We start from the raw sequence: 288,358 nt of genomic DNA on the forward strand, positions 1-288,358 counted from the left end.
GTTCTTTGTCAACTATAGGGTTCGCAAATATTATCTCTTATTCTGAAGCTTATCTTTTCATCCTCCTAAGAGTGTCTTTTGCAGAGCAAAAGATTTTAATATTGATGAAGTTTAATCTATGAATTCTTCCTTTTTTGAATCACACTATTGGTGTTTTGTCTAAGAACCCTTCATCTAGTCCTAAGTCCCAAAGATTGTCTCCTAGGTTTTCTTCCAAGTGTTATCGTTTACGTTTTACATGGAAGTTCATGGTACATATTGAGTTAAATCTTGTACAAGTAGTGTGGTTGAGACCAAGATTCTCTCTCTCTCTCCCCCATCTACGGATGTCGTGTTTCTCCAGCACTATTTGTGAAAAAGTCTATCCTTCATTGCATTGCTTTTGCATCTTTGTCAAAAATCAGCTGGGCATTATCGTGTGAATCAGTTTCTGGGTTCTCTATTCTGTTCCACTCTTCTGTGTGTGTATTCCTCTGCCAACATCTCACTGTCTTGATGACTCTAGCTATGAAGAAAGTTTCAAAATCAAGTAGAGTGATTCTTCCCACATTATACTTTTTTTTCCCCAAAACTGTTTTTGCCGTTCTAGCTCCTTACCTTCCATATAATAAGCTTAGAATAAACTTGTCTAGATCTACAAAAAAATTCTTTCTGGGATTTTTATGCAATTGCATTAAATCTATAAATAAATTTGAGGAAAAGTAACATCTTCTATATTGATGTCTTTTAATTATATTGATGTAATATAATACTGATGTCTTTTAATGCTTAAACATGGTACATCTAATTTATTTAGATCTTCTTTGATTTCTTTTATTAGTACTCTGTAGTTTTCAGCATACAAGTTCTCTACATGGCTTGTTAAATTTATACCTAAATAATTCTATTTTTTTGAGAGACTGTAAATGGTATTGTGTTTTTAATTTTGTTTCCACATGTTCATTGCTAGTATAAACACACAAATATCAATCACATTTCTATGTACAAAAAGTAAATATGTGGAATCCAAAATTAAAAACATAATACCTTGACTTCCCTGATGGTCCATCGGTTAAGACTTTGCCTTCCAGTGCTGGGGGTGAGGGTTTGATCCCTGGTCAGGGAGATAAGATCCCACGTGCCTCACGGCCAAAAAACCAAAAAACTTAAAATGGAAGCAATATTGTAACAAATTCAATAAAGACTTTAAAAATGGTCCACGTCAAAAAAATCTTAAAAAACTAAAAAATAAAAACATAATACCATTGGGAATTCCCTGGTGGTCCAGCAGTTAAGACTTGGTGCTTTCACTGCCATGGGCCCGGGTTCAACCCCTGGTCAGGGAACTAAGATCCCACAAGCCATTCAGTGTGGCAAAAAAAACAAAAACAAAACAAACAAACAAAAACCCCACAATAACCAAAAACAAACAATAAAAAAACCCCACAATACCATTAACAATGAGATGCTACTATCCACCTGTTAGAATGGGTAATGTTCAAAACACTGATAAGACCAAATGTTGACGAAGTTGTGGAGCAGCAGGAACTTTCATTCATTACTGGTGGGAATGCAAAATGGTACAGTCACTTTAGCAAATAGTCTGGCAATCTTTTACAAAGCTAAACAAATTCTTACCATACCATCCAGCTATCACTCTCCTTGATATTTAACTGAATGAGAGGAAAACTCATCTCCACCCAAAAACCTGCACACAAATGTTTATAGCAACTTTATTTGTAATTGCCAATAATTGGAAGGACCCAAATGTCCCTCAATAGGTGACTGGATAAAGAAACTGTGGTATATCCATACAATGTAAATTTTCCAGCAAAAAAAAAAAAAAGGAAATGGGTCATCAAGCCACAAAAAAGACATGGAAGAATCTTAAATTGTTAAATGAAAGAAGCCGGTCTTGAAAGGATATATACTCTAAGATTCCAACTCTATGAGATTCTGGAAAAGGAAAACTACGGTGACAGTAGAAAGATCACTGGTTGCAAGAGGTTCAATCAGCGGGTGGCTCAAGTTTTTTGCTCCTTTGTGCATGTCTGTGAAAGCACCATAAGCATTCATTTTTAAGGTTACAAATGAATTTTAGCAATTAGGCAACCTCACAAATATGGAAACTGAAAATAATGAGGGACCGTAATTTATCTTTGTCTTCTGGCTGCTTTAAGATTTCCTCTTTATCTGGTTTTTAGCAGGTTTATAATGATGTTATCTAGGTGTGCTTTTCTCCCTGCTTGGGGATTACAGAGCTTCTTCAATTATTCACTTAATGTATTTTTTTGTCAACTTGGAAATAGCATTGCCTGCAATCTCTTCAAATATTGCTTCATTTTTACTTTCCTCTTCTTCTGGGACTCCAGTCTCTACATATGTGAGACTCTTACGCTGCATTCCCTATGTCTCTCATGTTCTTTTCTGTATTTCCCATGCTTTTTCTCTCCATGATTCGTTCTGGAGATTTTCTATGGACCTACTTTCCGGATCACTAATCTTGTATTTTGCTGTATCTAACCCGCTGTTAAACTCATCTGTGGAGTTTTTTGTTGTATTTTTAAAAATTATTTTGTTTTTTTAAAAATGGAACAAAATTTACCATCTCAACCATTTTAAGTGTACAGGTCAGTACTGTTAAGTACATTCACTTTGTTGGTCAGTCAATCTCCAGAACTCTTGTCATCTTGCAAAACTGAAGCACTGTACCTATTACCCAACAACTTCCTATTCTACCTCTCCACACCCCCAGCTCCTGGAAACCACCATTCTGCTTTCTGCCTCTCTGAACTTGACTCAGCTAGATTCCTCACATAAGTGAAATCGTGTAGTGTATGTCTTTTGTGACTATTTCACTTAGCTTAATGTCCTTAAAGGTTTATCCATGTTGTAACACATCGGAATTTTCTTTTTAACACTGAATAATACTCTGCTGTATTATAGACCATATTTGCTTATTGGTTCATCCATCAGTGGACACTGGGTTGCTTCCACCTTTTGGCTGTTGTGAATTATGTTGCCATGCAGATTAGATTTTCTTTTTTAATTGGAGTATAGTGGCTTTACAGTGTTGTGTTAGTTTCTGCTGTACAATGAAGTGAATCAGCTATGTGTATACATATACCCCTCCCTCTTGGACCTCCCTCCCCCCATCCCACCCATCTAGGTCATCACAGAGCACCGAGCCGAGCTCCCTGTGCTGTACAGCAGGTTCCCACTAGCTAGCTATTTTACACATGGTAGTGTATTCATGTCAATCCTAATCTCCCAATTCATTGCTATGAACATGGGTATACAAATATCTCTTCGAGACCTTGCTTTCAATTTTGGGGGGTGTATACTCATAAGTGGAATTGCTGCATCGTATGATAATTCAAGTTTTAACTTTGGGGAGGAACTGTCATACTGTTTTCCATAGCATCTGCATCATTTTACATTCCCAGCAACAGCACACAAGGGTTCCGGTTTCTCTACATCCTTGCCCAAACTTGTTATTTTCTGGGGGTTTATTGGGTTTTGGTGGGGTTTTTTTGGCTTTTTAAAAAAATAATAGCCATCCTAAGAGGTGTGAAGTGGTGTCTCGTTGTGGATTGACTTGTGATTCAACTTGTGATTCCCTCATGAAGTGACGTTGACCACATTTTCATATGTTTATTGGCCATTTGTGTATATTCTTTGGAGAAATCTCTATTCAAGATTTTGCCCACTTTTTAATTGAGGTTTTAAAAGATTGTTGTTTTTGAGGAGTTCTTTACGTATTCTGGATATTAACCCCTTACCACAGGGGTCCCCAACCCCCGGGCTGCGACTGCTACTGGAACCAGGCTGCACAGCAGGAGGTGAGCGGCAGGCGAGCAAGTGAAGCTTCATCTGCCGCTCCCCATCACTTGCGTTACCATCTGAACCATTCACCCCAATCGCTCGCATTACCGCCTGAACCGTCGCTCACATTACCACCTGAACTGTCACCCCCCCTCACTCGCATTACTGCCTGAACAATCCCCCCCCACACTTTCCATGGAAAAATTGTCTTCCACGGAACCGTTCCCTGGTGCCAAAAAGGTTGGGGACCGCTGCCTTATCAGATAAATGATTTGCAAATATTTTCTCACATTCTGTAGGTTGTCTTTTCACATCCACGGGGTTTTTAACAGTGGTTTCACATCCATGGGGTCTTTAACAGTGGTTTCTGTTATTGAATTTTTATTTGATTCTATTTCATTCATTCTAGCTCTCTGCAGAAATTTCCAATCTCTTCATCTCTTTTATTAAACATGATAATGAAATGATCCAATGTAACTCCAATATCTGCATCACTTGTAGGTTCTTTCTCTAGTCCATTTGTTTCCTGGTTTGGTTAACTGTTTTGTGATTTCTTAGAATGCCTGATACTTTTGTATGCTGGACGTTGTGTATGAAAAATTGTAGACAAAATTTGAGGTTCACTAATGTTATCTTCCTCCACAAAGAATATATTTTGCTTTCTGTCAGGCAGTTAGAACAGGGACACATCACCTTATCCAGTCTGGGTCTGAATGATTCAAAGTTGAGTTTCAGTCTTTTGGAAAGGCTCGTCTTTTTCTGGTTTGCTCTTAACTCGCGTGCAGCCCTTGCATGGCATCAAGAGGAAGCCTGGGGTGTTTCCCAGGGCTTCTCCTGCTCAGTGGGCAATTAACTGAAATGTTTGCCTCCCCAGACTCATGAGACTGCCCAAAGCTCGCCTAGCTTCCCGGGTTCTCAGCTTCTGGCACGCGTGCTGCTTTCGAATCAGCAAACGTCCGAAGGGAGAAGTGGGACAGAATGCCGAGTTCAGCTCAGTGTGGCTTGTAACTCTGGGATTGTGCGCTCTTACGTCTTGGCTGCCCTGGTAGCCCCGACAGCTACATTTCGTCTCTCCAGTCACTATGAGACTGCTGAAAGTTCAACTCAATTTCCTGGCCTCTTTGCTGCTATTTCCTGCTCTTGGACCCGTACCACGTTCAAACTAGCAAATCCCTCAAGGGTAGAGGCACTGAAGAATATTAGTTCACCTGTATGTAGTTCCTTCTCTATAGCATCAGGGCCCCTTAAGTCCTGTCTGCATTAATAGCTCTCGAATGCTTTCAAACTGATTTGACTTCTACCTTCTATGGCATTTTAGTTGTTCTCAGCGGCCTGGAACATGCTATTCTATCATTGCCTGATACCTTTACCTGCACTTAAAAATAACAATATGATTGTTAAAATGAAAAAAACAAAAACAAAAAAAGAAAAAGAAATCAGTACACAGGCTGAAGGCCAAAGTCAGGAAAAATTTGTAAGCAAGCTGAAAGACAATGCTAAAAACTTTAATAAAAAAGAGAAAAAATGAGAGTCAATCCACCAGGTAGAACATCCAAGTGATAGGAGTTCCTGTGATGTCAGAGCTAGTGAAAGTGGGGGAAAATTGAAAAAATGGTCCCAGCATCAAATAAACTCACCAGACTTCAGATTGAAAGGGACCACTAAAGGAATAGTTGGGGAAAAAAATCCAGTAAATGAAAGAAGACTCACGAGTATTCAGAATACCAAAGGTAAAGGGAAAAATCCTAGATGCTTCCAGAAGGGGAAACTTTCAAGTACCAAGGAATGAGAATCATACTGAATACAAGTCCTCACATCAGTAATAATCAAATGATATGACAAAGGAACAATACCTTCCTAATTCTGAGGGAAATTTATGTTAATAGAGAATTTTATTCACAGGCAAACTATCAATCAAACATGAGACATGGAATGAACATAAACATTTTCAGAAAGACAAAGACCTAAAGTTTTCTTCCCATGTACCCTTTCTGAGGAAGTTACTCAAGGATACGCTTCAAGAAAATAAGGAAGGAAAACAAGCCAGGGAAGGAAATGAAATCCAGAAAGCAGTTAGTATAACCCAGGTAGGGAAAGGGGCAGTGATCAGGAAAGGGAAGTTGCAGAATGAGAACTGGCCAGCTCTCATAGACAGCAACTGGTCCAGGCTAGACCAGGAAGTTGCGATGGTCCTCAGGGATGTCTCTGAGAAAGGTGGATTGCATTCTGCAGGTGGTATCAATGAAAGCCTGGGTGACTTGAAGGATAAGATGAAGACATCTTTCTTTAAAGGTACTTCAGGATTCTAGGAGAAAACTTCTGTTTAGGAAAATCATGGTTAAAACATAAACCATGGTTTGAGTAATTAATAGAGTATAGAAAAAGATCATCAGTTTGATCCAGATACCAGAACTATCTTCCTTTCAGTGGAATAGAGGTCATAACATTTGACTGTAAAGAGGGAAAAGTAGTTCTAGCAACCTCTTGACTAGGCAGAGAATAGTATCAATATTTAGAGTTGGACTAATGTAAACACTATACATCTATTTTCAAATTTCATAATCAACCCACAGACAAAGCACGGAAGACTTAAATACAGTAAAACGTGTTATTCAGTATGAAATAGTAAAAAAAATTATAAAGCAAAATGTGAGAGGTAGAAGACAGAAAATGTGGTACAGGGCAGGGCATGGGGCTAGTGCTCTCATCTTACTCCATAAGGAAGTAACACATCCTGACTAAATTTGGTACAACCAAAAAATCGATGTTTACGTGTTTTCTTCTCCCCCTCTGGATTGCGCTAGTAGTTACTGGGTATACAATTTTGTCAAGACTCATCAAAATGTACATTTTTTAATGGTCACATTTTATTGTATGTAAATTATACCTCAGTAGATATTTTGGAATTAAACATTAAATTAAAAATATAACAAGTAGAAGAATAAAAATACATAATTCTGAAAAGCTGTGGAGGAGAGGAATAAGAAATGAGGGATAAATTAGCCAAAGCCTTGTTTTTCTCAACAGGGAGTTAATAGATATTTAAAGTTGGTAAATCAAGAAAAGAGGCATTTTAACAAACTAGAAAGTCTCTCCCGTTAAAACAGTGTGCCATTTTGTGCACAGGTAGACTAACAGAACAAAACAGAAAATCCATAAATAGTCCCCATTGCGTACACAAACTCAGCATATGATAAAGATGTCATCTCAACCCAGAGGGGATAAGCTGGGTTTCTTAATGTGTTATAAAGTGTCAGGATAACCATATGGAAAAAGATAAAAAGCAGATTTATTCCTCACACTGCACATCAGAAAAAATCCAGACAAATGAGACATAAAACGTTTTTTTAAAAAAGAAACCATACCAATACTAAAAGCAAATGTGAGCCAATGACTCTATAACCAGGATCGGGGAAGTTTTCCTGACTCAAAATCAAAGACCACTAAGCTCATGTCTAAAATACCAAGGAGCCAACTTGAGGAGGCCCCTACTGGCCAAAGCAGAACCGCTGGAACATTGACAATTCTGACTTTTAAAAAAATACATCAATTACAATGTGTTAAGTAGATCCTGATTCAAACCCACTGTTAAAAAAATCCCTGAGACAACGAGGGGAATTTGAATACTGAATGACATTTGCAGAAATTAGGAATTTCTGTTAGTTTTTTAGGTGTGATAACGGTTTAGTCAATTTGGAAGTGGTACTGAAATATTTAAGGACCAAATGATCCAGTGTCTGGGAGCTGCTTCAGAATACTCCATGAGGAGAATGGGGTGGGAAGATAGATGAAAGAAGTGGCCATCCATGGGTAATAGCTGAGGCAGGGTAACGGATACACAGGGGTCCATCTCCTATTCTTTTTGTATGCATTTACATTCTTCCATAATAAGGCTTTAAAAGGTGTTATAAGCTCTGCTGATTATTTATTGATACACTGCATAGTAGATATGAATGGAATCAATCAACAACATTCAGCGCCAGAAGTGATGCATGATTTATTTGGTAAACCAGATCCAATCCTCTAAGCTTCCCCTGGTTAAAATGTTAAGAAATTCAAACAAAATCGTGTCTGGAGGATGGCGCTTCTCTGGAGGTACATGTCAGAACCTTTGGAGCTTACGCGTCGTCTGAAAACAGCAGGCAGGTCTCAGTTCTCCAGCCCCTGGAAACAGTCGCCGCTCAAGCCTGTGGGGTCTGCCCGTCGCCCGGGGGCCTTTGGTCCTGCCCCCTGCGACCCCAAGTTTTTGCACTCATGTCCTGTGACCCTTCTCCTCTTCAGGCGTGCCATCACCTCTCCCCTTCGTGGGACCCTGTTTGGGCTGTCATAACGAAAGACCACAGACTGGGTGGCTTACACAACAAAGATTTATTTTCTCATAGTTCTCGAGGCTTGAAGTCCAAGATCAAGGTGCCGGAAGGGTGGGGTTCTCCTGAGGCCTCCCTCCATGGCGTGCAGACGGCCGCCTTCTTTCTGTGTCCTCACGTGGCCTTTCTCTCTGTGTGGACACTCGCGGTGTCTCTTCCTCTTCTTATAAAGACACCAGTCTTACTGCATCAGGGACCCATCCTTATGACCTCATTTAACCTCCACTGCCTCTAAAAAGGCTTTAACTCCACATAGAATCATGTAGGGGGTTAGGGGTCCAAGATATGAATTTTGAAGGGACACAGTTCAGTCCACAACAGGCCCCCTTTTGCTCCTCCCCAGTGGGCCTGGACTCTTAAACAGAGGTCTCTGTAGTGAACACGTCTTCCGGGTGCCCGGCACCTCCATCTGGCCTGAAGCACAAACCCATCACTGACTCTGCAGGGATGAGAGAGGCGAAGGCCTGGCTGCCTTGGGGTGCGAAGAACCAATAGGAACCCTTCTGGGATTTCTCACGGTTTCAAGAGCAAAACATACACTATATCAATAAATGTACATATGCCAACTATGCCACAGGGGTGAGAGTCTCCGATTCGTTCTCGCTGAGGAAACTTCTAATAAGGGATAAGAGGTGTGGGCAAGCATGGCACAGGGATATTGGCTCGGTGCTTTGTGACAGCCTGGAGGGGTGGGACAGGGAGGGTGGGAGGGAGGGAGATGCAAGAGGGAAGACATATGGGAACATATGTATATGTATAACTGATTCACTTTGTTATAAAGCAGAAACACACCATTGTAAAGCAATTATACCCCAATAAAGATGTTAAAAAAAAAAAAAAAAAAAGAGTTGTGGGCAAGTGACAGGCTCTCTCCCCCCGGGAGTTCTTTATACTTCTATAAGATTGTGGAACTTGGCTCAAATGACTATGCTAAACTTACGCATTTTCCAACGTCCTTACTCTTCCTGTTTTTACTAACAACTTCTCTAGAAGAGTGGTTCTCAAGCATGGTCCCAGACCACCTGCCTATCCATTAGAAATGCAAACTCTCTGGCCCTACCTCAGAGCTCCTGAACCAGAAACTCCGGGATCGGGCTCGGCAAACGGTTTTTAACAAACCCTCTAGGTGATGTGACACATGCTCAGGATTTGCTAGACCACTGAGGTATCCACACTTGGAAGGGCTGTGCAGCCTCACGGCTCCTTCTTCTCTCCTGAGCCCCAGCGCTCTCCTCGGGGTGCCTTGGGCTCGCCACAACTGCGGGGAGGCCAGCATGTCTTTTCAACTCCTTATAATGAACTTGGAGTCTAAGCTACAATTAGATCCTCTTCCTTCACGTTATACAATAATCTCAGCAGGCAACAGAGTGGCTCATATATTGATTGAATGGATCAACTATTTCATGCATAAAACTATAAAGACACTTACCTTGGCGACTTCTCTGGCCCCTTTCTCTCGGACCAGTGAACCTCGCCCGGGAGCGTCCCCAAATAAAGCTTGTTTAGGCTCTCCTCCATTTCTTGGTCCCGTTCCCTACATTTGGTGCCGAAACCCGGGAGGGGTACCAAGCTCCGCGGGTTACCGTGCGGGCCGCTCCTCCCCTCCCCCAGGAGACAACCAGGGAACCTCTACTCATCCACCCGATCCGGCAGAAAACGGGGTAAGTCCCCGTCCCTTGTTCCCTCCGACCCTCAGAGTCCCTGTCCACCGGACTCCCTGTCCTTAATCGCGGCCGCGTCAGGGACTCCTCCGTCCTCTCTCCGGGCCTCGGGCAACTGTGGAGACGTCCCAATCGCCTGACCGCTCTGTGACCCGCCGGGCCTTGGGTGATTGTGGAGACGTCCCAATCGCCTGACCGCCCTCCGACCTGCCGTGAATTGGAGACTGAGACCAGGGACGCCTCTCTCCCTCTCCATTCACTCAGGGACAGACTGGGGGTCATGGGAACCTCACAATCGAAACCAGATTCTAAGACGCCCCTGGGGTGCCTCCTAGCCAATTTTACGGCCCTCGGTTTCTCCCAAGATCTCCGTCGCCGACGGCTTATTTTCTATTCCACTGTGGCCCGGCCACAATATCCTCTAGACAATCAATCCAAATGGCCTCCTGAAGGGACTTTCGATTTTAACATCCTCCGTGATCTAGATAATTACTGCCGCAGGACGGGCAAATGGTCCGAGGTCCCCTATGTTCAGACCTTCTGGTATTTGCGCTCCCGCCCTTCCCTCTGCGTCAATTGTTCCACTTCCCAGATCCTTCTTGCCAAACAGACATCTCCTACACCCAAGCCCCTAATTTCCTTTGACGATGACCCCTCTCCACTAGCCGACCCTCCCGAACCTCTCGCCTCTCCCCCCTCCAGAGCTCCTCTCCAACCTCCACCCTACCCTGAGGCGCTCCCTCCTCCTCCCGAACCGGCTCCGTCCCCTCCAACCGCTCCCCCACCTCCCTCAACGGTTTCTCCTCCCACGCCCCTTGCTTCGCCAATTAGTGCACATACACGCTCTCACGACTCCCAAGATTCAAATCTCCTCTGCCCTCTGAGGGAGGTAGCAGGAGCGGAAGGATTAGTTAGAGTTCATGTTCCCTTTTCCCTCCAAGATCTCACTCAAATAGAAAAGCGATTAGGCTCCTTTTCTGCTGACTCTTCCCGCTACATCAAAGAATTTCGCTACCTCTCTCAAGCTTACGATCTAACCTGGCACGATATCTTTGTGATCCTATCTTCTACTCTGACTCCTGACGAGAAGGAAAGAATTCAAACTGCTGCCCGAAACCATGCAGATCAGGTTCACCTTACCGACAACTCCATGCCTGTCGGAGCGACTGCCGTACCTGGCACCGATCCAGGCTGGACTTATCAGGATGGCCATGATGGCCGTCGTAAACGCGACCTCATGATCCAGTGCCTCCTGGCTGGCATGCAGGCTGCCGCTCATAAGGTAGTCAGTTTTGAAAAACTAAAAGAGATAACCCAAGAACCTAATGAAAATCCAGCTATCTTTCTCAATCGCCTTACAGAGGCCTTAAAAAAAAAACAGAACACTTACCTTCATGCAGATGCTTCATGTTCAGTTTTACGGACGTTACACATGCTCTCAGATGGCTGCACTTGATGATCTGATCCTGGAGGATTATTGTCTAAGACAAGAGTTTGGTCCTACTTCTGGCAGATTCCAGGAGGAGCAGTCTCTTAGGCTACCCCCAATTCACAACAATGGCTTCAACACAAACAGTGGGGTGGAAACTCCTGCATCTGGTTCTCCAGAATCATATCAAAGGATTGGGAGCATACATTAAAACAAGGGTGTTGTACTTCAACACAAGGGAGATTATGACCCGGACTCTTAGGCGATGGCTACCTGCCCTGCATTTTGGCCACAGTACAGAGTGAGTCAAGAGGAATGCAACACTCAGCTCTTGTCAGTCACTGGGTTATACATGGATAAGACATGATACACACGTCACAGAGCTACCATCGTGCTTCTCAGTTTCTGCACAGGTCCCATGCTCGTATGGATCGCACAGTGGCAGGAATCAGCATCTGGATATAAAGGTGGGATGGGTTCTCCCCACAAGTACGAGAACCTCTGACCACTTCACGCTCAGCTCCCAGCCCGTGACTCAGAGGTCCCGGCTGAACTCGCTCCCCGGCACTGGACGGGGCCTTCTGTCTAAACACTGACCACAAGCTGCACAGAACCTGTGACTTCTTGTGGGGCATGTGAAATCGCAGGGCTGCTGCCCTTCCTTCCTCCTGGCCTTGGGGCAATGAAGGGCTCACCGAGGAGGGAAGACAGAGTTACCAAGGGCACCACATCAGTCTCACGGGGAACAGCAAGGGCTTCTTACCCATCAGGCACTGCCAAATCGGCCCCTGATATCTGCCAATTATGTGGTCTGCCTATCCTGGCCTCTCTCATGTTTCTGTTTTAATGAAAACAATCAAAAATTCTAAAATCCAGGTTTCTTGATGAAAATATGAACAAGCTAAAATAGAGCAGAATCTGTACCTCCTTTGCCTCCCCATCCCAGGTAACATTCTGGTAGAACGCTGTCGTAAAAAAATTAAAGTGTTTTTAAAAACTATTTTAAAACACCGATCAAAATAATGTGCACTAAGGTGTAGAAAAACCAGACTCTGGAGATGAACGGACCAGGTCCTCAGCCTCCCTAGGACTACCCCCTAGCAGGTTATTTCACCTTTTAGGAGCTTCAGTATCTTCTTCAGTAGAATGTACCAATAATATTTACTTCAGATGATTCTAGAGTGGATTAATTCCCTAGTGGATGCTTCCTGAGTGGTGATGGAGAACTTAAAAAGTGGCTCAGAACTGAGACGTGCTGTGTGAAATCCACAATTTCAGTCTTAGTGTGAAAAAAAGAATGTAAACTATCCTATTGTTTAAAGTCCTGATTACACGTTGAAATTATATTTTGGAATATATTGAGTTAACTAAAACCATATTAAAATGGGCACAATTAAGTATATGCTGTGTCTTACACTAGAGACTGACAAAGTGATGGTTTGTGTTGCCAGTTGAACTTACTCGTGTTCACATCTTAAAGGCTGCTGCCGCCGCAACTACCCAAGTCATTAAAAAGTATCCCAAGATTGTTGACATCATCTACTTTGGGGGTTCTTTTCTTGCAAGGTTAACTGTTTAAAAATTGCCATTATTCACCTGTCAGAATTATCACCTACTAGAAAATTAAAAAAGAAAAATAAATGATATTGACACTGACATATATTACTCATAAACCTAAGAGCAAAGCAGTATCGGTTCTCACTGTTGATCTTTGGAGAACATTATGCATTTGAACTTAGTATCTACACCAATACCTCTTTTCTCTGCTTTATACACTAGCATCCCATTGTTTAAACAAGGCTGGAAATCTGAGACAGTTCTGGATCTGGGAAAATGCAATCAGTCCTCTTTTGCAACCAAGAGGATTGACTAAAGCCCCCCAGAACCAAATGGTCTCAGGTCCAGGAGGACCTGCTCATTCCCCGTGATGGGAAAGTCCCAGGATTCCTACTTGGTAGCTGCAGGGTTCCCCGGGGAGTCAGCCATGGTACTGGGAAAGAGCAATCAAAGGGAGTGAGGCTTCCAGAGGGGCCCTGGGTGGGGCATGAGGGGAGCTCTGCAGTGCAGTGAGCACCTCGGTGTGTCCTGGAGAAAGTTCCCATCCATGCCCTTGCCCATCCGTTCCTGCTGCAGACAGTTACTCTCCAGATTGTTGCCTAAATACCTACTTGCTCAGAGGTTCATTCCTGTTTACAAGGAATACCAAGGCCATTTTGCACTTGGGCTCAAGAATGTTCTCAAATGGCCCATGGACTGTTTACCAGCCTTGTTTATATCCAGTCCCAACAAACCTCAAAGGTCCTCCCCTACATCTAATGAACCTCAAGGGACCTCCTCTACATCCCAACAAGGTCAGCCTCAAGGGCATGGGCCTGACCAGCCATGGAAGTTGCCCATTTCCTTCTTCTGGTCCCTTCCATACTGAAAGCAGAGTCTGTCTATGGGTTCAACCCACTTTTCCTAGATCTACCACTTGGCACCTCACAGAGCTACCCCTCCTGCCTCTAATTACCTCTCCAAATAAAGTCAACAAGCGGCGCCCCGTCTTCTCTTCTACAGGCCAAGCACACATGTGTAAAAGCCCTTAGTACACGCCTGGGGTCTAGCAGACACACACAGAGTGTTTGCTGTCATCATTGTTCTTAATGACTCCAAACTGGGTTGATTAGTGAACTATCTTCAGAGGTTTATGATGACTTCTCCTAATTATCTTTGGTACCTTTCCTTTAAACCAGTCTTCTCGGGAACTGGTCTGAGGCCCTTCCCAGTCGGTCCCTCACCTGTGCCGAGGCTGCGGTTGGTCTGGATCCCACGATGGGTGCATCCAGCCAGGTGTGGCCTGACCAGAACAGGGACGTCCTCTTCTCCCACTTCACCGCTTTCTCCCATCAGTCCACACACACACTGGCTCTTGGCAGCCACATTGCTGTTTTTGCTAAAAAGTAGAAACCTTTCCGGTTGCACTGTTACTGACGGCTCTGCTTTAACGTCCAGAGAACACTGATCACTGGTTCTGGAGCTGCCCCTGCAGACAGCGCCCCGCACTTCCCCCAGGAGGACCACACCTCCAGACACACCGCACCCAGCGATGCTCAACCCAGAAGACTCACCCAAATGCCACCAAGCCCCCAGAAGTTTACGAGCATCCACACCTACCCGACGAGGTACCCTGGCAGGGCAGGTTCAGGGACAATCAGCAGGCCTTCCAGCAGGCGGCACTGAGGAAATGTCCTCGATGCCAGTAAGAGACGTGAGGCCCCAACAGGACAAGGCCCTTTGGAAATGGGACAGTGGAGCCCACCTGCTCAGGACGAGAAAGGGATCTGGCTCAGCAGGACGGCTCTCACGACCCTTCCTAGGGGCAAGCACGCAGGCCAGAGGGATGACCCGAGGACCCGATCCAGACCCCAGCTCCCCAGGGCTGGAGGCTGGCCCTCCGTGGGCAGGTGGGTGCTGGGTCTTTAGACATGGCAGCTGTACTTCTGGAAGGTTCCCCCCAGTCCCGAACGTGGCCACCCTGCACCACCTGACCTGTGAAGCGCATGGTGTTTAGCATCAACGTCTCGCGGGGAGGGGATCTCTGGGTTTCTAAGCGCTGGCAGTGGAAGCGCGTCTCAGCAGCAGGAATCCATCTCCGGGGCAGCTTGTCAGGTTGCTTCCCCCAAGGGGTGAAAGGTTAGCCCTGCAGCTCTCACTGGGGGCTGGGACCCAGCTGGCTGGCAGTGACATGGTCCATCTGTCCTAGAGCTGAAGGCATCAGGGTCAAAGATGAAGAACCAAGGATGTCGATAGAAACAAAGAATAAAAAGACAGAGAAAGAAAGCAAGCACCTGCTACAACAGGACGAACCTCCAGACACTCTGTGAAACCGAAGGGGCCAGTGACAAAGGACACACACTGCAGGATTCCACTGACACAGAACGTCTACGAGAGGCACGTCCACATAGAGAGAAAGTGGTGAGGGGTTGCATGAAGTTTAGGGGGATGGGAGGGGAGGGGACTGAGGGACAGCGGCAAAGGGGTGTGGGCTGTCTTCTTGGGGTGATAACCGTTTAAACATGGATCATGGTGATGCAGCCGCAGCTCTGAAGGACTAAAGGCCACCAGATAGTCCGTACACTTTATTTCTATTTTTTTAAGATTTCTTTTTTATTGGATGTGGACCAATTTTAAAGTCTTTATTGAATTTGTTACAATATCGCTTCTGTTTTGTTTTGGTTTTTTGGCTGCGAAGCATGTGGGATCTTAGCTCCCAGACCAGGGATCGAAAGCACACCCCCTGCACTGGAAGGCGAAGTCTTAACCACTGGACCGCCAGGGAAATCCCAGTCTGTACACTTTAAATGGTGTGGCATGGATTATCTCAATAAAGCTGTTAATAAAAGAATCAAGGCAGGATTTAATCTCTTTATTGTAGAAAAGTTGTTTAGTACTGTTTTCTAAGGTCTGTGTTACGTCTGACTTCCAAACACACTTAAGGAAAGAGCGGCATCGCTTTGCTCAAGCTGTATCCACGTCAGCCCTTTGCAAGGCTCCTGGGGGGCATGCTGCCAGAATTTCACAACTCAGACCAAAATAAAAACAGTAATTTTGTATCATTTTGTGCTGGACCATCTAATTCAAATTTCCTGTAACCAGGCAAACTAGGAGATGAGACTTAGCATCAAGGAACCGTGCTCTTCTTACAGGAAGCCAAGTTGCAGCCGGGGGACTGGTGAGTCTGTTACGGGACCCGGGTGGCCCACGCCCAGCATGTGCGACTCTCACAGCCCTCCCGGGGCCTGGCTACCCCAGTGCACTTCCTCACCAGCCCCACGCTGCACAGGGGGCTGGTTTCATCCTTAGAGTAACATCAGGGTTTTTATTTCAAGCTACTGAAGCGAACCACCAGGAAATTCTCTGAGGAGCAGAGCAGTAAGAACCAATCAGAGCTCATATGCAGGCTCTGTATTCACACAGAAACAGATTGAACCAGAGAGCACCGTGTTGTCATCAGCGTATCAGAGAGGATAGATGAGGTGAGGTACGAGCACAGGGAAGTTAGGAGAGGCAGAGGCAAAGCTGCAGGAGTTCCAGCAAGATTCTGAAATGCAGACACGACAAGATCATCTTACAGTGAAGGGCGAGGCAGACCGGGTGGGAGACTCTCCTGTCTGAACACACAGTACTTCTCCCATAAGAAAATGTAATAACTATTGTGCCCAACTTAATTCCTTAGCCATTTTCCTTCACAAAACACAGCACCTACTTCTCCTAAAACGAAGCACGGGCATTGTTTAAGTCCTAGATGGCAGATAAAGCAGCAACGTCACCGCACCCTTGAACGTGACACCAGATCAGCGGGCTAGCACCCCTTACAGGGGCTGACTTGACCCTGGTGGCCTCAACCTCCACTGAGGAAGCACAGTTGGAACGGGGGCCATGAATGATGGGGTTACCACACGTTCATTCCTGTCACCCACACCAGCTGCAACAAACAAGGAGGAAGGGAACTAACTTGCTCCTTGCGGGGGGCCTAGGTATTTACGAGTTTATCTTCACCTTAGAGAATGAACGCGTTTCCAGGAGGAAGCAGAGGAGCTAGCTGACTAACGCATGCAACCGAGGAGGGGGCTCGGGCAGGGTGCGGACACCCATGGCGTGACCTGGCATCTATCCAATGAGGCATGTTCCTGCCAGGCTATGGGGGGTTGACGGGGCACACCCGTGGGTGGGGCTGATGACCTTGCACTGAAGGAGCTCCAGTGATTAGGCCTAAGGTCACATTTATGTGCCAATTTGAGACAGCGTCCCTTTCATCGTCCTGTTAGCTACAGAACAGACAGCATGCATGTAAAATGAGCCTTACTCCGTTTTTGGCTTCAGGAACACGGCGATCAAGAGCTCACCCATCAATTTCATTCTAAGATCTCTGAACAAGTGTTTGCTGCTTTCGTAACCTGTGCCGGGTGAGCCCCTGGGCCATCCCTGTTGGGGAGATGGCAGGATCTAGCAGCCGCCCGCTCAGGCCAGGGGTGGCACGGGGGAAGGAGGATCCTTCGAGGAAGGAAACATTCTGAAGGAAGGGAATATATTTGAAACTCATGCCACGTGAAATAGGTGTCATTTTTACTTTATTTAAGGACAAAAGAGGGGAGAAGAGGGACAACAGTAATTTTCATAATACACAGAAGACGAGTTAGCACTGAAAAAAGAAGGCTGTGTGTGTACTTGCCACCAGTCTGCTTTGCAGCTCTGATTAGTAAACAATGCAGCTTGTCACTTGCATTACTGTTTAGCAAATTTATAACTGGCAAAACTGGGGATTATGAATCACCGTAAGTGGACTACAACGAAGACGAAAGCCTAAATAACCCACAAAAGATCACTTAAAGGTAAACCATAAATACGTGATGCACATTAGTGTAACAAAACCATTTTTTTGTAAACATTTTCTTCAACACAACATGGGCGTGAGAAAAAGTAAAAACACTGCGCTCGATACAGAGAGACTCTGCTTTAAACACAGAAGGGTATCACTTATTAAGGCTCTGACTAAACCTAGAGCCATACTGGTATTTTGTTTGGAAGAGTTGTCATAGTTTTCCGCGTTCCACATTTAACGGTATCAGCATAATACTATCTTCTTCTGTTGATTTTGCCATCTTTGCACTTCTGTGAAGTCACTACCCTGTTAAAGGAGAAAGATCATCCCTTTCTCTAGAAGAAAGACATCGCAACAGCTCGCCATCTTTCATGGAGAAACCTAACCGGGCGCCTGCTTGAGGCTGTGGCAACACAGTCTGATCGACAAGGCGGGGAGGCCACGGAGGGAGGGATACCACGGCCGAGGAAAGCACACCGCAGGCACCCACCCAGGGGACCAGTGGCCAGCTGACCTCGGTCAGCTAAGCCCGGCGATGGATTCAATCACGTTCAACTCCAACACCACCAGGTGCTGCCCAACTAGGACAGGCCCACCCTGACCTGAGCTCGGAGCCCATCGCCCCTGAGGGAAATGTAGTTTTTTCAAGTTCTCAGTACTCGGCAATTCCAAGGGAACACCATTTGCATGGCCTGTGTCACAGCCCTTGACTTACAGACACTGAGCTTCAAGTCTGGATGATGCAGACCATGAGGCCTCATCCCTTTTTGTATCTTCCATGTCGGTATCAGAAGTTCAGTATTTTTTTCAAAGACACCTGCCCAACTTTTACCTTTCGCTAAAGTCATGGGAGCGGGCTACAACTGACCCCGCCACGTGGTCCTTTCTCCTCCTGGTGCACGTGTTCACTGAGGCACATTTCGTCTTGGGTCAAAAGCCAAACCGAGGAGGGAAACGCCAGCAGTGAGGTGGCTGGGACTGAGGCCCCGTGGTGACCGAGTCTGGCCTGTCTCAGAAGTCCCTTCCGAGGGTGGGATTAACTCCCCAATCTTCTCTATGTTCAGTATGAATTAGTAGAAAACAACTATCTCTTTCTGCCTTAGACATCAGCACCACACCAAAGTCTCACACACGGACAACCTGTTTCCCCGGCCTTATCCTTCCAGTACGGAGGCGGGTTTTCTCAGTGGGTCCTGTGGTGGCGCGTGTACGCGACCAGCTGTTGTTTCTGCGTTTGCGAGTGTATGTACTTTTCACTAGGGTTTGAAATTCACAGGAGAGCCTCTGGCAAAAATGCTGACCCAGGAGGAAGAGGATGACGAGTCAAAAAGGATGCCAAATGGGATGCGAATGCCGGGCCAAGCCTCAGCAAACAGGTGCAGGTGACTGTTGGAGGAAAACCTCCACTTACACGTCACAAAAGAAAATTCGCCACGGAGGAGGAGTGAGCCTATGAAACACCGAGCTTTTGTTTGGTGGATGCAACACTCCCATCAGAACTCAACAACAGGAAAGGTGGACGGCAGAGCCACGGTGCGGAGCGCTGCTCCTTTACCAAGCAATTAAATCCTCAGAGGAACCGAGTGACCAGAAGCCATGAAACCAATTATTACCCAAGACATTTATTACAAATGTCATGAACATATTCATAAAGTAAAACTGGTTTAAAAAACAGAGAGAGAATGGGAGAGCAAGGGAGAGAACGAGAAAAGCCAGGGCTTTGATATCACACCCAAAACACAGGAAGATGCTATCTTACGAATGAGCAGTATTAACTACATTCTTAAAATAGTTTTAGTGCATTGCATTTTTTAGAAAAAGGGAAATACCCCTGGCCCCAAGGAAAGGTTCCTGCAACACTGTTAACAGTTTGTGGGGCTGTCCCCATATGACCACCTGTCTGCAAACCCCGATTTGAGAACACTGAGGCCCCTCGTGCTCTGGGTGATGGCCGCCCGTCCACCACCACGGGTGAATCTGGTGGAAACAGCGCGATCTGCTCTCTCAACTGAGAAAGCAGACGCGCCCAGCGAGACAAGCCTCGTGGCTGTTTCCCATCTTCAGGGACAATTTCTCTTGTGCCTACTGAGACCTGTGACGAAGTAACAGTCAAACTTCAATTGGATAGTTTTGGTATTAAGATTAAATTAAACATTAATGTTTTCCTCCAAAAACATATAAACTAAACCACCTCTTAATGCATTAAAAACAATGAGGTAGGCGAAAAAATAAACACGTGGCTGAAAAAAATTTTTTTTCCCTCCGCAAGTGCAGACCGTGGTGAAACTGCTGTTGCACTTCTAGGTTTAAACAAAAATTAAACCTTTGACTGAGGCAGTGCTAATACTGTCACACAACAAGGTTCTGGCCAGGATACAAATGCACACCTTTTCCTTTTTTTTTTTTTTTTTTTTCTTTTTTTGAAGAATTATCTGCACATGATTTAGGCAAAACCTGGTACACAGAAAATGACTGAGTTCTTGGCCAAAAAAAAAAAGAATTCCCAAGAAACCAAATGCCAAATGGGTCCCTAACCCACCCACCCCACCTCCCAAGCCCCACCCACAAAAAAGTTATCCTAGTAACTGTGTCTTTCACATTTTATAAATATTAACTTCTTAAACCTGCACCTTCTTCTTTGTCCACATATGGTCACATTACAAAAAAGAAATGTCAATTAAATACATTGTTAATGTTACTATATTAAATCTGCTCTTGGCTTCAGTGACCTGCTCGTCCGAGCACACTTTACACCCGCTGTGCCCACTTCTAACCACCCGCCGGCGTGTCTGTTCTCCACCTGCAGACACCCCGGGACAGAGTCACAGACGAGGAATTCTGGAGCTGGAGGGAAGGCGTTTGCGTTCTGCCTGATGCTTGATTCCAACACCGATAGCACCTGATGGTAGAGTCTCAACAGCACCAGCTGCGTTGCAGCCTTGATTTATTTCGAACAGGACAAGAAGAGAGTGGGGATGAACTGGTAAGAGCGGGCGGGAGAGGAGAGGAGACCCCCGCCCACGCGGCCTGGGCGGCTCCGAGCTCCAGTTGCCAGGAATTCCAGGTTCTCATCTCGATGACTCCGGGGCCGGCATCCCCGCCCGCCACTCCTACCAGCTCAGAAGAGAGGTCCTGCCCAGCGTCATGAAGTACACCTGGCTGCTGCCCCCGGACCGGACCGAGGCAAAGAACACCTGTAGGAGGGGAGGGGAGGAGAGGGGAGGAGAGGAGAGGGGAGGAGAGGGGTCAGCAGGACCCTGGTCCCACAACCCCAGGGGCCCCTCCCAAAGGAAATCTGGGGTGACGTCCATTCGTCTGTGAAGGAGCCAGTTTTCATCTTGACCAGGAAGGCTCCTTAGCCAACGGATGACTCCTCATACGTCGTGCCCTACTGTGAGAACGCAGAGGAACAAAGGCGGCGTTCCCGAAACGGGATCGTCTGTGTTCACCTCCACGGCTAATACCTTCTGAAAGATGAATGGGATTTTGGCAAACTCAGTGCGCAGAGGGGAGGCTCCTCCGCTACCTCGTTTCTCTCTTTTAGAAAATGAAGCTGAGATGTATTAGTTACTTCATATGACTCTATAGTCAAAGTAATATAATTTAGTTTTGTGCCTTTTATTAATAAACCCCGATGGATGTGACATCATGAATGATAAAAATATTTAAATGCCTGAAGTTCAAGGAATATCATGGGTATGGCTCTACTGAACACACTCAGGAAAGTGTGAGCCAAAAAGCTGGCAGAATCTGGCTTAGGTCTGAGGTTGTATGGATTTTCAAGGTAAAAGATCTAGGAGGTATTACGTAGGAAAACAAAGGCCAAGTGCACCGGCAAATGGGCTAGAGGACGGCAGGAGGAAGTGGGCTGGTGGTGATGCAGCTCTTGAGTAGGAGAGCACGTGGCCAGGCAGGAGGCCCAGCTGACAAGGAGAAGTGACAGCTCTCTTCGTCTGAGAGGTCAAGCTGAGGTCTGCTTGCTAGGAGGTTTAATATGTTTTAACGTGAAGCAAAAGGGGGAAATGTTTCTAAGGCTGCAGTGGGTGGCCCCAGGTGGTCAGACATATTTTTATCCAAGTGACAGAAGACAGAGAAATTTGGGCTTAGAAAAGGCCCGAGGGGTCAACACCCTTGGCCAGTGCCTGTTCCACTCCAAGGCTGATTTGGGGAGGGAGGGAGTCAATCCCAGAGAAGACAAGGATGCAGCCAGTTTCAAAAAGCAAAGGTTTTAACTGGGGCTTTGATGCCCCGGGGTCTCACCTGCAGGAAGTACGCCTACTTCTGCATAAAATGATCTCACCTCTTAGGCATTTATGCCACACAAACGATGAACTTATTTCACTACTCAAAAGGTAGACCAACAAGTGGTGTATTTCTGGTACGTATCAGGGGAGAGGAAGTTTTACCCTGTTACTTAAATTTTCACGAGGGTTCCTTCTAAACACAAAAGAATCCCATCCATCTAAACTGGTAGCTTTAACCTCCTCTATCCCTAAACCAAACGTAGCCTAGGCAGGCCACCTGATGGGAATAAGAACCCCGAAAGACAAAAAACAAAAACCCAACATAGGATGATTTCTGCAGCGATAAACATCTCCACCCCCTCAACAAAAACAAAATAAAATATATCATGACCTCCATAAACAGACCTAAAAAGTCACTGCTGAAAAGTTCCTTGATAAATTTATTTCAGAATCCATCAAAATCCCAAGGAAAGGCTTCACCAAACTTCATGGAAAATAAACCATTGCTAAAAGATAGTAGCAAACTAAAAAGAATCTCTAAGGAAGCCGTTACCTTGTCGTTGCGTTCACATAAGAATTTCAGTCTTTGAGCCCTTTTGTGCATAAACACACCGTCCAAGTGGCCGGTCTCCACAGACCGGATCTCTATGGCCTTTTCTCCCCAGCCCATCGTCTGATTGGATCGAATATACGCTTTTTGAGAGGAGAAAACACATATTGTTAAAGGTAAGACAGCCGTGGAAAGAAACTGCTCAGGTCTCTCTCTCTCTCTCTCTCTCTCTCTCTCTCTCTCTCTCTCACACACACACACACACACACACACACTCTCTCTCACACACACACACACACACACCCCACCGCTCTAAACAGCTAGTATTTGGGGGTTTTGTTTGCAAGGAACTCTGCATGTGCACCCTCGTGGTCCATCCCGGGAGGCCGTATTTTGAATCAACAGTTGAGGCAGTTCACGCCAGAGCATCACCCGCCCCCCCACCCCCACCCCATAGCTTAGCTCGTATTTTCATCACACTAGTTACCAGGGAGGCAGCGAGAAGGAAAGCCAAGCGGACAGAACCAGTGACGTAACTGCAATTAAACCAAAACAGTTTGGGGATATAAATTTGGAGCCATGAGGGTTCCAGAGGTCAGCCTTCGCTGCTGAACGCACAGGGACGGTCAGGAGGCCGAGTGTCGACTGCGGCTGGGCCACGGAATGGCAAGAGTGATCACTTACCCTTCTGTCTCCCCTCACTTCCCACACATCAGTCAACAACTACACCTGCCCTACTTCCCCTGGCTGTCTTAAAGATTAAATGAAGGACTGTGAACGACAGAGTTTTAAAAAATAATTACTTGGATTTTGTCCTAACATAAGACTATTACGTGTGTCATGGTCTACAGTCTAACTTTCCACCATCTACTGCCAGCCACTCTGTTAAGTGGCCAGAGGGTCTGAAGAACACGTAAAATCAGTACACAAACTACACGCCTCTTTAGGAAGGGCCTCTTCCCGTCAGGGACGCGCACCTACAGACGTTGGCATCTCTCCCCACTGCAGAACCACATCCTTGGTAATCCTTCCATAGGTGTTCACATAGACCCCTTCGTCTTCATAGCACACCAGAAGCTCCATTCCATCCGTGTTGGGGAGGATGATGATTGCGTGGGGTTTGATGCTGCACTGGATCTAGAGAAGAGGAACAAAGCACAGGCACGCATGTTTGTGGCGACTTCTATCCCTGCAAAAGGGCTCAATAAGAATGTCTTGGGGAATGCGCTGGTTCAGATTCCTGGTGATAAACACAACACTGGATAACACTGTGGAAAACCCATGTGATATATATATATATCTGAAAGTCCACCTTTGATAGGTCCTATAATCTACTAGTTCACGTTTTCGGAGCCCCTGGAACACATTTGGATTGGGGGCTCCACTTAATCAATTATGTTCCTCTAACCAGTCCCGACCCACGGAGCTTCTGACCTGACAGCAGCTGCCCAACCCTCCCGTGTTAGTGAAAGCAGGGCGAGGAGGTCTTCAGGAGCGCTTCAGAGCCAGGAGAGGGGGTCTCCACTTGGCTCAGAGCAGAGCGCTACTGAACAGGGGCGCCATTTAAATACTCACCCCCACAGCACAGGGAAAGCAAGGGATCCCTGCTTGTGTTAGTTCCCTAAGCAGAGTAAAGAAAAAAGTCAAAGTAAAATGAAGCCTGTCAACCAACCATAGAGTGTGGGTTCTTTCTTACGTGTGTTGGTAGATAAATGTCATAGACTGATCCTGAATCCACGTCAACAGCATGGAATCCAGCACAGGATCCATAGATCACTTTCAACCTCTGGCCTTCCTCAACAGTGAGATCCACCAGTAATGGCTTATGCACCAAATCTCCAAACGACTACAAAGAAGCAACGGAGACAGCAGCCGTGAGACGAAGCAGAGCTTATTTCTGATGGTTCAAACTGGAGAAGCTAGACCCAGGCACGCCGTTACTCAATTACTGAACCACCCTGGCAAAAACCGTAAGCAAAACTACTCTGTACAGTAAGTCTTGAAGTTATTTTGCTCTTATCTGTCAGTCAGCACCAGCTGCTCCAACGCAGACAGTGGAGAGAGATCTGCCGCACGATACACGTAAGGAGAATTTTATCAGTGTGATCATCACAGTCTCTGCTGAGCTACTCAAACCTCCACTTTAGTTTTCCAGCTAGAGTGATAAAGTTAACGAGAGGCTACCATGTGCCGTAACAGCCTGGGTGGCCTCAGTTTTTCATTAACGTCAACACGTATAGCTCATAAGGCAGATTTGAATAAGGTATTTATTTATAAAAGCAACTAGTACAGTTCCTGGTACCTGGTACATGAAGGTAATTAAGACCAGATCTCAGAAGAGAACTGTAACTACACAATCAACAGCTTTTAGTCAATAATATGTGGCTTTATTTATTTTTTAAAGCAAATATGATAACCCCATTTATACTGCTTTTCTGGGGAATCAAGGAACAAGCAATCTAAGTATGTCCATCTTCCAAATAATGGAAGCCGACCCTTAATAAAATATGTCAAAACTATTTAAAAACATAAGTAAATAGAATCTTTTTGGATACAAAATTCTTAACTTTTTCCCCTGCCCTAAAACAGCCCCGGGGGACAATGCTTAAGGTTTTTTGTCTAATATCAGAAACGATGTTATTAAGTGATTCATAATATCTAATGTTATAGTAATATCATTTTCAATTAAGAATTTCATAAATTTGTATCTAGTGCAAACTCTAGAAGTATAAAAAAGAAATTAAAAATATCCACAAAAATAACTGCTAATATTTTTCTACAGTATCTTTCTTTGAACAAAAATGGTATACTATACATATTTTACTACTTGTTCTATTTAATGTGTACTAATGCATTCCTTGTGTCATCAAGAGTTTCTGCAACTTCATTTTTAATTAGTCCTCTACTGAATAGATATACCTTAAAGCTGCCTATTGCTGGATACCTGTCAAAAACATAAACATCTACATCTTTATACACGCCCATGACTTTAGGTGGAAAGTCAAGGTCTGCTTTTTAAATGGAGGTGGTGTCAGTCTGTCCTTTCAGTCCACGTGTCTGCCCAACATTCCGCTCCTCTCTCACATTCTGAGGACTTAGAAAGCCGATAGCTCGGCTTGTTCCGTTAGAAATGGCCTCTCGCATGATAAAGTTATACCAATATCAGCACATGCTTTTAAACGATCAGCTGTGACCATTCGGGGTTGTCAGACGTATTCCCTGGCTCTCGGCCACAGCGTGCACGGCTGATGCTACTTTTAAGTGCACTTGATGTCGTTACCTTAAAGGCCATGAATTTGTGATATGGCTTGGGTGCCCACGCATACACTTCCACAGAACTCTTCAAAGCAATGACCAGAAACTTGATTCTTTCGTATTTTACTGCAACAACAAATAAGAGGAGCACAGGTCAGTATCAACGTGGACTCCAAATTCTTTCAGTTGTCCTCTGCAAACTCTCTAAATATGCCTTCTGCTGAGCCACCAAACCAACAAGAGAAAAATGCTGAGAGGTCAAGCCTCGCGGTTCACTTTTCCGATTCTTTAATGTACAATTCAGGCTGTTCCCATCCTCCTCCGTGTTGCATTAGACTCAACTCCATACCCTGGCTGCCATCGATGAGCACTTTCGCTGATGTCCCTAACCTTCTTAGGCGGTAAGTACTTAATAATCAAGGACAACGTCAGCCTTTCCACCCTACCACCTTGAGGGCTCAGTACTAGTTCAAAAGGATAATGATGTGATTTATCAGACAAGAGGGTCCCGAATCCCAGCAAGAGGTCAAATCTTCCACGTGGCCTTTCCTGACTCCTGTGGGGGGGTTACAGATGGAGGAACACAGAAGGCTACGATAAAATACTCATCAACTGAGTTTGAATTCTATCTATTTCTGTGTACAAGATCAAGTATCATTTCAAACCACTTCCTGAGCTATAGAGACAGTAGTAATTGCTAGGAGTTTAGCTAAAGTTGTGTACTAAAAGTAAAGAAAATCTCTCTTTAACTTTATTTATATATATATATATATATATATATATATATATATATATATATATATATATATATATATATAGGCCTCGTTTACGCAGCTGTTTCAGTCCTCTTCACAGCCAGCAACTCCGCTTAGAGCAGATACCCGGAGGGGCCCTGGCCACACCTGACTTACTGGCTGGTGCAGACTCCCGGTGTTTTCATGGGCTCTCTAAACCGCAGCACTCCGCCTTTGAACATGAGACTTGATAACTCTCCTTGTTATTTCATGTATTGTCACTATTCAAGTGAATCACATGACTATTAAGATACAAAGGATTATAAGAGGCACTGAAAGCAGTGCTGATGGGATAGAATTTTCTGTGATGGAAAGGGTTTATGTCCACCCTGCTGATATGACAGCCACTAGTTACATGGTGCTATTGAGCACCTGGAATGTACTCATGTCACTGAAGAAAGAAACTGTAACGTTTATTTCATGATAATTAGTTTACATATAAATTTAAATACCCACCCCCCCACCCCGCCTTCTGAGCCCGGCTCAGGTTAACACATCTGCCTCTCACTCTCCTGTAGGGTCATCTATTCAGAGCCATTTCATTACATTTAGCCTTAGATGATTTCAGTTACTTATCAACAAATAAAAACAGTACACAGGGGCTTCCCTGGTGGCGCAGTGGTTGAGAGTCCGCCTGCCGATGCAGGGGACGCGGGTTCGTGCCCCGGTCCGGGAAGATCCCATGTGCCGCGGAGCGGCTGGGCCCGTGAGCTATGGCCGCTGAGCCTGCGCGTCCGGCCTGTGCTCCGCAACGGGAGAGGCCACGACAGTGAGAGGCCCACGTACCACAAAACAATCAAACAAACAAAAAACAGTACACAAAAACACAACACAGAAAATTCTAATCCCGAAATCTATACCGAGGTGATAGAGCCCTGCAGGATCACTCAGAATCAGTCCACTATCGGGGTGGCAGCCGCACTCATTAGTAACCAATGAGCTGAGGGCCGTGGACAGGTTACATAAACAAGACGACAACGCCAAGGATGTAATATCCCTGGGAGCAGAGGCACTGACTACAGTATGCAGTTTCATAAACACAGAGGAAAAGAAAACACACAAGCAGAAATCAACATTCAATACACCCCTTACGTTACTCAGTCTTAAGTATACAGTCTCTGTATACTTAAGACTTATACCATTTGCTAACCTTCTCAACCTCCCATTTCAAATTCAATTAGAACACATCATATTGCCCATAAAACTGTAACTGGGCTAAGCTCCATTATTTCCCCTTTATTTCCAACACTAGTACCTATATTTTGATTTTCTTCCCCAACACGAAAAAACTTATTTTGGTTTTGTTCTTGTGAGATCTTATTTCATGAGAAGCACGGCAGACATGTTGAGGAGAAAAGAACAAAACGGTTGCCATGAAACACTGACTGTCCAGCACGATTCATTTCTTAGTGATGAGCAGAGTAGCTCTGCACAGCGCATTTAATTCAAACCAACAGGCCACAGCTACTTGGGCAAACTCTCAAACGTTCAATCAGTGACTGCCAAGGACCCAGAGTCCTCCAAGTGAGGACAAGCCTACAGCGCAAAGGAGGAGTCCAAACGTCTCTCCTCTGGCAACGCTCCCTTCTTCTCTGCAAGATGTGAGCCACATCTTACAGAGTGTGGATTGTCCAAGGAAAGGGTGAGAAGAGGCTCACGACGGACGGCAGGGACAGCGGAGTTAAGATTAACTGAAGGCCTGCAGGTCTCAGGATTAGAAGGTGCCTCAGAAACGCCCTGATACAGAAATGAGTTACAAGTCTCAGAGACAAGTTCATTACTGAAAGCTTCAAAAACACATGGATTTTAAATGGAACGTTAATTAAACCTTGGCGAAACAAAACCCTTACGCCCGCCGTGGGACTTACCGACTTTATAGTGGACGCATCCTTCCAAATCTCCCACGGTCGTCCAACCCTGCTTCTTCTCAACTTCCGGATCGTTGTGAAGTATTTTATTTCTTAACCAGGACAAATAGTAGACACGTAACTTATCCTTTTTGCCTAGCAAAACAAATATAAGTACTTTACATGCATATTCAAAAGTAGATATCATCATTAACAACAATAGTAACCAAAAGAAACTGCAATAAACAATAAATATCATCCCCTAGGGAACCTTTTTGTATCGGTTTCACTAGCAACTCAATTCAAGCTATTATGTCATCTGATTCTCAAAACCCTCTAGTGTAACTATTATTTCCCATTTGAGAGCACCAAAGGGTTTCACAGATCACCCAACTTGGGGACTTGAACCCAGCCATAAACTGGAGATGGGCACAACTTACTGAGCTAACAGAAGACTCACACCCAGAACACGTCAAGAACTCCTATAAATCAATTAGAAGAGAGATAACCTAGCAGAAATATTGAGCAAGCGCCTAGGACAAAAGATGTTATCGCATAGATTCATGAAAAGGTACTTGCTCTCAACAGTCTGAAAAGAATACAGACTGCGTAAGCCCACCTATGACATTCTGGAAAAGGCAATATCGAGACAGTAAAAAAAGACCAGCGGTTGCCAGGGGCTTTGAGGGAGGGAGGAGTAGGTGGAGAACCAGAGGGTTTTTAGGGCAGTGGAACTAGTCTGTATGAAGCTGCAACGGTGGGTAAAATTATGCGTGGGTCGAACCCAGAGCACACACACACACACAGAACGCTAACGCAAACCGTGGACTTCAGCTAACCTGTTAGCTAAAGTATTAATATTGGTTCATCCGCTCTAACAAATGTACCACATTAATGCGAGAGAATAGGGGAAACTGGAGAGGGCCAATATGGCGACCGTCTACACTTTCTGTTCAATTTCTGTGTAAACGTAAAACTGCTCTAGGAAAAGAGCCAGACACAAAAGAGTATCTAGCGTGTTCTAAGGTGTTCAAAGTCAGGACAGGGCTTCCCTCTGGGGAGGAGGGGCAGTGCAGGGCAGCCACCGGGGGGCTGGGATGGCTCCCCTCGTGCCCAGGGTCGGGGGCTACGTGCATGGGTTCTAACCGTGACTCTTCACGGAGCTGTACACGGAGCTGTACACCAAGTCTGTGCACTTTCTGTGTCATGTCTTATACTTCAACACAACCTTATTAAGTTTTGAAGGATTTTTGAATGTGGGAAAATACTCAATGTATTAAGTGAAACAAAGATGACATCGTTTTATGTACAGTGTTTTATTCCCACACTATGAGATATATTTACAGAAACGAGGAGGGGGAAATACAATAAAATGTTAACAAGAGGTATCTCTGAGATGGGGGTTACATTTTATTTTATTCTTCCTAAGTTTTTTTCTGTTTTCGAAGTTGCCTACAACTGACATGTATTAATTACTTTTATGATTTTGAAAACCAATGAAAGCTACAAAGAGGAAAGAAAAGAATACAGAAAATTAGGCCAAAAAAATGGTATCAGTTGATTACTGATCCCCATGAATCCTCTTGCTCACTGGATCACAAAATGAAGTTTAAGCCATTTTTTAGCGGATTTATTTTTCCTACGATTCTAAAACTTATCTTCCATCACTTTTTAAAGCTCAAGTTTTAAACGGCTGTTTTCTCATTTAAGTAAGAGACGGACGGTGAAATTTCTCCATTTCAACGAGCATCTTTACTTAAACCAAAAGCCCATTTGAAAACTAAAATAAGTGCCAGAAATTTGTTACGTATAAATAAATGTAACAAGTTTGAGTCAGCAGGTAATTAAATCAAAATCACTGCTGTTATCAGAGGACAGGTCTTACACTCCTACATACTCTTTGACCCCAGCAAAACCACAAATTATTAGGAGATTATGATCTAGGCAACATGGATTCATATGCCTGATGGTTAAGTGAGCTGCAAAGATACTTGTGAAAAATGCTTACATGAGAGGGAAAAAAAGGAATAAATGGAAAGACTAACAACAGAAAATAGGAAACAAACTATAGTACGTCTATGCAAAGAAACATCCTGTAGCCGTGCAGAATGGGTACCATGAAGGAACATTCAGGGACAGGAGAGAGTAGCCCACAAGGTTTGGACAAACAAGAAAGAACGGAATACACTTAAACTTCAGGGCAGTGGCTACCAAGGGCAAGTAGACGCCAAAGGTATGCAGAGCAGTGTATTCTAACAACTGTTAAAAACTACCTTGTCAGTATATGGGTGTCATATTATTCTCTCAGTGTTTGAAATGTCACATAACTATTTTTATGGAGATTTTTACCCCCTAAGTGTGTATTCTGAGTGTGTGTATGCTTAAAAGACTGGAAATTAAAAACTGAAGTTAACAGATGTTATCTTCGGATAATTTTACTATTTATTTCTCCCATTTGCTTTTCTGCAGTAGTTTCTTACTTTCTACAATGAACACATATAATTTATACTAAGAAAAATGCTCTTTCTAAAAAGACACTTACAGTAAGTGTTGACTGACATTAAAAAAAACCCACGGTACTTTTACCATCAATGGCAAAGAACGGTTCCTTGTGCGTGAGAGAGCCCTGTGGAAGGGAGTGGACATAAACCCACACTCTGAACGGGACAGGCCGCAGAGGGCGGCGGCAGGGTGGCGGGCAGTGTGAAGTAGGAAGTACAGGTTCCTGTGCTCCCCGGGACCTCTCAGCAGAGCCCCAGGCAAATGTGTACACGTGGGCCCCCTCTGAATACATTTTCCTACCATGTTACTGCAAAATCACGCTACGGTTTTAGGTCATTTAGCTATTACTTCAGAAAAGGAGCTCACTCGAGTTCTGTGCCAGCGAGTACCACGTTTTTAAACAGTGCTGGGGGCCTGCCTTCCCCGAACACACGCTTACCAGATATTGTCACCAAGACATTCAAGCCTTCCAGGACGTCCATCTGTTGAAATCGTCTTCTGTTGATCAGAGGATACACCTTCCCTTGGCCACTTCTGTCCAGCAGCATCAGGCCACTCTCTGTACCCACCAGCAAGTTCACTCCTATTTCAAGGACACAGAAAGCCCACAATTTTACACTGGGCTTGACAAACTGCCTCGTATGGAGCGGACAGCAAAGCTTATCTGGAAGAGTGGTTTCCTCGAGCCACCCACAAACAAGAGAGCTTAAAGTACCCAAACTGCAACAAGTCACCACAGAAGAGAGAGGATGAAATACTCACTTACATGTAAAAAAGGATCGGGGCGGGGGGGTGGGGTGGGGTGGGGGTGGCGGGGGAGGGACCACGAACCCGCCTCATCCCCCTGATTACCTTCACCACCCTCCAGTTTCCGGTTCTTCCTCAGTTGCCCCAGGACGTCCCAGCCCACCGTCTCCTGGGTACCACAGACTCTCCATCTCATCCGTCACATCAGACACCCGAACAAACCTTCATCTGATGTCACGATCCCCGCCTGCTTCCTTCACCTGTCTTTTCACGGGAAAACTTCTAGAACGAGCCATACACAGCCCCCTTAGTCCTTAACAGTTTGTGACTGCTCCGGCATCTATCACTCAGTTTAAGGTTTTCTTAAAGACCACCCTCCATCATCCTTAAGAAAGGAACAACTGCATTCGGTCCTCACTCCCGAGGTTTCTCACCAGCAGTGCACGTGCACAGGCTGGGGGCGGGGCGTGCCTCCGGGCCACGGGCCCATCCCGGCTCCACCCTCTCCAGCCTCATGCAGTCTCCCCCTGGTCTCCAGGCACCTTCTCTGCTTCCTAAGCGCTGGCGTCTCCCTTGCTGTCTGTCTGTCTGCTGGAGCAGGACCTCAGAACCAGAAACTCCTGGCTCCACCCCCAACTCCCGGCTCGTCCGTCCACTTCCAGTCCTACCGAGACCAGCCTCTCGAGCCCTGACGTTTCTATCAGCAGCAGCGCCAGCTGCTCCATGAAACTAGCCAAGCTGACCCCGCCCGAGAAGACCCCCCTCACGTTCCTGTTCCTCTGCTCTCCCCGCTTCAGGCTCTGGCCGCCTCTCACCGACCGCAGACACGTAGACGCCTGAGGTGAGGCTGCTGCGACCCCCTCCCTCCCTCTACTTTCTCGCGACTGTACCGCAAACAGCCCTAACCTTCCTGCAACACTCCTCGGGCCATACTGTGCCCTCAGAAACGGCTCCCTCTCTGCGAGAGGGTGCAGAAGCACCCATCCAGCATTCTGAACTCTCTGCCCCTCAAGCCGACTTTGTCACTCACTTACTTTCCCAATTACACTGATTTCCTTGGTCTGTAACCTCGGTTGCCTAAACTAACTTGGTAACTGGTAGCACAGAGCACCTTGCACTCCTAGGGGACTGGGCACGTCTATGTTTGCACTGGTCCCTGAACTGGATAATGAACTCGCTGAGTGAAGGAACGCAGTATGTGTGCTTTAACAAAGTAATCGCTCCGTCGGTATTTTCAGGCAGATGGAATGACAGGGGAGAACAGCATGTACTTCTTGAACCACGTCATCCATATTTATTCAGACACACACACACACACTTTTCCAGAAAACTTCAAAAGAACAATTGTGAAGGCAACAGGAAAACACCCTCCCCGCCCCCCCCTCAGCTCCATGCCTATTTGTTATTGAGTGGGGGAACCCTAGCACCAGGAGGACAGCATCTACCCAAGAACACCTTGTGAGGAAACCAGAAACACCTTTTGAGTCCTGGGGGACAGCGGGGAACCTGGCATTTACACATGTACTCACACCACCGCTACTTTAGCAACTAACAGAGAGCCAGGCATGCGTGGATGAGGTTACCAAGACGCTGGAGCGCTGTACACTGCAAGCTAAGCTGCTGTCCAACTTTAGCCGACAGCCAAGGAGTTCACTCTGAAGGTCCCAGTTCATATATTTCAGCATTTTCCTGGTCGACCTTCCGTATTGAGAAGCTAAAAAGAATCTACGTCAACTACCCAAATGTGTAATAACTACACCAAATACGACGAGCATTGTGAAATCTATTATTTGTGGTTTCCAAAAACAAACACCATTCAAACCTCCATCAAGAGTTTACAGCAAGAAAGATTCAAACGAGCTGAAAAAAGTCTTCATATACACAAAAACTGTAGCTATTTTAGCACTTACCATATTTTCCAATTCTCCAAGAACTGTGTCATTTTGTAAAATACTGAGCGCTAGCAGTCAAAAGGATACAGACAGTCTCTGGAAAATAGCAACCCTGGAAATTATGGGCCTATGAAAAAAAACTGTGGCCTGCTGCACCGACTGTTTTTATAAATGTACTTTTTTTAACCTTACAATTGTTAGTTATCATTAAACTTTATAATGCTAATTCTTCAAAGGTAAGTAGGGCTAGGAATTGCAATTGTATCCGCAGAATCTGGTGCAGGGTGATGGAAGAAATGGCTAAGAGCTCTATAACATGTGATTTAAAATCTCCTTTCAATTCTACGATGAATTACACTGTAGTCAAAGCAGCAAAGTAAGTGCACACAATTCTTCATGATCATAAGAATGGAGACTACTATCACATCCAAAAGATGTGTTAAAATAATTCTGGCTGTAAATAAGGAGAAATTGCCTTACTAAAAAATTAAATAAATATGCAGTAATTTACAAAACAAAAGTCAGTTCAGTAAGATGAAGGATGCTCCCTGCAAGCGTTTTCTAGGAAGGTACACAAAAAACTAACCTAACACGGGTCAGCAAAACACAAATGCGTCAATTTCACCATTTCAAGAGCACTGCAGCCTCATCTGGACCTCCTCCTCTTGTCAGGATACAGCTCTCATAGCACATGCTTTAACTTTTCTGGGTCTATGTTTTTGAGAGACTTATTTTTAACTTCACTTAAAAGGTAACTCATGACAGCTATCCCAAGCAGTTTAAGGAAATCCACCAGTGATGTGACCCAGACACGGGGCAACTCAAACACACTCAGATATAGAAGTCACCTCCCTCTCTCTTAACATGATGAAACAGAGAGTTCTACTGCATTTTAAAAGACACAGGCTTGAGAGAGTCACCTATTTTTCTCAGAGGTAGTGAAGAAGTTAATTAGGAAAAAGAAGGATTTTAGTTTAAAAAAAAAAATCAGATAATGGTACACAGAACGGGGCCCAGCACTTCGCAGGACATTAGAGGACTATAAATTGTGACACAGCTACCAAGGGCAAACATCCTAGGCACAAATTACTTCTCCAATTTGGAAAGAACTAACATATTTAACATTACTTCTACGCTGAACATAATGTCATCATTTTGATGATATAAACACCCCCAAGAAGGCCTTTAATATGAGGAAAACCGTGCCTGCAATGGGCAGAGACGGCTCTTCCAAAGCCCTCAGGGGAAGCGGGGGTAGGGGCTCACGGAAGGGGCAAGGGAAGCCAGGACAGACCAAGGCCCAGAGGGTGGAAGAGGAGGACAGTCTATCAAGTTATGGGCCCTTCCGGAACACCAGGAGGGAGGACCATCTCGAGGTTCAGCAGGGGAACCCTGAGGCCCTGGTGGCTGCTTCCATCGCCCTGGGCCAGGCGAGGGGCCGGGAGTGAGAAGAGCTGATGGGGTCACAGGGGAAAGGCAGAGCCGTCATGGACACGCCAGGAGAGCCCGTGAGAGGATGTGCTGTGTCCTCATGCGTTTACACGGCAACATCCAAGGAGCAGGAAACTTTTCTGAATACAGTGAAAGGGCTCCTCCCTGTTTCAAACAGCCCATGGCAGGATTCCGGGAGTGTTAACAGGTGTGGCACTGGAAGGCGCGGTCAACGCAAGAGCAGGCACACCTGCGGGGCTGGGGGAGGTGGCGGACGGGGGTGACAGCCAGGAGGCGGCAGAGCCATGCGCGCCGCAAACTCGGAGAACCCCTCTCACGGTGTCCACACAAGCCTGCGCGGTGAGGCAGCTCACGGCCCCCTCCCGCAGACTCTCGGCCCAGGCAGACTGCTTCTAAGAGCTCCACTCAGATGTCAGGCCCAAGTCACAAAGAGCAAGGGAAAAATGATAAACTGAAACATTTAAAGAAAAGCAAATTCGACAAATTTCTTCATTCTCCCTATACATATGGGCCAAATCAAATGTCTTTCTCATTTTTCCCTTTTCTTCTTTATATGAAGAAACGGAGATGAGTCAGGCTTTGCAACACCCGACGGCTGAAACAAGGGCAGGCCTGTGTGTGTCCCTGCAGGATTCCTGCAGGGACAGGGTACGGAGACGGACGTCAGGAGTCTTCCATCTCACCTGCCAACGACGCCTCCAAAAACACCTGCACTACCTATAAACGACCGGTCCACCCTTGAGACTAAAAGCGAAAGGGTCAGAGCCACAGTGAGATACCTACCCCACAAGGCAGCGCACAGAATCTCGGAGTTAAACCTCTTCTTATATTTGCGAATCTCTGGGGTGTCGCTCTGTGGCCTAGTGTTGGTGGGATTCACATTGACCACTGAGCCCTTCCGGGTAGGATCTTGCCTTATGGCCTCCGATCTCATTCCATCACAGGAAAATCCCACTGAAACACAGGACACTGGAATTATTCTGTGTCTCCACGGGCACTGGGCCTGCTCCCTTCCCCGCTACGCCTCAAGCAGATATTCGTGTCACAAACAACTCTTTGCCTAGGAAGAGCAATCTGTAAGGAATGTACATGGAAAAAGGAAACTGACTCTGCAGCTCATTGCAAATAAGGCAGCGCAAGCGGGCTGGGCATCTGGTCCGAGGTCTGCGCCTGCCAGCCACCAGCATGCGTGCCCAAGCCACCAGAAAGAGCGGAGCAAAGTGCCCGAGCCCGTCGTCAGCTGCTTTCTTGTTGCTGCTTTACTTACCCACAGAAGTCACTGTTGTCCCACTAGATGGAGAAATCTGTAGTAATCTGGGGTCTATAAAAGGTGTAAAGGAGGAGGAAGATTTGTGTTTCTGGAGTGTGCTACTAGCGGACTGAGTCTGCAATGTAAATTCAGTCGTATTAATACAATGACAGTAAAGGAACAAACACAGAACACTTCAATCCACCTCTACAATGCACTGCTTCCCAATACAAAAGCCCTATCCCCCCGCTTCCTCCCCCAAAATGCTCCGGAGGTGCTTCTGCATGTGTACCCCACACCCCCCAGTACAGGCTGTTTAACCGGGAGCCAAAGAGAGCTACCCCTCTTTTCAGAAATATCGCTCCTCTAAGACGGAACACGCAAGCTACCAGCAAAATCTATACTTCACGCTCCTCCGGTTTTTAATAAATAATTATAATGAAAACTCCTAAAGGAAGTTTGAAACGTCTTGATCTCAATTCATCAATTTTTGAATTTACTCTCCTGCCCCCCAAAAGGTCCAATGAATCTATGTTGGAATACTGGCAAATCTTAATTTTATACCGTTTCTTTTAAAGTGAGCCTCTTGCCAGAAAGCTACAGCAGCTTTGGCCACCATCATGTTAGGTGCGTCATCATAAAATCCACATCAAATAGGGGCTCATTAGTGAAAGGTGCAAATACAGAGTAAGGCACATCCTTTTGCTCTTTTAGGAATAGGAGTGTTTTGGTTAATAATGTAACTTAAGACAGAAGAAAAATAAAAAACGGCACAAAGGAAGTGAAACGAATTGTTAAGTGGAAATGTAATGACAATTAAAAACAAAACAAACAGAAAAATAAACTTGCCAGTTTAGTGAGTTAAGGGTTATTGTAAATACTACACATTAGAGCAAAATGGAGCCAAGTGTAAATATAAGAAGGGATGTAAGTGTAGGTGGGATATATAAACGGAGGAAAAAACCCATGTCTGACCACGTGCTTTTGTCCTGTACCGTTGCACCCCCCTGGGCAGCTGAAGTCACAGGTCCTGCAGCCCACCCCCTCCTCAGCTCTCCCCTCCCACCTGACACAGCTGCCTGCTGGCAGGCTTCCCGCCCAGGCCCACAATCTGGGGCCCATCCAGCCGATGGCGGCCAATGGGATGCCGAGCCTGCCTTGGCAGTCAACTTGCCCCTGGCTCCTCACGGGGAGGGAACCAAAATAGGACCAGGTGGGCAGGCCGGCAGTTCAGTGCTTACATTGACACGATTGGCTGAAGCTACGTGCCACTTGCAACCTCCTCCAACTGCTAGACAAAGGCATTGAAACCAAACCTCCCACGAAAACGATCACTTGCTTAACTAAGGACAGGGTGCCCACGGTGGACTGTCCCTGCGCTTGGGGCATAACCCTGTTCCAAACAGCAAGAATCACCCAACCGGCACCCAGACTGAGAGCACACAGCCACGCCTTCGAACAAGCACACAGGATTTCCCATTCAAAATTTGAAATTAAAAGCACGCTCAGTTCTTTGCCCTTCTTGTTTAACATCCTAATTTTCTAGGTTTCCCCCAAAAGCAATTTGGCCTCTTAAACTCTGAGTGATGGTAAATTTCAAGGAGAGAAATCCTTCAACAAGGTTGGCAAAAATAAATAAGAGTAACCAACCAACAACGCCCACCCTCTCCCCCCACCCCCCGAAACAAACAAACAAAAAAGATCCAGCCCTTTTGGAAGGAGGTCCCTGTACAGAGCAACACATTTATCCTGGTAAGGCCAAGTCTGCTTAACCAAATGTTTCTATATTTGATGTACTGGATAAAAAGAATGAAAAAGGCAGATTCCACAAATGACTACCAGAATTTCATGCCAAATACATAATGCATCTGAGAACACAGCAATCGTTTTAGACTTTTTTTTGAAAAATAAACTGAATGAGGAAAGCCATGCAACTACACTTATCTAGAGAAAGGTAAACAGTGAACTGGCAAGTTTGGGGGGAGATCGCTCCAGGGTTAAGGGGTTTGTATGCAGATCTGAAACTTGTTACTGGGGGGGTGGGGGTGGGGGGTGGGGGAGAGAAGGGGAGGTGACAGAAGAAGGCGGGCGGGGAGGGGAGGGGAGGGTGTGGGAAGGGCTCTGCAAACTAGCTCCTAGGCAGTGCTGGTCTAACCCTGGGAGAGCAGCCAGCTGTGGTGCGAGACATACCTCGTTAGGAGTGAGCTTGTCCTGGGGTGTCTGTGGGGACATGGTGGGTGTCGGCTGGCTGGAGGATGGGGAGGAGGAGGTGGAGGAAGTGGAGGAGGAATGGCTTTGCTGTAAGAGATCTGGCAAGAGGTGAACGCGACCGGCAAAGCCATTGCTCTCATGATGGCTGGCGCGCTTTTGGTCAACTGCACTCTGCAGAGAAAACAGGCACACTGGTCTCGCTCGCGCGCCGCTAGCATTGCCGAAGACCCTACTGATACCTGACTGCTGGCGGTGCTGTGTGACTCTCAACTCTGTTACGTCATCAAGGGACGACTGGAGGAAATCAGCCTGAGCTGCTCACGCTTCCTCGCCAAATGCCTAGGCTGAGCCAACAGAACTCACGGCACCGCATCCGGTGACCGCAGAACCCAAACAGCGGGTGTTTCATCTGGTTTACCTGCCACAGGAGCTGCTGTTACCAAAACCACTGGCTTTTCTCTTTCCTTTTTAAATCTGTCTAAAGCTCTAGAAAGTACCCGTCACCTCTTTGAATCCTGGTCTTGTCCGGACCAGGCCCTTCCCGCTTTCCATACGAATGCAATGCCAGAGCATGAAACACACTCAGGGAAAAGTCCAAAGTGCTGCACAGGTGCCCTGCTCCACGTAAATGAGAAGCACATCCCTTTCTTCCATCTGAGCTAAGAAATGAACAGACCCTTGTAAAACTTGGTAATCCAAACGGAGCACACCTGGGTGGCACACCATTAATATTCAACGAGGGAGGAGCCTAACGCCCGGAGCACAGAAGAGAGGCGCCCCCCCTGCTCCGGCTCCCGGGCAGCTCCTTCCTGCCTGCCTAGCCGGCTCCCGCCGCAGACCCCCGGCCTCGGAGCCGAGAGCTCCGCGCAGACCCCCGCTGCCCGGCTGCAGACCCGCTGCAGGCCGTGGCGTGCCCCCTGCGGCTTCTCTGTGCTCAGATGCAGACCGTGGGGCCCGCGGGCTGCTGGAATGAGGGCTGCCGCGTGACATGCAGGCGAGCGGGGCAGGGGGGGTCCCCGCTGGCCGCCTCAGGGCATGCAGCACATGACGCTACCCTCCGGGTCTCTTGTTAGGTGAGAACAGACGATGATGTAGAAACAGCATGAGTGAGTGAATGAGCAAGTGGGTTAATGACTACAGGAGAAGCTAGCCTCCAACGAGGAGAGGCCGCGGGTACCTGGCGGACAATCAGGGTGCCCTCCTTGGACGGGGTCATGGCTGGTTCACTCTCCACGTCGTCGTGGACGATCATCGTTTTCACGGACTCCGTCTCACCGTTGCTCAAGTTCAGAGATGACCTATTGAGACAAAATCCAGACGTGAAGGGCCATGACCCACGAGCCGAGGATACACCGTTGAGATTTTCCACCTTCTCGGAGTCCTAAGATGAGATCGGGCTACAGGCATAAAGTTTCCTCTAGGGAAATGAACTGCCGTTTCCCTTTTTTCACAGCCTCAAATTAAGAGGAAGAAATGAAACACACGGAGTACTGGGAGAGGCCCTGACATGCACACACACCAACGAAGAGAAGGGGGAAAACAGAAAGACCGTCTGCTGCTGACTGCACGACGGGGAAACGTTAACTGTTCACAGGATCAGAGGACAGGTTTTCAACAACTGGTCCCAAGTGGACAGAAGGCCCGGTGGGGACACGCATCCCCCCTGAAGCAGGGCGGGACTGACGCGGCTCGGGCGTCCTCCGGCCCCGAGGTGGGCTCCTCGGGGCCTTCCTGCTCCACGTCGTCGTCCTCCTCATCCGTCGTCCCGGACTCCTCGCTGGACGACGAGTAGTCTGTCACCTTGTGCGGCGGCCGCACGTCTTCCGCCGCTCGGAGCTCTCTGGCCAGGGCCGTCAGGTCCTAGTGCAGGAGACAGAAGAGAGGGTCAGGCGGGAGAGCGACGGGGAAACAGCGCAGGGCCAAGTGCTTCGTTCTCACTATCTATCAAACGGCCGCGCCAACTTTGCCAAACTGCCTTGCAGGCTGTTCATCGGTATCATGGAGGGGAGCTCGCAAAGCTTTCGATAGAAAAGACGAGAGCAAGAAAAGTCAGAAAGATAAAACAAAAGATAGAAAGGATTTTTTTAAAAGTCCAAGGTGGTGGGGCTTCCCTGGTGGCGCAGTGGTAGAGAGTCCGCCTGCCGATGCAGGGGACACGGGTTCGTGCCCCGGTCCGGGAAGATCCCACGTGCCGCGGAGCGGCTGGGCCCATGAGCCATGGCCGCTGAGCCCGCGCGTCCGGAGCCTGTGCTCCACAACGGAAGAGGCCACAACAGTGAGAGGCCCGCGTACCGCAAAAAAAAAAAAAAAGTCCTCACAGCCGTAAAAAAAACAAGAGCCGAAAAAAAAAAAAAAACAAGAGCCGAGAGCATTCTTCTCTGGCTATAAAACTCTGGATCAACAGCTGTGTGCAGACAGACCTTGGTAGTGTGTTATAAAGACGTCCGCCCCTGTGACAAAGTCTTCTTTTGAGGAGATTTTGCAGAAAGCAAGATTTTAGTTAAACAGGGGTGATTTCAAGTACTTATTTGGTGAGGTTTTTAACTCCAACTTTTATTTTTAAAAATTTCCAACTCGCAAAAAAATGAGAGTGAAGTGAGCACAGGGTACGGCTCACATCTGGCTTAACCGAGGGCCAACAACTTGCCACGTGCGTGAACAAAGTTCCTGACGTGTGCTGGGAGAAAGCGCTGCTGTGTGTCTGGCCGTGGGAAGGCAGCTGGGCAGGCTACCCTGCCGCTGCCTCAAGCATGCACGCTGGAGGGGGAAGCGGCCCAGGGTCAGCGCTGCTGTTCACGAGGGCTTCAGTTCCCTTTCCTCTTCGACATGCAGACACTGTGAGACCCGATCGACTATCCAAATATAACTTCTGAGCTTGACTATGATCTCTATTCTACATTTTCCTACAGAAGTTCAACGTACGTATCTTTCCACTTAAAATTTTCACTTAAAAAGTAGTGGTTTTTGGAAGGCAGGCTATGTGGCCACTCTTCCTTTTCCTTCTGGCGTCGCTTCTTCTCACCAGTTAAGAACATGCTTCTTTCCTTGGAGGCTGAGCCTCTGAGACAAGCGAGCAAGGACTGGCCTTGAGTCCTGCTCGCGACTTCCCGAGAACAGCTGCGGCTTTTTGTTCAAGTGACTTTAAAGGGCCGTATTTAATAATAAGAATGAACACATGCAGCAAATTTGGGGTGTTAAAAAACATGCAGCAAACATTCAGGGTTTCTAATTCTAGAAGAGAGCAAGCTGAGGAAGGAAGAGGCATGCAGGTCAAATGCAGGCTAAGGTTAGAATGCTGCCCCGACGCTGAGCTGTTCAGACGGCGCTTACCACTTCGCCCTTCGGTCAGCGGGGTCCCATCGAGCCAGAGAAGACATCGGTGAGGAGGAACCCACAGCACAGGAAGCAGGGAGGAAAGAAGGGGGGAGGGGGGCACAGAAATCAATGCAAGCGGGAGACAAAACCACCCCAGCAGGCTCAAACCCCCAGCGCGCCCACTGACGGGCAGCTACTGCGTCGAGGACTAAGGAGGAGAGGAACAGCCACGCCGCCGCCCCACATACCAAAGGGCAGCATTTAAACCATGGGAGAGTTTAAGAAGGTGGTGGAAAAACATCCCTTCCAAAAGCCAGTATTTTAGATGCCCACTCATCAAGAGCATGTAAAGGTTGATGCCAAGCACAGAGATAGAAGGCTTTTCTTTCTTTTGTATTTTTTAAATGACTAAGTGTGGGGGGGGGGAGGGGCAGCGGCACAAGTGGGCCAAGGTTTACAGCTTTCCTTATAACCCCTCAAACCTGCGAGACCCCACAGGGAGGCCTGCAGGCCGCGCAAGGAGAAGGCTTTAATAGAAAGATCCCACTCGAGTTTGAAATGAGTAAAATGGATTTTGTGCAATTCTTACAGCGGGCTTGAGAGGTCTAAAAACTTCCTTCTTATCTTCAGGCTTTTTTGCTGCATTTTCAAGGCGCTGAGATGGCGAGCCCTCAGATTTGGATGACGCTGTGAAGTTCAGAGACAAGAAAGGCCGAGTCACGTAAACATCTGAGTGTGGGCCACGAAGCCACCCAGCCCCCCTGGCCCCCGTCCTCTCCCCTCATTAGCCTTGCTCACAGCAAGGTCTCCACGCGCTGGTCTGAACCCCGGGGTTTGTGACTCCTTCCCGAGAACCCTCAACTGTCACACTGCAGTAACACGTGTTCACAACTCCTTGTGATGTTACATCAATAACACAGTAGAGGGAATTTCCACTAATCTATTCTTATGAGTAGGTTAAGATAACCAATACTGATGACAATACCGATGGAGTTTAGACTCAGAAGAGTGGGCTCAAATCTCAGCCTGGATATGTCGCTAATCACCTTGGACGAGTTACGTAAACTCACTAATCTGCAGTTACTTGAATCCGTAAAATGGAGACAATATATACCCATCTCCTGGGGTTACTGGAAGGATTAAATGAGACAATGCATGCACAGTACTCAGCATGCGTAAGCTCTCAAAACCTCACTCTTCACTGTTAAAATTATGACGACTATTATTAGTGTCACCAGCAAACCTACACTGAAACACTGTTTTGTATTCATAATATGCAGCTGTGAAAAATCACAGGTCTTTCCCATGATTGAAAAGGATTTCCAAATACAGTCAACCCTTGAACACACGGGCTGGAAGTTCGAAGGTCCACTCACGTGTGGATTGTTTTCAACAGTAAATAATTCCGTACTACAGGATCCACGGGCGTGTAACCACGGATGCAGAGGAACCGGGGGTACAGAGGGTCGACCACAGATGAGGATTTTCAACTGGTGGGGGGTATCCCTAACCCCTGGGTGTTCAAGGGTCAACTGTACTGATTGGAGCCCGATACGGTGAACAGGCACAGGGAAAAGGAAAGGAAGGCATCCTACATCTCACTCTGAAGCGCTCCCCGGAGCCGCTCTGAGACCCAGGGTGGGAGCCGGGCTGGGATCCTGAGTTGCTGGACCCCGAGGAGCTGCCACTGCCAGGCCTGGGCACCAGCTTCTCCACTCTCTCCCATAGCAGCCTGGGCTCGATGCTGCTGTTGGAGAAGACGACGAGAACAGCTAATGCATTATCCCAAGACGCAGGGTCAAATTATAAACACGCGCACCATGTCATTCGAACGCAGGGATAATGAGAAAATCAGCCTACCAACAGCATTTAACGAGAAATTCACCAAAAGTTACAGTGGCATTATTCATTGGTTTTATCTCAGATATCTTAACAAACCCAAAATGCTAAAAGACATTCTACCATTAGCAGACAAATCTTCTCTGGGTGTGAGAGGAAACGCTACTGTTTGGTCTAGAAGTGTCACTAGTTCTGTCTCAGCTACAAACTCAGTTTCTTACTATGAAAAACTCCACTTACATAATTACACACAAAATCAAACTACACACAAAGTGCCAGTACCGACCACCACCCCTCACGGCTCTCAAGAACTGACACTTAGGCAGTACGCTCGTTCTTTCGTGCTCTGGGCTGGAAATGTGACCCCACATGGGCCACGGTGTATCCCTGCCGTCGACACACCACAGCCTGAGTTTTCTAGGTGAGAATTAACACACGGACTCGGGCACAGGAGAACCCCGCAGCCCACCCTGACCACTGGAGGCCCAGAAAGCTCTCTCTCTGCAGCTTCTGGGCTGTCACCCACTCCACTCCCTCACGTTGTATAGCGAGACACCAAGTACAGAGGTTCAGCGATGACCAGAGTACAAAACACTCCAGACGACCTTTCCTTCCTCTAAAACGGTGCTTGCTGGTCGACGGAACGGAGGCGATGACAATATTGCTACCGCTGGGAATACGGTCGCCACCGGCTACGTGAGGTAAGGAGCCCCTGGAATGTGGCTAGCTCAGCTAAGGAAATTAAGTTTTAATTTTATGTAATTTTAATTAACTTCAATTCAAATTTAAGTAGCCTCATGTGGCTAACAGCTCCCATATAAAACAGAACGGCTCCAGAACCTGAAAACTACTTTGTGGTTAATTCACGAGTTTCTTGCCAACTCCGAGTCAACCACTCCCTTTCTTCCGTAGCCTGTGTGCGATTTCCGTACACTCCCAGAGCCCCCAGACATCCTTTGGATAGCAAGCCCTCTAGGGTTACAATTCCCTTAGAATCCCCCCTTCCCTGCTGTTCCTTCCTGTTACTCTCACTGAGACAGGCAGTTTTCACCTTAAAACTGCTGCAATACACAGTCGGATTTAATCTCTCTTTTCACCGCAGATCAATTTGATGTCATTCACATGAATGGACTTCACGGCATTTTCTTTACACACGGATCACCTCTTTGCCCCAGAACGTCCACGTTTATGAGCATTTTTATGCAAGCAGACGGTAGAAGACTGCAGGACACTGTGTAGTAGATCTGCCCCTAAGCTTCGCTCTTCTCTTACCTGGTGGAGTTTCTCTGACCTGCTTGGCTGTTTTGCTGCCCACTGCCCTGCAGTGGGGAATCCCGACGGGACAGGACGGGGGACCGGGACGTCGTTCTCACAGGAACCTTTGGGTACAAAATACAGCAATTAAATTACTGAAAACATGAGGAGGAGAAGAAAAGACTACTCCCTACCACACATGTCTCTAAGGCAGTCCTAGTTACCTTAGCCTTGCTATCACCGACCTACCCCCAACCCCTGATCCTTCTCCGCCCTCCAGTGATACAACAGAAGAGTAGTCCAAGCCGTCGAAGGCACTGGGACAACCTTTCTATGCTCCTAACCACATTTAAATGATGTTGGCACTGAAGCTTGGTGGCAGGGCACGTACAAAGCATCTTACTGAGATAATGTGAGAATCAGGAAAACAAGCTCAAAGAAACCAAACAATGGCCTACAAATGGATCAGCGAGAAACGAAGAATGTAGGAAGCAAGAAAATACTCAGAGGAAGCAAATTCCAAGTGGAGGAAAAATAAAATGTGTCTTTTTGTTTAATTTCAGCGTTAAGTAATTACCAAACCAAAAATTTTAAAAACATGGAATTAAAAAAAACACCCAAACAAAAACAAAAATCCCTCAATTAAAAAAAAATCATTTTTTGGAACATTTATGTTAATTTTTTCCCTTATAATACCTTTTCTGAAAATTTTGATACTAATTAATGGTGCAAAGTAATTGACAGCTTTTGTATGCACTTAACACAACAGCTGCTAAAACAAATTTGGATTCGGTCTGTTCTAGAAGCATACCCTTTATAGATGTACTCTTAAGTTATTTGGGTCCCTTGTGCTTAAGTACAGAGTCAGCGACAGCAATGAAAAGGTAACTGGCCGATGGCCGAACCTAACTGCCTCACTATGGAATTTTCTCCCCACCGTCAAAAGTTCCTCTGCCATTGCCCCTTAATTCTGGTGACGTCACCACACCCTTAATTGAAATAAATAATGTTTTAAAAATAACGAAAAGGAAAAAGAAGCGCACGTCTGTCTTCCTGCTCCTTACCCTTGGAGGGACCTCGTCACTGTCTGATCTAGACCAAGCCTTTTGGGCGGGGTCAGGTACCTCCGACTTAGAGTCAGAACTCTGACTTAGCACCTCACTGCGGGAAGGTGGACATGGGTCCTGAGAGCGAAGATGGTGGTGTGCAAATTTGGGAGGAGAAGGGTCACTGAAGGAATGGGATCGCGAGACAGGGGAAACACTGTTCTTGAGAGATGCCAGGTGGGACCACTGTACCTTACAAGAAAACAAAACACAAAACATTCAATGCGTTCTGCAGAAAACGCTTTTCTGGTCAATACCAAATCCAAAGCGGGAGCCGGGGCAACGCACAGGAGGCAGTCAGGACTAGGTCAGCCAAGCAGTACGACAGTTATGCTCTAAGTGGAGAGGTGGTCTGGGGAGCACAATATGTAGAAAAGAACAAATGTACATTTATAAGGAAAACTCTTAATATCCAGACAAATGTTAGAGAGCAGTAAACGTGAAGATTAAAAAAAAAAAAAAAGCCTCACAGCGCTCCTGTCGGAGGGGCAATGTGCAGCATGCATTTCTGCGTCAAAGCAGCGTGGACAGGCGGAGAGGGAGGAGACCGCAGGACGGACATCGCCACACGTGCAAACCTCTCTACCCACCCTCCCGTTACCTGGCAGGGCAAGACGTCTGACCAAGTAACAACAGAGCCACATGTTTACTGTGCAAAGACCAACCCCACATGTTTGGACAGATTGTAAGAGTGTAACTTAAAAACAGCCAGCTTTCCAAATACACCACCGATTTTCCTTCTTTCTTGTCCCAAGTCTTAAAACACTCCAACCCCACAGAACTCCACATATCTTTGTATTAGTTAGAAAAAAAAAGAACTTTGATTTCTTTGTATCCTATTCAGTGCTAGGATTCCCTAAAAGGACTGCTGAGGGGGGTATTCCTTCTACTTGACAACTGAAGAAATAAGACAGGTCCTTGGCAACTGAGTTCATCTGGTCACTTCCAAGTTGGAAAAGCAATCTCTGAAACAATCTGCATTTTCTTGAAATTATACTTTTTGTTTTAAAATAACTGTTCAATGTGGAAATTTACATAATTCTAGCTATATATCTATTACATCATCACATTTAATAAAAACAGGAAATACCAAATCAGGATTGGCTCAACCTTGCCAAGCGTTAAGATCCAGAATTGGTTCCGAAAGAATGTTTTCGTAAGTACAGCTTTTGGCCAAAAGCAACTTTAGATAGAAAACGGACTCTTTTTCCTGGCCCTACGTTAATTAGTCAGCAGTATAAAAAGCAGTCTACACAATTCATGAACTCCTATTTTCTAAACTGTTAGTGGCCACATAAAGATTTTCTATTTACGGTAAGTATAACGTTCATCAAACCTATTTTCCTTGTCCCCATTCCCCTCCCTTTCCCCCTTCATCCTGTCCTGCTTTCTTCTGCATCCTTCTTCTTTCCATTCCTCACTCTCTGGAGTTGCCCAGTGGCTTGTGCGTCAGCTCTTCTGTGAATCAAGACGCTGCTGGTCTCACGTAAACACCAACCTCCCAACGCCCGCCCCCCTGCTGAGCTTAATCCTGGGTCTCCTTTTTACTGTAAAACTGCTCCATACCAAGGATCTTTATTGTAAAGTGCATTCAAGTCCTCATCCGGGTTTGTGTGAACACCACCGCTACCACTACCGTCCCCCAACACATGCAAACATCAGTGACAGGTAAACTCGGGCTCAAGGACTTGTGCCCAGTACTCCGGATGACACGGCTGCAGGGAGCAAAATGCCTGAAAGTCAATGATTTTCAGCAAGAGTGGGAACCAGCGTCTTAAGGATCTCTGGGATCTCCGACATGCGTCATCTCTGCTGTCTGCTTTCTCCGCCAGACAGCACGGAGGTCCCCGACCTGGGCGAGGCCGAATGCTGAGGCCAACCCAGTGGCCTCTATCCTGACCTACTTCAGGAAAACCCACACCCAACCCACCGGGCCGTAACCCTTTTTGGATGTTGAACCTTTTGAGAATCTGATAAAAGGCCCTCTTCCCAAAAATATATGTACATTTGGACAAATCAAAAAAATTTTACGTGGAATTTCAGGGCCGCCCACTCGTAGAACTGGCTGGGAGCCAAGGACCCCAGGTTAAGAAAAAGTCTCCCTCTGTGTACTTACGACACTAACTTTCTAAAAACTAAACTGAAAAGTCTCTGTATTTGAGTAAGGAGGCACTTGTTTACGAACATCTGAGTCAGGGAAGGCAAAAAGTCAGACAGAAAGAAGAAATCACCGAATCCAGATATTCTTAATAAGTATAACCTCAATCTTTAAAAAGAAATTCCTGTTTTTCCCTATCAACTGAGGCTAAACTCCCTCTGCTAAACTCCTCTCTCTCTAAATGTGGTAACAAACCAAACTGAGCGGTTCAAGCAGGCTGGTGGCTCAGTGAGCCTCTGTGTGCGTCTCCTTGACCCACAGCCAACTGGCCGTTCTACCTGTGGCTCGGCTGGTCTCTGCAGGGCAGGGTGCACAGACTCGGAGTTGCCATTGGAAAAAGATTCTGATCTGGAAGGCACTGGTGGCTCCAATACTCTGCCTGTCTGCTTAGACTGGGCTTCAGGGGAGCTGTGGTTAGTTTTCCTAAATCTATCTTCCACCTGCATCAGAGAATTAGAAGACATAACTCAGGGTTAGTAGAAAAAAGCAGAGATACCGAAGAAAGCCTGAAAGTGGAAGGAGTCTAAAAAGAAGTCTTCTGTTTTCCTCAACTACAAGAAAAGAGAGGAGGCATATAACACTAGACTAGGATCTGATGCAGAATACGGAATATTCACGAAGACAGAAATTTAGAGAGGCAGCCTTTAAAATCTCCCCCGTCAAGAAGTCTAGGATTGCATGTGAAGATACACTAGGAAAAGAATTAATCTGTAGCAACCAACTACACCCACGGATTAAAAGAACGTCACCAGGAATCTAACACACGTTTCATTCCACGAAAAATAAAGGCACTGCAGAACAAGCAGGACACTTGCTCCTAGAATGTGCCGTGTGAGGGCCGGCATGGCAGGAGGACGCCCCCGCCCGGGCCAGCATCCCGCACTCTGCAGCCCGCCCGGCCCACCCTGCCAGGGTCCGAGGAGCGGTCCTGCTTCATCGCATCCTCCCTGGGAAGCTCTGGGAGCCCAGACGCCCCAGTTCAGTAGCAAACCCTGATCACCGAAAAGCCAGCGAATCGGGCCCAGGCAGGCTCCATCCTCGCGGCTGTTTTGGAAAAACAGACGACAGGCCACCCTGCCCATCATTTACAGCACAAAGAAAAATGCTGCCACACAGCCTCCTCTCTTTCCGTCTCTTGGTCAGCGTCCAGGTCCCCCGAGATCTGCAAAGCTCTGAGGCGCTCCGCTCCCCTCTAGACAGACACTAAGCAGAGAAGAGGCCCCGCCCTGTGCCCTGGGAGCGCGCCCGGAACGGCGGGGGCCGTACCTCGCGGGCCCGGTCGGCGGGCTCGTGCTGGGCCTTGGGCTCGGCGCCGTGCAGGCCGGCCTTGCTCCTGTCCGGCGGCGGGGGCGGCCTCCGGGGCTCATGCTGCAGAGACAGGAGATAGGCTTGCTCCTGCTGCAGCTGCCTCTGGAGCCGCTCCGTCTGCCGCTGCTCCTCCAGCTCCCGCCAGCGGCACTCCTTGGGGGGAGAGGGACACTCAGTCCGGGGCCCGGCACCCGCCTCACCCCGGCTCACTTCTCCCCAGCCCGGCGTTCACCGACGCTTGTTTGGTGACAGAGCACAACGGCCGGGCTGTGAAATGGCAGGTTACCTGTGGGAAAACCTGACAGCTTGTCGCTAAGCATACTGTCACTGGACAGAGTAAGAGAGAACCCAAGGAAACGCTGGTCTCGGCGGTTTCAAAGGACACTTGGAGTACTCTAGGTACGGGTCCTACGGCACGCGCCTTGAACCGCCAGCTCTTGGCATTCTAGCCTGTTCACCGAATGCCAGGTGCTGTGCAAAACCTCGACTATCTACCAAACGAGAACAGTTAACTCAGCAACGGGAAATAAAGAGGTAACCAGAAGCCGCCCCTACGTGGGCCCGGCCCTGCCCAGCGCGGGGAGCCCTAGCTACGGGACGGGGCCAGCGCGGGGCGTTACCAGTAGCATGGCCTGCTCCTGGAGCAGCTGCTGCTGAAGGAGTTCCAGGTGCCGCTGCTCCTCTTCCAGCTGCCGCCTGATATACTCCTGTCACACAGAAATCAGCCGGCAATCAACGGAGCCCCAAGGAAAGCACCAGAACCACCTGCTGGGGCGCCCAGAACCATCCGCCCAATCATCTGGGGTAATCCACTGAGCGATCAACGGCTCAGACAAGCCTACTGCCGAGGATTTCCCCAAGAACTTCGAATTAGTCTCTAAGATCTAAAGAGTCTAATAAATGATGACATGCACTCAGCGATGGGGGGGGTGTGTGTGTGTGTGTGTGTGTGTGTGTGTGTGTGTGTGTGAGAGAGAGAGAGAGAGAGAGAGAGTCTATGAGAGAGATAAAGGGAGCGAGAGAGGGAGAGACAGAGAGAGAGAGAAAGGGGAGACAGGCATGAGGTGACATGTTTTCAACGGGAAGAGAACGATAAAGCTCTGTAACAACAAAAACACATCCAAAGGACGTTACATAAAGAGGAAAAACCCAGCCTTGAAGGAGCATGCATATCTGATGGGCTGGAGACCTTGATCTACGACAGCAGATTAGTCTCTAGCAAGCCCGTATCGAGAATATTCTCTCCCAGCTCTCAGGATTTGGGGGGGGGGGGGGGGGGCTCAAGTATGAAATAGGCGTGAAATCACTTCGAAAAGTAGGAACATTTCACAAATAAAAGACATCTATCTCCTTCTTTGTCAACAAGGGAGAAGCTCACTACTCTGGAAGAGGAGCAGATTGAGGGGTCTGGGAGGAGAAATTTTATTTTGAAATTCAGATTATTTATTTACAGTGTCTACTGCCGACTGAGGCGCACACCTTAAGATAAAAGCAGTCCTACATCTGGGCCGAACAGGAGTTTTAGTCAACCACTCGTCCTGGCGGAGAGAATGCTGGGCAGAAATCATGACAGATTTCCTCAGGAACTTTTTTTCTTACAAAGCAAATTTAGCCCAAAAACGCCAATCTGGGGTAAAGTGTATCCACAGGGCCGCTGGCAAAGGCCCCCTAGTTCCAACCCAGGCTCCAGTCCCAGGCCTGGAAGCCCCGCCCCAACCCCGACGACTGAGAGGACTCCGACTCCCAGCTCCCCTCTTCCCGAGCCAGACAGAGCTGAACCACAGCTGCGAGCTCAGGTCACTACATCCCTGGTTTTCTGCCTTCACATCACAGGAACAACCAGACAATGACACGTGTCCACAAACATGCACATTCATGCAGAAACGACAGGTTCCTACAGCACGGCTGACACGGGAGTATTTTGGAATAAAACTGACTTTTGATGCTATTTTTATAGAAGAAGAGGTGAAGAATACTTGCTATACACAAAAGCCAATGACTCCATTAGAACACTGAAGGTTAGGATTACATTCACACCCTCTTCTCCCAATCAAGGTCAGAGAATTATCCCTCCGTGACTTAACTGTTCAAGTTTATGTTTTCTCCTCTTTGTAGTCCCCAAGTATAAATCAGAACATGAAAACTAAACTCAACGCACCACAGTTAACAGGCCAACAACGTCAGTAAAGTAAGAGATTGAGGGAATCACTTAAATTTCAACAGAAAAATAGTATGTAGACCCAACACTGGGAAAACCCAAGGCAAAGGAGAGCAGCTGGATGATCAAATCTGGAAGCTAATACCACTGTTTACAAGCATTAAGTATGAACTTCAGCTATCATTTAAATTGGTCCCCCTTCATATATTTTTTCCTTCTTCAAAGCTCATAACAAAGAGTGATCAATTCAAAGACATGACGGGCAGAGAGGCTATGATGGGATTCACGCGGACAACGCAGACAACAAAAAGCACAATTTCTGCTTGCACAGGTGGTTCAGGAATCAGACTCCTAAAGGCAACTTTATGTGATGTTAATAACATGCTGCAAATATCGCTAAAATCTGATCGCTTTGGGCTAATGTTATCAGCTGTTCTAACGTCACGTATGTACGTACTGAATTATATGCGAATATATCTTAAAATATTCGGTTAGTCGCTGGACACTTCCAACACTTCTCGTAGGAAGTGTCTTACAACTGGTTTTAAATTTCATTAGACACATTCGGAAATCTTTCAGGCCTCATACTAGTGGAGACCACCCTGCTGGTTTCAAGAGCTTTCTAAAGTGTACCGATTTCTGTATCTGTCGGTAAAGACAAGAGATTCAGTTTGTTGAAGTGAATATGCTTCCAACCGTGCTTCTGCATTTTCAGACTAAAGTCCTGAACACGTGTGCACACGCGTGCATGCTTTTTGCCCCGGCTCCCCCAGCTCCGCACGGTGCCAGTCCCCGCGGTCCCGGCTGGAGCGCCCCCTGCGGACCCACCTGCTCCCTGTCGACTCTCCTCTTGTCCTCCTCCGCCCGCCTGCGCTCCTCTTCCTCCTGCCGCCGTCTCTCCAGCTCCTCCAGCCGCCTCTTCTCCTCCTGTTCCCGCCTCCGCTGCTCGCGCTCCTGCTGCCTCCTGGCCTCCCGCTCTCTCCTTTGTTGCTACGGAAGTAAAGCGACCCAGTCAGCGGACTCTGCAGCCACGGCACGGCACGCAGGATGGTCTGCTGACCAGTTACGGGGAGAGGCCAAGAGGGAGAGCTCGTGGACCCCACCTGCACCGGCCACCTACTTGCACACTGCCCCTCCGCTCACACACACCAGCCTCCTTGGAAGTACCCGTCAGAGCCGGGTTTCACGTGCTATCAGTTATTCCCCGTTCTTCGCTGAAGCACAGCAGTGAGGGGACAGGGAATGCTGTATCCTTCAGTATCACTAACAGGGTTACCCCGGGCCCTTCAGTCAGAAGAAAGAGAAGAGAAATGAATACAGGAGAACAGAAATAGCGCAGAGAAAGGAGAGAAATACTTAAAAGAGGAAAAAGGCAGCACACATCAGGGAGAGAAGAAGTGACACCAACGAGAATAAGAGATGCCATTATTATTACCATGAGTGTATAGACTGCCGTGAGCACAAGCTCATGCGGTGCCTCGCACGGTGCTAAGTATCCAACGGTCTTCCTTCCATGTCCTTTACCTACTACGATTCTCATGACAAACCTAGGAAGCACTTCACTCCCACTCCACAGAGGAGGAAACAGATTCAAGCAGAGAGACGTGACTTGTCCAGAGTCACCTGGCGGTAAGCCCCCAGGTCGAGGGCCGCTGTGCCCCCCACCGTTCATCAGACAGCATCCTGCCTCCCATCAGCAGGTGCGGAAGGTGCCGTTGAGTCCCCAGACTCGCTCCGACAGCCTTTCCCAACGCAGACCATCTGTCAACCCCTCGGTACCTGGCAGCGTGACCCTGGGCACACGTCTGGCCCCTTCTCATCCAGCCCCAGACATCTATCTGTCAGTAAAGCACTGCCACCGCGCAGAGTATAAATCAACCAACTCCTCCCACAAATGTGCAGCGTGCTGGCCTGCAAAGTGATGCAGCCACCGTGCAGCCCCCCTGGGATGGAGAGGCGCCCCATCTCAGCCCAGCGGCCGCCGGCTGCAGACGGCTACTCAGCACCTGAAATGTGCCCAGCACATGAGGGAGGAACTGGGTTTTTCGTTTTAATTTACTAAAGTTAATTTACATTTAAATTGTCTCTAGCACAGCTCTAGAACCACAGCCACAAGAGAGGAAGGCAGGTGGAGACTAACAATTCCCCTCCAAGTCAGTCAGACAAAAGGAAAACAGAAGAGAGAAGAAAGGCAACCAGTGTCGACCCCTCAAAACTCCCTTAGCTTTTCAAGCCGATCAGATTCAAGCGAACAGGTCAGAAGAGGCAAAGAATATCATACACTGAACTTTACCATCTTCAGGTAACAACGTGACTTGCTTATGAGCCAAGGTCTCACAAGCAGTGAACTGTCAGAGGACCGTCCCCCTCGGAAAGGTCTGGGCCTTCCCTTTCCCTCCCCACCTCCTGGGGGAGATGATACGTTTGCCAGCAGGCTCTACAGGCCAGCAAGGCAACCGGAGTTGAGGGGAAAAAACAAAAAACACACCCAGAACTTTTATGTTCTTATACTCCTAGCTCATTCTTTAAGATAGCTACTTTTGCACGTTTCATAATGTATGTATCAGTACGATACAAAATTACTAGATATATCTCTATCAGATACATGCTCAATTTTTTTTTTTACTGATGGAATGCAAGATTCAAGACCTTTCTGGGCCGCTGCACTGCACTAAACGACGCCACGTGACCACAGACACCACCGCAACAGCCTCAGAGATGCACCCGCTGCCCTGTCCTTACAGACCACAGACGCTACCAAAATTCTTCAATTTTTAGGAACGATGCTGAAGGAAAGGTGCCACTTAGCCCCCTGGGATCACAAAACAAAAAGCAAAGCCGTGGCTTCACTTGCTTTCTCCTCTCCTGTTATTTACAGAATCTTGAAAAATTCTTTAGTTCAAAAAAAGCAGAGCTGACGCCTTGGCTGTTATCAGCAAGGACTCTTCCAGAAAGAGCCAGACAAGGAGAAAAACTGCAGTGAGAGTCCTGGAAGCTGCCACGCTGCCCTGGAAGCAGGGCTGCACTCTGGCCGCCACACAGCCATTAAGTCCAGATGCGGCCAAGTGTCCACCTCACACCAGCCTCGAGGTTCAAATTTCTGTCTCCAGAGAAGACAACGGGAGATCGCAAAGGAAGAGCGGAGGGAGGGAGTGAAGCAGCGCGGGAGCTGGCTTCCCACACGCTGGCCCCTCACCAGCAACTCCAGCTGCCTCGGCCCACCGAGCGCAGGGCTGACCCTGGTCCAGCCCACGCCCAGGAGCCTTCTCAGCTCACCCCCTGCCTCGCACCCCTGAGCTGTGGTCACCCAGAGTCCCAGGGAGTGACGGGAGTCCCGGGGAGTGACAGGACCCCGTGCACATCCTCTGGCGCCTCAGTGAAAGCACTCGTTCTCACACCAGGCAGGAAGCCCCAACGTGGTGAAATGTGCAGAATCCATTTCGGGGGGTTATTTCCAACTACACTGAGGGCAGGGCTCCCAGGCCGGTGGGAAACCTTGACTTCATCTAACTAAATGCTACTAAGAATTTTTAACTTTCAATTTCAAATGCCCTTACAGGTAGCCTTTTCCATTTTCACTTGTGTTTAAAAATTTTTAATCAAAGTACTAGACTTTAACCATCCTCAAGCCATAAGATATACATCTTTGTTAACGCCCTTTCTTTTATTTATTAACATTTGCTATGTTGCCGCCCCATGATCACTTATATCTAAAATGCCATGGTGCCGTTTTGATTGTTGTTAACTAGTGACTACCTGGAGAATAAAAATCTGAGGCCAATTTTTTAAATTTTAAAAGAATAAAATTTATATTTAAAAGAGTAAATAAATCTATGTTATTTTGTCCAAAATACATACATACATACATGCATAAATAGTAGAAAAATTGCCTTATTCTTGTTTGTTTGCCTGTTTTTTCATGGGCCCATCATAGCATCATTTGTAAAGTCTACACCATAAGACTCCTTTCCATCTGGTCAAACGGGTCAGGTATTCTTTCTTTCTTCTAGAGATGAACCCTCTCACAGCCCTTTCTCTTCTCCTGGGCCAACCTAAACAGGCTGCTCTCCAGGCATCCCATCCTTCTGCCCACCTGCTTCCTAGGAACACTTCTGGACCCTCTCCTGTACAGGATCCCCTGTCAACTTCTCTTATTTGCTGGAACACATCCTCTAGTAGTTTCCTGAGGAAGCGTGAAGACAAGTAGAGGACTTGAGAGACTCTGTAGGTCACCAAAGCTCTGCTCCCATGCTGTGCATATACTTCTGGCCGGGGGCACTAACTTCCCTTCAGAGTTGCAAAAGCACTGGTGTGTCACCTCCTGCTTTCTGCTGTTGCTCTGGAGCATCCGAGCCCATGTGGATCCTTGACACTTAGTAGCAGCCACACCCACACCCCTCTATGTGCTCCCCTCACGGCAGCTTTTACCATCCTCTTTTCATCCTTGAGTTTCTAAGCTTCCAAGATGACGTATGTGCCTCTGAACGGCGTCTTTTCTCATTCGCTGGGCTGGGTACTCGGTAAGCCTTTCAATTCAGAAATTATTTCTTAGTTCTGGAAACTTGTCTTGAATTCCTGCTGCATGTTCTCCCTCTGGTGTTCACTTCCCGGACCATTTGTTAACTGGGAGTCAAACCACCTGGACTGATTCTGTTTTTCTTCTGTTCCAGTCCCCCTAAACTTATCTTCTCTCCCCACTTTCTGGGAGTTTGAATTTATTAAAAATTTTAAAAAACTTTTTTCTGAATAGTCTTGTTTCATGATTTTTATATCTTCTCTCTGTAAGGATATTAAGATTTCTGGGCATGTGTACATGTATGTGTGTGAGATATTTTCTCTGTTCCCTACATTGTCTCTATTTCCTTCACGCTCCTTTTGCTGTGTGTCTTGGAATCTTTCAGTTAAAGATTTTTCTGCATCCTCTTCTTTGGCCCTGTGGAAGTCTCATACTCTTGGTTACCACCATCAACACACAAACAAAGACCACAAGCTCCTTAAAAGTAGGGAGCGTGTCTCGCTCATCCCCACCCCGCTCCCTGTAAATACCCAAGATGCCGTGATTTTCTAACACTTAGCATCTAGAATAGGCCTAAAGAATCCATCCATGTCTCCAGGTCCAACCAAATCCTCAAGCCACCTTTTCAGGATCACCTAGTAAGTTGCACATTGGGCTTGAATAGTCACTGCTAACCTGGATAGAGCCTCACACTTTACACAACACACGCTTTGTGCCTCAGGATGTTCTACCAGGCCCTTTACGGTGGCTCCGGAACTCAAATCAGAGACCTCAAGCCCAAGAATGCCTGTAAGTGCACGGAACAAGTCCTTTCTTTCCAGAGACACAACGAGGACACAAATGCTGCTTCACCCATTTGAGAAATAGTCATGAAGCACATGGGTACACGAAGGTGAATCAGACGCAGCCCCTCTCCTCCAAGTCTTATAGGTAAGGTAAGCCACACACTTATTAAAAATCCACAAGACAACGTGGAACGTGGTAAATTTCCCTGGACTTGCCCACTCAGCAAGTCCTGGTCGGGACACTGATGGCCAAGGCCAAGAACGATGTAGTTACCGAGTCCTCTTCCACATTATGCTGTAATATTTGAAGCTGTAAATTGGACCAAGAGCAGAAATGTAAACTCCAACCATACAAACCACTACAGTCAGAACAGGCCCTTAACTGGGGTGTGTGTGTATGTGTGTGTGTTCGGGGGTAATTAGAGATAGCCCTTAGTAAATACCTTAATAGATTACTGATGTGAAAAGCTGGCCTCTTGCAACAGAACTTCAAAAGAAAATGGTCAAAAATGAAACATATATATCACCAGCCATCAGCTAAGCAACATCAATCCACACTAGATTAACCTCCCGCCTGTGATTTCAAGCAACAAAACCCAGGAGACGCTAACGAACGTGCCTGCTCAGGTTAACCCCATTAGGAGCAGCAAATATAAATCCTTCGAGGCATTTTCAAACTGTCATTCTTATTTTTTTAAACCATTCTTTCTTTAAAAACAAAACCAAACAAACTGAAAAACGGCATGATGCTGTAAAGTCATTTCCAAATCGCTCAAATTATAGCGATTTCCTTATTACTTCAGTTTTTCCAAGCATGCCTGAGTAAATATGTACTTTCCCAACTATGCTTTAATTACATTTAAGTTCTCTCTCTAGATTGGTATTTAAAAGCAATGCTTTCATCTCACAATTCGAACTTTTCTAAATAGGTCATGCTGATAATAGTGGGGTCCATTTACAGACACTCCACCGGACTTACGGGCTTTAACAGAAACTAAACTTTAATGAACCAATCTATTCTTCAGGTTCGACTATTTGCAAGAGCTTTGGAGGTCATGTGGCTGCACGTGTACCAGCAACCCCTGAGTTTGTTAAGTGCAAGTTCTGATGAACTTTAGTAGAGAAACTACTAAACTACTTTGCTTCTCCCCAAAGACAACTCTTCCCCATCTTTAGGCAACAAATAACATTTGCTGAATTAAAATAACGCTTACAAAATTTAAGTAGGAAAAAAACACTAGACTGGGATGCCAAAAGAACATTTAAGAGCTGAGGACTTCTGAGAGGCGAGACAGTGGCCCTCTGGCAAAAGCAAGGTCCCCGTGCACAGCACGGTTGGAGCTGAGGGTGGAAGGCGCACCCTGTGCTCACACACACTCGCCGTCAGACACGAGTGAGGCGCCCAGCAGGGGCCTCTGTGTGGGCAGAGGGGTGAGGACACGCTGGGGGGAAGCGGGTCCCCGGCACTGTCCTTCTCAGATCTCACAGCCAAGAGACAACCACAGGTGCCTGCCACGGCTCGCTCCGTTTTTTCTTAGAACGCTCCAGGCTTTCCTAGTGTTACAATTTAGCTTCAAGACGAATCCCACTTCACGCAAATGTTCTTTTCTCTCTCTCTCTCTTTTTCTTAAAAGGCATCGCTCTTTTTTTATAAAAAGGCATCGCACCTCCGCTTGGCCAGATGGGCTCATTTTACAGGTGAAAGCTCTCCTGCAAGTGCGGAGACCAAAAGACAGCCACGTGCGGCAAAGAAAAAAGGAAGCAAGTGAGGCCTTCCGGGTCAGGGCTCAAACATGGCTCCCCCCACAGAGGTGCTGACTTCCCCTGACTGAGCCTGAAGGTTTGCGTTCAGCATCCGCAGCAGCCCCCGGGGCCTCCATTAAGCCCACCCACGTAAAACGCCCGACATTTGTCCAAGGCCAACACAAACAGGCTCCTCACAAGCAAGGAGGGTAGGCTGGGCAGTCGGGACAGCTCCACGCCATTTGCCCAGGGCAGGAGCAGCATCGCCTTCAGGGCTGCCCCGCCCCGCCCTCCTCGCCCCGCCCTCCTCGCCATCCTGACCGGCGCGCGCACACGACCACCCACACCTCCGCTGTGTTGAGCTGAGCTTGGTGCACGTCTGAAGTGCAAAGCCTGGGGTGTCAGACAAAATTTTTTCTCTTGCTTTACTTTGTTTTTAATTTCTTCCACTTTCACCCACCTCTCTCAAACTGGGGTCACTATGGGATCTGCAGAAACAAGAGAGACGAATGTAAGCATGTGTCCTCTTGGTGGAAGAAAAGCAGAGGGAGGAGGTGCTGGTCGCACACCCACACGCGCGCCCCTCTCTGCGGGAAGCTGAGATCCAGAGCACAGGGACTACGGCATCTCCGGGGCTGAAAACTCGGGCAGATCGTAAAGAGAAGGGATTATTGTTTTAAATACCTGCAGAAAAATTCCGACAGTGGGGAGTCTGGAACATCCTACCAGCAGTTCAAGAACAGAAAGGGAGACTCAAGCAGCAGAAAAGGGGACTCGGCCCTCTAAGTGAAGTCCTTGGCCGGGTTCCAAGTCTGCAGAACCCAGTCATCTTCACAAACGGGTGAGATGGGGAACACACAGGGAATTGCAGTTCTCCCTTTTTTCGTCTTTTGTTTTTAAGAAAAGGATAAGTTCTAACCTCAAATGAAAATCTTTTGTCTCTTATCTCTAATAAAAAGATTATGCAGTTTTTTTAATGTGCTGTTGTTATAATAGTATCATAGGTTTGCTAAAAACAAATCTTCCCTAAGAAATGTTCTTTCTTTTTTTTGAATCGAGTAGCACACCAAACCACAGACAAATGTATCTTGCTTTTACTAATAATCTGACAGTCTCCACGAGGTCAAAACTGAAAAATTATGAATTAGGACATAAGTGACTTCAATATGTAACAGGTTCAAAAACATATCCAAAGTACAGCAGCTAACAAAGTCACCTTAACTTAGATCACTAATGCGGTTTTCTCCAGGACGTCTTGCATAATATTTCTATTAAACTTAGACGAGGAATGAGCAGATGTGATCCATGTGTGGATGTCACAGGAATGGGAGGAGTCGGTAGCAGGTACCAAGGCAAGAGTCAATGAAAAGAAAGAGCACAAAACCATTAGGATAAAATGACAGTATGATGAAATAATCTTCACTTCTGCTCAAAAAAAAAAAAAGAAGAACAGAAAAAAGAAAAGACTGGGAGAAAAAGCTGGCCAGGGTGGGGGAAAAAAAATTAGCTAGAGGCAAAGCTCTACCAAAGTGATCCAAAGATGTGATGATGCATCTACCTATAAAAGGTAATAGAGTAATATTAAAACTTTTCGATAGAGGGAGATCATTATCACACGGGGCAATGAATCTGGGTAACAAACTTCGAGTAAGCTGAGAAAACACTGAGCACCCAGAAGAGGAGGACAAGTGTCAGGGGCAGGAGAGGAGGGGACGAAGCCACCAGTGTGAACTCAGCCGCGTGAGCTCAGCACGCTCCCACTTTCCTGCTGGGACCATCCAAAAGCAACAAGAAAACTCAGAAACATCATTTTCAGCAAAACTGGCAGACAGACTTGAAAATATCTACGAGGACTTCCAAGATCTCCAGTTCACACAGGAGCCAAGGAAGAGAAAGCAAGAGAAACAAAGCAGAGAGATCCCGGCAGCAGCAACTCTCGACAGGCACCAAGCAAGAGCGGAGGCTGAATGTACCACGTGGACTTCTTACAGACGAGGGGCAGACCACTCCCCCTACCTGCAGCGAGGTTCTGAGACAGTAGGGGCTGCGGAGAAGCCCTTAGCCCCCATAAACCGGATCTGATGGCTCTTTCAGAGAAAGGAACATCTCCACTGTTTCCCTACAGCCTCAACTTTGGGACCATTTTTTTGCCAGTCGCTGATAGAAAGTGATCACCTTTCAGTTTTAAGCATCATTTATCTTTTGAGTGAAGATGACCATCTTTATCTACTTTGTTAATAATAACAAAAGGAATCCCTATTCCTCATACCTTTAATGCCAGTAAAGGGCTACAAATCATTTATGGCGCAAATATTCCCAAACCACTTCCTGGGGCCTTAATTACCAGGCTGACAAAAAGGCGCTGGATCACCAAGAACCCACATCAGTGGATTCTGTTCCTGCAAACGCCACCGTTCCAGGACCCTGCTCCATCTGCCCTGATTAAGAGGTTTAAAGAGGTGACTGCACGTTTGAACTTTCACTGAGAAGCTGAAATTACAGGGCTAACTGAAGCCAGTAAACTGCCACGTTCTCACTTAGCTGACAACCCCGATTCTCTAGCCTCTATTTAGCTGACAGAACAAATCGCTTTAAAACCTCTCCTTTCCTTGAGCCATCGCTGGCCTAACCCCATAATCCTCACTCCCTATCATGTCCAGGGCCTGGATGACGGACATCTATCTCACTGTCACTAGGCCTGAAAGCAGTTTCCAGGGCCTGTGTTAGAAAGGGGCTCCAGCTGACCCAGTCCTTGATCCTTCAAGGTATACACCACCAAACTCCCCTGCATCCCTGAGCTGAAGGAAGTACAGCCCAGGGTTAGGAAGGACAGTGGAGGACACTGCATAAAGAGGCCACTGGAAACAGCCACAGCCTCAAAGCTCAAGCACTCTTGTGTACTGAGCACACACGGTCCACGTACAGCCTGAAAAACCTCGGAACCACTCAAGGTTTCTGTTATGTTCAAAGAGCACTGAGTCTTAAAATATGAGAAGAGAGTTTGCAAACAAACTGCAAAAAGTTACATAAATAGCAGTGCTGCCCCTCCCACAGAGCAAGGTTGTGCCCTGTGTTTTCTTCCAAAGCGCTGGCCGAATACTTCCAGTCTCCTTAGTTAGACACACACTGGTTTTCTAAACCAGGGCAGACTGTGAAGTTTCAGAATTCAGACCATAAACACACAAAACGAAGCAAAGATTCTCCCCACAAAATGTACCCTTAAGTAACTTGGGAAAAAGCATGTGTCGTCGTTTAAATTAAACTCCAGTGTGTAGTATCAACACATGGCTTTACTGTTGTTTGGGGTTCTTTTTCTGGCATGAAGGATAAAGGTGAAACAATAAGATGTATGAATTAAACGGAAACAAACTACTATGAATGGGAAATCTGAAGCTGTGATATATATAGTAAAAGGCAACCAGGAAACGAAAAAAGACCCTTTTGAGCCCCAGGTGAAAGGTAGGGAAATAATGTCTTCGTGAATTAAAAATGGAAAAGCTGTGGGTAATCATATTACCAACGTTGATAGTATTAATGAATTAAACGAGCAGGTGGGGGACTTCCCTGGTGGCGCAGTGGTTAAGAATCCGCCTGCCAATGCAAGGGACACAGGTTCGAGCCCTGGTCCAGGAAGATGCCACGTGCTGCGGAGCAACTAAGCCCGTGCGCCACAACTACTGAGCCTGCGCTCTAGAGCCCGTGAGCCACAACTACTGAGCCCACGTGCCTAGAGCCCGTGCTCCGCGACAAGAGAAGCCACCGCAATGAGAAGCCCGCGCACCGCAACAAAGAGCAACCCCCGCTCGCCGCAACTAAAGAAAGCCCTCGCGGCCACGAAGACCCAACACAGCAAAAAACAAACAAAAAACAACAAGCAGGTGGTACAAAATGTGTCCCCCGCCCCAACAAGTAACTAATACCAGCACTGTGGCTAGATTACAGAATAGCATTTGTATCATGCCCAATATAATTCTCTTCTTCAACCCTTACTCTTAAATGTACCTAAAGTTAAGGAATTTGTAGAAAAGTGTTTTTCCTGTGTACGTATGTTTTCAGAAAAATATGTACACCCCAAGTGGGACCCAGAGGCCAAGGGTGGGATGGAAATGAGGTCAAGGCCGAGCTGGCCAACTCAGACTGTAGCGTACACGGCCTCCACGGGGCCGGGGCGACGCCACCTCTGGGCCCTGCATCCCACACAAATAGGATGAGTAACTGGGGGCAGGTCCCTGACGTTTACAAAAGAGGGGAAAACAGGTCTCGGGCCTCCGGGAGCGCAAGGTCCCACCGGTGCGCGAGCACACCTTCCCTTCAGAGGGGACCTCACTGGCCAGGCCGGGGAGAGGCACAACCTGCCTCACGAGGCCACGGAGAATGGTCCTTTGGGCATCTGGCCACGCCTGTGAACAAAGACCGGGACCCCGGCTCTGGCCCGCGCGCCCCCACCTCTTCCAGCCGTCGCCGCTGCTCCTTCTGCTGCTCGATCCGCTTCTGTCTCTCCGCCAGCAGCTGCCTCTTGTATTCCTCCTGCTCCCTGAGCTGCTGCTCCTGCAGGAGCTGCTGCCGCCTCAGGGCCTCGGAGCGCTCCTTGTTCTCCTGCTGCAGCCTCAGGAAGTCCCGGCGCAGCGTGGACTCGCCAGGCACGTTGACGATGGAGCTACAGGAGGAAGCGGGGCTCTAAGGGGCGCGGGCCACTCCACGCCCACGCCCCGCCTCTCCCGAGCTCCTCCCAGCCCAGGACCCAACAAACTAACAAACCCACGGGGGTAACGAGCCTTCGACTCAGTAGCATCACCCCTTCTTTCACCGTCTCATAAATATCTTAAAACTCTGTCCTGGACGTTTGACAGGACATCTCCACGTGGGACTCTCCCATCAACTCAAATTGCGATGAAGAGCTGAAACCACCTCCTGCCACATGTCATTAGACCCTCTGTGACCGCCCTGCTTCCCACCAGAAACAGCAGCATCACGTTCTGGGACTGCCCGGGCGGTAATACCAGAGCAATCTCCAGCACTGGCCGTCCCCTCGCCTTCTCCACGCGGCCCAGCATGCCTTGTCAGCTCTCCCCTCCCACTCTCTCTACTTGCAAGGCCGGCGGCTGAGCCCAGGTGGGTCCCAAGGATGAGCCACCACACAGAAAAATTAGCGTCACTCCTAGGTGGTCCCCCAGCTGAGAGTCACTTCTCCGCTTTCAAAACTCCCAGAACAAATGGCAAATCAATCTTCCTAAACTGCTTCTTTCGTTATATCGCGTCCCTAACCCAACACAATTATATTGCTCCTGCAATCAGTTCAAATTACTCTAAAAATCTTAAGTCTCTGATGGATTCAAATCTTTTATGTAACTATGGAGTTTTTTTCAATAAATTCTCTTCTCTCTTGATATGCTCTCTTCAAACTCCCATTCTCTGCACACAGGTCCCCACAGGTCTCTCGAACCACCGTCCCTACCCTCCTTTTGTCTAGCTAGTCAGCTATGTGTAGCTGCAGCTTGAACACCAGGCAGGCAAGACCATTATCAAAGACTTTAAATCCTCTCTTCCCTGATTGAGTCGCTGTGAGGTTCATGCTACCACATCTTCAAGCTTCTGCTTCACTGTACCTCGGGGAGCCAGAGATGACCAAAACGGCTATAAAGTGGATCAGGACAGAATATCACTCCCAATAGAGGCAATGAAATGCCGACGACCACACCGGTGGGAAGAACAAAACCAACCAACCAACCAACCAACCAACCAACAAGTCTTGGGAAAGACTCCAGTGTTTTCAAAGGGGGCCCTGCTAGCCCATGAGCAGGAAACTGTGTGTGTGCAGGCCTGCTTCATACGCTACAAGACGTCTTCCATCCACACCTGCTGGAGCAAGAAACGCCAGTGGCGAGCTCCCCTTCCCCAGGACCAGACACAACCTGCATGTTTCCAATTGACCGGGGGAAGAGGAAGCAATGCAGTCTCGGTAAAGAACCACGGGGTCAGGGGCTCCAGAGGCCGAGAATGTTTATAGGAGTCTTTGAAAGAACAGAAGAATGCAAGATACTAAGGCACTTTCAGAGTAACTGCCGACTCCTTCCCGCTGCCCGGGCATCTCCCGCAGCCCCGGCACCCTGACGAGCAGGGTCACGAGCGCCCCGCCTCTACCTGGGCTCCCCCTCCTGCTCCGGCGCCTCCTCCTCCTCCTCCTCACTCCCGCTGTACTCGTACTCGGTTTCATCTGTAAAGAAAAGGACAAGATAAACGAGTCAGTTCACGAAGCGTGACACCGCGTGTACAGGTGAGCGTCTCCGAGGGCATCACCGCCAATGAAAACCATATATTCTTTGAGAAAATAGTAAAGTGTGTGGAGAACGTGGGGGTAGGAGGGGCGTGACACCAATTCCCACCGTGAACGGTGCTCGTGCCCTGGGCCGGCCGTACTTCCCACAGAAGAGCAGATTCTCTTGTATTCCAGACAGTCCCCTGTGGGATGCATGGCTATGCGGGGACAGGGCTGTGAGAGGGGCCCCAGAGCCCTTGACACCTAAGAAAAGTGGTCCCGGAGCATCAGCAAATTCACAAAGTCCACTCTGATGCCAAAACTCGAAAGAAAAAGATGAACTGCCCAAACCAAGGCAATAAGGAATGTGTCTGGTTACTTTCAGCACTCGGGGATTGCCCTGAACTTGCTCTTTGTTAGTTTCTTCTTTGGCCTTGAACTTGGAGTGTGAAAAAAAAAAAGTTCAGCAACGGGTTGCCTGTTATCCAGCGTCGTTCTGTAAAGTTCCTGTTAAGAATTCACAGAACAGGAAGGTCAATGGGAGCCAGGGGCCCCAGAGAAGAAGGTCTACGGAAGACGGTGGTGAAGCCTGGCCTGCGCGCTGCTGGGCAGGAGGCACCGTTGAATCCAGGCAGGTGGACACAGAACACGTCAGGATAGGAAACCCAGACACTGGGGACCAAATGGAACCTTATGTAATCAGCAAAGCGAATGTTCATGTTGTGCAGTGAAGACAGAAAAGCAGTCAGGCCAACGGGGCCCAGGCCTCACCACACCACCCCCATAAAGTGCAGGAAACCCTGGGGCTCCCGAGCAGGAGAGGAACGGGACAGCACATGGACGGTGATGTTCCCCGCCGACGCTCGGAGCCCCGCCTGACGCAGACAGAACACAAGGTCCACGATGAAGTTAAAAAGCACAGCCACGAAGACGTGCCCCCGAGGAGCAGGACAGCATTGAGTGCTGACTGGCCACAGTGCCCACTACCCAGTGTCAGCCTGGCAATGCACTGCACAGCGCCGGTCCCCTGTGCCGGAGCCAAGCTGCCCCCTCGGCCCGTCCCCGGGCGCAGAGCAGAGACAGACCACTCGAGCCCCGGCCAGGTGGGCACGAACGCGGGTGGGAAAGGAATAATAACCTACTCTGGTTGGCAAAAACCTAAACAACTGTTTTTTAAGATGAAAATAAAAACAGGTTTAATACCTTTCTCTCCTCTCTTCTTCCTGGTCCGGTCTATATGGTCCTTAAGCTGGATTCTAACCTGCCTTTCATTCGGCTGGTCCCTGATAAAAGGATGTTTCAGAAGCTGCTCTGTGGAGGGCCGCTGCATGTAATTCTTCACCAGGCACCCTTCTATAAAACTAAAAAATTTCTTTGACCTAGAAGAGGAAGTAAAAAAGATCATCAAATTTCTACCACAAAGAGCAAAGCTCCAAACTACCAGTACCTTACAAGCTTGCAAACAGAGCAGGGCTCCAGAATTCACCGTGAACAACGCTGCAAAGGCACAGGGATAAAACAAGGAACAAAGCAGGGACCACGGGGCCCGGAGCGCCACTTCAACACGGTTCAGGAGTCACACCACACACGGGGGGCCTCGGAGGCAGCTGGAGTTACTGCTGCTTTCTGACCGTGTCGTCACGGGGTAGTGGAGGCCAGGGAGTAAAGGGAGGTCTTTGCTAACGTAAAGATGGCAGAGGAGAGACGGCGGGATCCTCTAAGACAAGGACAGACACAGAGTAAGAAAGGGAGCCGAGTAAGTGACTCGGGGCTTGATCCTGTCACTGCGACGTTGCCATCAGTTTCAGGCTGGTTTACGTATCAGTTCTCTACGCTTAACGTTCAGAGGCAGAAATAATAGTGCTGAGGTGGGGGGGCAATGACCCCGCAGTTACGTTTACCCCACCAGCCACTTTATTTTTGCCTGTTTCTCCATTTCTGGCTCGCAGGGACCCCTCCCTAGCCTCGGCTGACACACTCTTACCCACCCTGTCCTTCGAGGCTCAGCTCAGACACCCTCCCGCCGGTAAGCCTTTCCCGGCAACACTGCACCCCGCCCTCCCCAGGTCAGGAGCCTTTCCTTTTGGGGTTGTCTGCATGGAACACACTGCACACTTCACATTTATGTTTCTGTCTCTCCTCCTGGTTTAAAACGGTACAGGTCAGGACTGGTTCCTAACTTCTCCATTTGTCAGCAATGCCCAACTCTGAGCATGTAGACTACAATAGGTATGTAATAAATTTTTGTTGAATGAATGAGTTATTCAGTCTTTAAAAATGTGGTTGAGAAAGAATTAGTTCAGTCCTTTCCAGTTATTTCACTGCTTTTAAGAATCATTTGTATTGTCTTCTGTTTCTACTCAAACTTACTATTTTTGTTCAATTCAACAAATATTTATGTGTCAACGACGTACATTTGTTTATGCTAGGCTCTGTAAGAGATACACATAGGAAATAATGTATGTATACACAATAGCGGATGTATACTCAAACTGCGAGGACGAGAAAAGAACTACTGCCGACAGTGGAGTGGGTCAGACATCAAGAAAAAGGAGGATTTCTGACATTCCAAAGATGGGAGAGAAAAGCCACTGTTCCAGAGGAACAGAAACCACATGAACAAGGTAGAGGAGTACTACAGGGAACAGTGGATTGTTTTCTGACACTAGTATGAAAAGTGGAAAAGGGTAAAAGAGATAGGCCAGGGTCAGCTCAGAGAAGGGCCCTCAAGTTGTGACTTTAGTCTATGGTTAAGGAAGAATGCAGAAGATTCAACACAGCAGGGATGGAATGCTCTTAGCACAGAGATTCCCAAACCCCACTGCCCACAAAGATCATTTTGGGAGTTTATTAAAAATACAAATGCCTGGGTCACTCCTCAAACTTAAGAAACTAGAAACTTTGAGGTTGGAGCCCTAAGTTAAAAAATTCCAAAGGGATTCTCATGTGCCGTGTACAGATTAACATCTGAGAATCGATGATCTGCAATGTATTCTTGAAAGTCGATGACCAGGTTCTGCTGAAAGAGAGTTCACTAATCGTCTTTTAAAGGCCGCTTCTCCAAAAACAGTCGTGGAAATTTACATCTGGTGGACAGGAAGACAGCAACCGTACAGGAAGAAGGACTTCCTGTCTGTAACCCTCTCCCCCTTAGAACACCTGGGTGAAATGAGGCAGTGACATGAACCGCTGAGAATGCATCCAATCAAGCTCAGGTAGAGGAAGTTTGGTGGGAGAGCACAGGCAGAATCTACTGTCATCTACATCCGTCTCTTCATCTCACTGCACTATACACACACAGTGGTTAATGCAAACCTGCAAGTCATGGACAGAGTGGGGGCCGACTGACAAAACTGTGAAATACCCCGAAGGTGAAGCAGCAACTCGCTTTAATAAAACCTGACAGAGAAAAAGAAAGGGGAAAGTGAGCGTCCTTCACTTCAGCAGGCGCCGGACGAAGTGGCACCCAGCCCCGCAGCTTACTCCCTGGTGACATCTACTGGCCACCCATGGACGCCCCCGGTTATCATGTTGTAACACAGGAGACCAACCGGGGCTAAATCGTTGCACCCGTCCCGCCTTAAAGAACCTCGCCAAGAACTGGTTAAGTGGAACAAGACGGCCTCAGTTCCCCAGAGCTGAATGTGGTGAAAGACGGGATAAAGGAGGAAACCCCGCCAGCAGACAAAGGTGGGGAAGCATGGGGAGGGCAGGGAGAAGCAGGAAAGAAACGAGCGGCGGTACATGTGCATGTCCACACCCATGATGGGAGAGAGGCTCCACGACGCCCTGACAGCCGGAAGACCAAGGCCGGGAGAGAAAGAGCCTGAAATGGAGATCTCTGGCCTATTTCAGAATCAGAATCAAGAACCTAAGAAGAGACAACACCACCTGGAAAACTCATGAGAACAGTTTCAGAAAGGAAAAAAAAAACCCACAGTAGGTAAGACAAACAGCAGAGCCCAGGAAACAGGAACGGCAAAGGAGGGAGGGAGGGAGGGAGGGAGGGAGGGCCCGAGTGCATGAGAGCCCGAGTGCAGACGGGAATCGACAGGAAAGGACTCAAAGGAACCCTTGGGAGGAAACAAGTGGGCAGAATGCTCAAGTGAGAACACAAAGCACTGCCCTTTCCCTCCGAGATTTTAAAACTACACCAAACCAGCTTCACCCCACACAGCTGCCCTTAACGCTTTCCTGCACGGAGGTCGTCACCGTCTCCCTCCCTGGCATCAATTCTGTTTAGCAGATGCGCAAGGAGGGAGAAGGAAGGGGGTGGCCCAGGGAGAGGACCCCTCCTCCAACGCAGGCTGCTGGGACGACAGGGGCCCATCTGACTTCAAAGTTCTGCAATACCTACAGTAAACCACTCCATGAATTTTAAGATATTACTTCAACTGAGGAACTACAAGTCAACACAGCTTTGCTTCTTAATGTAAAGATGCTTAGAAACATATTACACTGAGAGGTATGTTTAAGTATTAAAATGGAACCTTTTTCTTTAACGTGTTCTTGTTTCACGGGGTGGCTTGTCACTACTGTATCATTCAAGCACAACTGATCAAGGAAAAGAAACATTAAAAAATAAAGCGATACAACACTTTTTAACTGGTGTTCTGGGGCACTGGCTCTTGTGTTCTTTTGGACTCAGAATGGCCAGAATTTTGCCTTGAAGTCAAACTAGAAAAAGGAACGATTTTTTTTTTTTTAAAAGGAAAAAAACAGCAACAACAAAGCACACACAGCTTACCATTTTTTGGACTTCAGCCGGGGAGGAGGGTTTCTGGGGATGAGAAACAGTGCTCTCATGGGATGCATGTCACAGAGAGCTGGGGAGAGGAGAGGGCGTGTCAGTACGTACTCAGGTTACTCATTCTTGATCTCTAGGGGCACGCGCTCTGCCCGTCGTCTGATCTGCCCATGGTCTGAGCGGCATGCTTTACGTCAGGCAGTCTGCACATCTAGTTATACAGCTGAGGGCGTACCCTGAATACCCCACTTAAACACAGCAAAATACGAGGAGGGAAAGCGCAACGAGAAGAACATACAATTTCAAACAGACATTGGAAAGTTTTCATAAATCAAAGCTAAATATTGATTCAACGTCCTAAAGGAGTTAACAGCTTAAGTTGCTACACCATCTATCAGATGACAATGAGATAACTTTATTTTCCCAGGGTTGTTGTGAGGATTAAATTAGACTCGGTCGTAAAGGCCTTCACACAACACCTGGAACACAGATGCGTTAAGCCCTCCAGGAACGCTCGCTGCTGGTTGTTAGAGCGAGTGTGCCTACGGAAGAGCAAAAACGGGGGCCAGATGGGACTGTTTAATTCTGTGCAATGACTGCCTGTTCTCCGATCACTTGCCCAACAAAGGCATGTTAGGTGCACGTGTACACACGAGTATGTCACATCAGGTATTTCCGAGTGTTTATTCACCTTCACGAGACTCTTACAAGGCAGCTGGGAAATGGGGGCCAAAGAAAAGGAGGGTACTACTGTTCCTGCCATGAAAGAGAACCGAGACAAAGGGCCAGGCAGTCCTTCCCCGTCTCGGTTAAGGGAGCACGTGGTGATCAAGATGGACGGCCGCTTCTGCAGTGCAAACTAATCCTTAGCTGTGGGCAGTCTTTTATCATTCATTCAACAAATATTTATTCAGCAGCGACTATGTATCAGGAAGTTATACATTCTTTGTATACACTTCTTTTTAAAGGGGGACTGGCAGAAAATGCTGTTTTCCCCTTTGCTCTCTGAAACTCTACCCTGTTCCTGATTAAAAATCAATTTCATGAAGTTGTCATTGATTTAATCCAAAGCAGAAGCAAAACTTCACACAGATAATACTGGAAAAAGTTATTCCACAGATAAAAGGCTGTGCCTCTATTTGTGAAGTTAAAATGTAAGAAATACTGAAATTTCCTGTGGTAGGACCAGTTTCACGGAATATTAAGTTCAAACTGTAAAAAGAAAAATTACCGTGTATTATCTGACATCAGAATAATTTCAGGTCACACGTCTGATTACAACTTAAATAAAAGATAACATAGCCCACGGACCTCAGGGAGATCTTCAAAAGGACTAATGCATGCCAAGAATTCCTTTCACATCGAAAACTCCACTGTATTTATGATTCCTTCATCTGAACGCCCCATCAGGAACAGTTTCATCCATGCAGCCACTCTCTTTGAAGCCTTGAGACTAGGTTTAAGTTACACAGAACTGGGCTGAAAAGGAACGCAAGCTACTTACGGGGAGCGCCTTCTGCCATCTCAATGGCTGTGATGCCGCAGGACCACAGGTCACTCTGCAAACAAAGTGGGAAGTTAGGACACTGTCCTTGCTGTGAGGCCCCCAACTCACCACTACTGATCGTTCACACAAATGACGCACTTGCATTCTGTGGGGTACGAACCAAAAGGAAGTTCGCCAGGAAATTAAAAGCACAAACACATCTGGAGGAACACCTTCCAAAAGAATGAATGAAAGATGCAATAAAGATAACACTGATTGTTAATTAGAACCGCTCGTATCTATGATTGAACAAAGTTGGTTCCCCGTTACATCTTCTCCCTACCCGCCCACTGTGGGCTCTGCAGTTCATCATTTCTTCATTTCTTTCCAAGCATTTGATGATTTAGACTCCCAGCCTAGACAGATGTTTACTCTTATGTTTTATGACAGTATCTCGAACTTAACTATGCTGTTAAACGTTTAAAGGCTAGAAAATACTCTTTATGAAAGGTCCTCAGAAGAATTAATAAAATCCACCCTCGCTCACTAAACGGAATCAGGCTGCCACGTCTCTCTACTCTTCCTTTAAACTTAGGGGTGTGAGATAAGTTAAGTGCATGCAGTCTTTCCCTTCCGATTCCCCAAAATATTAACTTTAAAATTTGAATTATACTCCTTTTTTTTTAGGCTACGCCATGCGGCTTGAAGGATCTTAGTTCCCCCACCAGGGATCAAACCCGTACCCCCTGCAGTGGAAGCGTGGCGTCCTAACCACTGGACCACCAGGGAATTCCCTAAAATTTGAATTTAAGCTTTCTCCCCTACTCAAATACAAATTCCATGGGGACAGGTATGTTTGTCCGTTATTCACCTTTGTATCCCCAGAGTTGTGACTACCATGTGGTAGGCATTCAATATACACTGGATGACAGATGAGGTTTTATCAGCTAATTTCTTAAAATCCAAACAAGATTTTCTAAAAGCAGATAACAGATGTTTTTTCATCATTAGCCTTCTTTTGTTTAGACACTATCCTAATAAAGAAATTTACTTAAAGTTGCTCCGTTGAAGGGTTTTCCTGAATAACCTATAACTCTGCTATGGAGACTCAAGCACATGTGTTTTATCACAAGAATAAAGAGGCCCATGAACTGCTCCCTTGTTTTTACGGAGTTTTCTACACCCTCAGGTCCAAAGAGCAATTCACCACCTTAACCAGAAACTAATATGGGCAGCATCCGTGGTGGGACCACCAGGCGTTGACGCTCCCTAGGGTGACGCAGACAAACGACGCCCATCTCCTCTCAGGGGATCCCGGAAGGCTTTTCTCGATACTAATGGAGCCTCTCCAGTCCACAGAAAACAAGGTAACTGACATGACAAAGACTGGAAAGTTAAAATTCAGAAATGGTAAGATACATCTAAAGGGTGGAACACTGCCTCTTCAGCAAGGCGGTGTCATGCAGAAAGCGGGGGCTGGGGGAGAGGGTGTGATAGTCTTCACTGAAAGATACTCAACCACCAACCAACCAAATACGTCTTGTCCTATACTGAATACTGGTCTGGACAAACCAGGTGTAGACGAGCTGGGTCTAATTATGGACTCTGCATTAAGGAATCACTTTTAATTTACTTAGGTATGATAATATTTTGGATGCGTTAGAAAGGTTTTCAGATTTTAGAGATACATAATGACATAACAAAGAGTGAAAACTTCTAAAGTCTATAATCTATTTGAAAATATTTCAGCATATAAAAACATAAAATAAATATTCCTCTCCACCACAGGCTCACATTGAGTTCCAGTAGTTGGGTATTTGTAATAAATACTAAATACACTGGCGTGCTGTAAGATAGGAACTCAATTGTGAGTATCATTAACACGTACATCAACCACTCTGACTCATTTACTTAAAGCGACAGAATTTTTAAGTAGTTTTTACAAACATATTCAACCCGAGTCTGATGATCAAATATGGGTTTTACATCAGGATCAAAAAGTGCATTATTGATACAAGTCCCTAGAGGTCACTCTAATAGTTTACATACATTTGTGACCAAAGCAAAGCGGCAAAGCTCTTTAACAACACTCTGAAATCTCACACAGACGAAGCTATTGCTATATATTGCCAGTATTTTTAAAATAATAAATATCTGATTATAATATATTCTTCAAGTTAAAAAGAACGGCAAACAGGGCAGAAGCACTGAACTTACTCAGGACAAAAAAATTTCTACCGACAACGGAGTGACACACAGCCCCACCCCACCTTGAAAGCAGCATCGTACTTAGTAACAGAACAGGGGTGATGCAGAATGGACTAAAAAAAACCAGCCTCAAGATACTGTCCCAGCAGAGGTGCCCCTGCAGCAGGGGTCCATGTGGTCCTCAGTGAAGCAGCAGGAAGGGGGACTGGAGGCGGAGCCCCACCCGCAGGAAGGCAGGGCCGGCGCCTCACCCTGTAATCATAGGTGGCGTCGGGGTTCTCGTCACAGGCGATGACCTCGGGAGCCATCCAGTACGGGGTGCCTATGAAGGTGTTTCTCCTCCCCACGGTCCTGTCCAGCTGAGCACTCACACCGAAATCCACTGTGGCAGGAAGAGGAAGGAGGGGAAGGAGAACACAATTAACAAACCAGTCGACGGCAAGGTGAAGAATGTGAGCACCAGAGGCCTTCAGAGTAAACCACACAGAAACACTGCACAGACTGCAACCTCCCACCAACAGGGATAAGGGGCACCCTCTCCAGGGCCAAGCCACCAAGACGGCAGACACTCGACCAGCCTGGGAGCTCCCTGGACGCTGGACCCGCCACCTCCCTGAGCATCCCAACAGCGACCGCCAGAGGGACTTCCGGATGAGCCAGGAGCACGGGGAAAGGGAGTCAGGAGCCAGGCTAAGCAGCAAGCCCAGCTCCCAAGCCTTAAATAAGACAGAAGGAGAAACGGGGTAACGTTTCCAGCTAACTGCACTGGGGCAGGGTATTAGATCACGTGGCACGCCCATCACATACCAAGCTTCACCTCTGCGTTCTCGGTCAGCAATACATTCTGGCCCTTGATGTCCCGGTGAATCACGTGATGGATGTGGAGATGCGCCAGTCCCTGAGCAGGAAAGTCAGGTCTGGATTTAGTTCTCTGTCGCTACAAGGGACTAGCCCAGAACACACCCTTTATAATAAAGTGTGCACACAGGCCAGAAGTTTCTGGGAACATAAGATTCAACCTCAGTGCATTTCCAGCAAGACATCACCCATGACACCACACAGAGAGAGGCACCCACGATCCCAATGGGGCAGGGTTACCACCTTCTAGCTGCTCCCCAGCAGGACCATCCGCAGTGTCTCTGCTGTCATTTGCGCTATTTGTGTGCAGGGTGGTTCCTTTCCCACGCTGCACGCCTATCTTGCAATGGCCGACCCTGGGGGCAGATCTGAACTACACGCACCCAGGGGAAAAGCAAAGGGCGGGAGTGGGCTTTAAGGTCTGGCCCTTGAATCCAGCCTGGTTTTCCCACCAAAGAGCGACAAACTGCTAACTACTGATCGACCCGACCTCCACCCCACGTGCAAAACAACTCTGCCATCAAAAGAGCTTTATGTTCAAGTATCTTTCTTTCCCAAGGAAATAAATCCTACTGGGCACACAGCACTTTCTGATGACCTCGCATCTGGAACGAAGCCCAGAGAAGGCCTCTGATGAGAGGTGGCGGGAGAACAAAAATACAGTTTTCATCCAAATATGGTCAGAAAGCCCAAAAGGCATCATTCTCACAACTCATTTACTTGTCCTGACTTTAGCTAGAGAAGCCAAATCGACAGCCTGCCTCCGTAAGCTACAAGCAGCCTATTAACTCCCTAACGTCTCAATTCAAAAAGCGCAGATGAGAAGTAACGACTCCTTTGATTTGTCCTGTTTAACTTCTTTGTGGGGTTTTATTGTCATCGTTACCTTGTAGGCTATGAATTAAATGTAACAGCTGCCCTAGAACATTCATTTTTCTAACATGGGGGTTTCTAAAATCATTTACCAGTCTGCCTGTGAAACAGAAGAGAGCTTATGTCATGGCTCTGTGTGTTTCTCCAGCACTCAGGATGTGCAGTGTTACACCACAAAGCACCAAGTAGGGGGGAAAGCACTAAAAGCATACGGCATCTTCATGGTATCGTTAGGAAGAAACTCCCTCCTTTCAGCCCGGTGTACCTTTGAACAGCGGAAGAAGAGATGAAAAACTGCAGCTTCCCTCTTTCGTAATTCCTACTTTTATTACTTCAGTTCATTTTTTTTTCTCTTAATGTTCACAAGCCCCCCTTCTCACACTTCTCCAGAATTATCTTAGCAGCAGACGTTAAGCAGCCACGTCTTCTCAGACGAACGTGGCCTGCCTGCACTCTGGTTCCTGTCGAGCAATCCCTGTCCTAGGGCTGCGGTTACTGCCTCTGGGAGGGCCCGCTGCTGGCGTGTCTGCCAGCTCGTACAGCGCAGGAGCCCGAGCCGCGAGGATCTGCGCAGCGGACACAGTCTTCCTGAATGAAGGGCCTGGGAGGGAGGGCGTGCTCCACCGCCCCCGCCATGGTGAGCTACCGTCCTTCCACTTCGGCAGAGATGGCAAGTCCAGTACACAGTCAGCGTCTGTCCAAGAGCAAATGAATCAAGGTCCACAACTCGGAAACACGGTCCTGTAAGTCCGTCGCATTCACAGAATGAAGCAGCAGTCAAAGGCCGTCTTCGGTGCCGGTTGGGAGAGGCTGTAACTGCCCACACTCAGGATGATCTATGCTGGTTTCTATGAAAACGCGAGGCTGCCGTGTGGATGGTGACCATGGAAACGGGCCGGAAGGAACACGCGGCTTCGTGTCTCGAGGCTCTCGGTGGGCCCAGGAGAGCTTTTCTACTGCCGTCTGAGACCCGAGTGCCCACAACTCTCAACCTGCTGAGATCTTCACTCCACAGCAACTGACTCTACCGTCCACCAAGGAACGAGGACGTCTGTCACCACAGAAATCAGCCCCCGGCGTGCCTCTGGGACGCCCTGCTTTCCTTCCCCACGAGCGGCCTTCTCACCACTCTGCTCTCTCTTTCCCAACACTGACTCCCGTGACCCGTTACGAACACACATGAGTACATGATACTGACTCTTCCAGAAGCTTCTGTTTGAGGTTAGTCCATTTAGACGTTCGTCGTAGGAAAAATTCCCATCCTAGATGAAGTGACGTGAAGGAAACTCTCGTTTCAGGTGCCCACGGGGGCGGAAAACATCTGCTGCATCTTGAAAAGATGTTCATTGAGCTACTATGTTCAGGTTGATCTGGGGCCTCAAGCAACCTGGGCTTCTTTCCAAAACTGCTGTCTTGAGTTCAATGGTGGAAAAACAGTTGCACACACTTAGTTACCTACCCACGTGTTATATTAACTGATTCCTGACACTAAAACTCATTTACTTCTCATAATAATGGTACTTCCTTCATAGGACTGGGACCGAGATTTTACATATGAAGAAAGTAAGTCTGGAAAGTTGAGTAACTTGGCAGGGGATGTGCAAAAGGTAAGCAACAGAGGCAGGACTCGAACCCAAGTCTACCTCACTTGGGGCCCATGCTCTTAGCCACTGCTCTCTCCTGCCCACCCTGAGGTTTTCGTTATCAAGATAATAAACACACCTGCCCACTCACTGAACTCCCTCACAGCAGTACAGGGCAGGAGGCTTAGCTTCCCATGTTAAGTCTCCTATAATAACCATAAAAGGATCTTGATATTTTTATAATGAAACCTGTATGTGATGATAAGAAGACGGGGTCTCCCATCTCACCCTCTACAACTGGTTTTCCTAGGGGAATTGTCTATTGTCAAGGGCTTTGTAAACTTTCTAAATAAAAAGAAATTCAGACTACCTCTGTATTCTAGACAGCATTTTTTAAAACCTGCAGTCCTCTATGAAACTTAAACGTAAAAAGTGGAGTAAATTTATCTATAAATAAAAAATAAAGTAACATTTTTTTTTTTATTAGTGACAGAAACATAAGAATTAGATTCCAGTTCAACTCCATAGTCTTTATTTTTAAAATGTGGTCGGTAAATGAAATCCAACCAAGTAACTTAAGTGTGTAATTGAGGGGTAAAGTAGAGAGAAAAACTGAGCCGGCTGACCAGAGGCAAGAGGCCCACTGGCAACTCACATGCAGTTTTCCAATACGAGATTTTCGAACACCCTGCCTGTGCTGTCAGGACAGCTCTACTACTGAAAGGGATCGTTTAGAAGCCGCTAAAACGGTAGCCAAGAACTTGCTTTGACATAAACCAGCTTTCCAGTTGGCTGTAAATAACATTAAACATTAGAACTGCTCCTCATAAATACTGTCACAGATTCTAACAGTTAATGCCGAAGTCCACAAGATGATTTTGAAAGTCAGCATTTAGCACCATTAATATTGCTTTATAAGCTTAGACACACGATTCCCATAAACACAAGAGTTAGGGATTATTTCTCCTCCTCTCCACTCTGATTTTCTTCTTCATAACTGCAGGATGAATTCAGAGAAATACCAAAAAAAAAAAAAAAAAAAAAAAAATCTATTGTAGGTCTAGTTTCTTTGGATACTTGCCAGACTCAAAACCATGATGTGGCTTAAACTATCAAAGCCAGCTGGTGATACAGAACCCTTGGCTGTCACGAAAAGAATAACCTGTACAGGTCGCAGCTAATGCGCAGAAGCCCTCGGGGCCGGGCAAGTGGAAATGGAAACACAAGCCCACGCCTGGCTGCCTCAGCTGTGCCCCACTTACCCTCAGGATCTCCCTGGAGATGTAGGCTATCCAGTCTTCCTTGAGCGTGTTGCCCTTGGTGTTCTTCACGAGGTCTGTGATGGACCCGGCCCCGCAGAACTCCATAACAAGCTGGAGAGAGACAAGACACGCTGCGGCCAACACGTCCCCCCAGTGGCCAGAGCATCACAGATGTCAGCACACACCCGGGTAGGCCGGGGGGCAGTCTAACCCCCCTCCTTTCCTAAAGGTCTGGGCGCACGACCATTGTGGAGGCACCGAACTCCTGAGAGCATATCTCATCACACCCCATCTATTCGGCACGGACATCCGGTCCAGGAGATCGGCGTCTGCGTGTTCCACGGCGCAGCCTGTGCAGAGGCCCTGAAGCCCCCCTTCTCTCCTGAGCACAGACGCAAGTGGACCGCTTGCTCCTAATCAACGCCCACTCATCAGAAATCTGATCTAAATACCCCTTAACAGGCTTTCCAACTTGCCAGTGTCTAAACTGCTCTATTTTCCACACATCGTGATTCTCAAACTATTTTATATCAACTGCGTTTAGTACAGTTTAAAAATTTCTCTTTAAAAAGAAAAATACTATTTTTAAGCAGCACATCATTTTTTAAAAGACACTATTTACAATAACTAAATGTTTCCACAATACGAACACAAGTATATTTCCAAAGTACTTAGAAAGTAAATTGAGTTGAACTATTCTAAAAATTTAACTGTGTTTGGATACGGGCAATGGAAATAAAGGTAACTGTTTCCCTTTTACTATCCTAACTTTGCAAACAGTCTCTAATGGCTTTTTTAAAAATTAGAAGAGTATTCATCTATCTTCCTGCCCTATAAGCCCAGTACCTTTGGCATAACGTGATAACCACAGATCTGACACTGTCTCGGTGTCATCATCTTGAATAGAAATGTATTCAATAAGAGATATGGTTGAATATGTATAAATTCTATAAATTTCCCTGGAGTCCACTGTTCTTAATAAATTACTAAACTAAGTTTGTTTTCTTGCAATTTGTCTCTCATTCCAACATAGTAAAGAAAGATTCATTTAGTTGAGATTCCACACTAATTAATTTCCATCAAGTTTTTATCACATTGCTTTCATTTTCAAGCTAATTTCCTTGCAATTTTGTTACTTTTTTTTTTTTAATGTGCCATTTTATTCCCAAAACACAAGTTAACTCTTTTTCCTGCGATGTGAAATCAACACCAAAATAAACATTCCGGACACCTTCCACTGAGAAGGCCAGGGAAGATACCAGATGTTACCCCTTTTTCTTTGCTTTTCTCTCCCCTCCCCCCCGGAAGGTTCTTAATGCCCTTTTAAATACAAAGAGGAAACCCCCCAGAATGCTCAGGAAATGTCCGCCTACCCAGAGTTGGTCATCGTGTCCTGGGGGGCTCTTTTTAATGAAAGCACCGTAATACGTTGCAATATTTCTATGATGAGAATATTTCTTCAGCATATTTATCTCCAGCTTGATTTCCTCCTCTTCATCCTTAAGAAAAAATAAAAATAAAATGTGCAGCTTTTGAATGACATGCAGGATTTTACTTTCTCTACATGCAGGCAATCAGACGTTCCCAGCCCCTCCAGCAAGGGAGAGACACTTTACTCTTGTGCCAGTAATCGGGGACTTGCGGCGACGCATCCTTTGAAATGTGATTACAAGCTCTGCAAGAAGAAATACAAGCACAAAAGGTAAAGATGAAACAGGAAGCAGCAGGGGCAGAGGGCACGCGTGGCCTGGCTCTTCCACGGGCCACGTAACCCCAGGCAATTCACTCCACTTCTCTGGGCCTCAACTGGCTCATCTGTAAAAATGGGAGGAAAAAGAAAACTGGCTGATACTACTTCAAATGACTAGCAAGGGCTGCTTCTTTTCTAGAGAACATTTGTGAGTATAAATCGTCCGACGCACTTAAGGTTCAGCTCTGAGAGCATCACACAGCACCATCACCCTGGGTCGGGGGCAGGGGCCAAGCTCAAGGACCCTGTGGTCCTGGATGGACAGCGCCCCCAAGAGACTCGGGCCAGTCCAGGAGCCCAGAAACATAAACACCACTCAGTGGCGGCAGGTTGTCCCTAGACTGGGCTCATCCCCCCGCCTCTTGCTTTACTAAAATAAGACAAGCAGAGGAAGAAATGAAGAGTCTGTATGAGGAGATTAGAGGGAGAATGAAGGGGACAGGTGGTGACAAAGGTCCGGAAAATAAAAATAAGTTGCTCTTGTGAATGTTGAGGTCTCCGCCTTCTCCCACACCAACCCCTCCCCACCCCGCCCCGGGGAAAACCGCATCATCGGGGGCATCCTGTGCCCTGCTGCACACACGGACACGGGGAGAGGGTAACGCCAAACCACCTGCAAAGAGTCATCCGAAGAAAGGTTTACAGGTAGCACGAGAATGAGAGGAAAGCAGAATTAAAGTGAGAAAAAAGAGAGAATGTGCAGGAATAGGGAAAATCTGCCTTGGCCAGAAAAGGGGTGTTTGAGGGAAGATAAAGAAGATCTTTGAGCAAAGCCTCATAACCAGATCTCTAGAGTTCCCTTTATTTCATGTATTTTCAACAGGAAATGATGAGTGGTTCCCTAAAACCTCCTGACTTTTCTACACTGACACACTCCTTCCACTTTAGCTGATATCCTTCCCTCTCCAGGGAAGACTCAGGGATTCTGAGCTGCGCAGGTACGTGTATATGCACACGTGTGCGCGCACACACGCACGCACACACACACACACACACACAAAACCTACTGTTGCAGCCTAGCATCTCCAAGAACCTTTCATAAGGCCTCACAGACCTAAAGTAAGTTTGGTTTGCAAACACTGCTCTTAGGGCAACATCTTTAATTAGATATTAACAGTGAGACCAAATGAAAAAAGAAAATGTCTTTTTAAAAACAACTTTCGGTTCGTCATTACTGCTTAATAAACCCAATACCCACGAAAACACGTAATCATCCAACACCGGTGATTCTCATGGCGATGGCTTCCAGCTCGGTCCAGATACGTAAGTATGAGACTACTGCAGCATACAGATGACAGGCGTGATTGTCATGGGACTTTGGCAGACGATGACAGAAATATGAAGCAGAGTCACATGGCCAAGCACAGTCTAGACACTAGTCTGTGTAATAATTCTCATTCAAAACCCATATATATGTAAATCACACCAAATGCATATGAATTTCAATGGCCACGGTTAAAGCAGCAATGAACAATAAGAGGCTGAACAACTAGGATAATTAAGTAGCTTGATTCTAAACAAAACCAGGGCTTAGCCTGGCTAGTATTACACAGTCACACCCCTCTATCTGGGGCCTTTACAGTATAGAAACTTTATACTATAAAACATAAAGGGCAACAAGTTTTGTTCATACTGGGCACAAGAAAGCACGCCCCAAGCAGAATTAGGAAGCCCCACCCACCCACAGCTGTATCTTACGTCACGTTCGCGCCCATGCTGTGGGAGGACCACCACCTGCCGGCACAGGGGCCCCGCTCTCTCTGGATCGCAGCTCACGACTCGCCGCCCACAGTCTCTGGCTTCCTGGGCAGCCAGGACACCCCAACGAGGCCTGTCGAGACTGACACATTCCTAACAAAAATGAGCGCGAGTCTGGCCACAGCCTCGCTCCTGCTGGAAATGAGGTGGTGTTACTCCAGGATTAGAAAGTCAACTAAAGGTATGATTTTTTTCCTCTTATCCAAAACCAGTAAACCTGTAAGGATCTGGGGTACAAAGACTAAACAAAAACAAAAGGAACAATGCTGAACTAGAATAGGGAAAAACCAACACACTACTGATTTTCATTTTCTGTGCTAAGAGCGCAGCCACTCACTTCATGCAGTAATGTGTGCCTTCCCGGACGGAAGGCGGGACTTCATTGCTCCCTCCCTAACCCTTCCTAGGGGCCTCCACCCGCCCCCCACGCTGCCTAAGTCACCCCAGGGTCTTTAGTCCCTGTGATGCTCTGCCAGTAGGTTTCACTTCTGGACAGAAAGCAAACGCTACCTACAGTTCTCCCACAAGCAGCTTCCTGAGCAATAATTAAGGGTCTTGACATACTGTGACTGGTTTTGACATATGTTTTCTTTTAGTGACAAAAACCAGTGTCTTCCAGGATCTAACGCGTTCACCGCTCTGTGTAAGAACAACCAAGACCCTCCATCGGCACCTGAGGTTTCTGGAGCCACTGAGTTAAAATCCTCCCACATCTTACACGTTTAAAGATCCCCATAGGCTTAAATGCGGTACTGCTCACCGGTGTGAAAAGCACTTAATATGCACACGGGCAATACTGCTGGAGGACCATCACGGCACAACACATCTCTCTGAACCTAAGACGCTGCTAGACAGACACCCAATCACTTTTCGTAACGAAACTATGATTCACCATCAACCATAAGACGCAGGTTGTAACCTCTTCGAAACTGGGCTGCAAGTTACAAACAATGAAGTATGACATAAGAACAGCTTAAACACAGTTTGGTAACAGCTTTTCTAATATGACTGAAACATCCAAATATTTTCCGAAAATACAGTAATCAGATCGATGTCTCTTGCCAGAATACTTCCGGGGTCTTAATAGTCAAATCCTGGAAGCAGATGAAACTGAACTACAAATACTGAGAGGAAAACATACTGTCCTCTCAAATCATCATTTCAGGATAAGGATTATATATACTTTGAAACATTCCTTCTCTGGCTTCTCTGATTTTCAAATAGATGGCTATTGCACAGTTTATAAAATAAAAAGGCACTCAGCACCACTAACTGTCATTCACTGTCTAATTATGAGTGCCCACCTTGGAGGAGAAGCATCAGAAACGCAGAATCTACCAACAGTTTGGAGCCAACTGCAGCTGGAATCCTAATCACAACTAATGCTTATAATATAGTGTCTTATACAGTGTCTTTAGGGTAATAACGAACCAACTTCTGAGTTCGAATCTCCCTTCAGTCATTAGGTGAAAACAAGTTTGGTGTTCTCATCCCAGTATTTAAATGCATGCTCACTCACCACCACCAAAAACAAACACCTCATTTTGCCAGAAAAGATACAGCGGAAAACAGACTTAGAACAGACTAACTGCATTTTAAAAACGATAAAAACGATGACAAACCCCACATTTGCAAAGAAAGTGGATGCAGCAAAGCTCCATGAGGAAGTGATATATCCAAGTATCCCAGCCGAGTCCAAACGCCTCTGCCCTTCATCCTCCCCTTTAGGAGGCCACAGTCACGTACAGATGGATAAAAAAAAATTAAGGGTCACTTGAGAGAGGAGAGGGCACATTTGGGGAGGAGAGCAGGCCCCCCTCTGGGTCTCCTCCAGGGATGAGGCAGCTGCCAGCCCCCGGTGATCTAAGGCAGCTGATGCCAATTAGCATTCTGGACTCTCCCCAGTGGGAGCAAACTCGGCAGAAAAGGTCTTTGTCTCAGGCTAAGACTAGGGAGGAGTTTTCCTTTGCCTTCCTTGGCTGCTAGAGGACGGGGGGTGGGGGGGGGGGCGGGGAAGGAGTGTACATCTGAATCGTGGTCATCTTCAAAAGCAGCTGTGGGTTTGGGAGTCATAGGAAAAGCCCTGTCCACTCCACAGTCTGAGCACAGAGCAGTGCATAGGACTAGTAGGGTTTCTTAATGACTCCTTAAAATGTTGTTTAAACTCTCTTGTTACCAAAATTCTGTCTCCTTCCACTGCCAGCAGGCAGACCTCCAATGAGCCCGACTGGGAGGACCCAGGAGGTCTGGGGGGTCCTCTCCCCAGCAGCCCCTCCTTACAGAATTAAGCCTACTCATTAAGAGCTGAGCAAAAACAGGAAGGGCCATTCATTATTCACTCTATCTTTACTAGATGGAGAGAATACTAATAAAATGAAATACACGAGCATCTCTGGCAGATTTCACCACCAAAAGGTATATACTTAGAATGAAAATAGCCATTGAATATCCATTTTAGAAAAAAGTTTACAAGCTTGTTTTAGTTAACGACTACCAAACCCTTCTTTACGGGACTGTGAACTGGCAGAGAAATGAGGGCAGATCACCTTTGACTTGGCAAACCCCAGCGACATCTGAGAGTGTTATTCAGTATCACACCAAGCTGAATTAACCAAAATTAATTTTTATGACTCAGACATATGAAAAGTTCTGCAACTTAACTTCACTGATCATTCAACCAGACAGAGGCGAACACGACTCTGCAGGGAAACTTCTAGAGCAAAATGAAGGTCCAGGATCTGGTCGAAGGAAGGAATGGAACGTTCTTTAAAATTAATCCACGTCCATCTCAGAAGACCCATCAGCTCCAGAACAAAAACCCCAACAGAAAAATGACAAAATTAACATAGCTGCACTCGTGACATCTTACTCAACAAGGAATACTGCCTTGAACACATTTCAGACAAAAAGACATGCTCCGTAGTTTTGCTACTGAGCCAATGGACTTCTGAGACCCCAAAGTCTAACCCTAACGGCCCTGAAGCGCTTAACCTGCTCTTTCTGTCGACAGACACCACCACATAGGACTTTACTTGACTCAGCAAAGTGTTCTACGAAATCTGCTATATTTCAGCGAGGCTGTGTCACTCGACTGGGCTCTAAGAGCAGCGTGGTAAAGAAGAGAACTACAGAGCAGCGCCGTCCACCGGGATGGGCATGGCGGGGTGGTAACTTCAGACTGTGACGAGACGGTGCAGGACGGCAAGGACAACCCATTTCCCTCAACATCACTCACGCACGAAAAACCTGGGGAGACTGGTGCTTGCAAGGAGGCCAAGACACGCCTCTGGGACGACCCCTCAACAACAAGCACGGCATGGCGAATGAACACGGTGAGCTAACTCAGATCACAAAGTCAGGTAAGACCCATCGCTATTTTCTCCAGGATCTAAACGAAACTATGAGAACTTTCCAAAGTGTCAAGCCCCAATTTACAGGACACAATTCCCCAGGGTACAAGTTGCTTCGAGAGTCCAACTTGAAATAAGTCACATCAGTACTTGACTTTGGAACCCATCCATTCTCCTCCTCCACTGGGGACCCTTTAGTATTGGCCCCTAGAGTAAGAGCTGGAACCTAGGTCCCGACAGAGATGGAAAGCAGACCTCCCAGGTAAGGCCCAGAGTGACCAAAATCAAATCCTCCACCAGAACACTTGACTGTCACCCCAAAATATGCTCTTTGACATGGGATTATTTTAAGCTAAAGGGACTTGAAAAGCAGCAGGGACAAAAAAGGTGCTCTGACCTCCCCTTTTCTCCCTGAAAGCAAGCGATAAAACTCCCATATGAAAGGCATCCTTCCTATACCAACTGGAAAAAACATTCTTATCACCAGAGCCAGGGGATGGAGGCCAAAAGAATTCTGTACAAGCAAGCCTCTCATCTTCTGTTAGCTGTCCCATATGGTTTAGTTACTGGTCCACAACGGCATCTCTCTGTTCAACCCGGTACACAGACAGAGTCTTCTCTGAGTCTTCATTTTCCTTGTGAAGGCTGCCATGTATATACGAGATAGACAAGTTAGCAAACCTGTTTGTTTTCGTCTTGTTTATCTTTTATTACATGATCAAGAACCTAGAAGGGTAGAAGGAAAGGGTTTTTTTCCTCCCCTACATAACCAAACTTGTGATTATATTATGAGACCAGAAAGAGATCAGTAATCCAAAATGCTCAGAAGATGACAAAATAATATATTCTTAACATCAGCATTTTGCCATTGGCAACACCAGTGTACAAGTATATTTAGATAACTCCACACGTTTCAATGTGTAAGAAAGAAAAAAGAACTGTGTCCAAAGATTACCTCTGGATTACAGAGGTTTTCTTCTTTAACTTGCCCAATTTTCAACAATACTATTTTCCTATGTGGGGGAAAGTTAGAGTAGAGGCGTTAACTCCATAAGCATCCAAATGAGTTCCTTCTGGCCGTTCGCATGTCCAGCTCCCCCGCCCTCCCTGGACCGGGGGCCCTCACGCCCCCCTTGCTGGTCCCGAGTCACCACCAAGCTCCCCGCTCCAGCCGCTCACTCCAGCGCTCAGCTGTACGGGGAGGGTGAGGGGAGTTTGAAGAACGGGAACCTTGCTGGTTAACCTGCCTCCCGCTGGGTCAGCGTCACCCAGAGCTCGGACCTCCACGGTCACGTCTTCCTGTTGGCTCCAATGGTACCAATCCAGGCCCATGACTTCCTGAGATCAGAAATTTCCAAGCTCAAGTTGTTTCCGGAGCAGAGGAGAGGTACCTGGAGCCCGGGATCAGCCATCGCGCCAGCTTCACCTTCCTGACCTGCCCGAGGGCCCTGGACAGTCTTGCCCCTGTGCCCACGCCCTTCCAAGCCAGGGGCGAACTCCACCAAGAGCACTGCGCACACGTTAAAACCTGAAAGCCAGGCCCTAGTAAGCGGTGGCAAGAAGGGGCACAGCTCTGGAGGAGCTATGAATGTGGACAACATCACACGTCTGTGCGTTTCTGACTGGCCCCATCGCGCACTCACACGCACAGAGCCCCTGCTTACACAACTGACACGGCATGTCAGTCGAAGGCTGGCTCTGAAAATAGTCTGCAAGTGAAAAGGACAAAGGCCAAACTTCTGTTCCTGGCTAAAAGGAGGGTCAAGGGCCAGATGTACTCCCACTTGAACAACTACAATAGATAAAACGAATGAACGAGTTTTAGGACCCTGGACACCAGGGATTGAAGGACAGTGAGCTCTGAGAGACGGGAACACGAGGAAAGACCTACAAATGCCGAGCTGCTGCCCTGGGAGATTCCAGGCTGCAGCAAAGCGAGAGGAAACCCCACCGAAGCCCAGAGGATGCTGAGCTGAGGACACAGAGCTGAGGGCAGCTGGAGCGTGCAGGACAGAGGTCAGGGAGGAGAGATGCAGAGACGGGGCAGGAGATCCGAGCAGAGCACCCAACACATCCTCCCGAGGTCAGGGGAGGACCCCCAGAGGACCGGGGAACAGCGCCTGCTGCCACTGCCCAGACTGGAAAATCTCATCATTCACAGGAACTTGGGCACAGCATTCAGGAGGCTCCTGCCTCAGCAGTGCGGTAAAACTAGCTCTAGACTAAATGCTGATCTGACCCCAAGGAGCAGACCTTAAAAGGCTCAGACGGATTCCAAGTAACTAACTGCATCCCAGGCGAAAGCTCAAGAATATTACAAGAATATAAAATGTTCAAATACCCAGTAAGGTACAAATCACATGGCTGGCATCCAATTAAAAATTACCAGTGTGCAAAGAAGTGGGAACAAATGTCCATGGGGGGCGGGGGGTGGAAGGGGGTCAACTGAAATGAACCCAGGTAATGGAATCAGCGGACAAGAACACCACACCACCTACAACCTACAGCCTTGCAGGTAATACCCACTAAGCCTTTTGGGGCATCTGCCGGTGAAGGAATCTGAGACTCAATTTGTTTTATATGCCTCATTAAACTAGAACCCAGGGTGTTCAGAACACAACAACTTGGACTTACAGATGTTTTGATTCCTCTACCAGGGTGGAAGGCTAAAGACCCTCACCTCCCAACAACACAGAGACCATCTGGTCCCACTTTCCCACCACTAAAGGAATATCATCATAATTTTGAAGAATTTAAGTCACACACAGGAAATCAACTGAACAAAATTAATGTGCAAAATATGCTTTTGATAAGATCATTAAAATAACTTTTGTTTGATCTCAATTGCTATAAGCAAGCTATTCAGTTTATGCCTGAATCACAAGTATAGAAATTGCCAAAATCAAGCAAGCAATAGACCACACTCTCTGCCGGCGCAGTGAAGTGTTCTCTGCCACGGTCGGGATGGGTAGTGACTGGTGGTGGACGGTGTCCAGCGGCCAGTATTTACAAAGCTCAGTGATTTTCTAGTTCTGACCTCGAGCATCACAGTGGCCAAGCAAAGATTTGGGGGCATGTTTCATGGTTTTACCTTGACCTTTCCCTCACCCTTCCTGTCTCCCTCACCCCCCACCCTCACAAGCTACCCTAATTCCTGCTTATATGATCTGTGTCATGATATACCACAGCAGGTGAGTGCAAGAGGAAGAAGAAGCAAGGACAGTCTAGAGAACAGTAATCAGATCTTCCTTCGGTCAGCTATCTTGCAAGTATCATGGTGTTAAAGCCAAAATAGGAAGTAAGTACCTCCAACCTGGCTCCTGGCGCTTCCTGGATAACAGAAATCTGCAATCGTGTGCCAATCGTGGCAACAAGGAAATAAGCCTTAGTGTAAAGGTGTGTTCTGTTACTTTCAAATAATTCTCTTCACTGTGGGTAATCTGCGTATCTGGAAAGGGATTCCCTCTTTGCTCTGAAATGGCAGCTTCCACTCAAATACCATGGACTGGCCTGACACAACTTTACAGCCTGGAGAAGTGTCTGGGGGATCTTCATGGAAACCACGTGTGAAGAGCCCTTCCCTCAGCTCTGAGGATGCTTCCACAGAAGTGACTCAAGAAGACAAGGACCGAGTTCCACAAGTCTTTGGGGCAAACAGAAAACAGAAGCGAGATAGTCTAACTCCTGACAGACACCCCCTTTCCAAAAGCTTTTAGGCAACAAAATTCAGGTAAGTGCATCATGGGCAACATTACACGGCATCCGCGCTCATCCAGGGGGACTTGCGCGGATGTGGACCGCCCCAGTGCTTCTCAAAACTCCTTACTTGGGCCTCCTGGTGGCGCAGTGGTTAAGAATCCGCCTGCCAGTGCAGGGGACACGGGTTCGAGCCCTGGTCCGGGAAGACCTCACATGCCGCAGAGCAACTAAGCCCGTGAGCCACAACTACTGAGCCCGCGTGCCACAACTACTGAAGCCCATGCGCCTAGAGCCCGTGCTCCGCAACAAGAGAAGCCACCACAGTGAGAAGCCCGCGCACTACAACGAAGAGCAGACCCTGCTCAACGCAACTAGAGAAAGCCCGCGTGCAGCAACGAAGACCCAAAGCAGCCCAAAAAAAAAAAAAAAAAAAAATATATATATATATATATATTTTTTTTAAAGTTTACTTGGCTGCCCCCCATCCCTTTAAAAACAAAAAACCTCCTTGGTTGTGAGTGATGGTGCCTCACGACCGCGGGTGGAGAAAAGCTACAGGATAGCCTCAGTGGTTGAACCTCGTCTCCTTATTTTCCAATTCCAACTAGGAAAATAATCTAAAACGCCTCTCCCTTCTACTTTCCCCTACTTTTTTTTTTTTTTTTTTTTTTTTGCGGTACGCGGGCCTCTCACTGTTGTGGCCTCTCCCGTTGCGGAGCACAGGCTCCGGACGCGCAGGCTCAGCGGCCATGGCTCGCGGGCCCAGCCGCTCCGCGGCATGTGGGATCTTCCCGGACCGGGGCACGAACCCGTGTCCCCTGCATTGGCAGGCGGACTCTCAACCACTGCACCACCAGGGAAGCCCTATTTTCTCCTACTTTTTAGAAACATACCAAATCACGTGAAGAAAGAAAACGGGAGGAATACAGAACCCTAACCCTGAGCCCCAGACATGCACCTGAGCAGCCGACGGGGGGTCTGACCCTGTAGGATCCACCCCCTCCCCTAGACTAGACGGGGGACTGACCTCGAGTCTTAATAAAACCCAGAGGGAAGCTCTGCTGTGAGCCAGACCAATCCATTCAGGTACAGCCCACGGTACAGTTGGTCCTTCTTGGGAAAAGTCTTGATGGATGCTTTATACTCCGTCAGAAATTTATACAATGTGTCCCCGAGCCTCCCAGCTGGAGACACCCTTCCCCCCAGAACAGCCACCTCCCCCCCAGCTCTGCACCACAGTCACACCAGCTGCACGGCTCAAGCTGCAGAAGGACCTAGAAAGGCAACGAAAACATCCAGTAGCATAAAAACCATGCATCTGGGGACAGACAGATCGTCATCTGTCTCAGCACTCAGCCCCACAAAACCCCGCTTAAAATCTACCTCCTGGGCTTCCCTGGTGGCGCAGTGCTTGGGTGTGCTCGCCCATCAGCACAGAGGGAGAGGTCCCTGTTGCGGCATCATATATAAGCCTGCTGCAATAAGGTTTGCTGGTGCAAAGAGGTCCCTGTTACGGCATCATATATAAGCCTGCTGCAATAAGGTTTGCTGGTGCAAAGGCTCTCTCACTGAGGACCCTAGTCCTGGAAGGCTTCTCCTCCCGCAAGCTGCCAGCTCAGTCTTCTGAACCAGGCTCAGGTCCCAGGGATGGGTCACAACGCTGACGACGGTGCCTGGCACCTCGCTCCCCACCCGGCCCACCCTCCCTGCTCTCACAGCAGCGAGACGCCCGCGTACCGCAAAAAAAAAAAAAAAAATCTACCTCCTCTGTGAGGACGTAAGCTCCAGGAAGGCAGGGCCTCCACCCTGCTCACGTCCATGCCCGACAGGCCCTGTCAGACTAAACGTGTGCACTGTGGACAGCTGGATGCTGCTCAGACAGGTGCTCTTTAAAGTAAGAAATAAAAAGTTAAAAAGAGTGAATCTCTGAGCCTCAGTTTCCCTGCATGCAAGAGGAGGAAACTCTACTCCATTCTTGGCTGCGGAGTCATACTCCAGGGTGGAGGAACAGGAAAGTCAGGTAACATGCAAAGACCCCCATGGCACCGGGCACACGGCAGGTACTCAAACGTGAGGTTCGGAAAACGAACTACAATGACCTTTTGCTCTATGAACTGATGTAATACAACTCCGAACACGAAGCGTGCCTGCGGCAGCCTGTCAAGGGCAACCCCGGTGAACTCAGACCAGCGAACTCGGCGTCACCCGCCCTCGGGCAGCAGGTACGTGGACACTTGCCAGGCTTATCGACTCCCTGCTGTGACGGCTGAAAGGCCAAGCGAGGGTGCCGGCCCCCGACAAGAGCAACAGCCGGATCCTGAAACGGTCGTCCCACTGTAAGCTGACTGCACGGTCTGCTCAGGTCTCCTGCTGGAGAACAGTTAGCGACGTGCGTCTTCAACGACGTGTCACCTGCTCATACAAGGACGCACCGATAAACTACAGGGCCTCCTCCTGGGAAAATGTGGAGAGATGCCAGAACTCCAGATACCAAAAAGATGGGAGGAGAGAGAGAACCAATTATCTTCATTATGTGATTCATTTAGAAAGAAGATGACTCAGTGCTGAGATTGGTATTAATCAACTGTATTCTGAAGCTTTTAAGGAGCGTCACAGCTACGAGGGGGACAAACTCGCCCTGCTACAGCTTCATTCCCAGTGTTTTCATTCTGAGACATGCTGTGATCACAATAAATGGCACTGCTGATGGTGAGTACTATTTGTATTTTATCAGAAAATAATTTTTCTTTTGACTGTGACTTTAAAAGATATACAGAGTTACTGTTTAAAACGTGAATTTTATCGCATACAGGAATAAAAATTGTTTTCCAGAAAACAAATTTTTAATTTTAAGAGTGGAAGACAATAATACAGGATTAAGGCTCTCCGATATAAAGAGGCAAACAAAAAGTTTCCACAAATTTTGAAGATGCAACTTCAATATCGTATCTTAACCTCACTTCTTTTACCTCAGATAGTCCCCTATCCCCTCAACCAGCAGTTATTTAAAGCAAAGGAAAGGTGTAGATTCCTTTGTTTTTACATCACAGGAAAGATAAGCGATCAGCAAACTTTTTGTTATTAATCACTTTATATAGAACTTCAGGGCAGGGTACTACATTCACAGTTCACAAAACTGTAATAAGTCATGCTGGTCTAAAAATAGCTCCGTGAGATCACGTTACCTAATCCATTTTTCCCCCTTTTACACGCGCGCGCGCACACACACACGCACACACACACTGCGGAGAGTAAGCTGCAGGCTGGAACTGCTGGAGAGGGACCGGAAAAGCCGGCCTGGGACATCACAGACGCAACGGTCACCCAGACGCTCCCTAAAGAGCACCCAGCACGCCCCCCACCGACCCCCGGACCACCAAGCACCGCCCTATGTGCTGAGTGTCTGTGAAGCAACACACACAGTGAGAGTCCGCGCGGCCCTGGGGTCAGGCTGGCCACCTCGGAGTGGGTGTGTTAAAACGAACTCTCAGAGAGGCCAAGAGTCGGGCCACAGAGACCCTGTTCTGCCCTCAAGGCGATGGGGCTGGAGAAGGGAAGGGAAGGGAAGGGGAGGGGAGGGGAGGGGAGGAAACCAGGGCCGTCACCACCAACACAACGTACAAAGTCACTACCTCAATAGCGACTCCACCAAAATGCAAACCAGTTAGTTCCGTCTTCAAATACATTTCTCCAGTGGAAACCCGGAAAGGTCACTCACCCACCCAAACTCCCACGCACGAAGAAGGGTGTCATCCTGGTGGAACCAGCCCCTGCCATCCACCTGCAACCAGCAGCACAAACCACCAAATTCACCATCTGCCGGGACTCCAAACACGAAGGCCGCGAGTTTGAGATGTCACATTTCTCGACGGCCTTTTAGCAAGAACCATGTCCCTGTGTAGGCTCCTCCACGGAACACGTGCATTCAGTCAGCTGGCTGAAGGCCTCTTCTGCACAGATGGCAGCCAGGGGCAGGATGCAGAGATGGAGAGACACACCAGGAAAGGGCATCAGGCTACCCCCGGGGGAGGGGAGCCCTGCCAAGGTGCAGGCGGGCAGACCTTCCAGAGAGAGTCGAGGGGCTGGAAGAGCCAGCACAGGAGGGACCCAGACCAGAGGGGTCACAGAACACAGGATGAAGCAAGGACGCTCACAGGACGCAAAAGCACGTCCACAGCACCAGAGCCTGGACTGAGCGAGCAATGAAACTAAACACACCTGTAGGAGAAATCAGAAAACACCCTCTTTTCCTGCCAGGCTCAGGATAAGCGGGCGACCTCGCGTCTGTGCGTGGATGTTTACACGCGTGTGTACTCACCAGCTGTCTGTCTGTGGAATACTGAGCCTTGGGCTAAAACAGGCACACAGAGCGCGGTAGCCTCTGTCTGCAGAATTCATTAGATTGATCGGTTTATCTAACTAAGCACAGATGCAGGAGGGGGTAAGACTGAGTTTAAAATTTAAGGTTCTCTACGCCTTTTAAAAGGAAGAAAGAAATGCCTCTGGAGTTAAGAGTCCAGAGTAAATAAAGGGTTAATTTGAAGCTCGCTGTTCAGAGCTAAGAGCCCCTCAGTGGCTAATTTTAACTGAAGACAAGGACATCCTTAACTATTTGGGGAGGGGGGGAGTCATAAAATCTCAGAGATATAATAAGTAACAAATTCTAGAGACCCATGTGTTTTTAAATAGCATGTTGAACTTTTTCAAATATTATAAAAACCAGTGTCAATTCAGGGAAAAGGCTTCCGCACAAGTGATTAAACTTTAATTACGTAAATATAGTATGTAGTAATTCATAATATATAATATAAATATAATTAAGTTAATATATACACATTAAAGAGATATATAAAGGAAAAAAACCCAGTGGTACCATGGAATCTCCCCTAAACATTCCATCTAAAAATGTACACGAGGGCTTCCCTGGTGGCGCAGTGGTTGAGTCTGCCTGCCGATGCGGGTTCGTGCCCCGGTCCGGGAAGATCCCTCATGCCGCGGAGCAGTTGGGCCCGTGAGCCATGGCTGCTGAGCCTGCGCATCTGGAGCCTGTGCTCTGCAACAGGAGAGGCCACGGCAGTGAGAGGCCCGCGTACCGCAAAAAAAAAAAACAAAAAACTAAAAATGTACACAAGCTGCTACGAAATGTGTCTCAGACACAGCAAACCTTCTGAGATTTGAATCAAAGTAAATTCGCTCTGATTGCTTGTCCACAGTCTTCCCTACTGTTTCAACTACCTGCTCTACCAAAATGACCATTTCTTAAACTTCGAATGAAGAAAGTTAGCATGTCTCCATCAGCGCTGCACTAAATGATTTAGAGGCAAAAACTCAGTAAGACAATGGTACTTTGAATTCACTGAAATCTTCAAGTCTGCACCGAAAACCATTCTTGGGCTCTTGAGTCACTCGTGCCTTCCCCATCAAGTAAGTACCCATTGGCATCACTCCACTGTACACCAAATAACTTTCATGGAGTTGCAGGAGATAAGTACATTGTCAGACCAGCTGTGCCTGGTGTGCCTGCTGCCAAAGCACACTTGGAGACCCCACGGCTGGGCCCGTCCATCAGGCGTGATGTCACAGCCCCACTTAGAGACAGCCTGGCAGCCGCATCTCCCTCCCACACAAAGGAAGCAACAGATGCTGGAGATGATACGGAAACAAGCATTGGGACCGAACCCCCTCAACTATTCAACGGAGGGAAGGTGTAAGTCTAGTGTCAATAGAAATACACAGAATCTACCAAAGAGGTTTCGAACAGTCAGGCTTTTTTAAGTCATATGCTGCTTCCTTTCCCTAACTTCGCTTTTCCTTGTATTCAGATAAGTTAAAAGAATAAAGACAATGGCAAACACCTTGTCATTTAAGGAGCATCTGTCAAGGAAAAGTATATTAAGTAACCAGTATGTACAGTGGCAATGAGTGCCCACTTTTCAAGATCTTAGTAAAAACTACAAAGTGCTTCTCATCACAGGGTGTTATGAAATTACTCAAACTGGCCTATTCTGAAGGAGTTCACAGTCTAAAGGACACACCGCCCAAACACAGGACACGCACAGAAGTAACCACTACGTGAATATAGAGAGTAAACGCGCACATCAACAAGCTTACAGGAAGCAGTTTACTGTGAGGCGGCGACTAAAACAAAGTTATGTGAAGTGTATGTTTGGGACTAGACAAGGCTAAGGAATTCACCTTCTAAATTACTTAGGAGAAATCCTCCTAGGATAGGCACAAACTTATTTTTAAACTAAATGCAGCCACACAGACAAACACACATGTTCAACTGGAAACTGAGTGATCGGCAGCACTAAGAAACAGCTCCAATCCCAGAAAAGACTGGAAACACGCCAGAAAGTCAGCCGCACTCACCCTGGTGGAGGCGGGCGCGCGGGGCGAGGGAAAACATGTTTCCATCTTCCTATTTGCTAGATGCGTATGTTACTTTTAATGTTAGAGAAAAGGCTATTTCACCATTTAAAGAACAATTTTACATGTATATGTACATATCTCTCTATATATGAAACTAGAAAAATACTAATATGAACATGTTAACAGTAAACAAACCAAGGGGACAGAATTATGAAATGCTTTTTCTCATCTTTCTTTTTCTCTGGATTTTCTCCCTAGAATATCTACATTTCATAAATAAAAACAAAAACAGTAATCTAGAAGTCATTTAAACTTTTGGTTCCAACTGCTTTGTAGAGCCAGAATTTATAGACCATAAACTCACCACTGTTAAGTGTACTAAACAGGGGGAAGGAGAGGATGAACAGAACTAAGCAGCAACATTCAAAGGCCCAGAAGACCTTAAACATCTAAGCGCCCATGACCAGAGCAGTTAAGAAAACATTCTCCGCCTGTGATGACCTCAGCCTTACTGAAGCAGCCTCGGCTGTGAACTCTGCTGTATCAGAGCCGGGGCAGGGTCACAGGCACGGGCACTGTGGGGGAAGAGGAAGAGGCAGAGTCCTCGTACTTGCACAGTGCCAGCCAGCACTCTCCACGAGCTCCAGGCCACCACCCCACGAACAGCGCACCCACACCATCCAGCACTCGGGTCCAGTTATCTCCAGCCCGACCAGCAAAGAAAGGAGCAGTGCGCATCTGCTCTCCACCCTCCCCTAGGGGAAAACACTAACACAGAGGCAAATAACTAGGACTGGTGGTTACTGGTAAGGCGTGGGGCTTCTCTTGAAGAAATAGCCACTCACTCTGTTAGACTTCACCGTGAAGAAGCATCTTTGATGTTCCACCTTCTGCCCCTTCTGTCTGTGAACGAAGCGAAGACGGCAGTTACCCTAAACCTCCCCGCCACCACACATCCCATGTGAACCATGGTATCGTCACGAAGCACTTACACAAGCACAGCAAGACATGTCGCTGTACTTCCTCAAACCAGCATAAAGACGTGTCGTGTTAGGTAAAAGAAGGTAGGGGAGATGAGAGGGAAAAAAAAACCGCTGGAACTGGGTGAGCAGTATCACCCTCATCATTCGGAAGAGTCAGGACCACGTGCACAGGGACGTCATTCAGAGTGTCAGGACCACGTGCCTCCTTCAGAGTATCAGGGCCACATTCATCACATCATCAAAACAGTCAGGTCCGCAAGCACAGCATCGTATGTGACAGTCGAGTCCAGTCCGGCCCCTGCTCTCGCAAAGGGCCAAAGAGACACTGCTGCTGGACCTCGTGATTCCAAATGTTAACCTCCTCTCTCTCAAAGGTCTTCTTTTCCTTGCCCCTTTTGAACAAAACCATCTCTGCAGCTCTTTTCCAAATAAACTGCTTTCTTCTTTCTAAACTACTTAAGGAGAAACAATAACTACGGGGTCTTCTTTAGTTCTAGCCTCAGGCAAAAACACATCCAGCCTCTCCAGTAAGTGAACAAAAGTGAGAGGAGACTAGATGTTTCCTTGAAATGAAACCACAACAAGGAGGGTGCCAGCTCTTTCCTGGTATAAACACCTTCTCTCTCTCTCTCACTCACAGAAGAGGTCACCCAGGGGCCCACCACATGGCCACACAGTCCCTCGACCCAACAGTTACGCCTGTTCCTGCTGCCCTAAGGCTACAACAAAATGCCTCACCAAAGGCTTTGCTGTGTGTTGTCTTAAAACACCCTTGTGGTCAGAAAGGAGAGAGAGCAAGCGCTGAGAGGGTCTCCTGTGAAGGTCTGGGAGGGACCGTGGCTGGGGCAGGGGGAGGGGGACTGGACGGGGGGGGGGGGGGGCAAGAACTCGGGCTGGCCCCCATGGAATGGGCTGGAATCCCATTTGTCAGGGTCCATCTCCCCGTCTGCATGTCACCCCAAACCTCTATCCCTGAAGCGGGGAGGGGAGGACCCCTGCCAAGATCACAGGGTCAGCAGAAAAATGACCAGCGGCTCAAAGAGGATGAACAGTCAGCAGCAGTGTGACATGGAGACTCCTCGAGGACGCTGGGTAAGAACTCTCTGCTGGAGACCTGTCACAGCAGGGAAACTCAAAGCCAAGGGAGATGGAGTTCAGAGAGAAGTTCCCACTTTATCCCTGATCATCGAAAGTTAGCGACGCCGACTTTTCTCTTAACTCTTGCAGTTAAGCAGATAAAATTAAACCAGAAAAGAAATATTTAATCATGCCCAAAACACAAGAAGTTAAGAAGCGAAGGTCTGTTTTCCCTATAATGTGCACCTGAGCATCTCTTATCCGTTCAAGGAGAACTTCCTCCACCAGGTCAATTTCCTTGTTTCTGTAGCAATTCAGTTCAGCACCTGCTACATGCACGACTGGCACCAGGCTACTCAGGGAGCTCCACGCCCCCCGGAGGAGACTGTTCTCTTGGAAGCTCGTGTGACGTCGCAGAATACTAAGAGCAGAGAGAATAAACAAACGCTCTCTACGTGCAGCAGTGTGAACGGCTCTCGCAACCGTAAGGTCAAGTCAAAGAAGCGGACACAGCAGTACCTTATGGTTCCGTGCACATCAACCACAAACACAGCAAATATAATGGATCGTGTTAGAAGTCAGGAGGGTGGTTACTCTTGGGGGAGGAGTGGTGACCGGAAGGGCCACCAGGCGCTCCTGGGCTGCCAGCTACACTCCGTTTCTTGCTGATTCATGAGTGGGGTGAGTTCAGTTTTCAGAAATGTCCTGGATTTGTCATTTGTGCACTTTTTTGTATGCATGTCATACTTCACACACACACACACACACACACACACACACACACACAGGCAAGATTCACATGTGTAAGATTTTCTTACAGACTCACAAACTATGCTAACTTCTTATGAATTTCAAACACACAGAAGCAGAAAAAATAGCTTACAAACCCTCTTGTACCTCTAATCCGGAGTCAACAGTTACTGACCCATGGCCCAGCTGTCCCACTGGCCACCACCGGCCATGACGATTTTGAGCCAAACTGGATACCATTTGAAGGCAGCACTGACAGGATTTCCTAACAGACGGGGTGAGCAGTACGTGGCAGGAAGGCAGCGGTCGCAGGACGCCGGGGCTTCTGTGCCCTGAGTGGAAGGCGGGACGCCCCCCGACGGACAAAGGATACGGCTGTGGGTGGAACAGGCTTCAGGGGAAGATGAGGGACTCACAGGAGACCAGACATCCAATGAGATGCTGCACAGAGTCCAGGAGAAGAGTCTGATCCCCAGGCCTGAGGCTGCTACCCCTGCAGAGGCCTGTGTGCAAAGCTGCGGCCTGCGCTGGCAACCGGACCTTGGATTTGGGAGGGTTCCCAACATCCCCTGGATTGAGAAGGGTGGCTCCCTGTTCCTGGGGTGTTTGAACAGACAATACGGTTTATGCTGAACACCTACTTCCCTGCAGGGAGTCTGAAATTTCAGGTACATGCCAGGCAGAGGGTGCTTACGTGACCAGCTCCAGATAAAACTCCAGGCCCTGCGTCTCTGAGGAGCTTCCCTGGTGGAGAGCACTGCACGTGTGTTAGGACAGCTCACTGCTGGAGGAATCATGTACCTGACTCTACCGCGACAGGACTCCTGGAAGTTTGTGCCTGGATTCCTTTGGACCTCATCCCATGCGCCTCTTCCCTCTGCTGACTTTGCTCTGTGTCCTTCCTTGGTTGTAAATCACAGCGGAGGGCGCAGTTATAGACGGAGCCCTGTGAGTCCTTCTAGGGAATCATTAGGCCTGAAGATGGTCTTGAAGACCTCCAATGCACACTTTTTTAATAAGTTTGCTAGGAATGGAAGGAGGGAAGCATCAAGATGCTGAAATCAAATTTTGCATTTAGAGCCCCCAAATTAAAAAAAAAAAGCAGCTGGTGGGGAGGGAGGATGGGATTGTTAAAGTACAGTGTCCGTATTTTTCAAAACAGCAATTCAGGTTGTACAAAAATTGCTGGGTGTTTTCTTTAAATTCAACTATTTGTTTTCCTTAGAAAAATGCCTTCCATTCATGAAGTGACAGGGAAGCTGCATCTGCCTGGAGAGGAGGGCTCATCAACGATTACAAAGAGCTCCTTTTCACGGCAAGTTTTATTTTACCAAGAGATTAAGAACAGCTCCTTCTGGAGCAAAATTAATCTTTCTATTCCACCCTACATCTGAGAAGAGTCTGCATTAAAAAGACGAAGTGTTTAGTAATTGTTTAAATGAATGAATTAGTGCAACTTCATGAACAGCATTTCAAGGCACGAAAACAAAAGCCCGCAAACCATGGCTGACATATGCCCTTTCCAGTCCCAATGAACACAAACTGCATCTGACCAAATCCATGAGTACTTTTTCTTATTTCCAGTAAGAATGGATGGTAATATTTTTCTTTTCCGATTTAATTTTCTTTCTTTTTTGTAAACCACAAAGCAACAGAAAAAATACATACATATTAAAATAAGGGCTGTCTCTATTGTTATAAAAGGGTATAGAGATAGACAGATAGATAGATAGATATAGATAGATAGATATAGATATTTTTTTTTGCCAACACTCAAAACACTTTGGAAATTCTCCTTTAAAATTGCCAGGACATTGTTCAGAAGCAGCAAACAGAAGCTGAGCGCCACCCATGTGATGGGCTCTGTCCAAAGCCTGGAAATGCTATGAGAACCCTAAAACAGTTAGCTCCCCACAGCGTTTATAACCCAGTACAGAATTAACATAAGCATGCAACGATCATGGGGCTCTCCAGGTAGCCATTAAAACAGCCCTAGCAGACAGCTCACAGGGCCAGACAAAAGTGGTCCCGAAGAACCAAACAGTGTGACTACGCCGGGGGACAAAGACGCCACCTGAGGCAGAGAGGATGGACACAGAGGAGGAGGAGAGGTCTGACCTCTGGAGAGGTCAGAGAACAGCTGCTCAGGAGGGCAGGTGTGTGTGTTAAAACGTCTCTTCAGCAAAAGTGATGAGTTATATTGTTTTAGTATCTTTAATGAGAAGGGAACAAAGAAACCCTCATTCACCACGTAAAAATTATATGCTGGACACTTTACATCTATTATATAATTTTAATTCTGACAAAAGCCTGTGAGGTAGGAATTATTATTCCATTTTACAGGTAGGGAAGCTGAAGCTTTATTAAATTGAACCTTAGGCCCTAGTCTACCAAAGGTGTTAACGCTGTCTGACAGTAAAAGCCAGGACGTGACTGTTAAATAAACGCGGCCGGCTTTCGACGAGGCTCATGAACTATAAATTCACTCTGAAAAATATTTACAGGCCTCGAACTTATGTTCACAGGAAAGAGGAGGAAAGTAAATAAATCATCTTTATTAGTTCAGCGACCATTCTAAACACAAAAGCCGGAAACGTACTCACTCACTCTAACCACTGGTGATTTTAAGAGACTCCTCTATTTTCCTTCCTAGAGGAACGTAGTTCAAGTGCGAAGAGCAGGTTTTACTATTATTTATTTATGATTAATGTGCAACACCTACGGTTATTTTTAATACTTTTTATTACAAAAAATGAGAAGGCTATAAAACACGGTCATACCTCCAAGAGTTCTCTGTTGCAACAATACATGACTGTAATTTTCTTGGACGATGAAACCAATACTGTACAACTATGACGTGTTTCTCCAAGTGCCCACCAAAACCAGAACACCCTGTTCAATTCGTCAAAGATTCGAGTACCTACAACTTACTGGGCATTGTGACTAGTTACCCGGTGCCAGTTAGACCCCAAGTACAGGACACAGAGCTGTGCTCCCCAAGTGAAGCAGGAGATGTCACCGTGCAATAAAAGAAGATCGGGGGGTGTTATTCTGCAGCAAGCTATGGAATTCTGGGCAGGTCAATCAATCACCTTCGTAACATCGTGTTGTCATCAGTACATAAAATGAAGGCTTTTCAGTGTGAAAAACATACAACATCTAATCTTAACCTGCCTCTACTTATTTACTTATGAAATAGACAAGAACAGGAGAATTTTCATATTTTGTAAGTTCCCAGTTACATTCTTTTTTTTTTTTTTTTTTTTTTTTTTTTGCGGTACGCGGGCCTCTCACTGTTGTGGCCTCTCCCGTTGTGGAGCACAGGCTCCGGACAAGCAGGCTCAGCGGCCATGGCTCACGGGCCCAGCCGCTCCGCGGCATGCGGGATCCCCCTGGACCGGGGCACGAACCTGCGTCCCCTGCATCGGCAGGCGGACTCTCAACCACCGCGCCACCAGGGAAGCCCTACGTTCTTAAATTAGAAGAAATCAATCCCAAATAGAAACACATTCTATCCTTGACAAAAACAAAAACTCTAATCCTTTACAAAACCTGTCACATCCTCACCAGCAGAGTTATCTTCAAAACACATCCACAGGTACCTATTTGCTGAGCAGTTTGACTTAACCCTAAGTTAACTTCACATTACTTTTAAAGAAAGAAGGATAGTGGAAGGGGAGTAAATTTGGGGGCGGGAAGGACTGGCAGTGTGGGATTAGCAGATGCAAACTAGTATAAACAGGCTGGATAAACAGCAGGGTCCTACTGTGGAGCACAGGGAACTATACTCAATATCCTGTGATAAACCATCATGGAAAAGAATGTGAAAAAGAATGTATATATGTATAACTGAGTCACTTTGCTGTGCAGCAGAAATTAACACAACATTGTAAATCAATACTTCAAGAAAATTTAAACGTAAAATAAAAAAAACAGAAGCGGAGCAGGCTTTACAGTCAGTCTGTTCTTGTGGCCCAAGTCCCACCTTTGTTCTTCCATCTGTTGTAGATGCAGGGGAGAAGGACATCCATGAATTCCAGCCGAGCCTGTACCACACCCAACGCAACGCCTGGCACAGGTCCTTAAAAACTATCAGTTCACTTCATCCACTCTACACTTGATCACTGAAGATGAATTCTAGTATCTAGTGAACTTTTTAAAGAAGGAAGTATTAGAAATAGTACAAAATGCACCCTAGCTCTTTTGTAAAAGGTCCATGCTTATTTGCTCTACACCAGGTGTTCTCAATGGGGTGACATCGCCCTCTAAGGGGATGAAAAGTGATTCTAAGAGGTGTAGGAAAAAAACCTACCACTTTTATGTATAAAGATACACGTACAGTACATGAGCAGATGTGTGCAGACTGTAAATTTTCATTGGGGTGATTAGGAAAAAACAAAATCTTAGAAGTCTTCTTAGGGAGGTGATTGTGAAAATAAGGGTGTGATTGGTGGGGACACAGTGGGACTACTGGTTCTCAAAATTACTGCCATATTTTTTAATTATAATAAATCAAAGCTTAATCAATTTCTAATGAACTTTAAGAACTTTTCTTCAAGGACTTGCGTTATACCAATATTACAATAATAATAAAGAGGTACCACTTGTGACCTTTATCTACAGGAAGGCTGAGGAAGACGATCCAAATTAGGAAGCTGAAATCTAATATCAAGATCGTTCCAATTAAGTTAGAAGTAACTGAAGGTAAGAAAATGCCAGATAAAATTTAGCATCCCACAAACCTGTGCATCATTTCTCTCCCAGCAGCTAAGAGAGAGAAGGTAGTTCGTTAAGGCAGCTAAGAAACAGAAGATAAGGAAAGAGTATCTGGAAGAGGGGGCACACAGCCTGCCGCTGAAGCTGACAGCTGACACTGATGCACTGACCGCGCCCCTGACGATGGGGTCAGCCCCGTGGCCAGCCTGCCAGAGCCACAGGAGGCTAGGGGCAAGGAGCCAGGACCAAGCTGTCAGGCCTGCAGCGTCTAACCGGCCTCTGAGGGCCAGAAGGAAGGGACAATAGGTCACAGTCCACAGAGACCTCTCCCTCCCTTCCCTCTGCTCTCACTCCTGTCCAGACAAGAGCAGCACGTTCAGTACATCGTGCCCCCTGCAGCTGAACAGTGGTAAAGCTGTTAGGCTCACAGGGCCTCGCCCTGTCACCGGGGTGAGCGGGTTTGCTCCTTCCTCCTGCCTGAGCATGGACGCCCCGCAAGCGAGCATCCGTCTCCTCCTCCGTGGACCCAGCTCAGACGGCACTCAAAGCCCATCAGAGCCCATCAGACGTGCCCTACATCGGGCCGCTTCTTCTGCGGCACCTGCCTCCCCAGGCTGACCACGGGCAGAGGCTAGGTTTTACGCAGCTCTCACTCTCCCATCACTAGCAGCGTTACGCCGGGAGTAGGGAGGGCACCCACCAAAACCTGCCGACCAGCGTCCTGCACCCCAGTGGGCATCAGGCCCAGCATCTTCCCATCCTCCAAGGAATATGCCTCAATCACCAATCACCAACACTTCAGCTGTTAGGACTGAAAGACAGGCTGCGCTGGCTGATCTGATGGGCAATATCCACCCATCCCTTAGGGTCCAGACCGTATCAGCTCTATCAACAAGCCTACTGAGAACCTGACATTTAAAATTGTTAATACTTTCAAAGGCTCTGTCAGCTGGGAATCAGAGATCCGAGTTCTAGTCCCTGAAATCCGACTAGCAATGTGCTCCTCGGCACGAAGGCTCAGTGTCTCTAAGCTGGAATCCTTCAACTTGCAGGTGTGAGGGGGCGGCTTCTCTCCTTATGGTCCATTAGAACAAGGGTTTTCAAACTTGAGGGTGCCTCCGAATCCCCTCGTGGGCTTTACTAAAACCCAGAACTTGGGGCCCCAATCCAGCATTTCTGATGCAGGAGTCTGGGATGGAGCCTGAGACACTGCGTTTCTAACAAATTCCCAGGCGCGCCTGCTGGGAGACCACACTTTGAGAATCTACCACTTTGACCCCATCCTACGCCAGGAAGGCCTAGTGAAGGAAGGACCATGGGGCCAGTCCAGCCCGAAGACTGGACTGGGGGCGGTGATGGGCTGCAGCGAAACGTCAGCCCACAGAGCACCATTTCATGTCTGTCTGCCATGAAGCACTACGTATTGTCTGCCTCTGTTCTCTCTGCATCACCCCAAGAGGATGAGCCCTCCTTTGCCCAAAGCAATTGTCAAACACAAATAGGGCGCGGAGCTGCACGGCAGTATTGGGTAGGCGGTGGCCCGTCATCCAGACGGTCAAGCCTAAGCTTTTTGAGGTTATATTTTGAAATATGTGCCTTTTTATAGAGTTTTGACTTGTGAAACATGTAAATGATTCACACATTCAAAAATTAAATCGGGAGAAAAAGGAAACCCTCTATAAATGACTTAAAATAGAAACTGAAGCTGGTAGCTACATAGCAAATTGATAAGCCATACAGAGAAACTAGTATTTCAAGTAACTTCTGAATATAGCACTCTGTAAATCCGGCACAGATAGAGCCTAAGGACAGAAACAGCTTCAGAGAAAGCAAACTTCACTCCATGCCTATTGCTAAGGAGTACCACTGTTATTGTAATTCTGAAGTGATTTTATGTTTATCAAAGGATAAAGCAGGGCTTCCCTGGTGGCGCAGTGGTTGAGAGTCCGCCTGCCGATGCAGGGGACACGGGTTCGTGCCCCGGAGCGACTGGGTCCGTGAGCCACGGCCGCTGAGCCTGCGCGTCCGGAGCGTATGCTCCGCAATGGGAGAGGGCACAACAGTAACAGGCCTGCGTACCGCGCAAAAAAAAAAAAAAAAAAAAGGATAAAGCAAACATATATATTATTTTATTAGGAACCAAGATTTTTCAGGCTAGGAGAAAAGGGGAAGGAATCCAAAATACACAAGATTTTAAAAATTAAGGAAAAATTGATTCTGAAAAATATATTCCCAAGCTCTATCTACTAAAAGGGCCTAGAAGCAGAAAACCTCATCAGCGATGAGCACACTCAGCATCCAGATATTGGTTTCTAAATGCATTTCCCACTGAAAGGAACTAAGGCTCCTCAGAGGAAGGGATCCAGATTCTGGAAGATGAGCCTCAAATATCTACTTGTGCCAAAAAGCAAGGAAATACTCAAAAACTAATGGGGTCATATCAAAGGGCTACAGAAGGCAGTCCTGAAAGAGCTCCCATGGCCAGATCTGGCATGATTTCATTAAATAATACTAACGGCAGCTACAATTGATGGAAACACATTGAATAAATAAAACTGCCCATGTCTACAGCAGTATCTAGAATAAGAAAGAAGACAAGAAAGGGTGGGAGTGGGTAAGAAAGGAAACTCTTCTTTACAGACTGATGCGAGCTAACAAGCCTAGAAGACAGACTCTGAAAACCACCACCTTGTAGTCCTAACTATTCACACAGCGTCACCTGCAGATCACCTCCCAGTGCAGAGCTGAGGGCACCCCTCGACGGTGGGGAACTCTGCAGTCGCCTCCTCCATCAAGAGGTCAAACTGGCTTTACTAACACTGGGACGACCAGGGTGGGCACGCCCCCTGAGGTCATGCAACAGGAAGAGCCCAATGCCACCAATGAGGTGTTCTGGCCAAAAAATTCTTATTCTGTGTCTATTCAAGCCTCGACCTAATTTCCAGTTTACAGGAAATACAGGAGGAGGAACAAGTTAAAGCACAACGTGAGGAAACTATCAGACAAATCCAGAACGTGGGGTATTTTACCAAACAACTGGCTGAGCTCTTCCAAAAGTCGATTTCTCTTTAAAAAAAAAAAAAAAGTAGGAGGGACATGGAGGTGCAGAGGAACTGATCTAGAGCAAAAGTGACTTAAGAGATAAGCTAACCGTCGTGTATATATATACATATATATATGTACCTCATGTTCCCTACCCAGTTATCTGTCGATGGATATATATATAATGGAATATTACTCAGCCATTAAAAAGAATGGACAATGCCATTTGCAGCAATGTGGAAGGACACAGAGACTGAATGAAGTAAGTCAGAGAAAAACAAATATCATATGATATCACGCATAAGTGGAATCTAAAAAAAACAGTAAAACTAAACTTATTTACAAAACAGAAACAGACTCACAGACATAGAAAACAAAATTATGGTTACCAAAGAGGATAATGGGGGTTGGGGTGGAGGACGATAAATTAGGTTTGGGGGGTTGACATAAACACACTACTATATATAAAACAGGTAAACAAGGACCCACTGCAGAGCACAGGGAACTGCACTCAGTATCTTGGAATAACCTATAATGGAAAAGAACCTGAAAAGGAATATATATACGTATGTGTATGTATAACTGAATCACTTTGCTGTTCACTTAAAACTAACACAACACTGTAAATTAACTATGCTTCAATTTTTTAAAAAAGATCTTAAAAAAAGAGAGAGAAGATAACCAAATGTAATGCATAAACCTCCACCAGACTATGACTGGGAAAAAATGGTCAGAAAACCTTTCTCGCCACAACTGAGGATACTGAAATTGACAGCATTAGGTGACAATCTGAAATCGTTCCTCCTCTCAGGTGGTATTATGATTATGACTGTATTTTAAGAGACGTGTGCTCAAGTATTTACAAGTGAAGCATCTTGGTATCACAACAATACGCATGTACCACACACACAAACGAAATGTTCAGTTGTTGAATCTAGCGAAGGGTAGAGAATGTTCGTTTTCTGAACAGTTCTGTAATTATGAACATTCTCATTAAAAAAAAGTTGGGTGGGAATTATTAAAATGAAAACACAAAATTCAATTCTCAGAAACAAATCCTAAAGAGTTTATGGACCTCGAGTTGAGAATTACTGATCTAGATAATTTTTTTTTCTTTTACCTTCCGGAGTGTTAAACAGAAACGTGATACCCCAACTGCAAGAAACAAACTCAGTCCCTTATGCGTGATGGGAATAATACAAGTTTGACATTGAGACACAAAGATTGAAATGAAGGGGCTATCAAGAATTCAAACAACCAACTCAAGTATCCCGCAAAACGCATCACACCACGCACGCACATGCGCATGTCAAACTGGGGAAGTCTGAATGAGCTCTGTGGACTGTATCAGTGCCGACTCTCGTGGCTGCCTCGGTTCTAAGCCGTGCAGGCAGACATATCTGCTATAATCTAACAAACACTGGAGTCCTGGTCAGATCCTTAGCTGGCTTTGTTTTGTGCAGGACTTCAGTTGTGACCCTGTATTATAGTTATACAAGATGTTACCCCTGGGGGAACTGGGTGCAGGGTACAAGGAGCTTCCCTGATGCTTTCCTGCAAATTCTCGTGAATCTACAATTATCTGAAAAACAAAAACAACACATTATAGATCTCATGTCCTGGTCTTGTCCAGTTTGAACACGTCCTTCAACCCTTCCCACCACCAATCAGATAAGTGACACGCTTTCTTTAAAAAGAACCCTTCAAAATCCTAAAGAAAATCGATTCTTAAAATAGTTCAAGCCCAAGAAGAAACGTAAAGACATTTGTCCATCTCGAGCAAATAAATGCCTCCTTTCCAGACCCCTCAGTTTCCCAGACAGCCCCTGGCACCTCACCCCAGGGTGAAACGTGAATTCTCGGTCTGCTTTGTTTTCCAGGGTCACGTAATCCAGAGCGGCAGCCGCGGACTCGGGGCAGCCGGCCTGGAGTGCGTTTATTCAGGGCTGCTGAGAGCTCACAGCGGGGGGCAGAGCAGCCGAGCCACCTCCCTCCCCACACCTGCTCTCCTCTGGCCTTCGGAACCTGAGGAATACCCAGTAGCCTGGTAACGGCCTCTCAATTTCACCTAAGGAATAGGCTCAACCAGCAGGACGAGTCTGTGGCTTCCTAAGGATACGCATCCACACCTTTTTGCTCCCGAGATGAAACTGAGTCGAGTCTGAAACCACGCAGGACCCCGCTCTCAGCCACAGAACCCTCTACAACAGCCCCTCCTGCTGGAGCTGCAACAAGAAACAGCAGCTGCGAATTCCCCCTCCTGCCAGCCTGCTCCCAGGTCCCACCCCGGCCAACGCCCTCAACTTTGCAAGAGCCGAGGCAGGCCCTGGATGCGGAGGGCGGGAGGCCTGCTCTCCAGGGGCCCAGCTGCACAAGCTCTCCACCCGGAATCACGCTTGCTCGGGGCGCTGAGTGTGCACCAGGCTACAGCACCCAGGTCACTCTCTAGAGAGGTCACTGCATGAAAACGGCACACGAGAAACGGTCCTGAGAGGCCAACACAGTAAATGGTTGATTGGGTTTGTATTTTGTTCTGAAGACTCACCGTCTGGTTTTCATTTTACCTGAACACAGGGGTTCTGCGTAATTATTTTTAAAGGAATCTTGAAAATGCACTTGTCCAACACTGCCCGATTTTTTCAGACAAGGAAACACCTCTCGTATGCAGCTCACCAAAAGTGTCTCTTACACACACGGGTACGTGTTTTACAGCCGTGCTCACAGAGAGATGATGGTGAGGAAACGCACCAGGGCACCAACATTGATGACTCTAAGTGGGGGAAGAATGAGGATTTAACGTGCCTTTTTACTTTAAAGCAATGATCATACGTTGCACAGGACATCCACAGAGCTGACAAGCTCACTTCGATGCCCTTGGAGATGTCAGCAGCGTGTCAGCCAGGGCAGCACGGGCTGAAGCCAGGAAACAACCTCAACTCTCAGGGCTGGCAAATGCGTCACAGAATTCCCAAAGATGACGTTAAAAACGGTACCCCGAGTCTGGCAGTAACCGAGTCAGGAGGGTGCGGACAACTGTCAGACGACGCAGGCTCCAGCTGTACCACCGGCCACCTGCACGGAAGCGTGAACAGAGGCCCGGTGGGCAGGGCCCCGATCGGTCCACGCACAGGGCACTTCATCAATAACCGACTGTGGTATTTAAGTCACAGGAAGTCAGAATTGGCGGCTCCTTCACTGCTCTGTAATCTTAAAATTAGCATTTCACTGGAAAGAGTCCAACAGGATCACTAGCACGCAACAGAATCGCCCAGGAGGTTACAAGAATCTTCTGGCCAGCCAAGCAATGGTACTTTTCCATTATTAGAAAATGACAGAGGAAAGAGAGCAGTCACGGCATAAAATGTCACATCTTCAAATATCTGTATAAGGTTCTAGCAGTTAGTTGCCCCGTGGTCCAGAGACAACATTTCTAATCCTTACTAATACAACATGCGTGCTGGCGATGAGCATGTTACTAGAGACCGAGGGGAGAAGAGGGCGGAGGAGCCGTCCCTCGAGATGCTCAACCGCACACCTGAGACCAGTTTAGCCATTTTCACCCTCCACGGACCCCAGGCTTAGGTGATCAGGGCTTAATTTAAAGGCATCCCAAATCCTCACGGTTTCTGGTTAACTCACTCTAGAATCTGTGATATATGATGTAAATCTTATTCATAATTAGGCAAGTTAGAAGCAATCGTGAGCGGATAAAGTTTCAGATGAAAATAATTCAAAGTAAGATGGATTTGGCTCAGTATAACCCATGGCTTTTTTTTTTTAATTAAACGTGGACCCATGAGTATAGGTACACGCACACACGTGGGCTCACACACACTTACCTTTCATTAGAGTTAATTTCTCCTCCTTCCCATCTAAGGCTACACAGTAAATCCTCATGTGACCATTTCAAGGACTATTTTTTGCTACTAAATTTTGCCAACAATCTGCTCAGCATTCTAGCAGATGTTTCTGTTTTCAAACCTCTGGGAACTTGGCTGTATCTGTTTTCCTTCCCCATGTTAAAAATAAAAGAAATGGCCCAAATGTGGCCCTAATACCCCAGAGAAGCTTTTCCCACCCACCAACCTCGACCTCCCTACTCAGGTGACCTCTGTGATCCCTTCTCAAATCTTTTCTTTGCCATTAGAGAAGATGTTTCCAATTATGGTCCATTATATTGTCAAGGATGACATCACTCAGATGTGCTTTTTTTTTTTTAAAGAAAATGCTACTGATTCTTAGTTACTTGGGACCCATCTGCAACAACCCCAGCCAGCTCAGCTGCTGGCCCTTCTGAACCCATGGTGTCACATGAATGCAATTTGCTTAAGATCGATTCTCCAAACACAATTCCTTTTAAATGGTAGGCTGGAGAGACAGGGGGATCCTTGTTTTTTATCTAACGATTGCTTTAAAAACACTTGTGACCCAAGCTTACCTCAGTAACGTCCATAACTTTGATGGCTGCCAGCTGACCTGTTTTAACATGTCGACCCTGAAAAACAGAAAAAAGAAAGAGAATGGGCACGGCTGTTCTGTACAGTCATTAGTACAGAATGGCTGACGTTTCAGCAAGTCACCTCTTCTGTACTTTTTCCCCAAAACTGATGATGAAAGACTCCTATGCTCTCCAATAGAGCAGGATGGCTCTGTTGGTTTGTAGGACTCGTGAACCCCACTTAATAAACCAAACCGTCAGTAGAACAAAGGAGTTCTGATAAAGAACCAATTCCCTCTTTCTTCCCCGGGCTTCATTTACGTATCATTACTTCTCAATCTGAACAACTTAAATAATGTTTTCTTCCATACATCAGGATGACCAGCCTTCCCTTCTCAACATTCCACATGAAGGAAACGACCAAAAAAGTCTGGATATCATTTATTGTCAAAAATGGGTAACAGTCATTTTCCGCTCGTATACCCCCAATACCCATTACTTGATTTTACAAGTTATACTGAGAGTCTTCTTCGAAGCTTTCCCGTGATCCCAATGCAGGGAGGCTGGAGCATAATTACTCGGAATAAAGGGGGTACACAAAGAGATGGCGGGCACAGAGAGAGCGCGGTCTTACAGCTGTGTCATAATTCCCAGCCTAGAACCTAAACGTTATCCATTTATATCACGAGCATTTCAAACAAGCCTGATGCAGCTCTCCTGTCCCCTCCCCCAGACCAGGAGGGAGGGACTTAATCCCTACCCATCTTGCAGCGCTCTGCTGGGCATCTCTCAGGAGAGCAACAAAGAGCTACCCTGGCATCGTGGGCACCCGCTCCTCAAGGGCTTTGTGCAGTACGCTCCTGCTGCCGCAAACGTGGAACAGCAGGCACGTCCCCACAGTCTCCGAGAGCCGGCCTCGCTTGTGGCCTCGTGATGGAAAGAGCTGTGAACTTTAGAACCTGAAACCTGAGGAAAGCTCTCCACTTATTCTGGAAAGCTTGGGCAGGGACTCAAATTACAACTTGGACAAAACAGTTCCATGAAAATGACACTGAATTACAACTCTCTCTCAACTCTCTGTGGTCACAGCGGGATGGGGTCCAGCGCCGGCCCAGGAGCTCACCAAGCAGGGTTGGGCGACAGCCTAGACAGGGGAAAGCAGGACAAATAAATCCCACAGGCCTGGAACCTCGTTCCAGCATCACCCACCTGCAGAGCCCCCGTCCTCGGGCTCAGAAGGGTGGCCCCGTCCCGTCATCCACAGTCAGACATCTGAAGATGCTCTGCCTCCGCAGCAGGCGGTGCGGGGTCCCACGAGCCCCGCCTCCTGCCTGGTCACCGGCCCCAATGCCAGTCCCCAAATGCCCTTCCAGCCACCCAGCCTCCCCAGGCCCACTAGCCCTCGTGCCCACATCACACTCCCCTGCATCCCCAGAGCCCAGGGCACAGCCTGCACCGCGGCTCTGTTCACAGCTGGGTGACTCACAATCCTGAAAGGAATGTCACCCTGTCTGTCGGTCCCCACTCAGCACATGACGTGGCCCGAGGAACAGCCCCACCGTGGAGACGGCGGGGGGGGGGGGGGGGGGGGCAACCCTGTGTCAGGAAATAGCCATCTGCTCACGGCACCTGGGCCCACATGTCCGACTCGAACGGCCACAGTTTACTTACTCCCTGTCCATCTAACAGCCAGCGTCCGTGGATGTGTCCACCTCTGACTCACTCGTTTCAAGTTTCCACCCGTGGGTTCCAGGCTCTGAAAGCTCACCGTCCTGAGCGTGGTACCCACAGCTGTGCTCACACGGACACACGGAGCCGATGACCCTCTGCAGCTGCAGGACAGAGCTCCCGGCCCAGCTCGGGCACCACGGCTGTGCCCACCCGGCATCTCCTCCACTCGGGGACCTTCGTCCCCTGTCAGTGGGGTGACAGCCCTGTCCACATCACAGGGGTGTCGGTAAGAACAACCGAGGGGCAAAGGACAGCACATGGCACAGGCTCAAGTGCAGCCCTGGTGATAAAATAAGGCTGCACCTTGTTTCCCTCCATCGATGACAGGAGGTGGATTTATTAGCACAGACGGGCAACACAGTCCTGAAGCCAAGGTATAGCTTCCGAGAATCCAAGAGCAAAGAGGAGAACTTAAGAGAACAAAGTAACCCTTCAGGCCTTTCCACGTAAGGGACACGAAGACCAGCTCCTTCACCCCTGGTCAGCCCTCACATCTGAAAACAAATGCCCGTCACTCTTCCTGCAGTGGGGTCATGTCCAAATTACCGCAGCAGACTTCTCGCGGATGGAACCAAGCGATGAGAGGGAACGTCCAGAGAGTTGTCCAGCTTCCCCGCTTTTCAAGACGGCAGGTGGTGAGACAGAAGTGTGTCGGTGAGATGGGGAGGAAGGAGGGCCTTCTGAGCATCTGATCCTCAGGAAAACCCACAGGCCGATAGAAAACCTCCCCAGATGTTTCTAAATTAGAGGCATCTTCCTTTCCTCCCTCAACGCCTGAACTCAAAGCCACCGTGCATCCTTCAGCCTGAGCAGTGTGACGATGGTGTGACAGCTGAGGGTCGTGGGTTCAAACATGTTCACGTAGAATGAGACTCCCTCACTGAGGGAGGATGGAATTAGGACCTAACAACAAATCCTTATTTCTGTGTTGAAGGACAGCCCACGCAGAGGCAGTAGCCTTCACTAACACACACCAGGTCTTTCAGAATTAGGTCCATTTGAGTTTAAATTTAAATCAGGAAACTAAGAATTCTGCTTCCCTCCCAAGAATCAAGACAACATGCTGGAAGAAACAAATCTGGGACTAGGCAGCCTTGGGCTCTCATTCCTCTGCTACCTCAACGGCTGTAATTTCCTTGGAAAAGCTGCTTATAACTTCTACAAGCTTCCTGTGGGATCCAGTGTGCTAAGGGACCTAAGGCCCCTTCTAGAATAAGGCAGGCTATAAATAAAGTGCACGGCGTCTCCACCCAGACATCACCCCTGGCACCCAGGGAGCACCCAGGGGACGGCCTTCCTCTCCCCACAACCAGAGAGCCACGCTGAGTCCCTGACCCTGCTCCCTAGTTCCACCTGCAACCATCTCAAACCCAGCCAATGTCGGCCCATTTCTATTTTCAAAAGGCTGGCCACTACAGTGGGGTGCTAAAATAATGTACTTCTCTAATTGTTCTTTTTTTTTTTTAAAGAAGAAAAAAAGAAAACCTCCAAATGTGAAACTAACAGAAGTCATAACCTATGTGCTGAGTTGGGCCATCTTTGTGTCAAGGAACCAAAAGGGCCGACAAAATAGCCTGAGGAGGAAATCTCCAGCCATATGTGTGATCCTGTGCAAAGGGACAAACTTCGCAGCACCTGATTCCTTTCTGGTCTTTAAATGAGGAAAACGCGTGTTTCTCTTTCTAAAAGGAAAACCCAAACTACCCTCAGCAGGCGTCCAAGCTGAGGAAAATGCCCTAATTGTCAACTCTCCTGCATGTTTCTGAGTTGAAACTGCAACCTTGCATTTGCAAATACGTATTACATTTATGACACAAGTTCCAAGAAGGAAAAGAAAGGAAAACACACACCGCCACATGGTTTTAAGACGCGGACACTGTGGCAGCCTGTCTGTCTGTAAGCCACAGAGAGGAGCCAGCGGCAGAAGGAACAGCATTCAAGGGAAGCTTTTAAATCCCGAGAGAAAAAGATGGTGAGGTTCCTATCTTCCTAATTTTCCGCTATCGCCAAGTACTAGGAAGCTACCTCACGCTGCATAATCTTTACCTAGAACCCCAATAACTCCATTAAAATGCATTTGATGAATAAGTATGCTCGCTGGGATGGTGCTCGTGATTGTTTGAAATGACTGAACACAACTTCTATGTTTACTTTTTCACGCAGAAGCAAGAAGTCTAAAATGTAATGTACCCTTTCTGTACTCTTGCATTATTTCAGTGATATTTATGTTACTTCCTTTAGGCACCCAGAGCCCTCCTATGCCTGACCCAGAGAAACAAGAAAGGAACTAGTAAACCTTTTTTATCTTAACTCTTCCAATTAGCAAAACAAAGCATTTAAGCTCTTTATCTCTATGACTGAAATTGTGAACTCCTTAAAAAAAATTTTTTTCCAGAAAACAACTGAGAAGGGAGAAACCTTTTGCAAAAAGTTCAGTGGTACATTCTTATTGCCCCTAAAATTTTAAATACGCCTAATATTGGTCCTGAAAGAAAAACTATTTTTGATGTTTTGTAGTGCATCAAAGTCTAGGTTAGGGAAACTGAAATTCAGACCCAGCACTTCTCCATTATCATGGTGTCTAATTGGTTTGCAAATATTAATTTCATTTTCTTCCGGTCAGGGATCATGACTCATCTTTTCTTACTACAGTTCTTGGAACTTCCTTTGCTCCACAAATATTTATTGAATAACTGTTACGTTGCAAGCACTTTGCTGGACCAAAAAAAAAAAAAAGTATGCTCACTGGGAGGCAAATATTCCGGGGTCTCGTCCACAAGAGGAAACTCAGGCAGGAAAGTCAAAGAATGGGATCTCTTGAGTCTGTGACACTATGAGCGGTAGGGAAACACACCTTAGGGATGACAGGTATTTTCTTGCCTCCACAAGCCTGAACTTGTGTGTGCGCACTCACAGCCTGAACTCCAGCAAGGACACCTGGAGACAGGCCGTGAGGACAGGACACGGGCACCAAGATGTCCCCACTCTTGCGACATTCAGTGAACAAAGAGCTTTGTGTGCGTATCCTTTACTCCTCACACAACCCAGCATGGGCACCGTTATCCCCATTTTACAGATGGAAAAAGTGAGGCTTGGAGAGGATTAAGTTAACCAGCTCAGGACTCACACGCAGACCTGTTCACTACACCAGGCTGTGGACCTTCAGAGAGAAAGGACCGCAAGTGTCCTACTGAACCAACTTCCAGAGCGGGCTGCCAAGGCTAGTGTTCTGCAGCTTAAATACCTTAAGTGATTATAACCAAACATGGCAATGCAGTAGCCAATAATAAAAACTGATTTTCAATCCCTGGCCTTTCTCTCTCACGAGAAACCAGCAAAAGCTAATGAAAGAACATCCCGAAGGGAATTCTCTAGGGAATCTGAAGGTATGTGAGCACAGCATTGGAGATCACAATGCTTTTGCTTCCTGCTGAGTTTAATCTGAAAGAAAACTTTTCAGATTAGCTGCCTGAAGTTGGCTTTCTATTTGCTTAAGAGCAAAGCCCATCAACGCCAACCTCAGTAAGCAGAGGGCGGGCTGCACTTAACCGGTGAAGGGAGAGCTCCCCCACCGCCCCGCCCCTGCCTTCAGGGAGCTGGTGGCCGAAGGTTGCAAAACAGTCCACGAGAAGGAGCGTTACATGGTGACAGAAAAACACTACTCTGTAGCAGGAACACTCAGGAAACAGGACAGGGTGAAGCCAACGGCTCTGGGTGACACGAGGTGCCTTTAAAGGTGTCGTCAGAAAGACACCACTGTGAGGGCCGCAGGGGGTCTGCAAGGACTGCCCGGTAGCCCCAGAGATTGCAGGGGGCAGGAGGTGGACCCCTTGAGATCTGAACTGGAAAGCATCCTCACCAAATCCCAGAAAGGGACACGTGTGCAGGCGTCGCCAGGCCAGGGAAAGGGGGGAACCCAATGATTCAGACCCAAACGTGAGACTTCTGTAAGTGGAGTGCAGGAATCCATGACTTTTTAATCCCATCTCTAGTGATTCTTATGCATTCTGAATTTTGAAAATCGCTTCTCCACGCTTGTATGAGAAAGCCCAAATTCAAGTTCTCATATCGTTTCTGGACTACATAGTATTTGTTACCATGAAGAGATGCACTCATTGTCTTAGCTGGGGTTTCGGTGTGCAAAGGTCAGACTCGTAACAAACATGTTCTAACAAATGTCAATTATGTGTGTCACAAAAACATGTAACTGTGTTCTGAAATGTCCGAAAGCTCAAAGAACAGGCAAGCCCAGTTCATCAAAATGGTTGATTTTACAGATGAGAAAGTAAACCCAGGGAGCAAGAAGGAGACCATTCAGTGGCTCAGCCAAACCTGGTCCGTCGATTCTCTCCCCAGATGTCTCGCTCACATCACTGACAGTTTAACTTAAAAATTCCAGCGGGGAAGGGAGATGACAGAGCACAGAGGATTTTTAGGGCAGTGAAAATGCTCCATACAATACTATAATGATGGATGTACGTCATCATATATTGTCCAAACTCACAGAATGTACAACACCGAGAGTGAACCCTAATGTAAAGCGAATGATTACGACGTGTCAACGCAGGTTCATCAGTTTTAACACCTGTACCATGGGGGGGAGGGGTGCTAATAATGGGGGAGGGTTATGCAAATGTGGGAACAGGGCCGTATAGGAAATCTCTGTACCTTCCTCTCAATTTTGCTGTGAACCTGAAAACTGCTCTTTACAAATTAAGTCTTTAAAAAATGTTTTAATTCCAATTATAATTCCCCCTTATATGTCCTTGTTTTAAAGGGCAAACATGAAACCCACCTGACCACGTGAGGGACAGCACGAGCTCAGCACCAGGAGATGCACTGACCACTTTCTAAGGGTCCACGTCCATCCACCCCAACGGCAAAGACCAGCTTATCTGGTCCTGCACTGTAAATCCCAAGACCACAGACCCCACTCCTGAGTGTTCTTTTCCAGGAAACGTCCGCAAAAAAATCCAAAATGTAACCAGAGGGGGAGGGTGTGTAACCCAGACAGCACCCCACGAGCCATGTAATTAACGCGGGAGAGAGACAGCTTAGAGCACTTCGGGAAGGAACTCCGTCTCCTAACCACCTCCTGACGCCAGAGTAGGAAGAAGGGCGACAGGATACCAGTGACACACTTTCTGATCACACTCCTCCTCCAAAGCCCAGACCCAGCGCGAGGCAGGCACTTTATCCTTGTAACTACTATTTACTATTATAATCAAGATCTGTTCATCTGCCTCTCCCTCCGTTCCGCGTTCAGGGCTGTGGATGAGCAGGGAGAGAGAGAAAGCACAGGAATATGTGAGTGTTATGAGATCCAGACTCGTGATTTAGTCAGAGAACCACGCTTCTATTCCCTGAAGTGTTTAAAACCAAGACCCCCGTGTAGAATTCTGCCTTCCTTAGGTTGGAGCTGCCTCACCCTACACCAACACTCCTTTAAAGAAATTTATGCCTCAGTAGCAGAGAATGTGCAGACTTTTAACTTCAAGAAGAATAAAACAGCCAAAACCAATAGCAGGGTTAAGACCCCCACTACCCCGCGCCCACCCCCAGTGAACGAGTCTTTTTTGTTGCACAGCTGAGTTAGTAGGTAGTGAAAGTGAAATAATTTATGCAATACATCTTTTTTTTTCTTTAAGAGACCAATCTGGATGGAAATCTTTCTAAAGCCTGAAATCTTGAGGACGTTAAAGATGCTTTTCTTAATGGCTCAGGGAAAACATTATGAACATCAATTACCATCCTGTCCTTGCAATTAAGTGACAGCCGCAGGGAATATTACGTCAGGCAGCAACATTCTGACTCCAACAAAGAAAGCGCCCAGTCATCTGGGCTCCGCATGCCTGTTCTGTCATTTTCGGTTGTGTTCTAGAACAGATATGGCGGGGGGGGGGGGGGGGGGGGGTGTAGGCTGACCAGACAGCAAGCTAAGTTCCAGTTAGGTGAGCGAACACTGCAGCAAACACCCCCTCCTGTTGCAGAGTGGAGACAACCTGGATGGGCGCGTGAATGAAAGGGCCTGAGGAAGAGGCACTACCGTGAGCGCTTAGGATGATTCCCTCAAAGTTGTGTGTGTGTGTGTGTGTGTGTGTGTGTGTGAGCACGTGCACGCGCCCGCACGCCTGGGCAGTGGGTGGGCAGCTGCTTTATAAAAACACCTGGTGCAGCTGCATGAAAAGAGACAGTGCCCCTTCCAAGGAGGGAGCAGCCCTGCGGTGCAGCACAGGTGCGAGCCAGTGTCTGGGCTACGGCGTCAAGTGTGAGGAATTACGTTGTAACAGGGAGACCAGCAAATTAAAAAGCACCAATAGTCAAGGGCCCACAAACACAAGGAAGGACGAAAACTTAGCATATCCATTCTCACACTGATAGCAAAAGAAAAGGCATTGGCAAGTCTTCATATCAAAGCATCGAAAACAATGGAGATCTTGGATTCTGCAAGCATCTATTGCTAACATTTATTGCACACTTGCAATTGCCTTTTCCTCTACTCACCAGAAAAACCCAACTGACCTCAGATTGAGCAATTTTAGTTTAAAATAACAAAAGAAGGTTTAACAGCACAAAAACACCTCCAAACCCTCTACCAGAGGTAAACCTGTGTGTGGAGCTCTTCTACCTTAGGCACTAAGAGATAAGGCACCACCTTCCCCAGCTGAGCAGTCAAATCTGCCAACGCTAGACCTGAAACCAACAATGCGACGAGGACAAGATAAATTCGAACACTGTCCTCCTGAAGGTGATGTGATCAGCACTGGATAAAGGAAAGCGGACCAAGGGAGACACACACACACACACACACACACACACACACACACACACACACGACCGCGAAACACACACTACCTACTCACGGGCTCTCACAGCAAGAGCTGCACATAAAATACATTCTTTTCATATTTGCTGACTACCTGAACCTACTAAAAATAATGAGTTCACCTTTTTCTTTTCTATGTTATCAATATTTTTATGATTAAAACTTCTGTTGATACTTTTCAAGGAGAAAAATAAGAAACTATTTTTTTCATTAGTTCCTTTATATCACATATTAAGATGTGTAAATACTGCATAATGGTGCCGAAAGCAGACACTGGAGTCAGGAGCCCAGGAGGGAAGTACCACTCACTCCAGCGCACACCAAGGGTGACCTCGCGCCAGTTCCTCAACCTTTTCTGGACGCCGCCGTCTTCCTCTGTAAAACGGGGGTAAAAACAACTTTCTGCAGTAGGGCCTGTTAACTATAAAAAATGAACACCTGGTAGCAGGCCTGGTCCTGGTGGACAGCACCGTGACTGGAGTGGAGGGACTGCAGTGGGACCACAGAAGGGACCAGCATCACCTGTCACAGCATCTGAGAGACCAGCTGTAAAAGCAGGAGGGTCCTCTCAAGAACCACAGGTCGCTAGATGTTTCCCTCCAATGTGAGCTACCTTCCAGGGGGGAAAAGATAAACCTAGTTACACAGACTCTACCACAAAACACTAAATGTGTTTATTCGTTCAGACTTCAAACAAAATATATAACCAGAATTTTTCTCTTGAGACCCATACAAATTAATAGCACTTGATATATGTGTATATCAAGTATGTATACACATATAAAATTAGATATTGATATATTTTCTTACTCACTTCAAGTCACATACCACGTCCCATTACTTTAATTATTGCAAAAGTAACGATCCATGTTCATCTATAATATGATTCTCAGTCTGAACTCCTCTCTCTTCAGCCTCCCCTGGGCCACAGGCAGGGTGACCACAGTCCCCTATTTCAAACTAGGGAATCCTGTCTTTACTGTTTTATATAGTTTTAATTCTTGAATTGCTCAAATGAGGAGGTAACAATCAGGGAAAGGAGCTGGGCCGCATGTCTGACCAGCTGGGGAAGCACGTGTTACACCGAAACATAACCAACGGGGGCTGAACGGGCCCCAACCAGGGTGAGGCCAGAGCAGACACAGCGCCAGGGTTCCAGGAGGAAGCATACACAAGACGGTGAACTTTTAATGAGAAGTCTGCTCGTCACAGCGGCTGACCATTTACCCAGAACAAAAGACGAGGCACAGAATTCTGGGTGCCACCTTCCTCCTCTTCCCAGGGCTACGCCCCTCCCACTTCAAGAAGCTTTCCTACATTTCTCCCCGTGACTTCACAATACACTCAATGTTTAGAATTATCCCCACAGAGTAACTTCAATATTGAAATATCACTTTAAGCATCATTAAGGCACTCAAACTGAACTCTTCTCACTGGCTGAGAGTAAAAGGTTAAAGGTTTCGGACACAAGTCGGAAGGCAAGAGGTTAAGTGATGCGAGGGGTCCTGTTCCCTTCTGGGCTCCCGACCCACCCACGGCCCTTCCTAGTCATCACCAACCCAACCTGCAATTAAGGTTTTCAAATTGTGCCTTACTTCTTCTCAGCCCTTCAAGAAGCTGACTCTAAAATAACACTGCCCTTGAATCTGGATATATTTCCAGTATTTATATAAAGTCAGACTATATGCAGCTTTGTGTCTCACTGAACAATTTCTAAATACAAGAATAACCTGGTTTCTGAACCTGAACCACTTCCGCTGCTGTGTCTTCGGCACTGGCACAGTTAGAAGGCATAATTCTTCCCTGGCATGTGGTCTCTAAGGGCAGTATTTGTTTTCCTTCTGGTTTTCAAAGTCTGTATACAACTTAATTTGCTTGTGCTAAAAATTCATGATATTTCATACATATTCATAACTCCACTCTTCTTCCTAAAAAGAGATAAAAGGTTTGTTCTACACACAACTCCTAATTTGCCTGCGCTGAATATGCATTAGATACTTCATTCATTATTCCTAATTCCCCTGTTCCTCCTTTAAAAAGAGGTAAAAGAGAAAACCCACCTTTATAAAGTTTCCCTTTGAGGTTCCACTTGACAGGATCCCTCACCAGAAATGATGCACCCACGCCATCAACTCAAGCGCCACTCTTTCCTCCCTGGGATACAGAGCTCTGCCCATGGTTCAGCCCAAGCCCACCTTCCCTTTCATCAACCCGTTGATGAGACCCCCGTGAAAGGGCCTGCTGCTCCAGAGCTGGTTCTCTCTTCAACCTACAGCCACAAGCATCCAAAATTAACCTACAGAACTGAAAGGGAACGCTGAACTGAAACTCTTCAACCCACAAATCCACCCAGTTTTGCTTTAAACCCATGACCTTAAAAGTAAAAAGAAATTCTGATCACCTGAGTCAACTGCTCGCTCAGGCACTAAACAGATTTATGACCTTGAATGAGTCCCTTAACTTCCCAGAAGCATGGCCATCTCACCATGAAATGTCGATGGCTCTGAGCTGCTCCCCAGGCCAACACTATGGTTCACCAGGCACTGGGTTACACAGCAGAGACACACCATGAACCAAGCAGGTAAGGTCTGTGCCCTCATTCTAAGAGGGGACACAAGCCATACAAAAGTGAATCCGCTGATGGCAGCCCTCTTGGACCAAAAAAAAAAGGGCTCTAGGGGGAAACCTAGCCAAGTGAGGAGAGGGCGTACCCGGGGTGGGGGCGGGGGGAGTGCTATTTCATAGCGGGTGGGCAGGGAGGCCTCTCCCTCCGGTACCCTGTCATTTGGTGATGAATGACTTGCCCTGCAGGACCTCGAGAGCCAGAACTAACCTACACAAAGAAAACAACCACACAGGCGCGCAGGCTGGGCCGCCAGCCCTCCCTCGACCAAGGCGGCATCCTCGGTGGCTTGCAGGCGACGTGCAGGTCCTATGCCAGCTGCCACAGTGGTGACACCCTCGGCTCCCTCTTGTCAGTAGCACACACAGCCCCAAGGACGTCCCACGGCAGCGTGCCTGTGAAACGGGCCCGCCCAGCACACAGGAGGGCAGGACCCTCTCCGGACAAGCCAAGCCAGACCAGCACTGCCACTCCCCCCTGCGAAGCTGAGCCTGGGCTATGGAGAGAGGGCGGCGAGGCAGGACCACAGGCTCCGGCCAAAGGAAGCTTCAAGATTTCTCCACGGACCACCTGACTACACCGCTTCTCTTCAGCAAAACTCAGCCTCAAGGTTGAGGTGCGAGGCCTCTACTGGCAGAGCCTGGCTATGATTCTCCAACCAAACACTGAAAGCAAAGTCTCCCTTCTTTCTCTAAGCACAACAGTCAGAGGATCATGTTTCGGATTGAAAAATAAATCCCTAAATTTACGGTGCACATCACTGCATATTAATATTTGGTATGTGGCTGCCTGGGCTGTGGGGTTACAAAATTTAATTACTGAACAGTAACAAAAGCCAATGAACACAGTCACATGAAACACAGCCTGCGTGCTGTCTCATTACGGCTGCACTTCTACCATTTCAGACTATCCTGGCATCTTACGAAGGCAATTCTTTGGGGGTCTACAGCCAGAAACCGCTCCCCAGACGCTAACAGCAGGTTCTCCCTGATAATTCATGACTAAAGTGGACATTACATTTCTTTTAGTGGGTTTGGGGGATGAGATGGGGTTGGATAGGTTGCTTTTTGTGTTTTTTAATTGAACGTCCCAGAAGTTAAGAGGCTGCACATTTCTAAAACCCAGATTTTCAGTTTCTCTTGGAAATCAGATACGCTAAAGCTGGGTCCCGAGGCCCAGGGAGATGATGTGCAGAGCTGGGCTGGGCTGAGGCAGCCCCCTTGGGCCAGCAGCGGCTCTCCAGCCATTCCCACAGCTCCCACCCACCCGGACCCTCGTGCAGGTACGAGCATGCACCGCGGACCCAGTGCCCTCCGTCAGAGGCTACAGCAGCAGACCCCTAGCTGACAACCGGTCACCAGGGGAGAGTTCTGTTGCTGCTGCTGCATGTTTTCTGTTTTGCTTGTAATTGTACATGCTTGGGCCTCATCCACATCTATTGGGTCAAAGTCCCTAAGGAGTAGGGCCTGAGCATCCGTACCTTGTAATCTCCCCTAAATAATTCAGAATCACTGCAACCGTGGCCTCATGACGGCAGGAATAATGTCAGAAAGACGCCAGCAGGCACCACCAAAACCCACGTTCTCAATAAAAAATTAAAAGGCCCCCAAAAGCCCCTCACCCTGGATCACGTGCTATAATAGGTTCAGCCTCACGCCGTAGCTCGTGAATGCGTGGCTGTCACCTCCCGGACCTGGGAAACACACAGGTGACAGCGTGACAGCGGGGGAAGCACCAGCCCCAGATACCACACAAGAACAGTCAGGCAGAAACACCGGCTGCTGACCACCGGGCAGCCTGCTCCCTGTCCCCCTCTGCCAGGGCCACCGCCTGATTCATCAATCCACCAGGACCCTGGGGGAGGAGCATGGCACTGCCCAGGACCGCCTCGGGCCGGCAGACGGTCTGCACACCCTCCCCGACGTGCTTCAAGAAGTTTTGTTTTAAGGGGGAAAAGGAGGCACCCAGATGGTGAATCACTAAGTCAGAGGCCAGGAGCATAAACCCCCCCTGCCCGGCCCTCGCCCAGGGCCTGCACACCGCCAGCCCCAGCCAGTGGCCAAGGAAGCGCCGTGGGCGGTGGACACCTGTGTGCTGGCTCACTTGGTGATGCACAGACACGGCCTTCACAAACCACCACCTCCAACTGGGGGGGGGGGGGGGTGTACATCCTTGAAGTCCCTCAGGCGATGTCCTCTGAGAGCTTCCCAGCACGTCCACCATGGCTGTCCCCACCTCAACAGACCCTCCAGGGATAAACCGTGAGATACAAGCCCTTCTCAGGAAATACAACTGGGGGAGGGGGGGGCAACGTGACCATGAGCTGACCCACCGCAAGCTGCAGGGCTCTGGCCACCTGCCTCTGGGGTGGCCTGTGCAGGAAGCTTGAGGGGGAGCCTGGTGGGGGAGGGAGTTCTGTAAATCCCCAAGTGCCTACACCTCTGAACCCAAGGGAACATCACAAGGGTTCTGCTGACGGCCAGTCCTGTGTCCTGCCCATGGTCACGAGAACCAACTCACAGTGGCGCACACACCAAAAGAAAACAAAACTCAACTTTACTTTATGACAAGGTGTGAAATAAAATTTAAATGCAAAAGGGAAGCAGGAATGGTTCAAAACCCAGGGCACCTCCGGACCTCGGGCCTCTTTCCTGTTTACTCAGGGGGCCGCCCGCTGGCAGGGGGGCCGGCGGGCAGACAGACACATCCGCTGAAGGCTTTTGCTTTGTTAGCAAAAGTCCTCACTTCCTCCCCCCTCCTGCCTCTCACTTTTCTTCCTATTCTAATGACATCGCCAGGCAACAAAGTTACACTTCCGGGTAAAACAGGGAAGCCAGGGCAGGTCTAACTCCTGCCCCGGGCGCTCCCTTCGAGGGGGAAGCGCTGGCCACCGAGGGCCCCTTGGGGCCCCGAGATTGTGCAGCATTTACGCCGTCTGGGGGGTGCCCACTTTATGAAAACCCACGGCAACGAAACTGAATGGTGCCAACCAGATGCAGCGGTACCGTCCCCCTGCGGGCACCTGCACCTCCAAGGATGCCTGTGGAAAGCCCAGCACAGGCCACCATACAGAAACGCACAAGTAATTCCTTACTTTGTATGAAACTGATGAAACACTGCAACACGAATGCCAGAGGCCTTCACTCACTGAGTTTTGCTCTCTGCCCTACTTTTCCCATCTCATGCGATTCCTCCAGACTAGGGGATAACTAAGAAAACACCACAGCAACTTCTCTTTCTCATCCTTTCCTGGACAGAATAGTCTCATCTGGATCTCTAGAAAGGGAGTCACAACAACTCACAAGGAACAAAACTTGTATAGAGACAAATATTTCTACAGTTATGCCTGTTCTCTATGAGTAGGTGCATTCCCTAAAGCAGGACTTAGAAGAATTTTTTTTGCAATAGTCACCAAAGTCCAAGTTTGAAGAAATTTGGGGGATGTGAGCTACAACTTCACATATAGGGTTTGTTTAAAGTGGATCGGGACACCTGACTGTACGCCCTGGGGAGACAATTTGCCCTTTTAGGGGATAAAAACAAACAAGCAAGGAACCTGTGTGAGTGATTTTCAGGCGGCTGAGATGCTGGGTACAGATCTGTGGGGCTCTTCCCCAGTCCTCCCCGGCGGGGGCCACACCCAAGCAGAGGCCAAGGGCAGCAATGTTATTTGGACAATGTCCGCCCAACACACCCTCAGCCAGCGGAATTCTGAACTCTAGCACAGCAACCGCATAGCACAAGGACGGCAGGTCTCACCACGTGAGGGAGACCCGAGAGGCCCAGAGAGTCCTGTGACCCCTCATGGACTGCAGCGTCAGGACCACCAGCAATCAGGTTTCCAAACCATCGATCAATCACAAGGCCTCCAGACACCGTGCGTCACTCTTAGGCCTCTAGTAGATGATGGAGGGGTTTTGCTTCTATTTAAAGGTTGACCGTGCGCTGGGCAATTGGACATCTTCTCACTGCCGTTTCCAAGTCTTCAGGCAATGGCGCCCACCCTGGAGCACCGTACATCAGACCATCGTGTGACCCAGGGTCTGGCCTCATTTACTGGGGCCCCGGCAGAGCAACACTGCTCGTCTGCCGTCTGCACGGCCTCCGTGCAGTTCCGGATACAATGGGAGGAATGAAGTTCAGCCATGGGGGCGGGGAGGGGGGGGCGCCGCCAGGAGCCACGTTCGGTGGGGAAATGCTCCCCTTCTTTCCAGCAGGTACTCAGAGGAGCCTGAGAAGAGGACGCCTCGAAAGGGGACTGGACGAAGGGGCGGGGCCCACAGGCTTCAGGAAGATGGGGGCCTGAGTGTAAGGGATACAGCGAAGGGGCCGGGACTCTCCTGGCCATCCTCTCGTCCCGCTGCAGCCCCTGCTCTAGGAAGAGTTCTCCCCACAAGTGAATCATGACCTCGGGAAGGTGCAGGAAGGTCTGCTCTGGCTCCTTCCCCTGCGCTGCTCCCTCCGCGAAGCACCAGCATCTCCTCCCTGGCGGGGAGAGGGGCTACCTGTGCCACCTCCACCATTTGGCAGGACCTGACAACAGCTGTCTGCTCTGGGTCCTGTGGCTGGCGGCCAGGCAATGCTGGGAAGCCCAGCTTGGGCACCTTAGTCGAATCCATGGAGACTGGGCCAGGAGGACCACGGGAGCGTGAAGACCCACCCTCCACTTAGAAATGAGGCCGGAGAGAAGACGGGCGGTTGCTACTAATCGAATTAAATCTGCATGACAACTGAATTTTACAGTTTAATATTGTTATTCTACAAAAATTGCAACAAAAATATAATGTTTTGTGTAATGTAGACCAAAAACATGTTTTTAAAAGATCCCCTTTGAGGGCTCCAACTACACTGTGGTAACATGTTGTGAACAGGAAATAAACTACCAGCAACTTTCTAAAGAACAGAACTTATTTATTGAAGGGGGAATATGATAAATCAACAGTAACCAAGAGATGCGAATGAAGCTAGCTCATCCTCTTAGGAAATTTTTTTACAAATTTAATTTTGCTTATAACAAATTAATAAAAGCCAGAGAACTATCTCACTGACATCAATTAGCTGTTAGAGGTGTCAGTCACCCCTATTTCCTTCAGATATTCTTTTAAATATACAACCCCCAACAAATGTCTCAAAATCTCAAGACGTTTCTGGATGAGCAACACAATACCACAATCTTATTATATCATTAATATGCAAACATGAGAACTCAATTCATTTCTAATATAATGCAGAAGTACATACCACAAAAACCCTACTCCCATTAACTTATCCTTATTTCTTCTCAAAATTCCATCCACCGTGACGATCCTTCCTCAGATATTCTTTTAAATATACAACCCCCAACAAATGGCTCAAAATCATGACTCAAAATCTCAAGACATTTCTGGATGAGCACCACAATACCACAATCTTATTATATCATTAATATGCAAACATGAGAACTCAATTCATTTCTAATATAATGCAGAAGTACATACCACAAAAACCCTACTCCCATTAACTTATTTCTTCTCAAAATTCCATCCACCATGACGACCCTTCCCTCCATTTAAGAACAAACTCGTCTGTCTGGAAGCAGAGGGCAGGGACCTTACCCTGCTGGCTTTTCACTATCACAACTCTAGCACCGAGCTGATGGTACATATTTGTTACGAGGAGCTGAAACTCACTCTACTTTTTTGTTTAAATGATCACACGAGAACAAACGAGACTAAATTAATCAAGCAGTTTAAAAATTTCCCAGTAAAGCAGCCGCATAGCACAGGGAGATCAGCTCGGTGCTTTGTGTCCACCACCTAGAGGGGTGGGATAGGGAGGGTGGGAGGGAGATGCAGGAGGGAGGAGATATGGGGATTTATGTATATGTATAGCTGATTCACTTTGTTATACAGCAGAAACTACCACACCACTGTAAAGCAATTATACTCCAATAAAGATGTTAAAAAAAAAAAAAATTCCCAGTAAAAAGAAAAGAGCCTGAGAAAAGAATCTGAAAAAGAATGAATATGTGTATATGTATAACTGAATCACTTTGCTGTACACCTGAAACTAACACATTGTAAATCAACTATACTCCAATAAAATTTTTTAAAAGAATATATGTAAAACTGAATCACTTTGCTGTACACCTGAAACACTGTAAACCAACTATACTGCAATTTAAAAAAAAATTTTTTTTTTTTTTAAAAACCAAGTCAAATAACACCACTTAAGATTCAGTGAACTACAGTTATTTCCAAGAAGCCATGTAGCAAACATAGGCACAAGATTCTGGCAAAAGCAAAAAGCAAAGATGTTCTTTTTCATCTAAAATTACAAAACTAGCACATAATAAATAAAATTCCAGCTTCTTCTCCTTTTAGCTTTCTAACCAAACACCACCACAGTTTTTAATTGGAAGGGTCTGGACAGGCTGCCACCAGCTGTGGCACTGGCGCCCTGTGCCTCCCCGAGAAGGGAGCATTTCTCACCACAGAGCAAACAAAAGGCTTCTGTGCCTTCTGCTGAGAAGCAGCAGCAACGCGGACAGGCCGGGAGAGGGCGTCTCGTGTCACACACTCAACCGAGCCGCTCCTAAAATCCTCAGTGTAGACTGCCACGGGCCGCAAACACCTCCTCCACCGGCCCTCACCTCCTCCACCAGGGAAGACACACACAGGGTCTGGGGCGCGGGGGACAGAGGCGTCGCCACATTATCTCTAGACACACGCAGACTAACGCTAAGGGAAGCAGGCAATGTCTAAAATGGGGCCTTTAACCAGAAGCACCAAGGCTAGGCCAAAACCTGGCCACTGCGCGGCCGGTCACAACACAAGCACAAACTTGGCTCCTTTGGAAGCTAGCTTTGTCTTTTCTAATCCAACACTTTATCCTTTGCAAAAGCAGTTTCAACTCTTAAAAGGAAAGCAGCCTGTACTAAACAATGTTCTCTATCTCCTAAGCCCACTGGTCGGTTACAGAGGAAACAGGTCCAAATCTTACCGAAAAGGAGAACGTGTACCCCCTAACTGGATGTGGAAACACAAAGTCACTTCAGTGCCCCCAAATCGTTATGATATTAAAATATTACTGTGATTATGATGCAAGGTAATCACATACTTAGAAAGGCAGCTTAAGTAATTGCAGTAATAAGCCACGTGTAAAGAGGAAACATACAAATAAGTAATAATTAAGAAAAAAAGAAAGAAGATCTGTGTTTCAGTTAGCTGCTCCAAAAATGTCTGAAAGCCAATCTTTTATTGGAACGACAATACCGCTTTCTAGCAAGGCACCAACTCCAAAAGCCAGTTTTATTTGTGGGAAAGTAAGAAAAAGGGAAAGAAAAATAACAGGTCTGAGGACAAGCAACAGAGTATTACAGCTCATTCTAGCCCGGTTATCAGTAAGTCAAGCTGTCACAGCCCTTATTAAAGCACATCTCCTGCCATACACCCCGCATACAGTGAGTGTCCCTTAGAGGGGACATCTCTGTCTAGGAGACCCGCCTGGAGCCACAGCCCAAGAACTCTGGTTTGGATTAAAACAGGCAGAATCATCTCCAAAGGTTGGGACATTTGTTCACACCAAATGCTCAGTATTGGTGTTCTTTCCTGGGGTCTGAGAGTTCAAGGACAAGGCCAAGCTGGAGACAACAGATTTCAGCACAACCAAGGCCAAAGACACGCCAACGCAGGCTGCCACGAGGAGAACCTTCCTGAACTCCAAACTGAAGAGCTTCTGAAAAGCCTTACTTGTGGGAGAAGCTCTTTACAATTTAATTTCTTTTTAATTTCTAATAAAAACCAGGGTAAATTATAGGACCTCTCCAACCAACCTCCAGTGAGGGTTCACGTTTGCTGTTGGTTTACTCTTCCTGAAGGAGAGTCTCAAACACGTCCCTGAGGTTTTCCTCACCAGACGGGGTCCCCTGCCCATGGTCCCACCCAGCCATCCCCTCTGACTGACCATCAACAAAATCTCTCCAGGGGAAAGAAGTCGCCTCAACCTCTGCAACCAGACAGAGCTTGCAAGAATTATTTCCGAGCACAGGAAACACAAAGGGAAATGAGCTTGGAGATCCTGAAGCCGGAAACACGTTAGGAAAAAACACACAACGTTTTAGTTTTAAGAAAACTTTAAAATGAAAAAGAAACACCCAACTCTTAGACGATAAAGCTCTAAATCTGGTCGGGGCTGGAGATCAAAGGCTTAAGATTAATCTCCTTCAAAACTACCCACTCGGGGCTTCCCTGGTGGCGCAGTGGTTGAGAGTCCACCTGCCGATGCAGGGGACGCGGGTTCGTGCCCCGGTCCGGGAAGATCCCACGTGCCGCGGAGGGGCTGGACCCGTGAGCCATGGCCGCTGAGCCTGCGCGCCCGGAGCCTGTGCTCCGCAACGGGAGAGGCCACAGTAGTGAGAGGCCCGCGTACCGCAAAAAAAAAAACAAAAAAAACTACCCACTCGATTCAAATCGCTGCTTGTTTCTACTGCTGAGAAGTCACTTTAGAGAGACCTGGGTGACACCACAAAGACTGAGAGCCCTCACAGCCCACCCTTAAGACGTGGCGATGCTCCCCTCGCACAAAAATCAAATCAAGTTCCCTGATTCACAAACCCCTCATCCTCCCTCCCAGGACCCCTGTGCAGCCACCAGCTTCCCTGCCATCCACCACCCCGCCACTCAGAAAGAGAAGGGACGGTCAAGGCCAATAACCTCAGTTTTCTTTCATTCCAAAGACTTTTATAGCATAGAGGCTCACATTAGTCTAATTTATGGGGGAAAGGAGGAAGTTTTCCCAGCAGCAGTGGAGGATAAGAAGGGTCCATGGCCCCAGGTGAAGAGAGCCATGGGGGGTCAGGGGGGCTGTTCAGAGCATCCCCCTACCACCCACACCTTGCAGTAAGGGGTACAATCTTTTACTGTTAAAGATTAAACAAGTAAGCTGAAAAGAGGCCGAAAGTCAGGGTGGCAAAGAAAGACCTTTAAAAGAATTCATGTTGAGTCTACATTTTAAAACACAACCTGTAGAGTAACTGTCTCCAAAACGGAAATACTGCTTAACTTTTCATTGTGAGATCTTTAAACACACAGAAAAGTGGAAGGAATGATCCTAAATATAATGAATATCCAATTATTGAATACCTACAGTCAACATTTATTAACATTTTCACATAGTCATCTATTTCTCTTCATAGGATAGATTTCCCCACTGAACCATTTCAAAATAGGCCATAAACATCAAGAGACCTCCATCCTAAGCACAGAGGAGAGTATCCTCGTGCCAGCACCACAGACCACTGTCACAGCGAAGAAAAACAACAATCCCCAGATTACCCAACACCCGGCCCGCGTTCAGATGTACCCGACGCCCCTACCCCGCTTCGAGCTTGTTTCCATGTCAACCCCTCCAGCACCTCTGAAGCCACGGCGCTGACTCTTTGAAGAAACAGGGCCAGCTGCCTCATAGAAGGGCTCACGTTTTGGATTTATCTGATGATTCCTTTATATCACTTGTGTTGTTAACCTGTTCCTCTAGCCCCAATTTCACCTTAGATTCTGGTTAACACTTCTGGAACAGTATTTCATGGATAACACCGCATATTTCTACAGCGCTGAAAGGGATTATACACCGTGTCAGCTTGCCCAACTAGCAGTGATCCTAAATTTGATCACTTAAGTGAAATAAACATTTCAATCTGATATTATTTCAATTAAAAGCATTTAGGATTTCTAGGGATGTTTACAAAGAAGGGAGAATGCAGGAGAAAGAAAAGAGGAATAATTAGTAGGGGAAGCAAACGAGCCAAAATACGGAAGAGGTCGGGGTCCTGGTTTGCGTCAACTAAAGTAGCCAAATTCTGAGCAACAAGTATGACCAGGAAGTCAGGGGTCTGTAGTATGCAGGTATAATCAGCTTCACAAAAATCTCAGAGCTTTAGCGCACACACAACTACTAGGCGATTAACAACACCACGAAACTATCCACGTAACTCATTCCCCAGGTACCATTAAAACATGTTTGTATGCAGTATGTACGGCACACCATCTTCCAAGTCATTACCTACTTCCCGAACATGCCTTCCCATATGTATATTCACAAAATGGGCCATGCCAACAACCCCCGGGAGGCAAGCAGGGCAAGGATGTCCTTGTCCTCATCTGACCAATGGGAATCTGAGCCGGAAGGCAGGATCAGACAAGATCACAGCGTCAAAAGGAGGTTAGATTCCAAGTGACCTGACGCTCAGGGTAACGACTTTTCCAATAAAATAAGTCATGATTTCACAGCAAGGTGCAACGTGGATACAGTTCTCCAGAGACACCTTTATGTGTAGTAGTGCAGTACAATGCTATATGGGCGTGGTGTTCATATTTTATTTCTATAAGGTATAGTTTTATGCATGCACAAATATACATATGCAATACAAAGGTCTTTTAATCTCACTGTTCCTCTGAGTAAACAATATTTATAAGTATGTTAAATAAATCCTCTTTCAGGAACATCAATCCCACACAGACTTCCCACCTAAGTAAAGCTGTGGCGATGACAGATGTGACAGCACTGCTGCCATCAGCGCCTATGTGCTCAGGCAGGAGCTCTCAGCGCCCCACCGTGTGTGGCTGGCCTCCGGGTCCACCTCTCTCCACCCACAGTCCCGCGTAGGCGCCCTGTGCCCTGCACTGACCTATTCAAGTCAGGTCCTGTTTTAAATGCACCAGGAGAGTTCTTTTGAATTTCCCAGTTACTCATCTCACTGCGCTGCTGTGGAGTCTCAAATCCACAAACTCTGGGGCTTCTTTGCCAGAACTATGGGTGGATTTAATATCTTCTGAAAACCACTACTCTGCTCACGGTTTCTTTAGCTAGAAGATGCAAAGAAGGACTTCCCTGCTTTGTTTGCCATTCTTGTTAACAACTATGGTCATACTTCAATTGGGAAGAAATGAATTGAAATTTGATTTTCTAAGCCTACCGACTTGGCCACCAAAACCCTAGGAAAATCACAACCACCAAGAGAAAATCCAGAGAAAATGATATAAACACAGCATCCGAAGTCGTCCGACCGTGTCAAGGCTTGTACTAATACCCTGCGGTGCCCAGTGGCTCGGCTGGGAACCCGCTCCGGTCCAGCCCCTGGCAGCCTGAGAGCAGAGCCTTCACCCGCTGGCGGGTGAGAGCAGGAAGGTAAGAACAGGGGTCCCCGAGGGCCTCCTTCTGCAGCCCCTCTAGACGGGCCTCTCCCTGGAGCTCTGCAGGAACCGAGTCCGAGGCCCTACTGCTGCCTGCACTGCAGGCGGCCCCGGCGACACAACCAGGCAGTGACAGAGTGGGGAATCCAGCACGGGGTGCTCGGCCACCACCCTACTCTGGTCAGTGCCCCCAGGAGCTGCCTAGCGGGTGCTGATCAGAAGTCACATTTCCACCACAGGCAGCACGACAGCCCGGCCCCCACCAGCGGCTGCAAACAAACCAGCAGGAAGCAGACCTCGGCTTCCCATCACCCTCTCTTCCCCCAGCTCCACGCACACCCACCCAGGGAGGGCCAGTGCTCAGGGGGTTAGCGTGTCAACTCAGAGGCGTCCAGCCCTCTGCCAGCCCCCAGTGGACCACAGAGCAGCTCTGTCCACCACATGCTTGGGGGGCTCTTCACAGGGATCTGGAATGAGGAAATCCCGTCTACTGCCAGACTTTTGTTAAAGGGCTCCCATTTAGGCGGCCGTGCCCCTCCTAGTCTCCCCCTGTGCCACTCCAGCCATTTTACCTCCACAAGAGCTGACAACTCAGCAGATGGTATCAAAAGTGCTTCTGTACTCAGGCCTGAACGGGAGTATGAAGGCCCAGGCCGGACAGAGGTTCTATTCAGAAGGACCGCCTTTGACAGCTCCCCTGGCCTTCCAAACCCCAGGAACTCGAGTCACTGCCAGGGGGGGCCTTCTCTGCCCAGAGGGGACGGGGCAGGGGACACAACCCCTGTGCCACCTGGGCTGGCCGTGGACCCCCCAACACAGACAGCGAGGCCAGGCCACACGCAGACTTTTATCAAGGGGTGGCAATTCCCAGATTCCACCTTCTCTCCATGTGGACTTCTTCCAGATTTTTAATCCCTCAGAATGTGGGATTCACAGTTCCTGATGCCAAAGGTCATCACCTGAATCATGACACCATTTACTGGACACTAAACTAAAAGTCAACTCACCTTCCACACACCTTCTAGTCCTAAAAACAACCCTATTTGGCAGGGAACCCCCAGCCCTAGTTTTCCAGACGAATGAGCAGACGGAGAGGGTGAGTTAACTCGCCCACTCTGACGGACCCACCAGGAGTCAGCCCAGGTGTGGTCACCTACCTCTACCTCCGCCCAGGTACCGCGACGGGGAAGCGGCGGCTGAAGAGGGGTTCAGTGTCCCTTTCTCCTCCGAGCTCCCACCCTCACTGGAATCTAACTGCCTGACTACAAGGTGAGAAGTCTCGGGAAGAGGGTCTGACTCTCCCACTCACGCCTGTACGCCGGCACCCAGGCGACAGCCACACAGAGATGCTGCAGCCATTCTGCTGGATGTCACCCCTCGGGCGAATCACTGGAAACGATCAGGCGCCACCGCTCCAAGATCTACACAACCATGAAAAATTACGAGAAGAAAGGACTAATGACCACAAACCCCCAAACCTTACTTTACATCGTCTTCAAGTACCACATCTACACCCAGACCAAGTGAAAAGAAACCCGTATTGTCACAATGGTATCTTACCTTCTATAGCAAGTTCATAAAACAAATGCTTCCCTTTAAAACTCTAGTTACTATTGCTTAAACATGACTTTGTTCCCAGAGTTCTTACAATTCCAAAGATTTAAAGGTAATTCTTTGGACTCAATCTAGTCTTTCTTTATCTAAGTGCCAACAAGTTAAAAGACTCAGTTTTGAGCTATTTAAAAAAAAAAAAAACTGTCTTATTCTAACAAACAGTATTTGACGGCTGCCTCTCCACTGCTTTTTTTTTTCTTTTTCATCTAGTTCGTATGCAGATGTCTCAGTGGGTCTGGAGCCAGCTCTTTAAGAAAGTAGAGAGCACTGAAAACCCAGAAATATTTTAAAGGCTTAAGTGAAATAGAGTCTAAAAAAATTTTTTTCAGGAATTAAAGGAAAAGCTCGGTTAATTTTCACTTGTATTATTACAGTTCCCCTTCACAAACCAACCGCCTTCCTCTAGGTTGGAGAATTCCGGACAGCAAACTCGGAGGAAATGCCGAGGAGATGGTGTCACACAAGACTCCTTACGGAGAAGGGAAATAGATAAGACCTCTTTCTAGGAGAAAAATGCCCAAGGAAACCCAAGGAAGCAAACTTTATTCAAATAGAGCAAAGTCTAGCCTGACTTAATGAGCCTCTGCAGGCTATGACAAGGAAAACCAGAACGCTAAAATACCTGAAGTTAAAACGGCAGATCCACGTTCACAGTGTCCAACTCCCAGGAGATCGATCTAACCCCAAGAGAACGTACCTCCTGAGGTGTGAGTGTGATCATCTCTAATGTCTACACTGCCGACCTCTGCCAGGTTTCCCAAGTGTTTTCTCTCCTTCCTTCAGGTCACACGTTTCATCTTAAGAGGATGAGTGTCTACAGCAAAGCTGCGGCGTCAGGCAGGGTGAAGGTGATCACAGGAGAGCGGGTGGGAAACCCCAGTCCTGGGAGAACCTAAGTAAATAATGAAACTCATCGCCCTTGATACCGACCTGATCCGAACCATAAATAAATGCAGAATGGCACAGCCCTGACAGCATCCAGCGCGTCCTCAAAGCCCTCTGCGGCACCTCTTCAGAGAAAGGATGTGAAATAGCTACTGTTACAACAATTCTGACACACAGATATCTCTGATGTATCATCTTCCAAGAATACAGGGTTCCATGACTATATTCCTTACTATAAAAACTATTTTAAAAGTTTTGTTTTTCCATGGAGGCTCTATTAAATGACCTATCACTACTATGTCTGTTTACTGAAAAAAAAAGAATATGGACTGTGTTCGAGTCTTGATTTTCACCGCTAGCAGACTACAGATTACTTTTCTATAGATCCAATCTATTCACTTACTGTTATTATTGACCAGGAAGGCATTCTCGAATTTTATAGAGAGACAGAGAGACAGAAAGAGAGATTATATACACAGGACTTTCTACATCCTGTACAAAGTATTCTGAGGCTATCAACAGAGGACGATCTAAAAAAATAAAGTTAATATATCATTATTTGCAAAAGCACTTGTCAAACTGTAATTATTTCAATGACTTTCTTATAGCTCTGTAATTATATAAAGCAAAGTCCCAAGGCTCTTTATGTGCCAAGCTTTTTACATGAAAGAAGTTTCCCTCCTGTTTTACTCCTGACCCCAAAGGGACACACAGATACTTTTAAAAAGTCCAACAAACCCACTGCACTCTGCATGAAGTACAACGGAAGAACAGCAACAGCGTTAAGGATCTTCCCCCAAAACAACCCACCAAGTAAACATTAACGTGAACATCCTTCAGAGCACAGCAGGATAGTCTGTAAGTGAGGGAGGCCGTGCGATGATCAAACGCACGTGGTAAAAGTGACACGGGTTAGACTCCAGGCCATCACCACCGACCACTTTACCCCTGACTTTCAACACTATTTCAACAGTATTTCTCAACGGCTAGAAGGCAGGTGCTGGTGCTCCCGGCAGCAAGACAAGAAGGGTTTGGACAAGATGGCGTCAGCGTCCAGATTCCGGCTCAGCTTAAGCAGGTCTGTGTTAAGGCTCACACTAAAATTTTACAGCAAGGCTAAGAAGGAGCACTGAGACCCCATGAGTTCATTATGGTCAACGTGTCTTCATGACTTCCTGAAACACAGCTGACCCAGGAAAAGGCAGAGGTGATGCACTTGATTCTGCCTTTAACTTAAACTGCAAGTGAGTGGACATTTCTACTCCAAATTCTTCACTGCAGTGAGCTTACTTTAAACCTCGTCAACACAATGAAACGACCTCTCCTCACCTCATCTCAACCAAAGACAAAACGAAACCAAGCCTCCAGGCAAGCAGAGCCCAGGAAATTACTCTTACGTGCCCAGAAAGCCTGGGCACAAAATCCCAGCTCAGCAAGTCCCACCGTGTAGGTCCAGCACTGAAAGCAAGGCGGCCCTCAGCTGCCCCCCGCCCCGAGCCCTGTGAAGCAGGGAGGAGGCAGCTCCACACCGTGTGGACCCGCTCAGGTCCACCCCGGGCGGTGAACGAAGGAAAGGGGCCAGGAGCCGTCGCCTCACGCCTGTGCCTATGGCTCAAAGCACCCAAGTGTTCGTAAGGGCAAATGTTCCCCTCCAACAAAACACGCTGAATTGTACGTCAATACTGCTTTCCTGCTAAAGAAAAGGGTTCTCAGTAAGAGCGTGCTGCAGTCAAATCCTTCTCAGAGACCAACGACAAGGCTCAGAGATTCGCTACCTGATTTAAGGCACACAATTAAGTTCTAAGTCCTTTCACGGAATTCTCATGATAAATTTAAAGAATCCCCCTCAAAAAATGCCAACTGATCTATAAGAAGGTCTAAATTAGAAATAAACGCTTTGCTTCTTATTTAGAAGAAAGCACTTTAAAACTTCTGAGGAGGAAACGCAGAAGGGTGATGCGGAGAATTCCTAGGCTGAAATTTCTGGTCCCGGAGCAACTGACTTTGCTAATCGACAACCTGGATAAACGGGTCAGAAGAAGGGCCAATAGGAAACCGACTCAGAGCACCTGAAATGTGAGAGTCACACTATGAATAAAGCTGCCCTGCCACACACAGAAACAGGAGGAAGTTACTACAGACAGATGTGCCCTTAGTAACGTCACCAGGCAACGAGAAGGCGGGCAGCAAACCGCCTTGTCCAGCACCCGCAGGAGCCCGAGCGCAGCCCCCATGGGCTCCCTCCTTCAAGGCAGAAGACCACTCTGCAGGACTCCGCACCAAGGCAGGGTGCTCGCCACTAAACAGGCGCCTCTGTTTAATTAGGAAATGTTAACAGGCAGATGGGAACCCGCCGAGGAAGAAAGGATTCATGCAACAACAAAAAGTGGGAAGCAGGGAGAGAAAAACTGAGACCAAAAACTTGTCATCTGTGCAGACACAGGGATGGTACGCCAAGTATCATCTTCTGGAGTTTCTGTTCCTTCAACAGCTGTCCCAGGCGCCTAGATTCTCAGTAAGGGTTTTCTTCCAGAAGCATCTCCCCTGGGGACAGGGATAATGGGAGATGTGCGCCGGGTGCTGATGGGAGTAAACAAGTATGAAAGGAGCAGAAGACGGGCCAGCCTCTCCCTTCCCTGCCTCTGAGGGTTATTCATTCCCAGCACCGGTCATGTGAACTCAGAGTCTGCATGACACACAAAGGGCCTTTACTAGGAAGTCCACAAGGGAAGCTTTAAGAATGTTAGCCTAGAATAGAGAATTTTTCGGTCTGCTTAAAAAAAAAAGACATCAAAACAGCAAATTAAAGTTTAAAAAAGCATCTGACAAACCATGTCACTCCCTTACTCGTTAGTGATTCCCAAATCTAGCCAACAAGGCCCACACCTCACTGGGTTTTCCTGGCGAACGTAATATTCCTAAGGAAGCAGCGGTTCCCATCCACGAATGTTTCACCTGAACAGGTTCTCTGGACAGCTAATGGTCACCTTTAATTCCTTCCGGAGCAAGGCGTCAATAAATAAAGAGAAACACACTTAACCACCGCCACATTTGCTCACTGTCTGGAGGCGGCATCCAAGCCGGGTCTCAGCATCCAGCCGTTACAAACGCTGCCGTGGACCCCCGCCCCACCCCGTTGTCAAACCACCACCCCGCCCTCCATCTCCACGCTTTTCCCTGCCAAACCGTCAGAAACCAAAGTCATCAGGCTCAAGCTTCCCAGAGAGGAGCTGCTGAGGACTGAGGAGATGCTGCTCCCTTTGGGACCAGCCAGCAGGCCCCCATACACTCTAGGGCTTGGTTTTACTCACTCTGCTTAGTGAAAACAACAATGCTTTCCCCAACTCGGGGCCTCCAATTTTATACTGTGACCAGGACAACGTCACAAGCCACACTTGAAAGCGATTTCCCACAGAGCTGGGCAGTGGCCAGTGCCTGAATCTGACAGTCGACCTGCAGATTCTCTCCACCCTTGAGAGCATCTCACATTCACACCAACGGAAGATGCAGATGGCGTCGGATGTTAATCTAACACTGGAAAACAAAAGCGATTCTCTGACTGAATCTCTGCAACTAATAGAAAGAAAACAAAGTGCCAAACACACCTGGCTGGTCAATCATCCCTCCCTTCGTTTCACCGGAAAAATAGGGACCAACGATAAAAGCCCACCCCTGCCCCTGCGCCTCCCAAGGCTGGCCGTCCTCCCTCCTGGGGGCTGTACTTCAGTGGCTCCTGCAAGGCCCACAGAGAAATCCCCAAGCAGCAGGAGCTAAGATGCCCACAAGCCACTACTGCCTCAACCTTCTGTGGTTTAAAGAGTTAAAGCATCTGGGCTTCCCTGGTGGCGCAGTGGTGGAGAGTCCGCCTGCCGATGCAGGGGACGCGGGTTCGTGCCCTGGTCCGGGAGGATCCCACATGCCGCAGAGCGGCTGGGCCCGTGAGCCATGGCCGCTGAGCCTGCGCGTCCGGAGCCTGTGCTCCGCAGCGGGAGAGGCCACAACAGTGAGAGGCCCACATACCGCAAAAAAAAAAAAAAAAGAGTTAAAGCATCTTGGTGTGACTGGCCCTTAACTCTTTAAACCACAAAAGGTTGCAGCAACTGTCTAAAAGGTGCATAACTGATTAAATCCAAAGCAATCACCAAAATCCCTTAATGTGTTGGCAATTTCTATAATGAGTACTGCTTGAAACAAATGAATTGCCTTCTAGACTGGACCTTGGAAATGTTTTCACTGGGTGTCCTACAGTTGCAAGTTTAGATTAAACAAACCTCAGTGGATCCTTGCAGACGAAACTGTCTGGAAGTACAACACATAAAAATGCTAAAAGTGACACACCTACTTGTTAAAATCTACATTCCTGCTTTGTTCACCCCAGGATGCCAATGACTTGATTTCCCAGGATCCGGGACCTCAACAGAAAAGATGGCTATCTACCCTATTTTGCCAAGTCCTCGGGGAACGTGTTTCCACGGTCTCCTGCGAACAGCACAGTGAGAATGTTTCTGTTCAAAATGCCAAAGGCACATTTCAAAACCGTTTATTTCAAACAAAGACTTTCTCTGAAAAACCATGGGGTGCTGGGGGGAGTGTGCGCTGTAGAAACTGTTTTAATCAAAGGCCAATTTGGGAAGGCGTTTAAGCTTAACAAGGAAGTCAAATCATAGCTCTGCCACTGACCGGCCCTACAGAATCTCAGGCAAATCGCAAAAACTTCTCCAAGCCTCAGTTTCATCATCTAAAAAATGGAGATACAGTGTTCGCCTCCTGGTGCTGACTGGAAGCATCAGATCAGATAGCGTGTGTGCAAGGACGCTCCACTTCTGGAGCTAAGTAACTGCTGGCAGGCACAAAACGTGCAGTAAATGCTGGTCACTGGCATCATTTACCCAGCAGCAGGCACAGAGCTGGCAGTGTCTGCTGGTGTACCCTGCAGTGGGGGCCTGGAACCCACTGAAAAGAGGACTGGGATTCACGTGGCTTCACGGTCGGAAGCAGGGCAGCGATAACGACGTAAAACTCCTGGTGCAGCTTAGGGGATGAACTTGAACGCCACCTCTGAACCTTCAAGCTCCGTGACCACAACAGCTAACGTAACCTGGCTGAGCCTCCGGTCTTCTCTTCGGCTACATGGGGATACTTATCACAGCATCTAAGCCAGGGGTCCCCAACCCCCAGTACCGGTCCGAGGCCTGTGAGGGACGGGGCCGCACAGCAGGAGGTGAGTGGTGGTGCGCGAGGGAAGCTTCTTCTGCGGCTCCCCGTCGCTCGCGTTACTGCCTGGAGCTCGCGTTACCGCCTGGACCGTCTCCCCCAACCCTGCCGCCCCCGGCCATGAAAAACCGTCTTCCACAAAACCCGTGCCTGGTGCCAGAAAGGTTGGGGACCACTGATTTAAGCAAATCCCCCCAGGTGACAGCACCAGCACAGCGCCGGGCTGCGCGTACCCTGAACATCCTCTTTCTTTCCTCTTTCCTCCTCCTCCTTCTCCCTGAAACTTCCCGATGCAAAGTGCCTCTGGCATAAGGCGTGAGCTCGTCCACCGTGATAATCAGAACATGGGCTGGGTGTTGTTATATGAAAAGGACCTGAGAAAACGCAGGTTGATTAGGGCGTGGCATTCTCTCCTGAGCCAAGAATGAACCAACACGGACGAAGGAGAAAAAGCCACCTGTCAGATAAGAACATGAATCACTGAGAAACTAACTGTTCAATAAAAGCTGAGCTGGCGCACTGTGAACACAGCCCGAGAACTTTAAACCTGTGTGGCCATGTGGTTCCAGGGCTGTTTTATTATCACTGACAGTCGAGTAATCTTTCGTTCACAGACCAGGCTTTCGATACCTTGGGGTGACCGCATTTATCTTAGGGCGTGTCATAAAACTTTCCATTCCAAGAGAAAATTAATTTTAATCCACTTTACAACCCTGGAAAGGAGGGAGGTTCAGAAGAAAAAGATAACAAAAAACAAACAGGGAACTGCACACTGCAGAGTCTGGGAAGTGCAATTCTCTTTGGGGACAGCCGCGGGCTGGCTTTCCAGACCCCAGGTCCCTTGTCCTGGGAGAGGGCAGGAGCCACCACCCCGGTAAGGACAGCTGACACCTGCCCCGCCGGCCCCCGAGACCACACGGAGGTGGAGGCCGGCGCACGTGGAAAGTGCGTAAGTGAGCGTGCTCCACAGGTCGGACTGCGGGCGCTCAAGGTGTACAAAAGGCAGCTTAAAGGGCACCTGCTGAATCAGTTATACGTGTGCCCCCCCCCCTCCACTCCACTCTACCCGCTCATCGCCCAAACTGCACCCAAGTCCCTCCTACCCCATTCTGGGGAAGCTACATAAGAAAGAAGATTTGAAAAACAAAAGACTCTGGGAGGAAAGAGATGCCTTGTCTACTCCTTTGCCCATCCCTCCCTTGTTGTCCAAGCAGGGACAAGAGAAAGGCAGGTGCTCTGAAGAGTGACCATCACAGAAACACCAGGCCAGGGAGCTGGTCTCCAGGGACAGGAGCCAGGAGGACAGTGCTCTGGTGTCCCAACCACAGGCCACTCAAACCTGACAGAAGGCATCTGTCCCCAGCCCCGCCAAACCACAGGTTACCCCAGAAATACGCTTTGAGCCTGTGCTATCTGCAGACTTAACATCAGTCACACATGGACCTCCAGAGACCCAGACACGGCTGTGCTTTGATGACAATGAGGGCAATGACGAGACCCCCATCCGGACACCACAGACGCTGTTCACAAAGGCCCTCCTCCCAGGAGGGCGCAGGTCAAGTGCTTCATCTTCACTGCATCCGACGCAGAAACGTAAGAGGTGGTCACTTACCAAAACCTCCCAAGACAGGCCCTGGCCTGCAGATGCCTGCTCCAGCCCTGTCTCACTATGGGGCCTGCCCACAGGTCACCAACACAGGCCACACTTCACACCACGGTCTGCAGACCTGTCCCTTTAACCCATGAGGATGCAGAGATTGCGCCATTTTCACTGCAAAGCGAATTTCAATACAAGCACCTCCACTTTTAAGACCTCCAGATCATTCTCTCTGGGTAGAAGTATGCTTGAAGCTGTGAATGTTTTTCCCCAAGCAGTATGTCAAGCCTCAAATTCAAAAACAAAAGCAAACCAAAAGAAACACACCCCCCATCAGCTACAGACTAGCAGGCCTGCCACTCAGGAAAAGAGGGACCTTCCGAAGTGACCTGGATAGAAGTGACAGACTGACCAGGGCTGACCTACCCTGAGAGTCCCCCAACACTTCTGTCGTGACAGCAGCGCACACGGACACTTCAGAAGCAGGCAAACCCCGGGCGGCCAACCAGGATCGCACATGTCCCAAGGGAACGGATGCTCCTCAAATCCAGACTCGGCTTCTGCTCCACATGCAGCTGCCTGTGGTCAGGCCCCTCCCTCACTAAGGAGGGGTCGCCTGTCTTGTAATAATACAAGCCAGTCCCGGGGCAGTTCCAGGACCTCCGAGCAGCCCCGCGCCGACCTCACATCACCACTGACTGTTTAATGCCCACTTCCCACTACCTGCTCCCTTTATCTCCTGAGATCTGAACACCTGGAGACGCAGTGCCTCACTCGGCAGGGACCCAATAAATTCCTGCTGAATGACCAAAGGGACTTAAGGAATCACCTGCTCTGGTCTTTGGTCTGAGCCCCATTCTGCAGATGAGACACTTAGACTCGCGCTAACCCACGCGGTCTCCCGATCCCCGGGCTGGGACTGGGATGCAGCACTGGCCACACGGGGAGCGCCAGTCTCTTGTCCAGGTATTCTGCCTCCCAGTTTATTTATAAAAATAAAAGGGGGGCGCCCTCCTTTTATACCAAGCTGGTATCCGCTTTAATATATTCTACTGAAATCTACTAACTCCTAAAGTCTGCTGTCTCCTCTCCTTTCCTGCTGACTTCACGCTCCGTCACCTGATGAGAATGTGACTTCGTGCTCTTGTGGAAGACGGAATTCCCTGCAGAAAAGCTGTTATTAAAACCCTGCCACACTTGCCAACACACCAGCAGGGCAGTGGAAGTGGCACACAAGCACGACAGGAGAGCACACTTCGCCGGAAGCAGGTCCGGGCGGCCCGTGGGGGCAGCTGCCAGGGGGAGGGCCCTGAGGAAGGGATTTGGAAGGACAGGAGGGCAGGGGCTGCCCGCAGATCCAAGCCCCTTTGCGAGGTCATCCTGCAGACCCCGGACAGGTGCCCTCACTCCTCGTTTCTAAAAGCAGCCCCCAATTCACAGTCCAAGTTCAGCATCGAGAAATGGTAAACATAAAGCGGACCCAGGAAAGCTCTCCCATAAATTCCTCGTCTGACAGTAAACAACTGTGATTTCAATCCCAAAGCACAACAGTGGTGAATGGTTTTCGCTGTGATGCTTGCGTACTTTTACGAGGCAAACACCAGAGCGTGCGTCACTCCCATGCACACACAGGCACACAGGTGCACACACAGGCGTGCTCCCGTGAGCACAAGCTCTTTAAGGTGGGTGTGCAAATGGGAATCTACTCCTCGGGCTGCCCTGCTTTGAATAGCTTCACTTAGCAGACTCTAGACTCTCTTCTTCAGAAGCCAAAAATTAAGATACGTGTGTTATTTACATACAGTACCACCAACTTTCTCTGGAAAACCCCACAGAACACGAAGACGCTCTGCTTTACACCGAAGACTCGGCTTGTGGCTGCTCCTTTGAACTATATGATGTAGAAAACATACCACAAAACACCCAACATATCAGCGTGCTAGAAAGACATCGAAAGTCCCTCCTCTTCTCCAAAGGAACTAACTCCACCCTGAGTTGAAGAGAGCTATGATCCCCTCCGGTTTCCAGGTGCCCCCAAAGCATTTCCCGCTAGAACCACAAGACGAGGGCCCGCTGAGCAAGCAAGTCCCTCCTGAGTGTTTCCAGTCATTTCCAGAGGCTGCTGCAGAGAGTAACCAAGACCACTGCTTGCTCCAAATCGGACATAGCTAGTCATGAAATGACATGCAGGGACTTTTTCTGTTTGATGTTTAATTTGTTCGCTTCCTCAGACAACTTTTCTAGTCCCTTATCGAGGCTCAGAAGGAAAAAAAAAAATCTCCTGGAAGGAAGACGAGGTGGATACGGTTGCTGGAAGACAGCATCCAAGTTCCTGTCCACACTGAGCTGTGTTCATCTGTGGGCCCCTGCGGCGCAGACCGTCCCTAATTAGAAGGTGGGACGGACTGTTCCTTTAAAGAAGTCTTTAATTAGGCCACCCTTGAAATGTCTACTCCTGCTACGGGCACCTAACTCCTGGCTCTCCCTTCTCCAACCCAGCAGAAGCAGACGCCGACGCTGAGCAAGGCCGTGTGCACAAAAACAGCCCCGGGACGGGCCTTCAGACGACTCTCCTGGCCTCATCCTAAACGCTCACAGTGACTGGGTCTTCAGATACCAACGTCAAAATGTGTTCAAGAGAAAGGGGTGGGGACAGAAGGACAAAACGTTTAGTTACAAAGGTAGCTGCTGCTAATTAACCCTTCAAGTAAAACCCGGGTTCTTCAACATTGCCTATGTTTTAGCAACAGTACATCCTATGCCAGAAATCTCAAGCTCCTGTAAAGAATTCAGGAAAGGAAAAACAATGTTAAAGAAGAAAGGATGGATCTAAAAATCGAAACTAGCTAAATTGAGAGACGGGGGAGGTAAGGCAACTGGTCCACATCTGGCCTAAAAACATTTTTTTCCAAAGGTCTGTCCTGTCCTCAGAAGTGAAATGTAGGTTAAAGTTTAACTTTCCTTAAATAAACATTTACAGTTAAAGGCATAGTCTGAAATGTATAATGCAAGACCCCCAAAACAGCATTTTTATAGTAAGCTCTCATCTTGCAATAAGAAAAGCTATCCCACAAAATTAAATTCCAAAGGACAGGATGCAGAAATCAGCTCCTTGCCCGTGATTTAGTTGTGAGAAGCAGTCAGTCCTCGTGAATATAACATCCATTATTGCGGCAGCTCAACGAGAATCAAGCCACAAGGAAAGCCACTTCTTAAACTTAGAAAATACGAAGTTTAATATAAGTTTCTCACGATGAAAGTACTATTCATTCATCATACCAACAGTAAAAATACCAGCATACATTTTATTCCAAAAAAAAAAAATCAAAGGACACATGAAAATAGGATTTCAACTAATTTGGCACGAGTATGAATGTCAGGCAGCAGCAACAGCAGGGCCGGCTTCCTGGAGGCATCACAGGTTAAGAGTCTGAGGAATAGACCCACTTAGAAGGAAAAGGGCAGGCAACAAAAGTGGACAGGGGGTGCGCTTACACCCTAGGGCTCTGTTTCCCAAGCTAACGGCTCCAGAAATCAAGTAGTAAGTAGCTTACAACCGGAAAGGCAGTTCTAACCACCCTCACACATGGGTGCTCAGGTCTGCACACACCCCACGCTCCCATCTGGAATGTGCTTCAGACCAAGGCGCTAAGAAGCCCCTGTGAGTGAGAGTGAGAGTGAGAGTGAGAGAGAGAGAGAGAGAGAGAGAGAGAGAGAGAGAGAGAGAGAAGAGTGTGTGTGTGCGTGTGAGTGTGTGAGTGTGTGTGTCTGGCACTTCAAATACAGACGCATCAGAGAGTTACATACACAAGAGCCTAAAGGTAGCTATGTTAACACAGCAGAAATTCAGGATTCATAGTCAGTTATGGGTTCTATTACTTTTGATTTTACCTGGGGGCGAATGACACCACACTGAGCATCATGTGTGAGAAACAAGAAACCGGCAATCTGCTTAGCAGCACTGTCTGTTTGGGAGGGGAGAGGGGAGCAGTATTATTGGGGAGGGGGGTATATTTCCACTTTTTTCCATCTTTTACTATTCCTCCGACTCAACCTATTTTATAACATGAAATCTTATTACAGGAAAAATCTTGTGACACCGAATCTGAAACCACGTATCTTCACAGGCTGCATATGCTACATTTCATATTCGAAAAAGATGCAGATAAACTGAAGGAACACACCATCAGATACTTTTTTCACAAATCAAGTCCCCACTATTTAAATCTGCTGTACTAGCTACTCATCTGGTGAAATACTAGACTATTTAAATACTAGACTATTTAAAAATACTAGACTATTTTAAAAGTATTTAAAAGTAGTGAAATTAAAATCTTCTACCCCATTATAGGTGACAAAAGAACCTAGAACTCTTCCTACCATAAAAGTTACTAAATAAACTTCTGCTGCTCTCTGGGAAACTGACTACTCAGAATAACTCATTTCCTGCCTTTTTCAAACAACAGAGGTTTCAGAGATTCAGAACCATATGCTAACTGCACTGCAGTTTCAAGACACCCAACTTTGTTCTTAGGAACAAGAGGTCCGCAAAGAGCAGATGGTCAGAAGACACTGCCTGCACCCCTGTGTCCTCGGGTGAGGCCGGAGCCCCGGGGGCCAGGATCAGCTGCGAGGTGCACGGGGCCCCAGGGAAAGGCCGCCGGTCGGCTCAGGCCTCCTTACAACCCCACAGAGAGCTCAGGAGTGTCAGAACCCTGTGCTGGTGGTCAGAGGGGAGGCTCTGCAGGGGAACTGAATTTCACTGAGTAATAGAGATCGAGTTCTCTAAATCTGCCCTGTCCGTTTTCAGGAGCCCCTTCAAGTCCTCCCTGTTCTTGGGTTTTAAACATGTTACAACAAATCCCACTGATAAATATCACACTGTCTTTACCAGCCAGACGCCCACTGTTCTCAGAGCAGCAAAGAAAATAGTGCCAGAAACACCCTTAGAAAATCAGGCAGCCCACGACCCTCATGGGTTTCCTCTTTCAAATGCCACCTGATTCTGAGAGTGGTTTACAGTGTGGGGTGTTTTTACGCCTGGTAAAATCGGCGGTGCAGTCTGGGTGGGAAGGTGGAGCAGAGATGAAGGGAGGGTGGAGCAGCACCCTGTCGGGAGATCCCCGCGACCTGGGGGAGGGGTGCAGACGGCACATCGGGGAGGGTCGCCGTCATTCAGAGCTGGCCTTGACACGCTCGATGCAGAGACGACCCAGTCAGCCTGCCTCTCCTCAGAGTCGCCGCCTGAGACACAGCCGGGTCACAGCTCTGCTAGGAAGAGCTCTGCTTTGTCACTTTCCCCACCTCAGGGACCAAATGCAAGCCCTGTGCATTTTGGAAGCACTGGATGTTGCAGCCCTAAAGCTTAAGGCCGCCTCCCCTTCGCAGCTGCCCCCAAGACACCCTAAGGCGGGGCGAGCAGGGATCCTTCTCACACACGACTCCGATTCTGGGAGTCTGGGTTCACCTTGCTCTAGGCTCACCAGCCCCCTCGAGCAGAACGCTTGACTCCAAGTTAGGACTGAATGGAAACAGATTCCTGGTTTTAAGATCTATTTAAGTCAGTAAACCCTTTTTAAAAAGTCGGGGTGGGTGTTGGACCAGATGAAAGCATCTCATTTCATTTCAGATTAAAACCTGGAGACAAACAGGCTCGTTCTTTCAGGCTTCTAGATTACAGCACACATACACGGGGTGAGGTGAGGCTGGTGCCCCACCCCGCCCGTCTCCGGAGGCAGCGATGACCCACCAGCCTCCTACCGGCCCGCGTCCCGGTGCTCAGAGCATCCCTCAGGCGCCAGTCAGAGCCCCAGCGGGGAGGGGGCTGCTGAACAACAACTCTTTCCTTAAGAAGATCAGGCGGGGGAGGGGGAAAGAGGGCAAAGCGGCTTAGCCTGGCTCATTCCTTTCAGTCAGGCCAAGCTGGTGCTCGAGCAAAGGGGGCTTCCCTCTCCACCACAAACCTCCAGGGGAGGCAGCCGACAGTCAAAGAGACAGACAGAGAGGGGCAGGGGGCGGGGGCAGGAGAGAAGCACTCCACTCCAAAGGCTTAAGGAGACAGCTGCCCCAAAGGGACCACAGCAGGGCCCAGGGCCCCAGGCTCCCCAGCTCTTCCTCCATCTGCCCGGGGAGCCGGCCTGCGATCCTGCATCCCGAAACCCACGCTCCCTCTTCAGGCCAGCGGCCCCAGCCCGGGCTGCGGGACCCCGGAGGGTCCTTCCCTCTCTCCCCGCTGCCACACGGACGGCCCCCAGGCAGCGAGGCCCCTCCCAGGCCTAGCGCCACCACCTCTCCCCCAAGCCCCGGACCAGCACAAACAGCATGCTCTCCCCTGAGGGCCACCACCCTCCCAGCCACCGACACATGTGCCCTGTCTGTCTCAGAAGCCGGTAACCCCCCCCAAGACAGACCCCCGTGGCAGGCGTCACTGCACTGAATCCTCACGGCCTGATCAACTACTATCATGGGCCCCATCTTTCAACTAAGGACACTGAGATTCAACAGCCCATGGCTAGTAAATGCTAGAACAGGGACAGCTGAGCCCAGAGCCTACCCTTAACCACTAGGCCAGTGGTTCTCAAACCTTTTAGTCTCAGGATCTCCTTACACTCAAGAAAATTTCGAAGAGCTTTTCGTTTAGGTGGGTTATATCAATATCTACCACATCAGAAATTAAAAATCAGTAATTAAAGGGGGGAACCAGAGCAAAACTCCCTTGATAAGGAATCCCTGTTAACATGGAGTCTGTGACATGATCAAGGGGAAAGATGTACCGCCCGCCGCACCTCCCCATATAAAACGAAAGAGTCGAAACTGCAAAGTTTACACTAACACAGTGTTAAGAGCCCATGAGCATCACAAAGTTGGATTTGACTCTCACTCTTCCTTTTTCCCTTAAACGCTTTATGGCCTTAGGTGAGAGCAATAACCTCCACAGGCCGCAGTCCCCTCATCTGTACTATGGGAATAACAGCTAATGGAGTACTTTCAGGGCAGAACTCTCACCACAGCCTCTGGCTCATAGACACTCAGATGCTGACTGTAATCACTGCTATGATTATCAGCCATAGGAAAGGAGACACGGGCTAAGGACAGAATTGTCCACTTCCACAAAACAGCAAGGTTTTCTCAACAGACGTGTTTCCTTCCCCTTCCTCTAAAAATAAGGTTCTTTTCAAAGGAAATAAGGGATGGGGCTTTGCTTATGCTGACAGTGCAAAGGGAGAAAAAGTAACCCTTATCCGCAAATATTTATTTTCCCCTTTGATGTCAACACTCCTTCCCGTTCTCGCAGCAAGCCTGGAAAGAGCATTTACTGCAGGCATCGCGGTCAGAGTCCCGCGCTGCTTCAAGTCCCGGGCTGCTGGACGTCGCAAAGGACCTTGACTGTGTGGGGCTCCAATTTCTGTAAGAAATTAGAGGCTCAAGACAATAGGTAGGCTTCTGATTAGGATGGCCAGGGGAAAGTAAATCAAGGTGATGATATAAATCACTTGAAGCCAAAGACATGCGACACACTCTGTTGAAGGCTGAGCACTCAGGCCGCTCGATGTCCCGGGGCCGGGCGTCCACAGAGAGCACAGGGCGGGCCAGAGGCTCAGGCACATGGAGGGGGAAGACCTCTGCTAACAGAGATTTACGGGGCCCTCTTCGTTTACAGGGCAAGAGGCAGCAGCCACTCTGATAGTCCCAAGGCTGGTCCCCCAACACTTCTACAGCTGACTTCTCCAATAAAGCTGGAAGTAATTAGCAACTCTTATTATCAGTCTGAGTGCATTCTGAATTCATTTCTGGAGTTTCGAGATTCACTGGAAATTCTCCTATCTGCCACGTTGCAAAGCAAACAAGTTTTCAGAGTCAGGTTTGTTTCGTTATTTTTTTAACCTTTAGTCAACAGAGCTTATGAAAAGTAAATCTATATAATAAACCCGAATTCAGTAAAGCACAGGGTGTTCAGACTGAGAAAGCAGCTGGCACCCTCCAGGGAACTTAAATGTCAACGACTAAGACCCCGAAGCTCAGTGCACCCACTATTACAGAAGTATCCTCTGCTTTACGTTTCTTAAATTGTACTGAATTATTACAAAAGTAAATAGCAAAAGACCAAAAACCAGGGGGAAAAAAAAAAACCTTCAGAATCAAATGCTATTTCAGGGGAAAAATCATTAGGACTCCTCCAATGAAGAAGATAAATGTGTTCACTTATATCCTATATAAAATGTCTTCATAAATGCATTTCCCTTTGGGTCATCCATGCTGTCAACCAAAGGTGACAGAAGTAGCACCTTCCCAACAGAGCCAGCAGCACCGAGACACACGGGGACACAGCTCTGGGGGCTGGAGCTCATGCACAGCAGGGATCCGGGGCCACACAGAAATCTATGCACTGAGAGGCCCACAGTCCTGATTGAATATTTCTGTTTATTGAATGCCAGCTATGTGCAGGGAAGGAAATCCTGTGCTGACCGCCAGCTGATCTGAGAGTCAACTGCAGAGTCACTGGTGGAACCCGTCACAGGGCCACGAGAGCAGCTTCCCCTCTTGCCTCCCCCCAGACCATGCACCATCTTCGAAGCCACGGAATCTGCCCATGAGGAGTCACGGCGCACCTGGACACAACCATGAGAAAAGCGCAGCAAGGCAGACGTCCTCCCAGACACGACGGCCGGCGGCCACCACACGGACGTGCGTCACACATCTGGACATGCCCTCATCTATGCTGACGAAGATCCCCTCCTGGACTAAACTGCAGCCAGCCTCCTCTGAGCCTCTTCTCGACTAGACGTGAACAAACACTCAGCATCGTTTCTCACGGCTCAAGGCCGCATCCCTAGGAGGACCCTGGCCCCCGCTGAAAGCCGCTGCCTCGGAAAACTCCAGCTGCCAGAAGAACGGACTGTTCAGCCAATGCCTGGAGATCAGGCCCATCTCAGTCTCCACGGCGGGGGGGCTAGGGGAGGGGGGCTGGGAGCCGAGTTCAGAAAGCGCTGGTCAGCAGCCCCAGACGGACTTCACATGGACCTACCCCCACCTGCTGGACACGACAGGGGACCCACTCACCCCTCCCTACACCCTCACTCTCCCTTTAAAACGCCTGGTCACCTCTGTACAAACTGAAGGTCAGTAACGGTTATCACAGATCAAAGTCTGTCCTGACCACTTCAGCGTCTGGTTCCATCCATCCTTCACAGTCCTCACCACCACCTCATAAAACAGGCACTACTGTGATGAGCCCTAATTTACAGCTGAAAGAGCGGTTCTTGGGTTCACTCACTTTCCCTAGGTCACCGCCTGTTTGGTGGCAGCCCAGGCTGATCTTTCCACCACTGGTCCTTTAAACTATTATCAGCCCAAGGACAGGGAGCAGAGCAGAGCGAGAGGGGCCGAGCCAGGAAGGAAGGTCCTCAGACTCTGCAAAAGACATGGGGCATGGGATCTAGGTCCCTGGCACACTCCAACAGCACAGAAGGATGTGGGGGTAAGACAGATTCGAGACGTCTAGAAAAAAAATCACTGAGCTGAAAAAATCTTCTGTAGATCCTTATCCTATTTCTTTCACTCCATGAATCTCAAAGCACTAAATCGCTTCCCAGAGGCAACTACTATCAATTTTGTTCAACAGAAGCTGACTTTAACTGCCCTGTATAAAAAGAAGACATCCTACTGCTTTTTTTCAGTCTGCATATGTTACTTCTATTACAGACCGAAGACACTTCTTTCTCAGTATTCTGTGCCTAGGATGTTTTTATTCCTCACAGGATGCTGGCCTGTGTTTATTACCAGTCCAAGTGAGTTTCTGGTCAGAAGCTGATGTCCTAATTCCTTTGTTTCAGTGGATTAAGAGAGGGTCCAGGTTTACGCAGATATTCCTCGGTGTCTGAAGTATCCCAGTCTTTATCTGGGAATGTATTTTAGTGACTTCAGAGAAGTAGCAGTAAAAAGGAGCGGGGCGGGCAGTGGTCACTGTTGACTTGTAAGGGGATGGATTTTCCCCGGCACGTGGTCCAGAGGTGAGCTCTGAGCCAACCCCAGTCCCGGCCAGCTCCCTCGGCCACCTACAAGCTGTGTGACACTGGCGTGGTGGGTGACCTCTCTGAATTTCGCGTTTCCAGAGCCAGCCACAGAGCAGGGGATCAATTCACGGCATTCCTTTCCATTTCCATTCATTCCTGGCAAACTTTTACAAAAGTGCAGAGAAGGTTCAAGGAGACAGGAATCTAAATGAAGGAGCAAGGGCGGAGAGAGGAGAGAGAAAAGGCCTAACTGGGGCCTGAATGATGACAGTGAGTAACCAGAAAATAACACCTTTTTTCCTTTTCAAACTTTCTTTCATCTGAGTCACCTGTCTGAGACACAGGCTCCCGGCCTTGAGCAATTCCAAAGGAGCGGCAGAGAAGGGAAAAGACTCGCCCGTGGTCTTCAATGTGCGCACTCACCAGCACGCTTCATGGCACACCAAGCAGCCCTGTCGGAGACTACTTCTGAACATTTCCCAGTCCCACACTCAGATCCATCAGAGAGGCACATGAGTAACAGGAAATATAGAAAATATGCGTAATGGCGGCGGGGGACCGCTCACATTAAGTCCTAGCCAACTTAGGTCGTTTGGAGCAATAAGGTGTATCTGTAAATTCTCTGGAACCACGTAACCAACTTAACTTAATCCAGGAATTAAACAGAGGCCTGGTGCTCACCATTCCAGGGAGGGCGGCGGCTCATCACAGTAACGCCCAGCCCTGGTCCCACTTCACGTCTCCCGGGAGCCGAACACCGTTCACGACCAACGGAAACACACACCTCCACCGAAAGAAAAGGCCCCGAGTGCCTTCCAGGTGACACATAAATTTCACAAGATTAAATTTTATTAGTGGCTTTGTCATCTGTGTTTCACGGGTTTGTCACAGTGACTAACTTCTCATAATCAAAACTCCAAATTGCCCAACAGACCCTTTTTCCTGAGCATGGACAGCTCATGATAGCACAGCCAAGCACGCAGAACTGTGATAGTAAAAATGAGCTGTCAGAGAGAAGGAGGGGGGAGGGAAGGGGGAGGGAGAGAGGGACTGATTAACCTTTTTGATGCCAGAGCTCTCCTTCCTTTCATTTTATTGGATATCATTCTAAAGTGCTCTTTCAGCCAACAAACCTTTATTAAGTCCCCACCAGAGACCGAGTACTGCAAGTGTCCAGCACCAACTCTGAGGCCCTCGGCGACCTTACACCTTGGCGGGAGGGATCAACAATGCAGTACAGGGTGAGGAGTGGTACCAAGTTAGGCCAGGCACGAGGGGACACACTGCAAAGGAGTTTCAACCGGAAAGAAGTTACTTAACGTAACCTTTCTGAATAACTGAGGGTCTGCAATGAACAGAATGAGTTAGGCTAATGTGCCACAGCTGAATTCAAAATACATAAGGACCAGTTATGGGACTGGCAAGGGGCAGCGATCCCTCTCTAACACTAATCAATGATTCCACGAACAAATGTGAAAAGGCAACTGAGCCAAGTGCTGTGACAGCAAGAGGCGGCTCTCAGAGCACCAGGTCTGTGAGCGGGACCCAGCTGCGGGCAGCGGGGGCCGCCTGGCAGCGCTCCTAAGTGCCTGGCAGACAGGCGGGAGCGGGACGAAAGGCCAGTGCGGTGGCAGCACAAAGATGAAGAGGGACCACGGCGTCCGGCCGGGGCCTGGACCAGCCTGGGCCAGGAGTCACATTAGAGTCTGGGCTTTATCCTATGAGCGACGGGCAGCCACTGAAAGAGGGCGACACCGTCCAGGTCTTGTCTGGAACAGATGCTTACAGCTGAGCGGCAGGGAACAGGTCAGATGCGGAGAGGCCAGCGCGGACGAAGGCTCCCATGGCCGGCAACTGTGTGAAAACAAGCGGGAAGGAATTCTGACCTCGTCAGCAAGAGCGGCTCTAGGGAGGGAAGAGATATGGGAACCTATGTATATGTATAACCGATTCACTTTGTTATAAAGCAGAAACTAACACACCATTGTGAAGCAATTACACTCCAATAAAGATGTAAAAAAGAAAAACAAAAAGCGGCACCAGGATTTTCAGCTTTGAAAGCAGTTGATACCAACTTGCTTTTGGTGGAATCACACGGCTGCCAACAGTAGACTTCCAGAAGGTGCAACCGGAAGAGCAGCGTTAGTAAGGGGGCGGCTGGAGAAGTGAACTTCCCGCCTGCAGAGAAAGCATCGCTCATCCCGAGAGCATCTGTCGGCAGCCATCTAAAGTGGCGCTTTCTGAGAATTCTGTGTCGCTCTCACGAGGCGAGCTGTCAGCCAGAACTCCCCCACCGCGTTCACGCAACTCCGGAATTTACACCCTTCCATCCACCCCATCTCTGGTCCGTCTCTGGCACCTGTTCCAACAGCGTGCAAACTGGTGTCCCTGCCTTGAGCCGCGCTCCGCTCCACGCCACCCTCCCCACTGCCGATGGAGCGCTCCTTCCAAGTACAAACCTGACTGCCTTCTCCCCTGCTTCAAACCCTTCAGCCTTCAACTTCAGGATGAAGCCCGAGCTCCCCGGCTGAACGCACAGGGCCTCCCGTGGGCCAGCTGGCCCCTGTCTGCCTCTCTGCCACGGCCCTGCCCCAGCTGCCAACAAATGCCTAAGAAGAGTGACTTAGGGTATTCTGGGAAGTGCTTACTCCAAAAACTACAGATTCTTCATTTGCTCTCAGCAGGAAGCTCTAGTACAAAAATAATGCAGGTGGTGCCTAGGCGGTGCCCTGGCTGGGCTATGCAGGAAGCCTCCTGCTGGGCCACTGTCTGCGAGATACTCTTGCCCTCTGAGGACTTTCCCTGGTCTGACACAGAGATGAAGATAAACAGGGCCAGCCTTGGCAAAACAATCAGTCTGGAAGTTTGCCACGGGTGACCCCACTTGTGCCTGCAAGAATGACCCTACAACCTTCCTGCTTTCCAGCCTAACCCCCCCTTGCCACCTTAACAGGGATCTCGTTTATACAGCAACTGAAACTCAGCCACTACATCGTACATTTGCATGGTAAGCCTTTTACTATATATAAAGGGAAAACAGAGGGCTTCAGTGCTGGACAAAGAAATTCTGGTTCTGGCCAGTGACAGGGGAGGTGGCATTTTAGTCTGATGCCTTCTCTCTGTCTCTAGACACCATCCTGGCCACAAACACAAGTCAAAACCTCAGCTGACTGGGCCTGGACCCTTCTGACCCCCATCCCTTTCCCGCAGGTCCACAGATGCTCACGTCTCACCAGCAACACCCTAAGAGTCTCGGATGCCAAGGACCCCCCCAAGCCCATTTCTCAGGAACCTTCTCTCCTCCACAGCCACCCCAGGCTTCATTCGGCTCCGGCCAGACACGGCGTGGTGACCATTCTGTCCCCTGGACAGTGTGACCGGTGCACAGACCCAGAACCGCGCTCCCTAAGCAGCCCTGGAAGGCAGGCCAGGAAGCAGGGGAGAAGGCTGCCCGGGTCCAAGCAGCTGACCCTCTGCAGGTGAGGCCACGGGAGCGTGGGGAAGGCAGGGCAGTCCTGACAGCCACGCCCGGGTCCCCGAGTTCCTCTCACTCTGTGCCTCAGGCAAACTAGTGATGGCTGAGCTGGTGTGTGAGCACAGACACAACAGAATGGAAATGGGAAGGAAAAAATATATATGTGTGTATATTTATAAATGTTGCTTTACTATGTAATAAGGCTAATTATAATGTTTTAAGTAAACTACCTGATAGTTGTACTAAATTACCACTCAGTATAATAGCCATCATATAGATAATTACGTGCTTCAGATTCATCTTGTGAGTTTTCGGGTCTTTTTTTTTTTTTTTTAAAATACAATAGTAAACTCTGTACGTGTCGCAATCAGCTGCGAGAACATAAAAGAAAAATTAAGGGGGTGGGAGTGGGCACAACATTTACCAGGTCACTGTTTTCTTTATATTTTCATAATGTTTGATTTCATACAGATTTTCAAACAAAAGTCATTTCAAAACGTTAAATTTCTCTATTATTAAAGAAACTATAGTATGATTCCCTGTATAACGGATAATGAATCAACTCGCGCATGGGATCTCTTTCCATCAACAGACCCGATAACGGAAGGAAAAAAGATAAAGAACACACTCAGGGCGTTTCACCGGCAGGGTGAAGCTTGACAGGCAGGTGACACGACCCGTTTCTCAGGTAAGAAAAGTTAAGAGTCCAAGGAGAGTATACGTCAGCCAGTCCGAGTTTTGCAAGCTAGCAAGCGGTGGAAGGAGTGTTTAAGCCTCAGTCTGTCTGGCTCCACAACTCCTGTTCTTCCCACGGCCCCACGCACTCACCAAACCTTCTGCCCTCCGGCCTGACCAGGGGAGAGCACAGGCCCACCACCTGCACCTCCCGTCCCCTCCACACCAGGGCATCTACGGCTGCTCCTGCATCAGCCACCACATGTCACACGCACCCCCTCACCTCCCCACCTCCAGCTTTCAGAGACCCAAGTTCTCAGTTCTAGACTCGACACCAACTTGCTGGGTGACCTCGTGAAAGGAGCTGAACTTCTCTGGGCCCCACGAGGTTAGTGGGCCAGAGGGCATGCAAGCCTGCACAAGCCCTGTGCTCAGGGTCTCCTGACCTCCCCTTCGTCCCTGCCCTGGAGAATCCCTGACCGACCGTCCCTGAGTGTCATCTCCTCACCAGTCACACAGGGTCAGGTCCGGGCTTCCGTGCTCCTGCAGACGTGAGGACCCCGCCCAGGGCCACAGGCATCGGGAAAGCCTGCGGACGGCAGGCTGGCTTCTAGATCACCAGGTGGGGTGTTTCGTTCAAATTCGGGATCCCATCCGCTTCAAGCCAGAGCCCCAAAGTTACCCAAAAAGCTCCCCCGGGGAAGCTGGAGCTCTGGCTCAGAGGCCGAGGGACCCGAGGCCCAGCCCAGGACGAGGGCAGCAGCTCCGAGAGACCACGCTGTGGACTGTCCAAGTTCACCAGCACACAGCTGGGGTCAGGACGGCGATCCTGCTGCCAGCTGGTGGGAATCACCCCCCTCCTCCCACCCGGCAGCCCCGAGGGGCGAGGAGGCCAGGGGGGCGGGAGAGACAGCACACCCCCTGGACCCTGTCACTCCCCATTTCGGAGGAGCTAGCCTTCAAACGGTACTAATCGCAAGACGGTAAAAGCACTTTTCCTGAGCTGGTTACCGCCATTTCTCTCCGGCCCGGCCCCCCGCACGTGATTACGCTCCCGACGGGTAAGCAATTCCCAAAGGAATAAAATCGGTAAGTTCTGGAAAGCTTATGACGCCAGGGCGTGTGGGCCACCTCAGCCCAGGACCCCAGGAAGTCACACACCAGCTACTTGTGGGGGCATTCTGAGCCCATTTCATCTCCCACTGACTTTAAAATGAATCATAAATTATATTAAAATCCACACCTACTCCTCAGTGCTGGGCTGACTATACACGTTACCACAGAAACTTGTGGAACCAGCTTCCCTTCCCCAATTCTGAAGAAGAATTCAAAATTAAGGGAAGGAGTCACTATATCGGATAAGTCCACACAAGATTATGGGACTTTTAATAATTTTCCTAGTCATTTCTGGAGGGTGAGAAGAAAGGGAAAATCCACCAACAGGAAGCAAAACTTAGTTCATTTAAAAGGAATCTTGGGGGCTTCCCTGGTGGCGCAGTGGTTGAGAATCTGCCTGCCAACGCAGGGGACACGGGTTCGAGCCCTGGTCTGAGAAGATACCACATGCCGCGGAGCAACTGGGCCCGTGAGCCACAACTACTGAGCCTGCGCGTCTGGGGCCTGTGGTCCGCTACAAGAGAGGCCGCGATAGTGAGAGGCCCGCGCACCGTGATGAAGAGTGGCCCCCGCTTGCCACAACTAGAGAAAGCCCTCGCACAGAAACGAAGACCCAGCACAGCCAAAAATAAATAAATAAATAAAAGGAACCTTGGGAATTCCCTGGCGGTCCAGTGGTTAGGACTCCAAGCTTTCACTGCAGGGGCCCAGGTTCGATCCCTGGTTGGGGAACTAAGATTCCGCATGCCGCTCGGCGGGGGTTGGAGGGGGAGGTACGAACTTCCAGTTATAAAATAAATAAGTCCTAGAAATGCAATGTACAGCATGGTGACTACAGTCGATAGCACTGTATCATACATTTGTAAGTTGCTAAGACAGTTCTCATCAAAAAAGAAATATTTTTAAAATAAATAAATAAATAAAAGGAATCTCGAGTGGATAAAAAAACAGGGTGTGATGTCAGGTTCCTGCTCAAAATCCTCTCCTTTCCTTCAGGTTCCACACATCACTTCATTTGTAAAAGAGATGATTTCCTGCTTTTGGCTTTGTAATTTTTTAAGATGTACTGTCCCATTCAAATCACTGTAAATGTTCTCTCTGACATATTTCCGAGTTGAAGGGATGGACGAGAATTAGACGTTAAGAAGGTGTGATATCCTGAAGAAAAAAGTACCCTCAACCATGCTAAAACCAGTTCACATCATTCTGGATGTTACTGGAACAGCCCCTGCAGAAGACACGTCCAGAGCTCACGGGCGTTCATCCCACGAGAACCCCGGAGTCAGTGATCTGGTGTGTGTGACACGTGACCATGACCCCTGGGACCACAGGGGACGAGCTGGCAGGACCAGCTCCTCCCACCCAACCTGCTTCAGCAGGCTTCTCTGCAGTTAAACCAACTGGCCAGAGGGTAACCTCTGCTCTCTTCTGCTATAACCAACACATGATCTGAACAACTGCCCCGCCCCCACCATCAGAAAGGGGGTGCGTGAGAAGAGTGGGCCCCTCGGTCACGGAGGGCGGGCCTCCCACCCAGCTTCACACACCTCCCCCACCCCAGACTCGACGCTACATCCCCACAAAAGCTCCCACCGCCAGAGGAAAAGCGGAAAAGTAGCTTCAGGCTGTGACTATAACCTGCAAATAAACCATGTAGCAAACTGTCCTATGATGTCACAACAGGAGAACTCTGAAGAAAGCCATGAGCCATTTCCAATGATTAGGAAGGCTGGTTAGAAATGTGAAAAAAATTGTTTCAGATACAAAATACATGAAAAAAACAGAACCCAAAGCAAATAAGCCTTTCCTCTGTCCCCTGGACCCACTCGAGCTCCCAGTCTGCATCTCTCAGGGAAGATGTGACGTCTCGTGCAGGACCCTCCACGAGGGCCCGGGGGGCTGTGGGAGGAGAAACAGGACAGCTGGGCATCTGAGTCATCCCCGCACTAGTTAGGACCACCCTCGAGCCAGGAAACACCTCGAGTTCCACAAGAGAGCGAGGCGAGGCAGAGACGGAGCAGGACTTCACGAGGGCCCTAGAGTGAGCGCTACTCCCGGAGGGCCGAGTGGAGGGATTCTCTTGGTAGGTGTCCTCACGGTGAAGCCCCAGGCCAGAGGGGACAAAACAGAACGAGGACCGAAGTGCAGAGAACGGTGGGCTACACGGCTGGTTTCAATCCAGAAGAAATGTCTACTCAGTTAATAAAAGTGTATTCTTTTTAATCATTCCTTCCTTTTGCTAAAAGAAACCTAGCATCTCTCGGTTCATTTGCTTTCAAACTATCTGGAGTGCAACCTAATAAAAAATAAATTTCAAACCACCACCCAATACACATATAACACACATTTTTCAGCAAAATAAACATTTCTGGAAGTTCTGCAAAACACCCACCCTGAGTACATCTGATACACTCTATTTTCTACTCAGTTAAAAGGAAGATGATAGTTTTGACCAACTATCTGGTTGCACTACCCACTAATGGGCTGCACCCCCAACCAGAGAAACACGGTCCTACTTTGTCACTTCATGAAAAGCAGGCAAAAATTGAGGACAAGAGGTTACGCGCCTAATATTAAACAAAAATTCCACTGTCTGAGTGCATTGTCAAGCGGATTGTTTTCAGAGGCAATCCTAAAGAAAAAAGGACGGGGCAGAAGGGCCACAACACACAAGCACCCAATCACTTTCTGAGCGTAACTCGGCTGCTTCTGCCTTCGTCTGTTGTTTCGTTTTTAGCACCTTCACAGATCCCTGAGGACTGAACATCTGTGCAACACTTACCTGTTTTCTTCATGTCGCAGACTGACTTCTTAACTTTGCCAGATTTCCAAATATAAACCAATTTCTTTCACAGACTACAAGAAATAGAAGACTCCAGAGCAGTGGTCTCCAAACGGGGCTGCACATTAAAATCAACTGGGGGATTTGTCTGTAAAAATATCACCCTGGGCCCCATCCCGGATTAATCAACGGGGCCATGGACCAGCTAAGATTCTGAAGCCTCCTGCTGTGATGGTGATGCTCTATATTTTGATGGGGAGGCTGGGTTAAACTACTGCTTGCACTGTCCTCAAAACTCATTAAGATCTGCGCATTTCGTTAAGAAAAACTGTATATAAACACTGCACTCCACGTAATAGTATGCAAGCTGAAATGTTTCAGAGTAAAGCTACTGATTTCAGCAAGTTTTCTGAAATGCCTTTAAAGAAATAGCTCAGGACTTCCCTTGGTGGCGCAGTGGTTAAGAATCCACCTGCCAATGCAGGGGACATGGGTTTGAGCCCTGGTCGGGGAAGATCCCACGTGCTGCGGAGCAACTAAGCCTGTGCGCCACAACTACTGAGCCCTCATGCCACAACTACTGAAGCCCACGCGCCTACAGCCCGTGCTCCGCAGCAGGGGAGACCACCGCAGTGAGAAGCCCGCGCACCGCAACTAAGAGGAGCCCCCGCTGGCCGCAACTGGAGAAAACCCCCAGGCATCAACGAAGAGCCAACGCGGCCAAAAATAAATTAATTAATTTTTTTAAAAAAAGAAAGAAAGAAATAGCTCATACTGTAGGAGTCCCACTATATGACATTCTGGAAGAGGCAAAACCTGAAAAAAGTGAACAGATCAGTGGCCGTCAGGGCTTTGTGGTGGGGGACGGGGGGAGAACAGGTGCAGCACAGAAGGCTTTTCAGGGCAGTAAAACCACTCTGTATGATCCCCTAACGGTGGATGCGCGTCTTACACATTTTTCTAAGCCCACAGAATGCACACCACCAAGAGTGAACCCTAATGTAAACGCCGGACTCCGGGTGACAGTAACGCATCCATGCCGGTTCATCAATTGTAGCAAAGGTACCATCTGGGAGAGGGTGCTGAGAATGGGGGAGACTCTGGATGTGGCGGGGTGAGGCAGGAGCTATATGGGAAATCTCTGCGCCCTCTTTTAATTCTGCTGTGAACCTGAAACTGCTGTAAGAAAATTAAGTCTTTAAAAAAACAAAAAAGGATAGACTGATGGACGGACAGGTGGATAACTGTGAGAAAGCAAATATAATAAAGCATTAGTTATAAAATCTAGGAGGTAGACAGGTATGGGTATTCACTTTATAGTTATTAACTTTTATGTAGGTTTCCATTTTTTCTTAATAAACTGTTGGGAAGAAAGTTCCCCCAGACGATTATATTCAGACACTTCCTCTAAGTGTAGTCCCCAGACCAGCCCCTTCCACGGCACCCAGTAACCTGTGAGAAACTCAGATCCTCCGTCCCACTCCAGGCTGACTGCACCAGGATCTGTGAGGCGGGACCCAGCCATCTGTGTCCAACAAGCACCCAGGGAAGGGGGGCAGCGGTGGAGACGGTGCCGGCGTGCTGCACAGACCAGCTTCCAACCAAACCCCAGCAATGTCTAGATGGGGAAATGATGGGGGCCGTAATCTTAATGTCACCAACTCTGGGTGTTTCCTCAGTTATTTCATGACAGCAGATTGAACCGATAATCTCCTAGCTCTTTGGTTCCACACGTTTCCTACGTGGAGTCCTAAATGTGCTCCTTTTGTGGTCTCCCCACTGTCATTCTGTTTTACAATCTTCAACACAAGAGCAAACTGCCGGATCAACAAACAAGTGCGTGCTTCTTACTTCTCTTTCATTCTGTATTAATCTGTACTTGCAGAAGAGAACTTACAGGGTCTAAGACGGAGGCCAGTTATTTGGTAAAAAGCTACATCTGACCAAAAATGGGTTTTCTTTCAAATAAAACTGGCTTTATCTTTAAGGAGTTCCGCAATTACAATCAAAAGACAATCTCGCTGACTATACAAGGTTCTTTATACCGCTGGATATTTTGAGATAACAGTGTTTGTTGAAATAATATTTTTTTCCCTAAATTCTCAGAGGACCTTTAAAGTACACTCCAGAGTTTTAGAGAAATAAATCCTTTCCTTTTGGAAAATGGCAGCTACATGAGTAAATGCTAAGTGTTCTACTTGTGTTTCTATAGATCATCTGCAGACTATTAAAACAGATAGCATTAGAAAGTTATGAGAGGGTGGAACTGAATTCCTCCTCTATCTCATGTAGAGCTGGCCAAACAAATCACCAGAACATCCTGCTCTTTCCTATCTGGTTTAAGGAACATGTTCTATAATCCTATCAACGAAGGCCCTTTCATTCCAAAATAAAGTTATTTATGTTCGAAGTAAGACTTGAAGCCTTGATAATGGTGTATGAAAGCATCAGCCAGGCCGGCTGCAGAGTAGAAAACCGAACAGAAAACTATTTACCAACAACCGGTAAAAGCCCACAGTTAACTCCAAGATGCTCGGCTAATACTAGCTGATATTTAACTAAAGCTAATGGATTTTCAGTCAACAATAAAATCAAAACTAAATGCAAGAGAGAATGGCTCATAAATTAGCTAATTACTGGCACTCCTCTGTGGCACAGCACGCATGTCCACCTGCCTACCTAACACAGACCGACTGACCTGTGATGGCCAAGTGATGGTTTTAAACCTGCTCTTGGGCTTCCCTGGTGGCGCAGTGGTTGAGAGTCCGCCTGCCCATGCAGGGGACGCGGGTTCGTGCCCCGGTCCGGGAAGATCCCACGTGCTGCAGAGCGGCTAGGCCCGTGAGCCATGGCCGCTGAGCCTGCGCATCCGGAGCCTGAGCTCCGAAACGGGAGAGGCCACAACAGTGAGAGGCCCGCGTACAGCAAAAAAAAAAAACCAAAAAAAAACAAAAAAAAAACCCTGCTCTTACTCAAAGGCAATTTCCATGGCAATTCCTCCAAAGTCCTTGAATCACCAGAAACAAATGCAAGCCCCAAAGCCCCTTTATAATTCTGAATCCTCACTCAGAGATAATAAAGCTGTTTCAAAACTCTGAAGTTTGCAACTCTAACATATAAATCGATCTGCTTGGCTTCTCTCCACAGTCAAAGTGTAAGAGATGAAAAGGCGTCACCCCAGCCAAGTCCAAGTTCATTCCCGCAGCAGCACCCAAACCCAAGGAAGCTGTGAAGCTGAAACAGCAGGGCAAGGACTCCCCACGTGGGTCCCCGGACATGCAGGGGACTCGTGAAGACACCTGGCTTTTATCCAGGCTTCCACCAACAGAAACGGGAGGTGGCCACCGAGAAATGGGCTCCGAGTCCCACAGGACGCCAAACGCCCCTGCGTGAATGTCACGCAACCGCAGGCGTCCTGGCCCCGCCCCAGGGCATCCACCACACATGCCACCCACCCGCCCTCCTTTCACACCCAGCAGTGTTGCGATGGCACAGGAGCCCCATGTGAGAGGATGTCTCTCCTCCTGCTATCTTGGAGACCGGAAGCCGCACGGGCGATGGGCCGGCCCATCGTGGCAGTGGTTAACAGATCCCAGGTGTGTGCGCAGAGGCCGAGGGAAAGGCCTGGACCCACGGAATCTGACTCAAGTCCGTCTCAGGTGAGGTGAGCCCGGGGCCCACCTTACCACTTACCTTTTGTGACTACGGATAAACACAACAGGCGAGCATAAATGGCTCCAGAAAGTAAAACTCTTTTTTTTTTAGCTTACCTTTTAGCCTGGGAAACTTCAAACTCACCACAGAAGTAGAGAGAGCAGGAGAACAAAGCCCCGTGCCTCCAGCTTTAAAAATCATCAAGACGCACCCAAGCTGGCTTCGTCTTTACTCTGCCCCACCTCCTCCTTGCACTGGGCTATTCTGAAGTCAATCCTAGACATGTATCGTTTCATATGCAAATACTTCACTATTTATAAGAAGCAAACGCTTCTGAAGCTAGTATTTCCCAAACCTGGCTGTGCAGTCACTTACAGAGCTTTATAAAAAATACCCACTTCTGGGCCTCAAGGCATCAGCAGGTCTGGGTGGGGTCCTGGAACCTGTTTTGTAATCGCTCAGGGTCAATCTCCCACAGCTGGGAGAGAACCATTCCTTAAGTTCTAGACCCAAAGCTGATTTCTGTTTCATTCCCTCCAAAGAGAGAATCTTTGGAATGTAGAAAATGTGGCAAAAATACCAAACCAAGAAACCAATTTAGACCTAAAACACTCTCCACAGCCCTCCTGCAAAGTGGAACCAGGTGCCCTAAGTCTCGCCTGCTAGTACTAGAGGTTTCAAAAAGGGCTGCCTTTTGAAAGCACGCCAAATGTTAGAGAAAAATGGGCCCCGAAGCTGGCCCACCCCTTCCTTTCGTAGAAAAGGAACCTGAAGCCCAAAGAGATGACATGACCAGCTCAAGACACTGATCCTATCACAGCAGCACTGAAGGAAATCCGACTTTCAGGCCCTGTCACTCTCTGACCTCAGGGCTTTGCCTGTTACCCGAGTCCTCCAGGACCACCCCGGCGTCCAGAGCCTGCACTGCACACCAGAGGCACAGCACCGACATGGGTCCATTCCCGAGCACCACGGCTGTCACAGAGGTCATGATCGACCGGAACACATCCGGAGGTATCATCTCAAACACAAGGGACGTGTCAGACATACAAAGACCATCGGAAGGACTGAAGATGCCTGGTCTAGTGCTAAAGAGCCCTCGGGATACAGGAGTGAGGCCTCCATCACCTGGCCAGCCATCACTTGCCAGGGCAGAAGCTGCCGAAAGTACTGGCTGACATCTCCAACCGTGAGCGACATAAATGATGGCGGCTGTGAGCTCTGGTCCCCGAGTCTGCAAGGGACAAGGACAAGGACCGGCCAGACGCTGTGCTGGGGGAGGGGCTTCCTGAAGGCAGCAGGAGGAAGCACAGACTAGCCCAGTTCCTTCCATTCCACCACCAAGCTTACCTGACACCACCACGGCAATTTATGGTTTCTTCTCAACCTCTCCCAACAAAGTTGAGAGGACAAAACAAGGCTGGCAACAAAGAATTTAAAAGTAAGTAAGTCGTTAATGCTGTGAACCTTCAAAGAAAGATCATTTTTAAATTTCGTAATGGGAAGCCTGCAGCCTTGACCCGCCGGGAGAGGGGCCCGGCACAGAAGCCACACCAGCTACACGGGGCAGAGGCCGCCTGAGGCGTAACCTCGTGAAACAGAAACGGTGATTCCAGGAGTCCTCAGAGGCTGTGCAGAAAGCAGATCGTATCTGCCTGATCCACATTCTGTGCTTATCCAAAGCCTATTTTCTTACCTCTGCTGTATACAACTAGACACCTTCAGTAATTCTCTCCTATGTTTACTACAAGTATTTACAAGAAAACACTACTAGTGTATTCGTTTATACAAGATGTTTGCATTATATGCAAAAAATGTGGGGAAACATCCTCAAATAAGACGTGTATACTTCCACCACAGTGTCAGTGTTTAGTACTCGCAAGGTCAACTCCACCAAGAATGATTCTGCAGATCGCGAAGGAGGTGGGCAGGAAATAGGTGATTCTGAAACCCTTTGAGTCCTGAGCTTCCATAGCCTCTTCCTCCAAAACCAGTACAGGCATCCCCTGGGAAATGCCCTCTGATAAAGGTATATATAAAGTCGCATCTATGAGAAGTCCGTACAAACCACGAAAATTAACAACGAACTCCCAAAGGAAGAAACTCCAATGTAACACGGAGTTGAAAACTTGAAACCAGTCAGAAAATTAACAGTAATTCATGATCTTGCCATCCAGGGGACTGGGGGCGCGGGGGTGGTGAAAGGGGGGAAAAAGCAGGCTTTGATTTACCCTTTTCTTTCAAACTAGCGAAGCAGCATATTTCCACAATCAACTGAACCTGTGTTCCCCCAAACTGAGTTATGAACAACGATGCTTAGTAAAGGGAGGAAAAGGCACAAAGGACTTCCAAATCCAACAGCCAGCAAAGCGAGCCCGGGGCGGAAACTGACCAATCCCCGCAGCCGGTGTGGACCCAGATCCTCAGCTCAGAACCGGGCGCTCCTCAGGGTAACCTAGGAGCGCTGACAGACCACCCCGCCCAAGGGGCATCCCCAGGACAGTCCAGCTTGAGTCCCTGGGGATTCGGCACAGTTATAAGGTGTGTGGGCTCCCGGTGACTGCACTGCGCAGGCCAGGCCGGGACCCGCTGCTGCACAGCAAGGATCAGAAGCTGCGCAACGTAATCCCAAGGAGCGCGAGGGTGAGAACGTGAGCCCACAGCCTTTGCTTCAGACTCCCCAGCGGCGCCTCGCCCTGCGGAAAACCAGGGTCAGGGCTTCATGGCAAGGAGGTCTCGTTAGGATGTAGAAAACAAACTTACGGTTACCAGGGGATGGGGGAGGCGGGAGGGGGGATAAATTGGGAGATTGGGACTGACATACACACACTACTATACATAAAATGGTTAACTAACAAGAACCTGTTGTAGAGCACAGGGAACCCTACTCAGTACTCTAATGGCCTATATGGGAGAAGAATCTAAAAAGAAAAAAGACTGGGTATTTGTATACGTATAACTGATTCACTTTGCCGGACACCTGAAACGAACACAACATTGTAAATCAACTACGCGCCAATAAAAAGGTTTTTTTAATAAATAAATACATAAAAATACCTTAATTAAAAGTAAAGAAAAGAAGGTGGTCTCGTCAGGACCTCTGTTTAGCAGGTGCAGCTGGAGTTAGGGAATGAACCAGCCAGAGAAGCTGCCGGGAGCTGGAGTTAGACCTACTGTCTTGCTGCCTTTGACTGAGTTTTGAGGGAAGAGGAGAAGAGCAGAGGGGCTCTGCCCGCTGGGCACCTGCCGGGGAAAGTTAGAGGAAAGCATCCCGCAGCTTCACAACAGCCCTACTCCATGTGAATTATCACAAAAAAACAAAAGCAACCTGCCACCACCATCCTTAACACACCGAAGACCATTCCCCTGCACATTGCCTCCCGGCGCCTTCTCACGCAGTCAGCCCCAGCCCCCGCCCCGCCCCGCCCCGCCCCGCCCCGCCCCGCGCACGGCGTCCAGGCAGCCTCCCTCTCCTGCACGGATATGGAGGAAGACAACGCGCCTCTCCCACGCCAGCGCTCAGACGCAGGCTCTGGATTCTCAAGGCTGCTTTAGGGGTTACCTTTCTCTCAGGGCCCCCCATGAAATATTGACAATTTAGGTTTTCCTCTTTTTTGTTTTTTAACCATAGAGCCTACTGACATGTTCTAAGGTGGAAATTAAATTTCAAAAGCGTATCTGTAAGATGGGAGTGTTACTTGTCTACTGTTTAGATGGCTGGGAGAGCTGAATTCCTAGTAGGAAAGCTCCAATGATTAGTGCTAAAGGCAATCCAGCTACAGTACAGAGCTTTCAAAGGACGGAATTTTAAATATGGTTTTTATTAATGTGACGCATAGAAAAATCGAGTATTAAAAATGCTGTTCTCTAAAGACCGGCCTGATGCAACAAACTGCAAAACAGCGTATTAATTCTGCCAAAACCAGAAATTCCGCGATAATTCCACTTGCTTTCCAAATTAAAGCCTAAAGACAGACAAATCTAGTAATTATTCTCACATTAAGCAAACAGTAACAAAAGGTGACTGAAGTAATTAGCTTGGATATCTGAACTTTCAGGAAGCACCATTTGAAAGTCAAAGGAACATGACAGAAAGCACCATGTTTATCACAGTGCCTGCGTGTAACAGTCACGGGGTAAAAGCGTATTTTTTTTAATGAGTAAGAGGAGAGAAAGCGAGAGTGTCAAAAGGTCATTTTAGGCAAAAACGTCAAAGCCCTTTTGGCAATCTCCTCCAAGGCTGGTTCACCTCGTAAGTAAGCCACTGTTCCCTCCAGCTCTCTGGGTCCTCTGGGGGTTTTCTGGGCAAATGAGGGAGGGGGAGCTAGAGGTTCTCTCCAGTTCTTTCCAGAACGACCATCCTATGTTTCTGAGACATCAACATAAAAACCACTGGCCTCACCCACTATCCCCACAAAAGACACACACTTACGGACAACTGTGCCTCACATCTCTCCGCCCACACCCATTTCTTCCCTCGTTTCTTCCTCCACAGCCCTGACTCTACATCTGCAGGCTGTACCCACCCTCCATGCAGTGGCCCCGCTTCCAGAGCTGCCCTCTGCTCGCTCGCAGCCAGGGCTTTGAATGTTCCTATTTCAACAGTGACACTGTCTACTGCCTGCTTCCCAATTTTGCAAGACAACAGGTGATCAAGAACCAAAAGGCGAGTCTCTCCCGAGTTCTCCACTTGATGAGATTCACACCTGCCTCCCCGCCCTCCAACCCCAACTCAAAGCCCACCTGCCTTCCGGCAGGCCTGCGCTGCGGTCCGCAGCCCCCCAGGGCACCGCGCCGGCGGGGTCTACTTCACTGGAAACTTGCACCGGGGCTCAGCCACAGTGCCCAGCCCCCGGCCACTCCGCAAGCGCCTCACCCAGAACTCCGCTCATTCCTTTATCCTCTGAAACACTTCCTGTTGTACCACGAAGTGCACTGCAAACTGAAACGGAATGAGATTCATAATCGGCTTCCTATTCTGACTTTTATCACGTCACCATATCACCAAACGGGGGGGGGGGGAGGGAGAGCGCCCCACTGCACTGCTTTCAGTCCAGACAGAGAGCGAGAAAGCACCTGGGGGGGGCGCGGGGGGCGGGGGGAGTAGGGGCAGGGGAGACCCCAGTCCAGACCAGGCCACAAGGCCCCTCACTGCTCACCTGTCGCCTACAGGGTCAGGCTACGCATCTCCAGAAGCCTTCCCTGCATCCACATCCGGCGGCGGCTCAGAGCAACTAGGATCCCAACGGCATGTTACGGTCCCTTCACAGGATCATCCACCCAAGTAACACCTGACACCGCACAGCTCCAACATAACCCCGGCCTGGCTGAGCCACCCTAACAGCTGTGCTCCAACGCAATGCTAAATCAGCTGCCGGCCACCACCACCTCCGGGAACCTCGCACTAGGTCCTCACTACCCAGTGTGACGCTGCTGTAGCACCACCAGGAAGCGTGTTAGAAACGCAGACTCTCGGGCCCCATCACAGACCCGCGGAACGACCGTCTACATGTTAACAAGCTCCCCAGTTGACTCAAGTGCACAGTGAAGGCTGAGAAGCACCAAATGAGGCACAGAAAACTGGGGGGAAAGGAAACTTTCAGGGCAGGAACGTCTGCCCTCCTCTGCCCCTCGCTCCCACCCCTACTCCCACCCACCCCTCTTCCCAGCATCACCCAGGGCCCCAAGCCCTCCCGCCTGGTCACACCTATGGACCCAACCTGCCAGTACCCTGGGAAACAGTCTGGCAAACGGGTAAGTGCTAGACTTAAGTCAAGACTGAAAGGCCTTAAAGCCCAGTTTCTCCACTGCCCACTAGCTATGTCACTACAGGCAAGTTACTCAACCTCACAAATTACTCGTATGTGACCTAAGGATAAAAATGAGGAAACATATACACAAAAATCTCGTGGAGTCAGTACTCAAGATAGCTATTATTTTTTGAACACACTGTCAAGATGTCCCCTCTTTACTAATTCAAATAAATCATTTTGGTTCCAAAACTCCCACGAATCCGTCCAGCCTGCAATGTCAGCATTTTCTCTCTTGGGAGTCTCCACCTGTCCATTTCCATTAATGTATACGATCACCTTACTGTATCAGAGGCTAATGAGCCCTCACTGAGCTTAGCACATCCTCATTCTTTTCTAAAGCCACCAGAATCAGTCTGCGGAATACCATCAACTCTCAAACACTGCAGAAGGCGCACCCCAGACACTCCCCACGTGTCTGACCCACTGAAGGGAAAAATCAATTCACGCAAAGAAATTAAGCATCATAGTAAGAGAGTCTTAACCTCAGGCACTTAACCCTCAAATCCCACCATTTGTTTTATTCTTCCTAAGAACTGAACTCATCTTCAAACTTCATCTTCTGACACGTGACCACATCAGACACAATCTGGTTCGTTTACCTGCAGATGGATCTCACTTGCCCTGCATAATCAGCATTTTGGGGAAGGAAGTAAACTTCACTTACTCTCCTAAACAGCCAATGAGAAGCCTGCCAACTACAAGGTGGGGATGCATGACTTCCTCCAGGCCCGACTCTCATTTCCTGTTGAGCTAAGAAAAGCAGGTCTAGTGTTGCCACACATGAATCGAGGCATTTGAGCTCCTAAAACCATAGCCAACACAGGACTTATCCCTTTCCTATTATCATCCCATCCAAACACACAGATAAAAAATCCTAACTCCCAGCTGTAAAACAAGACATGTGGTAACACTGCAATTAATGGGTGATGAGACTTTTTTTTTAACATCTTTATTGGGGTATAATTGCTTTACAATGGTGTGTTAGTTTCTGCTTTATAACAAAGTGAATCAGTTATACATATACATATGTTCCCATATCTCTTCCCTCTTGCGTCTCCCTCTCTCCCACTCGATGAGAGACTTTTTTGTAAAATGAAGATATTAAAAAGGTCAGCGTTATCTCTCCATCTCAATGCCGAAAAATGGAATCTTCCACAATATCCAAAACCTTTTGACTCTTCCTTAATGAAGGACAAAGGGAAGAGAGAGAGAACTGACACGACAGAGAAAACAACAGGGCACTTAAGAAGTTTGCCAGCCCTGGACTCACACTCCGCAGCCCCTGGTGAGCTGACCGCAGCTGCCTGGGGGCCTAAGGGGCTGGAGGAGAGACCAGCAGAAGAACCACCGTGCAGAGCCTGGTCAAGCCCCAAGTGCTGACCCTCAGAATCCTGAGCAAATAGAATGATGGTTGCTTTAAGCCACTAAGTTTCAGGGGTGGCCTGTTACCCAGTAAAGGCAACTGAAAGAGGCATTTTTCACCACCTGATATATTTATTTTGTGTCTTCTTAAACTCCATGAAAGCATGGACTGTGTCTTTTTTGCCAATTCTGTATCTCCATGCTCTAGAACAGAGTCTGTAGTGATCTGGGCGGGGCAGGGAGGGGGGTTGGACATGCTACATAACGGAATAGAAGACCACATGTATTTCTTAGTTTTAAAAACTGAAATTCCTAATTTATTAGTTAATAAACCATTAGTACTTACGAGCACAAAGTTATTTCCTTCTAAGAGGAACTGTGGACACACAAAGAGGCACCAGGGAGGCACCCACACGAGGAAAGACCATGTGAGGGCAGAGCCAGACAGCAGAAACCAAACCTACCAACACCATGACCTTGGACTTCTAGACTCTAGAACCATGAGAAAACAAACGTCTGTTGTTTAAGCCACCAAGTCCATGGCCTTTTCATGTGGGACCCCAAGCAAACTGGTACAGGTATGGGGTTCACTTACGTTTCTTCTTATGGTTCTCGTGGCCCCATATTCTTACATTCTCTGAAAAACGAAAAACTTACTGAGGAATTCCTATAGAAGAAACGTTGGATGGCAAGTAATTTTTCAAACTGATTTTTAGCTGGGAGGAGGGGTTCTGGTCCCATCTCTGTGACTGACGAGGCCTCTGATTTGGGGAGGGGTCTGGAGTCTCTTAGAACAAATCTTAGACCCATTCTTTTACCAAAGTTTGAAATAGATCATCTTCAAGCCTCCTTAGAGCCCTAACATTCAACAACTACGTGTGGACATAATTGTCAGAGTGGTCAAATGAACTCCACGAATGATTCTTAAAAGGAGTTTTGAGACTTCCCTGGTGGTGCAGTGGTTAATAATCTGCCTGCCAGTGCAGGGGACACAGGTTCGATCCCTGGTCTGGGACGACCCCACATACCGCGGAGCAACTAAGCCCATGCGCCACAACTACGGAGCCTGCGCTCTAGAGCCCGCGAGCCACAACTACTGAAGCCCGCATGCCTAGAGCCCGTGCTCCGCAACAGGAGAAGCCAACGCAATGAGAAGCCCGCACACCGCAACAAAGAGTAGCCCCCGCTCGCTGCAACTAGAGGAAGCCCGTGCACAGCAATGAAGACCCAATGCAGCCAATAATTAATTAATTAAATTTTTTAAAGTTTTAATTCCCATTCTTATTCAGGGTTGGTTGATATCAGTGATGAACTTCACAGGAAGCATAGTTTTCCCAGTTTGCTGATGAAATCAGAGTTCTTACAATTAGCTACAGAAGGCAGTTGTGGAATATATTTCTTACAGTCTTCTGCGGGGAGAGGGGCTTTCTTGAGGGGGTTCTTTCTTCAAAGAACCTCATTTGAAACAAGATAATTGTGTCCCTTAAGTATAAACACGTTGCAGAGAGATGGCATAATTTTCTCAGAGTTAAAGTTTATTTCTCAACAGTTTCTTCACAAGTAGAGGAAATGCATTTTAGCAAAAGCTTCCTTCCCTGTAATTTACTCTGAGCAAGTTGCTCAGGTGAAACCTGTGTTCTGGGTAGTTCCTCTTTTGCTAATATTTATAAACAAGCAGTTTAAAAAGTTAAATAAAAACTATGTTTTGAGAGTATACAAATAATAAGTGTTAAACTAAATCTGACAAGACCATTATTTAACGTTCACGTAGCACCATCAGATTTCCAAAGTGCCTTGAAGTCACTATGGTTTCTAAGAGCATCACCCTGGGATGGATTTGAGATTCATCTGCATCGTATGAGTGAGGCTGCTAAAGATATTCAACAACCTGCTCTGTCCCAAGGCCAGCTGAGTTTCAGCGTAATTGCAATGAAAAGCTCCTTGGGTATTTGTCGCTTCTGGTGACAGAGGCAGGAACTTTTCCATTTATCGTTGTCAAACTGAAATACTGGGCTCACAGTGCACATTTTTCCTCCTAGATGAAATGCTTTAAGCATACCAAAGACTTTGGTTTAACAGAAATTTTTGATTAATCAACACTTGAGGTTCAAGGCAAACTATTTCTTAGTGGTTCGGAGCCAGGGTCTTTGATCTTCCTTAAGAAACATACTTCTTTATACTTTTCTGATAGTGATGGTATGTTATCTAGGTATGTAATTTGTACGTATTCTGGAATAGACTTTTTACAGTGAAAATTTCATAAGAAATGATAAAATAATCTAGGTAGAGTTGTTTCATATCTGGATAGCTTGACTTGGTTCCATTTCCTTACATGGTTTACATTCTCCTCTTCTATGCTATATGGTACTTAATTTATAAAGATTTTGAAAGAATTCAGTGACATTATCAAATTATTCCTTAATGCATTTACAAGAGGAAGAGGAATCGAGACACTCTAGATTTGTTCTCTCACAAACATAGCAGGGGGGCAGTCGGCGGGGGGGTCTACCATCTGTGTGATATGGACATGCGTATGAAGACATTAGTCTGCAAAACAGAAAATCTTTCATCATGAGAGGAGTTAAGTCTCAATTCACAAAGCTTGTGTCAAGTGCCAAAAAAGTGTCTTGAAAGTATGTGCCAGGGTCAGTCATTAGTAAAAAGATTAGCAAAATCAGCAGGTCCTTTTTTGTTTTTTTTGCGGTACGCGGGCCTCTCACTGTTGCGGCCTCTCCCGTTGCGGAGCACAGGCTCCGGACGCACAGGCTCAGCGGCCATGGCTCACGGGCCCAACCGCTCCGCGGCACGTGGGATCCTCCCGGACCGGGGCACGAACCCGTGTCCCCTGCATCAGCAGGCGGACTCTCAACCACTGCGCCACCAGGGAAGCCCAGCAGGTCCTTTTGAAGAACAACTTTGGAGAACTCGCTCTTCCCAATTTCCAAACTTCCCGCAAATCTATAGTAATCAAGACAGTGTATGGGCTTCTCTGGTGGCACAGTTGTTAAGAATCCGCCTGCCAATGCAGGGGACACGGGTTCAAGCCCTGGTCCAGGAAGATCGCACATGCCGCGGAGCAACTAAACCCATGCGCCATAACTACGGAGTCCGCATGCCACAACTACTGAAGCCCACGTGCCTAGAGCCCATGCTCCGCAACAAGAGAAGCCACCGCGATGAGAAGCCCGTGCACTACCGTGAAGAGTAGCCCCTGCTCGCCGCAACTAGAGAAAGCCCGCACACAGCATAGGATAAATACTGAGATCAATGGAATAGAATTTAGAGTCCAGAAATTTAAGAAAGAAAAAGAAAAAAAAAAAAAAGAGTTCAGAAACGCTCACATTTAAGGTCAACTGGTACCAAAACAAGTGTACCAAAGCAAGCGTACCAAAACAACTAAGTGGGAACAGAATGGTCCTTTGAACAAACAGTGCTGGGCCACTGGATATCCACATGCAAATGAATGGAGCTGCACCCCTACTTCACATTTTACACAAAAATTAACTCAAAGTGGATCAAAGAGCTAAACTAAGAGCTAAAACTTTAAAATTTAAAAGAAAAACAAAGGAGTAAATCTTCATAATCTTGGCTTAGGCAGTAGTTTCTTAGATATGACACCAAAAGCACAAGCAACAAAAGAAATAAATTGAACTTTATCAAAATTAAAAACTTCTGTGCTCTAAGTACACCATCAAGAAAGTGAAAAGTCAACTCAAAAGAATGGGAGAAAATTTTTGCAAGTCATACATCTGGCAAAAGACTTGTATCTAGAATACATAAAGAACTTTTACAAATCTAGAAGTCTGAAAAACAAATAACACAATTAAAAATGTACCAAGGATCTGAATACCATTTCTCCAAAGATATTCAAATAACCAGGAAGCATATGAAAAGATACTCAACATCATTAGTCATCAGAGAAAAGCAATGAAAACCACTAAAATGAGATACGACTAGGTTGGCTGTAATTTTAAAAAGACAGATAATTTCAAGTATTGGCAAAAGGAGGTGGAGAAACCAAATCCTTCATACACTGCTGGTGGGAATGTAAAATGGTCCAGCTGCTTTGGAAAACAGTTTAGCAGTTCCTCCAAAGGAACTGAGCTCCTCTGTCATTACCACATGACAGAAATAGTTCTACTCCTAGATATACATCCAAGAGAAATGAAAATACAGTCTATACAAAAACTTGTACACAAATGTTCACAGCAGCATCATTCCTAATAGTCCAAAAGTAGAAACAATCCACCTGCCCATCAACTGAATAACAGGTAAAATCAGTATATCCACTCAATGGAATATTATTCTGCAACAAAAAGAAATGAAGCACAATACATACTACAACATGGATGAACCTAGAACACATGCTAAGTGTTCACAGAACGCAAGTTGTTTGATTCCATTTATATGAAATGTCCAGAACTGGTAAATCTATAGAGATAGAAAGTAGATTAGTAGTAGACTGGGGCTGAGGTGGGGGAAGGGAGGAAGGTAGTGATAGGAGGACTGGGATATGCAGTTTCTTCTCTGCAGCAACAAATATGTTCTAAAATGTGGCTACGACTGCATGATTCTGGGAATATACAAAAAGCCATTGAACTCGACACCTTAAATAGGTGAACAGTGTGGTGTTTGAATTACGTCTCAATAAATCTTTTTTTTTAAGTGGTGTTTTTGAAATCCAAGGTTGTTCTCCTACTCACTACTATTCCCATCAAAGAAGTGGGGAGGGGTTGTTTTCAGTTTGTCGTGTTGCTGATGCCTCCTAATGAATGAACAGAAGTAGCTGAACATCTACTTCTGGCCAAGATGGTGTTAATGGGGACTGGATATACCTTTGCACTTGAAACAACCAAAACAAACCCATACAAAATTTACAAAACAAAGGTTTTCAAGAAACTGGACATCAAGCAACGAAGAACAGTGATCCCTGAGATAAGAAACTAGACATCAAGCAATAAAGAACAGTGATCCCTGAAATAAGAAACAAATGAGGCGAGTCATACGACTGCCTGAACTTACTCCCTTTACAAAGTTTTTGGGCACAGCACAGGGAGAGGAAACCCAAGCAGAGCTCAGCAGACTCCCTTAGTTAAGGAGCAGGAGCTAAGAGTCCAGGTAAACCTAGACAGCTAGAGCTCCGGTGAGAATACCAGAAATGAGAGCTACACAAAGAGAAGAACCGCCAGGCTCTGCAAAGCGTCCCCTGTATGTTCACCCAAGTAACGATCAGCACATGCAAAGGAAACTACCAAGGCTGGGGGGAAAAAACATTCAAAAGGATTGGAAGGAACAGTGCAAGTGCTCACACGGATGGAAATAGTGCCTGTTCCCACTAAACAAATGGAAAAACTCATAAATCATGGGCAACTGAGAACTCAGAGAGGTCTTGCCTGAGCAGTGGGATATAACTAGCATTAGACTGAGCACTGATCCAGATCTCCCTAACAAAAACCATAAAAGCAAGACACAAAAGGATCAAGTTATTTCCATGTAGCTTAACTGCACCCCAGAACAAAGCTCAAGAATACTTATAGGAAGCACCCAACAAGGTAAAGTTCATGTCTCACATCCACGCCGAGATTAGCAGACGGGAAAACATAACAGTGACGACCATCCATCGAAACCAACCCAATGCTGGCATAGATATTAATCATAGGCAAGGACACTCAAGCAGCTATTATAACTGTATTCAACGCAATACTGGCATAGATATTAAAACTATAGGCAAGGACACTCAACCAGCTATTATAACTGTATGCATATGCTCAAAAGCAGAAATCTAGAAAATATTTTTAAAACACCCAGATCTTCTAGAGATGCAAATACAACACCAGAGATGAAAAATACGTGGGATGGAATTAATGGCAGAGTCCACGATGAAAAAGAAAGTTAACATGAATGCAGAGCAGAAGAAACTAACCAAAATGAAGCACAAAAAGAAAAAAAAAAAGATACATCAGTGAGCTCCGAGACAACTTCAGGTGGCTTAATAAACATTCAATGGGAGTCCCCAAGACCAAGAAGAGGGAAGAGAAGTGAGGGGGGAAGAAAAAAAAGAACTGAAGAAACAGCGGCCAAAAATCTTCCAAATTTTATGAAACTTCTAAACGCACAGACCCAAGCTCCCAAACCCCAAGCACGAGAAACGTGAAGAGAAGCACACCAGGGCACGTCATAATCAAATTGCTCAACACCAGGGGTAAACGGAGACTCTTAAAAGCAGTCAGGACAAGAAAAAAAAAAAGACATGTAAAAAGGAACAAAATAAGAACAGCAAATTTCTCAGCAGAAACAATTCAAGTGAGACAACAGTGGAGTAACATCTCTAAGACAAGGGAAAAAAATAGCAACCTGGAATTCTATACTCAGCAAAAATTCTTTCAAAATCAAAAGCACAAAAATTTTCAGACATACGAAAACTGAAAGAATTCATCACCCAGCAGACCTGTACTATAAAAAATGACAACGTAAGTCCTTCAGGCAGAAGGAAAATGGTACCTGATAGAAATACGGATTTACACCAGGAACGAAAAGCACCAGAAATGCTAACAACCACATGGGTACATGTATTAGGGTTTTTTCTTACTATTTATATCTTTTTAAAAGATAGCTGTCTGGGCTTCCCTGGTGGCGCAGTGGTTGAGAGTCCGCCTGCTGATGCAGGGGACGCGGGTTTGTGCCCCGGTCCGGGAGGATCCCACATGCCGCGGAGCGGCTGGGCCCATGGGCCATGGCCGCTGAGCCTGCGCGTCCGGAGCCTGTGCTCCGCAACGGGAGAGGCCACAGCAGTGAGAGGCCCGCGTACCGCAAAAAAAAAAAAAAAAAAAGATAGCTGACTGAGCAAAAATAGCACCAATATATTTTGAGGTTTATAACATATATAAAAGTAAAATATATAACAAAATACTATAAGGCCAGGTAGGGAGAAACAGAAGTGATACTACTGTAATGTCCTTATATTACATATGAAGTATTTACGATTTGAAGGTAAACTGTGATAGGTTACAAGTATGTACTGTAAACCCTAAAGTAATGTATGAAACAATAAAGTAGAAGTTACAGCTAATAAGCCAGAAAATGGAATCACAAAAAACACTCAATTATTTAATTCAAAAGAAAGAAAAAAGGGAAAAAGACAAACTACCAAAGAGACAAAGTCCTCAGTAGAAAGAGCCAGAAAGAAATGAAAGAAGAAAGGTCAAGGGAAAAAAATCAACATCCTATGTAAAATTTAGCATTTTAAATCACTTTTTTCATATAGTAAGTAAAAAAGAATATATATTTTCAGCTAATTGAGTAGCAAACTGATGAAATGTCTAATTCAACCTTGGGGTTGATGACTGACAGAGGCCTTGTTTAAACAAAATAAAACAAACTTTTTTTCACATTTTGATGGCTGGCATTAGCAATTAAAAAGGTCTTTTCCAGTGTGATTAGAGAAAGGTTAGAAATATTTCACTCGATATTAAATTTTTTTCAAAAAAGCCCACAAGACCATTTTACTCAGTAAGCTCGGGAAAAGAAAATTATCTTTTATCTGTATTATCAAAAAGCACATACATAGCACCTAAAAAGAAATGCAAAACCTCATCCTTGAAATCATTTCCTTGTATAACCTGAACTCCAGAAACTTATTAAAAGCTATCTGAGTATCCTAAGGCTGTCTTTACACCAGTGATCCCATTTCACAGAGGTCGCTTGCAGCCCTAAGGTCGGCGGTCCGGCGGGTAACCATCCCACCACGAGTCCCCCCCTCTCTGGGCCATCCGTCTCCAAGTATGAGCACCACGCGTTGCTCACAGGACGCCCTGAGGTGTGATGAGAGCGCACTCCCCACCCTACTCTCTATGGGGATGCTGAGGGTGCTCGCCCAAGAGCTGCTAACTCCTAACTCAGGACAGTCCAGACGCCACACCAGCAGCAGACAAAGGATGCAAGGCCTGCCAAGAGACAGACGCTCCAGGCAACTGACAGGGGCAGGCAATTACCATAATCAATGGAACACACCCCTCCTATCTCTATTCAGAGTTCTATTAACCAAGATGAGGAGCCATCAGCTCCAGCTGCTCACCCATCTCAGCCTCAACCAGAGACTCTGAATCTAAACCATAAAGCTTCACTGTGTACCACGTGTCTACCGTATCAGGTCCAGCTTAGCTATCCACTCCCACAGGCCGCTCTTCCCCATCTGCAATACCCTCCTCCTCAAGCTACGTGCTGCACAAGGCACGCGCTGACCGCTCTTCTTGTCCACTGCCACCAGCAAGGAGCCTCGAGGGATGCCTGGCACACACCACGTCCGCAGCGAGCTCTGGAGTAACAGGACTGAGAGGAGAGCTGCCTAGCAGAGCAGGCTCAGATATCTCACAAACAGCGACACACAAACCAGATACTAAGCCCCCAAGTCACTAAAGAGTAAAGAGCTGAACATTCACAAGTCTTTTCTGGCAACTAAGGGAAGGGGCAACAAGAGCGGATGAGGAGCACGTGGACACACGGAGATGCCAAGTTCAAACAGGAGAGGCCCGAGAACTGCAGGCAGGCCCCGCGGGTGAACGAACACACTCAGTGAATCCTGCGCCACCTGAGCCACCCTCACTGCCTGACTCGGGTCCCAATAACCCGTGTGTCCCTTGGATGCACAACCCTGACTTGGGTAATACTCAGTCTTTGACTTGAGATCTCCAAACTGAATAGTCAGCAAAACTACACGGCAACTACACAGAGGGTCCCAGAGTTACTGCTGGGGCAACAGTTCTGGCTGTCAACAGTATTCAGTTAGTATCATAAACAGGTAGGAATATAGCTCTAAGTATAAGAATTTTCCAGAAGTACACTAACATTAAATTTAGATTTGATCTGAATGCACTGAAGCCCCCAATAAGAGATATGATGAATTGGGAGATTGGGATTGACATATATACACTAACATGTATAAAATGGATAACTAACAAGAACCTGCTGTATAAAAAAATAAAATAAAATTCAAAAAAAATTTTCTTTAGAATGTAAGATGAAAAAAATACTCTAAAAGGTACACCTGAAGAAAATCAAATGAGCAACTGTATTCCCCCATGTAACGCAACAAATCATTTATTTAACTTGGTATATGTCCTTCTGACCAAAGATACTAGATTTTGTTATATTTTTTCAAATCCCGGTGAGTCAACAGCTTCTGTCTGAGATAAACGAAAACTCCAGTCTTTAGCATCACATGGCAAAGGGCTGACTATTGACAATGGAATCCCCCAATAAAATGTGAGAAGGAAAAACCGGTTTGGTCTAGTTCCTGATACCAATGACCTCACTGATAGTGAACAGTTTGTCTTTATGGCGATAAGAAACTGTTTTCAGATGTTTCAAGAAATGACCTAAATGCAGTGATGACTAATACTAAGAGTGGGGAAGGTAAAGGTTTCAGGGAAGCAGAGACAGGCGGCCGTGTCATCAGAACCGGGAGGTGTGGAGTTACGCTGCCGAGAAAGGGGTAGACCCGAGCAAACACATGCCCCCTCTTTTCTCCTGCTATGTAAGGCTCCCAGGTGCAACTCTTCTGAAAGCATCTGAGATGCGAGGCCCAAACACCTGCTGAAGGCACTCCTCCCAACAGCCAAAATCTAGAAACAACTGTGACGTCCATCAGCTGGCGAACTGGTGGACAAAACACAGCCCGTCCATACCCTGGACACCATCCAGACATAAAAAGGAACAAACTACCACGCTCAGCGGCATGGACAAACCTCAGAAGCATTATGCAAAGTGAAAGGAATCATACACCAGCGACCACACGTGGCATGATTTTATTTATATGCAATGTTCAAAAAAGGCGAATTTATAGAGACAAAATAGACGGCGGTTGTCTGAAGCTCTGGGATGGGACAGGGGTTCACTGTGAAAGGGTAGGAGGGATCTTGCTGGGGCGATGGAAGTGCTGGACACTGATCTGTGGGGACAGCTGTGCCACTCAGTACATCTACTAAAAACCCTTGAAATGCAGGCTTGAGGCGGGTGAATTCCCTGATATATAAAATACACCTCAATAAAGCTGTTTAAAAAACAAACCCGTTGAACAAACTTCCGTGTCTCCTGGAGGCTGGTGTGGGACAGCAGTGAGCCTGGGGATGCCCACCCAGCACGCCCGCACGGCCCCCGTCCCTGGGTTGCATCTCCCACTTTAAGTATCAGCCCTAAGGCGCTGCTCCACTCCTGTTTTCGTTTTTGTTGTTGGCATTGCTGTTTTTGTGGTTACTGCTCCGGATGAAAAGTAGCCCACGCCTGAACAAAACCACAGGTGTGAAATCAAAGATGCAACTTCTAATTGACTCCTGGTCTGGGGGACTGATCACATGAGTCACAGGGGTTCATTCCCATAAAAATGATTATGAGAAGCATAAAGAGATCAAGGGGAAGAAATGACGGCACAGATTGTTACTATCAGGTTTTGACCGCTAAAATATGGATGGAGCAGGGACTTCCCTGGTGGTCCAGCAGTTAAGACTCCACGCTTCCACTGCAGGGGGCACGGGTTCGGTCCTGGTCGGGGAACTAAGATCCTGCACGCGGCAAGGTGCGGCCAAAAGAAAATAAATAATAAAATAAAATGCAAGAAAAAAAACGACTTAAAAAAAAAAATGGGAGGGACTTCCCTGGTGGCAGAGTGGTTAAGACTCCGCGCTCCCAATGCAGGGGCCCCGGGTTCGATCCCTGGTAAGGGAACTAGATCCCACATGCGTGCCGCAACTAAGAGTTTGCATGCCCCAACTAAGGAGCCCATGTGCCTCAACTAAGGAGCCGACCTGCCGCAACTAAGACGCGGTGCAACCAAGTAAATAATTTTTTTTTTTTAAATGGATGGAGCAAAGAGAAAAAAGTTATAATCTAAGTGCCCACTGAGGGGACACCAAAAGTGAGGCAATTTGCACAGAACCCTGAGGAGATCCTCATTTGGAAGCAACTGATACCAAACGAAGTACGAGGCTAAAATGAGGAGAGGGGACACTTGGTGGCACAGCGCCCCAGGCCCCCCCTTTCTCTACCTCACAGTCCAGGAAACCAGAGGTTCAGGCCCTGAAGAAGCTGAAGGAGAAATGCTCCAGATGTGAGGACAGGAGGGAAAGTGGCAAGCCACAGGGCTGCAAAGCTAAGATATCAGACGGCACATCTCCAGCCTCCTTCCTCCACCTGAGCCCCACAGGCCAACAAACACATGCACGGCCCCCAAGCAGGAAAAGCTTCTGGGTGTTCTTCTTCGAGAAACCCCAAAGAAAAGCCCTTCAGATGTTCAGCACTGGGGTTCCCCATCCACGAGAATATACTGGGCCCACCTGCACTCCCTAAACTGAATTACCAGCAGTCAGCAGCCTCCAAGTCACTGCTAGTGCCTCAGTCAAATACGAGCAGTCACCCATCTCCAAGTATTTAAGGACAATCTTCAGCGTTAAAGACAAAGACCCAGGACTTCCCTGGCGGTCCAGTGGTTAGGATTCCAGGCTTTCACTGCCGAGGGCCCAGGTTCAATCCCTGGCTGGGGAACTAAGGTCCCGCATGCCACATGGCATGGCCAAATAATAAAAAAATAAATAACCCAAATAAACAAAGAGGAAAACTGAAATCTGGAGGAAATGGGGAAGGTGGGGGGGAATGCCGGAGACACAAGAATACCAACCAAAAGAAAATACCTGTATCTACACTCAGTATCCTCAGAGAGATCAGATAAATTCACGAAAGAATAGACGCGTTTTTTTAATTAAAAAACTGAGAAAGAGGGCTTCTCTTATAAATTAAAAATATGACAAAGCTAAAAATTCAATAGAAATATTGAAATGGAAAGTCAAAGACATTTCATAACAGTAGAACAAAAAGACAAAAATAGAGGAAAAGATAAGAAAATAAATCAAAGAGGTGACTCACAGGACTTTCAGAAAGAGAAGGCAGGGAATTTGGAGGGGAAGAAAAAAAAATTTCCCAGAAAAAAAGGGCAGCTCCTAAGAAAAAGAATTAACCAAGCACCTGGAACAGCGAATGACAACACAAGACACTCATAAAATCTAAGAACACCAGGAATAAAGAGAATATCCTAAAAGCTTCCCCAAAGAAGTTTAAAACAGGTCACACTCAAAAGACCAATGACTTCAAAATTCCAAGAGAAAAATGAATTTTCACCCTAGAATATTTTCCACCCACTAACATATAAATCCCACGTAAAGGAAGAACAAAAGCATTCTGGGTCATCCAAAGACTTAAAACCTTTACACCCCAGGCACCCTTACTTACAAAGCAACTGGAGGATGTGCTTCAGGAAAGAAAGGCAGTACACCAAAAAAAAAAAAAAAAAAAAAAGACTGTGGCATCCAGGAAACAGATGGTCCAGGAGCAGAGCTACGCACCAAGGTGGGAGGCCAAGCATACCTGGCCAGCTCCCCTCCAGGGAGAAAAAAGCAGAATCTACAGGTTATCTGAAACAATGAGTCATCTAACGTGTTCAAGTGTTTAGAAAAACTGTTGATAAAGGCTGAACTTTGCTAGGTACTTGATATTAACTTTCAGGGCGTTTGAGGTGGAAGGTAATGACAAGTACATGGAAAACTAAGCAAACGAAAAAGGCAACGCAAGGGGGAAGGAGTGTTTAAAAAAGAAAATGTAATCCTATTAGATTGCTTGGCTCAGAGATAAACAGTATAATACAAACAATTATCATTGTAACCCCAAATTATGATATACTCATTTAAGGGAGGGGGACAAGTATAATAGCTGATTCTTCACGTGGGACCACACCAGTAGTTCAAGAACTGTAACCACCGTCCCAAGAAGTCAGTAAGTGTACAAAACTGATAAATCAGGAAAAAGCCATGTAAGCGTATAACTTAGAAATACAGCAGTCAACTTCAAATGGAGCAACTGAAAGCACTGAAAATAGACGTCGGGCTTCCCTGGTGGCGCAGTGGTTCAGAATCCGCCTGCCGATGCAGGGGGCACGGGTTCGAGCCCTGGTCTGGGAAGGTCCCACATGCCGCGGAGCGGCTGGGCCCGTGAGCCACAGCTACTGAGCCTGCGCGTCCGGAGCCTGTGCTCCGCAACGAGAGAGGCCACGATAGTGAGAGGCCCGCGCACCGCGATGAAGAGTGGCCCCCGCTCGCCACAACTAGAGAATGCCCTCGCACAGAAACGAAGACCCAACACAGCTATAAATAAATTAATTAATTTTTTTAAAAAGACATTAAAAAAAAGAAAATAGATGTCCCTTGGGAATAGGACAACGCCAAGTTTTGATAAGAGAACTTTAGTTTGTCACCTGATCGCAACTATGTGCATTCCTAACTTTGGCAAGTGTTTGAAGGTCCTATCTGCCATATAATGAAAAGAAAGTTTTTAAGTCATAGCACAAAAGTGGGGTTTTTTTCCTTTTTAATAATTTAATAATTAGTTAAGATTAAAAACTGAATAGGAAAACCTGTCAACACTTGGCCATATCTGAGATACTTGCAATGCCCCAGGGATGGAGGGCCAATTCCGCAGAAAGAGGGAAGCAGCCTGGGCTCCAGCTCCCTCCTCCTCGTGGACAAGGCCCCCAGTTCTCTCGCTAATGCAACACATCAGCCCAAGGGCTCACAGAGAGCCCTGTGCAGACTCGACCCTGCCAGTTCAGGGCCCCCGCAGGTCCGCTCTGCTGACTGGGGTACAACCAGGTAAATTCAGAAACAGACGACTGCGGAAAAACTTTTATAGCAAGTTGACAGGGTGACATGATGCCCTTTGATTCTAATAACAAAAAGATGCTGTATATAGAAATGGATAAACAACAAGGTCCTGGGAATTCCCTGCCAGTCCAGTGGTTAGGACTCCAAGCTTCCACTGCAGGGGGCCCGGGTTCGATCCCTGGTCAGGAAACTAAGATCCCGCATGCCACGCGATGCAGCCAAAAAAAAAAAGAAAAAAAACCCCACAAGGTCCTACTGTATGGCTCAGGGAACTACATTCAATATCCTGTGATAAACCGTAATGGAAGAGAATATGAAAAAGAATGTGTATATAATATGAAAAGAGTGTGTAATATATATAACTGAATCACTTTGCTGTACAGCAGAAATTAACACAACATTGTAGGTCAACTGCACTTCAATAAAATAAATATTAAAAGAAAAGATTCAGGCTGGCATTTTCTGTGTCTATTTTTTCACCTCGCTTTCCTGGTCACGTGTTTGAACTATTTCAGCCCTGCGGAGGCTGGAAAGCTCTCTGGGGTCGGGCACATGGGCTGTGTCTGGGTGGAGGGCCTGGGGAGACAGAGCCATCACAGGATGGTACACATCTGATGTTACACATCTGGCACGCTGTGTCCACCCCATCTTCCCTGCACTCCTGGAGGGTAAACACACTGCCTGCTTCCTGCACCGTTGTGTGACCAGGCAGGCAGGGCCCAGCTCGGGTAGCAGCACAGTGAGTACTGTAAGTGGCAGGAAACCAGCCCTGTATGGTTAACTGGTGTCCCCAAATTAGTTCTAAGTTCCTCACAATGCTATGCAGATGTCAGAGTTTCTAAGATCCCAGTTTTTAAAACTTTTGAGAAGTCCTAAAACTTATCATTCTGTCCTCCCTTTTGAAATTCTGACAGAAAACAGGGCCTCGCAACTCTATGCCTGCCAACACATCACTCACTTCTCTTCTGAATGATGCCAGCAGACTTTTATCACCGAGCCAGCCTCCTAACAGAATATCATAAAAACCTAAGACTTTGGCTGCCACGCTGGTCACTGGTAATATAACATTGCCCTGGTCTCCGTTCTCTTACTGGCCATCCCTCCCTAAGTCCAAAAAATGTATCCTGATTCAATTCTTGTGTTATCATATTATTACAGCAAAATAACTGTCAATCAAATCTTCCAAAAGTACTATGTAATCTCTACCCCCTGATAATCACGTCCCAGTGACTATGTAATCAGGTCCCAAATTACATATTAAATATATCTTAATATTTCAACACTGGTAATTCAGAGTAGTATTAAAACCAACTTGAATTCACAAAAAATCTGTAGTAAATATTCAAAGCAATTATTTGCAAGTACTTTACAGGATGACCCACAAGCCGCTAGCTATATATCTAGCTACTTGTGTGAGAAACAAAGTTTTTAAAACACTGATTTTTAAAAGGTGAGGTGGTGACCTAATACTGTTTTGACCCGTAAAATTATTACAAATTCTAAATAGGTAGTGCTTGATCCTGAGAACTCACTGTAAATTAAGTTCTTGACTCCAATACAGTGAATGGCCACACAGTCAACTTTTGTACATTTTCCTTTATAAGATGAGAGTGAAGTTTCCAGGGTATCAGGTATCAGTGCTGCCCTCTGGGCAACAGTCCTGCTTCGGCACCGGAACCACCTGGGTCTGAAAGCAGTGCACTTGCACGATCATTTACATGCACTGCTGTCTGCCAATTTGAATCATTAGAATAGAGAAAAAGTGAAAGCACTGTTACTAATGATAAGAAGCACAGGCATCTAAACTTAGTGCAGCTGAGAGATGGAAAGCACTTAATGCTCTGAGGGTGGGCAGTGTCTTGGCTCAAGACGCTGTTCACAACCAGGTGCAAGTATTTACTTACTAAGAAAGCAAAGAAACAAAAGACCATGTAAGAAATGCATGTGTCAAAGCACCCATCTCTAGGCTAAAATGTATTTTAGTTTATAATATTTTTAGTTCCCTGGGAAGGAAACTCCTTAGGTTATTCCCTGGCTTGGCACACCTGCTCAGGGATTCATTACCTCCAGAGCAGGATATATTTTTTCAGAAATCGTCTTTGCTTTTCAAAGGCCAATCCACAAAAATCTATGAACACACACACTGTACCAAAAGTGCCCCCAGATAATGTCAATATGTAGAAACAGACATAGATCCAAACTTGGTCAAGAAAAAAGGCAAAATACCAAGCTTGCAAGCTATGCAAATAAACACTGTATTACAGAGTTTCAAGCAATAAGGAGTTAAAAAACTATCACGAGCAGGGTTTTATCTGCTGGTTGGTTTTTCTGCAAGGCTTCTGACGTTCCTGATTTAGTTTAGGGCCAAAACAGTTTTTGGAAGTTTGGGTTGATATTTTTTAAGAGAGCCACACACACCTATGTGTGTTCAACAGGGTTGGTTCATCCCCCCTCCCTTAACCCAGGGCCAGAATCCTTCCAGCGTGAAGGGACTCTGTGTCTCAGAACAAGTCCGTACATGCCACTCAGAGGCCGATCAAACCTCCTCCTAAGGAAAACATCTAGTTCTACAAAATTTATTTTGCCCCAGTGGATGTCTTTACCTCCATTTAAGAACAAGAGGCGTCACCCTGACAAAGCAACATTTGCGGAACGCCCCTCCCCAAAGTTTAAGTGCTAGCCCCAAAACGTTACGAAGATGATCTTTAAAAGCTACACAATTTACATGGCAATCGAAAGCAATTTTAGCACTTGCACAAATCCCAAGGCTCCTCCTAATCTAGCAGGCAAACAGTGGACCCGTTTAAAGGGTCACACCAAAGCCTGCAGAGAAGGAGTGGATTTAGCAAGGAGGAAAGCCCAAGAATTCACCCCAACACTCTTCTCTCTACCGCCCTGCCCTGGCCTTCCTTCCCCTCCTCTCTCCTAGACCACTGCCCCAGGCCAACCACCGTACCTGCTCCTTCCCCAAAGTTCCCCTGACCAAGGCTCCTACTCCCAGGGATCCCCAATCCCGACAAAGCTTTCAACGTCACCTCAATGCCAGGGAATGATGGACCTCCTCAATGCCAACACGAATAACCCCTCCCAAGATGCCCACTACCCCCAAGCCCTACTACCATTCCCAAAGGTCACCCTCAGCCCTTTGGCCACACATACCCCCCTTTCTTCAATAAAAGAGGGGGACAGCATTAGCACAGCGCCTAACAGGTGGCCGACTCTCAGGTTAGTTAACTTCAGGCCTAGCGTAGCCTCGTCCTCAACCTTCAAGGTGTCCAGTCCACCAAGGCCCTCTCCTCCGAGGACAGGGTCAGACAGGGTCAGAGTCAAGATGCTTTCTCCATCTGGCCTGTGAGTAAGCCCTGACTCGAGGCAGTGAGCCTGCTGGATTCTCAACTCCCTAACTTCCCCTCGGGCCCCTACCATGCCATTCCAGATGCAGGATTTTCCTGCCTTTAGCCAAGACATTTTGGAACAATGGCCACTGGATGCTTGCAAGATGCAAAATAACAGTAGCCACCCCCAAGGAAAAAACAAAAATGGCCAAATAAACGTTAAAAATAACAAACTCCAAAAAAACAAACTTTGATCTATCATTTCTGGCTTGGACTTTTCACATTATCGTTTCTCCCTTTGATGAAAATAATTAAAATTCACTGTATCTACTCAACATGCACAAGATCATCTTACAGACACTTCTTTTATAAATATATGGTACTCTGAATGAAACCCTGTGAACAGAAATTCACAATTTTTTTCACATTTTATGAGTACCCTTCCCTATGATCTCTCAGAAATCTAAAGCAAAAAATAAATTTCTCTAAATAGAATACAGCCTGTGTGTCTCAGCTCCTTTTTTAAAGGTAAAGTTACATACTGTTCAACTATACCCAGACTATTTACCATTTTTGTCAGATGGAGAAAATTATAAACTATCCCCAAGAAAGCCATTTTCATAGAACATATCAAAACTCAGAAAACTCCCTCTCTCGACTCATTCACTTCATGTAACCATAGTCTTCTAAAAATAAGCAACCACAATCACTAAAAAGGTTCATAGAAAAAACAAAAAATAGAAAATATAACAATGAAATAAATTAGGACTACAAGTTGTTCAGCTTACAGGTGTTTCACCTAAAGTTATGTTTTAAAAAAAAAGCTTCTCTATAAAAAACAAATTAGACACAAGTATTTTCCAAAATCTGATGCTAGTCACACTAGTGGATGTTTAGCAACAGTAAACGAATGCTACAGTGTCAATAATCTAATCCCAAAACCACCATATGCAAATCGTACCAACAAAATTCCTAAACTCCCAGGCATGATGTAAACGGTTCTAGAAAGTACACATTTAAAGAGAAGAGAGAATGGAACTGTTAACTGTCTCTGCTATTTCCACCATCTCTAAGACTAAACTTCCCAGGATCAGTTCATAAATACGAAAGAGCTTCTCGTGATAGTAAGAGAATATGTATGAGATAATCAGGAAAATGTTCACACTGAACATCTGAAGCAAGCTTATGGTCACCGAAGGGGGAAGTGGGGGGGGATCAATTAGGAGGTCGGGATGAACATATACAAACGACTCTACATAAAATAGATAACCAACAAGGGCCTACTGTGTGGCACAGGGAACACTACTCAATATTCTGTAATAACATGTAAGGGAAAAGACTCTGAAAAACATAAACATATATATACAAAAAAATATACATATATACACACATACATATGTGTCTATATATATATAAACCTGAATCACTTTGCTGTATACCTTACTAACACATTGTAAGTCAACTATACTTCAATTTTTAAAAAAACCTGAATATTTGATAGGAAGGAATTAGTTTTTTTGGTGTGAGAACAGCACTGAGACTATCTAAAAAACAAAAAAAGATACATACTGAAGCATTTATGGGTGAAATGGTATCTGGGTTTTATGTGAATATAATGGATGGAGAGAGGGAAGACTACAGACAAAACCAGATTAGTCACGTGCTGGTAACTGCTAAACTGGTGATCTCTCTCTCCCTAGTGTCTGGTTCAAATTCTCCATAATAATAAAACAACTGCAGGCGAGCAAAATCTCAAGCACTCTTCCTCGTGATTGTACGGCACGGTTGCACAGATTGCTTAATTCCTCGGGTTTGCATAATTTGAGAATTTCTCCTCAACTGTACTGACTTTATAGGGAGAGAGCCAGAGAGCCGGGTCACTGCCACGATCCCCAAATGTCGGGGATCCCAACTTCCCCCAAATGTTGTGCTCAGCAAATCTATCTCAAAAGATTGGGGGAAGAGGGGATGAAACCGAAGGGGGAAGGAGGAGGGGAAACCCTCGGCAGTGAACCCGCCCCACCTGCTCCTATAAAGAACCCCCAGCTCTTAAACCCTTTAAGACCCGTTCAGGTTTCACTGGCTCCTGGTTTACTTCACCAGCCTTCACATCCACGCTGACCAAAGAAGATGCAAACAATCCAACTACTGTGTAACCAGGTCAAAAACAAGCTCTGGCTAGTTCACTTGGACGAGGGCACACTCACTACTCGAATCTGGCCAGAAAAACTGGGTTAGAAAAAACCGACTGGTGCTTAAACAAACACTGGGGCTCGGGAAAGAACATCTTTCAGCCAGTTAGCAGACCACTCAGGGAGTTGCAACACAATCTTTTCCAAAATTTTCCAAAAGCTTCCAAATTCAGTTGAGCCCGGCAGGCTGAGCTCACAGGGTTCTCTTTCAAATTCAAAAATCTGGCCCCGGCCCCAACAGTTAACCAACAAAACACATGCTGATTCACTTGAGATCACCTCAGAATACTGACTCCATCCAGTTCAGGCCACAGGCCGGGACACAGCCCAGGCCAGGGGAAGTCAGGGCTGGGGAGAGGCTTTCAAGAGATAGATAAACCCTATTCTCAGGGCAGAAAACAGACAATGGGATCCACACTTAATTTGGGCGAAGAAAATGTCTACAGTCAGCTTCCAACCCCCCCCTCCATTTTTAATGAGACAATGACAATTCTTCACAGCGAACCACAAAGCTCTGCTTCATAAGTTTTTTTTTTTTTTTTATTCTATCCCAACCTTGTACCCAGCTAGAAAACACTAACAGCTACCAAACATCCCCGGTGCAGATAACTTTGAGAAAGCGTTCAGTAATAAGAAACAAATCGGGAGAGGGAGAATTTCACATTCTGTTTCAAACGTTCAAGGCCTGCGCCTCCATTACCTAGAGCTGCTCATAAACTCTAGAATGTGTACTGGATAAAATGCGCAGCACGGGTTAGTCTCACGAGGTGTCAGCTACTCAGAGCCGACTCAGAGTCTCCAGATTTGTTAGTTTCATTTACTGTTGGCGCGAGGGGGCAGGTATTAAAAAAAAAAGAGAGAAAGACCTGGGGTGGGTGTAAAGTCTGGGCACCCTCTCCACTCCTGGGCTTTGCCTCGTTTCTGTTTCAATTACACACCTGTCAAACAGGTTATTCCTGGAATTCAGACCGTATAATCGTCACACTGTAATTCTTCCTGCTCCTGTTGCCCAAACACACACCGTTCCCCGGTTCCCCAAAACATGTACCCATCAGTAGAATGCACGCTGCTTATAAAGGAGAAGCAAGCAGCACCGAACTACGCTCCCTGGGCGCCTGGCGAGCATTCAAACGAGGGAACACGAAGACAATTCTCAAGGAAGCCAAGGCAGTGTTTTGGGATAATCACAAGCAAGGCCTGCCTCTACTGAATTTTAATTAACACACCAACTCCGAAGGCCAGATCTGGGAAAGACGGGGAAAAATGTAGGTTGTCTGATGCAAAAATGCTTTGCCCATTTTATGGGAGAAAAGTGCATACCTAAGAGTGGAGCTTATTTCCTTAACTGAGAGCCAGGAAATGAGGTCTTTTCAGGCCAGTGTGCATATAAACTCTGCTGAAAAACAGCGGGACGGCGAGGCGAGACCCCTCTCCCAACTTCAGCCGAGCGGCGTGGCCGCCGGGCGGCGGCGTATCCATCAGCCTCCCCGTCGCCCCCGGACCAGAAGTTTCAACCCGTCCCCGGGAAACAAAGGAGGCGCCCACACCGACCTTATAGACTTGTCCGTAGGTGCCATTTCCCACCACTTCCACCAGCTCGAAAATCCCAGCCGGATCCTGGAGGAGAAGGAGGGGAGGGGTGAGCATCGGAAAGCAGCACAACAATGAATAAAAGAAGCGGGGCAGCTGGAGAGAAAGGGCGGCGACCACAGAGGTGGGCTTCGCCCGGCGCGGTCGCCGGCGCCCGAGAGCCGCGATGGGGGTCGGGGCACGTAGGGTCGGGGTCCCGGGCGGCGGCTCCGGCGGAGGGTCGCGCCCCGGGCCCCGCACCCGCCGACGCGGGCAGACAAAGGGGCCGCCGCGCCCGCGGCTCTGCCCGCGGCGGCGCCCGAGCACCCGGCCGGCCAGGGCGCGGCCCCGGCTCCCCGCTCCCGGCTCCCCGCGGCCGCCACTCACCCGCAGGGAGGACAGGTCGATGTCCACCAGACTTTTTGCAGGGGAGTCGTTCGCCATTTTCCCTTTTTGCCACCCAAAACCCGGCCACAATCAATCGGTCTCTGGTGTGTTTCTGGGAGTCGGAGGCCCGGAGGGCGGCGCGGGCCCGCGGGCGAGGCCGGGGGCGGCGGCGCTCACTCCATGGCCGGGGCGGCCGGCAGGACCCCGGGCGTTGCCCGCGCCTCAGGCCCCGGCCCCGCGCCCCGCCGCGCGCCTGCACGAGCGGCCCGGACAAGGGGCCGCGGCGCCACCGAGAGTGGAGCCCGGAGCGCGAGGCCGCCAGACAAAGATGACCGGGAGGCGGAGGCGGAGGCGGGCGCGCGGCGGGGGGCGGCGGCGCGGGAGGAGGAGACACGGGACACCGAAAACGTATTCTGAGGAGAGCAAACAGCTCCCCCTTTCCTCCTCCGGCAGGAAAAGCGGGCGGAAGCGCGCTCGCGCCCGGAGCCGGCCCGGGCTGGGGGCGAGGGGCGCGGCGCGGCGTGAATATTCAGCAGGGGTGGGGCCCGGACGGCGGCCGCGCGCGGGGCCGGGTGCGCGGGGAGGGGCAGCGGGGGGAGCGTGGGGAGCGCCCGCGACAAAGGGAAACCGGTCCGGACCCCCGGGCGGAGGGGCGGGCCGACCCCTCCCTCCCGGAGCCCCGCCCCGCCCGCCGCGCCCAGCTCCGCCAGCATCCCCGAGGAGGAGGGTCCTCCCGGCCCCGCCCCCGCTCCCGCTCTTCCCATCCCGTCCCATCCCCCATCGCCAGATTCTGGCCCCTTAAGACCCTCGCTTCCGGTTTCCCTACCTGGTTTTCTTGTCCTTTCTCTTCTTTTCCGGGCTAAACCGGTGGCCTGATTAGGTTGGGGCTTCACTGAGCATCACTCGGCTGCCGGGTCCCGCCCGAGACTTTCAGCGGAAACTGAATCCACAGCAGCTCCTCCAACTGCCTTGTGCTGAGGAGCACCTCACTCAGTAGCTGCGCCCTGTGTCAGGGGCCAGGAGTCCTAACCCGAGTTTTGTGCCTAGAGATCACTGAGGACCTACAGACGGGCTTCTTACGGCAACTCTGGAAGCTAGCCAGCAGTTAGGTAGTTTCATCCTGTTAAACAAGAATATATGGTCTGCACAACGGTCATTGTTATCACTATCACTCCACTGTCCAAAACTTTCAATGGCTCCCTATTCCCTCACAGCGGGTTCTCAAATGTGAGTGCCCGCCCGGGAATCACCGAGAGAGATTGTAAAAGCATGGATTGCCGACCCCACCTCCAGACTTTGTGATTCAGCAAGTGTGGGGTAGGCCTGAGAACTTGAATTTCTAACAAGTTCTCAGACGATGCTGAGTTGCTGTTACAGGGATCACACTTTGAGAACAGGGGCCTCATGAAAATCCAAGGCCCTTCTAGTTGGGCTTCACAAACACCATCATCATTGTCTACCAATTCTTGGTTTACTTACAGTATCAATTTAACCCCTCCTTTAGCCTTAGGGTGATGTTATCCTCGTTTAAAGGATGAGGAAACCAAAGTACTGAAAGCTGAGGAATTTTCCTAAATTCTTTAAAGGCATAGCCTGGAAGTGGAGGAGGGATTCTCACCAGGTCAGCCTAGTCCCAAAATCCAAGTCTCTGATTCGGCCAAGTTAGTCTTCTACCCAGAATATGTTTAGCACTCTCCTGCCTCCCGAAAGTTTGATTTCCAAGATTTTCTTCTTTTTTTTTTTTTTTTTTGATGTGGACCATTTTTAAAGACTTTATTGAATTTGTTACTATATTGCTTCTGTTTTACGTTTTGGTTGTTTGGCCGCCAGGCATGTGGGATCTTAGCTCCCCAACCAGGGATTGAACCCGCACCCCCTGAACTGGAAGGCAAAGCCTTAACCACTGGACCACCAGGGAAGTCCCTCCAAAATTTTCAACTGTGAGAATCTCTCATAAGGCTAAAATATATTCATGGACTCCTGGAGTCCATTGATTAGGAAAATCATAGTAACCAAAGCGTTCCTATGAATTTAGTGGTACCTTTAAATAATTCTGTTTTTTAATCTACCAACAGCAATGGAATTATCTATGAGTATAAAGTAAATAATTTACTCAGAGAGTTAGATTGGTGCACGTGTGAACTTTCAGACCACAGTGCTAGTAATAATATTTTAGTAGTATTTATTATTAATAATAGGTAACAGGTATTGGGTCCAAACAACGTGCTAAATCCTTTACATATACTATCTCCTTATTCTTCACATTAACCCCAAACGGTAGGTACTCTTACTTTTCCCACTTTACACATTAGGAAACCAACGTCTAAAGAAATTAATTGACTTGCTTGGTGTTTACAGCTGAACCCGATGCAGAAACGCCAGGACCCTGCAAGCCAGCCTCCTTCCACGGGTTCACAGCCTCAACTCTAACTTCATGACACTGAGACCAACCCCTTCTTTGCCTAGCCAAATTCTCTTCATCACCTCAAGCTCAATTCAGAAACCAGCTCCTCTTTCTACCAGCTTTCTCTAAATCTCTCTCCTAAGCTGCGCTTTCCCATATTACCATTGTGACAATTATTTCTTCCTTTCAATTTAGTACCTTTTCTTAAGTCCCTACCCAGGGCAAGGCACTGGCTTAGCCCTTGCCCGGGATATCAGGAAGATCAGGACAGAGCTTACAATCTGCTAATGGGTGTAGGACAGTTTCATAAATCGCTGTTGTTAAAGTCAGAACATTATAAATTCTAGCTGGCTGGAAAGAGCACCAAACAGGTCTAGTGGAAAGTATGCTGTATTGGGGGCAAAACCGAACCTAGTTCTGTTATTTACCAGTTACGCAGGCTGGCACCTGTTACTTAAGTTCTGAGCCTCCGTCGTTTCCTCTTCTGTACACTAGATAAAGACAGGGGTAAGGACAGTTAAAAGGCCATCTCAAGAGCACAGGCCAGGGTACTAAGGCCTGGAGAAAGGAGATACAAGAAGTGTTCGGCCAGGAGATGCTCTTAAGACTTGGCATCTAATGGAGGGCCAGAGGCAAAATAGACGAAGAGTTAAAAGATTTGCTGTGGTTCAGAGCCTTGTTCACGCTTGCGAGGATGCTGTCACAAACAGAGGAAAGGATGGCAGTTCCTGAATCGTGGTAGCAAAGGAAGGTTTGGTTTTGGACTCTACAAAGATCGCTAACTTTTCATGCAGAAGCAGTGTACACCTGCCCAGCTCGGAGGCTGGGGACCATGTTCTCAGTCAACAGCCATGTATTAGTTCAGGCCGCCATAACAAATTACACAGATGGGGTGGCTTAAATAACAGAAATTTCTTTTCTCATAGTTCTGGAGACTAGAAGTCCAAGATCAAGGTTCCAGCTGATTTGGTTCCTGGTGAGAGCTCTCTTCCTGGCTTGCAGAAGACTGCCTTCCAGCTATGTCCTCAGTGCTAGTGTCATAGACAGAACGCTAAGCTCTCTGGTATTTCTTCTTATAAGGACATCCATCCTATCAGATCAGGGTCCCACCCCTATGACCTTATGAATTTAACCTTAATTATTTCCCTAGTGGCCCCATCTCCAAATACAGCCACACTGGAGGTTAGGGTTTCAACATACAGGGTTGGAGGAGGGGGAAACACATTCAGTCCATAACAAGCCGTGTGTCCTACGTGACACCGGGAAGCAGATTTGTCAGGGCCTTGTCCTCCAGCATCCACCACCCAAAAAGATTATCAAGTTCATAATTTGGAAAATAAGTACCAATCTGGCATTTTAGGCTGGAGGAAAAATTAGCTTGCTTGGACAAAGAATGAGGAGTTGAGAGAATGAGGAAACCGGCCACACTGGGCAAGAGGACTCAGTTCGGAGAAAGCCAGGCAGGTTAGGTGGGACCAGAGGACAAAACCGAGGCCTGGGCAGAACCCGGATTATCAGTCAAGTCAAGAACTTTACACATTAGGAAATGTGTAAAGCCTTGGCCTTTGAGAGCTCAGATGGCGGGTGAGAGGCTCTTGAGTTCAGCAAGCCATGGATACAAATATGCATCTTCCCAGTGTACACTGGCAGTCATCTCCCCTCCAGTCACAGAAATTCCAGAGGAAGCTTAATTATGCAAGAGGCGGACACTGACAGTCCCCCAGACATCACTTTACTTATTTCCTCGTCTTTTCTTTGTTGCAAAAATGTTGGTAGAAGTTGATTTTCAACCTCAGAATGGGGCACGGGAAGGGGGGGCCGCAGAGCCATGAAACTGGACTGCGTGAATGTAATTCAAGGGTTCAGGGTCATTGAAGACTTAGAACAACTGGAAATAAACGATGGAAGTAGTGATCAGCAAGGGGAATTGAGTCGAGCAAGGAACCGAGGGTGAGATATGTTCAGAAGCTCAGAAAGGGAAAAGCAGAGGTTTAGGAGTCAGAGATCTGAGTTCTGATGGACAAAGTGTTCAAATGCACACCCTCCCTGCCCCTCAGTTTTCTAACACCCGGGATTGGGTGGAAATGATTGAAAAGTCCTCCTGGGATGTTAGAGACTCAGATTTATAGAAACATGGCCTCAGCCCTGGAACTGTTCACACCTCCTAGCCGAGTAGAAGAGGGTTGACATGAGCAATGGAAGTTAGTAGAACATGTGGCATGCTGGAGATTCAGCAGCCAAGCTCAGCCCTTTAAAGGCCATCTTTGAGCCCTGGGAGAGAATCTTTTTAAACTAGTCTATCCGTTGAATTAAAAGGAAGTAACTCCTCTAGTGCACGACAGGATGGAGGGCTTGGGGTGCAGAAGCAGATCAAAGGGCAACAAAAGAAGAAGAAGCAGGGCTTCCCTGGTGGCGCAGTGGTTAAGAATCCGCCTGCCAATTCAGGGGACACAAGTTCAAGCCCTGGTCCAGGAAGATCCCACATGCCGCGGAGCAACTAAGCCCATGTGCCACAGCTACTGAGCCTGCGCTCTAGAGCCTGCGAGCCACAACTACTGAGCCCGTGCACCACAGCTACCAAAGCCTGTGCGCCTAGAGCCTGTGCTCTGCAACAAGAGAAGTCACCGCAGTGAGAAGCCCTGACACCTCGACAAAGAGTAGCCCCTGCTCACCACAACTAGAGAAAGCCCGTGCACAGCAACGAAGACCCACTGCAGCCAAAAATAAATAAATAAAATTAATTAATTAAAAAAAAAAAAACGGAAGAAGAAGAAGATGAAGCAGACCAGAGGCGAGACAGACATTGTACCCCAGCTACCAGGGCCGTGCAGTTGCCACTGCTGTGATGAGGAAGTTGTGTGAGCTCAGATCTCTCCCAAAAGCAGATCTGGAGACAAAGGTTTGGGTGCCGGTAGTTTATTTGGGAGATGGTCCCGGGAAGCACAAGTGAACGAAAAGGGGAAAAGAAACATGGGATGGGACTTCCCTGGCGGTCCAGTGGTTAGGACTCCGTGCTCTCAACGCAGGGGGGCACAGATTCAATCCCTGGTCGATCCTGCATGCCACAGGGTGCGGCCAAAAAAGACCCTCAAAACAAAACGAAAAAAGGAACGTGGGATGGAGATGTGCCAGTGAGCAGAGTGTTCACTGGGCAGCTGGGCCAGATGTACCTAGATGGTAGGGAAATTAGACAATGCAGACTGACCTTACTTTATGTGTACCTATGATCACAGTAAAGGTTTTTGTCAACATTTTTTTTTTTTTTTTTTTTTTTTTTTTTGCGGTACGCGGGCCTCTCACTGCTGTGGCCTCTCTCGCTGCGGAGCACAGGCTCCGGACGCGCAGGCTCAGCGGCCATGGCTCACGGGCCCAGCCGCTCCGCGGCATGTGGGATCTTCCCAGATCGGGGCACGAACCTGCGTCCCCTGCATCGGCAGGCGGTCTCTCAACCACTGCGCCACCAGGGAAGCCCTGTCAATATTTTTTAAAAAGTAATATTTTAAATGCAGAGAAACTTGCTATTTAGAGACCTATTTGGAATCTTTTATAAAAAGAATTACTTCCCTTAACTTATCCTTTTTGTAAATTTATATTTTGTATGTAAGGATTGTTTAAATCAAGTTCAGCCACGAAAAGTCCTTAACCTGCAAAAATCCTCAAGGGGCCTCAAAAATGAGGTCAGAGGTAGCCTGACAGCTTCAGAAATCAAGATGGGAGCCATAGGAAGTGGTTGGGAGAAGCCAGATGGGGACATTAAATAGTTATCAGGTATGTCGGGTTTTGATAGGTGGGCCGGCAACAGGAATCAGGGGCTTTGAGGGAAGGACAAGCCAGGCCTGCTAGCTGAAGAGACAACAGGCTTATTTATACTTGAGCCCATATTTGTGTCCTGGGCCTCTGCAGCTAAATCTTAGAAAGTGACCAGAGCAGCAGGCCTCTCTGATGCTTACCCATTGAATAGGTCACAACTGAAATGTTAGGATCTGGAGTCTGAATACGATGTATCAGATTCTGGCCAAGGTGCATCAAAGTGTATCAGAAGCGCCATTAGAAAGGAGTCGGTCATCATCAAGTTCATCCCTTTGTAACATCACAGTAGCCAGGACATGGAAGCAACCGAAGTGTCCATCGACAGAGGAATAGATAAAGAAGATGTGGTACATATATACAATGGAATGTTATCAGCCATAAGAAGAAATGAAATTGAGTTATTTGTAGTGAGGTGGATGGACCTAGAGTCTGTCATACAGAGTGAAGTAAGTCAGAAAGAGAAAAACAAACACCGTATGCTAACGCATATATATATATAGAATCTAAAAAAAAAAATAGTACTGATGAACCTAGGGGCAGGAATAAAGACGTAGACATAGAGAATGGACTTGCGGACACGGGGTGGGAGAGGGAAGCTGGGGCGAAGTGAGAGTAGCATGGACATATATACACTACCAGACGTAAAATAGGTAGCTAGTGGGAAGCAGCCGCATAGCACAGGGAGGTCAGCTCGGTGCTTTTCGATGACCTACAGGGGTGGGATAGGGAGGGTGGGAGGGAGGCTCAAGAGGGAGGGGATATGGGGACATGTGTATGCATGTGGCTGATTCACTTCGTTGCACTACAGAAACTAACACAGTATTGTGAAGCAATTATATTCCAATAAAGATGTATAAAATAAATGAATAAAATTTTAAAAAAAACAACAAATGAACCACAAGTCTCCATTAGGGATCCTGCAGGCTGGTCCAGCCTATTGATTTGTAGTTCTAAGTTAATTATAGTGACTCCAGCCTCAAAATCTCCTAAAATACGCCCTATGATAAAAGATTAAGTGGTGACGTTCCAGTGAGAAACTATGAACTGCAAAGGCCATGGATGAATTACAAAATGTGAGGCCTGTCCTGTTCTCTTAAATAAACATAATGATCATCTTCATCTCCTTTTCCCTGTCTGCATTCCATATTCGGTGGCCAGCTAGTTTAGAAAATGTAGTCAGGGCCAGGTCAAGAGGCCAGCCATGACTGACTGACTTGGATCACCTGGGTTTGTCCTAATTCTCGACTGCAGACAGCTCCTTGAGGTTAGTTGGAGGTTGAGGGGCGGGGGAGGGGAAGAGTTGAACAAGAAAATGGGTCTGGATCAGCATGGAGTCTTGAGGTCTCCTGGAAATGCACCTCAGAGTCACAAAAAGGAAAGACCACTTATTCTTATAGAATTGCATCTTTTATTGCTTTAGAACTTATTATTATTAGCCACCTTGCATGTAAAAAATGTATTCAGCGTTCAAACAGTACTCACAGAGAAGTGCTACACAAAAGTGGCCTTTAAAATCACAGCTTAGCTTTTTAGCTCTACAGAGAGGAGAAAATGCAGAGGATGTGGGATGCCAGTAACTGGCAAGAGGAATTGAAAAGGGAGTGATCTGGGTATGGACTCAACATACACCCACTTTTGAAATTTCCAGGAACTGGGAATGAGGCAGTCACTCAGAAGAGGGAACCAGTGGCCTCGGAAAGATTGAAAAGCAATGTTTGATAACTAGTAATTCTTTATATGCCTTGGACCTTAAGAAAGTCCCTTTCTGTGTGGCCATTCCACGCAGAGTGGATAAAGAGCTGGAGTATGTGTTCTGTTCTGCAAACTGTGTCCCCAGGGTCTCCCTGGATTTCCCAAGGGAGGTGGAGGAGTTCGTAAGGGGACCCCTGAGCTCGCACTGCCTGGCCCTTCCTCCATCCACCACCCCAGTTCTGCTTTTATATGTTTTAGACATTGGGAATATGAGTAATAGTTTATTAAGACAAGATTTTCACTGCTAAGAAAAGTTTGCAAATCACAAGCTGAAGTATACTTGGCCCCAAGATTTCCATGATCACATGGCAGGTATCTAGGAGCTCTAGTTCTGCTGAGTTCAAAACTAAGCACTTGAGGCACTCTCTAAATCATTGCCATGACCTGAGCAGAGCAGTAGAGAAGATACAGGAGGAGAAATTAGGAACCTAGGCCCTGGATGTGTTCTACTGGAATCTCCACTGTCACGGTGGTTAGAACACCCAGCCTGATGTCATGGGACCAAGTATTCACAAACTGCTCGTTCATTAAGCAGCACAAGCTTCACTCTCAAACAAGATCTCATACACAGATGTGAGGAACACCTGTGTCCCCGTTCCCGACTATGTGAGTGTGACCACGGCCTTTTAGGGTCTATTTGATGACCTGTTTTTTTATGAAATAACCTACCTCCTGTCTCTCACACAGCACACTTTAGAGAGAATTGATGAGATAATCAAAAACATTTTTCATTCATGAACACCAAAAGACTGACTGAAATGATGAAGATAGTAGAGTTGTCCGACAATAATCTGGGCAACATTGCTTATATCGAAAAACTTAAAGGATACTTACAAAAAGTTTGTAGTAATGTAGAAATGTATGTTGTCATGTTAATCGGAAATATCACTATACAAAACTGGTGTGACATTATAGTCATAGCTGCATAAAAATTTAAAACTATGCATAAGAAACATTGGGAAGAAATACATCAAATTTTAGTAGTTTTCAATGGATGGAAACTGTGAGTGATTTTTTTTTCCTTCTTTCGGGACATGTGATTGTACAGATTTCTTCTATGAGCATGTGATATTTTATGACAAAGAATAAAAACAGAAGCAAACTATTATATATAGGATGCATAAAAAACAAGGCCCTACTATAGAGCACAGGGAACTCTATTCAATGTCCTGTGACAAACCATATGGAAAAGAAAGAAGTTAATACAACAGAAGAAATTAATACAACATTGTAAGTCAACTATACTTCAATAAAATTTTTTTAAAAAGAATATAGGGGCTTCCCTGGTAGCGCAGTGGTTGAGAGTCTGCCTGCCAATGCAGGCAACATGGGTTCGTGCCCCGGTCTGGGAGGATCCCACATGCCGCGGAGCGGCTGGGCCCGTGAGCCATGGCCGCTGAGCCTGCGGGTCCGGAGCCTGTGCTCCGCAACGGGAGAGGCCACAACAGTGAGAGGCCCACGTACCGCAAAAAAAAAAAAAAAAAAAAGAATATAAACATAAATTTTAAAATAAAATGAAATTTTAAATAAATAAAAGAAACTACTATTTAAATAAGTAAAACTAATCGCATTCATTTCCAAGGACTGACCTAACAAAGGACCACAATCTGGGTGGCTTAAGACAACAGAAGTGTACCGTCCCACGGTTCTGGAAGCCGGAAGTCTGAAATCAGGTGTTGGCGGGCCACACTTCCTCTGAAACCTGGAGGGGAGTCGCACCTTCCTCGCCTCCTCTAGGTAATTAATGGTGGCTGCCCATCTTCAGTGTTCCTTGGCTGACAGCTACTTAGTTCCAGTGCCAGGGCTTTCTCCTTGTGTATTAAGTCTTCTTATAAGGACCCCAGTCGTACTGGATTAAGGGCCCAGCCTACTCCACGCTGTCTGTACTTAACTAATTACATCTGCAATGACTTTATTTCCAAATAAGGGCACATTCTGAGATACTAGGGGTTAGGAATTCAATATACCATTTGTTTGGTGAGGGGGGCACCATTCAATCTATAACAGTAATTTAACAACTTTGATGTTTTTACAGAAGTTGAAGACCGTTATTCTTCCTCATTCTGATGTAACGGTTTCCACATTTTAGCACATGGGTAAGTGTAGGGACATGGTCGCTTTGATAGTTTTTGCTAAGACTTCCTCACCTTCTTTCTTGTCACCCCTCTCATTTTCTAACACGTATTTATTAGGCACATACTGAGTTCACAGCACTGTGTTGATCTATCAAAATAAAAAAAATCACACAAAACTCTTTTCTAACAAGTTGCTTCCATCCACACTGTAATTTGAAAACAGACTGACTTTATAATCAATGACTTCAGCCTGCAAATCACTATAAAGAATTACCTTTAGGTTAGATTTGTAAAAAAAAATTTCTTGGACCTTCTTACAAATATGGGATGATATGGGAAAAAGAAGGAAGAAAACTAAAGTAGAAATAGGTCCAAAGAGAAATTAATTTTGCTTGTTCTAAAGACAGAAAGACTATTTTTTCAGCATTCAGTAATCTCTGGTTTGGTTGGGATATTTAGGAATTAGCTAAATGTTTTAAAATATTGTCTTACTGGCTTTGAACTATTCTTTGGGACTTTTACCCCCAGCGTGGCTGGAAGTATATTCATTGTTTTAAATAGAAATTTAACCATGCTTATTTAATTTTTTGAAAGAATGCCGTCTTCTGCTAAGTTTGGCAGAATTGCTTGACATAAAAATATAAATAAGGGACTGTAGTGTGGCATGGGTAAAGCAAGCACCACTTTATATTTTCTAATGACAGTTACACTGCTGATGCCTTAGGAAGCAAAAATATTTATTTCGGGCTTCCCTGGTGGCGCAGTGGTTGAGAGTCCGCCTGCCGATGCAGGGGACGCGGGTTCGTGCCCCGGTCCGGGAAGATCCCACATGCCGCGGAGCGGCTGGGCCCGTGAGCCATGGCCGCTGAGCCTGCGCGTCCGGAGCCTGTGCTCCGCAACGGGAGAGGCCACAACAGTGAGAGGCCCGCGTACCAGAAAAAAAAAAAAAAAATTATTTCACTTGTTACACACACGCATTTATACAGAGTATTTATGAGACTCTCAGTGACATCTTCAGATCAGCACGTGTATCCCATTGTGCAGTTATTCCCTTTTATTTCTATTTTCTTGTGGTCAATGCTTTGTGTCTAAAACGCTAAGGAAATTAAATGCAAAACTATGTCAGTACAATGTAACTTCACTATACACAACAGGAAATTAGGATTTGTTCTCCCAGCAGCTGGTGTTTGGCTACTCTGAACATGATATGTCCAGAAAAGTTAACGTGGGGCAGTTTTCCTCAAAGGAATTCTGTTGGGATACAAAGAATACCAGTTCTTCCCACTCTGTGCACAGGGCCATGGGGCCAGGATCAGCTCGGGATCTACCACCAGCTCAGGATCTCCCGGGTCCTCAGCCTCTTCCACTCCTAACCCTTCTCTGCTCTGCAAGAAGGGCCACGGTTAAACTGACAAACTACCTGTGTGCTACTGGGACGAGGGTGGCTCTCCCAGCACTGCCACCATTCCTATATGCTACCCCCCTTGTTGGGTGCTGGGCCCGGTGCTCTGCTCAGCACTTTCCCTGACTTATTTCATTTAAGCCTCACGCAACCCCATGTAGCCAGCCCTCCCGTTTTCCTAATTTCACAGGCGAGAAAACCAAGACCTAGAGGCATGAAGTCGTTTGGCCATGATTGCACCTTCAGAAAGTAGCAAATCCAGGTTTAAAAGCCAGATTCACGTGGACAAACCCTACTTCTGACCAGTAAGTTTTAGGTAACTGATGCATTTTTAAAATTATTTTTTAATTTATTTTATTTTTGGCTGCGTTGGGTCTTCGTTGCTGCGCACAGGCTTTTCTCTGGTTGCGGTGAGTGGTGGCTACTCTTCGTTGCGGTGCGCGGGCTTCTCATTGTGGTGGCTCCTCTTGTTGTGGAGCACGGGCTCTAGGTGCGCGGGCTTCAGTAGTTGTGGCACATGGGATCAGTAGTTGTGGGCGCACGGGCTTAGTTGCTCCGCTGCATGTGAGGTCTTCCCGGACCAGGGCTCGAACCTGTGTCCCCTGCATTGGCAGGCGGATTCTTAACCACTGCGCCACGAGGGAAGCCCCAACTGATGCATTTTAACCGAGTCTTGGAAGAGCCAATTTCCAAACACAACAGAGGGACTTTTAAAGAAAAATTACATTCTTCTGATGGTAAATATAATGCATATTCATTGAAGAAAAGAGAGAAGTATAAAAGAAGAATACAGAGTATAAAGAAAATACAGAGAAGAATAAAAACTTCACCTATAATCCTTACCAACAATCATTAATTCTTAATATATTTCCTTTGTCCTTTTTCTTAAGCCTGTGTGTGTTTAATGTAATCAGAATTGTATGGTTACCTCCTTCTTTTCACTTCATGTGTTACAAATATTTACCATCATTAAATATCATGTTACAAGCTAATTTTTAATGGCAGTATTTACTACCATGTAATTTATTTAACCAATCTTATGGTGTTGGATAGTTAGGTTGTTTCTAATCAGTCACTGTTTTAAATACCACATATGCTAGTAATTTCCTTAAGACAAATTCCTAGAAGTGGAATTACAAAATCAAAGTCTATGAGCATTTGCAAGGTTCTTGGTATATTTTGTCAAACTCCCTCCAAAATGGCTCTACCGATTTAAGAGAGGGGGAGGTTTAAAGATGGGTGTTTCAAGTTCTAGTACAGGCTTTCCAGGGAGATATCATTGTAACAGGGAAGAACAAATCCGTGTTCCTATTAGATCTGTTTCTTTTACCTTAACCTTTGTATTCTATTGCTTTTGCTTCAAGTTCAGAATGTTGCCTATAGCCTGAAATATATAGGAGAGCCCATTCTCAAGGCTCTGAACTTTCAGGGTATGACACTTTTCCATTCATATAGAGATAAAAAAGTTGCAGAACAGAGAATAACTTTTTTTTGTTGGAGGTTTACAGGAATATCATCACCTGACCCACGTGGATGACTGCAAGAACAAAGGATTCCAGCCACAAGAAGTTTGCGACAACCAGTCACACACCCTCCCCTTTTAATATAAAAGAAGCCTGAATTCTAACTCAGGTAAAATGGTTCTCTAGGACATTAGTCCTCCACCTTCTCAGACTCCAGCCGTTCTGACTAAAGTCTCTTTTCCTTGTCCCAGCACCTCTGTCTCCCAATTTATCGGCCTCTCGTGCGGTGAGCTGAACGAGTTTGGACTCCATAACACCATGGGGAATGTAGATCACCCATCACTTCTCAGTACCTCATGGGCAGCCACCTGATGTCTCCCAGTGGGGTCCAATAAGGACCCTTGGTCCAGTGGAGAAGAGTTGGAACAAAGGGTGTTACACCAGGGCTCTGCACTGCCCACCCAGCTCACGGCTGTGAGTTCAGTGGTCCCTGAGAAGCCTGGGACGGCTGCTCCTCGGTGAGTGAAGATGGCGGGACATTTACTAATTTACAGGGGGTTTCCTGCCCACTGTTTCCACTGGTCCTCATTGCAGCCCTGGAAGCTGCAGCTGCCCATGCAGCTTTATGACCATTGACATTTTGCAGAGAATGATGGTCAGATTGAGGTGAGGTACATGACTTACTTAGATCACACCTCTCTGTAAGTCAGACAGAGAAAGGCAAATATATGATATCACTAATATGTGGAATCTTAAAAACTGATACAAATGAACTTATTTACAAAATAGAAGTAGACTCACAGACACAGAAAACAAACTTACGGCTACCAAAGGGGAAAGGGGCAGAGGAGGGGTAAATTAGGAGTTTGGGATTAACATACATGTACTACTGTATGTATATAAAATAGATAAACAACAAGGACCCACTGTATAGCACAGGTAACTATATTCAATATCTTGTAATAACCTATAATGGAAAAGAATCTGAAAAAGAATGTATTAATATATAGATATATACAGATGAGGAAACTGATGTTCAGAAAAGCTAGGTAATTTGCCTGAGGTCACACAGCTGCTCAGTGGCAGAGCCCAGGTTTAATCCCAGTCATGCCTGGTTCCAAAGCCTGGCCGCTCTTCCCCCCACCGGTGCATGCTGCTCTAGGCCACAGGGACAGCAGAAAAGCAGATGCAAGGGCCAAAACTCTGGACAGTGCTTGTATCAAAATCATTAAACCAATCAAATGTTTCAACTTAAATCGGCAATGAAAATCATCATTTCCTGGACTGGGAGTTTGGGGTTAGCAGATGCAAAATATTATATATAGGATGGATAAACAACAAGGTCCTACTGTATAGCACAGGGGACTATATTCAATATCCTGTAATAAACCAAAATGGAAAAGGATATGAAAAAGCATATAATATATGCATATCACTGAATCACTTTGCTGTTGATCCATAATATTGTAAATCAACTATACTTCAATAAAAAAATAAAAATTAAAAAAAAAATCACATCTCTCTCTGCAGAGGCACCTGGACCACAGCTGGCTTGTCCTGCTCCGCTCCATCAGGCTGTCTCTCCTCAAGAAGAAAGCCTCAATGTCAGCGACTCTGTCAGTTGACAGGTGAAATACTTGGCATTATCGTAAGGAAGCATTGAACTTGCTGTGTGCGTAATTATCAACATTTGCTGAATTCCAGCCACATAATAGGTGCTGTCCTAGATACAGATGGTTCTAGATCTTTGGGCTTTCAATCTTGAGAAGCCAACAAGCCCGGCAAACATGAGAAATGAGGGGAATGCACTCAGTTACAATGCTGTCTGAAAAAGGGGCACTTTGGGTAATTACATGTCTGGTTACACATTCCTGAAGGCTATTTAGAGCTCTGACCGCCTTTGCAAAGACAATGCCCAGTTTGTTGGTCCAAACAAAGGCAAACAGGCTCAACCCCAAGTGTGACTCTGTGCGCCATTTTGGAATGTCAGGGATCATTGTGTGTGATGTGCACTTAAATTCATTCAAGACGAAGAGAAAGCAAACCTTGGAGAGTATTCCCAGATTTGCCTGCTCATTTCAGATGTATTTAATATGTTACACACACACACACATGCACAAACACACATGCACACACACACACACACCACATGATCCAAACTTTACCAAACACCTGCTTCCCTTACACGGTATTAAAATGCAAGAGACAGTTGATAAAAGAAGTGAGTTGTAGCCGCAGCTCTGCAGGGACTTGAATGTTGCTTGGGTTTTGGTGCCTCTGAAGTAACTGTGGTGGCACCCAGGAGGGGAAAAGTGCGTGTTGACCCCTGACACTGCCTCTGATTCTGACAGGGCAGTGGGGCTGGGGGGAGCGGGGCAGGTAATAAAGTATGGCTAACACAGAGGCGGATCCCATTTCTAGAAGGCAGGGCTACCTTTATGAACAGGCAAAGGGACAGTGGCCTGAAAATTATGCATTGATGATCTCTAGTGCCACTGTTACCTATTTATCCCTGTCTTACCTCTGCTGCTATAACCGAATACCATAGGTTGGATAGCTTATAACCAGCAGAAATTTATTTCTTACAGTGCTGGAGGCTGGAAGTCAGATCAAGGTTCTGATGAGGGCCTCTTTCCAGGTTGCAAACTGCTGACTTACTGTGTCCCCAAGGCAGAAAGAGCAGAGAGAGCAGAAGCAAGGGCTCTCATGTCTTTTCATTAGGGCGCTAACCCTATCCACGTGGCTCCACCTTTGTGACCTAGTTGCCTTCCAAAGGTATTGCCCCCCAAAACCATCACTCTGGCGTTAGGATTTCAACATGTGAATTTTGCAGGGACACAAACATTCAGTCCATAGCAACCCCTTAGGGTGAGCACTGCTTTCCTTCTTTCATCAGTTTTAAAGTAGGGAAAATATATTAAATTCCTAGCATTTTAATGCAAATTAGTGTTCTGGATGATTTTCTGTACAGGAGAAGGTAAGCTACTTGACAACTCTGATGTTCAAGTTAAGTGAGAGGCAGGTGGACAGAGGAGAGCAAGTGAAAAGTTCAAACAAAAAGGGAGCATATGCTAAGTGATCAGAAAGCTAGTTAACTGGTTTGACCAAGCGCCAGAGTCTCCACTGGGTGTGGGCTCTGAGGCTGATGAAAAAGGGCCCTCAGTTAAGCCTGTTGGGAGTGGCCATGAGGAGGCAATTTACCCACAAATGTACCCTCTTTCCCATTCCCTATTTACTTTGTTTCGGAGACAAAGAATGTGTTTTTAAAATGAAGTGGAGAGTACTGAATCAAGTTGGCCAATAGAAGAACAGAAGACATGTTTTATCCCTGTCTCCATTAAAGAAGTAACTAAAATAGAACAACAACAACACAAGAAAGAAATTTCCGTAGTCCAGAAATTTTAGGAATTCCTAGTGGACAAAGAATGAATAAGACTGCATTGGTGGCAAAACAAGAACAGGAAAATCTTGTTTAAAACTCAGGGCCACAAAAGCAATGCTGAAATTTCTCCACACTCAGCATAAATGATTACAATGAACAGGCCTGGGCCCTCCAGCGATTGGCAGGGCAATTCATTAAATTTATTTGGAGCAGTCCTTTCTCTTCCCCTTCTTTCACTGTGCACATCCAGTGTACCATGTGTCCCCAGGTTAAAGCCCTTAGAACCGTTTTCAAAAGAGAAATGTTTATTATGTTGGGGTTAATTAAGGAAAGATACAGGTGGACTTTGATGGACCTCCAGATTCTCACAGGGACATTGGAGGACAGAAGAAAGAGATGGAAAATGCTGACTCAGTATTTGTTTCCAAAGTACAAGAGTACTTCTCCTAAGTGGGCAATCTGGCACAGGAGATCCACAGAATAGGTAATGGGGCTAAGGCTCCAGAGAATTAGCAAACTATAGGAGGGAGGGAGAACCCAGAAGACAAGCTTCCCACACCCAGTGAATCCCAAATCCTGATCCTTCTCTGCAATCAGAAGGAGGCAGACTGTCCTAATCAAAACATTCAATGAGGGCTTCCCTGGTGGCGCAGTGGTTAAGAATCCACCTGCCAATGCAGGGGACACGGATTCGAGCCCTGGCCCAGGAAGATCCCACATGCCACAGAGCAGCTAAGCCCGTGCACCACAACTACTGAGCCTGTGCTCTAGAGCCTGCGAGCCACAACTTCTGAAGCCCACACACCTAGAGCCTGTGCTCCACAACAAAAGAAGCCACCGCAATGAGAAGCCCGCGCACCACAACAGAGAGCAGCCCCTGCTCGCCACAACTAGAGAAAGCCTGCACACAGCAACAAAGACCCAACACAGCCAAAAATAAAATAAATAAATTTTTTTAAAATGACAGATGAAGAGGTAATCTCAAATATGAACACTCTAGTATCTGTGGAAAAGCAACCCTGAGAAAAGAAATGCATCAAAATCATCCCATTGGAAAAAAAATTAAAACCCTGAGTAAACAGCTTCAATAGAGGAAAGGGAAAAAATCTTTATAAATGATATCCTCAGAGAAATTTTAAAGATTTTCATGTCCTTAAATCAAGATGGTAAAAGTACATTCATAAATATCAATTATTCCAATAAATGTAGGTGGGTTAAAATTTCTTTATTAAAGGACAAAAACTCTATTTGGGCTAAATAAAAAAGTCTTTATACCATTTACTAATAGTGTAGTAATTAATAGCACAGGCTCTGAATTTGAATCCTGGCTCTAACACTTATTAATGATTTATGAACTAAAAACTTAAATGGGCTAAACAGAAGCATGGATTCAGCTGAAAGTGTCTGATCAACCCAAGAAATTCTCCCTCAATATAGTGCTGAAGTAATGATAATTATCAATTATGAGATAGAAAATACAAGACATGGAAGAGAGAGAATTGAACATTTTTTCCTACATGAATTCTAAAGTAAGAGAGACAAAAGAAGGGAAGAAATATTCAAATAAATAATTGAAGAAAATTTCCCAGAACTGATGGACAATATGAATTTTCAGATTCAAGAGTCCACTGTATGTTGAGCAAGAAAGAAAGGAAAAATGATCCAGAAATGTCTTCTTAAAATGTTAAAGCTGCAAAGATAAAGAGAAATTCCTAAAACTTCCAGAAGACAAAAACAGGTTATCCAGAAAGGAATGATATTCAGGTTGGCATTAGAAACAATAGACATGAAAGAAGAAAAAAGAAAAAAATAACATCAAAATCCCAAGTGAGAATTACTTCAAACTTCAAATTTTATACCCAGCCAAATTAACATTCAAGTGGGAGGTCGAAACAAAGACGCTTTTAGACATTCAAAGATTAAGAAAGTTTATATTCCATAGGACCTCTTAGAAAGATACTATTCAAGAGTGTACTTCAGCAAAAGAAAAGAAGTTTTTATAGAAATTAGAAGATGAGATGCCATATTAAATAATTCAAAAAGTTCAGTATCTTATGACAGTAAATACTTATTTCCAGCTCACATTGCATGATACCCATGGGTTGGCTATGGCTCCGCTTCAGGCTCTGGGTCTCTTCCTTTGTTTTCTTACTCTGGGAACGAAGGAGCATCCTTATCTGAGATACGCCTGTGTTCAAGGCAGAGGGGAAAGGAGAGTCACACCTACATTCAGTTGACTAAAACAAAGACATCTAAACCCAACATCAGAGGGCTTACTGAAGTATAATCATCTCTCAGATGGAAAAGAGAGAGAATAATTACTAGTAATGACATAATTCACCACAGATAATAAGAAGACACTCACACATATCATTTAGCCCAATAAATGTGATGGGTTGAAATTCCCCTATTAAAGGACAAAGACTCTAATGTATTAAAAAATAAATCCAGGTGCCATTACTGTTACAATACTGATTAGTACAGTGGTACAAGCTCTGGGTTTCCATCTTGAGTACACCACTGTTTACTAGGTGCACGTAAAGTGAGAATAAGAGTAATATGTAGTACTTACTTCAGAGTGTTGTCATGAGTCATCAATAAGATCATGCATGTACAGGTACAGTACATGTAAAGTGCCTAGCAAATAGTGTCCATAAATGTCAGATCTTGTTACTGTAAGAGACACCTGAAACAGAATGACAGGTTTAAAGTTTGAAAATACAGAAACAAGCAAAGATAGAGCAGGCAAATACTAATGAAAATAAACAGGGAGCGCTGAGTTAAGTATGATAGATTGAAGGAGCTCCCACTCCCATCTGAAAACCCACTGAAGATGCCGTAAGAGGAATGGTCTTATATAGGAATAGACCAATAAGGACCAAGAGATGCAACAACGTCTTGGAAAAGGAAAGTAGTTAGACAACCAATTAGTAAATGATAGAAAAAACAAAACAAAACAGAAAAAGCTAACGCCTGTTGGGCCATGGGAAACCCAGAAGTAGGCAGCTTTGTGCCACAAACTATCAGAAAGTCTCACGAGTAGGAGGTAGCACTGAGTATGGTCGTTGGGGTCTATGTGTGGCTAAAGATGGGATTATTGACTGAAGTCCATATAGGATGTACTTAGGTCTCCAACCATCCTCCCCACCTCTACAGAACACTAGAAAGATAATTAACGAGAGTGACACTGACTCAGGGCTTAGATGAAGAATGAGGGACCATACTGAACACAGCAGGGGTAAAGGAAATGCCACATAGTATAAAGTATAAAACCCCTAGTCTCCCTCCTCCATCTGGATCCAAAAATGCTGGTAGTGTGAACTTTTACTCCCAGGCATTAGAGATAATCTCTCCCAGGAATCTGATTAACCTAAGTGAAAAGACCTTCAAATATTGGGGGTTAGGGTTCTCTAGCTACACTGCCCAGCCAGATGTCCTTAAAGTGGACCCACAAGGAAACAAGCCACACCCACTCAGAGAGTTTCCAATAAGCTTTTAAGTGACTCCCTCTTGACCTTGAAAAATCGTCTCAGGACCACCAGATATTTGAAGAAAGCTTCCACACAAAGGCAGAAAACAAAATAAAAACTCAACAAAAGAGAAAAACGAAATTTGGGGGAGACAGAAACAATGCAGAAGTATAAGAAACTTAGAAAGCCATACAAAGGAATATTTTCAGAGCAGTAGAATTCGTAGATAATTGTATCTACGAAAAAAGAGAGCAGTAGGCTACAAACAAAGGAGCATTCAAAAGTTGCCTTGGAAATAAAAAACAATAGCACATACGACAAATTCAATAAAAGGATAAGAAGTTAAATTTGAGAAAGCTTCCCAAAAAGTAAGAAATGGAGAGCATAAGAAAGAGAGTGAAAATGGATTTAAAAATACAGAGAATCAGTGCCTCTGTCTAACAGGCTCATAATCCTGAGAAATTGGAGTTCCAGGGAGAAAATCAATGAGAAGAAGTTATCAAGTCATCATTAAGAGACATGAGTTTCTAGAAGGAAAGCACCGACTAGTGCCTAGCACCATGGATGAAAAGAAATGCAGACCAAGGCAACTCCTTGTGAAATTTCAGAGCACTCGGGACAGAGGAAAGATCCTAAAAGCTTCCAGGACACAAAACAGGCCACAGACAAAGGAGCGGGAATCAGATTGGCAACACATCCCAACAGCAAGACTAGAAACTAGCAACGTCTTCAAAATCTCGAGGACAAAATGACTTCCAACCTAGAATTCCTACACATGACCCCCAAACAATCAACCAAATGTAAGAGTACAATAAAGACAGTTCAGACAGGCCACCCTCATGAACCCTGTCCTAAGAGGCTTTGGAGAGGGTCCACCATGGGGTTAGGGAATGAAGACACAGGAGAATGATCAAGGGAATGCCAGAGGTGAGGGTACAGAGAGTCTGAGGAGACCAGCAAGGCAACGGGCCTTGAGACCCACCAACGTCACAAGAGGGCAGAGAACAGACTGTGTCATGTGGACACAGGTTTAACTTCTGCTGAAAAATTGAGGATGAAATAATGATAGATACTTAAAACAACCACACGAAGGGGGAGATATATTAACTCCAGGGAAAATAGAAAGTTATACCTAAAAGGATATGTAATCATAGTACAGTAAAGAACTCGGCTGTGAATCATATTTCCATAAATATAATAATGAATATTGAATACTGATCTAACCCCAAATTATAACTATTTGGGGAGGATTTGGGAATGGAAAGGGGAATGGACTCATTTAAGAGAGCTAAATACTCATGTTCCATCACAGGAAATGGATAAAACCTAAAACTGAAAAATCGCAGCAGGAAGATTATTACTTAGAAATGTGGAAGCAATTAATCGAAGAAACAATGAAAAGGGTAGTAAGTGGTTGTCTCTAGGGAGAGAAAAATCAGAGTGGGAGGGGTGAGGCAAGAAGTTCATTTCGTGACATGTTTTGTAAAATTATTTTTAAAACCATGCACCCATACAAATTAAAATTTCTGGAGATTAAAAAATAATTTAAAGAGAGTAAGTATGGCAATATTAATATCAGACAAAGCAGGATTTAAGAGTAAAGTATTAGATAGAATGAGAAAAGATATTTCGTAATGGTAAAAGCTACTATCTGCGAAGAAAACACATTGTCGTGAACTGCTGCCCTCTTAACACATAGCTTTAATATATATGCAAATACACAAAGAGATGACAATCAAAAATCTTAGGGGGGCATTTTAACATACTTTCCCCCCAAATTGAAAGATTAAACAGGCAAAAAAATTAATTCTGAAGGTATGTGGAATATTTGAATAATATAATTAACTACTGAATCACACACACACATACGTACATATATTTACAAATACATACATACATATATTCACATATACTCTTTTCAGTTGACTTCAGAACACTCATAAAAGCCAGTATGAATTAGACTACACAGAAAATCTCAATATAGTTCAAAAATTCAAATTATATAATCAGGATACATCATCTGGCCATAAGGCAGTAAAATTAGAAATACGGAACAACAAAAAGGTAGAAAAAAAAATCAATTTGCTTATACATTTTTGAAAATGTTTAACCCCTAGGGTAAAAAAAGAAATTTTAACTAAAATTGTGAGTTATTTTGAAATAAAGGACAGTGAGGGACTAGCTTCCAAAATAGGAAGCTAGGGCTTCCCTGGTGGCGCAGTGGTTGGGAGTCCGCCTGCCGATGCAGGGGATGCGGGTTCGTGCCCCGGTCCGGGAGGATCGCACATGCCGTGGAGCGGCTGCGCCCGTGAGCCATGGCCGCTGAGCCTGCACGTCCGGAGCCTGTGCTCCGCGGCAGGAGAGGCCACAACGGTGAGAGGCGCGCGTACCGCAAAAAAACAAAATAGGAAGCTAAAAAAGACAATGAAATTACTCCTAAAAAACAAATTTATAAAGATAATAGGAAGAATTAATTGAAAAGAAAAAGAAACAGTATTTTTTTCATCAATAAAACAAAAAGTTGTTTCCTGGGGGCTTAAAAAAAAAAGCACTTTATGTGGGTTAAAATTTTTTATTGTGACAAAATATATATGACATAAAATATGTCATTGTAATCATTTTCAGTGTACATTTCAGTGTATTAATTACATTCACACTGCTGTGCAACAGTCACTGCTCTGTGTTTCCAAATCTTTTCCATTACCCCAAAAAGAAACTAAATATTAGACAATATCTCCCATTCCCCTCTTCTCCCAGCCACTGGGAACCTCTACTATACTTTCTGTCTCTATGAATTTGCCTATCTAGATATTTCATATAAATAGAATCATACAATATTTGTCTTTTTGTCACTGCCTTATTCACATAGCATATTTGCAAGTTCATCCATGTTGCAGCATATATCACAAACGTATTCCTTTTCCTGGGTGAATAATATCCCATTGTATGTATAGACCACATTTCGTTTATCCATTCATTTCTTGGTAGACACGTGAGTTGTTTCTACATTTTGGCTACTGGGAATAATGGTACAATGAACACGAGAGTCCAAGTGACTTTTAAAGAAGCAGGAAAACAGAATAGACCAATCACTATGGAAGTTAAACTGGCGAAAGCTTTACCTTTAAAAAGCTATTTGTCCCAGACAATTACAGCAAAGTTCTCCCAGAAGTTTAGGACATATAAAGGTTCTGGAGGCTAGAAAAAAGTGGAACTTTCCCAAATCATTGTACAAGGCTAAGATAAACTGGACTGGACAAAACTCAAAGAAGTTTATGTGTCTTTAAAGGCTAATTCTAACGTGATTGGCCAAATAGGATTTGTTCCAGAAATATAAGGCTAGTTCGATATTAGGAAATCTGTTATTGTAATTCAACATTTACAGTTTAAAGGAGAAAAAACCATGTAATCATCTCAAATGTAAAATAATAGTTTGGTTAAATTTCTTTTCTTTTTATTGGAGTATAGTTGCTTTACACTGCTATGTCAGTTTCCGCTGTACAACAAAGTGAGTCAGCCATATGTATGCACAGATCCCCTCTTTTTTGGACTTCCTTCCCATTTAGGTCACCACAGAGCACCGAGTAGAGTTCCCTGTGCTACACAGTAGGTTCTCATTAGTTACCCATTTCATACATAGTAGTGTATATATGTCAATCCCAATCTCCCAGTTCATCCCACCCCGCCCCTTTCCCCCTTGGTGCCCATACGTTTGTCCTCTATGTCTACATCTTATTCCTACCCTGCAAATAAGTTCATCTGTACCGTTTTTCTAGATTCCACATATATGTGTTAATATACGATATTTGTTTTTCTCTTTCTGACTTACTTCACTCTGTATGACAGTCTCTAGGTCCATCCACATCTCTGCAAATAACACAGTTTCATTCCTTTTTACAGCTGAGTAATATTCCATTGTATATATGTACCACATCTTCTTTAACCATTCCACTGTAGATGGACATTTAGGTTGCTTCCATGTCCTGGCTATTGTAAATAGTGCCGCGGTGAACACTGGGGCGCATGTATCTCCAGGTATATGCCCAGTAGTAGTATTACTGAGTTATACGGTAGTTCTATTTTTAGTTTTTTAAGGAACCTCCATACTGTTCTCCTTAGTGGCTGTATCAATTTACATTCCCACCAACAGTGTAAGAGGGTTCCCTTTTCTCCTGGTTAAATTTCAACATCTCTTTCTGAGCAAATTAGAAAAAGAAAGAAATTTTCTTCAATCAACATTACATTTAGTGGTGAGATAATAGAAATATTCCAATTAGAAAGCCAGGAAGATACAGGAACTCTAACTGTCACCATTCCTATTCAACAGCGCACTGGATATTCCTATAAGTCAAGTCAAGAAAAAGAAGTGAGAGATAAAGATCGCAGGGACAAAAGTGGGAAAACTGCCTTGGTTTGTAGATGGGATGATAATCTATCTAGAAAATCCCAGAGAATCAACAGAAACACTATGAAAATTGAAAAAGGGTTCAGTAAGTGAGCCATACACAAAAATCAGCAGTTCCTACATACTAATAACAAGCAATTAAAAAACCCATGCGGGAAAAAACCCTTTCACATTAGCAACAACACCTTATTATTGCATTGTAAGTTGACTTCCAGGGAAATGAAGACACATACAAAACCTTCAAGAAGTACCAAAAGAAACACCTAAATAAATGAACAGCAAATCTTGTTCTTAAATTGAGAGGCTCCATGCTTTTAAGATGTCAACGAGCTCGTGAGTCTAAATCCAAAATGATGCTAAAATTGTAGGTGATATTTAGGTGAAACTTGGCAAACTGACTCTGAAGTGCATCAGGAAGAGGAAACGACAAGAACAAATAAAATATTGAAGGACAAGGACAATGAGAGGGAATTGCCCTGCTAGGTGACAAAATAAACTGCAAAGCTCTTGCAGGTAAAGTGGGATGCTAGTCACGCAGGGGCAGATAAGTAGGAAAACATCTGTTTATCCGTGGGAATTTATTACGCCACCAAAGTGGCATTTCAAATTGTGGGGAAAGAATGATAAGATATTTGCTATCCAAGGGGGAAAATAACTTAGAGATCACTATCTGGTATCATACACAAAAATAAATTTCAGATGAATTAAAAAAAGTTTTAAAGTAAAAACTTCTGAGCTTATTAGAAGGAAATAGTGATGAATGTTTTCATCATCTTAACAATGAGGACAGATTTCCTAAGCAATTCAAAAAACCAGATGGGGTCCCTGGAGGCAGGTGGCAGGCCCCTGGCCAAGACCCAGCACTAGGAGATGCCCTGGAGGGACCTCTTCAGCTTTGTTCAAGACTCCACCCCCCCAGCAGTGGGGGGTAGGTGGGTGGGCTTGAGCATTTCAGGAGGTGCACTCACCCAGGTGTGCTCCCTTCAGCCACTTCTAAGACCTGTTTCCCCAGCCTGGAATGTCCCTCAGGAAACTTACCCCGTTTACCCCATAGCCCACTGGGAGAAAGAAAAAACCAGATTGGTTAAAGGGTTCCGTGGCTTATGAAAAACTAGTGGCGCACAGGGCACCATTGTAACCAGCATTGTCCCGTAGAACTTGCTGTGGTGAAGGAATTATTCTGTGTCTTCACTATCCAGTAGCCTCTAGCCACATGCTATTATTGAACACTTTAAAATGTAGCTGGTATAACTGAGGAACTGAATGTCTTATTTTATCTTAATTAAGTGAAATTTAAATATAAACAGCCACATGAGACTAGCGGTTACTGTATCTGGACCAGGCAGATTTTTTTGGTTTTTGGGGTTTTTCTGGCTGTGCAGCAGGTGGGATCTTAGTTCCCCGACCAAGGACCAGGGATCAAACCTGTGCCCCCTGCAGTGGAAGGGCAGAGTCTTAACCACTGGACCAGCAGGGAAGCGCCCAGGCAGCTTTTAACCAATCTCAGCCTAAGCCTGCTGGGACCTCACTAAGGGCCCGCAGAGAGATGAGCACGGGCCAGGATTATTAGGGCTGGAACAAGGAGAGCCAGCGGAGGCTGTGTTAGTTTCCTATTGATGCCAAAACAAATGACCACAAATTTAGTGGCCTAAAACAACACAGAGTTATTACCTTACAGTTCTGGAAGTCAGAAGTCCAAGTCAGTCTTATTAGGCTAAAGTTAAGGCGTAGGCAGGAGTGGCTCCTTCCAGAGGATCTAGGGGAGAATCAATTCCTTGCCTTTTCCAACTTCGAGAGGTTCCTCCATTCCTTGGTTTGTGGCCCCTTCCTTCCATCATCAAAGCCAACAGTTTCACATCTTCAAAATCTCTCTTTCTCTCTGACCTGTGCCTCTGTCATCACACCACCTTCTCTGACTCTGACCCTCCTGACTCCCTCTTATAAAGACCCATGTGATTACATTGGGTCCACCTGAGATAACCCAGGATCATCTCCTCGTCCTAAGATCCTTAATTGAATCACACCAGCAAAGGCTCTTTTTCTGTGTAAGGTAACATATCCACAGGTTCCAGGAATTAGGACATAGACATCTTTGGGAGGCCACTACTGAGACTACCAGTGGGGGTGACCAACATTTTCCATCACATTAAATCTGGGATATTGACATCACCCTCGGAAGCTGACCTGGAGGTGGCCTCAGCCACAGAAGCCTCTGTGTTGGAGGAATTCTTGACTTCATGCTAGATATGGCGTGTTGGATTCAGCTCATGGTAGAGGGACCAACATCCAAACTCCTTGGAGAGAAGGCTGCTGGGCCCATCAGGGAGAATCAGGGTCCCTGCCAAACGCCCTGAGGTTGGAGACAGAGCTCCATCCAGTTCTTGGGGAGGAGAGCCTGGCCGCAGCCTGGGGAGATGGGGGATTTACATGAGGCGCAGGGTGGGAAAATGGGGTGTCAGTGAGTAGAAGCCTGCACATTACCTTCGGGGCGTTGGAGAGGTATTGACTTTTTCGAGCTGGGAAGTTGTATAAACAGAGTGATGTTTAAAGAAGATTAAGCTAGCAGTTGTGGGCAAGCAGGGCCGGGGGCTGGGGGTGAGGGGGTGAATAAACACAGGCATGTAATGATCAGTTTCAGAGGGAGCAGTGGGAGTGGGGAGAGCAGAAAACATGTGCAAGAAACATCCTGTCAAACAGAAAATGCACTAAAAATAGCACTGCTCCACTACATCAAAAATGGCAGCAACATCTTAAATCATTTTGGAAGAAATTTTGGTTTTTACTGGTTTCTACTCTCAATTGGTATAATTGTAGCCTGTGAAATGGTGATGGCTGTCGCCATACAATATATGTTTAGCAGGTATACATTAAGACCTTACTATATTCACTGTGTGGTTTTGGGTTTTTTTATGTATTTTTGGCTACGTTGGGTCTTCGTTGCTGCGCGCGGGCTTCCTCTAGTTGCGGCGAGCGGGGGCTACTCTTCGTTGCGGTGCGCGGCTTCTCATTGTGGTGACTTCTCTTGTTGCGGAGCACGGGCTCTAGGTGCACGGGCTTCAGTAGTTGTGGCATGTGGGCTCAGTAGTTGTGGCTCGCAGGCTCAGTAGTTGTGACGCACAGGCTTAGTTGCTCCTCGGCATGTGGGATCTTCCCGGGCCAGGGTTAGAACCCGGGTACCCTGCGTTGGCAGGTGGATTCTTAACCACTGGGCCACCAGGGAAGTTCCCACTGTGTTTTTTGTTTTTTTTAAAAACATAATTCATCATTCAGTTATTTGACAGAGCATAATGTGACAGATATTTAAATTAGCACATATAGGGTGTATGGCTCAGGATGGCTACTCTAGTAGTAGCAATAGATAGATATATTTTCACCACCAGAAGTTTTGACATTTACTACTTATCACCTTTAAAAAAAATGAGCCCTGCTGTAACTTAGCAGATGGCCCCTCTCTATGGCTTGCCTGCCATCTGGAATTTGTTTTGATAAATCCAGACATTAGGGATATGTTATCTTCCCAGCTAAATATAACATTTAGTTCATTCGCCGGCAACCTATGCATTTCTTTCTCATGCTAAAAATAAACAGAGGACTGTCGCTAGAGCATGCATCTGGTCACTGGGTATAAACCTCCAAAGACAAATCCATCCGTCTTTAGTGACCTAAAGACCAGCTTGGAAGGAGGAACCAGAGGAGGGTCTGAATAGGCTGGGATATCACCCTGAGAACTTGGGGGTGGCTGAGTCCTGCAGGACAGGGGTTTTGAAAGGTGTCATATCCTGCATCATTTAATGTGCTCATGTCTCTAGACACTTAAAGATGCCTGGAAACCTATCTTTTACCTTTTCTTTAGAAAATTCTAATTTTTAAAGTTATACACGTACATTAGAAAGTGAAATCTTTTTTTTTTTTTTTTCGCTGCACTGCACAGCACGTGGGATCTTAGTTCTCTGACCAGGGATCGAACCTGTGTCCCCTGCATTGGAAGCATAGAGTCTTAACCACTGGACCGTCAAGGGAAGTCCCAGAAAGTGAAATCGCTGTATAAGCTTGCAACAAAAGCAGCAGCCCACGTGCCAGCCTGCCCACCCTTGATTCTCATTTCAAGAGGCTCCCAGTTCCAACTAGTTTAGTTGTTTATTTTGACTTTTGCCTCCATATGTTGAAAATAACTTGCTTATGCTGCTATTTCTTGATTTTTTTCTGCTTTGATACTATCCTTTGTCTCCCTTCTGTGGAAGAAAAGAATTAGGTCTCATACATTATACTTTCCCTCCCAATAACAATAAATATATTCTACTAAGTAGAAATCAGTATCTTGTATTTATATTACTACGGCTATGGAAATATTACTCAAAGATTAGCCATGTGGTGTTCTATAATTAACTAAAATTAACTACATTTTCTTTCTTGTCCGACTTTTTTTTTTTTGGCTTTTGCTTTCTTAAGAGAATAATAGTCTTAATTTTTCTCTTTAGGTTTCGCTGTGCCAATGACTAATTTATCTCAATTCTTATAAATCTCCCAGTATGTACATTGCCTTTCAATATGTTCAAATACAGTAGGTCATTTACCAATTTCATTTTTTCCCTTGAGGCCAGCCCTTCTGCAACCCTCTGTCCTCCTGTTCCTACTGGCACTGGTGGCCTGCTGGCCTGCTGCTGCATGGCCACAGCAAGCAGGGCATCCCCACTGCCAGTATGGGGCCGCCCCTCCCTCTCACCTGGGTCAGGGTACCTATTCCTGGATCCTCAGCTTGGATCGCTCCCTCATTTTGGCATAGCACAGCATTCCTTAAGAAAACACATGGGAGGTAACAGGTGAGGTTAAGTTTCAGAAATTTCCTTCTACCCTCACCCTCAACTGGCATTTGGTAGAATTTTGGTTTTGAAATAATTTCCCCTAGAATTTTGAAGGCGTAGAATCTTCGTCTTCTAGTTTTGAATGTCCCTATAAAGGACTCTGATCTACTCTTCCAAAACTTGCAAATAATTTCGTCCAAGTTCATCAAAACTCATTACAAAAACAATAAAGTACATATAAATTATTGATTTTTCTTATTTTGTATGGATAGGTCTGGACATAAAGGCTTTCACGGGTGTAATTACTCTTAACAGGAAAGGGGCTTCAGCTCCAGATCTTTTGGTGTCTACGCAGGATGGCACCTGAATTCTCGGAAAATAAACAAAGGAGGGAAAAAGAGTCTAGAACATGGATTTTAAAATGATACTAGGGGAAACCATGTTCATAGCAACATCATTCACAGTAGCCCAAACTGGAAATGACACAAGCCTGCATACTGGAAAAAAAAAAAAAAAGAAATCAGAACAATGGTTGCCTGTTGTGGGTGGTGATGAGGTAGTGAGGATTGGCTGAGAAGGGGTAGGAAGGAACTTTCTAGGGTAACAAACGTGTTCTAAATTTTATTGGAGTGGTGATTACGCAAGTGTATGTACTTTTATCAAAATCATAGAATTTATTTATACTTAAGATCTATGCATTTCGCTCTATGTGAATTTTATCCTCCATAGTCTTTTGTTTGTTTGTTTGTTTTTTTGTTTGTTTGTTTGCAGTACGCGGGCCTCTCACTGTTGTGGCCTCTCCAGTTGCGGAGCACAGGCTCCGGACGCGCAGGCTCAGCGGCCATGGCTCATGGGCCCAGCCGCTCCGCGGCATGTGGGATCTTCCCGGACCGGGGCATGAACCCACGTCCCCTGCATCAGCAGGCGGACTCTCAACCACTACGCCACCAGGGAAGCCCCCTCCATAGTCTTTTTAACTGAAAAAAAGAAAATTAGCAAGACTTTCAAAAATATCTTCAGAATGCTCATGCTATGAGCAAAAACTCAAAAGTACCAAGATTTTAGCCCTTGCTTCCTCTGAAGCAGGGAAGCTCACTGTGGAGGTATTTCCTGCTAGAACATACAAGCCCACCTCTGTTCCTGTTCCTATCTAATTTCTACTCGTTCCTCAAAGACCAATTCCAGGACCTGCCCAACTCCCCCTCTGTATGGGGCGACACTCCCCATCTGTAAGCTGCCAGCCCCTCTTTTCATGCACTTACTTATTTAAATTTATATTTTGTATTCGAGCATAGTGGATTAACAATGTTCTGTTAGTTTCAGGTGTACAGCAAAGTGATTCAGTTCTACATATACACGTATCTAGTCCTTCTCAAATTCTTTTCCCATTTAAGTTACTCTAGAATATTGAGCAGAGTTCCCTGTGCCATACAGTAGGTCCTTGTTTGTTATCTATTTTAAACATAGCAGTGTGTACATGTCAATCCCAAACTCCTAATTTATCCCTGACCCCCACCCTTCCACCCTGGTAACCATAAGTTTGTTCTCTAAGTTTGTGAGTCTGTTTCAGTTTTGTAAATAAGTTCATTTGTATCCTTTTTTTTTTAGATTCCGCATATAAGCAATATCACACGAGATTTGTCTTTCTCTGTCTGACTTACTTCACTTAATGTGATCATCTCTAGGTCCATCCATGTTGCTGCAAATGGCATTATTTCATTCTTTTTTATGGCTGAGTAATATTCCATTGTGTGTGTCGACTACATCTTCTTTATCCATTCATTTGTCAATGGATGTTTAGGTTGCTTACACATCTTGGCTATTGTAAACAGTGCTACAATGAATATTGGGGTGCATGTATCCTTTCAAACCATGTTTTTCTCCCGATATTTGCCCAGTAGTGGGATTGCTGGGTCATATGGTAGTTCTATTTTTAGTTTTTTAAGGAACCTCCATACTGTTCTCCATAGTGGCTGCACCAATTTACATTCCCACCAACAGTGCAAGAGGGTTCCCTTTTCTCCACACCCTCTCCAGCACTTACTGTTTGTAGATTTTTTGATGGTGGCCATTCTGACTGGTGTGAGGTGATATCTCATTGTAGTTTTGATTTGCATTTCTCTAATAATTAGCAATGTTGAGCATTTTTTCATGTGCCTCTTGGCCATCTGTATGTCTTCCTTGGAGAAATGTCTATTTAGGTCTTCTGCCCATTTTGGGGTTGGGTTGTTTGTTTTTTTGATATTGAGTCACATGAGCTGTTTGTAAATTTTACAGGCTAATCCCTTGTCGGTCGCATCCTTCTGAAACTATTCCAAAAAATTGCAGAGGAAGGAATACTCCCAAACTCATTCTGTGAAGCCACCATCACCCTGATACCAAAACCAGACAAAGATACTACAAAAAAAAGAAAATTATAGGCCAATATCATTCATTCATTTAATTCTCTTTATTGCCTCTAATAGTGTTAGGTATTGTCTTATAATCTTAAAATCTGCTCTTCTAGATTTTAAGCTCCCTGCTGTCCAGAAGTATGTTTTTTGCTTTCTTGAATTCCACAACAGTTTGCGACTACTCAGAGAGAACTTTCAGTAAATGTTGGTTGGCTTAAAGAGAGGAAGTTTGCATGAAATGGAGGGAAATGCTTGGGTCCTAGATTTGGAAAAGCAAGGGTGAAAATCCTGGATATGTAAACTTGGTCAAGTTAGCCTCACTGAATTTGTTTTCTTCATGTCCAAAAATCAGATATCAAAACCTACTTCACAAGGTAGTGGGTAAAAAGGGTAATAGCATCTGAGGACATTGCTGTAGGGGCTAGCTCTTAGTAGATATTTAATAAATGTAATTATTTTTATTGATGGATATTTTAAAAGGGAGAGTTTCCTGAAATAACGTCAGGGACCCCTAAGACCCAGTACTACCCTCACAACAATGTTTCCAGCTTGACTTGCTGCCCCTCTCTTTCCAGGTCCCTGACATTTGTGAAAGGATAACAAGAGTGGCCTTGGAGCAGGCAGGGATGCGGGCAGTGCCTCTGGCCATCCGCACAGTAGCAACATGGGGACACTTCCCTTCATCTTGCCTAAGACACTTATTCTTGTCTCCAAACTTATCACTTTGAATTTAATTCTTTGTTTATTTTTCTTCTAGACTTCTAAATCATGTTATGAAAATAGGGCATCTTTTCATCAGTCCTCTTCCATGGCCCAGCTGGATGAAATTATTGAGTCAGCTAATACAGATGATCTCTAAAAAGAGTCCCAAGACACTTCATAGACATTAGTCAAATATAATGGTGTTGTCTTCTTAAGTGTCACCTATAGGTCTTATGAAGAAACCACTCCTTCCCAGGAAGTGTACATGGGATTTAGGAATTGCTGATGCTCAAAAAGTGTCTGTTGAATTACTCGGCTAATGTTATCTGAGGATAAATATTTTCCTGTCCAATGAACAGTGCCCCCCAAAATGGGTCCTCATCTACGTCAAGGTCCTATGTTAATGGACTACTTGCTACCTTGGCACTTGCTCTCGACACCAAACTTAGGAAGTAATGTCCTGAAAGAAACAGAACGGTAGTTACATACAGTGTGGAAATGATGCTTGTTAAAAAATTTATTTTATTGAAGTCTAGTTGACTTACAATGTTGTGTTAATTTCTGCTGTACAGCGGAGTGATTCAGTTATACATATATATTCTTTTTTATATTCTTTTCCATTATGGTTTATCACAGGAAATTGAATATAGTTCACTGTGCTCTACAGTAGGACCTTGTTGTTTATCCATGTATATATATATTTTTTTGCATCTGCTAATCCCATATATATGTTTGCATCTGCTAATCCCAAACTCCCCATCCAGGAAATGATGATGTTCATTGCTGATTTAAGTTGAAACATTTGATCGGTTTAATGATTTTGATACAAGGACCACCCAGAGTTTTGGCCCTTGCATTTGCTGCTCGGCCATCACCATGACCTAGAGCATCATGCACTGGTGGGAGGAACAGTGGCTGGACTTTGGAACCAGGCATGACTGGGTTTAAACCTGGGCTCTGCCACTTAGCAGCTGTGTGACCTCAGGCAAATTACCTAACTTTTCTGAGCATCAGTTTCCTTGTCTGCAAATATCTATGTCAACGGGTCCCTGTGCAGACTAGGGGTTATATATAGATAATAGTGCAGCACAGGACACATCGATGGCCCTGAGTACATAATAGTTATAACACAATAGTCATTTCCACCATTTTTCCCCTCTCAATTAGTATTTAAGCTCCTTTATTTTTTTTTCATAATTTTTAAAAATATTTATCTATTTATTTGGTTGTGCCGGGTCTTAGTTGCTGTATGTGGGCTCCTTAGTTGGGGCATGTGAACTCTTAGTTGCAGCACGCATGTGGGATCTAGTTCCCTGGCCAGGGATCAAACTCCGGCCCCCTGCATTGGGCGCACGGGGTCTTAGCCGCTGCGCCACCAGGGAAGTCCCAATTTCTACCATTTTAATGGGGATGACCATGACCACAACAAACCAGTTGTCAGTGGTTCATTTGCACATCCTGTGCCCAGGGAAGCCACATAGCGTGCAAAATTACTTCACCGTGATGTGAGGACTCTACTGATACTGTACAGACGTGGGTAATGTATAAACTTACATTTTCGTCAGGGAACCTAGTTTGATAGAGCTTAAGGCATATACCTGTGTCCTGTTGGTTCTAGCCTGCTTCTTACACCAGAGGAGGTCGCCTCCTAACTCTAATATGTGATGTCAGAATCCTTTCCTGGTGGGATCCCGGACAACCCCTTGGAATGAGGTGAGATCTGCCCTCTGTCTAACCCCAGATGCCGGCTCAACTGCTGACTGCCCCCCTCACTCTTCCATGTTGCCTTTCCTGGGTCCCTTGAGTTTGCTCCCACTCCTGTGACCCCGGGTCAGTCACCTCACCTCCCCTGGTCTGTTTCCTCATCCTCAAACGCTGTGATTGGGGTGCTCATATGATCCCAAGGAGAGCAATCTGAGAAGCACCGCGAACTCCAGCACCCTCTGACCCCCGTGCTTGGTTTCCCGTAGCAGGAGATATGTTTACATAAAGAAGAACCTGCTTCATGAATTCCTATCTCTCCTCTAAAATTCTCCGTACGCTCACCAGTGCTTCCACCCTTCTCCTCAGCTGAAATCCAATCACCTTTTCCCAATTCTCATGTTGTCAGCAAGCTTTCCCCCGCGTTACCAGGTCCTGATCCGTAATTGCCTGTGTTCACCCATAGTGCATTTCCTCTTGTTGTTTGCGTGCCAGCCGAATCACGGGCCATAAAGAATTTAATGCCGGCAATTCCATTCCTAACGCACACTCGTCTAGTTTCTTATCTCTCCAAAAACTCTTCTCTATCCATCATCTTATCTCATCTTTGCAACAGCTCTACACAGTAAGATGCTTTCCTAGAACTGAAAGATGTAGAAACTGGGCTTCGGGCAGAGTCTAAAGTTCAGTAGCCAGTAGGTGATAGGACCTAGACTAAAACCTGCATTCTCTGACACCAGTTCCTTTTTTTTTTTTTTAATATTTTTAAATTTATTTATTTGGCTGCACCAGGTCTTAGTTGCAGCTTGTGGGATCTTCGTTGTGGCGTTCGGGATCTAGTTCCCTGACCAGGGATTGAACCCCGGGCCCCCTGCATTGGGAGCGTGGAGTCTTAACCACTGGACCACCAGGAAAGTCCCACCAGCTACTTTGAAAACCTTCAAAACTTACATTTCCATATTCTGTCAATACACTAGGGCTTAAGATACCTTTTTTCCCCATGTGTAACAAGATGCTTAGGACTTAGGATACCTCTTTTCATGTGTAAGGTTTGATTATTGCAATAAAATAGCTCATCAAATAGCGGTGAAGATGTGTGAGAATGCGTCCTGCTTCTCAAAATGCTGAATGAGGCCTGTGGATGTTGAGAGCAGGGAGGGACCCTGGAAATCATTGAGTCCAGCCCTGAACATGATACAAATGAGTCAACAAGCCTCTACAGGAAGTGTGTCTTGCCCAGTGTCACAGGTCGAGTTTGACCACTACCGGCAGAGCTTTTGGGAGATGGGAGAAAAGGCAAATAAACCTCTGGGACCAGGGCACAGCCAACCAACCCAAGGGTCCACTCCCTCCCACTGGAGAATCTGGTCTGTGGCGAACACACAGTGCGTGAGGTGAGCAGGCTACCGAGGGGAAGAAAATTCTTGGATGAAAAGAAGACAGAGCTCAAGGCACTTCTGCTCTGGAGGCAGGGCCCTTGCATGTTTCCTGGTCACGAGAGTGGCCGTTTCTCCCCAGCCTCCTGGATTTGGGACTCTGTCCCTGTAGACCTCGCTGGTCTCAGGGCTGCTTGCGCACCTGTCCACCTGCCTCATACAGTCCTGTCTGCTTTATCAGAATCCCCAGGCTCTGTGTGCTCTCCTGCTGTTCACTGCAGGCCTTGGGTGCCCCTCAGCTGTCTGTGGGACAGACCCCTTCTCCCCCAGCCTCTACCTCGCGCTCCCGTGCTCTGCTCACCTCCCCTGGGCCCCGCGAGCCCTCTGCTGCTTCATTGGTGGAAAGAATCTAACAAAACCTACCTTGCAGGGTTGTAGAGTAGGAGTGAGCCCACACGGGCACAGCATCTGACCCAGAGGAAGCCCCAGATAATGGCAGCTGTTAATCTGATGCACCATGTCTCTGGCACCAGCCCACAGCTGCCTGGAGGTTAAGGACCAGGTCAATCATCTTTGCATCCCCTGTGCCTGGGACATGTTCACCGCTTAACAAATGTCTACAGAACAGGATGCAAGGAAACCATCCTGGCAACTGTGCCCTGGAACATCTGTGCTGACAGTCTCAGTGGCTCCCAGGTGTTTGCTAGAGTGTTTTATTCCTTCACAGCCACCAGCCGCATGTCTCAGCTCCCCTTGGTTATAGGGAGAGGAAGGGGTGACCTTCATGCAAGCTTTCCTTAAACCACGGTGAGAACAAATTAAAAAGGAGACAATAAGCATCTTTACTGAGGGACATTCTAGAATGTTGAAATAAGGATTTAGAAGGAAATTGTTAGAGTCTGTTTCACAGAGAGACGTTTGCGCAAGGGCCTGGTTCCACTCATGCTGCTGGTGTCAGGGCTCCGGTGAACTTGAGCTCTTTTCAGATGTGCGGGAGGTGGAGTGTGGGTTTCACACACATGTGACTTTTGACTCAGTTCAGAGATCAGGTTTGCTGAGGGGTTTCCAATTACCAGAAAAGTCTATCCAAGAGCTGCTTTTATGGTACGAGGGGTGGTAACACTGAAACAGCACTGCCAAAACTCAGCCACGGCTCCCCCAGCCCACCCCTGGGTCATGCTCCGGGGGCCAGGGGAGTGTAGACCACCAGTGGCACCCAGTCCCTGCGCTCCGGTTTTGGTTAACGACACAGAGGAGTGGGTGTGTGCAGGAGGGTCGGGTTTAGTCACTGGAAACGAAAACAACAGTAAGCTTCAGCACTTGCTGTAACTACTATACATTTCTCAGTTCAGCTCTAAATCTGGAAAGTGCTGTTGGCTTTTGCAAATCCTACCGCTCCTTCCCACCCCCTTTCACAAAGCCTTGGCCATCCTCCTGCCTGTTACCGTCCCCGGGACATGCTCTCTGAGGCCCTGGAATTCTTAATCTCGTTCATCTCTTTGGGTACTTATCCTTTTCTGACTTGCATTATTATTCTTTACATAACTCTCTGTGTTTCCCATCAGACTGCAAACTCCCCAACATCAGAAGATGAAATCCTTTGGTTCTCCCATGGTACACAGTACAGTGCCTTGGCTGTAGCTGGCTGTGAGGTGTATGATAAATATTTTCTGAATGAATAACAAAGGAAAAACTGAAGTAAAGTATATCTTGAAACATCAAAAGCTTAAAAAATTGTGGAAGGAAGGTCTCATGTAATCATTTAAAAATAAAATTTACAAAGTGATTTGGAAAGCCGAGATAATGATTTTGGAAGGTCAGAAGTGTTCTTTTCTTTAAATATTCCTGGCTAATTTGTGACTCCCTCAAGGAACGGACCATATTTTAAAATCATTTTGAATCCCCACTGGCTAGCACATTTTTGGCCTCATTTTTTCTCTTTCGTTGTTTTAACGATGGAAACATCTTTACTTCTTTTGCTTATCAAAACATGGCATACGCTCAAAGTAAAATTTAAACAATATAGAAACAAAAAGTAAAAAGTGAAAGGTCTAACTAAGTCCATCTCCTAAGAGGTTATTTACTGATGTTGTCCACAGTTTTAGTTTTTATGAATAACGTATTTATTCATTCTATCTGTAATCTTCTTTTATAAACCATCAAAATGTTATGGCCTCATTTGCACGGAACACACAGGTCTCCGTCATTCCATAGATTTCTTTATTAACTCTTTTACAGTTAGAAATTGAGGCAGGTTTTAATTTTTGCTATTACAAACTACGCTGCAGTAAAACCCCTGTATATACATCTTTTTCAACAGAGTATTTCTCTGGTTACCCGCAAATGTGGGATTTATGGTTCCCAGGGTATGGACATTTAACATTTTGGTAGATACCGACAAATTTCCCTCCAAAAAGTTTTTTTTCCAATTTATATCCCCAACGAGAACTGAGAAAACCTGTTGGGCTTAGCTTTTAAGTCGTTCCTGGGTGTATGTTGGAAGACTTGTAGCCAACATGATATTTTTATTATTATTATTAATTAATTAATTTATTTATTCATTCAATTTTGGCTGCATTGGGTCTTCGTTGCTGTGCACAGGCTTTTCTCCAGTTGCGGTGAGCGGGGCTACTCTTCATTGCGGTGCACGGGCTTCTCATTGAGGTGACTTCTCTTGTTGTGGAGCATGGGCTGTAGGTGCATGGGCTTCAGTAGTTGTGGCACACAGGCTCAGTAGTTGTGGTGCACGGGCTTAGTTGCTCCACAGCATGTGGAATCTTCCTGGACGAGGGCTCAAACCCACGTCTCCTGCGTTGGCAGGTGGACTCTTAACCACTGCACCACCAGGGAAACCCCAATATGATTTTAAAATGATACTTTAGAGAGACTGGGATTGACATATATACACTAATATGCATAAAATAGATAGCTAATAAGTACCTGCTGTATAAAAAATAACTAAATAAAATAAAATTTAAAAAAATTGATACTTTAGGTGCACAAAATACTCTACATTTTTCAAGGTATTTTTACATGGAATATGTATTCTCCTTTGACCTTCACAGGAGTCCATGATATAAGTAGGGAAGACCCGATTCCCTTCTGATTCCTGTTTTAGAATCTCAGCCAAAAAGACTGGCCCTGGGTTCACTGCAAGGCAGTGGCCTCCCTGAGGCAGAGCCCTGGAACTGATCCTGTTTCTCTTCCCACAAGCTGGAAGGACCAGCCTTGAGAGGCTAGGAGGGCATGGCCTGGAGGTGAGGAGACTCCAACGCTTCTGCAAGTCTTGAGTTTATGCCAAAGTGTAAAGAATGCCCTGATTGTGGTGTTCAGTTTCTTAGCTGAAATAAATCCTCCTTTCTGACTGAGCCTAGTGGAGGGAGGAGGAGACAGGTGGCCTGGCTCTGGGAGTGGGGTGGGTGGGGGGGGGTGGAGCTCTCCCTCTATGTCATTCTCAGAAGCTCTCAATTTAGAGGCTGGGGAGAGAGCTGACCCAGGGAATTCTCACTGCTTTCTGCTTCCCTTAGTTAAGGTTTTTAATATTTTTTGGAAGTGTAGTCCACTGATCCTTGGCAAAGAAAGAAACTAGCATCAATCAGTGCTATTGTTAAACAGAAATTTTCACCGGCTATTGGGGGAGGGAGGGCTTTGATAGTCCCAGGCTACCTCACTTCTACATAGTAGCTTAGGCAGGAAAGTTTCTTTATATTGAAGTTGGAATGGAAAGTTCCAGATCCCAACATAGGACAGTGGACAAGGGAAGGTGGCAATCTTTGGAAAGGGCAGTTCCTAGCTGCATGAATGTCTATGTGGACTAGACCTACACTGTTCAATAGTGTAGCCTCTGGCACCTGTGCCTACTGAGTATGTAAAATGTGCCCAGTATGAGTCAAGGACTGAATTTTTAATTTGATTTAATTTTAATATTTAAATTTAAAAACTGACAATTCAGTTACTAGAAAACTTTGAAGTAATTTTTAAACAACTTGGGCCTGTGAAAATACTGTTCAATGATAAATTTTATGAAATCTAAAAACCAGTCAAGTGTTTCTGATGAAAATTTAGCATCTGAACTGAGGTAGGCTTTAAGCATGAAATACACACTTGCTTTCTAAGGCTTAGTATGAAAAAGAGAACATAAAATGTCTCCATGATTTTTTATATGGATTATATGTTGAAGTGATCATATGTTGGAAATAGTGAATTAAATAAAATATAATATTAAAATTAATTTTACCTGTTTTGTGTTATTACATTTTTTTTTAACATGGCTGCTAGAAAATAGGAAATTTCTTGGGCATTCACCCATTTGTTAATGCATCAAGAATGTATTTAGGGGCTTCCCTGGTGGCACGGTGGTTGAGAGTCTGCCTGCCGATGCAGGGGACACAGGTTCGTGCCCCAGTGCAGGAAGATCCCACATGCTGTGGAGTGGCTAGGCCCATGAGCAATGGCTGCTGAGCCTGTGCGTCCGGAGCCTGTGCTCCGCCACGGGAGAGGCCACAGCAGTGAGAGGCCCGCGTCCCACAAAAAAAAAAAAAAAGAAAGTATTTAGTAAGACAAGGTTGTCCACTCTCACCACTCTTATTCAACATACTTTTGGAAGTTTTAGCCACAGCAATCAGAGAAGCAAAAGAAATAAAAGGAATCCAAATCGGAAAAGAAGAAATAAAGCTGTCACTGTTTGCAGATGACATGATACTATACATAGGGAATCCTAAAGATGCTACCAGAAAACTACTAGAGCTAATCAATGAGTTTGGTAAAGTAGCAGGATACAAAATTAATGCACAGAAATCCCTTGCATTCCTATACACTAATGATGAAAAATCTGAAAGAGAAATTAAGAAAACACTCCCATTTACCATTGCAACAAAAAGAATAAAATACCTAGGAATAAACCTACCTAAGGAGACAAAAGACCTGTACGCAGAAAACTAAGATACTGATGAAAGAAATCAAAGATGATACAAACATATGGAGAGATATACCATGTTCTTGGATTGGAAGAATCAACATTGTGAAAATGACTCTACTACCCAAAGCAATCTACAGATTCAATGCAATCCCTATCAAACTACCAATGGCATTTTTTACAGAGCTAGAACAAAAAATTTCACAATTTGTACGGAAACACAAAAGACCCCGCATAGCCAAAGCAATCTTGAGAAAGAAAAACAGAGCTGGAGGAATCGGGCTCCCTGACTTCAGCCTATACTACAAAGCTACAGTAATCAAGACAGTATGGTACTGGCACAAAAACAGAAAGATAGATCAATGGAACAGGATAGAAAGCCCAGAGATAAACCCATGCACATATGGTCACCTTATTTTTGATAAGGGAGGCAAGAATATACAATGGAGAAAAGACAGCCTCTTCAGTGAGTGGTGCTGGGAAAACTGGACAGCTACATGTAAAAGAATGAAATTAGAACACTCCCTAACACCATACACAAAAATAAACTCAAAATGGATTAAAGACCTAAATGTAAGTCCAGACATTATAAAACTCTTAGAGGAAACCATAGGCAGAACACTCTATGACATAAATCACAGCAAGGTCCTTTTTGACCCACCTCCTAGAGAAATGGAAATAAAAACAAAAATAAACAAATGAGACTTAATGAAACTTCAAAGCTTTTGCACAGCAAAGGAAACCATAAACGAGACGAAAAGACAACCCTCAGAATAGGAGAAAATATTTGCAAATGAAGCAACTGACAAAGGATTAACCTCCAAAATTTACAAGCAACTCATGCAGCTCAATAACAAAAAAACAAACAACCCAATCCAAAAATGGACAGAAGACCTAAATAGACATTTCTCCAAAGAAGATATACAGATTGCCAACAAACACATGAAAGGATGCTCAACATCACTAATCATTAGAGAAATGAAAATCAAAACTACAATGAGGTAACACCTCACACCAGTCAGAATGGTCATCATCAAAAAATCTACAAACAATAAATGCTGGAGAGGGTGTGGAGAAAAGGGAGCTCTCTTGCACTGTTGGTGGGAATGTAAATTGATACAACCACTATGGAGAACAGTATGGAGGTTCCTTAAAAAACTAAAAATAGAACTAGCATACGACCCAGCAATTCCACTACTGGTCATATACCCCGAGAAAACCATAATTCAAAAAAGTCATGTACCACAATGTTCATTGCAGCTCTATTTACAATAGCCAGGACATAGAACCAACCTAAGTGTCCATCAACAGATGAATGGATAAAGAAGATGTGGCACATATATACAATGGAATATTACTCAGCCATAAAAAGAAATGAAGTTGAATTATTTGTAGTGAGGTGGATGGACCTAGAGACTGTCATACAGAATGAAGTAAATCAGAAAGAGAAAAATAGCTCTTTTCACTCTCAGACATGGGCACACCACAGAAGGATCTTATTATCAAGTCAGATGCACCCGACACCCTATTAGTGCAGAAGCATCCAGATTATATAGCATCCTATGGCTCAAAGAAAGATGATTTACGAATACTGTATATCTGAATATTTGAGAATGAGTGGCATCTATTGGGGTCTGATTGTAATGGATCTCATGGGACAGCTACATCGCATGAATAGAAAAGAAATTCTAACATTTATTAAGTCTTGTCAACACGAGTGTGGTGGAATAAGTGTTAGTATTGGACATGATCCTCATCTTTTGTACACTCTTAGTGCTGTCCAGATTCTTACTCTCTATGATAATATTAATGTTATTGATGTAAATAAATTTGTAGAATATATTCAGAGTCTACAGAAAGAAGATGGTTCTTTTGCTGGAGTTTTTGGGGAGAAATTGACACAAGATTCTCTTTTTGTGCGGTGGCAACTTTGGCTCTATTGGGGAAGCTGGATGCTATTAATGTGGAAAAGGCAATCGAATTTGTTTTATCATGTATGAACTTTGATGGTGGACTTGGTTGCAGGTCAGGTTCTGAATCCCATGCTGGGCAGATCTATTGTTGCACAGGATTCCTGGCTATTACTAGTCAGTTGCATCGAGTAAATTCTGATTTACTTGGTTGGTGGCTTTGTGAATGACAGCTTCCATTAGGTGGACTCAATGGAAGGCCAGAGAAGTTACCAGATGTATGCTATTCTTGGTGGGTGTTGGCTTCCCTAAAGATAACTGGAAGGCTTCATTGGATTGACAGAGAGAAACTGCGCAGTTTCATTTCAGCATGTCAAGATGAAGAAACGGGAGTATTTGCGGACAGGCCAGGAGATATGGTAGTTCCTTTTCATACTCTATTTGGAATTGCTGGATTGTCACTTTTGGGAGAAGAACAGATTAAACCTGTTAGCCCTGTTTTTTGCATGCCTGAAGAAATACTTCGGAGAGTGAACGTTCAGCCTGAACTAGTGAGCTAGATTAGATCCCTTGATGCAAAAGTTGCTTAGTGTAGTTTTACTGTTTTAACATTTCAGTATTTGAAGTGCTTAACAAACTTTATGACTGCCATGTTAATATTTTGTACACGAATTATGTTGATTTTAATAAATTATATAATTATACATATTGTGAATTAAAGACCTTTATTGTATCTTCAGCTTTCTGTTTTCTTCTGGAATTCTGTTACTCTGAGTAATATTTTGTTTATACTTCAGTGTATTTGTTATCTTGTTTGTCCCCATAACAGCAAACTGAGTTGCTGTTATGTTATCTTGTTTGTCCCCATAACAGCAAACTGAGTTGAACTCTATTTAGCTGAAGTCTTGTGTTCTGATTTTCCCATGTACTCCCTTGATATGTTATATATAACTATAGTTAATATAAATTGGTTTTTGTCAGTGAGAATGTTAATGTCAGTGAGAATGTCAGTGAGAATGATCAACCCCATAGGAATTAAAAGATTGAAAAAAAAAAGGAAAGAGAAAAATAAATACCATATGCCAACACATAAATATGGAATCTAAAAAAAAAATGGTTCTGACGAACCTAGGGGCAGGACAGGAATAAAGACGCAGACATAGAGAACAGACTTGAGGACATGGGGAGGGGGGAAGGGTAAGCTGGGACGAAGTGAGAGAGTGGCATGGACATATATACACCACCAAATGTAAAATAGATAGCTAGTGAGAAGCAGCCACATGGCACAGGGAGATCAGCTCAGTGCTTTGTGACCACCTAGAGGAGTGGGATAGGGAGGGTGGGAGGGAGACGCAAGAGGGAGGGGATATGGGGACATATGTATATGTTTAGCTGATTCACTTTGTTATAAAGCAGAAGATAACACACCATTGTAAAGCAATTATACTCCAATCAAGATGCTAAAAAAAAAAAGGAATGTATTGAGCATCTATTATGTGCTAAGTCAAAGTAAGCATAACAGCTACAGCAACAGAAAAGAGCACCTTATAAGTTTGCTGCGTAGATTTTGGATAGAAAAATATACGTATATACATGTCATCCCATTGAAAGGTAACACTCCTTAAGACAAATCCTAAATTCACTATTGTTGTTTCCTAGCTTTGTGAGCTGAACTCCCAGCTCATTAATTTAGTTTTTTTGTTTTCTAATATACACGTTAAAGGCTCTGATTTTCCCCGTAACCGCTTCTTTAGCTGCGTTCCAAGAGTTATATGTTGAATTTTCATAACTACTAGTTTTAAATGTTTTATAATTTCCATTGAATTTTCTCTTTAAATTAGGACGTATTTAGAACTGTGCCATTTAGTTTCAATATACGTGGGAGAAGTGGTTTGGCTATCTTTTTATTGGTGATTTCTACTAATCACTAATCCTGCATTGCTTTCAGAGAACATGGGCCTTTATGATATTGAATCGTTAAATGTGTTGAGACTTCCTTTGTGGCCTATAGCGTGATCAAGTTGTGACAATGTTCCATCTGTGCTTGGAAAAAATGTGTGTCATCTATATGACAAGTGCAGGAGCCTAAATGTTACCCCCTAGAGTTAGTCTGTTTTAAATGTTTGTGTTTTTTTTTCAAATTTGGAGGGCCTTAATTTCAGGTCTGCTTTATCTGTTCAGTTTCTGAGAGATATGCTTTAAAATCTCCTGCTGTGATTATAGATTTGTCAATTTTCCCATGTAAATCCATCAATTTTAGCTTTGTAATTTTAAGATTATACTATTAAATAGGTATGATTTCATGATTTTTATATCTTTTTGGTGTATTTGTTTCTTCATTTACATGAAAAATTTCCACCTTCAATTCTCTCAGGTTTGATACTAATATTACAAGAGAAGCCTTCCTTCTGTTAATATTTACATGCTATACCTTTTTCTAGTTATTTTCCTCCTATTGATATCTCTATGCTGGAGGCTTATCTCCTTTAAATGGACATTGTGATAGTCTGTGATTTTGTTTTTTTCAATCTGAGCGTCTCTTTATTTACTTTTATTGTGATTACTAAAATATTTGGATTCATTTCTAGCATCTATTTTGTGGTGGTTTTCTTATTTACTATAATTTCTTTTGACTTTTCTTTTGCTTTTCCTATCATGCTGGATATTCTTGCTTTGCCTTTCAGATTCAATGTCCACCCAACTCTTGTGCCCTAGGGACTAACCTCCGTGGATTACCAACATAGCCCACTTCCTTTCGGCTTTTGGCTGCGTCGAGCCAATGGAAAGCCCAGCAGGTACTGGAGGACAAGTGGAGAGGAAAGTCGGGCTGTCGGTTCCACCAGCTCCCTCTCTGCAGGTCTGCGTTCCTCTGATGGAGACAGCAGCTCATATCGGTGGCCCTCAGGCAGGCACAGGTCCTGTTGGGTACCAACCACTCCTCCTTTCCTTGGCCCCTTCAGGTCTGGGAGAGCTAAAACTCCCCATCATTGTAACACAGAGTAGTTCACATTCCTTTTTAGTCTCTCACTACCTTTTGTAAATAAAATGCATTTTAACAAACGCTTTTCCAGGTACCCCTTTTGGGTATGCCATCTGTTTCTGGACAATCTCCTGACCCGCACACTACTTTCCATTGAATAGATCCCATTCTCTTAAATCTCTTTTGTGGAAGAGACTACCGGTCGGTCATACAAGTCCTACTCCATTAGGACTGGCTGGTATAGAGTTTCTCTCGAACATGTTATTTTCATGATATTTTTCTCTGGGTGTAATAAACTTATGGAACAAAAAAACCCTTAGACCACTTTATAGATGGATTAAGTAAAAATCAGTAATATTTAATTCCAATTTCTGGTGGCTATCGAGGTATACATCCAAACCCTTCTGTGACACAGTCCTAAGGGCCAACTCTGAGATATGCAGATAAGATGCAGGGAGGAATGGAGTGGAATTCATGATCTGTCACTCAATCAGCAAACATGTATTGAACATTTACGACATGAAAGGGAAGGTATTGGGAAGGATGGCAAGCTGTCAGATGTTCAGGAAATAACTAAATGACCAGAACGCTTACACCTGTTGTCTCATTTCATCTTTCCACCAGGTAGAGATGATTGCTGCCCGATTGACAGATGAGGTAACCAAGCCTGGACGCAGCGACTTACCCAGGGTCTTAGAACCACCACGGGGCTGAGCCAGGCGTTTGCCCTGGTCTCAGTCCCAAGACCAGTGCATTTCACTGCGTCCAGGAATTGCTTTCAATCCTCCAAGAGCTTTACATCTGGGAGGAGAGGAGATATAAACAGATGAACAGTGAAATCGTAGTATAAGCCCTGGCGCGAGCAGCTATCATGAGTTGACGTGGGCTGGGAAGCTTTGTGCAGAAAGGGGACAGAGGAAGTCAGGGGGGTGGCCATCCAGGCAGGATGAGGGGCACAAGCACGGACCCGGGCAGGTCTCAGTTCCGATGGGCCCGTCAGGGGCAAGTAGGACGCAGTGTCCACCTCCTCAGATGCTCTGGGTTTGGTTTCATCGTGTTCATGCTTTCTCTCCCCATTCCTTTTATCTGAAGCTGGGGCATGTGGAGATGTGGGGATGGGGTGTTCTTTGAAGTGAGCTCCCTTCTTGTCCCTTAGGCTGGATTTCCAGCAAGGCGGGAGGGAGAGGGCCGGAGTTAGGGAGAGATCTCTGTCCCAGCAGAGGTGTGACGAGCAGTGTGGAATCAGGGTGGAGCTCGGAGCCAGCATTTCTAGAATGCTCACCGTGGGCTAGCTCCTGGTGGGCAGAGAAGAGGTAGGGAGCAGGGCGGCTGATGGACTTTTGGAGTAGGAGAGCTAGAGGGCCAGGGAGGGGCCTTGGCTGGCAGGGTGGTGGGCCCCCCCTGAGCCATCACTCCCTGCCCCTACCTCACAGGGTCCCAGGAAGGGAACCGCCAGGGAGCCCTGGGCTGTCATCCAGCCCCAAGCATGGCAAAAGGCAACTCCAGTAAGGAGGGCACTGTGGTGACCACACCAGACGGGGGAATCAGGACAGCTCAGCTCAGTTCCCTTTTCCTCCCAGCGGTCACACCCTCACAGGTCAAATCACATCACCACCTCAGCCCTGGAATTCCCGAATTCCCGCCAGGAGGGGAAGTGGTGCACCCCTGACTAAGCTCTCGCCCCGCAAGGCAATCACATGCCTGCAGACCGCAGGGAAGGGCCTTTGGTGGTACTACTTCCTCTTCTTTCTCTGGACAGCATGGGGGGTGGGGATTGTGAGAGGTGAGGTGAGGAGAGGATGCCAGCCGAGGAAGCCCGTGTGTCAGATGCAGATTTGCTTGTAAGTTTCCAGCTCCATGCAAAACACACATGTCCTAAAGTAACACACCGTAAGCGGAGAAAATTTTTAAAAAGGGAAGACAGTTTCCGTCAAAACTTGCTACCCAGATACTGAAAACATTTTGGTGAATATCTTTGGAAAGTTTGTTGTCCTTTTTGCAATAAGTATTTTCCCAAATGTCTACGGGTAAAGTACAGTACATACATATTTATCTAAATATAAAAATATAAGAATGGAACTCTATTACACATTCTGCTCTGTAATCCATTTTTTCCCTTGCTCGATAATATATGATAAACATTTTCCATGTCATTAAATATTATTTTACAATGTATTTAATTGTTGCACATCTTTTTTTTTTTTAATTTTTTTGGCTGCATGGCATGTGGGACCTTAGTTCTCCCATCGGGTATCGAACCCGTGTCCTCTGCATTGGAAGCGTGGAGTCTTAACCACTAGACCACCAGGAAAGTCCCATACCCTCTAAATTCCTGTTGACCACTTGCCCTCCATCTAACCCCCCTCAGTTTTCACTCTGCATCACTGGTCCTAAGGGACAAAGGAGGAGAGATGAGAACCACTCCTATGTGGGCCTCACAGAAGCTCTGGAAGAAGCTGGTTCCCCCAGATCCAGTGAGAAGAAAAGAAATATCAGGAGACTAAGAAACCTGGCTTTCTCCTTCAGCTTTGATAGCCTAGCCTCGGGGGAGGGGGAGTGTGAGGTGCAGACAGTGCTTAACGCAAAATCCAACAAAAGGGTAAGAGTGGCGGGACCCGGACCAGAGATCCCCCCGGCAGGGCTCTCATTTGGAAGGAAGGCTGGCAACCAGCACAGAGTTGAATCTACTGATTCCTAAGTGTGACTGACGAATTCACATTCCCTAAATGGTCCCCAAAGGACATTGCTTTTGAAAAGGGCTGTTGTCACACCAAAGAATCCTTAACTGCTTGAGTTTTCGGAAATGTAAGCTAATGTATTTGGTCACTGCATCTTCCTGGGCTAACCCAGTGTTTCAAAACTTCCTGTTTCCCTCACAGCAACATGCGGGCTGAAGGTAGAGACAAACAAAGCACCTCAAAGAAAACAAAGAGGAGAAAAATGCATTTTCTTCAAAAAGCTCGTTGTCTAGTGTGGGTTCAGGAGAAACGCAGCAGGACCAGGGGCAGCACAAGGCAAGGGACAGGCACGGCCTCTGAGCCAGACTGTGGAGGTGGAGCGGGCGCAGCCCTAGGCCACCGCTTGCCAGTGCAAGTAGCCTTGTGCGAGGGTACCAGCCCCGCTGAGCCTCAGGAGACAGAAATAGAGCCTGGCCCTGGGCGAGCGGGAGGTTTAAAGGACGAAAGCACACCAGCCCTTGCAGGACGTGTGGGCTGACCGGAAAGAAGCCATCAGACCGAGGTCAGAGGCCAGGAAACACTTGGAAGAGGGAGGCCCTGGCGTTTGGAGAGTTTGCACTGACACAGATGGAGAGGGTAGGGTTTCAGAGAGACAGGGCTTGGAGGGCGAGCTGCACGGAGGACAGTCAGGGGAGAGATCAGAACGTTCACGCCACGCTGTGTGTCCGGATGAGGCATGAGAAGGAGTTAAGTCAGGAAATCAGGGCCTAAAGTGCTGTCCTGGAGAGCTGTGCCCAGTGTGGAGGTGAGGACATGCCAAAGGCTTTGAGCAAAGTATACCATGTGCAGATGGTGACGGTAGGCGTCACCGGGCAGATGGGTGGGAGGGGAAGGGGGATGGATGTGAGGCCCCAGGACGCCCTGGTGGAAACCCAGGGCATTGATGGGGGTGGGACTCAGCGGGATATGGAGGGGACACTGGAGGGGGGCTGGCCCCCTTTAGGATGTGTGACCTTCTCTGAGGGGCCCTGGGCTCAGTTTTAAATATTACTCAGCCGTAAAAATGAATGAAATAATGCCATCTGCAGCAACATGGATGGACCTAGAGATGATCATACTAAGTGAAGTAAGTCAGACAGAGAAAGACACATATCATATGTCACTCATATGTGGAATCTAAAAAAATGATACAAATGAACTTATTTACAAAACGGACTCACAGACATAGAAAACAAATTTATGGTTACCAGAGGGGAAAGGAAGTGGGGGAGGGATAAAGTAGGGGTTTGGGATTAGCAGATATAAACTACTGTATATAAAACAGATAAACAACAAGGTCCTACTGTATAGCATGGGGAACTCTATTCAATATCTTTTAATAACCTATAATGGAAAAGAATCTGAAAAAGAATATATATATATATAACCAAATTACTTTGCTGTACACCTGAAACATTGCAAACCAACTCTATGTCAATAAAAAACAAGTGCTCTGCTGTCACTGTCTTGAAATTCTTAATAGCTTTTGACAAAGAGTCCCACCGATTTTGAACTGAGTCTCACAAAATATGCTTGAAAGGCAGACATTTGGGCTCCAGAAAGTGTTTGGACAGGGAGTGGGGCTGAGGGGAGAAGTGATTGAAAGAGTTGGGGATTTGGGTGAAAAGATGGGGAGTACGATGGTGCTTGTGTGTGTGATGGTCCAGCCGTCCCAGGGAGGCGCTTGAAAACAAGTTGGGAATTTGACCCTAAAGCTCAGAAAAGAACTTTCAGACATAGTTATTTACGTGGAGATCATATCCTCTGATTAACCTTTTCTTCAAACACTCGAGAATTACTCCACTTTATTTTCACTAGGGGCATTACTTTTGTAATTTAAAAAATGAAATTGCAGGGCTTCCCTGGTGGCGCAGTGGTTGAGAGTCCGCCTGCTGATGCAGGGGACACGGGTTCGTGCCCCGGTCCGGGAAGATCCCACATGCCGCGGAGCGGCTGGGCCCGTGAGCCATGGCCGCTGAGCCTGCGCGTCCGGAGCCTGTGCTCCGCAACGGGAGAGGCCACAGCAGTGAGAGGCCCGTGTACCGCAAAAAGAAAAAAAAACAAAAAGAAATTGCAAAACAAATTTTAAAAAATGAAATTGACAAAAGCATTTAGTCATTAATAATACACGCGCTTTAGAAATGGGTGTAGGAAGTAACGTTAAAAAGGGTCAAGAAGCTAATCTGCAAGATCACTGTTACTGTCTCAATTATGTCCCCCACCCCAAATGCCCTATGTTGAAGTCTTAACCCTCAGAACCTCAGACTGTGACTGTATTTGGAAATAAGGCCTTTATAGAGGTAATTAAGTCAAAATGAGGTCATGAAGGGGAGACCTAATCCAATAAGACTAGGGTCCTTATAAGAGGACGAGATCAGGACACAGACACACATAGGAGAGACCATGTGAAGACACAGGGAGAAGACGGCCGTCTACACACCAAGGAGGGAGGTCTCAGGAGAAACCCACCCTGCTGCCACTGTGGCCTCAGACTTCCAGCCTCCAGGTCTGAGAACATAAACTTCTGCTGTTTAAGCCCCTGGCCTGTGGTACCTCGTTCCAGCAGGTCCTAGCAAACAGCCACCTTACTGAGAAGAACAAGAGGCAGAAAAGTCCTTGGAGACTGGCTAGAAGTGGTCAGGGAGGAAGAGGGGGAAGCAGGAGGTCAGGTCACAACATAAACAGTGTCTGCGCGATGGCGGTGGGCGGTGGAAGCCGGTTGTCAGTGAGGATGCAGGGCTTACGGAAAGCTGCTGGGCTTTAACACCAGGAAGTCACCGGTGACCTTTGAGGAAGATGTCATTGGTGCAGCAGGGGAAAACCAGGCGCAGTTAGGTTAGGGGGAAGGTGACACGATGGAGGGATGGAGAATCCTTATTTTCAAGAAGTTTCAGTATGAAGGGCAGGGACAGATAGGACAGTAGCTTGAGGGGGAACCAGAACCAAGGGAAGGACTTTTTTAGGGTGGTATGTAGGGAGTCCTGGGCGAGCACGGCTGTAGAAACCCCAGAGAGGGAGCCAATCTCCATTTGTTAAATGAGTGAGAAGGAAACTCCCGGGACCAGGGGAAGGGCTAGCCCAGGTGGACAGCTAGCCCACAGCAGTGGCTTGGCCTCACGTCTAGGGAGGAAGGACTCTTTGTGCTGGCCCCCAAGTGCTGGCAGCCACTGAACTCTGCTTAGCTCCAACAGGTTCCCGTAAAGAGCCTGAGGCCTGGCTTCCTCTCCCCACGTCCCTTCAGAAGTCCCCTTGCAGATTTGGAGGGACAGGGACTGGCCTCCCAGCAGGCAGCACACAGGCTGTGAGCATCTGTTCCCCCATCACTTGCCCTCCAGCAGAGCAGCCCGCGCCGTGAAGCAGGCACTGAGCCGACCTACAGACCTTCGAGGTTAAGGGTGCTGGAGGAGGTTAGGGATCCCCTAGAGGGGACGCAGAGCTGCTCCCCGATCTTCCCCGGTCCTCCGCAGATCTCTAAGTTCTTCCCAGTTCCCTCAGCTCTTCCACTGCCCTCCCGGCCCAGTCCTGGGCAGGTGCCTCGTTTCCTGGGGAACTGAGAGCTGGGGAGCCTCAGCCCAGCACCCTGCTTCCCCTTGGCCAGTAGTTTCCAAACTTTAAAAAAAATGGCTAAGTCCATCTTTCAAACAACGCCTTAGAGGAAGCCCTAGAATATCACGGGGCTGACGGTACATTTCATCGGTATATATTTCCATCATAACCTCAGACCTCTGGTACTCACACACTGTGAAACCAGCCAGTGAGGATTACAGGCCGTTTTCATAAATGAGACAATATCGGAACTGTAGTTGTGGGAAACCCCTGCCATCTGAAGTCAGTCTCAGCCTCGTTTATTTCCGCCGTTTGCTTTGGTCATATTGTAATAAGAAATTCCTAATTCACACAGATAAATGGCAGTACACTGTAACAATTTTTAAAAATAACCAGCCTTATAACCTTGGGATTTAAGGAACCAACAAATGACAGATTTATTCAGAGTCTTCACGAAGATAATTGTTCTTTGCCGCACACTTAGCTTGCCGATCGGCAGTGTGTCACGTGTTTGTCAGTGACACGTTTGAATCTATTCTACACTCCAATATGCAAAATAATGTAACCATCCTTAAAGCATGAAATCTGAATCAGATATTTGGGGAAATCTAAATGGAGCTTTTTATGGGACATAGATGGAAGTCCAGTACCCTTAGAACCACCTTGAGCCCCAGCCATGTCACCAAGGAACAAGCATTTAGCAAATGCCTGCTTTGTGACAGATTCTGTCCTGGGCTGGAGATAAAGGAAAAAAACAGAGCTTGCCCTCATCCACAGCGAGGTCAGCCTGGAAGATGAGGTAGATGTAGAGAGAAATTCCATCCACTGAGGGGTGTCCAGGAAGCTCGGGAGACAGGCGCTCGGGGGGCCTGGAGGAGTGAGTGGGGCTGGGGTGGAGTGCAGAGCAAGGATGCAGAGCAGGTTTCTAGAGGCCATAAGCTCTGAGCTGGGATAACCAGGTTACATCATGGAGGGGGCTGCAGGGTGATGAAGAGGGGCCTCTGCTATAACCTAGAGGTGATGGAAGGCCTTGAGGAGTGTTAAACAGGAGGGCAGTATAGTCGAATCTGCATTTTCAAAGGAGCCCTTACAGTAAGTTCCCTACCTCTGAATGAGTTCTGTTCGGACAGCACGTCCGCAAGTCCCGCAAAGTTAACCTAGGTACCCAACCAACACAATCGGCTATATAGTACTGTACTGTAATAGGTTTATAATACCTTTCACACAAATAATACATAAAAAACAAAAAAAAACCATTTTTAACCTTACAGTACAGCACCTTGAAAAGTACAGTAGTATATACCAGCTACATCACTGCTGCTTTTTTTTTTTTTTTTTTTTGGCGGTACGCGGGCCTCTCAATGTGTGACCTCTCCCATCGCAGCGGAGCACAGGCTCCGGACGCGCAGGCTCAGCGGCCATGGCTCACGGGCCCAGCCGCTCCGTGGCATGTGGGATCTTCCCAGACCGGGGCACGAACCCGTGTCCCCTGCCTCGGCAGGCGGACTCTCAACCACTGCGCCACCAGGGAAGCCCTCACTGCTGCTTTTACGCTTGCTTCCGGACATCCTGGGCTTGAAATAAAGATACGGTACTACTGTACGCTATACAATAAAGTACACAAAAGCACAACCACTCGTAGAGGATGCACGCACGTGACAATGTACGCAGACACGTGAACTAACTTACACGATTGGACATTCGAAGGCATGTTCGCATCTTTGAAAGTTCACAACTTGAAGGTTCATGTGTAAGGGACTTACTGTATATGAATTGACCCCATATATGGAGGCAGGGAGACCCCTTGGGAGACTAGTATGAGGCTATGGGTGATGGAGGCTGAGCCAGGATGTGGCCGTGGAGAGAAGCAGGGGAGGCGAGTGATTCAAGATACAGAATGGACAGGACTTGGTGACTGGCCGGCTGTGGAGGGAGGAGGGGGAGGGATAGGTCAAGGAAGACCCACCCCAGGTTTCTGGCTTAGACGGTGGACTGTATAGCAAGAATGTGCCCTCAGGTCCTCTGCTTCCACAGCCCTTGAGACTGATACCACGAGAGGAGGGGCCAGCCAATCAGACTTGTGGTTGAGAATCACCATGCCGAACATAAATCCAGAGGAAGTGTCAGAAGCCAGACAGGGCCTGGGTGAGACTTCAGGGGAGTTTTGCAAGTTTTGCTTACATTCTGTTGCCGAGAATGAATGGGCAGGGTAATCAGTGTGGGAGTAATTGGTTGATGGGATTAGTCAACCAAAGGCCAGATTTCTACAAAGAATGCAGTTGCAAAATTGAGTTGCTTTCTTTTTTTTTTTTTTTTTTTTTGCGGTACGCGGGCCTCTCACTGCTGTGGCCTCTCCCGTTGCGGAGCACAGGCTCCGGATGCGCAGGCTCAGTGGCCATGGCTCACGGGCCCAGCCGCTCCGCGGCATGTGGGATCCTCCCAGATGCGGGGCACGAACCCGTGTCCCCTGCATTGGCAGGCGGACTCTCAACCGCGGCACCACCAGGGAAGCCCGAGTTGCTTTCTTTTTAAACGACATAACCATCCCATCCATCTGAAGGCAAACATGTTTCTCTCTGGGTTCTGGTCATGGGGCAATAACGCATTTTCCAGACAGATCCTGACTTCTGTGCCGAATGGTGGCAATAGTGAATAGGTGACCTTAAGAGCAAAAAACAAAGAACAAAAACACCAAAGTGATTCCACCTTAATGTGGCTGCATCCCTGTGCATTTTGCAGAGCTTGGTAATGTTTGATGTAAAGCGTCAACTGAAGTGGGAAAGAAAAATACTACATGATCTGACTGCTGAAGTGTTGGAAGGGGAACGGGTGGGGAATTTATGTGGTTTTTAAAAAGGGAAGTTCTACCCCAAAGTGTGTCATTTCTGAAGTGAAGGAGGTTCCAATAGGCTATTAGGAGAGCCTGCACGATAGCAACTTGATGTTTTCAACACATTTATGTTTCATGATAATAAACACACAGCTTTTCACCAAATCACACAGTGTTCTTTGGATACAAAGGGACTAAAATATACCCGAAGGCGGGCTGTTCTGGGATATGATGAAGCCAAAGGGAAACTCCTGTTTACTCTGGTGAAAGACCAGATTGGTTGCCCATCGGGATTTTTTTTTTCATTTACAATGCAAAGTTTTCAAACTTTCAAAGACACTCTCTTGAAATTGTGAGGGGAGTGGCAGCAAAGAGAGGTCGGTCATCAATGTCACATGAAAGGAGAATGCTTTGAAGGATGCTGAGGGACAGCTTGTTAAGAAGAGTCATACAAACTCAGAGGTGCTCCCTGAGTTAGCGCCTCTTCGCCCAGGCCATTACTGAAACAAGCCCAATGAGGTTGGTCAGGAAGCCCAGCTGCCGTGTGCAGGGGTGGCCAGCACAGGGCGGCCACTTTCACCATGAAGAGCGCCAGTGGGTCTGGCTCTGGTGTTCCTGCCACCACCTGGGAGGGAAAAGAGGATCCGAATGGCCCAGGGTCCATGTGCAGGGTCCTCAGAAGCTTCTTCAAAGCCTCCCAGAGCTCAGGAACGATCCCAGATGGTGACAAAGCAATTCAAAAAAAGAAAAAAAGAGGACCAAGATTGCATCATAGTCTTAACCAAAGGCTTAAGAGAAGGTTGGCTCATACCTTGTGTTTGCAGTCAGAGCTCTTTTGATGACTAAGATGAACCTCAGCAATTGCAAATTGTCTGATATTGGATCAGCCCAGTCAAACAGGGAGCCTGCAAAAAGTGGGGGTGGGATGTTAGCAAGTGTGGTGACAAAGACCTTGCAGTCTGGGCTGAATCCTGAGACCTCTACTCACTGGCTGGTGACTTGGGCAAGTCTTTCACTCTCCGTGTGCTTTGGTTTTCCCCCCTGAAGACTGGGGGAAAGTGATGGGCAGGGTCCTTGTGAGGCATTAGTGAGTTAGCACTTGTAAAGGCCATGTCATCCATCACTTGGAAAGCCCCAGTGCCCCGCTGTCAGAGCTGGAGATGACCTTCCTGAGGGGTCCAACTTGGGAGCCCCAAGAGTCCGTCCACACCCCAGCACACTCTTCTGTCTTTGGCCACCGTGCCTGGTTTTCTTCCTCTACCTCCCTGATCCCTTTTCAAGCCCAAGGGCCGTCCCCGCCACCCTCTCCCTCTCCTGCCGTCACACAGCCCCGTCATCCACGGTCCCTGTGCCCATCCGCAGCCGTACACAGCAACTCACACGATTACACTCCAGCCCAGAGCTCTCCGCTGAGCTCCAGACCCAGGGAGCCCCTGCATACCTGGCAGCCCCCCCCCCCCCCACCTATGCCTCAAGTGCCGCAGAATCAGTAAGCGGAAAGCCTGACTCAGACCTTTTCAAACCCACACCTCATCCCCTGCTGGGGCAAGCCGGGTGAGTAACGGGTACCGTCATCACGCAGACCTCAAAGGCTGACCCACAGACCCCGTCAGCTGTGCCTCCACACGTCACCTCAATGACCCTGCTCACTTCTCTCCATCTCTGCCAGGGTGACCATGGGCCCATAACCTTGCTCTACTGCTGCCTTCTGACGTGCAACATGAAGCATGGCTAGGACACACTGCTTTATACAAAACGGATAACCAACAAGGACCTGCTGTAGAGCACAGGGAACTCTGCTCAGTACTCTGTAATAACCTATACGGGGAAAGAATCTGAAAAAGAATGGATACATATGTATGTACAACTGAATGACTTTGCTGTACACCTGAAACTAACACATTGTAAATCAACTATACTTCAATTAAAAAAACAAAAACACCTGGTTGGGGAAGTAGTTAACAGGCAGGCTGACAAATAAATTAGGACGTTTCTTAGACTGTTGAGTGCTGTGAAGAAAAGCCTACCAGAGAAACCGGCTAGAGGATGATTCAAGAGGGAGGTGTGGGGGGTGCCTCTCTGAGGAGGTGATATTTGAGGATGTCGAAGAAGATTCCAGGCCTGCCTCACATCCACAGGCCCGGAGATGGGAACAAGCTCAAAGGGTTCCAGGGTTGGAGGTGACCCCAGGCTGGAGGTCAGAGGGAGAATAGGGAGAGGAGGTGGGACGGTCTGCAGAGTCTGGTTCCCGTGTGGTTTGGGGGACTTGGGGGGAAGGAGCCCCAGTTTTATGTAAATGCAGCGGGCAGCCAGGGATGACTTCTGAGCACATCTGCCAGCTCTCGGGGGAATGGTTCCGGATACCAGTTCCTCCAGCCCCATGTGATTCTGCCTCGGATAGAGGGCTTGCCACTTAGCGCTCTTGAGGTCTGTCATGAAATAGACGGACGACGGCTACCGAGATCCCATTGGTTTTTCCCTACGATCAAGGGTGACCCCCAGCGCTGGCGGGTGCCCTGATTGTGCAGCACCAGACTGGAAACCTAGGGCCATCTCGATTTCCCTCCTCCCCAGCAGTTTGTCACTGACTCTTGTTTGCTCTGCCACCCGAGCACCCCTCAAATCCGTTCACCTCACTTTCTTAGATAGGAAGTAACTAACTAATCTTCCCCACACGGGCATCAGTCGCCACCGTCTGACCCCTAAATCTGGGGTCTGATAATGCGGAACCTGAAAGGTGGCCGCACCCGCCTGTGTCAGAGACTCACGTCTGTCCTTCTGGAAGGTGTGGTCTGGTGGGCACGGCCAGGAGACCTGGACCTACGGCCTCTGGCTCTTCCTACAAGAGCCAATCATCTACTCTCTCTGGGTTTGCGTGAGCTTATTTGTAAAATGGGTGTAATGAGATGCACCTTATCTTTCACGTTGGGATAAAATTAGTAGCTTTGAGGACCAGAAAACATCATCACATCCACTGAGTGAGTGTGAAGTATTGTTATGACCGCGGCTGGGATTCCAACCTCGGGCCCCTCAGCTGAGCTCGAGTGATTTCCCCGCCTGATTGCAGAGCGCTAGCTCTTTCTGTTTGCTGTAGCCTCTTCACAGGGCGGGGCTGACGCCCAGCTGCAAACCTCGGTGAAGGCTCTCCGGGCCCAGTGGAAACCGGTGCTCAGCTAGAGCTGCGATAGGGATGCTTCCGGCTGCAGGACCTCAGCATCATTGTGTTGCCTGCCATTTATTTCCAAAGATAATACTGTCTTTTGCATAAAAGCCAAACTTGTCATCACCACCTGCAGCGGAAAAATAGAGGACTGTCTTGGATCCACCGCCTTGGGGACCACACAGAGAAGCTCTGGGGAGGGGCCCCCTAAATCCTGAGACCTCAGGCCTCCCTCTGTTAACCAAGCCAGGTGGTGGAGTGCTTAAGAAGGGTTCGTCCTGACAGGCGAGAATACTCGAAGATGCAAATAACAATAGAGGCTTCTCTCTTGGCAACCAGAGTCTGACTGGCAGAGCGCAGAGCCCAGCAGGACGGACAGGCGGGCAGCTCCATGCACGGCCCTCTCCCGCCCCCATCGTGCGTCCCCAGCTACCATTTGCTCCCTTCGGAGAACTGAGATCCCCTCCCCACCCACCCTTCTGCCCCGGGCTGCCACCATTGCGGTCTTTTCACATATTTTCTTTTGCATTTTCAAAAGGAACAAGCAGTTAATCTTCTGACTTTCCTCTAATTCCCACATTACAGCCCATTGAAGCAAATGGGTTTCTGTTCCACCTATATCACGACCCTGTGGAGGACACAGCACTTGATCAGCCTCTATTCGTTGTTCCCTGTACTTCCACCTTTGGCGTCTCTTTGACCCTAAAGCCCCGCAAGTGTGCTCTTATCACCCCCATTTTGGAGATGAGAAGCAGAACTTTACGGAAAGTTCGGGCAACATCCCCTGGGCAGTCCAGAGAGGCGGCGTGAACTCTCCTCTCTCAGGGAAGACTTAAGCTCTGGATTTTGCATATGAAGAATCTTGGCTTTTGGCCCTCATTTTAAACCCGTAACCCATTGAGATGAGATGGTTCAGTTAAGTTTTCTTGGCAACATTTCCCCTCCCAGCTTATACGGTCCCCCAGTTCCCTGGGCATGCCCCGGTCCTTGTTCAAGACTGTTAGGCTGTATCCTGTTTCAATAAGATAAGTTACCTTATTATCTCTGATCCAAATTCCCCACGGCCAGCTGCTTGAGTCTCTACGATAATGCAAACAATACTTACTTCTGTTCTCAGCTGCTGATCTCTTTTAAAACCTTTTTTCCGTGAAAACAAGAAGCAGTTTTCACAGGTGGAGAGCTGCGGCCTTTCTCTTCTTAGGTCTGCATCTGCCAGCAGAAGGACCCAAGTGACAATGCCGTCCAGGGCTCGGGGGCCAGTGCTGCTTCCAAATGGCCTCACGAGGCATTCACTGGAGGCAGCGGCCTGGACGCCAGCACATTGCAACCAGTGTAAAAACCCACGCAGCTGGCTCATTATAACAGCCCCAGATTGGAAGCTACCCAAACGTCCATCAGCTGTAGAATGGAGAAATAAATTGCAGCGTATTCACACGATGGAATACCCGCCAACAAAGAGAGTCAACCACCTCTAACTACTTGGATAACTGTCCCAGCCATGAAATGTGTGAAGGAAAGCAGGCACAAAAGAGGACACGCCGCGGGATTCCACGTATGAAAAGCACAAACACAGGCGAAACTCATCAATGGTGTCAGAAGTAGGATGCCGGTTCCCCCTGGAGTGGGAGAATGAGGACACATCTAGTTATATTCTGTTTCTTACATCTGAGTGCTGGTTAAACACATGTGTTCAGTTTGTGAAAATTCACTCAGGGGGACACCTAGTGTATGGGCACTTTTCGGTATGTATGTTATCTTCAATGAAAAAAACATTTTTTTAAGCCAGGACTGATGGAGCTGGCTTTGTCCAGGTGCATTCTGATACCTCCATTTCTTAGCTCTATTTAACCGATGAAGATACACAGCTGTTTCTTCTAAGGCAGAGTAATCCCTGGAGAAAGAACCTAGGAATTATTTTATCTTTTTTTTTTAACCTTTAAAACGTTAGACTCACTTAGGGATCACACCTTGATCACACCTTAGGGGTCCTGTGAATGTTACCTGACAGTTTTATTCTTTAATTGAACCAACCTTAGGAAATCGAAAGAGCGTTATATCTATGTGCCTGATTGCTGGTACCGCAAGATCGATCTTAGGTGCGTCCTTTCTTGTGACTAGATTTTGAATAACAGAAATTCCTTTTTCCCCCTGGGAAGAATGAGGGGAAAAAAGATGGAGAGGCTGCAGTAAAGTTTCCTTCAAATATTCACAATAATTCTTTATAAAAGTGTTAGTTTTTTTCAAAACGGAAAAGGGCCTTTCTGTGTCCCCCCAGGAGTAGCTCACTGGGAATAGCTTTGAGGAAAGAACAAACCAGAAGAAGCCATTAAAACCCACACCCTCCCCTTACCGGCTCTAACCGTATCATGTAGGTCTCTGAGATGCAATTTCATTCTTTCTGGGCAGTGTGTACTGTTTAGGTGACTGAATGGAAGTCAAATCCTCAAATCTGTGATTTTAAAATTAAGTGTTCCTGAAATAGAACTCTTATTCAAGACATAGAAGATGAGTCATTGCCATTGTTACCAGCAAGAAACTTGAATTTCATTTTAAATCTAGTTTTGATGTGATTATATTTAATTGATGTATTCTAATAATGCACCTGCATAATTTTCCCCAACACAGTACTGGGATGTTTTCTCTTCAGAACCCTCCCTTTAAGACTTTCGCATTTACAGGAAGAAGAATGTTTCAATGGCTCTTGTTAGACCAAAACTCACTTTGCCTTTTGTCAAATTCAGGTCGCCAAGCTGGTGGGCCTGAGTTAAGACCTGTCCGTCTCTGTCTTTGGTGCAATGTTAACCCCTCAGAACATACTCCTGATAAAGCCGTCCCACGCTTACCGTAAGAAGCCCGTGGCCTTGGCCTCTGCTGAGCTCTCCTTTCAGTCACGGGTGGCCTTTCAGAAGCAAGGACCTGACGAGGTGGCCGCTAGATTGTTCGTCGTTGACTTCAGAGCTTTCCGATGAAGAAAGAACAAAGGCCACAAGCTCAGGTCCCCCCATGTCTCAGCGAAACTTCTGGAGCTGCGGCCAACCTGGAAACCTGGTTATGAGCGTCAGGCCCAGAGGGGAAGAGACACAGGAGGGGTGGGGAAAACCAACACCTGGGCCTCCCAGAGCGCAGCCCGGGTGTGACGGTTTACCTCCAGCTCTTTTCAATCCCTACTGACTAACAATACACACTTGGGACCACACTCCTTTAGGCCGTCATATTGTCTCTTACTTATTTCTAGATTTGCCTTCTCTTAGAAAGGGCAATAGAAATTCCCAGGTGGGTCTCCTAGCAGAGATTTCCCACCAGTTTGAGAGGAAATGACAAGTGCTATCCAGAAAAAGGCTCTAAAGAATGGGTAAAACTATTCCAAACGGGCCTCGAGGAGCTGAAAGGTGAGCGTCACGGAGGGCTCAGGCTTGAGAAGATCTAGTTTCTGTTTTTACTATGTTACTCCATGAGGAATTGGAGTCTCCAGCAGGGCAGTCAGCGTCCCAGGCAAAGCAGGTGGGAGCGCGTGGTCCTTATGCTTCAGCCTTGGAAGGCGCACAGCCTTACCTGTGCCGCACGCACTCTATTGGCTGAAGCCCACAACCCGGCCGAGGGAAGGGGGGGGGATTAGACTCCTCCTTTAAAGGAGGGCAGTATCAAGGGCACAGTGTAGAAGAGCCTGGAGGAAAGGTTACACCGTCTTTAGAAGGACAGTCAGCTATGCCTGGGGAGCTTTTTAAGTGTCCAGTTCATTCTGTTTCATTCGGTCTAAGGCAGGGTTTCCAACCTGGCAGGATGCTAGATCACCTGGGAGCTTTTAAAAATACCTGTGGTGAGGGGCTTCCCTGGTGGCATAGTTGTTGAGAGTCCACCTGCTGATGCAGGGGACACGGGTTCGTGCCCCGGTCCGGGAAGATCCCACATACCGCGGAGCGGCTGGGCCCGTGAGCCATGACCGCTGAGCCTGCACGTCCGGAGCCTGTGCTCCGCAACAGGAGAGGCCACAACAGTGAGAGGCCCTCATACCACAAAAAAAAAAAAAAAAAAAAAAGCAACCTGTGGTGAGGTCATACCTGAACAAGCAAATCAGAGTCTGTGGGAGGTCCACAAGTCTGTAGGGCAGCCAACCAATTTCCCAAACCACTGGAGAGTAAGACCCAGGAGACTGGTATCTCTCTCTCTCTCTCTCTCTGTCTCTCTGTCTCTCTGTCTCTGTCTCTCTCTGTCTCTCTCTCTCTCTGTCTCTCTCTGTCTCTCTGTCTCTCTCTCTCTCTCTCTCTCACACACACACACACACACGCACACAACTCTCCAGGTGCCCCTAACCTGCATCCAGGGTTGAGAACGATGGGGACAGAGCTTCTGAACCTGGTCCATGAGTGCAGGTCCTCGCAGTAGGACAGGAAGTGGCTCTCTCTAAGCTTGGATGCTTTTATGCTTCGTGTATTTTGTCTATTTACTTCTTCATCTCTCTTACTTTTGGTGTATGAAATGATGTTTTTAAAGAGTTTGGCTGGTCAGTAATCCTGCGGCCACAAAGGGAAAGGACCTAATAGGCACTGGGGCTCAGGCACTGGGGGTGTGAGACGGGGGTGAGTGTCCAGGTGGACTCGACCCTCCTCAGCCGCCGTCTGGGTCTGAGAGCCTCCTCCTCGCGCTCTCTAGGGAAAGCCTGGACTGGGGCCACTTGAGTGTTGAACGTGGAGGCTGTCTTGCTCGCTCTGTTTTGCTCTACAGCAAGCTACCGACATGTGTGGAGAGTGTGTAGAAGAATCTCATAGAAACCTGGAATGTCGTGAGGCCTGAGGCAGCACAAGACCCTTCATCTCTGTCTGCAATCTGAGGAAGCAGTTGTCCAGCTCCCAGCCGAGTATTTCCTGGGAAGGCTCTTTCCAGCAGTGCAGGCCATCCATCACAGCTTTTCACGTGAATTCTCATAGTTTAACTACTGATGCCACCAGGAATTGTCAAGGTAAATAATATCGCTTTTGATTACGGATTCTTTTATTATTTACTCAATTCACTGCTAAGTGAAACAATGATCTGTCTTTGCTGCAAAACCCGGGGTCTGGCACACAGTAGGTGCCAGGTAAATACTTGCTTGGTAAGCAAAGAGGTCAATGAAAACAGACAGTAATCTGCTCCCTTCCTGATACCTTTTTTTCCCCGATAGCTCTTTAAGTTTGCACTGAAATCAATTTTTTTTAAAGGGTGGAAAAAGGAGAAAGTGTTGAAAAACTAAATTACTTGTTCTGAAAACCCCGAAGGGTGATGGAGTTGAGGGGCCTGGCTCACCTGACACACCGACCGCAGCGACCAGAGGCACGGGAGCTGGAAAGGTTCCGCGACGATGCTGGCTCTGTGGCTGGGCTCATTTTTAATGCATGGCCGTAACATGTGTTCCTGACATCTCAAGTGGGGAGACGGGAATCTGGGATTCTCTCCCAACCACTCCTGGCTCCCTGTGAGTATACCCTTCACGGCTCATTAGACCCGCCTGCCGCCATCTGGATCCTGTCGACCTTGATCCCGAGCGGGCAGGAGGGAGTAGGTGAACGGAGGGAGGGGTATGATGCTCTGGAAAGGAGCAGGCCTGCCTGTGCCCCAAGACCAAAGAGGGTAAGAGCTTGGGCTTAAATTAAATGAAATTGGACCTGGGCTCCACTCCTTACTGTGTCATTTTTGGCAAGTTACTCAACCTCTCTGTACCCCGGGTTCCTCATTCATTTAATGGGGGTCACTAAAACTTATTTCAAGATTGGCTGCGAGGATGAAATGGGGTGAGGGATGCAAGCACATAGCCAGTGCCTGGTGCCCAGTGAGGCCTCAGCAAATGTTAACTTAAAAAGTATTCTCAAACCTCAGTGCTGCCTGCTGTGCGCCCTGGGCTGCACCTTCCCCACTGCTTCACCGTTTGCTACCTGACGCCCAAGTAGTTTGGGCATCACTGGACCTGGAGTTTGGGTGAGGTCTTGGGGATCATTTGTCCCCCAACACACCTGACTTCGAACCCCCTCTCTGCCTCACTGGTGGATGGCCATTCATCTCCATTGGGATCGTCCAGAAAAGGGGAGCCCACCACTTCCTGAGCACCCCTTTCTGTTGTCCTCACTTCCACAAGGGCTTTTCCTTGCATTGGGCTGAAATCTGCCTCTCGTATAACTTTCACGTGTAATTTTGAGCCTCATCCTCTTTCCACTCCACTCTCTTCCACGTGACGGTGGAATCTTCCAGATTTTTGAAACAGCACACTTCCCTTTTTTTAATTAATTTGTCCCTTAAGCGCTTTATATAAGCCAGGCTAATGCAGCGCTAGATTCATGTTTTGTAGGTTTACTTTCTCTTCCTGGCACCTCTCCGAAGAACCAACCCTCCGAATTCTCAGTGGCTTAGTGGGGGCCAACCACCTCCGCCCCGCTTCTCAGTCCCCAAACGAGGGTCATGCGGCCCAGAGTCCTCTACCATCCCAGCTACAATGATGGATTTAGAAACTAGCCGACCACCCAAGCTGGACCGCGCGGGAGCCTCCCCTAGAATTTTGCTCTCATTCTGGGGAAGGAGACATGTTCTTTTCTTTGGGATCACTGTCTCTATGGCTAATAGATCTGTGCCATCCTTGCTGACACACCAGGAGTTCTTGCCTAAGGATAGATCCCAACATAGAGAAGCAGAGTGTCCAGTTAGAGAGAGGCAGACAGCTTCCTGAGGACAGAATGTGAACCCAGGAGCAAACTGCACCCGACACAATCATGTCTTGAACATCCCAGGTGTACGGGCCTAAATCCACCCACTACCCTGCTCTGTTTTAAGCTACTTCGAGTTGGTTTTCTGTCTCCTGACTTATCCAGACAGGAAGTTCCCCCAACAGGACCCTGGGGCTAACTTTGGTGTCCCCTCCACACCCTGGCTGCCCCTCCCCTCCCGGATCCCCAACACTTTGTCATTGTCAGCATAGAGAAGGGCTACTCATTCTCAGCACTCCCCAACCCTCAGAGGCAAAGGCCGTCCTCAGCACCTCCTGGGTGTTTCTCCTGAACTAAGTGGGCCAATCTGGTCAGGCTATATTTCAACCAAATGTGAAATACGAAGCAGAAGCGATACCCCAGAGATGCCCTGTCTGCTGGCTAGGCCAGTCAGTAAAACTGAGGGCAAGGGATGGTGCTGTCTTAGGGCTAAAGAGATGAACACTGTGGGCTGTAGCAGAGGCAAGAGACCCACCCCCCTGCCCCAGGGAGGGGAGGACCAGGGAGGGGAGTTTCTCCCACTAATTCTGGTCCACAGGCTTCCTGCTGAACTGAAACCTTCAAGATATGCTCAGGGGAGGGGCCTGGTTTTCTTAACTTTTATTTTATAAAAGGCAAAACAATTTACAGCACGGAATGAAAGAGATAACAAAGTTTTTATAAAAACCTAAGACACAAACACTCCCTATATTAGTTTGCTCTGGCTGTCATAACAAAGTACCACAGACTGGGGGGCTTAAGCAACAGAAGTGTATTTTCTCATCGTTCTGCAGGTCAGAAGTCCAAGATCAGAGTGTCAGCAGGGTTGGCTTCTCCTACGGCCTCTCTCCTTGGCTTGTGGATAGACTTCTTCTTACTGTGTGTTCACGTGGTTTTACCTCTGTGAGTGTCTGTGTCCTAATCTCCTCTTCTCATAAGGACCCCGGTCATACGGTCATACAGAGGGCCCAACCCCCTGACCTCATTTAACCTTAAAGCCTCCAAATACAGTCACATTCTGAGGTCCTAGGGCTTAGGGCACAATTCAGCCCATTTCAGCCCATTGCACTCGCCAACAGTAAACTTCTGGGAGCTCCAACCATCCATTGTGCCATGTTTGGGAAACTCCCGATGCTGGATACATTGCCCCGATTTCTTTCAGGAATGAGACGAACAGGCTGTCTTTATCAATCATGCAGAACATCATTGCTTCATCAGAACAGATCAAAGCAAAGGAAGTTAATAAAGCCCTGGCCCCAGAAGGAGCCTCAGGTGTGTTTGCTGAGAGAGCAGAGACAGAGATCCTGATGCAGGCAGACTCACCCTGGCTGAGACCCCAGCGGAAGCTGGGACCTCACCCTTTCCCAGCTATGCGCTCCTGCACCTCAGGGGCGGGTGGGGGGAGGGTCTGGAGACAAGGGGCTCTGGGAAGAACGAGCTTCACCCAGGTCACTTTTCCTTCCTAAACGCCCCTTTCCAGTTCAATTCTAGGTATATTTGTATTTGGAAAGCACTAAGGTGCAAGAGTGAGGGGAAAAAAAGGCCTGGATCCCTCTTTGATCTTTTGCAACAACTTGCAGATTTGACAAATGGCCCAGATTTTTAAAATAAAATTAAAATATATATAATGCTGGTGTACATTGCATAGAACATGATAGATTATTTTTACTTGAAAAATTACAATTGAAAATGGCACTGGAGTGAAGAGCAACTGAAATCACATATTTTTATTTTCCTTTTTTTTTTTTTTTTTTTTTGCGGTACGCGGGCTTCTCACTGTTGTGGCCTCTCCCATTGCAGAGCACAGGCTCTGGACGCGCAGGCCCAGCAGCCATGGCCCACGGGCCCAGCCGCTCCGCAGCACGCGGGAACCCCCCAGGCCGGGGCACGAACTCACGTCCTCCGCATTGGCAGGCGGACCCTCAACCACTGCACCACCAGGGAAGCCCTGAAATCATATTTTAAACATGCCATAGGGGGAGCCCACTTAAAGTAATCTTACCTGGGATCTTTATATTTTAAGTCACCTAACTGCAACTATTTCGTGGGTTAAAGATGGTCTGCCTGGACTTCCCTGGCAGTGCAGTTGTTAAGAATCCACCTGCCAATGCAGGGGACACGGGTATGAGCCCTGGACTGGGAAGATTCCACATGCCGCAGAGCAACTAAGCCCGTGCTCCACAACTACTGAGCCTGCACTCCAGAGCCCGTGAGCCACAAATACAGAGCCCACGTGCCACAACTACTGAAGCCCGCGCACCTAGAGCCCGTGCTCCGCAACACGAGAAGCCACCGCAGTGAGAAGCCCGCGCACCGCAACGAAGAGTAGCCCCCGCTCGCCGCAACTAGAGAAAGCCCACGCACAGCAACGAAGACCCAATGCAGCCAAAAAGAAAAAACAAAAAGACGGTCTGGTTTTCATGTTACGACAACACAGCCTCGAAGGAAAAGAAACGATGAAGCTGTGTTGGGGCTAAGCTGGCGCTCGTCTGTCTCTCTTCTTTCTCTCATTCAACTCCCCGCAAATCTTGGTTTTGTCTCTCCAATGCCCGGGCGCATTTCCACCATGAGGACTTTATTGTACTTCCTGGACCCTCTGCTTGGAACCCTTCCTCATGTCTCCAGGTGGCTTCCTCATCTTCCTCAGTCAGGTCTCAGCTGAGAAGCACACACCCGTAGAGGGCTTTCCCCACTCTCCACTCCAACCCTAATGACTCTCTATCCCAGTGATTCTCCAAGCTTGGACCCAGAACAGCGCTATCAGCCTCAGCTGGGAGCTTGTTAGAAATGCAAGTTCCCAGGCCCCACCGCCAACCTGGACCAGGAACTCTGAGAGGCTGGCCCAGCAATTTGCGATTCAGCAAGCCCCCTGGGGGAGCTCATGCACGCTCAAGTTTGAGGACCACTGCTCTGTCCCATTCCTTCAAGTATTTTCCCCACAGCTCCCATCACTCTGAAATTATTTATTTGTTCATATCTTGTCTGTTTCCCCTTACTAGAATCAAAGAACCCTAATGAGGCTGGAATCCTCCTTTGCCTTGATCACTGCTGTATATACCCTGACCGGCGTCTGGCCCATAGTGAGGGCTTGATCAATTTTGGGTGCATAAATGAATGAATGATTCGATGGAGAGAAAATACGAGTGGGGACTTTGCAGTTGGACAGTCTGGGCTGAACCCCAGCTCTGCTGCCTGCCAACAATGTGGCCAAGCTGGTCATGCTTCCTAAAACTGTTTCCTCCTCTGTAAAATGGGGTAGAATCAGGACCTATTTTAAGATTGCTGGAAGATTTAAATGAGGTAAAAAAATTTAAATCCATTAAGAAAAATCCATGGCTTAAAAATCCAGGGAATTCCCTGGTGGTCCAATGGTTAGGACTCGGTGCTTCCACTGCAGGGGGTATGGGTTCGATCCCTGGTCAAGGAAGTAAGATCCCACATGCCATGTGACACAGCGAAATAAATAAATAAAAATCCACGTTAAGGTCTTCATAGGCGCTTAATCAATGTCTATTATTATGATTGTGATTATGATTAGCTAGCCCCCTCCTTCCTTAAGGTAAACAGAACAAAAGAGGCCCCCCCCGGGAATGAAGGATCGGAGGGGAAATTTGAAGGAGGAGGGGGAGAGTTTGGAAGATGGGCAAAGAAAGTTATCTGTAAGCAAGGCGATGGGGTGGACCGTGTTCTCCAGGACAACGGGCCGCAGAAGCAGAAGGTTTGGTAAGTGAAGCCTTGTGAACGTGGGGAGAACCAGCTCTCAGAAGGAAGCCTGTAGCTCTGAGGATCAGAAACTGGATACTGAAGGTGAGAGGGCGGCACTGGAAAGTTCTGACTGGTGCACTGCCCCGGGAGCACGCTTTGTCTTTCACATGAATTCCTCTTCTGCATAAGTGTAAGTTTCAGGAGTGTCTTCCTGGGATAATTTTGCTGTTTGGAGCACAAAGACCCTTGTCTCCCCCTGCCTACCTCACTCAAGAAGAGAGGTTTCAGCTCGGGGCTGACTTTATTTAAAGATGCCTTTAAAACTGTTATTCTCCATGGCAACTAGAAGCATAGATGAGTACAGAGCTTTGCCCAAATCCCCAGGTTTCTCTCTATCTTCAAATTTGTTTCAGTTACTGAAGAGAAGCGGCATAAACAACAACTCGCTTCTCTTTGTAAATTCCAGGGCCTGACGCAGTAGGTTTTTAGCAAGTACTGTGGTCATGCGTTCTAATTTAATGGAGCTCTGCAGAACATAACAATGTGGACGTCCGAAGAGAGAATTCAGGGAGTGATGGCTTACGCTAGTCAAGATTTCTTTTTTTTTTTTCCTAAACAAATTTGGAGCAGTATACCTTTAAATAGTTAGGTTTCCCTGGCCTGTGCCTTTAAAATGGATCTTACAAAATCTCGGCTTACTCAGAATTATTTGGAATGTGCTACGTATAAAGCAAGGCCGGGGCCATGGGAGGTGCAGTGGAAACAGCTTTAACTCCCCGGCTCGGTGGGAGGGGTCTGCGTGTCTCCATGGCAATAGAAGAAGGGGCTCCCTCCTGCTCTGGGTTCCTCTCCAATCCCAGCGCTCTCTGGGGTTGGGGGTTCTGGGTGACAAGGTCAGTCTAGACTAGCATCCCTGAATCCCTGGCGGTTTGCTGTAGGGAGAACTCCACATCTAGAATAAACTCTGCCTTTGATCACGTTTGAAGTTTCTCTGGGTGCTGCCTTAACTCTGTGGATTAATAGCCTGGTTAACATAAGGGCACAGCCTGTCCCTGATGGCAGGCAGCAGATTGTCCCAGAGAAGAGCCACAGAGAGAGACACTGCTGTTAGAAGGCCAGCCTGTGACTGGAGCCTGTCCTTTCTGCGGCTGCCCCCTGAGGCTGGGACAGCCACCTTTTCCTGCCTTCTATATCCCAGCCTCCAAAGCCTTTGCTCCCATCACACCCCTGTGCTGGGGGCCGGATGGTGTGGCAGCCAGAGTAGGGCTCTTTCTGCCATGAGGCATGCTTGGCTGGGTGCCCTGTGACCTTTCCAGGACCCACGGCGATATTTCAGACCTGGAAATAATGTACTGGCTCCTGAACATGAAAATAGAACGTTGAAATTGGAATAAATATTTAATTAGGAGTCTGTGAAATGTAACGTGATATCAGTGTCAGCTGCTACTCAACTCAGGCCCTGTGTGATTACCTAAAAATGGAAGCATTTGAATCATGAGAAAACATTTATGTTATAAGAAAACTCCAAATTGGAATTATAAAAATTATACAGCAAAGATTTATGTATTCTGTGGGATGGGAATATGTTGTAATGTGTTTACTCTCAAGTGAAACAGAGTTGGACACAGGTCCTAGGCTTGGGCCTGAGTCCATGACTTAGTAACTTGGCAGTCTTAGGCAACCAATAAAACTTTTGCTTGTTTGTACAATGAGTTTAAATGAGATCAAGGTCATTGAGATAATTCGTAGATGTAGGAGAGCCAGTGAAATGTATTGTTACGATTTGTGAAGGATCGCAGGCAAATATGTAGAAGTAGAAGGAGAGATTTTCTCATGTGATGATAACCTTACTGAATCTGTTTGATCCTCATTTAGTTGGGGACAGGGGCTTCTCTCACATACGTTAAGGAAGTTGTGATGGGTCTGGGGTCTTCTGTGGAATAGCAGAGAGCTTTTCTTTTTTAGACATCTGCTGAAAATAATATTAATATATTCCTTATGTTCCTAGCTTTCACCTAGAAGAAAGGTGATCATAAGAGCAAGGGCTAAACAGGACAGGAGGTACATCTAGTAGAGATCCATCCATCTAGTAGAGATCGACTCTCCCAGTCCATTCAGTCTGCTTTGCAGAGCCATCCCTCAGGAAATACATACCCAAACCCAGTGGCATGTATTTTCCAGGCCCCTCAAAAGAAACCACAAGAAGTCCACACCAAGTCCCTCTCAAGAAATACCCCTTTTGGGGCTTCCCTGGTGGCGCAGTGGTTGAGCGTCCGCCTGCCGATGCAGGGGACGCGAGTTCGTGCCCCGGTCCAGGAAGATCCCACATGCCGCGGAGCGGCTGGGCCCGTGAGCCATGGCCGCTGAGCCTGCGCGTCCGGAGCCTGTGCTCTGCAACGGGAGAGGCCACAAAAGTGAGAGGACCGCGTACCGCAAAAAAAAAAAAAAGAAGGACTACCCCTTTTGAATGGCCGGTGCCCCCTTACCCGGCTGGAGCCCGTATATGGCAGGACTGTTTGTACCACGACTACGTGAAGCTTGCCCTTGGCTTGGGTGGGCATCACGTGGGCGCCGTGTGCATCTCGGGCTGAACCCTGATTGATGGCAACAGCTCAGCCTGCCTGGTTGCAGTAAAATCTCCACACACTGGTATTGATTTACTTAACACAGTGCCTAGTTCAGGGCAGTTCCAACCCTGCAGTTAATTGTGTACCATATTATCCAATGAAAAGTATCCAAAAAATCTAAATCTGATTAAATTGGAATCTGTCCCCGCCCCACCCCCCGCCGTGCCCCAGGTCTCTTGCACTTAGAAGTAGTCCAGCTTTCTGGATTTCCTTAAGGAGCAGAACTTTCTGAGGGTTCCCGGGGTAGGTATTTGTATCAGGAGCTGCTTGCCTCCAGAACCCTGATTGCTTTGCCGGCAGCCTCTGCTCTGGCGGGTTTGGTTTGAAGACCGACTTCTAGAGACACCTGTGCGTTGCAGCCTCCAGGCCTGTGTACACAGCCTTTCCTGTCTTGGTCACTCTCTCCTTAGCTACTCATGTTTTGCTCATTCCTTAAGGTTCAGAAGCCGCTCTCTTCTAACGTTAACGACTGTCAATGTTGACAACACTTATTTAGGGTTTACAGTCTTCTTCAGATCCAATTCAACATTGCCAGTGATCTCAGGGATGACCCATTCTGCAGAAGATGGATAGACAAGTCAAAGTTTCTGCCCTTGAGGACATCCAGGGACTTGTTCAGAGTTAGGAGAGGCTCATGAAAGATCAAGGGAGAGCCTGACCCTGAGGAGAAGGCCATGGAAGGCTACACAGGAAGGCAGCCTTCAAGCTGGGTTTGGGGAGATGAATAGACTTCTCTCTGTGGAGAAACCAGCAGGGAGCAATCCAAAGCCACAGTAAGATGAAAGGGTTTGGACTTGTCAGCGGAGAGAAAGATGGCTGTGGTTCAATCGTGTTTGTTAAGAGCACATCCACTGGAGCCAGACTCCCAGGGCTGGAGTCCTGGCCCCAGCACCTACAAGCTGTGTGACCATGAACAAGTTACTTAACTTCTCTGGGCCCGTTACCTCACTCAGACAGTGAATAACAGTAGTACGTACCTCCCAAAGTGAGGTGAATAGATGTAAAGTGCATAGAACTGTGCCTGCCAGGTGGTCACAGGCTCAGTGAAAATGAACCACTCTGGGGAAGAGATGATGCCCAGGGAGAAATAGGGAGACAGGCTGGGACCTGGGACCCTCTATCGGAGTGCTTGCGCACGCATCTGGGCAAAGGTCTCTCGGAGCAGCAGAATACAAAGAAACTATAAGGGGCTAAAAATAACTGCACGCAATTGCAGTCAGGGCAATTATGAACAATAAGATATTATACAAAAGGCCACAAACCAGTTGCCATTTCTGAGGTGTCAGGAGCAAAAGCAGGGAACCACGCATGTTCCCTGCACACCGCACCACCAAGGGGGCGGGCAGACCACCTAAGCGCCCCCTCCGGCCTGACTTACCCATCTGCCCCTACCCTCACCCCTTTAAGGAACAAGGTCACCCTCCTTGAAGAGAAAACAAGGGCACCTGTTCCTTGTTTTCGCTCCCCCACTGCTGCAGCATGAGTCCCAGTAAAGCCTTGCTTGAATTTCTCATGTGGCCTCTTGTCAATTTCTATTGATTAAAGAGTCCAAGGGCCTGGGTCGGCAACAATACCACTGGATGGGGTCCAAATAGGGTGGAGTTTATATACTATGAGCGGGATTGACTTTGAGTTTTATCCTTTGGGCATTGGAATCTCAAATTATGACTAAAATGTTCATGAGAGTATGTTTTAACTTAGTTAAAAGAGAAGAATTGTCTTATACCTGTTTTGAATCCTCTGCAGCACCTAGAACAGTTCCTGATACTCATTACAGTAAGTCCCCTACATACAAACTTTCAAGTTGCAAACTTTCAAATATGCGAACATGTGTTCATTTGTCCGATCGCGTAAGTTAGTTCACGTGTCTGGCGTACATGTCACGTGCGTGCCTCCTCTACAAGTGGTGTGCTTTTGTGTACTTTACTGTACAGTACTGTATAGAGTACAGTAGTACAGTATCTTTATTTCTTGCCTGTCCACTCGATGCTAGCCCCTGTATACCATTGTCGTACTGTACTACTGTACTTTTCAAGGTACTATACTATAAGATTAAAAATGTTTTCTTTATTTTGTGTCTTGTTTGCTTTTTATGTATTATTTGTGTGAAAAGTATTATAAACCTATTACAGTACAGTACTATATAGCTGATTGGGTTAGCTTGGTGCCTAGGCTAACTTTCTTGGACTTACGAACAAACTGGAGTTATGTGCTCTCGGAAAGGAACTCGTTCGTATGTAAGGGACTTACTGTAAATACTTGTTGAATGAATGAGTGAATACTAGACTAAAAGATGCTTGTTTTGTGTTCGTGGTGTTATCAATACACTGCATCGCATTGGAGTGTATATTAGTGCTCTCCTTGGTGTGTAACACCCCTTACTTCTTCCAGACTCTCACAAACGTGAACCCACCCTTCTCCCTCACTGTGGTCTTTGGTCCTGCAGCCTTACATCCTCCTAGGGCATTTGACTACTTGAGTGTATGTCTGCCTTCTAACTCCATGAGGCCCAAAGCACTGCTCAGACTCCTCTGCAGGAATTAGCAAACACCCTCAAGGGGAACGGAATCCAAATGCCAGGCTCACCTGTCTGGATTATTATGTCCTGACTCTAGCTGAGTAATTCTTACAGACTTTACCCCCTTCACATAGTTGCTTCTTCTATTTTGATTGCTTTTCTAGTTGTATTCATTGTGAGGTTTGCTCTGAACTACCTGGAAAGGAAGCTGAGTGAGTTTCTTTTTGTTTGCTTGTTTTCTAATTTTATTGAAGTATAGTTGATCTCCAATGTTGTGTTAATTTCTGCTGTACAGCGAAATGACTCAGTTACACACACATATATATTCTTTTGCATATTCTTTTCCATGGGTTTTTTAATTCTGCCCTTTTCGTTGCTGCCTCTCGGGTTCCACATGGGAGCCAGTGTCCTTCACCACAACCTTCAAGCTTCTAAGTCAACGTCTGTTCTTCTGTCTCAATGTTTAGCTTTTCGCTCAACTGCGGAGGCAAATCTTCCTCAAAGCCCTCCTCTCTGCCTCGGTATTGGTTTTGAAATTATTATTCGATTGTGTGTTTCTGTACCTTCCTATGTTTTTGTCTACTTTCTCCCTTTCTCAAAATAAAATGGTTGGACTCTTGTTAGCATGGCCTCAGCTTTCTCTGTCCTATCTCATCTTGCTTTACCATCTAAGGACAGTCTGTCTTCAATCTCTCTCGTCCAGCTGCTTCCAACCATCTCTAGGTACCTTACCCCCAAATAAAGCCTAAATAAAACCTTACCTCAAATTTCCTACCATCTCAGGCTGTCAGCTCCTCCTTTCTCTTCTTGACATGGATATCCTTCCCTGAAGAGAAAACCACTCTGGTTTCTATTCCACCTTCACCCTGTTCTATGGACGCTCCTTTGTTAGACGGTCACCAATGACATCTAAGTAGGCAATGAATTTTTGTCATTTTCTTCTATGTTGATTTCTTTGGAGCACATGAAACTGTGACCTACTTTTTCTTAAATTTCTTTTTTCCTAGACCTAAAGCGTAACTCTATTCCCCTTATTATTCTACCTCTCTGACCATTATGTGTCTGCCACTGCAGCTGGCGGCCTTTCTCACATTCCTTATAAAACAACTATAATTTTAGAGTTTCTGCAGGGTCTTTGGGGCAGATGAATGGTTCTGTCATTGGAAAGTCGAGCGTCTCACAGGTGGGCCCCAGGCACATCCTAGAACAGGAGAATAAAAAAAGGGGGAAAAATTGTTCTGCCGTAAAGAGCAGTTTCAGTGATAGACTGGGGGAATTTTTATGGGCTATTTGCCTTCAGGAAAATATTTCTCTTCCTTAACGTGTATTTAGACTACTACATGGTCTCTGGGAATTATTGTTTGTCCTTGAAAAGGGTGTGTGAGACTGTGTTTTCATGTTACCTGCGAGACAATTCAGAGGGCTTCTCGCTTCCCCCCTAAAGATGTTTGAAAAGGGACTGAACTCGGAATAGGAAAGCCCTCTGTGGACTGTTCCGAAGCCACCTGCATTGTCATTCTACACTGATTAGCTCACGTTCTGGGGAATGTCCCAGCAGCTTCCTGTGTGCCCTGGGTTGTGTCAGTGTGGAACAGTGTTAGATAATCCACTGGGTCCAGAGTAGAGGTGTGGAGATTTGCACAGAAATAAAAAAAAAAAGGTAAGATGGGCTTTTCTTTAAGGAGAGAGAGAGAGAGAAGGATGGGCTTCAAGTCATGAAGCAAGATTAGGAAGCAAACAGGCCCTGGGGAAGGGGTGACGTCTTTCCTTTTCTCTAGGATTCTGGGCTATAATCATCTACTTTGCAAACAGACTTAAGTTTTCTTCTTTCTTACATTGCCATTTCCTGTAGTTATTTCCAAAGCTTTAAAAAAGGTTTCAGCATGCCCCAGAGCCTCGCTTGAGTGGTTCTTGGATAAATAAGGGGCGGCCCAGGAAGGAGACACGCTGACATCTCTGCACTGTCCCCACCCCACTCAGGTGTATCCCTTGAGGGAGAACAGGACCCAGAGTCCAGGTGAGGAAGAGTGGTGTGAGCAGCCCAAGGCGGTGCTGAGAGGGGGTCAGGGGAACATATGATGATCGAGGGTCAGCCGCGCCTCACGCACTCCCTCCCCCAAATAAATCAGAGGAAGGTACACCCGCACGGGTCAGGGCGGAGGCAGACTTTGCAACGTTCTACCTTAAAGTCTCTTTTCTGTCCTTCTCTCGCTCCCCGCTGCCCTCACCCCCAGACTCCTGTGCTCTTTTCGCCGAGTTACCTACTTCCTTGGGCTGATTATACATCTATGGATTCAACCTCCCCCTCAGTCTTTTCACCCCTAAGTTTTAACCACAAGCCCATAACTTCTCTCCTGAATTTTAGTCCCATATTTCCTGCCAAGGGACTACTGTTCACTCTGCAAACTGCATGTGATGAAGGTTAAACTTCCTGTCTTCACTTTTCCTCTATACATGGTCCCTGACTTAAGATGGTTGGACTTACGAGTTTTTGACTTTACGATGGTGTGGAAGGCATATGCATTCAGTAGAAACCGTGCTTTGAATTTTGAATTTTGCTCTCGTCCTGGGCTAGTGATATGCAGAACAGTCCTCTCTCAGTGATGCTGGGCAGTGAGCCGCAGCTCCAAGTGAGACAGGCAATCGCGAGGGTAAACAACTGACACACTTAACAGCCATTCTCCCAGACGATCATTCTGTTTTTCACTTTCGATACAGTATTCCATCAATTACATGAGCTATTCAACACTTTATTATAAAATAGGCTTTGTGTTAGATGATTTTGCCCAACTGTAGGCTAATATGAGTGTTCTGAGCACATTTAAGGTAGGCTAGGCTAAACTATGATGTCCGATAGGTGAATTAAATGCATTTCAGCTTAGGATATTTTCAACTTAAGATGGGTTTATTGGGATGTCATGACACCATAGTGAGGAACACCCGTACATCCTTTCCGGCCATACCAGCATCTACCTGTCTTCACTATTTTTATTTGTGCTGGTTGCACAGCCATTTCCATCACCCGGGCTTAGATTGGGATCACCTTTGGGTTCATCTGTCTTACCATCATCATCTCTTTGGGTGGCCACTTCCTGTCAATTCTTTTCTAGTGGCTTTTCCTTCTGACCCTACTTTTCCATTTCCACCACCACAATCTTAGCTGGTCCCCTTTTGTCATGCTCTGATTCTTGTGCTACCATCCTAGTTTCCTGCCTCTTACTTTTGCCTCTTCCAGGAATTTGCACATTACCACTGGTTTAAAATCTTCCTACACATTTCTTTATCTCACTCCTCTGTTAAAAGCCATTAATGGTTCCTTGCTGCTTTCCTACTAAGGGCTAAACTCTCCAGCTGAAATTTAAAATGCTCCACAGTCAGGCCCTGCCTACCTTTCCAGTTCAATGACTCACTGCTCCTCTAACATGGCCTCGCCTTCAACAAAACGGATCGAGTTTTATGTTGTCTTTCCTGTCTGTCTCTCCCCATAGTTTTCTCATCATCTGGTGTATTCTTTGCCTCCTTTCATCTCAGACACGTCTTACACAGCCTCCATCTCTAACGCCACCTAAGAACTGGATCAAAATTTCTATCTCTCAACCTTAAACTTCCATTTCACTGATTGCCTATGGTCACATGCTGTAGGAATTTATACGTCTTATTTCTCCAACTAAATTGAAAGTCTTGTGATAGTAAAGATGTGTTTCATATATTTTATATCCTCCTGTTAGACCCTAATAGAATGATAGGCACATACCAACCAGCAAATGTTGGAAGGAACAGCTGAATGAAAGAATATGTTCCTAGAACAAAATGCTAATAGGAGAACAATCATACAACTTGGTAGAAGGTATTTCCCTGTTTTCAGTGAGAATTCTGAACAAAAGGTCATTTTTGAAGCTGATCCAGTGCTATGTATAAATTTACCTTTGGTTTCCTGTGGCCTTTGGTTTCGACCAAGTTTGACCTGAGCATGGGGGTCCATGGAATATAGCCAAGTGACTTTTTCCTGAGCAAAATTTATTTTTCTTGCCGTGGCTATGTAGGAAGATTAGACACGAACACAAGATGAGTCTAGCTTTCCAGTCAAAGATAGGTCTTTTGCAAATATTATTAAACTTTTATTTCTAGACCATTTGCAAGTCAGGTTTCATCTGCTAGGAACTACTAGAAAACGTGATTCTAATGTGATTAGATTCCTTCTTCCAGAGTAATGTAAATAAGGTTTTCTAAAAGTAAAAGTGGAAGAAAACAATATCATCAAAGCAGGGGCAAGTTCTCAGCCTTTTAATTCTACACAATTGAAATTACTCTGGTCTGCTCAAATGGTTCTCTGTGTGTAACCAGAACACCTATAGAGGAGGAACAAAATGGCAAGTTTTAATCCATTAAAATAATTGTTTTTTTGCTTTGGTTGATGGCAAGTAAGTTTTAGTCCCAGAAAGCAATGTTTTTTACTTAATACTAATCTTGAGGGTGTTTTGATGTCAGTGAGTATTTGGCTAGTTGGTTTGCAATTTTGCCAAATTGCCTGGAGTCTGAAGAAAGAAAACATCCATGAAACAGATTCTTTGTTAATGACTTGATATTAAGTGGCTTTGGCTGCCTTATCTCTACTTTATCATTTTAGTCAAAGGAGGGTAAGTACTGAAATATTCAGATTCAAAGCTTAGCTGGAACAAATTCTGAACAGGCCAAGTGTCTGCCATCCGTCTGTCTCTCACATACATATACTCCTACTGCACCCTATATTTTTTGGAGACCAAATCTTGGGCTATACCAAAGAAATAAGATGTTTATCAGGGGATCTGAACTCTCTGCTATTGAAAAATGCATGTTAACAGACGCACACTACTGTATATAAAATAGATAAACAACAAGGACCTACTGTATAGCACAGGGAACTAAGGGAACTATATTCAATATATTGTAATAACCTATAATGGAAAAGAACCTAAAGAAGAATATATCTATATATACATATATATGTATATATAAAAATATATATATATGACTGAATCACTTTGCTGTACACCTGAAACATTGTAAATCAACTATATTTCAATAAAAAATAAAAGAAGAAACCATGGATCCTGCAAACTTCCTCATGCACTTCCTAACGGGGATCTGCCCAACGTGTACAATGGCTAAGGCCGCTTACATCCCGAGATCTGTAGCCCCTTCTGTCATGGTGAGAATGGACACGGTAAGAGAAGAGGCGTGTGGCTCTTTCAGGTAAAATCATCAATTCAATGAAGCAAAAATACAAACATCTGTGATGGTCATGCCTTGCAGATTGCCAAGTACAGGAGGTGTGATCGATCAGGGACCCAGCTGCTCCACTGATATCCATCATCCACGTTTGCATCAGGACCACGCGTCCCATGGGCTGCTCTGGGTCAGTGACTGAGCTGGGCGGAATATTAAGGCAGCATCCTCCCTGCACGGCAGCCCAGGACACTCTCACCCAATGTTTCCCCCACTTGAAGTCAAACCAGGATCACTCTCGAGCCTTCTTCAGCTTCTTTCCTATTTTCTCTCAAACAGGCATTTCCCCCAATATATCCTTGCACATTTAACCCCATCTGTTTCTCCAATGACCTGGATTAACTCAGCATCTACTGTGTGCAAAGTATTCTTTTTTAAAATTTTTTTAAAAATTAATTTTTATTGGAGTACAGTTGCTTTACGATGTTGTGTTAGTTTCTACTATATGGCAAAGTGGATCAGCTATACGTATCCATATAGCCCCTCGTTTTTGGATTTCCTTCCCTTTTAGGTCACCACAGAGCACCGAGTAGAGTTCCCTGTGCTATACAGCAGGTTCTCATTAGTTACCTATTGTATACATAGTAGTGTATATAGGTCAGTCCCCATCTCCCAATTCATCCCACCACCACCCCCTTTCCCCCTTGGTGTCCATACATTTGTTCTCTACATCCATGTCTCTATTTCTGCTTTGCAAGCCAAGTATTCTTCTGTGACACATTCGATACACCTCTGCCCGTGGGAATGGAAGAACCGCCCACCTGTCTCCTTGCTCCTCGCTCATGGAGAGCTGACCTGTGGGTACGCAGGGGTGGGCGCACTTTTTCTGATGCTCAGCAAGAATCCGGTGGATACCTGTTGGCATCGTTCATTTATTCAATCAATTATCCCTTCAGCCGGGAAATGGCATACACCTCTCTTAAGCATCTTGATGAGGTAAGAACATCTGTAAGCAATGCTCTGTTTGGATGCTGAATGCCATTTAACTGCATGTTTTTCAAGAATAATTACCACATACCAAAAGTGGGGCTGGGCACAGTAGGGACTCAGAACAGGCAGTATACGATTTTGACCTCTACTCTGGAGGAATATTTAACCTAATTAGGAAGACAAGATTTATGATCACTAAACCATACTTAGTAATATAAGAATGTATACAATTCAGGATGTAATATATAACTTATGGGACTGACTAAACATAGAGAATGGATATAGAGATCAGAGTGTTTCCATGTTTATGGGGTCAAACCCCAAATTCCCATCTGGAAAAAAAAAATTCTATCCAGATCTGTTTGCAAAGACTCCTGCCTACTTAGATATTTTAATTTCTTTTTATTTTATTATTTTTATTTTTGGCTGCATTGGGTCTTCATTGCTGTGTGCGGGCTTTCTCTAGTGGCAGTGAGCGGGCTGCAGTGTGTGGGTTTCTCATTGCGGTGGCTTCTCTTGTTGCGGAGCATGGGCTCTAGGCACGTGGGCTCCAGTAGTTGTGGCTTCTGGGCTCTAGAGCTCAGGCTCAGTAGTTGTGGCACCCGGGCTGAGTTGCTCCGCGGCACGTGGGATCTTCCCTGACCAGGGTTAGAACCCGTGTCCCCTGCATTGGCAGGCGGATTCTTAACCACTGCGCCACCAGGGAAGTCCCGACCTTTTTATTTCTATTGGTGAGTTTAGCCCTTATCTGATACATGTAAAGATGAACTCTCTGCAGCTGGCGTGCTCTGGAAGAAGTGAGATTCTACCTTTGTGTAACTTCTAGAGAGCTGACTTACATAGTAGAAGATTTTTGTGGTACTTTCCCGTCTCTCTGCCAAGGGTAAGCAAAACCCTAGCCTCATTTTAGAGCCAGGCTCCAGGAAGATGCCATCTAATGCAAATTAAAGCTAGGAAGGTATCTGGTCAAATTTCCTTGTTTTGTAGGTGAAGAAATGGAACCATAGTGAACATAAGTGACCTGTCCAAGAGGGCCTAGGAAGAAATGCTTGGCTAGAAGCAGCAACCGATCTCAGTTACTTCCAACAAACAGACAAATAAATTGAATTTATTATATGGATTCGGGGATATTCCATGGAATCCAAAGGGAAAGATAGAGCTGGGCTAGATATCAGGCTTTATGGAGAGCTCAGGAATTCTTTCTTTGCACCATTTCTTAGTGTTTGCTTGGTGTTCTGGGCTCTGGTTCTCTGCTGCTCAGAGAATACACGCACTCACATTCCGATCCCAGTCATATGAAGAAACTGGCTGGCTCTCTCCAATCCCTAATCCAAGTTTCTGGAGGAAAGAATCTGATTGGTCCACTGTGGGTCAGTTATCCAACTTAGTTGAATTAGCTGTAGCTGTTGAGCAGGGCCTCCTGCAACAGAAGCTTGGCTGCATGTGGCAATGGGAGGAGAAGGGAATAGTCCACAAAAAGGGACAGAACTATTGTGAGCTGTGCTGGCACCCCAGTGACAGCTGCTATAAAGGCTGTATGCTGAGAGCATGGCAGACACAGGACAGGAGGCAGCTTTCTCACTTCTGAACTTCTATGACTCACTAGCACAGCCTGCCCAGATGCAAGATAAGAAGGAACAGACCCCACATCTTGATGAAGGGACAGTGACGCTCATTGTACAGAACATGTACTTATTAAGGAGCTAGAAAAACAGAACAAACTAAACCTTAAGCCAACAGAAGGAATAAAATAATAAAGGTGAGTACAGAGACAAATGAAACAGGGAGTAGAAAAACAATAGAAAGACCCAGCGAAACCAAAGGTGAGTTATTTGAAAAGACTGACAAAATCGACAAACCTTTAGCTAAACTAAGAAAAAAAAGAGAGAAGACAAAACTAAAATCAGAAAAGAAAGTGAGACATTACTACTGACCTCACAGAAATTAAAAGAACGAAAAGAGAGCACTGTGAACAGCTGTATGCCAACAAATTAGATAACCTAGAGGAAATAGACAAATACCTAGAAACACACAAATGACCAAAACCGCCTCAAGAAGAAACAGAAAATCTCAGCAGATTTATAACACGTAGGGAGATTGAATCAGAAACCTCCCAGCAAAGAAAAATCCAGAACCACGTAGCTTCCCTGCTGGATTCTACTAAACATTTCAAAAAGAATCAACACCGATCTTAATCCTCCAAAAGAACTAGAAGAAAAGGGAATGCTTTCTAATACATTCTGTGATGCCAGGGTTATCCTGATGCCAAAGCCAGACACAGATACCATAAGAAAACTACAGACCAATATTCTTTATGATTTTAGACTAAAAAAAGAAATCCAGCATAGGCAAATCCACAGAGACAGAAAGCCAATGAGACGTTACCAGGCTTCGAGGCAAGGGGGAAGTGGGGAGTGATTCCTTAACGGCTATGAGGTGTTTTTAATGGGATAATGAGAAAAATTTGAAACTAACTAGAGCTGATGCTTCCGCAACTTTGTGAATATCCTAAGTACCACTGAACTGTACACTTCAACGTGGTTAATTGTATGTTATGTAAATCTCACCTCAATAAAAGTATAAATCTAGGATAGTAGATAATTGTGGCTATTTTCAGAATACACACACACACACACACACACACACACACACACACAGGATTGATATAGATAATCTGCAATTAGATAAACCCTCAGATAGTCGAGGGTAGATTACTTCCGACTTTGTCATTTAAGGAGTCACAGCTTTCTTTGGGAGCTAAGCGGACCAATTCTTAGAGTGAACATGGTCCTCTGTCAGTAAGACCATCCTCATCTGGGAGGCTGGTCCATTTGGAGGACTGGGACACGTGGCTCTCTGCCAGATGGGCTCCCATCCCGTGGGTGTCAAAGGGCCTCATGTTGGGTTTTCCATGGCATTGTTCCCCCAAGATCCCTTCTTCCTTTTAAAGCTGGGAAGCTTTGTTTTACAGAAGCTTTGATGCTGTCCCTAAGATGTGACGAGCCGAGTCTGCCGCAGAAGTGCTGGCACCTGCGAGAGATAAATTCTCTGGGAAGAAGAAACATAGATCCCCCGGAAAGCATCAAACCCAGCCAGCTGCTCCAGTTCTTCCCAACACGTTTTCTTAGAGAAATGACATGAACTGGAGATGGTTTATCCAAGTGGCATAAAATGGTCACATCCAAATTTGAAGCTGACCTTTGCCCCCGCAACGTAAAGCTTGCCGTGTCCGCCAGCTTGCGCTGAGTAATTATTCTCAAGAGCTGAGCTCTACAGGTTAAAACAACCTCCTTGCTTGTTGAGACAGTTCCCCAGAGACTGGTGTTTGGTGTGGATCCAGTACATCTTCCAGGACCCATATGACCCTTGGGGCCCTATTTTGTTCTCAGGACATTCTCCTGAATCCGTCAGTCAACCAGCTACCATTCCAATCCAGGCAGGCTCTCCCTCCCTCCCTGCTTTCTCTTCCTACTTACCGTCTTTGTCTTAAACAACTTTATAACAGAACAGGAAGTGCTAAGCTGTTTACATTGATCCCCAAATTGTTTCAACCAGTAAACAGTATCGCATAGTGGTAATGTGTGGCTTATTTTGTTCTACTGTTCTCACTATTTCATTCACAAATTTTTCTTTTCATTCACAAATTTTTTTATCGGGACTTTCATTTACTTTACTGGGGGGATGTGACAGGGCAGCTTTCCCCAAAACTATCCTATGGATATTAAAAGGGATATTTGAGAAACTATGCCTCAATGAGCAATAAGTTTGGGAGACACTGAATTCAACCAAGTTAAACATGCTTCTTTACATAGGATTTCTCAGGGTATTCGATATGTGTGGTAAGTTTTCAAAATGGGGATTTGAAGCATTCCTCAAATTTATTTGATCAAGATACTCTTTTTTTGTGAGGCGTTTCTAGAGGGCTACCTTTGAAAAACAGTAGTCTGCAAAGATTTTTGTTACATACTCCTTAAAAGAATTTTGAAACTGTTCACTCCATTGCCTATTTTAAGCCGATATTTTAAAATTTCACATAAGTTTATTTGCACAGCAAAGGAAACCATAAACAAAACGAAAAAACCTATGGAATGGGAGAAAATATTTGCAAATTATGGGATCGACAAGGGATTAATTTCCAAAGTACGCAAACAGGTCATACAACTCAATAACAAAAAAACAAACAACCCAATAAAAAAAATGGGCAGAAGACCTAAACAGACATATCTCCAAAGAAGACATACAGGTGGCCAGGAGGCCATATATACAATGGACTATTACTCAGCCATAAATAAGAATGAAATAATGCCATTTGCTGCAACATGGATGGACCTAGAGATTGTCCTCAGCAAAGTAAGTCAGACAAAGACAATTATCATATGATATCACTTATGTGTGGAATCTGAGAAAATGATACAAATGAACTTATTTACAAAACAGAAGTAGACTCACAGGCATAGAAAACAAACATGGTTACCAGAGGGGAAGCAGGAACAGGGGCTGGTGTGGCGGGGAGGGAAAAATCAGGAATTTGGGATTAAGAGATACACACGACAATATATAAAATAGATAAACAACAGGGCCTACTGTACAGCACAGGGAACTATATTCAATATCTTTTAACAGCCTATAATGGAAAAGAATCTGAAAAAGAATATATATATTTTGTGTGTGTATATATATATATATGTGTGTGTGTGTGTGTATACATATATGCATGAATCACTTTGCTATACACCTGAAATATTGCAAATCAACTGTACTTCAATTAAAAAAATTTTTCTAATTAAAAAGTGTAACATACACAAAATTTTCACATAAGTTTAGATAGTTGCATTGATGCAAATATTGAACATCAAAAATAAAACTTATCCATCTTCAGTAAGTTTACAATAGAATTTCAAAACCATAACCATTTGATATTCATCAACATCCATTAAAGAAATGAACAAAGGTAGTTTTTTCTTCTTGAACCTGTACTTCCAATTCACTTTCCCCACAATTCTTACCCTCGTACTATATCATTTTGCTTGAAAGTGACTTATTGGTTATCCCACTAAACAAAACAAACACATGGAAATTGAAATTTTACATTTCAGTGTGATCATAATAGTCTACACATTAACTTTTCTTCCAGGATGAGTTTTCATTATAATTACTATCCTAGAACACGACTGAACAAAACAACATAAATATATTATCAATTTTAAAACGTAATGAAGCATAAAAGGCATATAAAGTCAGATACGTCAGGATCAAACGTCTCCTAGGCAGTTAATGAAAGGCAAACTATGTCAAGAGCTATCATATTGTTCATTTCTTGCTATTAGGAGGTTAAAAATGTAATGATTTTATAAAATAAAGTTGAAGAGTCACATAATTTCAGTAATATTTTATAATACTTGATAAAAATAGTTTTTACCAAATCTGAAAGATATTATGCAATAACTTTACCTCTGGGTTTTAGCCCATGAATCGTGAAAACTTTGGCAGTCCCAGAAGACATTTCAGTTGCAGTTAAAATAATCAGTGGCACTGACCCCTACTTCCCTGGCTGTTTGATGGTGACTTTCTTTCCAGATAATGTCATATCCTAGGGATGAAGATAGATAATAGCTGAGAAGAATAGCTTAAATGCACTTGTGAAAATAAGCACTTCTTGATAACCAGGATTTCTTTAAAAATGTTGTTTTAAGTTGAAGTATAGTTTATTTACGATATGTAAGTTTCAGGTGTATAGCACAGCAATTCAGATATATATCTATATATCGATATCTAGATGTGGATATAGATACTCTTTTTCAGATTCTTTTCCCTTATAGGTTATTACGTAATAATGAGTATAGTTCCCTGTGCTATACACTAGGTCCTTGTTGGATAACCAGTATTTCTTAGGATGGCTCTCTCTGCTTTGCTCTCAAGGGAATCTCAAGAGAGGAAACAGTGCAGTTGCCATGGACTGGGGAGTGGGGAAAGCAAAGTTATGACCTGGGGTTTGTTAGTACTCCCGTCATCCCACCCTGCCATGGGTCTTAATTCACACAGGGCCACTTCACCGTTCCATAAAAGGGACATGTATCCTGGGAAATGCCGGGCCCATGGGGGTTTGTGGGAAATTGATCAGTTATTAAAAATGTTTTCACCTTTGTTTTGCACTTCGAACCTTTCTCACCCAGAGCAATGCTTCATGGCAAGATTTAATGGTGAAGGAGCACGGCTGCTTTTTTCAAGTGGGAGGAGCCTTTTGGAACTCAGGCCAGAGCTTAGCAAATCCACTGTAGGAAAGGATACCTACAGACGTTGAGGGTCAGGTAATGCAGAAACACCCAGAGTAGCCCCTGGACGTCTTTGCCTGCCCCCAGGAATCCTCAAACCCGGTTTGAAGACTTGCTCTGCAGAACGCACCGGTGTCAAGGAGAGAAGACTGGCTTTACCACCCACAGGTCCCCCGAGTCAGCTCCATAACCCAGGGCTCACAGTCACGTGGGTAGAACCTCCTGCCACACCTCAGACTCACATCGCTAACTGATGGGGTTTTCTTTCCGAGGAGTCCAGATGCAGCCTCAGGACCCTTTCAATCCTGGACTCCGAGACGTACTTCCCAACCAAGAGAACTGGTACATAAGATGAAAACTGTTCACCACCCTAGATTTAACTTCTCCGGGATGTCCTCATGTGTAAAATAGCGGGCTAGGTCTACATGCTTTTAGGTTAAGGTGACACCATTTATTCAACCAATTCCCCATTCTTGAGCATCTGGAATGATTCCTATTTTCTTTACCATTGTAAATAAATAATTTTCCTGTGGTCTAATTGCCAGGGTAGAGTTCTGAATTAGAAGTCATAAAACGAATCTGTAGCAATTATTATGCTTGTGGCCACATTGCTGTCCAGAAAGAGCAAACTGATTTAGAGTCTGACCAAGCTGGGTGTTTCTATTCTTATTTATTTGTGATCTTTATAGATACCTCATGCTATCACAAAATTGTATATTTACATTTCTCAAATTGCTTCTATGCTTTGATTTATTGTATTTGCTTGTGTGTAAACTGTCTGTCCGCCTTGATCTCACATCAGATGGAATCTAGGTATTGATCTGCCATATTTGCATTCACTCTGGTCCTTGGAAGGTGTTTTATCAGTGATGTTTGCCCGCTCCTCTGCACAGAGATTGTTGGCTTGCCCTTGGTGTGCGGGGGCAAGGGGTCCCGTCATCAAAGGGGAAGCTGTCAGGGCACAGCTGAACCGTCCTTGAGCCTCTTTGAAGTTTAAACAGAAGGCATCTCAGTGCTTACTTAGCGCTAAGCTGGTGTTTTCAGTACTCTCTGTAAGCAGGGTTAACTCCTGCCCTTTGGGTTTTATCAGACCTCCTTCCCAGGACTTATTAGGCCATGTTCCAAGTTTGAGAGCTTCCTTTTTCATTAGAAAAAAAGGAGTATTGCACCAATGCTCAGCACCAGTGAATTCTAATCACCTGCTCACTTAAGGACTTTGGTTTTTGTGGTCTTTCCATTCATGCAATTCAGCACTCCTTGTCCAGACCTAGAAGTTAGAATATGCACACCTCCAAGACAAAAACACCATCACTGCTTGGGCCTACTAAAGGCTGAGTCCATGACGTTTCTCTTTCTGTCTCATTTATCGCTGTATTAGTCAGGGTTCTCCAGAGAGACAGAACCAATAGTGTGTGTGTGTGTGTGTGTGTGTGTGTGTGTGTGTGTGTGTGTGTGTGTGTGTGTGTGTGTGTGTGTGTGTGTAGAGAGAGAGAGATAGACAGAGATTTATTATTATAAAGAACTGGCTCACACAGGTGTGGAGGCCGGCAAGTCCCGAGACCTGCAAGGTGAGTCGGCTCTAGTCGGACCCCTAAGGTCTGTGAACTCAGAGAGCCAATGGTGTAAATTCCACTCCAAAGGCTGGTACCCTCAAGACCCAGGAAGAGTGATGTTTCAGTGCAAGTCTGAAGGCAGGAAGAGGCTGGTGTCCCAGTTCAAAGGCAGGAAGGCAGAATTCTCTCTGACCTGAGGTGGGGTCAGCCTTTTGTTCTATGCCTGTGTCACCTGATTGCCCACCCACTGGGGAGGGCAATCTGCTTTACTCAGGCTACTGATTTAACAGTTAATCTCATCCAGAAACTCCCTTACTGATATACCCAGAATAACGTTTGGCCAAAAGTGGGCTGAGGAGGTGCAGGGAACTTGTTAAGGCCTCGGGACCCCCAAGGGGCAGACCCAGGAAGGTCCTCTCCAGATGACTGCATGGTGGGAAAGGCACCCGTTTCACCTCCACAACGAGGTATGTGGCTGAGGGAAAAAGTGAGTGTGTGATGGCATCCCTTTCCCTAGACGGCAAAGGTACTCAAGCCAGGAGGCAGAAGGGACTCTGGACCTCCTGCACCTTGAGGCACCCCCCATCTCCCCACCACCACCCTACCACCCCACAGCAGGGCTGGGGACCTCACACTCAGTAGCTCCCCTGTGGCTCTGACAATGCTCCCCACTCCAGGCTTTGCTAAGGGACGACGAGGACAAAAGGGGTCAGTGTGGGTTCCTGGGAATCATTGAAAGGCAGGAACAAGAGATCCTCTCAAATAAAGCAGATACTTGACCTATTGCTGGAAAACTCAGAGGATTTTGCCTCGCGTTGCATTACTTTAATAATCATACCAAAAACTGAACCAGCAGCTGCCTGGAAGCCATGTGACAGGAGGATGCAGATATCAGGACCCTTTGTGGGTGGGAGCTGGGTCCCCTCACCCAGGTGCTTCCTGGCCCTGCCTGCAGAGTGAGGAAATTCGCTTTCGACTTCCAGATTCTCTTTGTGAGACTGACGTGCACGTGAAAGTTCTTCACAAACCAGAAAGACATTGAAGAGATGTCAATTGAAAACACTAAAATGAAAGAAGAAACTTTTCTCTTCTCCTATGCTAGGAGGGGGAAAGTTTTCTTTTTTCTTCTTTGCTGCTGAAGAGTTTAAAAGGCCAGGGAAAGGGCCCTTCTCTTTCTTTTCCCAACTCTTTGGCATCCTTTAGTTAATGCATCAGCCTTCTTTCCAGACCTCTTCACACAAGCCAGTCCCAGGCCCATTTCCTGGTTGTGTGACAAAAGGGGGAAATGATTTATCCAGATATAAGATATCAGTTACTAGGCCTGAATTCATTGCAGAGGCGGGACTGTCTTACCAGGGAGGGGTGGCTTATGGTGGGGGGACATGAACAGCATGGCTAACCAGTGCCAGGGTGCTGGGAAAATGGAGGAATCAATTTCCCCTTCCCTTGCAAAGAGGAAAGCACCCTCTCTGCCTAAAGGTGTTCCGACACGCCCCTCCCAGAAGAGCATAAAACTGGTGACACAGAACACGTGGAGGGACAGAGCTCCAGCCACGCACAGCCACAGCCGGGGGTTGGCAGAGGACTTTGAAGGGAAGCAAAATGTGTAGAAATAAACCAATAGATTCACTTCACACAGCGGACACTGCTTGTGTATAAGTGTGGTCCAGGGTGGCAATGAGGGCTTGATGCCAGGATCCAACAGCCCGGGGCTGTCTGGACCTCAGGAAGCAAGAGTGGGAAGAGGCAGCACAGCCCAAGAGCATCAGGACTGGACCAGACCTAGTCCCCGTCCCTGGGGAAACTCAAGGTGAGTGCCTTCACACTGTGTTTTAGATAATTACAATTTACATTAGAAAGCGGGTCTCCTTACACAGTAAAGGTCAGTCCTTTTTATTTATTTATTTATTTTAAAAAATTTTTAATACCAAGCATTTTCTTTTTTCTTTTTTAAAATTTATTTTATTTTATTTATTTTTGGCTGCGTTGGGTCTTTGTTGCCACGTGTGGGCTTTCTTTAGTTGCGGCGAGCGGGGGCTACTCTTCGTTGCGGTGCACAGGCTTCTCATTGCGGTGGCTTCTCTTGTTGTGGAGCACGGGCTCTAGGCGCATGGGCTCCAGTAGTTGTGGTGCGCGAGCTCAGTAGTTGTGGCTCATGGGCTCTAGAGCGCAGACTCAGTAGTTGTGGCGCACGGGCTTAGTTGCTCCGTGGCATATGGGGTCTTCCCGGACCAGGGCTCAAACCCGTGTCCCCTGCACCGGCAGGCAGATTCTTAACCACCGTGCCACCAGGGAAGCCCAAGATCAGTCATTTTTAACTTTCTTGAGGTCTCCTGTTAAAGAACCGCCTAGATATAGTTATTAGACAGAGATACCCCAGCTGGGTGGACAGATGGTCCAGATTCTGATGTCCAGAGTCAACTGTGCTTTGAGGAATCCTGGCCTGTCAGGGCTGATTTCTGTCTAAGATGTCACCGTGTTCAAAGGTCTCAGGATGAATTGATGGCTGTCCCAGGAGTCAGGGGCCCTCACCCACCTTCCTGCCAGTCCTGGACCTCAGATGGGGGCGACTACAATATTAGAGACCAGTTCAGTATTAGAGGTAAAGGTCCTTCTCAGCTAAACAACTCTCGTGGTTCTCTGGCAACATCGAAAACTTCCAACCCACCCTAGCCACACAGTCTCCCTTTTCCAAGGTGACTTAACGGAGGGAGACGGAGCTAGTGGACAGGGATTGGCAAACAGGTGGCCTGTGCTCAGCTCTGTTCTCCGGTGCCTGGGAGACATCACTGATTGAACACAGTCCCCCCGCAGTGAGCGTGGGTGTGACCCTGGCCACCTGGAATCCTCTACATTCCAACAGCACGCAAACCACCAGGGCCGGCGCTCAGGTGGGTATCTATCTGCCTTTCCAGAGATAGACCTGGTCCTGCCTTTACTTTGAGTACGTTGATCCATTTCAAATCTTCTCTGCTGTGCACAGAAAACAGGGGACAAAACTGAGCACAAAGTAAGAACGCCCGTCCTCCTGAAGATGATGATAGGCCACAGGGGAAAGTAGGCGGCTGCCCTCCTGGGTTCTGGATAATAAATGGACGTTGGAGTACTGAAAGCCAAGGGCACACAGGGAGGGGACGGAGCTGTGAGCCGAAATGGACAACGGAGATGGTACGTTTTTCAGGTGTTTGAAGGAAGTGAAGAGTCAGACTGGGGTTAAGGAGGGAGGATGCCAAGTGGACAGCACGCCTAGAGTCCGCGGATGGGAGTGAGTTCCCCGTGGAATCAGGGACAGCAAGTCTGGGAGAGCCCAATTGTGAGAGAACAGAGCAGAGCTCTGGAGCAACAGGCAGGGAACCTGCGGTCCCATGCACAAGTGTGAGCTACAGGTTCGGTCAGGATGGAGCAAACAGGTCCTGGCAGTCCAGGGACATGGAATTCGAAGTTTAAAAAACATAGAAGTGGGGCTTCCCTGGTGGCGCAGTGGTTGAGAGTCCGCCTGCCGATGCAGGGGATGCGGGATCGTGCCCCGGTCCGGGAAGATCCCACGTGCCACGGAGCGGCTGGGCCCGTGAGCCATGGCCGCTGAGCCTGCGTGTCCGGAGCCTGTGCTCTGCAACAGGAGAGGCCACAACAGTTAGAGGCCCGTGTACCGCAAAAAAAAAAAAAACCCCAAAACATAGAAGTGAATCTGATCCCAAGAGAAGGATGCTTTATCTTCTGCTTTTTTTAGGTCTCCGGTGGGTGTGGCAGCCTTGGGGAGATGCCGAGGGGAGCAGAGACCCAAGACTTGTGCTGACAGGAAGCATCTTAGTGCAAATGCGTGTCTGTGCTAGTGGGGGTGGATGGGCAGTGGGGTTAGTTTCCAGGTGAGCTGGGCTTGAGCAAAGGGTGCTGTGTGGGGAAAACAATGGGGTGAGTGAGAGAGGAAGGCCACTGTTGATGGGTTTCTGCAGAGTCAGGCTAGTAAGTCACGTTTAGCCATTGTATTCAGTAAGGAATTCAAAGGGCTTCAGCTCATGGGCATCGTTTCCATGTTTACATAATTTCTTCTCATGTAACCACTAAAATCTCTTGGATCTGAGATGGACGGTCAGGTCACTACCATATGAATGATGACAACGAGGGCCAAACGAAACCTTACTTGTGAACGGGGTTGCTGAGAGCACGTTCCTTGTCTGCAGAGCCAAGAGGTACATTCGTTCATTCATTGGCTCATTCAGTCACTCACTCATCCATTTATTTCTTCACTTAATCCGCAAACAGTAGTATAAGCTAGGTTCCACCAGTTGGGTGGTTTGGTACAGCCCACTGGTGCCGACTGATGGAATTGCCATGAACTACAAACTGAGACACATTTTCTTTCCTCTGAGGCACAACAGCCAGCAGGAAGGAGGGATGAGGAGGCGTGAGGAAGGTGTCAAGGCGGAAGATGAGGCCCGAGAAACTGAAGGGCGCCAGGCTTTGCGGATCTCACCGTCCTCCCCTGTTTTATCCTCTGGCTCCCCCTCCGTCTCCTGCTGCCTGCCGCTCCCATCAACCCCGGCTGCTCACCGAGCTTCTCCTTCTCTCTCTGTGAGCTGGGAAGAATGTCACCACCGCCGTCTACTGGGAGCTTTCAAAGTGCAGAGGGCAGATTTGATTGCTGAAATCATTTCCTTCCTCAGTTTTTTCCTTCCTTTTTCCTAAGGAAAACACGATCTTTTTGGTAGACAGAATGATGTCCATACCCTAGTCCCCAGTGAATGTGGTACAAGGGATTTTGCAGCAGTGATTAAGGTTAAGGGCCTGGCAACAGGAAGACGATCCTGTATGAATGCAATGGGGCTGATTCAACGGAGCCCTTGAAGTCAGAGAACAGAGAGATAGCAGCAGGAGAAGCACTTGGCTTTGAAGATGGAGGAAGGGGCCACAAGCCGAGGACTGCAGGGAAAGACAAGGAAACATTCTCCCCGAGAGCCTCCAGAAAGGAAGAGCCCTGCTGACGACCGGCTTAGCCCAATGAGACCCAGGTTGGACTTCTGACATGCAGAACCGTAAGAGAACACATCTGTGTTGTTTTAAGTTTGTGGTAACTTGTTACAGCAGCAGCGGGGAACATACAACCGTCTGTAATACTTCTGAGAGCTGAGAGGTAGGCAGGGCAGCCAGGACCGTAGGGAGCTCTTGCTTCCGACCAGTTTCTCTGCGGCTGGGGAAACTCCAGGGCAGCTCGGCATCCCTGATGGCAGCCGCTGGGCCGGGGGTGCGGGCTCCCAGCCAGCGCCCCTCACACTGCGCTGTGCTCTCTGGAAGCCAGGGGTCATGGTGGAGCCGGAGGGCATTTTCGCTGTACCACACCTAACGTGGGCAGGAATCACAAACGGCAGTGCCGTCCGTTTCCCGACATCCGTGGTATTTATTGTCAATGAAAAAATGCTGCCCACCTTATCAGTAAACAAAGGATGCTAAAGCCATCAGGCCGTCACATGACAGCCACCCCGACGGTGAGCCCTGAGGGAACTCAGGAGAGAAACAGAATGCCCCCCACCCAGCAGTCAGACACTGCAGCCCCTCGCCCCAGCCCCAGATGCCTCCTGAGGGAACTCAGGATGAAAAAGCACAGGATGCTGGCCGGAGGTGGCCGCGGTGCACATCAAAGGAATGATTGCAGTGAGCCCAGGCTCTTGCATCTTCCCCTACACAGAAAAGTGCTAAATTCCTTCACTTGTGATGTCTGGTCTTCTTTAATTAACAGTAATCTTTTGATGTTCCGACTACCTGGTCTTCGTTGCAAAAACTCCCATACATCCTGGCCCCCCCACTTACCTCTCTGGAACAGTCCTTCAGAGCTATTTGAGATCCTGTGTCCCAGGCTTAAGTCCTCAGTTTTGTCCGCCAAATAAAACATAACTCTCAACTTTTAGGTTGTATATTTCTTTCTCAGTAGCTCTTTATAGCTTCTCCATGGAAGTCACCTCTGTCTATTGCTTCCTCTGTCCTAAAAATAAGAGAACATAAGAGTTTAAAAAAAATAAAAGAATAAAGAAAAGAGAGAGAGAGAAGAGAGCCCCATACAGACTCTCATAAAAATCAAACAAAAGAACCAGGATGGAGAAGCTGAGGGCATATTAAACTTCGGCCCTGCTGCCTGATGGCCTTTGGATGCAGAGACCTTGGTGGCTTTCTTTCCCTGGATTCTATATATAGCATGTCAGTGAGACTGGCCTTTCCTCAGGGGGCCACCTCCCCTCCACATTAGAGAGCCATCTGCGGAGCTTAGAGTGTCTCACTTTCCCTCCTCGTACTTGTGTTTTCACCAGCTCTGAAGTCACTGTTCTTTTTAAAAAGATTGTTAGATGAAGTGGTTAATTAAACAAAACAAAACCAAAAAAAGCCTTGGTTTCACAGTCTGCATAGCTGCATTGTTCAAATAGGAAAGGCAATTCTATTTAGAAGATATGATGTCAGTGATGACCCTGTGTGTTTATTTACAAACACGTTACAGCCAAGTTTCCAAGTCTTAACTAACAATAAGATGGGGGAGAGCTGCCAACTAACCAGATATTTACTGATGGCCAACAGAGGCAGGGATGTCTTCCCCACATGGCTGATGTTGACATAGGGGTCAGACGTTACCAACAGCCTCTATGTCTCTCACTCTTCCCTCGAAATAGCCAAACTTCCCTGTGGCTACAGCTTTCCTTTTCTCTAACCAGTTGCTTCTATCCTACTGCTCTCACCAGCGTGTGAGACATTTCACAAGGTCTCATGAAGTTTTACTGCCGAGGGCTGGAATTAGATCACGTACACACCAAATGTACCTCCAAACAAAACGGATTTGAAAATTTATTGCTTTGGCATTTCCAAAAATCACATGTATTCCTCACTCCCTGTTTTTCACCAGAGTAGTAAACATGGAAAAGCTAAAGTATTTTTCATTAATGGGGAGGAAAAGATTGTGAACATTTTATTGATTCAAGATACAAACGAACATAATTTGAAGTGCCGAGTTTGAAAGCCAGGAATCTAGAAAAAGATCTTCCAGAATGAACATAACTTATGAAGTAGTCTTTCCAAAATAAATGAGTTGGAAATGAATCAAGCCGCTAGATCCAATTACCCATTTGCAGGAAATACAGAAAACAGATGAACGTGTCAAATGGTCTCCTGGAGTTGCCATCCACAAAATCCAGATCAGGGGAAACTCTGTAGGACAGATGACCTGGTTTCTTCAATAAATATATTAGAAGGAAGAGAGACAGAGAATATTAGGGGGGCATCCTGTTAATAGACTTAGACACATCAACCACTGGCAATGTGTGGACCTGAGCATGGAGACAACTGGAAATTTGAACACTGACCAGATATTTGATAATTTTAAGGAATTATTGTTAATTTTTTTTTTGCAGGAAACTCACAGTTTATTGGGGAGAAAAGCACTTAACAACAACAATAACATAGAGGTATGAGCATGGATCTGCAAGGCCACAGAGCAGTGTCCCTCACTCTATCTGAGGGTCGGCCAAGGATGGCCAACCACCTCCTTGCTTTCACATCCTCTGTCTTATTCAAGGCTCACTTCTCCATCTGTGCTCTTGATTCGAACTCACCCCACCTCTTCTAGGAGCTTGGGAGCAACATTTGTTGTTTCCTTTCTTATCTGTATTTTCAAATTGTCTTCCTAGTGCTCTTTTAAAAAAATTTTTTTTAAATTCTATAGTGCTTTACAATTTTCAAAAATTTCATATACATGATTTCATGTAATCCCAAATAACTCCTTTTTATCTCCTACCCCTATTGCCCCTCCCCCTTCCCTCTCCCCACTGGTAACCGCTCGTTTGTTCTCTGTATCTGTGAGTCTGCTTCTTTTTTGTTTTATTCACTAGTTTGCTGTATTTTTTAGATTCCACATATAAGTGATACCATACAATATTTGTCTTTCTCTGTCTGACTTATTTCCCTTAGCATAACGTCTTCCAAGTCCATCCATGTTGCTGCAAATGGCAACATTTCATTCTTTTTATGGCTGAGTAGTACTCCATGGTGTATATACCACATCTTCTTTATCCATTCATCTGAAGTTGTTATAACAGTATTGTGGTTATACGTTTTAAAAACAATTCCCTGTCTTTTAGAAATACACACTGAAATATTTACAGAGGAGAGATCCTGGGCATATGTCCAGACAAAACTGTAAGTCAAAAAGATACATGCACCCCTATGTTCACAGCAGCACTATTCACAATAGCCAAGGCATGGAAACAACCTAAATGTCCATCGACAGATGAATGGATAAAGAAGATGTGGTACTTGTATATAATACAATGGGCTATTACTCAGCCATAAAAAGGAATGAAATTGGGTCATTTGCAGAGATGTGGAAGGACCTAAAGACTGTCATACAAAGTGAAGTAAGTCAGACAGAGAAAGACAAATATCTTATGATATCACTTATATGTGGAATCTAAAATATGACAAAAATGAACTTATCTACAAAACAGAAACAGACTCACAGACATAGAGAACAGACTTGTAGTTGCCAAGGGGGAGGATGGGTGGGAAAGGGATGGATTGGGAGTTTGGGATTAGCAGATGCAAACTATTATATAGAGGATGGATAAACAAGAAGGTCCTACTGTATAGCACAGGGAACTATATTCAATATCCTGTGATAAACCAATGGAAAAGAATATGAAAAAGAATATATATACATATATATGTATAACTGAATCACTTTGCTATACAGCAGAATTTAACACAACATGGTAAGTCAACTATACTTCAGTAAAATTTAAAAAAAAAAAAAGGGAAGTGACACAGGTGGAAGTTTCTGGACACCTGTAGGTCCTCTTCGCCAGCCCATGCCACCTTGTGGGACACCTCCATCACACCTCACTGTCTGAAGTCTCACAGGCCTGGCTGTTTGGGGAAAACCTCTGTGGAAGTCTGGAGGGGTGTGTGTGCATGTGAGAAGCTGCGTTCACCCTCACTGTTCCTCAGCTGTCCCCGAAGTTCTCACCCACCTCCCAGCTCCCCTCACAGCTCTCGCACCTCCTGGGCACGCATGGAAATTTAAAAACATTTCTTTGATGTCTTTATTCAAATAAGTCTCTTCACTCATTCCAAGTCAATCCTACCAATTCTCGGAGGACTCATTTCCTGATTTTATACAAAGCACAGCTCTTTTCCTAAGGAAAACTCTCTGGGTTTTGAAATTGGGGCAAAGGATTGCAAAGTGTCCACAGTATTTGCAGCTCCTTCCATCAGCAGGTTGATGTCTACTTCCTGCCCCTTGAACCTGGGGTGGCCTTGTGCCTTGTGACTAATAGACTGGCTGGAGGGATGCCCTGAAGAGTCACGTGAGCCATCCTGGGAGGCCCTGAGATCGCTCAGTTCCCAGCTGACCACCGATGCATGAGGGACCCCAGGCCAGACCAGCCAGGCCAGGGCACCCTGGAGCAGCCTACCTCCCCATGGATCATGAGCCGGCTAGATAGTTGTGGATTTAAGGCATTCACTTTGGGGATTTTCTTAAAATGCAGGAACAGCTCAATGATGTAGCCAAGGACTCTTTCCTACTGCACAGAGCATGGACAGTTCTATGGACAAGGCTGTTAGCCAAAACTTAGAGGTGGGAGAGGACATTCCAGAACAGGAGACACCGAAATCGAGGTGTGAAAGGGAATAGGTATTCACCAGAGAAAAGGATGGGAAAAGATTTCTGGGGACAGATATGCTCAAGGATGCAATTTAAACGAACCTTTTAGCTTCCCTCTGAATTGTCCTTGGGTATTTTGTCTTGAGACCCTGAAGCCTGAGAAAATAAACTCCTTAGGGGACCATGAATTATTTATTTTAGTATTCAGGGACCTACCAGCTACTTAGCATCAAGTGGGTAAGTAAACGAACAATCTGCTACTCAGAACGTTTAGAGTCTTTGAAATGTGCAAATCTCCAAGAAAAATCTCACCATTCTTTTGTTCATACCATAGGCCCAAATCGCTCACGCCCAGCCAGCCGTTTCTGCCGAGACCAGAGTATATGGACACCGTTTTATTTTATCGGCCTTTGTTTCTGTTTTGTCAGCTTGAAACACTTCCCTGCTATGTCCATTT

General features: G+C 46.6%; 1 protein-coding gene and 1 pseudogene across 50 annotated transcripts; one reads left to right on the forward strand and one right to left on the reverse strand.

Moving 5' to 3' along the window:
- Window positions 1-17,357: 17,357 nt before the first annotated feature.
- Window positions 17,358-191,660, reverse strand: MAP4K4 (mitogen-activated protein kinase kinase kinase kinase 4). 50 transcript variants are annotated; one of them, XM_033401730.2, is made up of 32 exons: window positions 191,493-191,660; window positions 191,088-191,153; window positions 109,759-109,815; window positions 79,197-79,322; window positions 77,824-77,934; window positions 74,055-74,145; window positions 73,499-73,629; window positions 71,058-71,112; window positions 69,554-69,632; window positions 66,010-66,185; window positions 64,692-64,764; window positions 62,997-63,207; window positions 52,335-52,496; window positions 49,969-50,055; window positions 49,307-49,501; window positions 48,319-48,480; window positions 45,841-46,074; window positions 44,795-44,901; window positions 43,279-43,430; window positions 42,273-42,370; window positions 40,053-40,228; window positions 39,546-39,666; window positions 38,348-38,539; window positions 36,176-36,293; window positions 35,692-35,862; window positions 31,257-31,400; window positions 28,337-28,471; window positions 25,700-25,800; window positions 24,092-24,265; window positions 23,397-23,556; window positions 22,423-22,562; window positions 17,358-20,819 (listed from the first exon to the last, which is right to left on the reverse strand). In XM_033401730.2, the coding sequence occupies exons 1-32, from the start codon at window positions 191,547-191,549 to the stop codon at window positions 20,736-20,738; spliced, it is 4,146 nt and encodes a 1,381-aa protein (XP_033257621.1). In that variant the 5' UTR covers window positions 191,550-191,660; the 3' UTR covers window positions 17,358-20,735. The 50 variants fall into 50 exon arrangements, with proteins under 50 accessions (XP_033257621.1, XP_049552002.1, XP_049551976.1 ...); XM_049696045.1 differs by having other exon boundaries at window positions 24,116-24,265; window positions 43,279-43,427; window positions 49,307-49,408; window positions 191,493-191,659; XM_049696019.1 differs by having other exon boundaries at window positions 24,116-24,265; window positions 191,493-191,659.
- A 41,358-nt stretch (window positions 191,661-233,018) lies between these two features.
- On the forward strand, window positions 233,019-234,097 carry LOC101278741 (geranylgeranyl transferase type-2 subunit beta-like; annotated as a pseudogene).
- Window positions 234,098-288,358: the final 54,261 nt, after the last annotated feature.

Source organism: Orcinus orca, chromosome 13 (genome assembly GCF_937001465.1).
Source record: "Orcinus orca chromosome 13, mOrcOrc1.1, whole genome shotgun sequence".
Taxonomy (NCBI): Eukaryota; Metazoa; Chordata; class Mammalia; order Artiodactyla; family Delphinidae; genus Orcinus; species Orcinus orca.

Coding starts and splice junctions, on each gene's coding strand:
- MAP4K4 (XM_033401730.2), bottom strand. CDS start 191,549: ATGGCGAACGACTCCCCTGCAAAAAGTCTGGTGGACATCGACCTGTCC. Junction 38,540..39,545: donor GCACCCTGATTGTCCGCCAG/GTACCCGCGGCC, acceptor TTTTCTCTGCAG/AGTGCAGTTGACCAAAAGCG. Junction 36,294..38,347: donor ACAAGCTCACTCCTAACGAG/GTATGTCTCGCA, acceptor TTTACATTGCAG/ACTCAGTCCGCTAGTAGCAC.